General features: G+C 43.8%; 8 protein-coding genes, 1 long non-coding RNA gene and 2 other non-coding genes across 16 annotated transcripts; 6 read left to right on the top strand and 5 right to left on the bottom strand.

The window, feature by feature from the left end:
• The first annotated feature begins 216 nt into the window (after positions 1 to 216).
• IRGC (immunity related GTPase cinema) lies at positions 217 to 8,055 on the top strand. Its single transcript, XM_045531533.1, has 2 exons — positions 217 to 429; positions 6,505 to 8,055. Exon 2 carries the CDS (start codon positions 6,608 to 6,610, stop codon positions 7,997 to 7,999), a length of 1,392 nt encoding a protein of 463 aa, XP_045387489.1. The 5' UTR covers positions 217 to 429; positions 6,505 to 6,607; the 3' UTR covers positions 8,000 to 8,055.
• Positions 8,056 to 25,160: 17,105 nt separating this feature from the next.
• Positions 25,161 to 45,814, bottom strand: SMG9 (SMG9 nonsense mediated mRNA decay factor). 2 transcript variants are annotated; one of them, XM_045531531.1, is made up of 14 exons: positions 45,474 to 45,814; positions 42,846 to 43,001; positions 40,286 to 40,360; positions 39,930 to 40,194; positions 39,739 to 39,836; positions 38,050 to 38,162; positions 34,163 to 34,274; positions 31,752 to 31,847; positions 31,222 to 31,307; positions 28,400 to 28,506; positions 27,622 to 27,729; positions 27,336 to 27,464; positions 26,862 to 27,006; positions 25,161 to 25,673 (listed from the first exon to the last, which is right to left on the bottom strand). In XM_045531531.1, exons 2-14 carry the CDS (start codon positions 42,993 to 42,995, stop codon positions 25,595 to 25,597), a joined length of 1,563 nt encoding a protein of 520 aa, XP_045387487.1. In that variant the 5' UTR covers positions 42,996 to 43,001; positions 45,474 to 45,814; the 3' UTR covers positions 25,161 to 25,594. The 2 variants fall into 2 exon arrangements, with proteins under 2 accessions (XP_045387487.1, XP_045387488.1); XM_045531532.1 differs by lacking the exon at positions 40,286 to 40,360 and having other exon boundaries at positions 45,474 to 45,787.
• LOC123624887 lies at positions 32,319 to 32,380 on the bottom strand. The gene has a single exon (XR_006730251.1). It is a non-coding gene; the product is annotated as a U7 small nuclear RNA (small nuclear RNA).
• Positions 45,815 to 45,875: 61 nt separating the features above from the next.
• LOC123624012 lies at positions 45,876 to 47,541 on the top strand. Its single transcript, XR_006730049.1, has 3 exons — positions 45,876 to 45,886; positions 46,666 to 46,846; positions 47,478 to 47,541. It is a non-coding gene; the product is annotated as an uncharacterized LOC123624012 (long non-coding RNA).
• A 7,112-nt stretch (positions 47,542 to 54,653) lies between these two features.
• KCNN4 (potassium calcium-activated channel subfamily N member 4) lies at positions 54,654 to 66,639 on the bottom strand. The gene is made up of 9 exons (XM_045531530.1): positions 66,327 to 66,639; positions 63,291 to 63,386; positions 61,593 to 62,020; positions 60,223 to 60,358; positions 57,891 to 58,001; positions 57,606 to 57,724; positions 57,113 to 57,182; positions 55,694 to 55,861; positions 54,654 to 55,235 (listed from the first exon to the last, which is right to left on the bottom strand). The coding sequence occupies exons 1-8, from the start codon at positions 66,483 to 66,485 to the stop codon at positions 55,697 to 55,699; spliced, it is 1,284 nt and encodes a 427-aa protein (XP_045387486.1). The 5' UTR covers positions 66,486 to 66,639; the 3' UTR covers positions 54,654 to 55,235; positions 55,694 to 55,696.
• A 15,945-nt stretch (positions 66,640 to 82,584) lies between these two features.
• On the bottom strand, positions 82,585 to 85,714 carry LYPD5 (LY6/PLAUR domain containing 5). The gene is made up of 4 exons (XM_045531529.1): positions 85,412 to 85,714; positions 84,900 to 85,076; positions 84,527 to 84,673; positions 82,585 to 84,300 (listed from the first exon to the last, which is right to left on the bottom strand). The coding sequence occupies exons 1-4, from the start codon at positions 85,473 to 85,475 to the stop codon at positions 84,059 to 84,061; spliced, it is 630 nt and encodes a 209-aa protein (XP_045387485.1). The 5' UTR covers positions 85,476 to 85,714; the 3' UTR covers positions 82,585 to 84,058.
• Positions 85,715 to 100,849: 15,135 nt separating this feature from the next.
• On the top strand, positions 100,850 to 125,980 carry ZNF283 (zinc finger protein 283). The gene is made up of 5 exons (XM_045531856.1): positions 100,850 to 100,885; positions 107,241 to 107,335; positions 114,619 to 114,706; positions 116,497 to 116,623; positions 124,017 to 125,980. The coding sequence occupies exons 1-5, from the start codon at positions 100,850 to 100,852 to the stop codon at positions 125,720 to 125,722; spliced, it is 2,052 nt and encodes a 683-aa protein (XP_045387812.1). The 3' UTR covers positions 125,723 to 125,980.
• LOC123624936 lies at positions 101,708 to 101,814 on the top strand. The gene has a single exon (XR_006730291.1). It is a non-coding gene; the product is annotated as a U6 spliceosomal RNA (small nuclear RNA).
• Positions 125,981 to 136,884: 10,904 nt separating the features above from the next.
• On the bottom strand, positions 136,885 to 150,305 carry ZNF404 (zinc finger protein 404). 2 transcript variants are annotated; one of them, XM_045531526.1, is made up of 4 exons: positions 150,249 to 150,305; positions 149,427 to 149,499; positions 145,616 to 145,742; positions 136,885 to 138,612 (listed from the first exon to the last, which is right to left on the bottom strand). In XM_045531526.1, the coding sequence occupies exons 2-4, from the start codon at positions 149,433 to 149,435 to the stop codon at positions 137,090 to 137,092; spliced, it is 1,659 nt and encodes a 552-aa protein (XP_045387482.1). In that variant the 5' UTR covers positions 149,436 to 149,499; positions 150,249 to 150,305; the 3' UTR covers positions 136,885 to 137,089. The 2 variants fall into 2 exon arrangements, with proteins under 2 accessions (XP_045387482.1, XP_045387483.1); XM_045531527.1 differs by lacking the exons at positions 145,616 to 145,742; positions 149,427 to 149,499; positions 150,249 to 150,305 and adding an exon at positions 139,154 to 139,305.
• A 143-nt stretch (positions 150,306 to 150,448) lies between these two features.
• Positions 150,449 to 190,160, top strand: ZNF45 (zinc finger protein 45). 4 transcript variants are annotated; one of them, XM_045531523.1, is made up of 10 exons: positions 150,449 to 150,479; positions 160,349 to 160,605; positions 162,050 to 162,135; positions 166,545 to 166,707; positions 168,432 to 168,478; positions 169,849 to 169,975; positions 170,583 to 170,678; positions 174,638 to 176,819; positions 184,566 to 184,616; positions 190,055 to 190,142. In XM_045531523.1, exons 4-8 carry the CDS (start codon positions 166,701 to 166,703, stop codon positions 176,452 to 176,454), a joined length of 2,094 nt encoding a protein of 697 aa, XP_045387479.1. In that variant the 5' UTR covers positions 150,449 to 150,479; positions 160,349 to 160,605; positions 162,050 to 162,135; positions 166,545 to 166,700; the 3' UTR covers positions 176,455 to 176,819; positions 184,566 to 184,616; positions 190,055 to 190,142. The 4 variants fall into 4 exon arrangements, with proteins under 4 accessions (XP_045387479.1, XP_045387478.1, XP_045387477.1 ...); XM_045531522.1 differs by lacking the exon at positions 150,449 to 150,479 and adding an exon at positions 159,767 to 159,800 and having other exon boundaries at positions 160,311 to 160,605; positions 190,073 to 190,160; XM_045531521.1 differs by lacking the exon at positions 150,449 to 150,479 and adding an exon at positions 159,767 to 159,800 and having other exon boundaries at positions 160,311 to 160,605.
• LOC123624008 (zinc finger protein 221-like) lies at positions 190,087 to 200,759 on the top strand. The gene is given in 6 exon segments (XM_045531525.1): positions 190,087 to 190,175; positions 192,252 to 192,334; positions 194,391 to 194,517; positions 194,685 to 194,777; positions 198,888 to 200,358; positions 200,360 to 200,759. Coding segments are annotated over 5 exon segments (1,791 nt in total). The 5' UTR covers positions 190,087 to 190,175; positions 192,252 to 192,319; the 3' UTR covers positions 200,445 to 200,759.
• Positions 200,760 to 204,784: the final 4,025 nt, after the last annotated feature.

The raw sequence follows: 204,784 nt of genomic DNA, 5'->3' as shown, positions 1-204,784 counted from the left end.
ACTGAGTACAGAAGGGTCCCTGCCTCATTTCTGGCTTATTTCTCACAAGTCTGTGGGTTGGCTGGGCTCAGCTGGATGGTTCTTCCACCCCCATGTGGTGGTCACTCTTGTGGCTTCATTCAGCTGGAGCTCAGCTGTGGCTGGAATGTCCTGGGTGGCATTAGGCTTATCCCCATGTGGCCGCTGTCTCTATGTGGGTTCTCTCCAGCAGGGTACCAGGACCTGTTTATGTGGTAGCTCCGGGCGCCAAGAACACAGAAGCTGCCACCTCTTAAGGCCTGGGCTCGGAAGTTCCAGACTGTCACTTCTGCCACATCCTATTGATAAGAGCAAGTCACAAGGCTGACCCACAGTCAAGGGAAGGGGAAAAAGCCTCTATCTCTTGCTGGGAAGAGTGGTGTGCACCCACAGGGATGCGGGGAATTGCCGGTGAGAGTCTGCTCCTTCCCCCAACCGCCATCTCCTTACCCTGGCTTTCTTTTTCTTCTTTTTTCTTCTTTGACATTATCTTAATTATTTTTGTTTATTATCTATATTTTTTAAAAAATATAAGCTCTATGACAGCAAGGGCCATCTGTGTCTTATCGACCACTGTATCAGTGCCTAGGACTGTGCCCAGCACACAGAAGGCAGCCAATATTTAAATGAATGAATAAATGAATCCCTGGGGACCAACTTCAGGTTTACCCAGGGTTGTGGGGAATGGAGAGAAAGTGAAGGCCACAATTCCTAGGCAAGTGCTTTAGGATTTCTGAGAGACACAGAGAGAAAGGTCGGGAGGGAAGGAGAAGGATTAGGGGTGGGCAGAAGAAATGTCAGGCAGGAGAAATGGCAGAGGACTGGAGCTTCATGAGGGATGGTCCAGGGGCTGTTCTGGTCACTGTTATGTCTCCCGCCTCAACCAGCTGGGGCCTGGCACACAGTAGGTGTCCAGAAAGCATGTGCTGAATGAATGAACTTTCTCCAAAAATCCTTCTCTGACTCCACCTCTCTTTCCCCAAGCTGGGTCAGGCATCTCTGTGGCTCCCACACCCCTCTCGGCAACGCCATTCCCACCTTAACCACTGTTAGTCATCGCTGTCTGGGATGGGTCCATGTTCCCCATTGGACTCTGAGTCCTGTAGAGACAGGGTTGGGGCCGCCTCAGTCACCGCTGGGTTCTGAACATCAGCCAAGGGGCCCTTGGCACGCAGTCAGTATATGTCGCATCAGCTTCCTCCCTGGGGGGCAGGGCTGTCTCCATCCTTGCTCCCAGCCTGGCCAGACAGAGTGGACACTCAGGAAACACCTTCGCTGATTCTAAGATGCACTTTTTTCTTTCTTCTTTTTTTTGCATGTGAACAATTCTGCCTTTGTGTGTGAGCATGTCCGTTGCACCCGCAGCCTGTGAATTCTGTAAGAGCAGGAATACACATGATTCACATCTCTGCACCAGTACCGGGCCTGGCCTAGGGTCAAGTCTGAACAAATTTTTATGGAACAACCTCATGAATACTGGCGTACCTTGGAGATATTGAGGGTTTGGTTCCAGACCACTGCAATAAAGTGAGTCGTGATTTTTTTGGTTTTCTAGTGCATATAAAAGCTATATTTACACTATACTGTAGTACATTAAGTGTGCAATAGTATTATATCTAAAAAACACAACGTACATACCTTAATTAAAAAATACTTCATTGCTAAAAAATGCTAACAATCATCTGAGCCCTCGGGGAGTCCTAATCTTTTTGCTGGTGGAAGGTCTTGCCTTGGTGTTGCTGGCCTCTGAGTGATCAGGGTGGTGGCTGCTGAAGGCTGGGGTGGCTGTGGCAACTCCTTAAAATAAGACGACAAGGAAGTTTGCCACATCGACTGACTCTTCCTTTCAGGAAAGATTTCTCTGTAGCGTGTGATGCTGTTTGATAGCATTTTACGCACAGTAAAACTTCTTTGAAAATTGGAGTCAGTCCTCTCAAACCCTGCCCCTGCTTTATTAGCTAAGTTTATGTCAGTTAATATTCTAAATCCTTTGTTGTCATTTCAACAATGTTCATGGCATCTCCACCAGCGGTGGGTCCGTCTCAGGAAACCACTTTCTTTGCTCATCCGTAAGAAGCAACTCTATATCCTTTCAAGTTTGATCATGAGATTGCAGAAATGCAGTCACAGCTTTAAGTTCCATTTCTAATTTCCACTCTCTTGCTATTTCTACCACATCTGCAGTAACTTCCTCCCCTGAAATCTTGAACGTCTCAAAGTCATCGATGAGGGTTGGCATCAGTAATTGAGTTTGGATGAATGAAAGTTGTCTGTCAGCTCAGGGGTTTTGCATAGGCCAATCCCTTAGCATGGGATGCACCTCCCTAACAGGTCGCCTGGCTCACTCCTACTCATCCTTTAGGTCTCAGCTCAGGGGTCCCCTCCTCCAGGAAGCCCTCCCTGACCTCCAGGCTGGGTCAGGCATCCCTGTTTGTGCTCCCACACCCCTATGGGGCCTCACATCCCAGCCCTGCCCACTCTGGGTCATCATTATCTCTGGATAGATCTGACTCCCTCACTGGACTCTGAGCCCCGTTGGGGCAGAGCTTGAGGCTGTCTTGGTCATTGCTGCATTTCCAGCATCCAGCCCAGGATGGGGCCTGGAGAAATGCTGAATGTTTGATGAGTGAAGAGGGATGGGCAGGGCTGCAGCCTCTCTCGGGCTGGTGCTCTCGGGAGCCGGCAGGGGCCCTGGGAGCCAGGTGTGCGTGTGCAGGCGCCCTGCAGACTCACCCTGGGCTGAGAGTCTGACCATCTCCCTTTCCTCCAACCTTGGAGTCCCTGAGAGCAGCGCCTGGGTTTGATGCGCCCCTGGGCCCCTGCTCAGAGCTGGAGGGGAACGCATGAGGTTCGCACATGGAGGCGGTGGGTTTTGGGGGATGCGGGCTGTGCATGTTGTCTGTGTGTAATTGTGTCTCTTAAGGTCTGCACGTCTCTGTGCCTGAACGTGCGTGTTTGCAAGGCTTTTGTAATCGTGTATCTGAGTCTTGCTTTTCTTGAATGTTGTGTCTTTCCTTTCCCTCTTGGGCCGGGTGTGTGTGTCCGTGAACGTGGGGAAGGGGTCTTGGCTACCTGCTGGTCCGCGTGCTTGGTGTCTGGGATGTCCGTGAATAGTTTAATCTCAGCATTTGTGTCAGTCCCTGAGGACACGAGTGAAGCTGCGCAGCTGCCGGTCTCGCCTCCCTCTTGAGACCTGTTCAAAACCTTCCGTGGTCTCATCACCCCACGACGAAGTCCCAAAGTCACAGCCTGGCGTCCGAGGGCCTGGCCCTGCTGCACTGTGCATGCTGTGGTCAGCAGACCACTCTGCCCCCAGCTCTCGGGGTGGCCTTGAGCGAGCCTATTCCTGAGCTTCTGGCTCCTCCTCGGTTGTTTTCTGAGGCTCCTTTCCAGAACTGACCTGCAGACGGTCAGGAAAACCTTTCAAGTAGCACTTTCTGGAAATGGCCTAGGAAATGGGGCTGGGGGCCCCCGTGGAGCCTGGCTTGGGGAGACAAGGCCGAGACGAGGGGGTCATAAAAGAATGGGAGGGGCAGAGGGGATGTCTGGGAACTGCAGAGAGGAGGACAGGGTCGAGGGGAGCTGCTGGCCCCCAGGGCTGTCCCAGTGGGCTGGGTGTGGGTGCCTTGCTGCGCCTGTCGGCTGCCACCACTGAGTCTCATCTTCCTGGCTCTGTATCTTTCCATTCTCGCTGTCACTTGTGCCTCTGACTGTGCCTGTCTGTGGTTCCCTCTGACTTGGCCTCTTGTCCACTCCTTCTTCCTGCCAGACTTTCCCAATTTTCCTTTTCTGGGGAATTCTCTGTCCCCACTCAACCCCCCTTTCCTCGAGGGCCCTGTGCCTCTCCCTCTTTTCCCATTCACGTCTCGCTCTACTCCACCTCCCTCGCTGTCACACTGATGCCATTTTAAACGGTCCTGAGGAAGAAGAGGAGGGCGAGAACAGGATGGAGGAAGGTGTTATGGAGGAGTTGGTGCCCGAGCTGGGATTTGAAGGGTGGTCCGGGGGTTGGTGGAGAAGACATTAAGATTCCGGGGAGGGAGGAGGCCAGAGCTCAGGGAGTCTGGGTACTAGGCCCAGAGTCGGGCTGTGGGGGTGGCCACACTGCCACCATGGGCCCAGAGTCCTGGCTGGGGCCAGGCAGGTCCTGCTGGCAGGGACCATGCTGGTGGTTTCGGAGTGGGTAGGTGAGTAGACAGTGCGGCCAAGGGCAAGTGAATGACCCGTGTCAAAGTGAAAGAAAATATGTAGAGACAAATTTTAAATTTCATATTTTATTTGGGAAGAAAAAGTTGTTATTTGGGGCACACACACAGACTGGGTGGTCTTTGGTATGACTGAAGAGCAAAGAGGAGGTTGGAGTTTTCACAAAAAGGAGAAATGTGGCCGGGCAAGGTGGTTCACGCCTGTAATCCTAGCACTCCGAGAGGCCGAGGCAGGTGGATCGTTTGAGCTCAGGAGTTCGAGACCAGCCTGAGCAAGAGCGAGACCCCCGTCTCTACTAAAAATAGAAAAATTAGCCAAGCATGGTGGCACGTACCTGTAGTCCCAGCTACTGAGGGGTGGGAGGGCTGAGGCAGGAGGATCACCTGAGCCCAGGAGTTGGAGGTTGCAGTGAGCTATGATGATGCCACTGCACTCTACCTGGGGTGACAGAGCAAGACTGTCTTGGGGGAAAAAAAACAGAGAAATGTTACATATTGTTTTTTTGTAACAGTCATTGGCACTAGTGAAGTTTTGGGGAGCCGACAAGTTCTGACTGGTGAATGACAGCAATAGACAAAGCCAGTCTTAAGGTAGCAGCAGGTTGTTTCGGGAGCCGTGAGACAACACTGGCCTCAGGCTGCAGCGGCAGTTTTGGCAGCCAGGCTGGCAGAGAATTTGGGACTTTGTCCCGGAGTGGCGAGACCGTGGAGGACTTTGAACAAGTCTCAGTGTTAGAAAAACCCTCTCTGGGGCCCCCAAGGGGGACTGAGGACCCAGTGTGACTGGGTGGTGGCCTCATGAGTGGCTGGGGGTTGGGGTCCCTGCCCCACCTTGGGGCCCCACCCTGGACATCACTGTCACATTATTGCACGCAGGCCAGCCGGCCAATAAGCTGCTGCTTGCTGTTACTATGCGTCCTAGCAACAGGGTCTGACCTTCCACTAACGGGGGGAGACCGCACCAGTTAGGAGAGTGTGAGGGGAGAGGGACAGCTTGCAGGGCAGGTGAGTCCCCCAGGACACGGCTCTCCCGCTGGGCCCCGGGTGGGTGGTGGCGGGGCCTTCCCGTGCCAGTCCCAACTCCCTTGGCGGCCCACATTCTAGCCACTCATGTGCCTGCCCCTCGGGACCTGTCCCTGGCTCCCCCTTTCCTCTCCCCAAGCCATAGCGGGATGGGCTAAGGAGAGGACCCGGGTGAGTGGGGACAGCAGGAGGGAAATGCCCCCACCCGGGACAGGAGGAGCAGATCTGGTGGGAACAATGTGATAAGGACACGTTTCTATGGGGGAGGGCAGGTCCAGGAGGGACAGGGGGGGCCAAGGGGACAGGAGGGAAGGCAGAGACACATGGCTGAAGAGAGAGCCAGTGCGGACAGGGTTCCGGTCCTGGCTGTGCCTCTGGGCGGGAGACATCACTTGTCTTGTGTGAGCCTCAGTCTCTCTGTCCCTGTCAGCTGGGGACAGCGATCAGACAGGAGCGTCTCTCCCAGGGAGAGGAGTCTTAGTAAGTATTTTACAGGCAAGGGGCCAGCAGGGGGTGGAAGTGTGAATGGCAGTCAGTGCCACGGGGGCTCCCAGGTGCGGAGGAAGGGATCTGACCAGAGACCATCAGACAGGCGCTCTGAAAGACGGGAGGGGAAACTGAGGCCGGGAGGCAGAGCGTGGGGGACTTGCCCACACCACTCAGCGGGCGTGGGGTAGAGCCAGGATTCGATCCCGGGCGGTCTGGCTGCAGGTGTGGGTCCCCCACCACCGCTCTCCGCTGCCCCCACACCCACAGCTGCTCCCTTCCATCGGGCCTGTGCCCGGGCCGGGAGCTGGGCTTAAGCCCTTTCCTGGCTGCGTGGTTTGCAGGGCCCAGGACGAAATGAAAACGCGGGGCCCCTGGTTCAGACAGTAGGGAGAATTTCCGTGAGCGTCAGCACAGTGTTAGACCAGGCACTGAGCCCTTCTCAGCACAGGCCCCTACAGGGCACAGGTGCACCCCTAAAACCAGCCCCGCTCCTGGGTCACCCCACAGGCTCCCGACTGCCTCAAGAGGCAGCTTGGTCTTCATGCCCATTCCCCAGCGAAGCAAACAGGCACAGAGAGGTGATTCATTTTGCCTCAGGTCACACAGCATGTCAGTGGCAGAGATGGGTTGTGAACCGGGCCTGTGAGGCCCCAAAGTCCCCTAACTCGTGCCAAAAATGTACCCCTGGTGTTTGAGGAAGACAGAGCTGTGGGGTTTCCAGAGGGGACTTCCTTCACATCTTCAGTGTCTCTCCCTGCCCCACGCCAAGGCCCACGAGGCGTGAACGGCTTCCTTCTCCTTCACGGACGCTGAGGATCACGCATCCGGTGACTCTGCCCTGTCCCCCGCCACCCTCTGAACCACTGATCACCATGGCCACTTCGAAGTTGCCGTCGGTGCCTAGGGAGGAGGAGACCACCATCCTTATGGCCAAGGAAGAGCTGGAGGCCCTTCGCTCGGCCTTTGAGTCGGGCGACATCCCCCAGGCCGCCTCTCGCCTGCGGGAGCTGCTGGCCTCCTCCGAGGGCACCGGCCTGCAGGTAGGTATCACGGGCGAGACGGGCGGCGGCAAGTCGTCCCTCATCAACGCCCTGCGTGGCCTGGGGGCCGAGGACCCCGGCGCGGCTCTCACTGGCGTCGTGGAGACCACAATGCAGCCCTCGCCCTACCCGCACCCGCAGTTTCCCGATGTGACCCTGTGGGACCTGCCGGGGGCTGGCTCTCCGGGCTGCCCGGCTGAAAAGTACCTGAAGCAGGTGGACTTTAGCCGCTATGACTTCTTCCTGCTGGTGTCCCCCCGCCGCTGCGGGGCCGTCGAGAGCCGCCTGGCCTCGGAGATCCTGCGCCAGGGCAAGAAGTTCTACTTTGTGCGCACCAAGGTGGACGAGGACCTGGTGGCCACGCGTACCCAGCGGCCCTCGGGCTACAGCGAGGTTACCGTCCTGCAGGAGATCCGAGACCACTGTGCAGAGCGGCTGCGGGCGGCTGGCGTGGCCAACCCCCGCATCTTCCTCGTGTCCAACCTCCTGCCCGCCCGCTACGACTTTCCCTTGCTCATGGCCACCTGGGAGCACGACCTGCCGGCCCACCGGCGCCACGCGGGCCTGCTGTCGCTGCCTGACGTCTCGCTGGAGGCCCTGCAGAAGAAGAAGGACATGCTCCAGGAGCAAGTGCTCAAGACGGCCCTGGTGTCGGGCGTCATCCAGGCCCTGCCTGTGCCCGGGCTGGCGGCAGCCTACGATGACGCCCTGCTCGTCCGGTCGCTGCGCGGCTACCACCGCAGCTTCGGCCTGGACGATGACTCGCTGGCCAAGCTGGCCGAGCAGGTGGGCAAACAGGCAGGCGACCTGCGCTCGGTCATCCGCTCCCCACTGGCCAACGAGGTCTCGCCTGAGACCGTCCTGCGGCTCTACTCGCAGTCGTCCTACGGCGCCATGCGGGTGGCCCGTGCCTTTGAGAAGGGCATCCCTGTGTTTGGCACGCTGGTGGCTGGTGGCATCAGCTTCGGCACCGTCTACACCATGCTCCAGGGCTGCCTCAATGAGATGGCCGAGGACGCCCAGCGCGTCCGCATCAAGGCCCTAGAGGAGGACGAGTCCCAGACGGATGTCAGCTTGGAGGCTGCTGGTGACAATGGCGTGGAAAAACGGGAGTCTGAGGAGGGAGGCAGTGAGGAAGCCCCAGTGTCAGTCCTCAGGAAGCTCAGCCTCCTCCTCAAGTACATTCTCGACAGCTGGAAGAAGCGAGACTTAGAAGAGAAATAAAAGTGCAGCCCTCACCCCTTGCCTCACCCACAAACCAAGCCTTAACTAAATCAATCAACTAAACAAACCACTGGTGTGGTGACAATGAGAGCAGTTGCTGAGGGGCAGGGGTGTGGAGGGGACGGGAGTGACCAGAGCTTGTGGTCTGAGCAGTGCATGGGGAGGGGGCATCGTGGGGAGGGATGGGGGAGGCGGGGGCCTGAGTCCATGAGGGGCGTACTGAACGGGGATAGGAATGACCTAGGGAAAGGTTCCAGGTGTGGACGGTGGGCCAGGGCTCCTTGGTGGTGTCTGTCTCCCTGGCCCCCATCTGGCCAAGGGGGATTTGTGTGGCAGCAGGACAGTGGGCCGAGACAGGAGCCGACCGTCGAGCTAGGTGGCTGAGTGGCGATTGGGTCCTACCAAGGTACTTTACTTTCAATCTCATGTCCCTTTCTGAGAGCCCTGTGTCCCAAAGGGCAGCCAGTCAGTGCCCCGAATGGGCACAATGGTGCCTAGCAACTGGCTAAACTGGTGGGGCCCAGCGGATGTCCTGGGCCCCGCTGCGGGCGAGAGATGGCAGGTAGGGGCGGGGGAAGGGCAGGTTAGGTGGACGCGGGGCTCATCTCCATGTGGAGCTTGGGGGAGACAGAGTGACAGTGGAGGGGACAGAGCGCAAGCGGATGGTTTCCACGAGCACAGAGGAGAAAAGAGGCAGAGGGCGCAGCTCGGTGGCCTGGGGCGGGTCTCATCCCAGGGTCCCAGGACGGCAGCAGTGTCTGAGTGTGAGTGCCGTGGTGAGGTTCCCGGTGCTTCTGCGACTGGGAGGAATCTCGGTAAGTCTCTGTGATGTTGATGCGGTGGCTCTAAGACTGTGAAGTGTTTGCTGAGTCTGGGGTCACCTGTCTCCAGGGGGGAGCCTGGGGGGGTGTGAATACTGGGACCCTGCTGAGAGTGGGGCGAATGCGTGGTGAGGTTTCTGAAAGCTGCACCTGGCTGAGCGACAGAGGGTACGTGCCACACAGGGGCTGAGGGTCTCTGTGTCTGGCCCAAGCATCCCTGGGAGACCAGACTTCTAAGCACCAAGTAGGTGCCTCACTCTGTGCTCGGCGCAGAACGACACCCTCATACCTGTCCGCGTCTCAGCTCCTACCTTCTGAGTCGAGGGTCCCACGTGCTTAAAAAATTAAAGAACTAATAGACTGGGGGATGTTGGGCAGGTCAGGACAAGCGTTGCCCAAGGGCTTCTGTGGGCTCAGACAAGGCTCAGTGAAGAGGGGGTTTCCAGGTTGGCACCCCCAGTACGGGGGCAGGGCTGGTGCTGGGAACCAGTGGGACCACCTTGTGTCCTGAAGAAAGAAACTGCCACGAGGCGGAGGAGCTGGGAGGGCAGGAGCTCCCGCGAGGCTTGGGCGGCAGCCAGGAGGGAAGCTGATTCACCGCCCAACGTGGCCGGCTGGGCCAAGGGCCCAGGACCCTTTAAAGTGGATGGAGAAGATCCTTCCTCCTGAGCGCAGATCCTGGGGAGGTACAAGCGTGGCAGTGCGAGATGACAGCCCACATCCACGGCTCCAGGAACTCAGGCAGGGTTTGGAGCAACTGGCCAGTGACCGAGGGTGGCGGGGGCGATTCAGGGTCTGGCACATGGGAGGCTCCTTTTTCAGCCACAGCAGCCGGGGGAGTAGCAACGGGACCTGGCCCTGCCTTTGGAGAGTGCCCTGGATGCCTGGCTGGGGTCGAGGGGAAGCCCCTGCTGTCTTAGGGGAAAACAGGACCTGGGAGCTGAGTCCTCTCCCAGCCTTTGCGGCCTCTGCCACGTGGGGTGAGGGGTGAGGACGAAGGCTGGGGTCCAGCGCCCAGCCTGGGTGCTTACATCTTGGGGAAACCTTCCAAGGTCCACGAAGATCACAAGGTGGCTTTGGAAGCTGCTGCGTACGAAGTGAGTGGCAGAAGGGGACTGCGTTGCAAGGGGGTTGGCCTCACCCCTAGGTGCTCACATCTGCTCCCTGCAGATTTTTCCAGAATCTGATGATGGTTCTAGCTTCATCTGGCAGACTGAGGGGGCGCCGATTCCCTTTGTGCAGGGCTCTGTGCCGTGCAAAAGGGCCCCTCTTCCAGGGAGGCCTCTCCACCACCTCTGCCCGGACTACTTAGGGTTCACATGGGCCTTTCTGCACCAGCGGGGGTGCAGGGATTGGGGTAAGGAAATCCCCAGATGCTCAAGACAGAAGGTCCTTTCCAAGTCCAGGCTCCAAACCAGCCCACGTCCCTGCACCCTGTGACACCATCCTACACACAGGACTCCCAGGCCCCGCTGGGGCTGGGATGGAAAGGCCAGGAATGAATATCACATGCTCTCGACACTGGTCTGAAAGCGTCCTGTCCCTTCTGCCTCCATCTCTCCGTGCCCCAGCCCCATCCTGACAACCTCCCCCATCCCAGCCCTCTCCTCCCAGTTCCTGCCCCACCCTCCTGCCTCGTTTCCCGGGCTCCAGTCATGTTCCCAATAAGGCCACAGAAGGACCTTTCTAATGTCCACAGCAGACCCCTCGCTTCCCTGCTCAAAACTTCCGTGGCTACTCACAAAGACCCAGCCGCTCACCCTGATGTCACAGGCCCTTTCCAAGCCAGCCTCTGCCTACACCCCACCAACAGCAAAACCCCGAGTCTTCCTACGACAGCAGAGCTGGGAGGGCTCTGAGGAGTCACCTCTCCATGTCACAGGTGAGGAAACTGTCCCCTCCATCCTATCCCGCCCTGCAGTGGAAATGTGACCTGCCCAGTGTCACCTGGCAAGTCCCTGGCATGTCTGGGACCAGAGGTGGTCGTGCAATCCCCGGGTGTCTGTGCTGGCTGTCCTGGTCCATTGTACCAGCAAGGACACCAGGGCCCAGGCGTAGGACAGGGTTTGCCTAGGTATGCCCTGCAGTTGCTGAGCAGACGCAGGTACTCACAAGCCAGCAGTGAGGGCAGTATCTCCACAAGTGCACCAGCCCCTTGGGCCTCTCTTCTCCCAGATCTGGGACTGCAGCACCCAAAGAAGTCTTGGCATATGTGAGTGCTTGTTTGTGCAACAATCAGGGGGTTTTGTGAGGCAAGAGGATCTGATGGAGCAGGTCCCCGTCCTGGCTCTGGTGCAGGCTGAAAGACACTTAGCGAGCGATTTTCCTACTCTGTAAAGTGGACACTTCAGGAAATTATGCATGTGGTTAGAACAGTGGCTGGCCCAGAGTAAATGTTATCAGTGATGATGAAGGTTCTAGTTCTTAATCACTGCCCTGGATTGCTGATCCACTGTGCCTGGTGTGTGTTAAGTACCAAGAAATGTAATTTAAGAGTTTGAACTCTAGGACCAGAAGACCTCAGTCCCATTCCTAACACCCCCTGCCCTAGCTGGTAGCCTCGGGCAAGTTAATCATCCTCTCAGCACCAAATATAAATAGTAAGAAAATCTCTTCCAGGCTGGTATGAGCCAGGAGTACCTCACAGTGATGAATAGATGTTAACTAAAGTAAAGCACTTAGCCTGGCGTATTGTTACACCCTCGGTACTGTTAGTAGTGATGCCTCAGACACAATCACAGCTCACTGAAGCCTTGAACTCCTGGCCTCAAGTGATCCTCCCACCTCAGCCTTCTGGGTCACTGACATTACAAGTGCAAGCCACCATGCCTGGCTGTCATGGTTACTTTTTAATTTGGTCTGTCTCTTGAGAGTGGTCATAAGTGGTCATAAGCCAAGATAGCCACTCTCTAGGAGAGCTCTCAGCAGGGAAAAGTTTGATGCAGGTGTGTCAAAGTCAAAATAAAAATGTAGAGATGGATCACCAAATTTAACATCTTATTTGGGAAGAAAGAATTATAATTCAGGGCATACACGCAGACCAGATGGTCTTTGGTATGGCCAAAGAACAAAGAGAAGGTTGGAGTTTTTATTTAAAAAGAGGCGTGTTACATGTGGTCCTGAGAGAAAGTTCACTGGTATTAGTACAGCTCTGGGGAGCTGGCAGGCTCTGGCTGGTGGGTGACAGCGGGTGGGCAAAATTAGTCCCAGAGTTGTATCAAGTTATCTCAGTAGCTACAGATAAAACTGGTTTCAGGTTACAGCAGGCAGTTTTAGCAGCCAGAATTGCCAAGAATTATATTTCTAGAGCAATGTTATGTACCCTAAGTGCCTTTCCCCCCTAGCCTCTCAACTCTGATTTCGTTGGTTATGACAAGAATGACCCAATTCATACGGCCAACTTTCACATTTTCCCCTTTTGATCAAGGCCTTTCTCTGAGAGCATTGCTGAGCCACCATTTTGCAGTTAGGCTTAACTGCTCCTTGGGGCCAGGATAGACCTGGACTGGCTGTCTCTGTCCCACCTCGGGGGAAAGTATAGGGGTCTATGTCAGCGTCCTGGGCCACATTTGAGTAACAAAAAGGCCAGGAGGAAAAATTTCCTCAGGGCGGGTCTACTAGGAATCCAGCATCAAGCCCCGTCTTCTCAGTTCCATGGGCATCAGCACTGATCTCAAGGTGTTGAGCTAACATTATTCTGTTGGAAGAGTTGGCTTTGCAAAGATGAGACAGGCAATAAGAACAAAGCTTAGAAATCATGATACAAAAAATAATCGGCAACAGTATAAGTCCAGTTTGAATAATAGTTCTAAACCATGAACCTAGTTTTGAAGGTAACCAACTAAGCAAGTTGAAAACTCTAGACATATCCAGTGAGATTTGTTCAAGCCAAGTAGCTTGCTTTTTTAATCTTATGTAATTGTGCTTCCAATTCTCCAGAGGGATTTACCCATGTGTAGCAGGTAGTGTTAGCTATTGCACAAACACCACCTTGTTCAGCTACCAAGTAACCCAGAGCAATTCTGTTATCTAACACTTCTTTAGCAAGAGAATCCGTGGAAGTTTGTTGAGCCGCAATGGCCTTAGCTGTTGAGTCATCTATAGATCCGATCGTTAAGGATAAACTTAACTATTGTTTCTAAGTGACTAACTCTGATCCAAGGGATTACAGCTCTGACAACTGAGGCTCATCTGGCTAAACATACGCCTCATGGTGCGGTTTCTCTTTTATTTATTTATTTTTTTGAGACAGAGTCTCACTCTGTTGCCCGGGCTAGAGTGAGTGCCGTGGCATCAGCCTGGCTCACAGCAACCTCAAACTCCTGGGCTCAAGCGATTCTCCTGCCTCAGCTTCCCAAGTAGCTTGGACTACAGACTTGCACCACCATGCCTGGCTAATTTTTTCTATATATATTCTTAGCTGTTCAGCTAATTTCTTTCTATTTTTAGTAGAGATGGGGTCTCGCTCTTGCTCAGGCTGGTCTCGAACTCCTGAGTTCAAATGATCCGCGCACGTCGGCCTGCCAGAGTGCTAGGATTACAGGTGTGAACCACCTCGCCCGGCCCGGTTTCTCTTTTAGCATGGTGATGTAAGTTAATAGGTGTCAACTACTGTTTAGACTTTGCTAACTTAAATTGAATTCAGAAATATCCTAAACCACATTGGCCTTTTATTTTCTATTTATTGAGGCATTATGAAATCCCTCACAAATAAATATGTATCCCGGTGAGCACAACCGTAATTCCATGCGGGGTACCTTGTATACTAATAGTTATTTGTAGGGAGGTATCAGCAGTTTTTATCCAAGGTTCTATTATCTGATTATTACATTGTTGGAGACCATCAACAATGAAAGGATTAGGATCATAAACATTTTTGCAATTAGTCAAGTTCTATTTTTTACAATTTTTAAATCTAATTTCAAAGGCTTTTCTGTAGACCATAGGCACTGCTGGGGTAAAACAGGGAATCTGGACATGTGGGTCTGAAAGTTTGATTTTGTGGAAAGGACTGGATGCACCGTTTGAACAAATGGTTACATTAGAAGCATGAGTGAAACCTGTCATGGGGTAGATTAAAGGTTTACTTGCATCGTGAACAGGTTGGGGTTTTTCGTGGCAAATCCAACAGTCAGTTATATTTCTCCCTTTGGCAATGGGCTGAGTGATGCAAACTAGGGCATGATCTTTCCAGGAAAATATAGGCATATATGAAGGGACCAAGAATGAAAGGAAAAGAGTATATTGGCCGTGTTCGGGCATCTCGGGATAGCAGTCTAACACGGATATAGTCTGCTTCGTCTCTGGATGAGTTTTAGTTTTAAATCCCCGGTTGGGGTGCTGGTCCGGTCTGGAGTAAGAGTCTTTCTTAAATGAGAGATGTGGATCCAGGAGTCAATGCCCTTTAGTTTGGTGGCACAGGGATTAGGGAGAAGGACTTGATACAGACCTTTCCAGAAAGGCTGCAGAGATTTCTTTTTTTTCTTTCTTTTTTTTTTTTTTTTTTTTTTGAGACAGAGTCTCACTCTGTTGCCCGGACTAGAGTGCCGTGGCATCAGGCTAGCTCACAGCAACCTCAGACTCCTGGGCTCAAGGGATCGTCCTGCCTCAGCCTCCCCAGTAGCTGGGACTACAGGCATGCGCCACCATGCCCGGCTAATTTTTTCTATATATATATTTTAGTTGTCCATATAATTTCTTTCTATTTTTAGTAGAGATGGGGTTTCGCTCTTGCTCAGCCTGGTCTCGAACTCCTGAGCTCAGACGATCCACCCACCTCAGCCTCCCAGAGTGCTAGGATTACACCCGTGAGCCACCGCGCCCAGCCCTTTTATTTCTTTATTTCTTTTTTTTTGAGACAGAGTCTTGTTCTGTTGCCCAAGCTGAAGTGCAGTGGCATGATCACAGCTCACCGCAACCTCCAACTCCCAGGCTCAAGCCGATCCTCCCGTCTCAGCCTCCCAAGTGGCTGGGACTACAGGTGTGCCACCACGCCCGGCTAATTTTTCTATTTTTTTGTAGAGACGAGGTCTCCCTATGTTGCCCAGGGTGGTCTTGAACTCCTGGGCTCAGCGATCCTTCCACCGCAGCCTCCTCGAATGCTGGGATTTTAGATGTGAACCACTGCACCTGGCCCCCTGGAAAGAATTCTTATGTAGGTGTCTTTTCCAGTAGACAAAGTCACCAGGCTGCAGATTGTGGTGTTTTAGATCTTTGTCTCCTGGGAGCATGCTGTGGAAAGATTGTTCTACCAAAGTGTGGTTTTTATTCATTGCTTTATTAAAGTCCTTACGATATTGGAGTATGTCTCCTTATATCAATTGGGCGTCAAGAGCAGAGGGAGCCAAGTGCATAGGACAGCCTGTGACTATTTGAAAAGGTGTAAGTTTACGAGCTCCGAAGGGAATGGCCCTTAGATTTAATAATACAAAGGAAGAACTTTAGGTCAAGGAAGGTGTAGAGTTTCCATAAATTTTGCCAACTGTTTTTTTTTTATATTTTCATTTGTTCATTCTATTAATACTTAAGCCAGAAGATTAGGGATGGAAATGCTATGAAATTGGCCAAACTGAACATACTTGTTTTATTGCCTGGCCAGTAAAATCAGTTCCCTGATCACCGTGCAATGCAAGAGGTGTTCCCCAGGTGGGAATAATTTATCTTGGCCACAGCTGAGGCAGTGGCTTATCTACAGAGAAAAGCCTCTACCCACTAGAACACGCAAACTGTAGTACCCATGGGAAGGGAGTAGTTAGATGAAATCCACTTGCCAAACCTTGAAAGGCACATTAGATAAATTAAAATGTCCAGGATCAGTATGTACAGGTTTTCCTGGATTAAATTTAGGGCAGGTGGTGCAAGCCACAAAGGCATTTTTTTTTTTTTTGCAGCTTTTTAAAATGTCACCCCACCAATATTGTTTCATAAAAGAAATTAATTCTTTAGTGGCTCAGTGAATCAATTATGTACCATAATTAACACTGAATTTGAGAGAACTGGTTTGTTATCAGGTCCAAACCACAGTTCTTTTTTTTAATCATCAAACCAGCAGCCAGAATCGTTCCAAGTTTGTTTTTCGGCTTCTGGTGCCCAATTTTGCGCATTTTTGGCAATTATTTTTAGATCATCTTTTGAAGGCTCTTTTAGTGGGGCCACTACAGAGATTTGATTAAATGGACCTTTAATAGGAGCATTTTTTCCAGCACGGTGTTTTCCTCTAGCTTCCGACAGTCTAACCTTGGCTTTGATAATAGTGAAGGCAGCTGCTGGTAGCTGGGTGGCATCCAGTGAGTCCTGTATATAGGATCCATTTTTAATTTGGAAGTGAGGAAACCCCTTTGCTTCCATAGCATTGCAAAATTATGAGCAACCCCAAAGGCATTCTCTGCTATCCATATATATATTAGCAGATTTTCCTTTAATAAGGAGGCAAGCCCAAGTAAGAGCATTAAGTCCGGGCTGTTGGGTGGAAGTAGCCTCAATGACTTCAAAGGAAGTGGTAACTGCATATCTTGCACAGGATCTACCATTATCATTTAAAAAATATGATCCCTCTGTAAACCAGGACAGCTCAGCATTATCTAGTGGAGTTTCTTGCAAGTCTTTTCAAGTCTTTGCAAGTCAGTGTCAAACAGTCATGGGGGTCTCTACAGAAGGAAGGAGTAAGAAGGTAGCAGGGTTGAGATGATTACATTGAGTGAGTTATGTGAGGAGCAGCTAGTAAAAGGAGTTCGTAAGATGTGAGACAACTGATGGAGACGTTGAATATGATGTGAATTTAGAAGAGCTTTAGCATCATGGGGAACAGAAATGGTTAATGGAGGCCAGGTGTGGTGGATCACACCTGGAATCCCATCACTTTGGGAGGCTGAGGAGGTAGGATGGCTTGTGGCCAGCAGTTCAGCCTGGGCAACACAGTGAGACCCTGTCTCTATTAAAAAAAAAAAAAATTAGCCAGGTGTGGCGGTGCACACCTGTGGTCCCAGCTACTTGGGAGGCTAAGGCAGGAGGATTCCTTGAGCCCAGGAGTTCGAGGTTACAGTCAACCATGATTGCACCGCTGCACTCCAGCCTGGATGACAGAACAAGACCCTGTCTCTTAAAAAAAAAATGGTTAAGGCAGATCATGTGACAATTTCTTCAGTGGACTTAATTAACAGGGCAGTAGCTGGGATAGTTCTTAATGAAGGGGGTGACCCTTGAGCTACTGAATCTAGTTGCTGGCTTTAATACCCAATGGGGTGGTGCCGATCTCCAGGTTTCTGGGTTGGGACACCCAAGGCATTTACTTGCTGTTTATAAGCAAAAAGGAAGACAGGAAGTTGATAATTGAGGTATCCTAGGGCAGGGGTATTTAAAAGCCCTCCTTTGAATTTAATAAATGAAGTATCTTCAGTTTTTTTTTTTTTCTCTTTGAGACAGAGTCTCGCTCTGTTGCCCAGGCTAGAGTGCTGTGGCATCAGCCTCACTCACAACAACCTCAAACTCCTGGGCTTAAGCAATCCTCCTGCCTCAGCCTCCCAAGTAGCTGGGACTACAGGCATGCACCACCATGCCCAGGTAATTTTTTCTATATATTTTTAGTTGTCCAAATAATTTCTTTCTATTTTTTAGTAGAGACGGGGGAGTCTCACTCTTGCTCAGGCTGGTCTCGAACTCCTGACCTCGAGCGATCCTCCCACCTCGGCCTCCCAGAGTGCTAGGGTTATAGGCATGAGCCACCGCGCCCGGCCTTATCTTCAGATTTTTCTCAAAAATAATTTTGAGATAATGGGATCGGGTTTAGAGGGTTTAAGTAGGGCACACAGGGGTTGAGCAGTCAAAGAGAAGTTTGCTGTCTGGTTACAGCAGTATCCAGTGAGTCCAAGAAACCCTCGAAGTTGTTCGGTTTGGCGTTTCAGTAATTCTAGGACACTTCGTATTTGTTCAGGGTCCACATGTGGTCCTGCTTCAGAAATCAGATTACCCAGACACTTAACTTGGGTCTTAACTAGTTGTTTTTCTTTAGGAAACTTATGACTCTTGGTGGCTAGGAGTTTTAATAAATGTTAAAGGTTGCCTGTGCAGGAGAACAAAGAAGTCAGTCATCTACATGTTGTGCTAAGGACGAGCCTTGGGGAAAAGCCACATCTTCTAAATCAGCCTTTGGAATTTGGGGGAGGTAGGAAGGACTTTCAGTATGGTCTTGAGGCGTAACGATCCAGGTATATTGTAGTTTTTCTTGGGTGAAGGCATTGACTGTCTCAATCAATAGGGATGCTAAAGAAGGCACTTACAGAGGTCAATTACAGTGGAAAACTTACTCTCAGTTGGTATTGAGGTCAGTGAGGCATATGGATTTGGAACTGGGATGACGAGGTATAAAAATATTATTTATGACACAGACATCCTGAACAAATCTCTATCCGTGGCTGTTAGGTTTTCTTACTGGGAGAATGGGAGTATTACAAGGGCTGGTACAAAGAATTATTAAGCCTTGAGTCTTCTAATTTTCAATGACGGGCTTTGTGCCTTACAAGGCAGGTTGGCTCAAGGGATACTGTTTACTATTAGGCAAGGTCTTGGTGGGGTCCATTTGGATTTTGATCTGGGTCTACTATAAATCCTGACACCTGTTAACGATGTTGTCCATAAAGAGACAAGTATCTGTTCCAATAAGGAATTTCAAATGTCACCAGAGATGTTTTTGGCACATGGCACCACATACCAAATAAGCAGAACATCATTGGTGGAGTCCAGTGAACTATTGGGCTCATCAAACTCTGCCATTATTTCTCCCTCTTGGGAGAAGGAGATGCTAGCATGGTATTTCTCCAAAAAAAATATCTCATCCCAGTAAATGAGCTGGAGCGGACTCCACCAGTAAGAAAGGTTGGGTGTCCTGTAAAGGTTCAAAGTGGAAAGTAGTGGACTGGGACAGAAAGGCTTGAATTTTTTCTTACTCCAGGGCAGGGGCTGGTTGAGGTTGCCGGGGTTGAGCACCAACAGGGATGCTCCTGTGTCTATGAGAACAGAACCTCACTGCCAATTTGAAGAGTAATCTCCCCAAGGTGATTAAGAGGGAGGATTGTAAATCCTCAGAGCCCCTTTACTGGGAGGGAGAAACTGAAGTTCATGTGAAGGAGACTGTCTAATTTGTTTAAGTTTAGGACAGTTCTTCCAATGGTCTGGTTGTTTACAATAGGGACAATTTCCAGGAGAGAGCCCATGTGGATTAAAGTTGTGCCACTTAGGGCCCCAGTTGTTTTCTCTGGGAGCACTCATCTTTTGTAGTTGGAGATTTAGAATTTTAGTGGCCTTCTTTTTATTGGTATTATCTAGGGTACGAGTCAATTGATTTGCCAAATTAACAAGATCAGCAGTTGGTATAGTCTCCCATTCTAGCCAGGCTCTTTTTAGTAGTTGAGAAAGTTCTTGGGAGAAACCAATAACAAACATAGAATTAAAGGTGATTCTAGTGGAGCCAATATCCATAGGAAGGCCAGAATTTTCTTTAAATATAATTTGGAGCCTGCTTTGATAATTATGGACTGGTTCATTGGGCTCTTGGGTATAACCCTGAATTTTATTCCAGTCTATGGTTTTAGGAAATGCTTTGAGAATGGCCCTGTGTAAATTTCTTGCAAGTTGCTGAGCCTCTTCCCAATATTGTAAACCAGATTCTGGGGAAGTGGGGACAGGTCTCACTAAATTCTGTTGGGGACTGATCCCATCTGCTTTTACCATCCAGTGTTGGGCCTGTCCTTCTCCCACGACTACCTGAACAAGTTGGCAAAGTTTGGAGAAGCCTGGCTGGTTAAGCCTGAACTATAGTGTCAAAGTCATCCGCAAAACGACGGGGTCTTCGGTAACTTTAGGAAATTCCTTGGCTATAGCCTGGAGTTCAGCCTTAGTGCAAGGAACATAAGAAACCAGGATCATTAGAGGGCCTGATCTTAAGGAACAAGTTTTTATAGGTTGAGATGGGAAAGCAGAAGTGGGGGGTGTTATCAGAGAAAGATTTATCAGAAAAGAAAGGAAGCTTGGAAAGTGAAAAGAGGACAGTATATGGTGCCTGAGTGACAGAGAAAGATTTGGGGCTTCTAAAGTCATTTTTTCTTTTAGTTTTTTGTCTTTCCCCATTAATTTAGAGATAGTATTTTGGAGGCAAGGCAAGTTTTGAATTTTTATTGCATTTAGAAACCTCAATGTACCAATTATGGTATACATTCCATTCAGATTGCTTAGTTTAAGAGCCTCAGCTTTCTAATTTATTCCTGAGATAAACCAATTTAGAGAGGTCAAGGAACCCCAGTAAGGCCACTATAATTCCAGGTCATTTTTAGTATATTTGGCCCATCAAGCTAAGAAAACGTGATAATGAATCATAATGTTTAAGCATATAACCAGCTGGAGTCCCTGATGCGGGGTTATTTTGGCATCCTTTGAATTCTGAGAACCTGTTGTGATCTGGTTTAATGCCAAATGTACAAAAACCAAATTAAAACACAAGCACTGGCTGAGGGGTTCAGTGGCTCATGCCTGTAATCCTAGGACTTTGGGAGTCCAAGCCGGGAGGATCACTTGAGGACAGGAGTTTGAGACTAATCTGAGCAAAATAGTGAGACCCATCTCTACAAAAAAAAAAAAAAAAAGAAAGAAAGAAAGAAAAATTAGCTGGGCATGGTGTGTGCCTATAGTCCCAGCCACTTGGGAGGCTGAGGCAGGAGGATGGCTTGAGCCCAGGAGTTTGAGGTTGCAGTGAGATATGATAATGCCACTACACTCTAGCCCAGGCAACAGAGCGAGACCGTGTCTCAAACAAACAAACAAAATATACAGCACTGACAGAAAATAAAATACACACTTAGCAGGAAGGACCATAAGCCTTCCCCAAATGAAGGGAAAAATCCCCTCATCCAAACCTCGAGGTCCAAACTTCACAGCTGAGATCAATAGTAGGAAATTAATCCTCCCCAACAGATCTCCCAAACAGGGGGAAAGACTTCTCCTCACCAAATCCCAAATAAAACAGAACTCAACCATATTCGGGGGTCTGTCTAAGGGGAGAGGAGGTGACCCGCAGAAGCAAGGGGCTCAAAGGGTCCCTGTATGGGCACCGCATGCCGTAGTTCCAAGGGCTGGTGATTCTCCCCAAAGTTAATCAGCTTTGACTCCACTTGCGACACTATGTATGTCAAAGTAAAAATAAAAATGTACAGAAGAATTTCTAAATTTAATGCTTTATTTGCAAAAAAAGAATTGCATTTGGGGGCATACACACAGACCAGGTGGTCTTTGGTATGCCTGAAGAACAAAGAGAAGGTTGGAGGTTTTATAAAAAAAGAGGCGTGTTACATGTGGTCCTGAGAGAAAGTTCATTGGTATTAGTAAAGCTCTAGGGAGTTGGCAGGCTCTGGCTGGTGGGTGACAGCGGCGGGCAAAATTAGTCCTTGAGTTGCAGAAGTTATCTCAGTAGCTACAGATAAACTAGTTTCAGGTTATAATGGGCAGTTTCAGCAGCTGGACTTGCAGAGAATTACATTTCTAGAGCAACATTGTATATACCATGAGTGCCTTTTTCCCCTGGCCCCTCAACTCTGATTTAGTTGGGTATGACAACAATGACCCAATTCCTACGATCATCTTTCACAGCTCTGTGTCAGGTGAGACACAAGAAGGCGAAACGAAGATGCATAAAACAGAAGAAATTTCTTACTCAGGGGCAGAGGTTAGGGGTGCCAACGGGAGGCTGATGGGAAGTCTGAGGTGGCAGGGAGCTCAGCCAGTGGGCGGGAGAGCGAGCACGAGGGCAGGAACCTGGGGCCTATGCCTTTATTAAGGCCCAGGGGTGTTATCCCTTGGGTGCTTTCCCATGGGGGTGGGGTGTGGATCAGCTATTTTAAAGAAAACATGCTGGAAGGGGGAAATTCGCATGGCCTGATGTTGACCGTTAGGCTTGATCGTGGTCAGCCACTGTGGGATGTGTTACATTTTTGGCCAGTGAGATGAGGAACAAGGGGGCTATACTGCAAATGACCACAAGGGGAAGGGAAGTCTTTACTGGGCCAAGAGGACAAGATATGACTGGGTTTCAGACAACTTAAGGCCTAAAAGTGGATGCCAAGGCAGGAGCTGTATTACGCCAATGTATGACAGACATGCAGAGGGAGCTGGAGAGGGCAACCCAGAGTGAAAATACTCCCTTACCTGTCCTGTTGAAGGTCACCAAGTTCTGAAGACAGAGAACTAGGGATCAGGCAGCCCATGGCAAGCAAAGCCCTGCCAAGCCTCAGTTCAAGATATTGACGCTGTCGCCAGAGGTGGCCAGAGCTCTGACGGAGGTCCTCAAGGTGGGCAACCTGCCAGCAGCAGCTGCCAAGTCGCAGGCCACACTTCGCATTAGCAGGGGCACAGGCTCAAGCACCCTGAGGGGCTACAAGATGAAGACCCCAACTCAGCCTGCATGGGTATGGTGGAAATGACCAGGAACCCCACACTGTACCAGCACCCCAAGTACCCCAATGTCATCATCTGGTTGTGGGTCCCTGCAGCAGGGCAAGTGCTTCTACTTCCTCCGCTCCCAGATGGACATGGACTTTGCCACTTCCCACAGCCGCCGCTCAGCACCTACTCTGAGGACAGTGGGCCCAGCCAGATCCAGGATGGCTGGGAGCAGAGCTGAGGGTCAGGCGCAGACTCTGGGGGGCTGTGGGGGCTGGATCCTTGAAGGATTGCCTGCCCCTTTGCCTTCATCTTCCAGCAGAGACCCAGAGTGGGAAAAGGGGTCACCCAAGGTTACACTGTATAACTGAACTGGGCCCCACAGTGAAATAATGCTGCTGGCTGCCATTTCCTGACAGTAGGCACTTCTCAGTCACTGGTGACGGAGCCCAATCACTTGTATTAAGGGAAAAAGGGTATGTATTGGCTCATGTATTTGCAAAGCCAGGATGTTGCAAATGCCATGTGCCCAATACAGATCCAACACCCGTGGATGACTGATGGCATCTAACAGGCCAGGCACCACTTTCATGAGCTCAACTTACAACCCTCCTAGGAGGTAGATAATTATCATCTTATTTTAGAGATAAGAAAACAAGTCAGAGAGGTTTGGTAATGTGCTCAAGGCCACACGGGTGTAGGTGGCAAGGCTCGGATCTGAATTCAGGTGGTCTGGCTCCAGGGCTGGCATTCTTAAGCCAAGTGCTGTGCTCGTCACAAGTGCTTGAGCCCAGGTAGCCGTCAGGACCTGGCAGTACACGGCCTGCTCCAGCGTAGCAAGTGATTGAACAGTGTTCGTGTTTCCTGCGGTAGAAGGCGTGAAGGATCCCAAGATCTTCCTACTCTCCATGTTTGAACTGGGCAAGGATGACTTCCACCTGCTGGAGATGAAGGGGAGAGCCAGGCGTTCCTGGTGGCTATGCCCAACATCTTGCAGCCCATCCTAGAGATGGCCTCCCTGCAGCAGCGTATCTGGCTGTTGGCCACAGTGGCCTGTAGCATCAACCTGAGCCCCGTGTCACGCATATTGGGTGTGGCATGAGACCTAAACACACTCATCCACCCTCTGGAAGGCTACTGCCATAGCACAACTCCCTTGTCAAGCTGGCTGAACAAATGGGCCAGCCCCTGCACAAAATCCTAGAGGCAGTACAGGGCCTATGGGCCGAGGTCACAACGGTGGTGGAAAGGCTAGGCCAGGCTTCACCCATCCTAGGCACCCTGGCCACCTCCTGCAGCACCTCCTTCACCACCATCTGCCAGACGCTTCACACGACCGTGGACATAGCTGCCACGGCCACCCAAAGCATGCTGATTCAGACCTCCCTTGACAACACCAACCACAAGATCCCAAGTGAATCTAGTCAATCTCAGCCCTGATCCTAGACCAGCTAGAGGTGGCAGGGAAGGACCGGAAGGACACAGTTCTACCTGTCTCCAGCTGCACGGTGTTGGGGGATGGGAAGGAAGAATCTCAAGCTTCAACCCTCCTGGACCCAGCCACATGCTGTCTTGTGCTTTCTTGCCTTGGTTCTTACACCTTTGTCCCCACCTTCCCCGCTCTGGCAACCCCAAGTCAACCAGCAGACAGACCCCCTGGGAAGCAGGGGTGGGGATGGGACATCAACATGTTTTGACAAGGCAGGGAAGAGCTCAGTTACCTAGCTGGAGGGCAGTTAGGAGGGTTTCTACACAGACTGAACAGTGGGGCAAGGGATTTAGAAGCTTTTCTGTGACAGGGCAGTAAATGTCACAGCTCCAACAGGCCTTGACGATTGCCTTAACACTGACATATTGGCCAGAGAGGAGGCTCCTGCCTAAGGTCAGTCAGGAGGTGGCAGTGCCAGAGCCTGCCCTGGGTGTCATACCGCTCAGACCTCGGCCCCTCTAGAGAGACTTGTACAGACACCTCACTTCTGGGCTAACCTTTGGCCTGCTGAGTGCTTTCTTCACTGCACTCCACCCCCTTCAGTCATGCTTTTCTCTCGAAAGGCCCTGGGTACCCATCCTGTGGAACACCAGCGTGGCATGAGTATGCCCAAAGCAGGAGGGACAAGGAGATGAAGAAGTGCCATGGGGTGGGGGCGGTGCTAGCGGGTAGACAAGAGACTCAGCTGGCTGGACCAGAACTGCTTTACTGAACGGTGGATTGGCATGATTTGCTCGTGAGGACTAATTAGGGGTGGCAAGGCCGATTTGGAGACATACTTTGGGAAACACTGAACTGAGTATGTACTGTATTTAACTGAGCAGATACGGGTTAGTACTTTATCAAACCGTATAGCATATTTAACTGAGGCTACCATACATTCTAGATTTAAATTAAAGGTAGGAACTGCTGTTTTTAAGCCAGAGTAGATGAGGTTTATAAGGGAAGGAAGCCACCATGTCTAACCAACAGTATGCACTGTCAATAAGGGTAAGGTGTGGTATTTGAACTAAGTACTATATTTAAGGACAAGTTCTGTTCTTTCAACCAAAAGCAGGCATTTTATCTAACTAGTCATTTAACCCAAAGGCAGGTAACTGTCTTCAACTGGGAGCAGAAGACATGAGGGTAGTCACTGTATTTAGCCGAACAGTGTATTTTCCTATCCAAGACACACACAGAAGGGAGGCTTGATGCCACCCCAGGAAACAGAATAACCCTTTCTAGGAGCTTCCCTCCTTAGCAGAGACTGGTCTCCACTTGCTCCTGACAACTCTCTGACCCACTGTGAATGTGTCCCTGAGGGACATTCATTCAAGCTCCAGTGGGTAGCCAAGGGATAATCCGTCCACAAGGGCAGGATCTCAGATTTGCCCTGCTTCCCAGGACAGCACACTGGGTAGAGGGGAATAAGGAATATGAGAACAGGTTTGTATGACTGTTTTTATTTGAACCACCAGATCTGCTCCAATAAAGAGCTCTCCAGACTCCGCCTCACCTTATAGGGAAGGGCTTAGAGCCAGGGAAAAGGGACCTGTTTCTTCTGTCCCTGAAGATCAAGATGGATTTTGGGATTCCTGGTGACTACTCAGACTCCTCCCACTGCCTGCCCCTGTGGGGGACTTTGGATGGGCTGTCCTGTCTCAGGTTGGGGATAGGATCTCTTAAAGTCACCCCCTGAACAGCCCCCAATTGAGGGTTGGGACCTGGCCCTGGACACCTCCTGTCTCTGGGCAGGGTCACGATCCCTCATCCATGAGGCCTGCTGCCACTCTCCACCCAACCGGGGGAAGGACATGTGTGCTCCCTCGCCGTCCACTGGAGACTCAGGAAGTTCCCTGCATGACATTCCTCCCTTCAGCCTCAGGCCAGCAGGCGGCTGTACTCTGCCAGGGCAGAGGACTTTTTTACCCCGTCCCAGATCCGGGCAGCATAGTGGAACCTATGAGAGGAGGTCAACAGTCAGGGATGCCCTGGCTGGGGCTGCACTCAGCCTTGCACCAGTCCTGCACACGTAGGAAAACCGAGGCCCATGGATATGACCTGAGCTGTGACTCTGAGCCTCTTGGAACCCATTCTCCTTGACTGGGATGCAGGGAAGTCACCAACACTGATGGGAGGTGGCCCTGCTTCTTGTAGCTTACCCAGGTTAAGTGAAGCTGAAAGTGCCTGGGCTTGGACTAAGACCTCAAATCCCCACCTTGCAGTCTGAACTTCTCCCACTGCACTCAGTGCTGGCCTTTGTGGGTAAGGGTTCTATCTCCACCTCCCTCCAGAGTCTTGTGACAATGGGAAACATCTAACAGCAGCTGCACAACCTTCTACCTCCCAATTCTTCCCCTTCCCACTGGGCCCTAGTTTACACCAACGAAAGGAGTACTGCTGGGACTGAATGCCACCTCCGCACAGGTGCCCTGAGTGGCTTCCTGCTGCTGTGTTTGCACCCTTCTGGCCACAGCTGACTGCAAACAGACCCTGGACAGCTATTTCTCTTTCAAATGTGCTTCTTTTTGATACAAGATGAGGCAGATATGGACCCATCTGCTGCGGGTTCTGGACACGGGAGTCACATGGGGGCTGGGGAGGCGGTGCAAAGCCATGTGAATGCAGGGGGAGAAAGCCAGCAGGCAGAGGAGGAAAATGAGCAGGGACACTGATACCGTGCTACCCAGGGGGCGCTGGAGAGTGCAGTTTCTGCGGCTCCTGATGGCTTTCTGCTTCCTGTCTCCTATAAGGCTATGATTTCTGTGACCAGGTCCTTGGAATAAATCTTCAAGCTTAACTGGGCACACTGGTCCTACTCTCAGCAATCAAATGGCACCTAACCACAGGTGTGTGACCTTGCTATGTGACACCTTTCTCTGAGCCTAAATTTACCCACCAGTAAAATCTGTGACAAGACCTCTACCCCGCTGGCTAATCAGGAGGATTCAAAGTCCCATGAAAACAGCACATTGCTTAGTCTGGGCGAGGTGCTTACAAGATGGTGGCAATCATCACTGTTCTGGGAAAGGGAGCCTGAGGTCTGGAGAGGAGGGGCTCAATGACGTCACATAGATCTCTGAAAGCTCTCTTCTGTCTGCACTGGTCAGGGGACCTCAGATTGACTCCTTCTGTAAAGAGTTCTTACCAGTTCTTCTCAGTGAGGATTGTATGTGACAGCTGTGGCCGGGCCATGGACATCACTTGACTCCGGAGCTTGCTCACCAAAGACTGGAAACTGGGGTGGCCACGATACCCGGGCAGCAGGGAGAAGAGTGGGCTGGAACCAGGTCCTAGAAAGTTGAGGCAGGGAGGATAACGGGGACAGACTGCCAGGAGAGGGTCTCCCTCCCAGTTAACAGCATCCTGGGTTTCAAGAAGCACCTCACTCAGCCCTGGCCCAGTTCTTCCTGTACTTTTGTTACTCTGAAACTTGTTCCTAAGGAAGGATCCAAGCCCCTTGGGGACAGGCCAGAGTCTTCCTTCAGACCAGGTGGGTTCACACCATTCTCAAACTAGGGCAGCCCACGTCACCTCCTAGACCAGCATGGCCTGCGTCTCCCCCTGACCAGGCCAGGACCTGTCTCCCCATGAACCAGACTCCTGTGTGGCCTCACTGTACCTGCTCTTGGTGGGTTTTCACTCTCTGCTTCACTGTCCATGAAGGGCACCAGGAACAAGTTGACCTCAGAGTCTAGGAAGTCAGGCGGGAGCCCCGGGAAGACATTGCACTGTAACATGGACAGTGTACCTGGAGACAAAAATGCTTTAGTTTGTAGGTTTGGAGGGATGGGGGTAGTTGATAGTCGAGGCAGGGTCAGGAGACTACTCTGGGGGCTTCTGCCATGGGACTGGATCAGGAGTGAGGAAGCCGCTGTCTAGCTCGGGGGTGATCTGGAAATCCTCACCCTTGTAACGCAAGTGGGAGTGGGCCATGAGCTGGTCGATCATCAGGTGCATCTGCCGCAGCTTCCGAGGACAGAAGTCCTCTCGGCGAGCTTTGTTCTGTAGGAAGACTGAGGGTGCGAGGAGACAGGCCCTGTGAGGCAGATGGCACTCGACCTCATGAATTCCCCTTTCTCACCCCAAAGATCTATTCTTACCCCTGAGTTCAGATCACTGTGTAAATATTTATGTAACTTCACTTTAGCAACAGGTTCTGTGCAGGGCAATGCAGGGGACCCAGGGGTGAGGCAGATCTAGTTTCTGCCCTCAAGGAGCTCCCAGTCTGATGTGAGGGATAACAAATGAACTAGATCTTTGCAGAAGAGAAGTAGAACAGAGAAAGCACAGAGCAGGCAAAGGAACGGCATGCGCAAAGGCTGGAGGAGGGAGAACATGTGGACGGGGGCCACTCAGGATTCACCCAACACTCATTTCCTCAGCCCTGTGGTGGGAGATGCCAGGGACCCAGAAACAGTCAGACCTGGGGCCTGTCCCATTCCATCACGGAGTCAGACCAGACTCAGGGAGTCATGCCTTCAGTGGCCAGGGTTAGACTGAGGCAGTGGGAACCTGGGAGGAAATAGCAACTAATCCTTTTTGACTATTCTCACAACTCTTCAGAAATGCTCCTCCCAGATTCCCCACTTCCCCCTTCTCTCTCCCCACTTCCCCAGAGTGCTCCTGGCTTTCACCCTCTCATTCTTCCCCGTCTACCCCTCCAGCCCCCAGAAAGCCGCTCACCCAGGTGGGGGTAGTACTCCGTGCCTTCATCGGAGCCTGATGAGCTGCTGGACTCGTGGCTAGGGGACGGGGTGGAAGGCTTCACCATCTCTGCTGTCTGGAGGAACCTTGGGGTTTAGGGTGAGAGGCTGTGGCTTTTGCACTTGTAGCCCACATCCCACAGTGGGGGAGGGGACGCCCTTTGAGATTCCAATGAAAGCTATAGCCATGGTCAGAAAAATGCCACACACAGGCCACGTTCTCACACAATTTGAGAGACTTCAGAGACAACCCTCTCAAACACCAAGCCACGGACTTATGTCAACAGTACTATTTATGCTTATCTTCTTTTAAAAAAATAGACTTTTTTTAGAGTTTTAGATTTACAACAAAATTGAGCATAGAGCACAGTTTCTAAACAACCCCTCCCCCGGCCACATGCACAGCTTCCCCCACTGTCAACATGCCCCACCTGAGTGGTATATTTGTTATAGCCGATGACCTACACTGACACACCAGCTTACACTAGGGTTCACTCTCGGTCCTGTACATTCCATGGGTGTGGACAAATGTATGACAAGTATCCACTATCATAGTTCCATACAAAGCAGTTTCACCACCCTAAAAATCCTCTGTGCTCTGCCCATTCCTCCCTCCCTCCCTCCAGCCTCTGGCAGCCACTGATCTTTTACTGTCTCCACAGTTCTGTCTTTTCCAGAATGTCATATAGTTGGAATCATATAGTCTGTAGCCTTTTCAGATTGGCTTCTTTCACTTAATTATATGTAATTAAGGTTCCTCTATGTCTTTTCATGGCTTGATAGCTCATTTGCATTTAGCACTGAATAATGTTCCATTGTCTGGATGTACCAGTTTCTTCATCCATTCAACCTACTGAAAAATATCTTGGTTCCTTCTAAGTTTTGGCAATTACAAATAAAGCTGCTACAAACATCTGTGTGCAGGTTTTTGTGTGAATGTAAGTTTTTAGCTTATGCTATTTAAAAATAATTTTTCAAATACGTAAAAGTAAATGAAATAAATCTGTAATCTAAGCTAAGGGATAATGGAGTTTGATAAAATAGGTAGACATTCTCACACAGAACACTGTCCACAATTTCAAGGGGCTCACCTACACTGAGGAGTTCACCTACACAGAGGAGCTCACCTACACACAATGGCTTAAAAACAGGTCTCTGCCATGTGCCAGCCCGAGCAATGCCTCTACCAGAACCTAAACTCCACAGGGCAATCTGACTTATGTTTTGTTCACATCCGTATCACTAGTGCCCAGAACAGTGCCTGGCATGCCTAGATGTCAATGAATCCCAGTGGATGATGGTAGGAGGGGAAGGGGTGCTTCAGAATTAAGTCTCTTAGATCTGGTCGGAACGACCAGCTCCCCAGCAAGTCTTTTTTGCTGTTGGCCAGGTCCACAGCTCCCCCCCACCCCCAGGGTTACTAACAAATAGTGAGCTCTCATTTGCCAACTGCTTACTATGTACCAGGTACTATGCTGAATGCTTTGAATTCTTTAACTCTTGTAATCTGTGCAAAATAGTTCTGCTGCTGAGGAACTGAGGAGAGAAAACACATACCCATATGAGACGGGATTCAAATGCAGGGCTGCCTACTCTGAAGCCATCTGCCTCCTAATCCCAGTTCTCCCCTCCCTGTGAGCACTCGTCCCTTCCTTCTCCCTGGGCCCTGGGCCAGTCTTGTTTGGGGGCATTTCTGGGACCTACAGCTGCTTCAGGCAGGACTCTTGCCAGGTCCTGATTCCCTTTCTTTTCCTGCCTGCCAGGGTACCAACAGTACGGCAGGCTTGCCTGGAAGAGATGGACAACAGAACTCCAAGGACCAGACAAGCCAGCTCCTCATGCTATTTATTCAACAAATTTGTACCAAATATCTACCTTGTGCCAGGTACTGTGTGAGGCGCTAGGGACCCTGCCCTCCTGGGGCTTACATTCTAATGGGGGAGAGGGATCATAAGGAGAGCTATAACAGCCTGACAGGGAAAGGCAAGTGCAATGAAGGAAAACATAGTGGGGAAGAAGAAGGGGGAGAGTAACGGATGCTACGTTAGACGGTCAGGGAAGGCCTGAGGTTGGCCTGAATGGTATGAGGGAAGGAGTCTGAGAAGATCTACAGAAGCGTGTTTCCAGCTGAGAGATGAGCACAGAGGTCCTGAGGTGCAAGAGGAAACGCCACTACGGCTTTAATGAAGGGAGTGAGGCAAAGCAGTGGGAATGGTCAGCAAGGTGACCAGAGGGTGTAGGACCTTGTAAGCCATGCAGGGCGAGACTCTGGATTTTATTCCAATAAATACGTAAAGTCAGTGGAGGGCTGTGTCTGTGCGTGTATGCGTGCCCGCGTGCGCACTGTGAGCGGGGTTTAGGTGGGGTTGACTGCTCCAACTTACATTTTATTTTATTATCTTTTTGAGACAGTCTTGCCCTGTCGCCCTGGGTAGAGCGCAGTGGTGTGATCATCACTTACTGCAATCTTAAACTCCTGGGCTCAAGCAATCCTCTTGCCTCAGCCTCCCGAGTAGCTGGGACTATAGGCGCACACCATGACACCTGGCTAATTTTTCTATTTTTAGTAGAGACAGGGTCTCACTCTTGCTCAGGCTGCTTAAACTCCTAACCTCAAGCAATCCACTGGCTTTGGCCTCCCAGATTGCTAGGATTACAGGCCTGAGCCACTGCGCCCGGCCACAACTTACATTTTAAAAGGGTCCTTCTGGCTGCTATATAAAACCTGTGAGACCTTGGGCCAATGGCTCAGTCCCTGTGCCTGTCTCCTGCCTCACTTCTCCCGTTCCCCCAGTTCCTCACCTATACAGACTCAGGTCTGTGAACCAGTCCTGGACGACAATCACCACGTGGCAGACTGTGAAGAGGAAGGCAGCAATCTGGAGAGACTGTGGGTAGGAAGGAACAACAGAGTTGAGGGTCCCTTTTGCCCAGACTGGGGTCACTGATCCTAGGACTCAGCTCAGGGGTCATAGGGCAAGGGCCTCAGACCCTTTAAGCAGCAACTGTGTGCCCAGCACTGTGCTGGTACTTCCCTTACAGGCCATCCCTAAATCAAGAAAGATAGGAATTATCACCCCCATTTTACACAGGTGGATGCTGAGGCTTAAAGGGGGAGTGGGCAGAAAATAACTTGCTTGAGGACCAGAGCCAGGAGCTGAGCCAGTTCTGACTCTCAATGCTGCCCTCTTCCTGCAACCCTTGGGGCACCCAGGGCTCTTATGAAGCAGAAACTAAGTCAACGACTCATACCCAGCTCTCCATCACAGATCTTGGGAGGTTGGGCTTGGGGGTGTAAAACCTCACCCCCGGGCCTGGCTCGGCTCCCTCACCTGCATCTCAACGTAAGTGTGTGGAAGGTTGTACTCCGGAGGCAGTTTGCGGTCATTGTTGATGAGATGGTCCAAGATGGAGGGGCTCAGGATGGGCTGGAGCAAGGAAGAGAAGAGAGTGTCAGGGAAGGGGCTGGTCACAGCTACCCAACTTCCACATGCTGAAGGCAAATTGTTGCCTATCTCAGGACAAAACGGGTCAGAAACAAAAGCAGGCAATTTCTAATAAGCAGTTAGTCAGCAAGAGGAAGCTAAAAAATGAATTTTATAGCAGATACACTTCCCCAGCTCTTTTACAAATCATTGCTGCTCTCAAGTGCCTCATGCCCAAAGAGAAGAAATTTCTTAGTGCTAATAAATTTAACATTTACTTGAAGGAGTTATGTCACCCTAGGACTGTTTTTGTTATTAGTTGTTTCACATGCTTTCAAAACTTTGCTATAATAATTACTTGGGTCAAATAACGATTAGTGTGAAAATTGGTGAGGATTTAAAAATTGCATCGGTGCATATAAAAGAATAGGTAGTGAACTCACTTTTTTTTTTTTTTAATTTTCATGGGGTGGGGGTGGTCTTCCAGTGAGGACTGGAAAACCTGCTAGACAAATTCTATAAAAGCTGTAACACTACACCAAACTTTTTTTTTTTTAAAGAAACTGTCAATTGAAAAACTACAAGAGCTAAATTAACTTGATAGTCTATTGACTTCTTACCACAGTGTGTGAAATTCTTTTAGAAAGGGGCTTTCACAACTGCTCATTTTCTAAAACTCTCAACATTTGAGCAGTGCTCTGTTCTGTCTGGTTTTGTTAACTTCTGTCCTCTCCCTCACGGGTCTCTGATCCAGCTCACAGCTGGTTTGATTTGTCTCTAGGTCCTGGTCCCTGCACAGGGCCTGGCACACAGGCCTCATGTCACATTTGTAGGTTTTCTACTCTGTGTGCCATCTATGCCACAGTGACCAGAACTCTATTCCACCAACTGTGGGCCGGGCCCTGTGCCATATCTCTGATCCGCAGAGGCAGGCCCCTGCCCTGCAGAGCTCCAGGCAGGTGGAGAGTAGAAGTATACACTGTGGCAATGAGACTGTGGCAAATCACGTGCCACGAAGGGAGGTGCGCGTGGGCAACAGTTCAGAAGACTCCCCAGAGGAATCTTCAGGAAGCAGGAGGCATTAGCCATGCAAAAAGGCAAGGGGAGAGACTATGGTACTGATAAACAATATGAATAGCTAAGAGCATTTAGCACCTAATTTGTGTTGGGTGCTGTCATTAGGACTTGACTTGTATTAATTCATTAAAACCTCACAAAAACCCTGTGATGTACGCAATATGGTTTTCTCCACTTAAAAAATCTGAGGGGCTGGGCGTGGTGGCTCACACCTGTAATTCTAGCACTCTGGGAGGCCGAGGGGGGTGGATTGTTTGAGCTCAGGAGTTCGAGACCAGCCTGAACAAAAGCGAGACCCCATCTCTACTAAAAATAGAAAAAAATTATATGGACAGCTAAAAATATATATAGAAAAATGAGCCGGGCATGGTGGCGCATGCCTGTAGTCCCAGGTACTTGGGAGGCTGAGGCAGGAGGATTGCTTGAGCCCAGGAGTTTGCTGTGAGCTTGGCTGATGCCACGGCTCTCTAGCCTGGGCAACAGAGTGAGACTCTGTTTCAATAAAAAAAAAATGAGGAACCAAAATGTTAAATAACTTGACCACAGCTGCACAGTTCGTTGGTGTTTTTGGGTAAAGAGAACAGGATGTAGAAAACCCAGAGAGGAGAGAGACCACAGCGAGGACTTGTGGGGTGTGTGTGTGGCGGTAGCGCTGGTGGCTGCTCCAGAGGGTGAGGACAGACGGTCTGAAGGAGTCAAGCTACACAACTTGAAACACCAGGCTGCGGAATCTGGACTTAGCCTGAGAGCAAGAGAGAAGCTGAGGAAAACTGCCAGGCAAACATATGACAGGTCAGTTCTAATGACAGTGACAAGCCTCAGCAATAACCTTGTGCCAGGTCCCAGCCAAGTACTTTGTTTGGAAGGTTCTACTGAATCTGTGAAACTCCTGAGAGGCTGAGTACAATTATCATACCTATTTACACAGGAAAAACTGAAGTTAAGGGTGTTAAAAACTTACTTACAGTTACTCAGCTGATAAAAATTAAAAGGCAGGCTCTGAACAGACTCCAGGGCCCACACTTTTAAGCACTACCAAGGCTATTTTGCAGAAGGTGAATGGGATGGGGGCAAAATGTGACAAGAAGAGACTAAAGGCCAAGAAAAGATACAGCTTGCTCAAGGGGACCCATGGTGTCACTGGCCGCACATGGAATCCATGCAGGGTTCTGACTTAAAAATATCCCAGGACGGGGCTGAATGCAGCATGTGGCAGGGTGGGGCAAGTGGGGGGCTGGCACCTGTGTGTCCAGGAAAACAATCCGCTCTTGGGTAATAAAGAAGTCAATGCCACTGGTCTGGTTGCCTCCTCGTTCCTTCATTTCAGCACTCTGTGCCCGGAAAACATATGCCCTGTGGAGAGGAGCACGTGGGGGTGCATGAGATTTCTAGTTCTCAACCTTTGACAGCCCCAAAGAAAGACTCAGAACTGAGCACGTGAAACGTGGTTCCTTGCCTGCTCACTAAGCCTTCCATCTGTGGTCCATGTCTGGGGCAGGGATGGGTTTTCTATCAGATGACTTTACTCCTACCCATAAGTAGATTAATTAGCTCAATTAATGAAGCCAGAAGACTGAGGAATAAGAGCAGAAACTCTGCTAGATTGCTGGGATTCATACCCCAGCTCTGCCTCTTCCTGGCCACGTGGATTTAGGCAAATTCCTTAACCTCCTTCTCCTCAGTTTTCTTATCTGTAAAATGAGGAAATCAAATCTCTTAAGATTACTGTGAGGTTAATATACGTAAAGCCCTTACAATAGTGCCTGATATATAGTGATATATAATTGTTAGATACTAATTATCAATGCACTTGCGAGATGCCAGGCACTGGAAATATAGGAGAGAGGTAGTTTGGTGTCTTGGTTCCCAGTTTTTCCCGTAAGGCATGTCTTCCTTGTTTCTACCCGTGCTGGGTGCTAGGGATACGAGGGCAAAGCAAGCAGAGGCGGGCCTTGCCCTAAACCACTATCTTTAACTTAGTGACTCTGTGACTTGGACAAAGTGATTTTATCTTTTTCAGTCTGTAAAATCAGAATAGTTACCTACCTCTCAAAGGGAAATGTCTATTTCCCAGAGATGCTTAATATGTTGTCTGACACAGATCAGGCATCCTCCCACTTAACAAACATTATACTGAAAAACTCCTATCTGCCAGATAGCAGGATATAGCAGTGAATAAGAAAAAGTCTCCGCTTCCATGGAACTTCTGGTCTACCTTACAAATCAACAGAAACCAGTAACTGTGGGTGTTAGAAGGCAGAGGCATGCAATGTTCCAAGTGCAGATAACTTACTGGGTGGAGCAGGGAAGGGTGGCCCTGAAGAGGGAAATGAAGACGCTAAGGGTGAGAGAGACAGAGGAGTCAATCAGGCGGGGGTGGGGGTGGGGTATGATCGAGGAGGGGGATGAACGCGGAGAATGGCTACACCAGGCAGAAGACAGGTGGCTTGTACAAAGAACCAAGGACCAGTATGGTAAGAGCAGAAAGACGGGGGCCAGGGGAGGTAGGGAGCAAGCAGAGGCTACACAGGCCCTTGTGGGGCATGGTAAGGAGCTGGGGCTTTGGCCTGTAAACTTGGAGAAGCCCCCGAAGAGATGTGAGTAGAGGAGTGACAGGATTGGATTTTGGTTTGAAAGTTCCCACTTGCTGCTGTGTGGCGAGGACTGTAAGGTGGAAAGAGTGGAGATGGGCTTACGAGACCCAGTGCCGTGGGGTCTCCCTTTCCCTCTCTGACCTCTTCTCCTACAACTTCCCTTCTTGCTCACTCACTCTGCACCAGCTCCCCAGCCTCATGCTATTCTGCACACACTGGGCAAGTTCCCACCTCAGAGGCTTTGCCATTCCTGCTCATTGGAATGTGCTACCTCCTCCAAGGATGTTTTTCCCAAATGTTCCCCTTAGTGAGGCCTTTCCCCAGCACCCTATTTAAAATTATAATCTAGCCCACCACCCCTCCCTATAACCTCTTACCTGGTTTTGTTATCATCCTCTAACATGCCAAATAACATATTTATTTTCTTTCCTATCTTCTCCATTAAAATATAAACCTCATGAGGGCAGATTTTTTGTTATATATACCATTGTATCCTCAGCATCTAGAACAGTGCCTGGCACACAGTAAGCGTTAAATACAGTATTTGTTGAATTGAACTGAAGCTGGGAGACCAGATAGGAGGCTCTTGGCATCTTCCAGGGGAGGTATTAATGGCCTGGACCAAGGAAGTGGGGAATGAAGGAGGGGACAAACAGATGAATTATAAACAGAATCAGGAGGTAACACCCATGAGACCTGATGAAAAAAGCCGGTACCAAAGTCAGTGGACAAAAAGACAAGCTGAGCCAATAGGAGTCTCTCTAGTCCAGGAATCCAGAGCCATGGGGAAATTTTGCCAGTTGGGGGTGAAAGCTGAAATGGAAAGAATGAGAGAGAGCTAGAGCTCTTCCAAAGTGGAACCAAGATGAGCTGAAGTCATGAGTGAGCAGAGAAGAGGGGGGATGGAGCTGCCCTGGGAGAGAGGCAGAGGATCCTCACAGCTCTGGTTCTAGTGAATGTAGATTTTCAGGACAGTGGGTTTTTTTGTTTGTTTGTTTGTTTTGTTTTTTAACCTTTTCTGGGTCTCCATCAACTCCCTCTGAGATCTGGTGAAAAGAATGGACCTTTTCGCTAGAAGTCCAATTGCAGATGTATGTAAAATTCTGCATACACTGTTAGGGGGGTTTATGAACTTCCTGATGCCTGTATGTGGAGTCCAGTGTAATATCACCTGCCCTTCCTCCCCTCCTCCTGTTTTTAGAGACAGGGTCTTGCTCTGTCACTCAGGCTAGAGTGCAGTGGTGTGATCATAGCTCACTGCAGCCTCAAACTCCTGGCCTCAAGCAACCCTCCCACCTCAGCATTCCAAAGTGCTGGGATTACAGGCATGAGCCACCGCACCTAGCCATAAACCCCTATTTTTTAAAGATAACTTAAGTCTGTTTCTTACCACCTGAAGTGGCTACCAGCCCTTCTCATTCCCCATTCTGATTCTTCCTTAATTAGACTGTATATCTCCCCTACTCCCTAATCCCTGCCTTTCTCCTTTTCCTTCTCGAAAATGCCCCATTTCAGGCCCTATTTCTTAAGCTCTCCCCTCCCCCAAATCTGCTCCTGTGACTTTACCCCTTTTATTTTCCCCGGAATCTCGCTCAATTACCCTGAGTAGAGTGCAGTGGCATCATCAGAGCTCACTGCAACCTCAAAATCCTGGCCTCCAGCCATACTCCTGCCTCAGCCTCCCAAGCAGCTGGGACTACAGGTGTGTGCCATGATGCCCAGCTAATTTTTCTATTTTTTTTTTTTTTGTTTTTTTTTAGTAGAGACAGAGTCTCACTCTTTTTCAGGCTGGTCTCGAACTCCTGAGCTCAAGCAATCCTTCCACCTTGGCCTCCCAGAGTGCTAGGACTACAGGTGTTGAGTCACCACGCACAGTTTCTCTTTATTTTCTTAATCATATTCCATCTTTACTCAAGAATGTTGTTCTGACCAGCGAATCCTCATGCTTGGTCCTCCCCAGCCCAGAGAGGTAGAGCCATTTCCCAAGGTGACACAGCAGGGCTAAGGCTGGTATCGAACCCACTCCCTGTATCCAGATCTCTTTTCCCCACTCTATTTCCCTGATTGTATCAGCCACCATCCTGTATTTGCTTTGTCAGGTGCTCGTTAACTTTCACCTTCCTGATCTTACTTTATCCTCCAAAAATCCACATGGATGTGGGACATTGGGCAGTGAAGTGATCTGCCCAAGGTCAACCAACTGATAAGTAGCAGGGCTGAGCCTGAGATAGCCCTAAATTCAAAGCCTTAATGACTGTACCATCCCACCTCCTGGCTGAGGCCTGTACCATTTCCTGGGGCAAGGCAGGAAGGGAAGGAGGAATAGGATTGGTTGCATTGAAACTACATGGGTTTTGTCCAGCCCATAATCATCTTCATTTCATGAAGACACTGAGACCTAAAGAAGAAAAGCAGCTTCCCAAAGTCCTTTGGTAACACCATTTGTAACCCCCAGACCCACTTTGCTCCTGCCCATGGTGGGTGCCCACCTCTCTCTTAGCCTCCACATAACCTTTGTGGGATACCCCCCTCACCTCTGGTCCTCCTCTGGAGTGTTGGCTGACAACAATGACATGACCATGGACTTGCCTGTCCCCTGGAGGCCCAGGACACCAACCACCAACACATCAGTTTGATCCAACAGGTACTGTGGGAAGACAGAGGAATATTACCCTCACAAATCTGTCAGTTGCTGGGGCTGGAGTGAGATGGGGGACCCCAGACACCTCTGTGACTCGCCCATCTGCCTTATCAGATATGAATAAAAACTTCTATGGTCGCAATCCCCTAAATTGGGCATAGGGCCTCTGTTCTGTCATGGTAGGGTTATGTGGAATGTTCTGGGCACAAAAAACAGTATCTATAAGAACTCTGAAGTAGAAAAAAGCCTGGCATACTCAACAAGCTAAAAGGAAGTCAGTGTGGCTGGAACACAGTGGGAAAAAGGAAAATGTGATCTTGGGGAAGAGCAGATAAGAGGCACAGAACAGAAGAGCAGGTTAGAGAAAACAGGACCCAGTAAGTAAGAGCTTCTCTAGTGGACTCTCGGGAGGCTTCCTACTTCAGGCTGGTTGGGAAAACATGGGGAAGCACAAGAAAAGGAGTGGTGTGCAGAAAGGGGAGATCAGACTATCCAGGCTCTCTTGCCTGTGTTTTGTTTTTAACATTTGTTAATGCTGTCTGTGAAATCTGAGACCATCTCTGAGTCACCAGCTCTGCTGACTTTCACCACCAGGGGGTGTAAGAGACTCTCTTCAAGGAAAACAACTGCGTCCCAAACTACTGTGGCTGTGGCTCCTTAGAACCACCTGGAGAATTTAAAAAAAAAAAAGCGAATCCTGGGACACACCAGGATTTAATGTGCTTTAACACATCAGACTATGTAGGTCTGCCCTGTTCACAGGCAGGCGCTGATCATATGTGGCTATTTAAATTAATATTAAAAATTCTGTTCTTGGTGGGCAAGGGCAATATACGTAACCTAAACTTTTGTACCCCCATAATATGCTGAAATAAAAAATAAAAATAAAAATAAAAAAAGAATTCTGTTCTTCAGTTGTACTAGCTACATTTCAAGAGCTCAAAAGCCACATATGGGTATAGTGGCTACCATCTAGATAGTGCAAATACAGGGCATTTTCATCATTGCAGAAAGTTCTACTTGACAGTACTGAAAGGTAGGGTCTGGACACTGGCTTTTTTTTTTTTAACTCCCCAGCTGACAGCCATGTGAGAGTGAACATGGCCAGGAAATAAATGAGCCTGAGGTTGTCCTAATAAGGCTGCTGGGGAAGGGGAGGGGACACCTCTGGGAGAATCTGAGCAGGGGTATGATGTGACAAGTCTGGAGAAGAAAGCAGCAGGAGAGGCGGTATGAGGACTGAGAGACTAGAGGTAAGACTGATGATGCAGGAATGTGAGGTCTGAACTAGAGCAGGGGGTGCTGGAATGGAGCAGGGTGGTATCTGGGGAGTGACATTCAGAACAGTTAACACTGGGACAGCAGGAATTTCAAACAGGAAAGGTACGGCAGCAGGGTTCAGGAGACGGCTAGTTGAAATTCAGCTCTGGTTAGGTAAGAACTTTCTGATTCTCATAGCTGCACTTGCCTGAAAGCTGTCAACTGTGGTGCTGTCTACCAAGAGCTGAAGGTAGGAGTGGAGAGACAGAGGATATGGGACCTGGGACCTGGGGAAGCTCAGGCAGGAGGGGCCCCTTAGTACCTCAATGGCACTGTCACACCAATTCATCTGGTCATCCACCAACTTGATGCTGTGCTTCATGCGCTCTGGGGGCAGCAGTTTGGCCTGGCCCACAACAGCTGGAGACAGGAGAAAGGAGACAGAGGATGCAGCCAAGGTCTGTGTGTGAGGGGCTGCTAGTTCCCAACCCAATCTGCTCAGCCCCAACTCACGATCCATGGCTGCTGGTGCGGCGGTGCCCATGCCCCGGTTCTGGATCTGGTACACAGGCTGTGTGGGTCTCTGACCCTCCTTCTCCCCCTTGGGTGGTGCAGGGGCTGCAGGAGGTGGCGGGGCGGTGCCCTCAGGGGTAGAGGCACCTGTACCGGCCACAGGCCCCTTCCCCTCCTCCCGCGGCTTCATGAGGACGATGGGCTTCTCCAGAGGAGCTGGAGCAGGCGGAGCAGCAGGGGCCGTTGTAGGTGGTGGCTGCTTTGACTATGGGGGTAAGAAGGTTTCAGTCAATAGGGGTGATCCCTTCCCTCATCACTCCCCTCCTCCCTCCTTCTGGAGGTTCTTCCCTGCTCACCCGCTCTGCTGGAGGTTTTGAGAGGATGATGGGGGTTTTCTGCATGACAGACGTGCTTGTCTCTTCGCTGCCATCCTGTGGTGAGGGAGGGCAGTTACTCAGGAATGGCTCCCTGGCTCTCCGGGACATTCTAGATAGCCTTTATGTCACCTACTATTCTAAATGGACTCCCTTGATCCTACCAACTCTATGAGATAGGTGCTATTATTAACCCCACTTTACAAATGAAGAAACTGAGGTCCAGAGAGGTTAAGCAGCTTGCCCAAAGTCACACAGCCAAGAAAGCAATGGAGCCAGGACTTGAACCCAGGCAGCCTGGCTCTAGAACCATATCCTCAGCCGTTATGTTTAGTTGCCTCTGCTAGATAATAAGCCAGGTAGAAAGGAGCTCAGACTCTGGAGCTACACATATCTGAGTTCAAACCTGGTACTGCCTCAGGGTACAAAGGTGGGTGCAAATAAGAAACCACCTTCACTTATGCCTCAGTTATCTCTCACCTGGCAAGCGGGGATAGGAATTCCTTCCTCACAGGATTATCATAAGGATGAAAGGAGACAGAACTCATAAACTGTCCAGCATGGCACCTGACACATGGCAGGTGCTCACTATCTGAGAGCTGCTGATAGCACCTGCTATCCTGATCACCTCTCCCCATCAGCCCCGCTCCTGCCCTAGCCAAGATGACAGACTGATTCCCACACCTTGCCCTCTTCGAGACTCCCTGACTCACCTCCAATCTGCTTAAGAGCGGGGAGAAACCTGAGTCTGAGTCCTGTTCCTTCTCTGGTTCCTTGAGCAACCTCGGGAGTCTTGGCCCCTCACTGGGTCTGTTTCTTCACCAATATATTGAGGACACTTAAGTAAACCTTGATCACTTCACTGGCTCACGGTGAAGAACATGATACAAAAATGCTTTGAAAAGAAAAAAAGTTTCTTCAAGGAGAGGGTGTGAGCTTCCAGTAAGCCAGAAAGGAGCGGATGATACAGGCTGAGTATCCCTTATTTGAGATGCTCGGGACCAGAAGTGTTTTGGATTTTGGATTTTTTCAGATTTTGCAATATTTGCATTATACTTACCAGCTGAGCATCCCAAATCAGAAAATCTGAAATGCTACAATATGCATTTCCTTTGAGCATCATGTTGGATTTGGGATTTGGGATGCTAATTTTGTACCTGGGATGGATGCTATGAGGGTGGAGAGGAGATGATGGAGACATATATTCAGGAGGCATATATTCAGTGCATGTATAGCACTGGTGTCTGACGAGTGCAGGAGGGGAGGGGAGAGTGAGGTGTCCAGGATGAGGCCCAGTGGGCTGTCATTGATACGGGAGGAGAAATGGTGGGAGATCAGCAGGGGACATGGAAGATGTAAGGAGCCCACATGTCAGTCAGGAGGCTGCCAGGCCCAGTAGCAAAGTCAGAGACAAAGATGAGATTTGGGAGGTGCTTGTTCAGGGATTAAACCTGCAGGTGTAGAAAGATGGTAAGCATCCTCAGAAAGATGTATGTGGAAGGAAGAGAGAGTACCTGTTCTCATTTATGCTGTGACCCAAGAGAAGGAACAAGCAAGAGCCCAGCTCACCGTGAGCAGATTATTCTTCATGTGTGCAGTTTTATAGCTCAGAAACTGGTTCCAACCGTTACCTACCTTCACCCTGCCAGACTTCTCCGAGGTGGGCAGGGCCCTAAAGAACCTGGGGCAGGTTCTGGCAGTGAGTCACTTAAGCACAAGAGCAGAACAGTGAGGCAGGACCTGGGCACAAATTGAGGCCTCCTGATTCCCAGACAAGGGCTATAGCAGGTAGAATGATGCTTTGCTTCAGAGTAAGTTGGACCTGGATCTGAATCCTGGCCCCAAAGCTTACTGATTCTGTGACTTTGGGCAAGTTCACCTCTGAGGTGAAAATCAGATCAGACGTTCTACTTCATGGGGTAGCTGTAAGGGTGTAGGAAAACCCAAAGGATGTAAAGCACTGTGCACAGCACCAGCACACTGTCTGCTGCTCAGTATGTAACAGTCACTGTTACTACTTAACGCGCGTTTACGGCGCCTCTCAGCTCAAACCCTCCAATGCCAGTTTTACTCAGTGAAATCCAAAGCTCTTTGGAAGGCCTCCTAGGTCCTGCGTGATCTGGTCCCAGTTACCTCTCTGACCTCTTCTCTTATCACTCTCCCTCCTTCCTCATTCACTGAGGCCATACTCTGCTCCTGGCTACTCCTTGCACACACCAGATTCAGGCCATCTCAGGGCCCCTGCACTTGCTGTTCTTTCTGTACGGAATGCTCTTCAACTCAGAATTTGGCATGCCTTGTTTCCTTATCTCCTTCAGGTCTCTGCTCAAAAGTCACCTCTTCAGAGCAGTCTTCCCTGACCATGTCATCTAAAACAGTCCCTTTCTCACTCTCCACCCTTTCTTACTCCATGAGGGCAGTCAGTTTTGTTTATAGGTATGTCCCCAGCATCTGGATTAGTCCCTGGCACATGGCAGGTGCTCAATAAACATTGGTGTAACAGATGGATACGTGAGTGCTGCTCCTGGGTCCAGATACTCACTCGTCTCTCTCTTTCCCATGGTGCAATGTAATCCCTCTCCCGACCACCAGGCCCAGAGAGATTCTGGGGGCCACCGGGGCCAGGCTCCTTCCATCGTCGCCGCCGCTCTATTCCATAGAGTCCAGGCTGACTGTGCCCAGACTCAGACATGGTCACCTACAGAGGGAATGAGGGAATTTCAGGATGAAGAGAGTCTCTTCCCAGGCTATTTGACTTACCCTTGACTATATGAAGGACTTTCCTTTCAAAAGAGAGCTCTGTGGCAGCAACTGCCAGCTGGCTCCCAATACCCATTCTTGACTTCTTCCAAAGAAGTAAAACCCTCAGTTCTGTTCTAGGTACATGGCTATCCAGAGCACAGTTCTCACTCTTGTTTGCAGTGAGGTGTGGCCACATGACTGTACTTTCTGGCCAGTGCTATGACACCAGAAGTGTGGTTTGGCGCTTTCAGAAACTTCCCTTCACAGATGCTGGCACATGCCTTTTGCCCCTTCCTCCCCCTGGCTGGAAGGAATGTGTGGAAGTTGGTGCTCAAGCAGCCATCTTGGGCTATAAAGCAACTTAATGGAAGGCATAGTGAAACAAGACACAAGGTTGGAGGGGTCCCATATGAACCTTGAATTGCCTAGTTCTGGAGGCAGTGAGAAACAAATACACTTCTACTTCTTACTTGTAGCTAAAACTAATCCCAGCTATTGAAATGCTCCAACATAAATACAACTTAAAGGGGCAGGTTAACATAAAAAGGGGATATTTTTCTTCTCAGAATGCAAGTACAAATTTCCTTACAAATAAGTAACACGGTCCTCAGTCCAACACCTACTCTTTTGATTACCTATTACTGGAATATGTGAGGTTAGGGCTCCAGCATCGAGGGCCTACTTTCACCTGGTATCTCACTACCTTTCAAAGTTTGTCTGTTTCTCATTCCTGAGGTCTGCCATCCCTCACACTCTGAATTTCACTTCATTTCAAGGTCACACCAGTGCTTAATCGATTTGAAATGTTACATGATGTATGGCTACCTATACAGCCCACTCTCCACCATTTAAGTATTTGTTTATAGGTCCCTAGGGAGAGTTTCCCCAGTTGTTTACACACCATTCTAGGTGGTCTTTGAGTACTTAACTATTTTCCAAACTCTATGGGGCTATCTGCTCTAGCTCAGAGGTCAGGTTCATAAACTGTGGCCTGTAGGCCAAATTTGCTCTGCCTTCTGTTTTTGTAAATATGAAGTTTTATTGGAACAGGGCCAAATCCATCAATTTACAAACTGTCCATGGCAGTGGCAGAGTCGAGTAGTTGAGACAGATAGTACGGTCTGCAAAACCTAAAATAACTACTCTCTGACCCTTTACAGAAAGTATGCTGACCCTCATTTAGCTCTCAAGTGCCTGTTAGATCACTCTATGAATCCTCTCCACCCCCACCCAAGTACATAATGACATAAACAGGTCCCTGTGACTCTCCAAAACTCAAGTATCTGTTTAAAGGATGCAGGAGTGATTTTGCTAGCCAGGCAGAAGCTTGTCTAGTTCTCTCACTACTCTACATGACCTCTTCCCCAGCCACAAATTGGGTTGAAGACTGCCTTCCCAGACAGAGGACAAGGGTCTGTTTACAGACACTTACGGAAAATGATTCATTTAGCATTTAAATGATTGCTTACACTCTCCGATGGAGATTCTCCCAGAATTTGGGACTCCTTCCGCCCTTGCAATTAAATGTTTGTTTACACAATATTCTGAAAATCTCCCCAGTGCTTAAATGTCTGTTTTCATGCCTCAAAGGGGATTCCGCCCCAATCTGTGTGCACACCTATGACGATCCCCTTCCCTTGCAAATAATGTCCATTTGCGCCTTATTCTGGAGACCTCCAATGCTATTTCCAGGCTCCTTTGGGGATTCCTCCAAAACTACTGAAGTGTCTATTTACAGGAATGGTGACCTCCCAGAAATTAAGAGTCTAATTTACACATTCTTTGGAGAGCTTCCTCAGTACTTAAGCATCTCTTTACACACTTCCTTTGAGGATCTCCCAGAACCTACTTGTAAATTTTGGGGGGGAGACTCCCAATTCCTGCGTATTTATGCCCACCCTCACGAGGCACCCCCACCCCCAAATTTAATAGTCTATTTCTACATTTTCTAAGACTCCCTAGTAAGCATATGTTTACAGGCTCCTACATGTGGGCCTCTTGCCCATAATTAGACGTTGGTTCACAAGGCCTCCCACGGGGAACCCCACAACTCAAGCTACTATTTACGCATTATTTGGAGGACCGCCCTCATATTTAAGAATCTGTTCACGGGCCCTCTATGAGGGTATTTCCAGAAATTAAGTACTTCTTCACACGATATTGGGGGACCTCTTCAGTACTTTATGGGCAGTTTGCAGGATCTATTAGGGTCTCCCAAAACTAGACGTTTCTATTTACACATTACTTGTGTCCTCCGCCCCAAATCCCGCCAACCCGGTATTTAACGAGCACCTGCCAGCTCCCTACTCAGATCCGCGCACCCGCGGGACGTCGGAGCAGCAGTTGTACGGTCAAGGGGGCGGGACCTGCCGGCGCGCCCCTCCCCCCGCAGGTGCGCGAGCCTCGCGCGGACTCGCGGGCCCCTTACCTAAGGCGGCTGCTGATTGGTTCCCGGGGCGCGACGCGCGCTCTCCCGTGACGGGAGTCGGGTGGGGGCGGGGAGGTTCTACCGCAACCGACCCGCCTGTAAATGGCGGCTAGGGGCTAAGAGCGTGGGTGAGGGAAAGAAAGCGGGCACCCTCCACTTCGAAACCGGCCTCGGCGTCCCGGATGCAGACCCTAACGAAAGCCGCACTGAAGGAGGAAGAGAGAAGAAAGTAACGCGAGGCCAAGCGGAGAGTAGGTCCCGCGGGCTACGGTTCCTGCTCATGCGCTGTGGGCTAAACGCGCGAGAACGGAACGTGAGCGCCGGGCTGAGCATGCGTTGATGGACTTGGTTGGCTTCAGCACGCATGCGGATTACTGAGCGGAAGTGGGAGGGTGCCATAACTCTGACTCAACGTGCGTGCGCACATTTGGGGTTGGAGAAGGGAGGAGAGGAGGCAGGGAGGGGGGAGAGGAGGCGGGGAGGAGGGGGAGAGGAGGGGGTGGGTCAGCAGAGAAGAGGGAGCGAAGGAGGGATGGCGGGCGGCTCCGGGGAATTTGGGTTGAGTTCTACCTCTTCAGTAATGTTGGCGGGATGCCGTGGGGTGCGGCGGCAGGAAGGAATTTCAGTGTCCTGAGTGCGGAGAACACATGAATGAATCAGACCTGGCATGTGCCCTGAAGAGATCCCGGTCTGTGGAGGGAGACTGCTAGATCAAATCACCTAGGAAAGGGCTCAGGTCCGGTTGGACTTTGAAGGCAAGGGCACCCCTTGGGGAGGGAACCCCGGGAGAAAGGTCCAGACTGGCTTGGACTCTAGGTCCCCCTGGGGTGGGAGATGAGGCAGCAGAGTGGGCAGGTCAGATCCTGAAGGGCCTCTAATGTCAGGCTTTATCCTGAAAGTTTGGGGAAAGGCGGACTAGTCAGGGGTCCCAACTAAGTTTTAAAACCCTCGGGGGCCGCAGTGCAGCAGGGATCCAGACAAGTGTAGCAAATTCAAATGCGGGTGGTGGATCCCTGCGCGGGCAAGAGTACTGGGCGGAGGGTGTGGCCTACGAGAGCGCATGCGCAGCCAAACGGATTTGGCGCCTTTTTAGCTAGGCTTGGTGGTTACCACGTGGGAGGATACACAGGTGAGGGGGAAAGTTCCCACTTTTTACTTGAAATCTTATTTAAAGTGTTCTTAAAAATTATAGTTGAACAGGTAATATATGTACATACTGACAAAATTCAAGCAGCCAAAGGGGAACACATAAAAGCAAGTCTCCACCTCTGGTTTCCATTTTCCATTCCTAAAGCAACGGTTCCCAGTTTCCCTCCGGAGCTGCTGTTATATGATAACAAAGCATTGAGGTTAAGAGCATGTGTTGAGTTCACGTAAGTAGCCCCTGACCTTGGCCACGTGGTTTTAATGCTCTTTACTTCTATGTCCCCTTTTGTAAAATGGGTATGATGACACTTTACAATGTTGCTGCTTGGGTTAAATGGGTGAAAGTGCCTAGAACAGTGCCTTTTATTAATACATAGTAGCACTACGTGTTGTTACTATTTTTGTGACGTACAACGATGATAATGGTTGATTCTGAGCAGCCCTCTCCCTTCAAGGGCCTCATCCCTGCTGCCATTTCCCCAGCACCAGTGCCAGGTGGAACTATTTTTCCAGGCTGCCACAGGCTAGGGGAAAACACCAATCACACAGACTGACTTGAGTTCTCCAGAGAGATTGTAGGTGTTCAACATACACATGACAGGCCATCCCTGTATTATGTCTGTCAGTGTCCATTTTTACATCTTCATCTCAGGCGATATCTGTTTTTATTATCTGAATTTCTCAACTCCAGACCACCCACCATCGCCATTCTCACCTTGAGGCAACCCTCAGAGGTGGACATTTCTTAAAAAAAGAAAAGAAGGGGCCTTAAATTGACCTTGGGCCCACTATTTACCACGCTCTCAGTTCTCTGCTTTATGTACATCACTACAACCTTCTCCCTCTTCTGTTTAACAGAAGAAGAAAAATGAGTTTGAAAGAAAGAAGGACCTTACTGATGGCCCCATAGCCAAGAAGCAGCAGGACCTGGATTCAGGTCTGAGCCTGTCTCATTCCAGGACAAGCCCATATTATTTCCTTGTCATTAGGCAGCTTACCTGGTGGTAAGTCAGTGGTGCAGTCAGCCACCCAGATAGCTGCCTTTTCCTATATTACCGATGTGGTATGCTGTTATGTGGATATATGATATTTAACAATTTCCTTATGGTGGGGATTTAGACTGTTGCTGAACTTTTGCTCTTATAAACATTTGCTGCAATTAATATCCTTTTACAACTGATTGGATGTTTATGATAGTAATATCAGTAGAATATCTTGTTTGAAGTGGAATTGCTGGGTCAAAGGGTACGTGCATTGGGAATTTTGAGAGCCATTGCCAAATGATCTGTTTGTGTCTTTAGTCATTTTTTCTTCACTCATATATTGCATGAGTTATGGTATTCTAGTCATTTGCCAGTCTCAGCTGTAGGCTGGAAGTCCTATGGTGAATAGGACAGGCACCTGCCCTCTAGGAGCAGATATTTTAGTGGAGCAGATGACATCATGTAAAAATACTTGGAAGAAAAGAAAATTGTGGGGAAAAGGATTGCGAAGAGGTTGGTCAAAGGATACAAAACTTCATTTAGACCTGAGGAATAAGTTCATTGTGCAATAATGACAATAATGTTAATAACAATGTATACTTGCAAATTGCTTAGAGTATAGATTTTAAGTGTTCCCACCACAAAAAATGATATGTGAGGTAAGGTACATGTTAATTCGCTTAATTTAGCCATTCCACAATATATGCATATATCAATACATCATGTTGTATACCATAAATATATACAATTTTTATTTTTCAATTAAAATTAAATAAAAAGAAAAAATCAAGATAAAGGAATTGAGAGTGATAGAGGCCACAGAGAGTGACAAGTGGTCAGGGAAGGCTGCTTTGAGGGGGTGACATTTGAGCAGACACCTGAAAAAAGGTAAGGAAATGAACCATATGAAGATGCTGAGGAACAGTAAGTGAAAGACCCTGAGGTGGGAGTGGTCTTGGCTGTCCAAAGATTGTCAAGGTGGCCAGAGTGCCTGGAACAGAGCAAGGGGAAGAGAAGAGGGACAGGATTACAGGGATGGAGATGTAGGTGGGGCCAGGTTATATAAAGCCTTCTAGGACATGGTAAGCATTTGAAATTGACTTCAAAGTGTAACAGAAAGCCATTAGAGGGCCATAAACAAGGACCAGCTTGTTCTGATATCTGTTTTATAAAGATTTCTCTGGTAGTGAGCAACAAAAATTTACAGTAGTTGCCTATAGGGGTGAGGGTTATAGATAGATGTGAGTCAGGGCTGTGAGGAAGACTTTTTAAAAAAGTGTTAAGTTTTTTGAACTGTGTGACTAGTATCTATGCACAGAAAAGTTAAATGAAAACAATGTTGTGAAGAGAATGGCCTGCAGGAGCGGAAGCAGGAGATGATGACCACGTCTAGGCAAGAGATGATAGTGGTTAAGGAAGAGGGTGGTGCTGACAGATGAGGTGAGAAAGGTCGAGAACTGGGATCTGTTTTGAAGGTTGAGCCAAGGGATTAAATATGGGGTGTGAGAGGAAGCATGAATCAGGGATGACTTAGAAGTTATCCTAGAGCTGGGCATGGTGGCGTGCACCTGTAGTACCAGCTACTTAGGGGGCTGAGGCGAGAGGATCGCTTGAGCCCAGGAGTTCAAATCCAGCCTGGGCAACATAGCAAGATACCATCTCTAAATATAAATAAATAAATAAATGAAAGTTATCCTAGAGATCTGTCATACAACATGGCATCTATAGTTAATAACAATGTAGTGTGTACTTGAAAATTGCTAAAAGAGTAGATTTTAAGTGTTCTTACCACAAAAGGTAAGTATGTGAGATAATACATATGTTAATTAGCTTCATTTAGCTATTCCACAATGTATACAAATGTCAAAACATCAGGTTGTACACCATAAAAAAAGTCTTAGGGGTTTTGAGTCTGACCATCTGGATGAAGACCGATGCTTTTTACCAGGATGGGGAGGAGTGTTCTTGATGGGAAATCAACAAGCTTTTTTTTTTTTTTTTTTTTTTTTTGAGACAGAGTGTCACTTTGTTGCCCGGGCTAGAGTGAGTGCCGTGGCGTCAGCCTCGCTCACAGCAACCTCAAACTCCTGGGCTTAAGCGATCCTACTGCCTCAGCCTCCCGAGTAGCTGGGACTACAGGCATGTGCCACCATGCCCGGCTAATTTTTTCTATATATATTTTTAGTTGTCCAGATAGTTTATTTCTATTTTTAGTAGAGACGGGGTCTCGCTCAGGCTGGTCTCGAACTCCTGACCTCGAGCGATCCACCCGCCTCGGCCTCCCAGAGGGCTAGGATTACAGGCGTGAGCCACCGCGCCCGGCCTCAACAAGCTTTGAACATCTTAACTTTGAGATGCACACTGGACATCCAGTAGCAGTTGAAGTTAGGAAGAAAAGCCAGGGTTTGGAGACAAAGATTTTTTTCTGACTTTTTACTTTTTTTTCTTTTTTCTTTTTCTTTCCAACTCACTCACCCACTCACCTTTTTTCTGACTTTTTATTACAGAATTTTAAAAACATGCACAAAGCTATTATGGGCATAAAGAACTCCCACATACCTTTCACCCAATATTGACAGTTATCTATATTTTACTTATCTTGTTTCTCCTATTTTCCCCTCCCTCATATAAACACACTTTTCCCCCCTAGAGTTCTGTTTTTTTTTTTTTAAGGAATTTACAAATGTCCTGTCCTTTTATCAATAACTATACAAGTATGCTAAATTTTGGAGCTGCTCATGTATAGATGATATTTAAAGCCCAGGGATTTGCCGAGATCACCCAGGCTGGGGGGGGGGGGGTGAAGAGAACAGAGCCAAGTCCCTGGGCCTCCCTCCTATAGGAGTCAGGGAAAGGGGCAGCATCCTGGAGACAGGCTGACAAAGGGTGGCAATATCAAGGGAGGTGGTGAGCTGGCACCAGGGGAACAAAAGGTTCCAAAGAGAACAGGATCATCTAGAGAGCAGAGATTCAGGGCAGTAGCTGGAGGTGGATGTGGAGTCCACTGTGGAATAGATACGGCTTCCCCCCACCCCCCAGTCTAACTATGTTATGGAAACTTCTCAATACCCTAATACAGATTCTGTTTGGGTTTTTTTGTTTGTTTGTTTGTTCTGTTTTTTTTTTTTTTTTTTTTTGAGATAAGGTCTCACCCTATTGCCCGGGCACGAGGGCAATGGCATGATCATACCTCTCAGCAACCTCAAACTCCCAGGCTCAAGCAATTCTCCTGCCTCAGCCTCCCAAGTAGTTGTGCACCACTATCCCTAGCTAATTTTTCTATTTTTAGTAGAGATGGGATCTCACTCATGCTCAGGCTGGTCTTGAACTCCTGACCTCAAGTGATCGTCCTAGCCTCCTAGAGTGCTAGGATTACAGGCATGAGCCATTGTGCTTGGCCTCCTCATACATATTCCATAAGGAAAGATTTATAATTACTTATTTTTTATTTTTGGTGAGGTATAACTTAATGTGGTAAAGTACATAAAGGGCACAGAGCTTAAGTGTATAGGTCAATAGATTTTACAAATATATATACTCATGTAACCACTAACCAGAGAATATGCCAACACCCTAGAAATTTTTCTTCCCTTCCCCTGTCAGTTCCTCCATTCCAGAAGCAACCGAGTTGATGCTGGTCAAAAGCAGGCACAGAGATTAGTCGTGTCTGTTTTTGAACTTCATATAAATGAAATCTTACAGCATGTCTTCTGGATGTCCCACTTCTTTAGCTCTCTGAAAGTCTTCCATGTTCTTGCCCGTAGCGGGAGTTTGTTCTATAAGAACTAACTTTTAAGGATTTCCGCATGTTATTTTACAATATTTAAAATAAAGAGTCTGACTTTCAGTTCCAGATGTTTTGCAGTTTGGTGAATAAATAGTGAACTTTAAGGATAATGGAGAATCTAAAATGCTTCTGATATCTTCTGAATGCTTCTAAATATCCAGTAGGATATTTATAAGACAGGAGAAATTACGGCATGTTTGTGTGTGCTTAAGAGTGATGGAGGGAAAGTGGACCAGGGGACTTACAAGCTGGGTTCTTAAGGAGATAACAGGGGATAGAGACAGGACATAGTGGAGGGGGACTGGACTTGAATTGAAGAGGAGCCCAGCTCATCCTGGTAAAAGATAGGAAAGTTTTACTACTTGACATCCCCTGTAAATCGTACAAAGCACTCTCCTGGTTTTTATATGTTAGCAGCTATTCCACACAGCATAAAAGCTCAAAGCAGGTCTTTGGACTGCCAGTCTGGTGTTGATGCTGATGATGCGGCTTCCTTTAGGGACCTTAATAAAGAACTGGACAAATATTGGAGATGTTTGTTCTAAGTGGTGGGGCAAGAGGGAGAGGAGAGCAGTGGGCAGTTATGACAAAGGATGTTTGGGAAGGAAGAGGAGCTGGGACAGGGAGGGGCTGGTACAAGAGCTTGAAGAGTCCCCCAGGTGAGGCCTGGGTGTACTGACACAGCGGAACACTGCTCTGCAGTGAAAAGGATTAGCAGCATGGCTGAATCTCACAGCCACTACCCAGAGCCTAAGAAGCAGGTACATACCAGGGCATGCAGCAGGGTTCCTTTCAAACTCAAAGTTGGGCAAAAGGAATCAAGGCAGAGGTCAGGATGGTGGTTAGTGGGGATAGAGGAGGGTATCGGCTGGGACATGAGAGCTTTTAGAGGGCTAGAAACTTCTAGCTTGAGCTAAGTGGTAGCTACTCAGGTGAGTGTATTTGTAAAAATTTATTGAGATTATCTTTAAAATTTGTGTGCTGTATGTAAAATATATCTCAATTAAAGACAAAAGAGTTGGGCCTCAGAGCTAGACTTTGACAGGAGGGCAGTGGGAGCCTTGAAGAGTTTTGAGCATGGGGAAGGCTCCGTCAGGTCTGAGTGTTAGAAAGTCCTCAGGGCAGTATGAGGGATGCATGAAGGGGAAAGGCCAGAGCCTGGCCCCCGCCTCAGCCTGCGACTGGCTGTGTAACCCCGGGAAAGCCCCTGCCCCTCTCCAGACCCTCTTTTCCCCACCCAGGCCTCTCCTGGGAGTGGTGGCAGAACAGAAATAGGAGAGGGAAGTAGCCAAAATGAACACGAGACTAAGGCCCTGGAGGACAGAGCCCTCTGATTCATGTCCGCAGTCCAGCTCTTGGCTCAGGGCCTTTAGGCAGTGTTGACTTGGTGAGAAGAGGTGCAAAAACTGCCAAAACGGGACATGGGGACCTGAGCCCCACAGAGGAGAGTGGGGCAAGTAGGCCAGGGCAGACCCAAGATTATTCAGAACATGAAATCTCTTGCGTGTTCTTTCAGTTTCTTAGTGAAAAGCCCCTTCTAACCATTTCTGACCTTGTCTCAGCTGAAACCAACATGTGGTGGAAAGTGAGGAGCTTTGGGCCACCCCAGGCATTCAGTGTGTTCATTCAGTGACCTTCACTGAGGCCCCGCATGTGCCAGGCCCTTGGTGTTGAAGACATGATAGTGAACAAAAATGAAAATACAGTGTGATGATCTCTGAGTGTCTGAATGGGCCAGCTGGCTAAGTGCTAGGGCTCTGGGGCTCGGTTGCCTGGGTCATAGCCTCGCTCTCCCACCTCTTTGCTATGGTTTCGATAGTTTCTTCATCTGTAAAATGGGACCAGCAGTGCTCACTTTGCCTCCTTTTGTGAGATCACTTGTATAAAGGGCTTAGCATGGTTCTTGACCCAATATTATTATTGTGGTAGGGGCAGGTTTATGGGGCTGTGGGAGTGTCAGAGAGGACTTCCTGGAGGAGGGGGCATCTAAGCCAAAGCCTAATGAAAGAGAAGGAAGGAGTTTGCCAGCTGAAGGGGAGTGGAGCAAGGAGTGGTCCCAGAGGAATGGGTTTGGCAGGGGATCTGGCAGTACTGCTAGGAGGGCTTCTTGCAGTGGGAGGTCTTTGGAGGTCTCGTCCAGTCTTTTCTTGCCCCCGACTTTACTCCTCTGGCATCCAGAGGAAGCGCAGTGTGTGGCAGTGGGTGGTGGAGGCCCTGATTTAGCTCTCGGGGTTGAGGGGTGAGGCTGGCTGTGGATTTTTAGGGAAATCCAAAGATAGCTCAGCAGAGGAGGATGACTGGCAGCCTGGGCTTCCCCTCAAAGCAAGGGAAGCAAAAATGAATCAGCCCCTCAAGCTGGAATGAAGCCACTGTGGGGAGTCAGATCTGGGTTCAAGGCCCAAGGCCGCTCTGCCTTTGACTCACCCCAGGAAGAGCAGGGAGGGAGGGCTCAGCAGTGGGCCGGGCTGGGTGTGAGTGGGGCTCTGCAGCTGGGTTCCTGGCTTTCTGGCTGGGGGCCTTGAGCCAGCCCTGGCTCCTCTTGAAACCTCAGTTTCCATATGTGTACAATGGGGCAGGGAGGGGCATGGGGTGGCTATGGTGACTTATGAAAAGCAGGGAGCACAGAGCCCGACACACAGTAGGGCCTCTGTAAGTGCCAGCCCCTCTCCTTTCCCCTGAGTCCTAGCAGACTCCTCTTGACCAGATGTATAATGGCTATGTGAGATGGTTTGGGGCTTCTATTCGTCTCTTGATGAGTAAGTTACCATCTAGGTTGTGGTAAGGCATGAATAGAAGGGGAAAAGCAGCCAAAAAAAGAAAAAAGGAAGAAAAAGGGCAGCCACGCACTGTGTATGAAAATCATTAACAATAATGAAAGTGATTCTGTCATGTATTTGGTTCTTACTAAATACCCAACCCTCTATGCCACTCCTTGTTTTAATCTTCACAGCAGTTCTAAGGAAAGGCTGTCCCTGTTCACATGTGAGGTAAAAAGTTCAGAGGGGTGAAGCCACTTGTCCAAGGTCACACAGTGAGAAGGTGGCAGAACCAGGATTTGGACCGCGATCTGTCTAAATTCAAAGCTCTTGCTCTTAGCCTCAGATCTGGGAGTTGAGGACTGCCCAGCCTATAGAGTTGGAAGGGCACTTTGGGAAGGCCGCTGTTTATAGATAGGGGAACTGAGGTTCAGACGGGGCAGTGGCCTGCCACTGGGTGATCTGCCAGTTTGAAGAGTAGATGTGTTTATAAGGAAACAGCAACTTCTGGCTTTGTTTAACATTTATTACAAAGTATAAGAGCAGAGACTGGTGAGTTGCACCCCCCCCTCCTCCCCACCAGATAGTCCCTGCAGCTTTGGGAAATTGGTGTCTCCTTGCTGCCCTGCCAGGGGACGCCACCTCCCGCCTGGCCCCAGCCTCATACCTGGTTCCTTTAGCTCGTCCAGTGGTAACTGAAGCTTCCCAGAATCCTGGACTCTGGGCCTCTAGTTCCCTCCTCCCCTGGGACCCAGGAGTCCAGCCCCCAGGCACCTCCACTTCTAACTGAAAGCCAGAGGTCATCCATGGCAGCATAGGGAGCATGTCTTTGATGAAGGTATGTGGGGCGGTGGTGACCGTGCTCCCATCTGGGGCCTCAGGTGGGCCAGGGCTTCCCCCTGTAGCCAGTGTCCCTTCCAGCAGCCATCAGCGAGTCATCCTGTCCCAAGGTGGGTCCCCCTTCCATCCTTGCACTTGAGGTGCTTTATTCTCGGGGCTGGGTCAGAAGTGGCAAGGAGGGTGTCCTTTGCCTCAGTCCTAGGGAAAGTAGCCTGATTCCTCCTCCATGGGTCCCGGAGAGACAGAGAGACTGATGGACAGACAGACCAGGAAGAAGAGAGTGAGAGTGGGGACACACCAAGGCAGAGGCAGACAGGAACCAGGGGGCAAAGGTAGCAAGAAGAGGGTAGGGGTATCTGGGCACCAAGAGACCAGGGTGTGGATGGGCATTTGGACAGAGGCATGGGATAGACAGAGCCAGAGAACAGGACCAGAGACAGGCAGAGGCAGAGAGAGACAGACAGACAGACAGACAGACAGACAGACAGAGGGGGAAGGGTATTGAGGGCAGTGAAGTGGAGAAGAAATGTCTCCTTCACTGCCAATCCAGCTCTGAACTCAGCGTCCTTTTCTCCAGACAGAGCCAGAGCCGAGGAGAAAGAGTGGCCTTGTCTCCAGGCCGTCCCCCGCCCTCTTAGCCACACAGCGTGCTGGCCACAGACACTCTTCTTCCAGGATGCCTTTCTGCCCAAGTCCCAGCCCCCTCACCAGCTACGTGGCATCCTGGCTGGGTTCTGGAAGCTGCTGCGGGCTCAGGGCAGTGTTAAGCAGCTCAGCGAGGGTATCCAGTTTCCCCGCCAGTGTGTCAATTCGCTTCTCCAGGGCCCGGTGTGAGCTGCTCAGACCCAGCTGCAAGTCACACAGGATCATGTGCATCTAGGCAGGAGGAGAGGGTCGGAGGTGTCAGGGGACTAGGGTGGACCTCCCTCCCTGCTCCATAGGGTAAGGTAGTGGAAATGACATTGACTAAGTCCCGTGGCTCCCTGAGGATTATCCTCGATAATAACTGTTACCACTTATTGACCACCTGCCAAATCCCAGCTACTTGGCCAGGTGCTTTTCCTGTATGGTTTAAAATCTCCCTAAAAGCTGTGGGGAATGCAAATCCTGTTGTCTACTGACAGCTGAGGAAAGAGGCATGGAACAGTTAAATGATGTGCCCAAGGCAGCCCCTGGGACATAGCAAGGGATCATTAAATACTTGTGGAATTGATGATGCCTGACCTCAAAATCTGCATAGCCCTTCACTCCATTCTCAAACTAGGATTCATAGCTTGACCCTTGAGGGCTCGTGAGCTTTCTATGGCGATTCTTGAATTCTGTGTTTTTGGCTTGATGACCTTCAGAAACGATGACCTTCTTATTCCTGCAGATCTGGGCCACGACTGTGACCTGCCATGTGGTTTTGGGACCTGCATCTGTGACTGTGTTTATCATGGCATCAGTGCCAAAGGCCACTGTTTGAACTGTTGTGGGCTAATGAGAAAAAGCAAAGGCCACTGGCTAAGCAGAAGGCACTGTGAGCCAGGCCAAGGGGGTGTTATGATGTCACTGTCCCTGAGCACTGGTGGAATCAAGGGGTCTCAGCAGTAGAAGGGGGCAGGTGAGCTGAATCATGCCTGGGCCAGGCAGGCTTGCCCAGTGTGGATGCCCCTATGGCCCTAGGCACACCCTCTTCATAGTAGCAGCAGAGATTGAGTTTTACTGAAACAATGTCACCTGTCTCCTAGTCCGTGTTGTTAATTTGAATTTTATTGGTTTTGCCATCTATGTTTGAGCTTGGTTTGTAAATTTGCTTTGGTTTTATTGTATTGTATTATTAGTCGTAGTTGGAAGGAATTTTATATCCGTCCGTATGTAACTTGACAATAAAGATAATGAAACCAAACACTGAAGTTCTTTGTACAATTTCATTTTTTTTAAGTTTATAAGGGATCCACACCTTACTTAAGTGTAAGCAGCTCTGTATTGCATCATTCATTCCTACATCCATTCAACCATAAACATTTACCGAGTACCTCTGTGTGCCAGGCCCCTGCCAAGGTTCCTTGTTCTAGGGCCAGATTTCCCTACTGGTGGCCCCAAACTCCCTGTTCTTCCAGACCTCCTCCCACGGGATCCCAGTACCTTGGAGATGTCCACCATAGAGTTCACTTGTTCCCGGAGCTTTCGATGTTTCAGCCGCACCTGGCGGAACCTGTGGGAAGAAGTGGGGGGAGGTCAGGTCTCCTACAAGCCTGGTCCCTAGATGTGGCCCTAGCTTGAGGGTGGGATGAGGAGAGGAGAGACCAATGTAGACAGAGAACAAAGGAGAAAAGTTGCCTGAGAGCTGAAGGAGTGGAAGGGGTCGACTGCACCCATGAATCCCCATCCGCAGTGGAGACCCGGGTACCCAGGCCCACAGACAGTCTGAGACATGCATAGGTAAACCAGCACAGACACAAAGAGTTGTGGTCAGAGCCAGGGGGACAGCTGTTCAGTGAGATTACATGTGGGTGTTCTGACTGGACAAGCATGGACACAGACATGCACACAAGCCATGCAGAGAGGTGACGCAGACACATGTGCACGTGGATGCACACACACACACACACACACACACACACACAGCGGCCCTCACGCATTGATGGCGGCCAGCAGCCTGCGCTGGTGCCTGCGGGCAGCTCCAGAGTCCTTCCTACGCGTGTGTTTGTAGAACATCCAGGCTTCTTGCAGCACTCGGGCAGCTGACTCCTTCATCTGGGAGTGGGTGGCACAGTGTCAGTGGAGACAGATCCCTGGGGCTCTGGGAAGAGGGTGCTGAGGGCCCGGACTCCTAGGTCTTGGGGGAGGAACGGGTTAGGGACCTGGACTCCAGACTCCTGAGGAAGGTGGCGTGCTCTGGGTGCCGTGTGCCCATCCTCACCTCTTTGGCATACTGTATGTCCATCATGAAGTTGTGCACGTGCTTCTCTGCCTTGTTGAACTCCAGCTTCCGGGCCACCACGGCCACCAGCAGGGCTGTGCAGCAGACGCCCTGTGGGCATAGTAGGCACCATGGCTGGAGGCTGTGGGGCTCTGGGGACCAGTCCTGTGCCACCAACTCCCTCCTTGAGCCCTCCTAACAGCCACAAAAGGCAAGTACAACCATCCCCAGTTGACAGACAAGCAAACAGCCTCGGAGAGAAGGACCGAGGTCCCACAGCTCAGAGTGGTGGAGCTGAAATCACGTTTGTCTAAGTCTAAATTGTAAGTGTAGTATTCACACCATCAGAATGGCCTCTTTCATTAAAGATACGATTGGAGGAGGGAGAAGGCAGCTGGTTCTGGGTGAGGGGCAGACCTCTGGCTCCTGCAGGGACCCTTCCTCCTCACTGCTCACACCTAGTCGGCCATCAGGTCATGGAGGGTGCTCCTCCCCCTCCTCCCACCTTCACAGCCCTGCCCAGCTCTGGCCCTGTCCTCTCCCTCCTGGACCATCTCCAGCCTCCTACTCACCCTGTTGTGACCCCAGGGAGACCTAACACCCTGTTATGACGCTGCCCCCTCACTCTGATCTCCCACTGGGCTCCCACTGCACTGAACTCAGCCTGGCTCTCAAGGCCTCTCAAGATCTATGCCTCCCTTCCAGACAACTCCCAGCCCTGGCTGCATTCTGCCTCCCCCGGCTGAGTGCCTTCCTCCGAACGCTCATCCTTCTCCTTTCCTTCTCCCGGTGCTCCTGATCTTCAAGGCCCTGCCAAATCCCAGCTGCTCTGTGGTACCTGCTCACTTGTCCTCTAGTTAGAATGAATGCTCTGCAGCTTCCCCCACTATGTTTCAGCTCTCAGTCACTCAGAACAATTTACTAGTCAGGAACATTGGCCCCAAGGATGGCTTGGGTTCCAAGCCCAGTTCTAAGCAAGTTATTTAGTCTCTCAGTATCTCAGCGTCTCATCTGTGAAATGGGCATGGCCTCACAGTGCTACTCTGTGGATCCTGCGAGTTAACACCTGGGAAGTGTGTAGAGCAGGGCCTGGCACAGGGCATGTGCTCAGTGAATGTGAGCTGTACTTATCCCACGGTGCCACAGAGCCTCTCTGCTGGGAGGGGGCTGTGAGCTCCGGGTGCATTGCCTTCCTTATCTCTCTAGGTCTCAGCCTCTCCTTTTGTCAAGCCCTGAGAGTCCCTGCCTGAGCCTCTGCCCCTCTTCCCTTGTTCCAAAAACTCACCGCTGTTGGGGGGTGGGGGATTTCACCTCATCCATCACCTGTGGACCCAGGACTTGATGTATCAACATGTCCTTTCTGAGACATCAGGGCTAGGGGCTGGTGGCTTTGGTCCCTGAGGGCGAGGGGAACCAGATCTTGTGGGGGTGTGTGTGTGAAGATCTTCTGGGTACTGGGCCTTGGAGGGGACTCGGGGTAGGGTAGGAGGAACTGGATGGCTGGGTCTATGGAGGGAAGGAGGCGGCTGTCTGGATTTAGGAGGAGGCTGGCTCTGGGGAGGGGGCTTGAGTCTGGGGCTGTGGAGCCTCTGCTTTGTCCTTGAGGGTATAGAAGCTGCGGGGGTAGGGGGCGGTGGCTGGATGCCTGGGACCAGTGACAACAGTGATCCCAGCCCTGTTTGCTGAGCACTTCCTATGTGCTGGGCACTGTTTGAAGTCCTTTGCATGGTTGAACTCATTTAATCCTCTCAGTACTGGCATCCCCATTTTACAGATGAACAAAGTGAGGCCCAGAGAGATGTGGCTTGCCTAAGCTCCCCAGCTAGGGAGTGGCAGAAGCAGGCTTTGGACCCAGGTAGCCTGGCCCCACAAGCATGCACTTGATGACTAGACTCTATAACCTTGACAGAGGCTGGGAGACTGGACTCCTGGGTTCTGGAGGAACCTAAAGCTGGAAAACCAGGTGCCTGAGTCCTGGACAATTGAGAGGGTGGGGGAAGGATGCCTCGGCTTTGATAGGGCTGAGTGATAGATTCCTGGGTTCTGGGAGAATATGGGGCTGGGAAGTCAGGGGCCTGGGTCCCCAAGGAGGATAAGGGCTAGGATCCTAGGTTCTGGAGAGAACAAGGACATAGGGGCTGGACTCTTTGATCCTAAAAGGAAATGGGGCTGCATATCTGGCTCCTGAAGAGGGAATGGGGTTGTGGGGGTCCCAGACACCCAGGTTTCTCAGGGGCTGTCCCTGAGAGCCTATGTTGGCTCCATGGTTTCCTGGGGCCCAGAGGATGACCAGTTTGGAATAGGGGTAGGGTCCCTGAGGGGCTGTACTCACCATGACTCCAGTGCAGAGGCAGACGATCTTGCCCCACATGGTGCCTGGCACCACGTCCCCATAGCCGATGGTCAGGAACGTGATGGGGATCAGCCACAGTGTGTCTGAAAGGTGTCCGGTGGCATTAATAGCCTCCCTATGGGGAAGGGTAGGTTAGTTCTGAAACCCCACCCTGGGTTTCCACAACATTTACTCCCCTCCCCTCCCTAATATATACCCGTAGTCCCAACAAGCACCTGGACAAAGAGCCACTAAGTTGTGAGCTCTGGAGAGCCTGCCTGACCCTCTCTCTGCTGTGTGACCTGGGCAAATTGCTCAGCCACTCTGGGCTGTGGGATTTGAACCTGGATCTGGCCAATTCCAAAGCCTGGATGGTTTCAGCAGGGTTACTGGGGCTGCTGCGCACAGAGCATGTGGTTGGGGGTTGAGAGGGGCTGAAACCCAGCCTGAAGGTCGCTTGTCAGACCCTGGCAGGGGCCTCCATCCACACAGAGGAAGGAGTGCCTTTTTCTTTTTCTTTCTTTTTCTTTTCTTTTTTTTTTTTTTGAGACAGAGTCTCACTCTGTTGCCCAGGCTAGAGTGCCGTGGCATCAGCCTAGCTCACAGCAACCTCAAACTCCTGGGCTCAAGCAATCCTCCTGCCTCAGCCTCCCGAGTAGCTGGGACTACAGGCATGTGCCACCATGCCCAGCTAATTTTTTCCTGTATATATTTTTAGTTGTCCATATAATTTCTTTCTATTTTTAGTAGAGATGGGGTCTCGCTCTTGCTCAGGCTGGTCTCGAACTCCTGAGCTCAAACGATCCATCTGCCTCGGCCTCCCAGAGTGCTAGGATTACAGGCATGAGCCACCACGCCCAGCCGGGGGTGCCTTTTTCTAACTTCCACAAAGATGCTATATGGCCTAGAAGTGGCCCTATCAGGGCCAGAAAATGACTCTACAAAGGCTTGGTGGGACTCTGCCTCCTTTCCCCTCGCTTCATAGAAGGGGACATTTAGGTCCAGCCATGAAAGGGATTAAAAAATCCAGATTTGTGTAACTTTGTCCACAGGCCCCTTGCATCAGGAGTAGCAGGAAAAGCTTCATTCACGAGGGCCCCAGACACCGAGGACTGTGAGCCAGAGGGAAGGGCTTCCTAGGGTCTGCGTGTGTCTGCGCTGGGGCTGGCCTGTTGGCTCCTCCAACCTCGGTGGTCAAGGGTGTGGGCAAATCTCACCCAGGAAAGGAAAGGGACGCAAAGTGTGAGTTTTCTCCACTGCTTGGCCCCAGGGGCCCCCAACCTGCACCACCGTACAGGGCAGCCTTGGCTGTCTGGGGCTCCAGGTGCTCCAGGTACCACTATATCCCCGCCGGCCCGCAGCACCCTCACCTCTCGGCCACGGACAGCACCCAGGCCGTGGTGACCCAGAGGCCAAGCGTGAGGCAGAGCAGCAGGCGGCCCGGGTGCGTGTTCATGTAGAGCTTGGCCACGAACCAGTGGCGAAAGCGGACCTGGTTGAGAGCGCCGATGCTGCGGTAGGATGCGTTGAGCAGGACGCCGCTGCGCAGGAGCACCGCGCGGGGCACCAGGTAGAGGCGCAGCAGCATGGCCAGCGACAGCAGCGCCTCCCCCTGGCCCAGGAAGGTGGGCCAGGGCTGCGCTGTCACCAGCGGCGCCCGGGAACCCTGCGTGCACGGCAGGCCCCGCACAGGTGCCGGGTGCAGCCCGCACACCGCCAGCTCCAGCACGATCTGCGCCACCTGCCGCCCGGTCAGCGCCACGCGCCAGTCCCGGAGCCCGTTGTCGGTCATGAACAGCTGCCGGGAAGGAGCCAAGGAGGGACGGGGTCAGGCGCAGGTCAGGCAACGGCCCCGCCCACCCGCGCCCCGAGATAAGGGGGGTGTGCCCATTCCGCCTGCAGGGAAGGGAGATAGCGCCGCGGTGCGGGGCTGGGGAGGGCGGGGACATGAGGAAGACATCTCTCTACATTCTCTTCCCCCCGTTTCAGCCCACTTCCGGAACTTCCAGCTCATGAACACCAATTGAGCGCCTCCTGTATGCCCGGCATAACATTGTTCTATCTGCTGAGGATGCAGACTGAACAAAGCAGACAGAAATCCTGCCTCCCTGGAACTTACATTCCACACCCCCGGAGCTCTCTCCTGTTTCTGGGACACTCAGAGTAACTGTAATAGTAATAGCATCGACAATAAAAACACCCAACATTTATTGGGCACGTTGAATATGACGGGCACTGCTCTATCCCCTCTACGTGTCGTGACTCAGTGAATGCTCACAACACAGTGAGAGTGATATTATTATCATACCCATTTTATAGATGTGGAAACAGAGGCTCGGGTTTCCCAGGTGGACAAGGGTATATTGGGCTATAAACCCAGGCCAATTAACTGCTCTATGATAAGGATAATGATAATGTGTACTTTTTACTGAGCGCCTCTTAGGTGCCAGGCACTGCATGGGGGGTTGCCACGCATGGCCAGTAACCCCCACTTTATATGCAAAGGTATGGGAGGAGGGGTAAGGGGATGAGGGAAGGAGAATGGGGCAACAGGATCTGGGGAGACGGGGGATGAGATGTATCTGGGTGAGACCCAATGGGGAGTATAGATGGGAAGAGTTCCTGTGTCTGGGGGTTGGGGTGTTCACACAAGATGGGGTGCTTAGGAATGGGCACTCACTGGGACTTCAGGTTGCTTGGGGACTGGAATAGGTGGGGACCCCACAATGGAGCACAGAGATCTGGAGTGGGGCCACCTGGGGGCAGAGTGGACAGGGCCCTGGGACAGAGCAGCGCTGCTGGGGAGCTGGAAGGGCGGGGACTCCCAGCAACTGTGAGGGTGCAAGGGGGACTGGGGGGCTGCAGGTGGCCGGTGGGGGCTGCTCTAGCAGTATCTGTCTCTCTGTCTGTCGTTCATCCCATCCAGGTGGGTGAGGGTGTGGATGCAGCATCTTGGGGTGGAGGAACCTCATTACTCAGATCAGGAGGAGGAAGAGGGTGGAAAGTGTGAGCCGGCAGGGCGTGGTGGCGGTTGGGGGAGCAGGGCTTAGGGGAGGGGCCTGCCCTACCTGGACCTCTTTGGCGTGAAAGGCCACAATAAGGCACAGGAGCAGGAGGGTGGAAATGCTGATCATCCATTTAACCAGGAGCATGTAGAACGCCCACTGTTGGGAGGGATAGAAAAGGGGGTGAATCCAGGGGCTTCACCCAGACAGTCCCCTCTACTTCCCTCCAAAACCACTGTCTCTTCTCAATTCCCAATTTCCTAGCCTCCTTTCCCCCCAAACCAGCCCCTCCCGATGCCTCAGTTCTAGGAAAGTCTCAAAAACAACATCTGGTCCCCAGGGATGTTCCCAACGAGACAGAGCTGTCCAGATGCCCGTGTCCACTCTCCTCCGATCCCCTCCCTGGGCCCGTACCCCTGAAGGGGGACCTTGAAACTCATATTCCTCCTATTCCCCTGTCCCGTTCCCCATCAAACATAGTTCCTTGGTTGTGTGTGTATGTGAGGTGGGGGGAGAGAGAGGGAGGGAGACAGAGGTGTCTAGAAAAAGACATCTGGCCTCTGAAGAGTGCCCCCTCCCCTTCCCTTCCCACCCAGCTGGCCCTGCCCTAGAAACCCACTTCACTTGTGCCCCCCATTCCAGAAGAGCCTAGAAACGATCATTCAGTCCCCAAGGACTGAATCACACCCTTTCCTGCTCTCATCCAGGGGGCTGAATCCTTGAGACCCCAGCCCCAGCTCTGCGAGGCCCCCTCATTCCTGCCCCCCACCCCGTGTCTCCTTCGCCCCCCCCCAGCCCCCACCCCTGCCCTTGCTTCTGGCTCTAAGCCCAGATCTGGCCGGAAGCACAGGGCCTCTAGAAACCACTGAGAAGTATTTTTTTCCTCTCTTTGTGTGGCGCTACCTTGGAGGAATCTAGAATTCTGGAGGGAGGAATTTAGAAGGGACCCAAGACTGCTGGATTTCCTAATGGAAGTTGACCCCTGCCTGGGGGGTGTTGTCTGGGGGATGGGGCCACCTGGGCTCCCATGCTGAGCCCTGCACCTGTTTCTCCTAAGACGGCTGCCAGCTCCCCTGGCTGGGCCAGCACCCCGCCTTTGAGCAGGGGAGGGCCAGTTTCCTGCCCCGGGGGCCTACTCCCCCACCCCCTCCAAGAACAATGGTGCTGTTGTCTCCAGCCCTCCCCCACCTCCTTTATCCTTCTATGGCTCCCTGGTTCCCTGTCTCCTTCTTCAGTCTGTCTCAACCCCCACCCCACTGGACACTTGCCGTCTCCCCACGCTGAATTCGCTTCTCTGGTGGCCCTCTCTACTTTTCCAATTCCTCTTCCTCCAAATCCCTGACCTGTCCACACTTGGGTGCCTACGCTGCTCTCTGAATTTCCCTGTCTCAGGGGATGGTTGTTTCTGTCTCTATCTGTGTTTTGCGGGTCTCTGTTTCTGTTGCACGTTCTGTCTCTCTGTGCGAACCTCTCACTAGCGGGTCTCTTGGCAGCTTGGGAGCCTCCCCTTCTGTCTTTCTCTATGCCTGGGCCTCTGTCTCTCTGTGCCTCTCCCCCCATCCCTCCCCACATCCCACCCCGTGCAGATATCTCCATCTTGTTCCCTGTACTCCGGCCTTTGGCACCTGCCTCCTCCAGCCTCTCCCCCTGGGGAGCAGGTGTCTGGGTTTTTGCAAAAGGAGTTCATTAGACTGAGATGGAGGTGGGGAGGGGACAGGGAGGTTAGCATGACAGTCATCAAAGAGGAGCTGAGGGTCATGTATTGCAACCCTCATCCCCAGTTTACAAATGGGGAAACTGAGGTTCCGAGACCTGTAGCAGCTTCCCCAAGGGCCCAAAGATGGAGGCAGTGGCCTGGCAGGTGGTGGAGGGCAGGGAGAAACAAGAGATGAGAAGGGGGAGGGAGGAGGTGGGGTAGGAAGGACCCCCTTGTCCCTTCCCATCTGCCAGGTCCACCATGTCCCCACCTCCCCTGCTGGGCGCGGTGGTGGAGTGTGGGAGCGGCGGGCAGGCTCCGGCCATGCTTCCTGTTGGCATGGGCTTCTGCAGCCCCACCCCCTTGGTGCCTGCTGCCCTGGCCTCGGCTGCCTGGCCAGAGGAAACTGCCTGCCCTGACCCTCCATGTGGCTCCTGGGCACTTCAGAGCTGCCCACCTCCCCCACCCCCAAATCCAAGTCTGAGCTTCAGGCCCCCGGGAAGCCTCTCTACTCAGTCTTCAAATCAGTGCCCTCCCGCAACCAGCCCACTTCTGCAACCCTTGCCCCAGACAGATCTCCAGCCCTCCTTTCCTGTTGAGCAATTCTGTCCTCCCCTCAAGCCACTGATTTCAACCCTTGTCTTCCGTCTGCCCCCATCACTGCCCTGACCGGGGCTGGAATGTGACCGGTGCCTGCTGAGACCTGTCCCAGCCCCACCTTTCCTTTTCCTCTCCACTCACCACTACCAAAGTCAGCCCCTCTTCCCCAAAGACTTTCTCTCAGACACAGGCGTCTACCCTCGCAGCCCCCTCCTCCCCTGGGGCCTGGGAGTCCGTCTACTATAAACCTACCTCTCCACTATTTCCCAGACTAAACAGTGTGTAGATTCTGGGGGGAATTGAGCTTCTTAACAAGGGAGGTGGCGGGCAAGGGGTGTGTTTCCCATTTCCCATCCCCCTCCCAGCCAGTTTCTCCTGGGCTCTGCTCTCTGCAGCTGAGGCACTGAGTAAACGTTAGAGGTTAGATAAGGACCAAGGAGCTACCGCCCGCTGGGAGAAGTTAGTTTTTCTTGCCACCCTCCCTTCACCAAACCTGGGCTACCTCTCCCCTAACCTGCTCCTGGGAGACTCCAGTGTCTTATCAGTAACCCCCTGGCCTCCAGGGTCCTAGACCTCCAGCTGTCTAATTGCAACACCTTCAAAGACTGAAATGCTGTGACACCGATTCCCTTCCTCTTGCAAAAAAGGACCCCTAGCTTCTAACTCTTTCAGGTCCCAGGAGTCCAGGGTTCCCAGCCCCTCCTCCCTCAGACCCAGGGCTCCATGCCCCCAGCCCCTCCTCCCTCAGACCCCGGGGTCCCAGTTCCCAGCCTCCCATGCCTCAGCATAAGGGCTGCACTCACCGGGCACCCCCCGAACCACAGCATCTCCGCATGTAGCACCATGAGTCCGATGCCAATTCCCGCCAGAGCCAGCGCCCAGCCCGCCAGCGACTTCTCCTGCTCCAGTAAGCGCTTTCTGCGCCGCAGGGCCCCCAGGCCAGGCACCAGCTCCCCGCCCATGGCCCCCAGGGTCTTGGGGCTCAGCCAGCTTCCTGCCCAGGGTCCCCCACCTCGCAGCACGCAAAGGGCAGCCACTGTGACTTGCAGGTCGTCAGCCTGCTCTGCTGGCTCTGGGGCTTTTGCTCTGAGGCACAGCACAGCCTGTGCCCTCTGGGGAGTGGTGATGGCTGGGGCGGGGCGGGGAGGCCCCTTGGTAGGGGGAGGCTCCCCAACCCTCCTTCCCAGACTAAGGAGGGCAGAGCAAAGTAGAGGCGTCCAGCCATGACACTGACACACAACGGTCTGCACCTTGTGATACACACCTACACTTACCACACCCAGACACCACAGGACACTGCACGGCCGGAGACTGAGCCTGACACACCAGGGCACACAACACAACCTACACAGAGTGACTCACAACTCCTGGCAACCTGTGAAACCCACAGCCACACCCAGACACTGCACACATGGTGTGACACACACACGCAGCAAGGCAGACAGCATCCTGTGGCACATGGCCACCCAAACATTGTCCACACACAGGCACAAATATTACATTCAAAATTGCCACAACAGTCTCTGACACCATGAGCCACATCCAAACACCACACATAGGGTGATGCACATCTGTGGCCACACAAACACAACATACACCAAGAGCTACACAAACACACAATATGTATTGACGTAGTGATACCTCAGTGCCACACACAACACACCTATGCCAACGATGCCCTTGCAGTTTCCCAAACATCACACACCGTGGACTGATACCCGATGTGTGCAGATGCACAACATTTAGGGACACACCTATGGCAGCTCCCAATCACCCAGCACCTAAAGAAATGTACAGTGACACACATCCCGGCGCGTGGCAGCTCAAACACTTGTACTGGTGGGGATGATTCACAACACACACTGAATCATCAGAACACACGTTGCACCCTGGTGCACAAATGCAATTCAAATTTATGGTCAGAGGACAGTATGAATGGATGCGTGCAGAGACCTGCAACGTACAAGGACACAGAGAAACCCAAGCAGTACATGCCCAAAGTAAGACATTTTGTTATATTTTGGCGACACAGGACACAACCCAGGATGATGCTCCAGGGGAGGGGGGTGGGATCAGACCTCCACAGACCCCGATGCCCAAATGCAACATACGCCATCACCTCCAACCCGGAAGCCACTCCCAAATGCCACATGCAGCACCTACACATGGCCCAGCACATGCTATGTTCCCACATGTGTGGCCACACGAACACAACATAAAAGGAGTAATACACAAACACAGAGTGACACGACACACATTGATACACATGCAACCCTTCACAAACACCACCTCACAGGAAACACCAGATGTGACCCACTGACACAGCCTACACTGAGGGCTGTGACGACACACACGACACAGGGGGCATCCTCGGGCACAACATAACACACAGCCACACACACACAGCACACCCTGAGCAGTGGCCACCCAGGCTGTGCTCTTGGCTGGGAAGGAAGAGGCCCCCGAGGAGATGAAACACACACTGACACACAGAGCAGCAAATGCCATGTAAGAAGATGTGCAGTGACTCCCAGAGGGACACACAACGTAGAATGTGACAGCATGCAGCAGCACAACAGGAACACATGGATCTGGACCTCGTACATTGGGACACACAGCTCGACACCCTCCCACAGCGACATGTAGGGACACACTGACATGGTGACACTAATTGCTTCTCATAGTGTCACACACTGATCTGGTGACACCACTCTCTAAGGAGCACGCAGACACAACCCCTCCTCTCCCCGTGTCCTAGGTCATGCAGGAACATGGACCCTCCGGCCGCAGGGAAATGAGACACTCATGCACAGACATGCCTGGCAACACACCAACACAACCCACACGGGCACACCCAGAGACACCAAACCACACACACAGACACGCCCGGTGACAAAAACACAACTCGTGTGGGGCTCCACCCCACAGCACACACATGATTCCCTCTCGGGTGAGACACGGCGGGAGAGGGCTGGAGACATGCCCAGGCACACCCCGGCCCCGCGCGTGTCCGCCCAGGGAACACGCTGCCGCCGGGTGCGCCTCTCTCCTCCCTCTCGCTTCCCTCCAGCTCTCCTTTCTCAGTCTCTCCTGCGTGGAAGCCTCCTGGTTTGTATTTATCTCTGTCTCTGTCTCTCTCTCCATCTCCATCTAAGTGTCTCCATCTCTCTCTGCCCGTTTGTCTCTGTCTCTGCCTCTCTTACCTTCTTGGTATCTCTGTGTCTCTCATGTATCTCGGTTTCTGTCCCCACTTCTGTGTCCCTCTCTGTTTTCCTGTTTCATTCTCCCTCTCTGCCACTGCCTCTGCCTCCATTTCTCTCCAGTTCATCGCCCCTGGGTTTCTGCCCTCCTGTCTCTGTGCTCTCTTTTCTGCCTCATTCTCTCTGTCTCTAGGGCTCTGGGTTTCTGTCTCTGTCTCTTGCTGAATCAGTGTCTCTCTCTGTCTCTGTTTCTCTGTTTAACTCTCTCCTTGCCTCCAAATCTCCCTTTGAGCCTCAGTCTCTCTCTCTCTCTTTTTCCCCGAGCCTCTCAGTGCTGGTTTCTACCTTGGTTTCTCTCTGCTGTTCACTGGCACAGCTGTGGCCAGTTTCACCCCGGCGCCACTCAGAAACTGAGAGCCAGAGAAACAGAGACCTCCAGCTGCAGCCCCTCCACGGTATCTGGGCCCCAGTTCAGGCACTTGTGAAAAATTGACACGCAGACTGATACAGAGGGAGAGAGACCTTGAGGCCAGCCCCAGTGGCCCATCCCTATAATCCCAGCACTTTGGGAGGCTGAGGCAGGAGGATCGCTTGAGCCCAGGAGTTGGAGGCTGCAGGGATCTATGATGATGCCACTGCACTCTAGCCCAGGGGACAGAGCGAAATCCTGTCTCAAAAACAACATCAACAACAATAACAAAAGAGACCTTGAGTGGTTCAGCTAGAGGGAGACTGAGAATATATTAAAAAATTAAAGAAATGGAGAGTGGAGAGACCCAGAGGTGAAGGGAAAACAGAAGCCAGAATCAAGACATGGAAGTTAGAGGAGAGAGAAATTTCGTCCCCAAACAGACCACAAGTAAAAGAGAAGGACAGCAAAGGCTGGGCATGGGAGATGCCTGGGTGGGTGGTCACACAGGGAAGGGCACCAGCCTTCAAACTGACGTCCAGGGATGTGGGAGCAGTTGGTGGGAAGCCGCACTCCACAGCCAGCTGCCTCCAGCCCAGGGAAGGGCTGAGAGGGACGTGGGGGTGACTCAGGGCCCCAGAGCTTCCTGTGACTCAGCCTTGGTCTCAACTCTGGAGAGGGGAGTGGACGGGGAGAGGGGTGTCTGTAAAAGAGGGGGAAAGGGAAAACCAGAGGACTTCGGTGCCTAAGAGGAGGGACCCAAGGGGAGGGGCTGGGGCTGGACCCCCAGGTCTCAGGGAGGAGGGGCTGGGGGCTGGGCCCCTGGGGCTGAGGGAGGAGGAAGCTGTGTGTCCCATACACTGGAAGAACTGATTCCAGAGTCTTCAGGACTTTTCTTTGGCCTTTTCCCAGCTGCCCCACCTTCATCCCAGCTCCATCTCCGGGCCTGGAAAGGACCCAGGTGCCTTGAGGCCCAGCCGGAAGGGGCCAGGGACAAAGGGTTGTTTAACTGGGCAGCGTGGTGGAGGGGAGTGAAGAAGAGGGTGTCTCAGTCGGAAAGGTCACTCATCGCCCGGGGCTTGTGCAGCGAAAGGCAGGACTGAGCCGCGGGTACGACATCCTAAAAGTCAGAGGTCTGTGGCGGCAAATCCTCAACCGCTGTCTCTGGGACGTTGGCGTTTGGAGGCTCCAGGACATATGGATACTGCCCCTTCGCGGTGACTTTGGGAACTGCAGGCACTCTGCTGTCTAAGCGGTTTCTTGTCAGCATACATGGAGCACCCAGCCATTGGTCTAAGAATTGGGGACGTAAACAGACAAAATCCTTGCCCTCATGGAGCTTCCAGGCTAAAGGAAGGAGACCTCGTGGTTCCACCAATCTCAGTCTCTCTTGTTTTCCCTCTGAGTCTTTGCTTTTCTCCCTGGATCTCCTTGGCTTTGCCTCTCTGTTTGTCTCCTGGTGTTGCTCTCCACGTGCAGGCTTTTCCCCTTTCTCATTTTTAGTTCTCTGTGTTTTTTCTTATTCTCCCCTTTGTATCTCTGTATTCCCCAATAATTAAAATGTATGTATATTCATGTTAACACACAGAGAGACATACACGTGCACACACACACTATATAGTGTCTGTATATGTACATAGAGCATATGTACATAACACACAATCTGGGAGTCTAGAGACCTTTTAGCCTTGAAGGGGCCACTGACTTTATAACACAGCTTGGTTTAGAGACGGACCTGAGTTCAAGACCAGCTGCCCTTCCTAACTGTGTGCCCTGTGAGATTTATAAAATAAGGATGACAACACCTATGTCACAGGATTGCTTGAGCATTAGGTGAGGTGGAATATGTACAGCTCTCAGCACAGGACTTGGGAGACGTTGAGCACTTGTGGTGCATTTTTTCCCAAGTTGGTTGCCAATGACTCCTCTGTTTTCTATACTGGCACGTGACTTCTCCCACCAAGAGGTAGAGTATGTTCCTTCTTCAACCTGGCTGGCTCATGACCTGCTTTGACTAATAGATTGCAGCAGAAATGATGGGGGGCTGGTTCCAGGTCCAGTAAGAGAACTAGAAGCTTCTGCTTTTGTGCCCTTAGATCTCAAAGACCACCATGCTGTGAGGAAGCCTAAGTTAGTCCCATGGAGATGCCATGCAGGGGAGAGTCAAGGCACCCTGGCTAAAAGCTCCAGTCCAGCCCTAACAGAATGAAGCCACATGAGTGGCTTCAGGAGAGACCAGCAGAAGTGCCCAGTCAACCCTCAGAATTATGAGAAATAATATATTTCGTTTGTTTGTTTTAAGACACTAACTCTTGGCTGAGCACGGTGGCTCAGGCCTGTAATCCTAGCACTCTGGGAGGCCGAGGCAGGAGGATTGCTTGAGGTCAGGAGTTCAAGGCCAGTCTCAGCAACAGCGAGACCCCGACTCTAATAAAACTAGAAAAATTAGCCAGTCATGGTGGGCTGTGCCTGTAATCCCAGCTAATCAGGAGGCTGAGGCAGGAGGATCACTTGAGCCCAGGAGTTTGAGGTTGCTGTGAGCTAGGCTGACGCGACAGGACTCTAGCCTCGGCAACAGAGCAAGACTTTGTCTCAAAAACAAAACAAAACAAAACAAAAAACCCCACTAACTCTTTGGCCAGGCACAGTGGCTCATACCTATAATCCTATCACTTTGGGAGGCTGAGGCAAGAGGATTGCTTGAGGCCAGGAGTTTGAGATCAGTCTGGGCAACAGAACAAGACCCTGTTTCTACAAAAAATAGAAAAATATGCTGAGTGTGGTAGCACACGCCTGTAGACCCAGCTATTTGGGAGGCTGAGACAGGAGGATTGCTCGAGCCCAGGAGTCTGTAGTGAGCTATAATGATGCCAGTACACTCTAGCCCAGGCAACAGAGCAAGACCCTATCTCAAAAAAACAAAACAAAACAAAAAACAAGAAAAAAAGACACTAAATTTTGGAGTGGTTTGTTATACAATAATAACAAATAGATATTATGCTCTTTTTTTCACACCTGTGTGTTTGAAGTTTTCTATAATAGAAAGTATATATATGAACATGTGTGTACATATGCATAGATAATAAAATAATGCCATAGGTAATGGAAATTGCAGTCTATAAACTGCAGCTAGCATCACTTTGCTTCTTTCTTTTTGCCTCTGAGTCTTTCGCAGTGAATCTCTGCTGTGTTCCATACATTTCTGCCTTTCTTTCTTTCTTTCTTTCTTTCTTTCTTTTTTTTTTTTTTTTTTTTTGAGACAGAGTCTCACTCTTGCCTGGACTAGAGTGCCGTGCCATGGTGTCAGCTTGGCTCACAGCAACCTCAAACTCCTAGGCTCAAGCAATCCTTCTGCCTCAGCCTCCCGAGTAGCTGGGACTACAGGCATGTGCCACCATGCCCGGCTAATTTTTTCCATATATTTTTAGTTGTCCAGCTAATTTCTTTCTATTTTTAGTAGAGACGGGTTCTTGCTCTTGCTCAGGCTGGTCTCAAACTCCTGACTTCAGGCAATCTTCCCACCTCAGCCTCCCAGAATGCTAGGATTACAGGCGTGAGCCACCACGCCCAGCCTGTCTTTCTTATTATGTATCTTTCTCTCTGTGTGTCTGCTCCTGTCTCGCCAAAACTCTTCCAGCCTCTGCATTTACTTTGCTTCACCACATTGGCCCTTTTGCTGATCCTCAAACATACCAATCTCTTTTCTGCCTCAGAGTCTTGGCATCTTCCGTTCCCTCTGCCCTAGTGCTTTTACCTCCAATCCCCTCCTGGGTCATTCTCCCACTTCATTCAGTTCCCTGCTCAAATATGATCTCTTCCTTGACCACCTCTTCAAAAATGGTCTCCCCCATGCCCCTCAATCATTCTATATTTTATTTCATTGCTTTATTTTTACCATGGTACTTATCACTGTATTAAAATGATCCTTGTTTTATTTGTCTAATTGTTTAAGGCCAGGGATCTTGCCATCCTGTGTTCAGAGCAGTGCCTGGTACATAGGTGCTCAATGAATATATGTTGAAAGGATGGTCTTGTTCAATAATGCGAATTGGGCTTTTCGACTCTATCCTCTTGTCCCGTTCCCCGCTGTCTTGGGGGTGAGAAAGATGGCATTTCTCCATTTCCCTGTCTTTTGTCCCCCATTAGTTGAGTTGCTGTCTGTGGTTCTGAGACCCAACAGTGTGGATCTGTCCTTGGTGCTGACCTGGGCTTCCACTTCCATTAAGTGTACGGGAATCTTGGGAAGGGGCAATGTTGTGTAAGACCCAGGCATTGGATCATCTGTACCCCTGAGAGAAGACAGACATCTGAGTTCCCAAGAGAGGGGGTGCATGCTTCACTGTGAGTTAAATGGGTGTGCGTTCTAGCTATCTGTCATCTACCATCTACCTATTCATATATATGTATATATATGGATACACAGATACATATTTTTATAATGTCTATTTATTATGGAGAACTTTGAACATATAGAAATAGTCCAGGAGTGGTTGCTCACACCTGTAATCCTAGCACTTTGGGAGGCTTGAAGTCAGGAGTTTGAGACCAGGCTCAGCAAGAGCGAGACCCCCGTCTCTACAAAAATTAGAAAAATTAGCCAGGTGTGATGGTGCACATCTGTAGTCCCAGCTAGGTGGAAGGCTGAGGCAGGATGATCACTTGAGCCCAGGGGTTTGTGGTTGCCGTGCGATATGATGACACCACTGTACTCTACCTGGGGCGACAGAGCAAGACCCTGTCTCAAAAAAAAAAAGAAAGAAAGAAAGAAAGAAAGAAAGAAAGAAAAGAAAAGAAAAGAAAAGAAAAGAAAGAAAGAAAAGAAGATATAGAAGTGAACAGGAACAGGAGAGTATAATAAACCTTCATGTATCCATTTAACAAGTAAATACCGATTCATGGTCAATTGGCGTTTCATCTATGCCTCCACCCACTGCCTCACTTCCTATGTTATTTTAATGTAAATCCCAGACATGATATCATGTAATTATATGTTGCTTTTAAAATGGTTTTCTTTTGGTTGAAGTATGACTTACACATTGCAAGTCCACAAATCTTAAGTGTATGAATTGATGCAGTTCTACCTACGTACAGACGTGTGTGACAGCCACCTCGGTCAAGCTATCTCCATCATCACAACAGGCTCTCTTGCAGCTGTCTCAGTTGATCCAAGAGAAAATAACCAGTATTCTAACCTCTATCACCAAAGATTAAAAAGGCATAATCTATATGTCTAAAGACCTGGACACTAGCCTTGACTTTTCTGTTGACTTTTTTTTAATGAAATACACCATATGTGTAGAAAGTGCATAATATATAGATGTACATTTTGGCACATAATGTATAGTGCACCCCCAGGAAATCACAAGTCACACCACAAGGGAATATTGCCACTCCCGAGAATCTCCCTATTGTGTGCTCCTTTATGATCAGAATCCTCTTCGCAATCTCCGGAGGAAACTATGATCCTCACTTCGCGAGAATCTCCCTATTGTGTGCTCCTTTATGATCAGAATCCTCTTCGCAATCTCCGGAGGAAACTATGATCCTCACTTAGAAGGAACTTTAACTCCTCCCAACCTATAGCCCTCACACGCTGTTTTCTCAGTCTCTCCTTCTCCCTCCAGCCCTTCAATCTAAGTGGCCCTGGACTCTGGAGACCAAGAGTAAGAGAGCATCTCACCAGCCTCCTTCCTGGTCTTCCTGGCTCTAGTCTCATTCCCTCTGGTCTGTCCCCTGCATGGCCACAGAGAGAGCTTCCTGTCACCTGGCATTGACCGTGCCTCTTCCCTTCTCTAAATCCTTTCACAGCTCCCCATTGGCTGTAGGAAAAAGTTCAGAAAACTTTGTCCCCACCTGACGTTGGAGGCTCTTCCGGGGCCCTGCCACCCTCTTCACCCTCATTTTCCTCACCCTTTGTACACACACCAGGTCTCGGTGCATACTGTCCTCCCTATCTGGAATGCCCTTCCTCCTGCTTCTTTGCCAGTTCCCACTTGTACTTAGGTTTCTTCTTAGGGATTCATTCCTGGCAGAACCCTCCCCTGGCCTTCCTCTTCGGAGATCTCCTAGTCCCTCATACCTCATGTTTTATCAAATATGAGTCTCCAGGTTTGTGACTGTCTCTTTCCAGACCAGGAGGGCAGGGTTGAGTCGGATTTGTCACTGGGTCCCCAGCATCGTCAGCCCAGAAAGACAGGTTATCACTGTTTGCAGGATGTCCCTTCCTGCAGCTCTGCCTCTGTCTCTTACTATAATAGTTGCTGCCCCACCCTGCTGCTTCCCTGCCAGTTAACAAATGTTTCCTGAGGACTTGGTGTGGGCTGGTCCCTCTGCCTGGAATGCTGCTCCCCAGCTCTCCACCTGGTGACCTCCTACTCATCTTTTAGGACCCAGCACAGGCTCTGTCCTCTATGAAGTCACCCCTGATGCTCCAGCCCCCAGTCATAAATTTGTCTTCCACCTGCCAGCCCTTCCAGCCCAAGGACCTCACTTATTTACTGGCCCAATCTTTCTAGGGAATGTGGCCATCTGGGCCCTACTCTGTGTCCCCTATTAGACCAAAAACTCCTCAAGGGCAGGGGTCTCCAGTCACTTAGCACAGAATAAATTATAAACACTTGTTGACTCTCTCCCAAGATTACTTCTGCCTCTGGGTGTCTGTCTTTGCATGGGCTTGTCCCCTTGCCTGGAATGCTGTTCCCTTCTCTGTCCATCTGGCATGCTTGAAGACCTGTCACCAGCCTCTCCTCCCTGTGGCACCAGCTCCACTGTGTCTCTCCCACAACTCTGGCTATTCTTGTTCCTGCATATGCTTCTGTCGCAGGCTTGTGGCTCTCTGAGGTTGGACCTGCCTCTCTCATCAGACTGGGACCTCCTCCAGGTCGCATGGCCAGGAACGTAGGAGGATCTCAATCAGCGAATGATGGAAACTGATGTGTATTAATCCAAGTTTAGTAAATTGAATGCTGTTTCCCTACCACCTTTCAGCTACGTTTCTAAGATTTGTGTCTGAAGTGGTTCTCTGTGTGTAAATGGAAACTTGGTGGGAATTAAGGACTCTCCTTATTTTTCCTACCACCCAAAAATCCCTCGCCAGGACTGCAGAATGTCTTCTCAGCTGGGTGTTCCACACAGCACTGCTCTGGCCAGGAAACACTTTACACAGTGACTGAAGTGTGGTGATGGGCTCCTGCCCATGGATTTCAGGGGTCTTACCTCATACCCCGTCACCTGGGAGCAGCACTCCCAGTAAATCAGTGGAATGACTCAGTTGTTGTTGCCAGTTGGGAGTTGGCACCCTGAAAGGATGGGGTCTGTCTTACAGGATGCAGCAAATGGTTTGAGCCAATGTGGGTCTGGGTATCGAGGGGGTGGCAGGGACTCCTCCTTAGTACAGCTAATTCTCACTTGCAGAAGTTTTGTTTCCTGTCCCCACAACTTTGAGCTCTGCTGGTTTAGAAGTCTTGGTTCCCAAAGAAAGAATGCTTCCACCAGGGGACCCAGCAGTATTGCAAGATGAGAATGCCCTGGTCATTTTACAGTTCTCTTGCCACTGAACCAACAGACAAAGAAAAAGGTTATTCTATTTGCTGGGGTGATTGATTGATCTCAATTGACAAGAGGTAACTGGATTACACAGCAGGGCCAAGGAAGGCCATGTCTGGAACCCAAGTCATGCTGTGGAGCACCTCTTAGAATTTCCATGTCCAATAGTAAAAGCAACAACAACAACCACCATAAAAACAGGACACCTGAGGATTGAAACCCACAGAGAATTTAGAGCTTTCAGGAATGAAGTTTTAGATTACCTCAACTAAAGTACATCAGCCAGCTAAGGGCAAAGGAATTACATTCCATGTTAACTCCCTTACATGGAATGGGTCATTGGAAGAAGGAATTAAACATATCAAGCATGACCTTGTGACCAATTACAGAAACACAAACTGTAGCAGCTATGCATATTTTCTTGGTTTCCCTTCCTTCCTTCCTTCCTTCCTTCCTTCCTTCCTTCCTTCCTTCCTTCCTTCCTTCCTTCCTTCTTTCCTTCCTTCCTTCCTTCCTTCCTTCCTTCCTTCCTTCCTTCCTTCCTTCCTCCCTCCCTCCCTCCCTCCCTCCCTCCCTTCCTTTCTTCCATCTTTTCATGTGTCTATCCATCTACTAATTTCTTTTTTTTTTTTGAGACAGTCTCACTCTGTTGCCCAGGCTAGAGTGCCGTGGCATCAGCCTAGGTCACAGCAATCTCAAACTCCTGGGCTCAAGCGATCCTCCTGCCTCAGCCTCCCGAGTAGCTGGAACTACAAGCATGTGCCACCATGCCCAGCTAATTTTTCTATATATATTTTTAGCTGTCCATATGATTTCTTTCTTCTTTTAGCAGAGATAGGGCCTCGCTCTTGCTCAGGCTGGTCTCGAACTCCTGAGCTCAAACGATCCACCCGCCTCGGCCTCCCACAATGCTAGGATTACAGGCGTGAGCCACCTCGCCCAGCCTACTAATTTGTTTTAACCTTGCCTCTTCTTTTCCTTTATTGTCTTTGTAAATCAAAATTTTGTGAATAGAATCCACCTTACTTATCCACTGCCTCCCACCTCCCCCATCAAAGCCAGATATTTCTTGTGCATTGCAATTAGGAGACAATAATAACTAATTGTTGAATGGGTAGTGAAAAAAAATGGCTAAATATTCAGAGAACCACAGACCAAGATTGCAAAGAAACATGAATGAAGGGTTAGGGCAAGATGAATGACATGAAAATTTAAGTCCATTCAATCAGAACATGGATAATAAAAGTATTAAACATCATTTGAATAATTCAGGACCAATGAAGAGAATAGAGACTTTATTTTCTGGATCTATCCATTCAGTTAATCCTTTCATTCAATATGTTGCTTAAAATGCCAGGGTTCATGGGATGAGATGGTTCACTGACGTCTTTCCCCTTTTTTCATTAGATGTAACCAAATAGAAAATTTTAAGAAAGGAGTAGGCTTTTGTTTTTTCTTTATCCCCACCACCAGGAACTCATTAGCCTTTTCCACCCCAAGAAAGCTTTTTAAAATCTTTAAAACTTTCATTGGAAATAATAAACGCCTAGAAAGAGCACAAATCATAGGTGAACAGTTCAGCAAATTTTCAGCAATGATCAGGCCCCCAGACACTTCCATAAATGTCCCTCATCCCCTCTTCCAGGCATAAACCCTGAAGAAGAATTGCTATTTTGACTTATAATTTCATACATTAGTTTTGCCAACTTTTTTTTGCTCTAGTACTCAGCCATATGCAGAATTGTTTTGCCAGCTTTTGTCCTTTGCTTAGATGGAAACATACAGAATGTTCTCTTATGTCTTTATTCTTTTGCTCCCCCTTATGTTTGTGCACTCTGTCCTGCCGTTGCCTGTGGCTGTAGGTTGCCCATTTGCATTGCTGTGTAGCGCTCCACTATGCCAACAGGCCACCTGTCCTAACGTTGGTAGGTACTTGGGCTGTTTCCACTTTGTGGCTATTATAAATTGTCCTGCTAGGAACATTTTAGTACCTGTCTTTTGGGGGAACATATAAACCAATTTCTGTTGGGGAGATCTACCCAGGAGTGGAATTGCTGGATCAGAGTGTGGGTGTAGATTCTGCTTTAGGCAGGTAACCAAAAAATAGTTTTTCAAAGTGGTTTGTTTTATTTTACACCCATGGGTGTGAGAGTCCCAGTAGCTCCACATTCTCGTCAACAGATGAAGCTTTTAAAAAGAGTTTCTTCCTCTCTGCTAAGCACTCAGGAAGGCATCTGGGTCACAATATCTAAGCAGCTAAGGAGACACACAGCTGAGTGGACAGTCTCATCTCGACTCCCACACAGTGGGTTCTAAGGCAGTCAATGCACCCTATTCTACTTAGTGAGAGCTGTCAAGTTTAAGCTTTTAGAAGTTTCTGGATCAGAGCACTGCCAATTGGTCATGTATTTCCTCTCATAGGAGTCCTTGGTCAACTTGCCTAAGGGAGAATCTTTTGTCTTAGAAATACAGTCATAGGCTGTATCACGATGTTGACTGCATATACAGTGGCGGTCCTGTAAGATTATAACACCGTATTTTTACTGTACCTTTTCCATGGTTAGATATGGTTAGCTATGCAAATACTTACCTTAGTCTTACAGTTGCCTACAGTATTCAGTACAGGAACATGCTGTACACGTGTGGAACCTGGGAGAAATACGCTATACTATATAGTCTAAGTGTATAGTAGGTGCTGCCATCTAAGTTTGCATTAAGGATACTCTATGATGCTTGCACGACAACAAAATCGCCTAATGATGCATTTCTCAGACTGTAATCCTGTCATTAAGTGATGCATGACTGTACATTAGAATTAGGAGAAGTCAGGGTCTACTACTCCTTTTTTTTTTTTTGAGACGGAGTCTCACTCTGTTGCCCGGGCTAGAGTGCCATGGCGTCAGCCTAGCTCACAGCAACCTCACACTCCTGGGCTCAAGCAATCCTCCTGCCTCAGCCTCCCGAGTAGCTGGGACTACAGGCATGTGCCACCATGCCTGGCTCATTTTTTTCTGTATATATTTTTAGTTGTCCATATAATTTCTTTCTATTTTAGTAGAGACGGGGTCTTGCTCTTGCTCAGGCTGGTCTCAAACTCCTGAGCTCAAACGATCCACCCGCCTCGGCCTCCCAGAGTGCTAGGATTACAGGCGTGAGCCACCGCACCCGGCCTTCCTTTTTTCTTTTTAAAATAACTTTATCAAGGTATAATTTGCACACAGTAACATACATTCATTTTAGGTATATAGTTTGATGAATTTTCCAGCTTTTTTCCAGCTCCAAGATTGATGGTCACAGATCTTGTCTTTATTTAAAATTTTGATATTTCACTTATCATGGATTTTTTGCATCAGTTTTTATTTTTAAAAATAGTATATTAAAATATTATTTATCTTGATTACTGAGTTTTTTGGTATCCCCTTAAATTTTGTGTCTGAGGTAAGTGCTTCATGGCCTCACTCTTCTCACACCAATTCCACCCTGATTATGACAAATGTATACACTCATGAAACCGCTACTCAGTCGAAGTACAACATACAGTCAGTCGGTCCTCTATATCTGTGGGTTTCAAATTTGTGGATTTAACCAACCACAGATAGGAAATATTTTAAAAGTACAACAACAAAAATAATGCAAATAAAAAACAACACAGTATAACACCATTGACACAGCATTGACATTGTATTAGGTATTGTAAGTTATCTAGGGATGAGTTAAAGTACATGGGAGGATGTGCATAGGTTATACACAAATATTGCACCATTTTATATCAGAGACTTGAGCATCCATGGATTTTGGCATCTGAAGGGGTCCTGGAACCAATCCCCCATGAACACCAAGGGACGACTGTATTCCCATCAGCCCAAAAGGTTCCTTCCTATGTGCCCCAACTCCTGGACTCTGGCAACTGCTGATCTGATTTCTGTCACTGTAGGTTTTTTCCTTTTCTAGAATTCCATATGAATGGGATTACACACCATGTAGCCTTCTGTGTCTGGCTTCTTTCAGTTAGCATGATGCTTTTGCGATGCATTCAGGTTGCTGCGTGTATCAACATGCAACATGTTCCTTTTTCTTGCTGAGTAGTATTCCATTATATGGATGGATCACAGTTTGTTTACCATTTTCCAGTTCATGAACATTTGGGATGTTTCCAGTGTTTTAGAGATTATAAATCAAGCTGCTATGAACATTCATGTGCACATCTTTGTTAGAGTAAATATCTAGGAGTGGGATTGCTGGGTCATATGATAAGTGTATGTTTATAAGAAACTGTCAAACAGTTTTCCAAAGTCTATCACCTTTGGAGATGTTGTGTGTTTGGTGCAATATGTTCTGCGTCCTGATGAAGGGCACTTATGCAAACTACAGTGCTCTTAGTTTAAGCCGAATCGAACCTACCATGTTCACCACTCAGCTGTTCTCACCCCCTCGCATCTGTCCCTCTGTTTGGTAAGTGGCACCACCATTCATCCTCCTCAGACAGAAACCTTGGAGTTACTTTGAGTCTTTTCTTTCTTTCACACCTCTGAACCAAGGAATCAGCCAGTCCGGTCAGCTCTGCTAACAAAATCTGTCCCTCATCCAATCCCTCGCACTGCCCCTGCTGCTACCCCCATCATTGCTTGCCTGGAGACTGGTGCAGTAGCCGCCTCACAGGTCTCAGCTTCCATTTTTGCCACAGGGATCCTTGTAAAATATTAAAGATGTACACAAGAGTACACACTGCGGGACTCCATTTGTATGAAGTTCAAAAATAGGCAAAATTAATCTATGGTAGAAGTCAGAGTGATGGTTACCTCCGGGGTGGGAAAGAGACCGTGAAGGGGTATAAGGGAGGCTTGGAGGCGTGGGCTGGAGATGTTCGGTATCTCGAGCTGGGTGGAGGTTACTCAGGTATAAATACATATGGAAAAATTACACTTTATGCATTTTATGTATGTATTTTACACCTCCATGAAAATATTATTATATGTAACATATAATTATTTTATGTACATATGATATATATTATATCTAATCATACACACATATAATCATAGATATATGATCATGGCTGCCTTTTACTGTACATCCTCCACTGGATTCTGTATCAGTCTAGGATCAACCGGAGAAACAGAACCAGCAGCAGATCTACATTATGAGATTTATTGCAAGGAATTGGCTCATGTGATTATGGGCACTGGTTAGGCAAGTCAGGAAGGGCAGGCTGGACTCTCAGGCTTGAGCTGATGCTGCTGTCCACAGGTGGAATTTCTTCCTCCTCAGGGAAGCCTCAGCTGTGCTCTTAAGGCCTTTCAACTGATTGAGTCAGGCCCATCCACATTATCTAGAACAAGCTCCCTTCCCCAGAGTCAACTGATTATTTACTTTAATCATATCTACATAATACCCTTGCAGTAGTGCACTGATTGGTGCTTGACTGAATAACTGGGACTATTGCCTAGATAAGTTGACACATCAAACTGACCATCCCAGCTTCAGATCACATTTGCAATAAAATCCAAAGTCTGTTTCCCCCACTAGAAAGGTCAGCTCCTTGAAGGTGGGAGTTTTTGCCTGTTTTGTTCACTGCTGTAGGTCCAGCAACTGGAACAGTGCTGGGATATAGTAGGTGCTTAGTAAATGTGAGGAATGAATGAATGAAATCATCCAGTTTCCCCTTGTATGTCAGGGTGTCATGTCTTGGAGCCCTTGTCACCTTGGCCTTTCAGGAGTGAAGGAGCATTTCTGAATCCCTCCCTTCTCCACAAGGCTGCCTGCTGAGATAGTTAGAAGATGTGGGGTCTGTTCTTGCTATGCACTTACTCTGAAAATCACTCTCTCATTGTGCCTTGGGAATTTTGTCTGCACAATGGGGATATCTTAGTCCCTTCAGGCTGCTACAACAAAATACCACAGACTGGATGGCTTATAAACAACAGAGATTTATTTCTCACAATTCTGGAGGCTGGGAAGTCCACAATCAAGGCACCAGCAGATGCGATGTCTGGTGAGGACCAGCTTTCTTGTTTATAGATGGCACCTGCTAGCTGTGTACTCACATGGTGGGAGGGCAAGGCAGCTCTCTGGGGCCTCTTGTATAAGGTCACTAATCTCACTTATAAGGGCTCTGCCCTCATAGCCTTATCTCCTCCTAAAAGCCCCACCCCCTAGCATCATCACCTTGGAGATTAGATTTCAAAATATGAATTTTTGAGGGGACACAAACATTCAGACCGTAGCAGGATGCAACTCACTCCTTTGCTCGTCCTACTGGGTTGTTGGGAAGGTCAAGTGGCAGAAAGGATGTGAAGGAACATTGTGACCATGTGCACAGAGGACATGCTGTAGGATTCCATTTATATGAAGTTCATGTGCTCATGTAAGTGTCCTGTATGCCTCATCTTCCTTCCTACCTCAGACCTTTGTCTCGTCCACCTAGAATGCCCTTCCTCCTACTTCTTTTTGCCAACTCTTATTTATTCTTTAGGACTTTGCTCACGGTTTACTTCCTCCAGGAAGTCTTCCCTGACCTCCACAGGTTGGAGAATTTCACCTGACTCAGCTTTGCGTCACGTGTTTTTCTGTCAAATCAAATCAACACACATGTGTTTGGGAGGTGGGGTTGCCTAGCGGTTCATGGGGCTGGGAGTTGGACCCCTGGTTTTCCACTCACTAGATGCGTGAACTCAAGCAAGGGCCTTTGTCTCTCACTTTGTCTGCCTGTGACTTGGGGATTATGACAATAGCCCGCTTACACTAGGCGACTGCTGTGTCCCAGTTACCATATGTTCATCTCATTAATGCTTCACCACAACCACTGTGAAGAAGGTCTTCTTATTATAGAGTTTATTTTCACCTCCACTTTATAGGTGATGAAACACAGGCACAGAGAGCTTAAAGAACTTGCCCATGGTCACCTACAGGCTGACTAGGAGAGCTGGGATTAAAGTTCATGCAGCCCAGCTCCAGAGCCTGGGCTTCTGTTAGCATACACTGATGCTGGTGCCTCTAATGATGATATACCAATAAAGACACCACCCTAGCTGTGACCAGGCTCCGGAGGGAGAGCCCAGGAAGCCGTGTTGAGGGCTGCCTGGCGCCTGGCTGGTGCGCAGTGAGCGAAAGCTATTGTCAGAATTGCTCTGCATGTGGGGCAGGATGTGTCTGTTTCTCTCTATCCTGGGATCCTAGTGGCCGTGTCCAGTTTCTTCCAGGCCTGCTGACTAGGTAGGGGAAGGGTGGTGGTTGGAAAGCAGCAGGAAGAGATGGAGGACCAGAGGGACAGGAGTGCAACTCTTGTTTTGACATTATTTTCCTGGAAGCCACATGATAGGGGCTGAAGCATGGCGGAGAAGGGCGTGCATGCACCCTGCCCCCAGCCTCCTGGAGGGGCTGCCTATGCAGACAGCCCGACCAGCAGAAGAACCGGGGGGAGGAGCAGCGCCATGACATGGGGCGCCAGGGAAGGGACAGTGGCCGAAGCGCTGGTGAAGGGCTGGGTCACTGAGTCCCTGTTGCAGAAGTGCCCCTCACAGCAGGAGCCCTGGAGGTCGATGTCTGTCCAGGGGCTGGTGGTGCCCATGGTGGTGCAGGACGGCCGGTGGCAGGTTCTGATGTACACAGGGACTGAGAAGTTGCCTGGGGCGGGAGAGAGGAGGAGGGATAAGAAGTGAGGGAGACTGCTGCACCTGAACCTCTACCTTGGCGGCCAGGGCTACGCCTTGGTTCTCAGACTTACTGCAGGTTTCCCTCCTTAAACCAGGACCATGCCTCCCCCCTCAGACTTGGGCCATGTCTCCCTGTCAGGCCTGTCTTGTGCCTCCACATCCTTTGCCCAGGCCCTTCCAGCCTTCCAGGCCCTCACCGATTGTCATTCTGCCATTGCCCTGGAAGCAGACACTCTGGTCCTGGTGACACTGAACCCGTCGGGACTTCTCGGGGGTGCAGTCCTCCGGGTGGACCCCCGCGCAGGCGTAGCACTCGGTGCCGCTGAGCGTCTGTGGGTTGGGCGCTGGCAAAAGAGCGCAGACGCACACTCAGGTAATGGCACCCCGGCAGTGGTGCGGGTTGCGCACTGCACCTGGGCGCCCGCCTAGCCGGCGGGGGGGTGGGGGGCTGGAATCCTGGCGCGCGGCTATCAAGGCGCTCAGTGGAGGCCACGCCCCTCCCCTCCCCGGGGGGCGTGGCCTCAGCTTCGCACCGTTCCGCCCCGCGCCCAGCCCCGCCCTCCGGCGCACCTGGGCTCAGGTTGGGGATACTGTCGTGGGTCACGAGGTGGGCGTTGCAAAAGTCAGTCGCGCAGCCGCGCACCACCGAGAAGTCGGGCGGCAGCCCGTCCTGGTTGGACTGCATCTCGCCCGTGGGCGGGCCGGTCCAGCAGCCCTTCCGCACCAAGGTCACCGGAGCGCGATACCCTGGGGGCGGGAGGGGGCTCGGCTCGGTCTCCAGTCTCAACGCCCCCCCTGCTCCCTCTACTCCTCTCGCTTTCACCCACACCTCCCTCCTTCCCCGCGCCCTCCCTCCCCAGCCCTCCCGCCATTCTCTTCCTCTCTCCTCTTTGTCCTCTCCCGCCCCCCCTCTAGTCCCTCATCCACTCGCTCTCCTCTCTCCTTCCTCCCCTCTTTTAACACCTCCCCCTCTTTCTATCCTTATCCGTTCTCTCCTCTTTTACCAAACTCCCCTCCCTTTCTCTGTCCTCCTCTTCTTCCCTAATCCCTCATCCCTGTCCCTCTCCCCCATCCCTCCTCACCAGTGTCCAGGGACAGGACGGCCTCAAAGCATCCAAGGGGACAGGAGACGCTGGGGAGCTTCATGCCACTGAGGTCAAAGGGGCCGAAGTAGGTGCGCTCAAAGCTGTAGCACTGCAGGGCTCCCGACCCTGAGGAGAGGCGCAGGGGCAGGGTCAGCAGGGACCGCGTGAGCCCGTCCCAGGGACTCAGGGCCCCACCCTGCAAAGGACGGCCACGTGGGCCAGGCCCCTCTGCTCTGCGGAAAGCAGGCCGTGTGGCCTTGCGAGAACCAGAGTCTGCTATTGCAGCTGGTCATGGCTGTGTCCGTCTCGTGGCAGAGTAATGACCTCCCTGCAGCTGCCCGCCCAGTCTTTCCCTCCAGGCTGTTCCAGATCTCCACCCTCATCCAGGAAGCCCTCTGAGATTTAGATAAGGGAGGAGGAAGTGATTCACTTCTGCTCTGCCCATCCCTCCTCACACTGAACTTGCCTGTCTGCAGAACACTGACAGAGAGACACACTCCAGTACAGGCAGAGTGACCTGCGATCTTGTACTGCAAATGCACATACCTGTCAGCCCCAGCGATACACACACAGAACACTTAAACACTGACATAAACACAACCAAATATACACAGGTTCCCGAAAACCTCACAGATATACACAGAATATCCTGAATGCATTATTCTGCTTATGCACAAAAATGCCCAGCTAATTTTTCTATTTTTTGTAGAGGTGGGGTCTTGCTGTGTTGCTCAGGTTGGTCTTGAACTCCTGACCTCAAGCGATCCTCCCACTTTGGCCTCCCAAAAGTGCTAGGATTATAGGCATGAGCCACTGTGCCTGGCTCAGAAGTACCTTTGAATAGGGGCTTAGGCAAAGAGGATAAGAAGTGCTGGAGTGGAGGGAAGAGAGATGCCAGAGAAAATGACTGATGGGGGAAGAATAAATGAGGGGAAGAGAAATGAAGAGGACATGGTCTCCAGGCTCTCCTGGACCAAGACTCAGGAGTCTGGGCTCCTAGCCCCTTCTCCCTCAGACCCAGGGGTCCAGGCCCAGCCCCTCCTCCCTCAGACCTAGGGGTCCCAGCCCCCAGCCCCTCCTCCCTCAGACCCGGGGGTCCGGCCCCAGCCCCTCCTCCCTCAGACCCGGGGGTCCAGGCCCAGCCCCTCCTCCCTCAGACCCAGGGGTCCGGCCCCAGCCCCTCCTCCCTCAGACCCAGGGGTCCGGCCCCAGCCCCTCCTCCCTCAGACCCGGGGGTCCAGGCTTTAGCCCCTCCTTCTCCCAGGACCCAGAGGTCCAGATCCCCAGCCCCTGCTCCCTCAGACACAGGGGTCCAGGCCCCCACACTCCTCTTACTATTGGACTGGGAAGTTTGGGTACCTGTCAGGCAGAGCATAGCCGCAAAGAGGCAGAGCAGAATGGCTCTGGGGACCTCCATGCCAGAGAGTGGAGCTGAGCTGAGACACCTGGGACAGCTCCTCCTGCTTTGATTTGCTGTCTGGCTGGTTCTCCTGCTGAGCCCTAGGCATCCCGGCTACCCAGCCAGGCCAGTATTCCTCCACCCCACCCTCCCTCACGTGGGCTGGTCTCCTCCTAGGTAATCATGATGGGACCAGGATGAGCCCTGAGTGCTAGGGACCTGGATCCTTGGTCTGAGGGAAGAGGGAGCTGGGAGCCTGTAGCCCTTAATTTTGGGAGGTTTGTGTTTTGCTGGCTCTCTTCCTATCCTCCTTCCCAGACTCTGCTCAGTCTGAAGTTGGCACATATGGCCTTTTTCTTTCTCTTCTCTTCCCCCACCCCAACACACACCACCCACATGGCTTCCAATCCTGGGATGCATCTCCAGACACAGGGACACACCCATCACCCCCTCCTGGCAGCCCTCTCTGACCCCCATCTCCCTGCTCAGCATCCATTCTCAGCCTCCAGCACCTGCCGTCTGCCAGCCCTGATCAAGCTAGGTTGGGCTAGTGTCCGTCTCCCCCATCAGACTATGACTCCTCAGGGGCCTCCAGGGGTGTTTGAGATATTGTATGAATGAATCAATCAATCAAAGACAGACTAACTGACAGGCATTGAGAGAAAGACAGAAGAAGAGACACAAGATAGAAACGGGGGCGGGGTGGGGGGGAGCGGTGCATTTCCAGAGAGGTGGTTACATATGAGATGCAGGAAGACAGACACAACCTGGCACACAGATGTGATTGTAGACACACAGACAAACCCAGAGGTTAAGAGGGACACCCCAGTGAACAGAACACGCCCACAGATGGTGTTTAATAAATGCTTATTAAATGAATGAAATTAAAAAACATCAGGGGCATAGAGACACGGAAGACAACCAGAGGGTCGGTCACCTTGTCTCCCAAGGACATAGATAGACCTATGTGGACGCTCAGACGCTGAGCAGATGAGGACGTCCAGACAGATGCCCCAGCAGGAGGTTGGTGCTGGGGCAGAGACCCCCGGCTAGTGCCTCCCGACTGCTCTCACTTCTTGCTGCTTGGAGATGCTGCCTGCTGTGACCAGACCCATCCACTGGCCTTGTGGGGTGGGCAGCAGGCATGTGCAGATACCTAAAATCACAGACACCGAGACGGGTAGGACAGAGTTGACATAATGCTGGTGACCAAGAGGGCCTTAACGGTCCCCTGAGCTTGACTAAACTTTAGACAGATTTCTTCCTGACTCTAAGCCCCTGACCTCTCTTTTCTTGAGCACTTACTTTAGAAAACTTGTACAGTCATCCCTTGGTATCGGAGGGGGATTGGTTCTAGGACCCCCAACGTTACCACACTCCGAAGATGCTTAAGTCCCTGATATAAAATGACGTAGTATTTGCATATAACTGATGCAATCCTTCTGCATACTTTAAATCATCTCTAGATTATTTATCATGCATAATACAACGTGCTATGTAAATAACTGTTATACTGTATTTTTTTATTTGTATTGTTTTTTTGTTTTTGTTGTTGCATTATTTTTTATTCTCTCCTCTCTTTTGGTCCAAGTTTGGTTGACTCCGTGGATACAGAGGGCCAACTGTAATTGCAAATTCTTTCTGTCCCCTTTGAAATATCCATAAATCTTCTCCTGGTCTCTTGCTAGCTTTAAAACCCAGGAATGTCTTTCTTAAGGACCTGGAAGTCATCCTTTGAAATCATAAAGAGAGACAGAGCCCCCTATCTCCCAGTCCCGGGGAGGGTAGGAGCCCAATGGGTAATCAACACTCGGCAAACACAGACGGCCCAATCACAGAGCAAAGCTTTCACAAACTCAGGAATAACTCTATATGCCAGACACATCCCTTTGACCAATCCCCCTGTCACTTCATTCTCTGGTACTTTTCCATTAGCTCACCCAGCACTTAAAAACCCTCCTGACTTTTGTTTCGGGGCAGTTGAGTTCAGTCTCTCTCCCTGTTGCAATCATCTTGAAGTCTCCCTTGCCTGTTTAACTTTGTCCAGTGCAATTTTTCTTTGACAGCAGACACCCAGCCACCGTGGACACTCACCAGGCACAGACTCCCTTACCCTCATCTTGTCAAATCCCTGCCCTTCCCATCCGGCCTCACTTCCTAGAACCTGTTTTGCATCCAAATTACTCTTCAGGGTTCTCTTGTTGCTGTCCCAGGCTCCCTGTGGGGGGCTATCCAGATGGGGACTCAGGACCTCTGGAGAGCAGAGTCTGACCAGGAAGGAGGCTGGGTTTTCCGAAGTCCCTGTGGAAGGTGTAGGCATTGGAGGTCTTCACTGCAGTTCACAGTTTCGGGGATTCAGACTTACAGAGTAGGCAGACCAGCTTGGTCAGCGTGTGCGCGAGTATATGTGTGTGTGTGTGTGTGTGTGTGTGTGTGTGTGTGTGCTCACGCGTGTGTGTCTATGATTTTGACTCTGGTAAACTTCAGGTACATTTGGAGACTTTGAGGTATCAGATAGGAAGTTCCCCATTACAGGAGATAATCAAGTGAAGACCCAGTGACCATTACTAGGGATTTTGGTGGGACTCTTACATCCATACAACATGAACACTGAGCTCCTTATTAACCCAGAGATTCTTTTATTTTTTTGTAATCACTTTTTCTTCTTTTTTAAATTCTTATTTCAGCATATTGTGGGGGTACAAAAGTTTAGGTTTACATATATTGCCCTTGCTCCCCCCCAGTCACAGCTTCAAACGTGTCCATCCCCTAGACAGTGCACATTGCACTCATTATGTGTGTATACACCCATCCCCTCTCCGACCCACATCTGCCTGACACCCGATCAATGTTATTCCTAAATGTGCTCTTAGGTGATGATCAGTGAAACCAATTTGATGGTGAGTACATGTGGTACTTATTTTTCCATTCTTGGGATACTTTACTTAGAATGGGGAGTCTCACTCTGTCACCTGGGTTAGAGTGCTGCAGTGTCAGCCTAGCTCACAGCAACCTCAAACCCCTGGGCTCAAGCGATTCTCCTGCCTCAGCCTCCTGAGTAGCTGGGATTACAGGAACACGCCACCATGCCCGGCTAATTTTTCTATTTTTAGCAGAGATGGGATCTCACTCTTGCTCAGGCTGGTCTCGAACTCCTGACCTCAAGCAATCCTCCTGCCTCTGCCTCCCAGAGTGCTAGGATTACAGGCGAGAGCCACAGCGCCCAGCCTGTGATCACTTTTTATCAATGAAACTTTAGTAATTGATTACTTCAAAGATGGGGAAAACTGAGGCTGTTTTGTGGTAGCCATTAAGATCCTATTTCAAAAACTTTTTATTGTAGAAATTTTCAAACACAAGCAAATGTACAGAGAATCATGTACCTACTGCCCAGACTCAACAATTACCTATCTCTGATCTTTTTTTTTTTTGAGACAAAGTCTCGCTCCGTTGCCCTGACTAGAGTGCCGTGGCGTCAGCCTAGCTCACAGCAACCTCAAACTACTGGGCTTAAGTGATCCTCCTGCCTCAGCCTCCCAAGTAGCTGGGACTACAGGCATGTGCCACCATGCCTGGCTAATTTTTTCTATATATTTTTAGTTGGGCAGATAATTTCTTTCTATTTTTAGTAGAGATGGGGTCTCGCTCTTACTCAGGCTGGTCTCGAACTCCTGAGCTCAAGCAATCCACCCGCCTCGGCCTCCCAAGTGCTAGGATTACAGGCGTGAGCCACCGCGCCCGGCCCCTATCTCTGATCTTGTTCTACGCCTTTCCTCTTGGAGCTTGTCAGAATATTAGGTGTATTGGATTTGGTTCCTGGCTTATTTTGCTCAAAATCTTAATCTCACCTAAAACACTATTTAAAAGTAGCTATTTTTCAAGGTGTAATGCTGGCTTATGTTCTAATGCGTAAATCTTTATCAGTGTCATGAACAATGTCTGAGAGTGTCAATTGCTACTTCAAATTGAATTCTTAGCAGTCTGATGCCACCAAATTAACTTTTCCTTTATGTACCAAATAGTTTCAAATTTATTTTGGATAAACATATTTTCAACATGTTCCAACATTTATTAGAAGTGGAAAAGTAGTTGTAGAGTGCTTGAATGGTATATAAAAATTCCGGGGTGTCAAAAGAAATTTTTGCTCCATTACTCATTGTCCAGTCTAACAAATGGGCAGAATAAGGATTTACTCCTCCAGGAAGGGAGAGGGGAAACCGGCCAGGAGGTGCCAACCTAGCCTCAGCTCCACCTGTCTTTTGGAGCACTGTGTGGGTGTCCTCATGTGCCAGCGTCTGAGTGCCCACAGGGGTCTGTTGAATGCCTTAGCAGGTTTTCAGGGGTGCTCTCTCGCATTCCATCAGCTTCCCTGCATGCTTCCATTTCCAATCACATTTTACAAACACCTGGCCTCTCAAATTATTTTTTCCAGATTTGGTTTTGGTAAGCAGTTTACTAAACATGCATACCATCTGTCTCTGGTTATGTCATTTACTAGTCAAAATCCCCCAAAGTGTGTGTTGTTGAACCCCCAATTTAGGCTTGTGCACCCAATGTGTAGCTAAAGCCAAACACAGTGACACAAGTGTTTGAGACAGAGAAAGGTTTATTCGATTTGGCCCAAGCGAGAAGACAGGAAAGCAAGATCCCTCAATCCATCTTAAGAAAAAGATGAAGTGGGGAGTTTTTATGAAGCTAGGGAGTAAGGGAAGGGGAGTTTCAGGGACCTGGGGGTAGGAGTCTGTGTGGCTTTAGTCTCAAATGACACCTGGAGCAACCAGGCTTCTGGGCGGTCAGCAGCTAGTCTCAAGTTTCTCAAGGTTGTTCATTCATTGCTTCTGCAAAACAAACTCATAGATATTCCTCCTGACCCTGGAGTTGTCTGCTCCCGCTTGACAAACAAGCAGTACATGAGCAGTTAATAATCATTGTGTGAACAAGGGGCCCCGCCGGGCACGAAGCAAATGGTTAACAGGTGTAACCAAACAAGGACCTAGTCAAATTTTACATTACTTTTGTCATTAAAAAATGCCAGGGTACTAAAATCTCAAGGGGGCCTGGCTACAAATCCCCACTGTCTTTTTAAATTTCCTATTTACAGAGGAAGAAAGGTGTTCATTTTGGGGGTAATTTTCTGCTAAAAAGGGGCAAAGGTGGGGAAACTGAGGAATGGAACTTATCCACTTGAAGTTGGAAGTATTTATGGGTGCCAGGTTTATGTTTTGTATGCTGTAATATTATTATCTGAGTGTTTTTATCTATAGTTTTCCAGTAGCACCTTAATCTATGATGACATTTATCAAGATATAAGCCATAAATAACAATAATTAATAGAAGAGGTAAGCCAAATTTAAGGACACAGGAACATAAGGATCAGATCCCTTGTGGGATCTAAGAAAATAGTCTAGAGAACCAATTATTTAATCCTGCTTTATTATTTTTTGATTTGTTGTAACCCTGGAGTTTGTTTTCTTATTTTATTTAACTTTAGGTGAGGTGTTAATTAAGTGTAGCAGGAGCAGTTTGTTATTATGTATATACCCCGCATTGTTCAGCTAATAGGTAACCTAATGCTACATGATTGTCTAAGACAACTTTAGCTGGACAATCTGAAGCCTTTTGTTGTGTTGTGACAGCAGCAGAAGTGTCATTAGTTATAATTCTTAAAGTAACAAATAAGTTTTAAGCACATGTTGATGAGTAGCCACTCTCCACCGTAGGAGTCAAGTGTATCTAAAGAAGTGTCCTGTGTCATCAGGAATCTCTCCTGGCAAATTTGCTTCAGGGTCTGGCCCCCCACCCCCCACCTGCTGAAACCTCTTTTTAAAATTTCTTGGGAGACCCTGGAAAATAGTTTTAAGGTGCTTGCCTAGTGTCTAGCGACACTTTTATTGTGTATAGAGAGTGGTGTAACTGAGCATCCCAATAAACATTGCCTACGATCTCTTTTCCTAATATATCTATAGGCCCAGGGTTGGTTTTCCTGACTATAGGCAAAAATATACCCATCAGGAGCACAAGCCACAGTGTCATTAGTTGAGGCCATCATTAAAGTCATTGTCTTTCAGGTTTGGATCTGTCAGACTGTTGTCACATTTGGGTAAGGCTGGGACTATCTAATATCTTTTTTTGTGTTATAAAACTGGAGTCAAAAGGGGTGTTATCTGGATCATCATTTGGTGAAAATTGTCGCATGTCATCTTTTAAGAAGGAGAAGGGGTATCTCGATTGAGAAGTCAGATGGAAATAAAGGGGTTTGGTAGCCCCAAGTATGAATCAGGTGAGCTTTACACTATATACTACTCTTTTGGAGATCTTTGCATGGTTATATGTGTAGATAGAGATATTTGAAAAATCATAAACTGCCAGGATTAGAGGGTGGTGCTGCTCTAGGACAGAATGAGGTTTGGAGTGACATATTTAATAACGGGATAAGTTAGCAGAAGCAGCTAGGGTTTGGGAAATTCATACCAATGAACTGTGTTTTTATGCAAAAGAAGAAAGGGTTTGTAAGGCAGTCATGACCTAAACCATAAAGACCTAATTTATTTTATTTATCTGTTAGTAGGCTTGGCTGGAAACAGCAACCTAAGATCATTTAGTGGCTCACAGGACCAAGCTTGGTTTTTGTTGTTGTTGTTGTTATTTGTTTGTTTAGCTTCTGGAGGGGCAAGTTTTGCTTGGATATGATGAATCCAAGGTTTTGTTCCGGCTAGCCTGACTGATCGGTAGGTGGTCAGGAGCATGTTAGAGGGGCCAGTCCATCAGGGGACGTGTTGGTCCTCTGGTCTGTGCTCTTTCTACGATTTGAGGAGAAATCGCCTTGAAGTAGCAGAGAGACATGTTGGTGGGGAACAGTAGCCTGTTAAAAAGCAAACTCATGAGCAGAAGTTAGATTTTTAAATATTGTCTAATTATTATTTTCTTTTGTTACTCAAGGTCCCCTCCTGTCAGCAAGGCCAGGAATTGTCTTCTGTACATTATCTTAAAATGGCTTAATTGGGGCCTCCTTTGGGGGCCACCTGGATCTCTAACAGGGCAGAAGGTAACATCTTATGCCAGTTAAATTGATCTCTTGGCAGATTTTGGCAATTTTTTAAAGGTCTGATTTATCTTCTTAGTCTTTTTAGTGGACTAGGGTCAACATGAAGCATGAAGTTTTTAATCTTTTTTTGTTTTTTTTCTGAAACAGAGTCTCACTCTGTTGCCCGGGCTAGAGTGCTATGGCATCAGCCTAGCTCACAGCAACCTCAGACTCCTGGGCTCAAGCAATCCTCCTGCCTCAGCCTCCTGAGTAGCTGGGACTACAGGCATGTGCCACCATGCCTGGCTAATTTTTTCTATATATTTTTAGTTGTCCAGCTAATTTCTTCCTGTTTTTAGCAGAGACAGGGTCTCGCTCTTGCTCAGGCTGGTCTCAAACTCCTGACCTTGAGCAATCCTCCCGCCTCGGCCTCCCAGAGTGCTAGGATTACAGGCCTGAGCCACCGCGCCCGGCCTTAATCTATTTTTAAAACATTTGACACTTCCTAAGTTGTTTGGGAAGAGGAAGTCAGCCCATTGTCTCTGAATTTTTATGGGAAGTCTGTATCTAGGGATTATTGTTTAAAATAGGGCTTTAGTCACTTTTGTGGCCTTTTCTGTTCTGGAGGGAAAGGCTTTAACTCATTCTGTGAAGGTGTCAACAAACATCAAAAGGTACCTGATGTGTCCAGGGGCTCAGGGCATCCCAGTAAAGTCCACCTGTCAGTCCTTGCAGGGGATTGTTCCTCTATACTCACCTCCCTTTAATGGCAGGGGAAGTCCTGTCTGAGGGCCATTTTTGGCATAACTTATATATTGTCGAATGACCTTTTGGATGGTCTGTTGTAAATCACAGCAGAGCAGGTATGTTTGGATCTATCGTAACATAGTATTTCTCTCATGATGAATGTTTTGATGAATTTGATTTATGCTTTTTCTTTAAAAGGGCCTCAGGCACCAGGATGCTACTCTCTGAAATATATTTTCAGCCAGGGTGTTCTGGGGTGGAAGATCCAAATGCCTCTTCTTTGGCTCTTTTCAAGTTCTTTTGGGTATATCGAGGCTGCTAGTTGGTAAAGTCAATTTGGGGAATCGAGGGGCCGGATGCTAATCAAAACTTAGAGTCTGCGGAGCCTCGTTTGCTTAATCCGCCAGTTGGTTTCTTTTTTTTTTTTGTTATCAGGGAATCCCCCCTCTAGTGTCTGGCACAGTGTATAATAGTCACTTTTTTAGGGTCCTCAACAGATTTTAATAAGGTTAAATGTTTGAAGTATATTTCAAACTTGATGATAAATAAAGACAAATGATGTCTTTATTTTTAGTAGTTAAAAGTCTTTTTTTATACAGGCCCCCGTGCATACACCACTGAGAAAGCAAACGTTGAATCTGTGCACATATTGACAATTTTGTCTTTATCTGTTTGGAGAACCCTAGTGAGGGCTGTTAGTTCAACCCTCTGAACTGATGTGTCCATAGGCAAAGCCTTGGTTTTTAAGGTGTCCTGTAAGGTGACAAGTGCATACCCTGCTCGATGATGTCTTTGGTCCATGAAGCTGTTTTTGTCCATAAACATTTCCAACTCTGGCTGCTGCAATGGCTGGTGAGTCAGGTCAGGGCAGCTAGGAAATGCTTGTTCGATAATCTGAAGACAACGGTGCGTGGGAGCTTGCTCGAGCTCAGCAGGTAGCAGCATGGCAGGGTTTAAAGTGGACATGGCTTTGAGGCTCACCTCCGGGTTATTTATTAATAATAGGATGGCTTGATATCTGCCTAACCTTCCCAAGGTTAGCCAATATCCTCTAATGCTCTAGTAAGGGCAGGATACAGTGAGGACTAAATACAGTAGTGGGTTTTCTCAGTGTAAACTTTTCAGCCTCCGGTAATATGTCACCGGTGGCAGCCACTGCTCGGAGGCAAGGAGGCCATCTCTTTGTTGTCCTATCAAGTTGTTCAGAGAAATAGGCCACTGTCCTCTTAATTGGTCCAGGGTTTTGAGTTTAGGACCTCCAGGCTTAGGCCTTGTCTTTTTTTGTACGAAAAGGTCAAAAGGCTTTTTCAAATCAGGGAGTCTTAGAGCTGGTGTGGTTAGTAGTTTTTTTTTTTAAATGTGATTAAATGCATTTTGGCATTCCTGGGTCCATATCAAGTGTTTAAAATGTCTTATTTTAAAAGCTTTATATAGGGGCTTTACTATTAGTCTAAACTTGATATCTAAGTGTAACCGAAGCCTGCTGTTCTCAGGGAGCGCCACAGATGTGGCAGGTGGTGGGGGTTGCTACTCGAGTGATGGCCTCTCTTCTATTTGAGAGCAGGTTTTTGTATTTTTGATAATTTAAATCTTAGATATTTCGTGGTTTTTTTTTTTTTTTTTTTGCAAATCTGGGCTTTCTTTTATAGTTTCTATCAGCCAAAAAGTTTAGTGTCTGAATGGTTTTCTCAACAGAGGCCTTTTGGGTTTTATTAGCAGTAAGAATGTCATCTACATATTGTAAAGGAATTCCATCTGTTAGTTGGAGGTCTCTAAAATACTCTGGCTAGGATTTTCCTAAATATTGTGGGCGAATTTTTAAAACCTTGAGGTAAAACAGTCTAACAAAACTGTTGTTTGGCATTCGTCTGAGGAGTCTGCCATTTGCAAGCAAAGATCTCTTGGGAGCCTTTATCCAATGGGATGCAAAAGAAAGGCACCTTTTAAAGCTAAAACCGTAAACCAGCATAGGTCTCCTGACAAGGTAGAGTGTATGGATTTGGAACTACTGGGTGTACTTCCCGGACAATCTGGTTTATGGCTTGGAGATCCCGAACAATCCAGTATTCCTCCGGTTGAGACTTGTGCACCCACAGGATGGGGGTGTTATAGGGAGAGTGTCGGGTGCATTAGGTGTTGTTTTAGGAAATCCTTCAGGCGGAGCATATTCTCTTCTCTCTCTCTCTCTCTCTCTCTGTGTTTTAATGAATATTGTTTCAGGTTAGGTATCTCGTGTTGTTTTTTTTTAAAGATAACTTTTACTGGGTCAGCTGTTATGGCCCGACCTGGTTTTCCATCTGCTCAGATGCTCTCTCTTACCTTGCTGAGAATGTCTTCAGTTTTCTCACAAGGAGATTCATTGTCTGGCTGCAGTAGCAGCATCTGGAAGGTGCAGGCATGTTCAGGCAGAACCTCCATCTCTAGACATCCAGGGGAAAAAACAATTCAAGCACTTAATCTAGCAAGTAAATCTCAACCCAGGAGGGGAAGAGGACATGCAGGCATATATTAAAAAGTCATGTTTCAGGTTTGCCTCTTTAAGATGACAATCTAAAGTTTGTAGGAAGGGGCAAGTCATAGCTTCCCCTGACACTCCTGTGACTAACATAGGTCTCCTTTGAATCAGGGGATAAGCCGGTGTTAATTACAGAATCTGTATCCCCCATGTCAATAAGAAAGTCAATCAGTTTGTTTCCCACTGTCTTTTGTACCCAGGGGATATGATGACAGATTGTTCCAGGTGGACTGGAGCCCCTCGGCTTCTTTACTTTTTATCTGTATTCATTGTGAATATTGCACACTACTGTGGACGTGCGCCTCACTTTCTCCTTGTTTTCAAATAATATGTGATGGTTGCTGCTCATCTGTGCTGTCGCAGGTTGGGCTCTTCCAGGAGGCAGACTCTGAGGCCAAGATTGGTGTGCGGGATGTTGGGATCCACAGCTGTGGAAGGGAAGCCAAGGAAGTTGGACTGAGCAGAGGGAGAGGTTCAGCTGTGATCCAGTCCCAACGAAAGGCTCAGCGCACCCCATGGGGAGCTTCTGTGCTGGGCTGTGGGCTCTGGTTAGTTGAGGCAATGCACAAGGGGGCTGACAACAGAGGCAGCTGAGAGAATCCTTCATTCTTGAAGAGATCTTGGTGGCAGATCACAGCATCTACCACGTTCCACGAATCCTTTTTCTTTAGTGTATTTTTTTCTACCGGCAGAGTTTGACATAAAGGTTCATTACAGGACCCCTTGAGATGAAACAAAGGTATGTGGATCGGATCATTTATTCCCCAGTTAGAAGGATTTGTGTGAAATAAGTTTTCTGTCTACCATTCCTATCTTTTGGAAGTGAAATGTTCTTATGTAAAGTGAATAATTTTTAAAAGTTTAAATTTACAGATTTAATATTCAAATTTTAAGAGTTTAATAATCAAATTAGATGGCTGGGTACCTGGCGTGGCAAAAAGAATATTTAATTAGAGGATTCTTCATTTCCCCGCCTTTCCAGTCATTTCTTGAATTTTTCCTCCTTGGTTTATGTGAAGGTAGAAGGCAAATTCATGTTCTGTTCTGCCCAATTATTAATGGATCTGTGCTATATTTTGCCAAAATAGCAGCTGTGGAATGTTTTTTCCCTTGCCACTTTATTTTTCTCAAAAATTCATTCAGTGATCCAATTAGTTTTATAGTAGCTTTCCATTTTCTGATCCTAATTATTTTTCCTTCTTGATAGATGTCAAATAGGGTTAATATTTTGTCTTAGAATTTTTTAAAAATAAATTTTATATTGGTAGAGACAGGGCCTCATATGTTGCCCAGGCTGGTCTTGAACTCCTGGCCTCAAGCTATGCTCCCACCTTGGCCTCCCAAAGTGCTGGGATTACACATGTGAGCCACCTTGCCCGCCCTTATCTTAGAATTTTGACATCTTAAAATAGTATGTAGGTAACAAATCATTAAATTTTAATAATAGTTTATTTTTATACTGATGAAATTTCTAAAACAATAATAAACAGCTACTATAGTAATATAATTAACAGATGATTGCATAACACTCTTTAATTTCCACCCACCCACATTCTTTGTGGATTATTAGTGGTAATTGGATGTCTGTGATTATGTAGTGACTCATGCCAAGTGAAAGGACTTGTAGATTTAAATTTGGAATTCAATAATTCCAGTCCAGTCCAGTAAACACTTAGCTGAAAATATGAATTGCGGCATGAAATATTGAATACAGCCAATGTGCAGACATTAAAAAGTGTCCTGCATATCAGGTGGAAAAGCAGCTCCTTGTTTAGAGGCACAGACTCTTTTAGATGATATGAATCGACTAGGTCTTTTCATTTCAAAACTGCTGTCTCCTTAGTATACCAACCCTGTTGGAACAAGATACTTTACTGCCATCTGCTGGAACATTGTTGCAATAAATTATAAATCACTTACACTTTGTAACCAGCAGAGGAATAACATAGTATACAAAAATTTCCAAAACTTTGTTTTCAAAATAATAACTATGGGGCCCGGTGCGGTGGCTCATGCCTGTAATCCTAGCACTCTGGGAGGCCGAGGCGGGTGGATTGCTCGAGGTCGGGAGTTCGAGACCAGCCTGAGCAAGAGCGAGACCCTGTCTCTACTAAAAATAGAAAGAAATTATCTGGCCAACTAAAATATATATATAGAAAAAAAAAATTAGCCGGGCATGGTGGTGCCTGCCTGTAGTCCCCGCTACTCGGGAGGCTGAGGCAGTAGGATCGCTTAAGCCCAGGAGTTTGAGGTTGCTGTGAGCTAGGCTGACGCCACGGCACTCGCTCTAGCCCAGGCAACACAGCGAGACTGTCTCAAAAAAAAAAAAATAATAAAATAACTATGTCTGTGATGTGAATGACACCTTCTTACATATAGTGCTCTTGTGCAGTGCCCAACATGAACAACTGTAATGGTGACAGTGGAAAGCCACACAAAGATGGGTGGATGTCAGGGGAGGATTGACTTATGACAAAGTGGAAGGCAGAAGGCTTCTAGGAGGAGGTCCACAGCAAGAGGAGCAGGAGTTGGGAATTAGGTTGAAGTGGATTTTAGGACCAGTTAAAGGGAGGGTTGGGGTGAGGGGGAAGCAAATCAAGAAGGCAGGTGTTGTTGGAAGACCATCAGATGTGGGCCAGAAGACCCAGGCGCTAGCCTGCATTCACTGTGTGTCCTTCAGAGAGTCCCTCTCCTCTCCCTGAACTTTTGCTTCTTCCAGATGTGGGGGAGGGCAGGTGTTGCTGCATTCTGGAAGCGCTGCCCTCTGACCTCCCAGGTCTCAGAGAACTGTAGAGACTGGAGTCTTCAGAATGGGTCAGGATGTGAGGGATCACATGTGCTCATTGCCTGAGTTTTGGTCCCAGCAGTAGAGATGGCTGAAACTCAGGGGACACTTGGACACGTTCTGGCCATACCAGTGTCTGCACACACATGGTCCACACTGGTGGCATGGGGGACGAGGGGACCTCAGATAAATACTGAGAAGAACACTCAGAAGAATCTCTCTTGACCCTGGATTCCTCCATTTCTATCCTCAACCTTCTAATAGTCCCAGTTCCCTCTATATTCTGAACTTCTCTGCCTTTCCCAAGATTCCCATCGCTGGCTCCTCTTCTACCCTCCCAGCCTTCTCCCACTCGCATCCTTGACTTCCCCCACCCCCCCGTGTCACCCCCTTCTCCCGCCACGTACTTCCTCCCCCCACTTCTCCTCCACCTCGTGATCCATGTCCCCCCCCCACCTCTCTTCCACCCCCACCCCTCTTCTTCCATCTCTTTCTTTTTCCTTTCCCCCAACTCCCAACTCTCTTTCCAAGTTGTCCCTTATACTACAAAGTTATTTGTTGTTTATCTGAAATTCAAATTTTATTACGTGTCCTATATTTTTATTTGATAAATCTGGCAATTCTACTCCTGTCTCTCCCCCACCTCCTTGGACATGTGCCCTCTACCCAGGCCTTAGCCTCTCGAGTAGCTGGGATGACAGGTGCATGCCATCACACTCCACTAATTTTTTTCATTTTTTTTTAAAGAGATGAGGTCTCTGGGTCTTGCTGTGTTGCCCAGGCTAGTCTCAAACTCCTGGCCTCAAAACAATGCTCCTGCCTCAGCCTCCCGGACTAGCTGGGACTACCGGTGCAAGCCATGGTGCGTGGCTTCTTCTAAGTTTTTGGTGATGGTGCAGTTCTCTGTAATTCCTCCCATGATAGTGTTGAGTTTCAAGGGTTTCCACCTGGCCTTTTATACTATAATGACCCTTACCCACTATGGTGAGTTCTACCAGATGGTAAGCTTATCTATCCCAAATACATGTTCGAGGGTAGAGGAACAACCAGAGGGTGGGTTCATGGGCTCACTGAACTCACTGTGAGAACAGACTTGGGCCAAACTTAGGTAAGTAATCAAGGCTTGAAATCGTATCCCATGGGTCTGCTTTTGAGAGCCTCTCCTGGAAACAATCCTCTTAGCTTGCATTCCCCACAGGGAGGATCCTGAGAAGTTTCTGTGCTATTGTTTTATTAAGGAAGTACAATTCCAGGGAAACAGGAGTGAGGGAAAAGTGTAGCGTGGTAGGGAAGGAGGGAGTGGCTTGTATGAAGTTCAGCTGCACTTCCAGGTTGTGTATGAATGGGAGTTTATTGGGTTCACTATCAGTCAGCATCAACATGGAAGCCCCAGGGCTTGAAGTAAGAGGTGCCCAGTGCAGGCATGAGGTCAGGCTCTGTTGTTGCTTGGGCCCCTGTAGAGTTGGTCTGAGTTCATGCACAGTGGTTGCTGCAGCAGAGAATCCAGACAAATGAGTTTCCAAAGGCCCCAGGCACAGGTGAGGCTGAGAGGGCCCGAGGTGGCACATAAGATGTGTCTGAACTCTTCCCTGATTCAACTATGTCACACAATTATCTGAGCCTGGTGATGATTAGAATTTAAATTCTAAACTACTGATACTATATCATTAATGGCTAATTGTTTATTAAATTTTTCTGTCTCTTCTTGTCAATTCTTTCAGTTATAGCTTTCCAGGAAACTGACCATCTGTTTTCAAATTTCTAATTCAAAAATATTTTCTATTTCCATGCAGTCTTTTCCTTTCTTAATATTATTTGTGCCTGTGCTCGCTTCGGCAGCACATATACTAAAATTGGAATGATACAGAGAAGATTAGCATGGCCCCTGCACAAGGATGACAGGCAAATTCATGAAGTGTTCCATATTAATTTTAAAAGAATAAAGTACTTTCCGAGGGTGGCAGCAGGGACGACGGACGCCGCCCCGGGAGCGGGAGCTGTCCTATCCTATCCCCTCCTCTTGCACTTCGCATTGCAACCAATAAAGGCCGTTTCTACCACAGGAAAAAAAAAAAAGAATAAAGTAAAATTACAAAAAAATTAAAAAAATATTATTTGTGCCTTTTCTCTTTTTTATTAGTTAATCATAAGTGCATCACTTCAAATAAGCAGTTGTTGGTGTTTAGCTTATGTTGCATCAATGTTTTCTACATCTTTAACTTATGCTCATTGTTTACTTCAACCCATCTTTTGGGTACTTATTCTGTTATTCTTTATTTTCCAACTTCTCAAGTTGGACACAGCCTAGAATTTTTCATCCTTTTCACTTTTTCATTCTTTTGAACTTATTTATGTTACATTCTGTACCCAATAAATTTAGTACCTAAATATCTTGATGCTAGAGTTCTGTTGTTTGTTGTTTCTGCTGCTGTAATTCATGGTGGCTTGTTTCCTTATGTTAAATTTGGAGTTATTTGTAAAAATTCTTCTAAGTGTGAATGGAAGTTACATACTTCCAGAGAGTTTTCTTGATGGTTTCTCCAATTTCCCTGGCACTCCAAACCCGGGATCAACTTTGTACTAATTTCTCAGCCTGAGTTTGTGAGACCAAGCTGGCAGTAGAAGTCAAGCCACTAAAAAAATATGAACAGAGATATACAGCAATATACAAAAAGGATCTTACATCATGACCTAGTTGATTTATTCCAAAAATGTAAGGTTGGTTTAACATACAAAAAAATTAATATGTTCCACCATATTAACAAAATAAAGAAAAGATTTTATAGTCATATTAGTAGCTACAGAAAAGGCATTTGATAAAAATCAACATAGCTTTATAATCATCATAATAAAAACTCTTAATTAACTCATTTTAAAAAGATGAGTAATATTTTGTAGCAATGGAAAATCATGAGATTCACATTTCATAGCCCATAAAGTTTTATTGAAATACAGCCACAGTGAATTGTTTATATATTGCTTATGGCCACTTTCACACTGCAATGGCAGAATTGAGTAGTTGCCATGGAAACTCTGTCTAAAATATTTGCTCTCTGGCTCTTTACAGGAAAAGTTTGCTGACTCCTTCTCTGTGCTCACTGCAATGAACAATACCTGGCAGATACCAGAATCTGCTGGTCAAGATCGGTATGTCACTTAGACATGAGGCATTTCACTCAAGACATGGACTTTTAAAAGCAAACATTTTCTCCCAGCAATGGGAAAGCAAGAAGACCCATGAGTTGTGTCAGTCAAATAAAATACAGAGATGAATCTCTGAAATTAAGACATTTTGTTTGGGAAGAAAGAATTGCATTTCAGGGCACACCTGCAAACTGGGTGGTCTTCAGTATATACAAAGAACAAAGAAGTTAGAGGTTTTATTAAAAAAGAGAGCAGGGCATGGTGGCTCATGCATGTAATCCTAGCTACTCTAGAGGCTAAGGCAGGAGGATCATTCGAGCCCAGGAGTTCAAGGCTGAAGTTGGTATGATGATTATGTTACTGCACTCCAGCCTGGGTGACAGAGTGAGACCTCAACTCTTAACAAAATGAGAGGGAGGGAGAAAGGGAGAGGAAGAGAGAGAAATGTTATGTATTGCTCTTTCAGAAAGTTCATTGGCACTAGTAATGTTTTTAAGGAGCTAGCAAGTTTTGATTGGTAAGTGACAGCAATGGGTAAAACTATCCTTAGAGTCACTGGAAGTTGTTTCAGCAGCTATTAGAAAAAACTGTTTCAGGTTTCAGCAGGCAGTTTCACCAGCCAGGCTTGCAGAGAATCATATTCTTGGAGCAATGTTTTGTGTCCTGAGAGCTTTTCCCCCCTTACCTCTGGACAGTTTCAGTTGGGTATGACAGGAATGAGCCAGTTTGTGTGATCAACTTTCACAATAGGCAAAGGGAAGCCCTGGCTGCTGAAAGGTCAAGTTTTCCTTAGCTGATCAGTGAACCCAGACCAGAGTGATTAGAGAGGGGAGGTGACTAGACTGTGGCTGGAAGAAAAGTGGCAGATGGAATATCAGCCCCGACACAGGAGTTTTTCTCTGATGCTGAACCTGCACAGGTCCTGCTCTCAAGCCATACAAGTCCCCTGGGCTCCACTCAAGAAGTGTTTGCTTCCTCATATCACAGGCTAATTTCTCTTTGGATCTTTTTGGTCTCTTTGGATTTTTCTCATCAAGCACTTATTGCTCATGTTATTATTTTTTTTAACCTGAGCCAAACATGTTTCAGAGATATTCTCAATAACTCTGTCAGGCACTGTCATGGCTACCAGTAACAATATAATCATTGCATTAGCAGGAAATGTGATCATGGTGTCCTCAAACTATACTCAGGGTTCAGGTGTTTTCTTACACACTCAAGCATGAACCCTGGCAGTGACAGGCTCACCATCCATGTATCAGAGTTTGCTTTGGTGTCTATGTCCCCTCCCCTTTTAGAAAATGTCAAGAAAAAGTGACTTTCAGTGTTAGAGCTACATTTTGGAATCCTAATATGCTTCCTTATTTGGGAAGGGGTAGTGTGCCATGTTAAAATCTCAAGATTATAGAAGAATCTGTGACTTTCATGAGGACTGTTTTTACTGCATTGAGTTGAGTTATCCTCTTTCCCTTCCTTTCCTGTTTGTTCTTGGGCTTTCTGAGACCTCCGTTCCATCTTTTCCTACTACTAAACTTGCCAGAATTCTCCTCCTTTTTCTCTCAACATTTTAAACCTTTTCTTTAAAATTGAGGATCACTGCACCTCCATGGCACGAATGTTATGAGGAATAACAAACATCATAGACATGTCTGGCTTTATGCATGGACACAGAAAATGAAGGTTCATTTTATTGTGTTTCCTTTGTGGTCCTGACTGGCTTTAGAAAAACATTCATAAAGAGTTATCCCTGGGGTGGTGTTAGAAAAAGGTATAAACCCTATTCTCCTCAGGTTCTTCTCACACCACAGGAAAGGGATGGGATTATTGACTCTGAGTCTTTCCAGGAGAGACATGTTCCTGAATTTATTTCTCAGAACCAATAATGGATATAAAGCCATCCTCTTATCACATCAGCAGCACTAAGCAGTAGCCATTGAATTGTTGTATTAAGACAGGAAATCCTGAGTTCAGGGCTCTAATTCGAGATGGTTCCCTCTCACATGCCCACATCTGACCCCACCCTACTCTTGGTGCTAAGAGAGGAAATGAAATACACTGGTGAGCAAATGTGCTGTATCAGGACAGGTGCAACAAATAGCGCATTGAATGTAGTGTTATTTTTAACACTGACTGTTGGTACATGTAGGGACCACATGTTGCCACTTTGCTTCTTTTCATCAGACTAAAGCCAAATACCTAAAGAAGAGAAAACCTGAACTAATTAACCTCCTTACTTCAAGGCTGCCTTTTTTGTCTGTATAGCTGACTTGCTGTTATTTCCTCTTTAATGACTGATACATTTTTCTTTTCTTGCCCATTATATGTAGTACTCTTTTGGCGCCAAAATATCTGGATGTCTGTGTTTTCAATCCACATTTTTAGTCCTGATTATCTCATCACTAGTTTTTTATCTCCACACTATAATTATTTCTAATGATTTATGCTCATTCAGAACATGTAGGACCCTGTGGGCTTATCACAGAATCTGTTTATGGTGTTCGTGATACTGCACACGTTGAAGGCACATTGAATGGGGATTTGTGCCCCCTCACAACCCAGATCCCTTGAACCGGTCTGGCACACACATCTCCAGCTGTTGTGAAGGTTGGCTGCTAAAGCCTCACATCTGCACCCCTTTCAGGAGAACTATCTTAGATGAAGGGCATCCACCTCACCTACAGGTTACTTGAATGGCCAATGGCTAATAAGTGACTGATAGGGGGGTCTGCAAGCCCATCCTGTCATCTCAGTAGGGGACTGTTGTAGCGGCCCGATTACAGAACAGGGGATGAACACAGAAAGAAACACACAGACACACAAAGACGGTACAGGACTGCAGTGCCGAAAAGCACCAGTCACTTTATTTTTATACTCCTTTTGTCCAGCAGCTACTTTCTGGTACGTGACTATCTTTAGAGTGCTGAGGTGACATGTTCCATTTCTTATGGAAATTGCTCAAGGAAGGCAGACGTTTGCATCTTAAACTTTGGACCTCATTGCCCGTGCAGGACAATGAGACATGCCTTGGCTTGTGTGCAAGACTTAAGGCCCTTGGCTATTTTCCATAGGGAAGTTTGTCTGTTCAATAGGCCGTTGACCTCTAGCTCCAGGAAGCATTCAGCAGTCAACAGGCCGTGTCCGTGTCCGGACCTATTGACTTCTGGCCTCAAGGAGCTTTCTGGACCTATTGACCTTTGGACCCAAGAAGCACGTCCAGCTTCGCTGACTCTGAGCTCAAGCCAATTCTTGCCCAGGGATGGTCCCTACAGACTAATTCTGTGCAGCAGTTCAGAGCCCCATGTGGGCTTAGTCTCTGCCCTGCCCTACCTGTTCCCCTCACTCCCTTCCCTTGACAGTTCTTCCCCAATAAAACACTTTCACAACTTCCTCATTTTAGGCTCTGCTAAGGAACTTGACCTAAGACGCTGACAATCTTATTTCATGTTAGAGTTGAGGTTCTTCCGAAAAGGCATAAGATCCCATATCTGAGCTGCTAAGACCTGATAGTCCTATCATCAAAGATACCTCTGAGATAGAGTGTGGGGTCTCTTGAGCACCATGTACTGGAGCTAAAAATAGGAAGTAGGAGTCTTCTCACTGTACCATTATTCTGGAACCCTTGGGAATTCTTTTAGTGTAATCCCCATTGAGAATGACTCCAGGATTTTTCCTTCCTTCCTCCTTCCCTGCCTCCCTCTGTGGTGAAAATGGATTTTTAAGGTGTTATTGCTAACACCTTAAATTGAACCCATCTGTTCAACTGCCACTCTTCCAGGCACTCGTACCCAGGTAAACCGGTGGTGTCGCTCAGAGCCATTTCACAGACTTTACCTGGACGTCCCGGCTCACTCAGGGTCTAAGTCCCCGGACACCCCATTCCCATCTTCGCCCTCTCTGGACACTAGAATAAGTTCTTTAGCCTTTGCTGAGGGTCTTTTGATTCGTTCTCAATCACACCAAAGACGACTGAACCACCAGACTCCCTCAAGCCAAGAACTACTCTCTCCAGCAAAATCTAGAGCTCCCGCCTGCTTTGGAAAAAGCGCCTTTGACAGGCGGAGCCGAGGTGCATGCTGGGAGTAGTCCTGCCGCCCTCGTTTCGGCCTCCCAGGACTACATTTCCCAGAAGTCTCCGGGGGCGGGTCTTTTAGGGACCGGGCGAGCGTGTCTGTGAGGAGCTCTTTCCATGGCCCCGCTCGCAGCCTGTGAGAGTTTCCCGGTTCTTATTTCCCACAGGCCTCTGGGTCCAAACTAACCTCGTCTCCGGGTCCCTTTCCAGTGTCCTCAAGGATTTTGGACTCTGCGCGGTGAGTTGGTTGTGTCCGTTGAAGTAATCAGCCCCGGCGAGGCTAGCAGGGCTCAGCGGACTTTACTGGGGCCCTATCGGAACCCGCAGTGAGGGTGGGGGTGACATCGGGGGCGCAGGAAGTGGGAGCCCCGAGTCACGGACTGGGCGTGTTGTGTCCTGAGGCTCAAGCCAGTGTGTACTCGAGCAGCTGAGGGGGACAGTGTGTGACGGAGTGACAGGGCCAGGGTGTGTTTCCGTGACAGTGGGTGCGGTTGGGGTGGTGTTAGAGCCGGTTCCCCTCGGCCCCGGGAACAGAAAGACAGAGTCACTGAGGCTGCAAAAAGGCAAAGGAATTTTATTGACTAGCCCGAGCTAGGGTCCAAGCCCCGAGCACCAACGCAGTGGTCTCTTTCCATGGGCAGGGACCCGGTACAGCGGGGATGCATGTCTTTTATATTCTTTGCTGGAGCCCGTTGCAGTTGGTTATTTCCGATAAGAGACCCCCTCCCCCAGGGCTCTAGGAACAGACGTCCTGCACAAGCTGTTCACGTGCTGACCATGCCTTGGCCTCTTTATCAGAAAGTTACTTGCCGTTGTTTTTCTTAACTGCATTGGGGCTTGTTTTTAGCTCTTATCGTAACCAAGCATTAAGCAAGCAAGCCTTGTATACAAAAGCGGAATTAGGCTGTTAGCTAAAAGCAAGTCACCATCACAAAACAAGAAAAAATAAAATATTGTTTCATTCCTGCCCTTCAGTGGTGAGGTACTTGGCCTTATTTGTAGGTGCGCTTTGCGTTGACCGAGTGCTCTAGATTAGGCTGTCTTTGGGCCTGCTACAGTTAAATGACAGCAAGGAAGAAGTCTATATTCGGCCAGCCACAGTGGCTCACGCCTGTAATCCTAGCACTGTGGGATGTGGAAGGCCGAGGTGGGAGGATCGCTCGAGGTCTTCGAGACCAGCCTGAACAAGAGCAAGACCCGTCTCTACTAAAAATAGAAAGAAATTATCCGGACAACTAAAAAAAAAAAAAATATATATATATATATATATATATACACACACATACATAATATATAATTAGCTGGACATGGTGGCGCATGCCTGTAGTCCCAGCTACTCAGGAGGCTGAGGCAGGAGGGTCGCTTGAGTCCAGGAGTTTGAGGTTGCTGTGAGCTAGGCTGACGCCATGGCATTCTAGCCTGGGCAACAGAGCGAGACTGTTTCCAAAAAGAAAGAAGTCTATACTAACTAAGGCCCAGAATGAAAGTTTCAAGCAACAAGAACGACAGTTTTAGAGCTGGAAGTATCCTTTTGACAGGCTCCTGGGCAAACATGTTGGGGAGGTTCTAGAGGTAGGATTCCTGGAAGGGGCATGTCTGGGAGCTCTTTAGGGGCCAGCTACACGTTTCAGAGCCACTGCAACCGGACCTCTGTCCCCAAGTATTGCTGTCAACTCCGAAACAGATGGCAGCCTCCCTTTTACAATCATTTCATTGGTTATGTGTGGATGAGGGTAGATGTGGTCCTAGAAGGTGTTTTATTTTTGTTTTCCCTGTTTACATTAAGTATATCTGTACTGTGAGAAATGCTGCAGTCTCTTAATTCCTCTTTTCCCCCAGTGCTGCCAGGTTCGTAAGAAGGACCTTGAGAAGAAGGAAAGATTTTTTTCACATTTAGAAATCAAGGTTCAAGGCTGGACATGGTGGCTCACATCTGTAATCCTAGCACTCTGGGAGGCCAAGGTGGGAGGATTGCTTGAGCTCAGGACTTCAAGACCAGCCTGAGCAAGACCCTGTCTCTACTAAAAAATAGAAAGAAATTAGCCGGACAACTAAAAATATATATATGTATAAAAAAATTAGCAGGGCATGGTGGCACATGCCTGTAGTACCAGCTACTCAGGAGGCTGAGGCAGGAGGATTGCTTGAGCCCAAGAGATTGAGGTTGCTGTAAGCTAGGCTGACGCCACCACACTCTAGCTAGAGCAACAGAGTGAGTGAGACTCTGTCTTAAAAAAGAAAGGAAGGAAGGAAGGAAGGAAGGAAGGAAGGAAGGAAGGAAGGAAGGAAGGAAGGAAGGAAGGAAGGAATCAAGGTTCAAGTGAGTTTGTGTGTGTGTGTTTTTTTTTAATACATTCAATTACTTTTGTTTCTAGGTCATGAGAACATTTGCTTTTCTTGGCCTGAAATATGTTAGACTAGTAGAGTCTCTCCTGGGTCTTCCTTCTGGTTAATGACCCACCACACTGGTGCATCCTTCTCAGTAACCCCTTATTGTCCTTCTCCTCAATTATTAGCCACCTACTCAGATGGCAATTTGTTCAAATCCTCCAGTGCATTCTGATGGTATAGAAAAATGCCACCTGGAGATTAATGTTACGGCTTTATTTTAGACTAGATTACTTGAGGAGATTAGTATTTAGGTGTGGTATTGCATACAAACTATTTTTTTATCTTTTTAATAGTCATGATTTTTAAAGCAAGGCAAGGTAGGAGGATTTTTTAAAACAAGGCAAAGTTTCAGCCATAAATGTTGCCTGCTTTGTGAGGGTTTTAGGGCATAAATGTGATTGAGCATTGAGCATAGGGATGTGGTTTGCACCAACAAGGGCAGGAACTTTCAGGCAATCTTTAGTTAGAAATGTCTAACATTGCCAAGCATGAGTTGTTTCAGTCCTAGCTTTGTTTGGCTTGTGAAAGGCAGTACTATGTTGTGGTTAAAAGTAAGGCTTTGGGCTGAGTGTAGTGGCTCGTGCCTGTAATCCTAACACTCTGGGAGGCGGAGGCAGGAGAATTGCTTGAGCTCAGGAGTTCAAGACAAGCCTGAGCAAGAGAGAGACCCCATCTCTACTAAAAACAGAAAAATTGGGCATGGTGGTGTGTGCCTGTAGTCCCAGCTACTTGGGAGGCTGGGGCAGGAGAATCACTCTAGCCCAGGAGTTTGAGGTTGCAGTGAGCCATGATGACACCACACACTCTAGCTCAGGGCAACAGAGCAAGACTCTGTCTCAAAAAATAAAAGGCTCTGGATCTACAATATGTGTGAGCTTAGGCAGTTGACTCAGATCCTCTGTGCCACATCTATAAAATGGGGGCAAAATAATACCGACCTAATGGAGTTTTAATGACGTAAGATGAGTTTATATGTGTAAACCTCCTTAGAACAGTGCCTGGCCCATGATAAGGGCTTACTAAATATTAAAAGTTGTTGTAGCAGGCTGGGCGCAATGGCTCACACCTGTAATCCTAGCACTCTGGGAGGCCGAGAGGCGGGAGGATTGCTTGAGCTCAGGAGTTTGAGATCAGCCTGAGCAAGAGTGAAACCCCGTCTTTACTAAAGATAGAAAAATTAGCTAGGCCTTGTGGCGCTTGCCTGTAGTCCCAGATACTGGAGAGTGAGACTGTCTTTAAAAAAAAAAAAAAAGAGTTGTTATGAATGTAGTGTTTCTAGATCATTCCCCATCAACTTTTTATAGATCATATAAATGATGTAATATTAAGCAATTATTATAGTTATGAACAAAAGTACTCAAGAATATTACCTTATATATGAATCTCATCCAGTAAGACAGAGTTTTGAAAGACCTTTTTCAAGGATTGTAGCCAAAATGTTATTTTAATTGATCAGTCAGTGAAGAAGTGAAGAAGTATAGCCACACTTAGTGAGCATCTACTCTGTATGTTGTTTATGCACAGTCTTCCTCTGACTTTGAAGGTGGCTTACCTAATTTGTGTTGATTCTCAGAAGAATCTTGACAGTGACAGTGTCTCATTAAATTGATGAGCAACAGCTGCAGGATGTTCACGAGCTTGTAGGTATAATTTGTTTGAGGTCCGCTGATTTTCAGTGGTGGTCCCATTTCTTCAGTTTTCTTAATGACTGAAATATACCCCTCCCCTGTCACTCTATTTTTACATTTGGAAATGTCTTTATATTTCTGATTAAGGAATTATTGCAGGCTTAGTGCAAAAAATTCAGCAATCCAGGGAATGTATAGAGAAGGAACTTAAAATTACACCCTCTAGAGTTGATCATTCTTATTTTGGTATATTTTTATTCAAATCACTTTTTCTGTGAGCCTGTGTGTCTTATTTTGTTTCTGCAGAATAAAATCACAGTAATTGGTGATATAAATGAGTTGAAGACTCTCTAGCTTTTAGTTTGAAAAAGGAATCCAACCCAGATGTGGTTTTTATTTTATTTTATTTTATTTTATTTTATTTTATTTTATTTTATTTATTTTGAGACAGAGTCTCACTTTGTTGCCTGGGCTAGAGTTAGTGCCGTGGCGTCAGCCTAGCTCACAGCAACCTTGAACCCTTGGGCTCAGGCGACCCTCCTGCCTCAGCCTCCTGAGTAGCTGGGACTATAGGCGTGAGCCACCACGCCCTGCTATTTTTTTGTTTCTATTTTTAGTTGACTGGCTAATTTTTTCTATTTTTAGTAGAGACGGGGTCTCACTCTTGCTCAGGCTGGTCTCAAACTCCTGACCTCAAGCGATCCTCCCGCCTCAGCCTTGTGGTTTTGATTTTAATCTTGAGTATTTAGAAGAGGGAAATGCCAGTGATTCTATTCTTATTTGAAAACTTCAAGTATTTATAACTTTTAGGATTATAGAAATGCCATGTAAAAATTAATTACCAGGGCAACAAAAACAGACTCAGAATTAGATTATTTTACAGGTTACCTCCACAGAGAATAGTAATAATTTCCAATATACAGCCATCTTACAAAAAATATATTTTACAAATAATATTTCCAAGGACAGGTATAAATATCAGAAGGTGGAATAAGAAGATACAGTTGTAAATATTCAAATAAACCACCAATTTGTTCAGAGAACAAGATTGAGCCTCTGATTAAATTCTCAGCTTGACACATAATCAGGTTGTATTTTCTGAGGCAGCTTTGTGATGCTGAATTGTGTCTCTCCATCTGAATCATCTGGGAGGAAGGGATATTTCCTGTACATCTTTCTGAAAACCTTTTTTGCTCATATTGTTATTTAGGAAGGATAGCATTCGCAATGCTGACCTGTGAAATTTTTGTTAGTATTATTACAAAGCAGACTTGAGAAACACAAATTTTACTGTGAGCAAAGTAGAAAGAGCAGCATTAAGTTTCTTTATTATAATGGCATAATGGACAGTAACATTCTTCCTCTTCAATAATAATGGCTAAAACTTATATTTAAGCAATTTTTATATACCATTCAATATTTTATATGGATTTTCTTACTTATTCCTCAATGCAGCCATCTGTGGTAAACACTGTTCTCATCCCTCTTTTGTTGATGAGGAAATAGAAGTATTGAGAAATTGGTAACTATCAAGTTCAGTTTCACATCCTGGAAGTCTGATACCAGAGCTTTTATCTGAATTTCAACAGAATATACCTCCCACATTATGTTACAAACCTGCTTGCCTCCCTAACAAATTGATCATGCATCTCCTTCTCCATCAATTAATATGAACCAATACCATTGTAATTAATGAGGATATAGTGGGTCATAATTAATTAAACCTTTTGCCTACTATTATGTAGTTTCTAGTTTTTGGTTATTGGAAATTATTTTTGGTTGAATATTTTTGTGTATATATCTTATGTACTTCTCCAGCTATTTCTTTTTTTTCTTTTTCTTTTTTTTTTTTTTTGAGACACAGTCTCACTCTGTTGCCCGGGCTAGAGTGCCTTGGCATCAGGCTAGCTCACAGCAACCTCAAACTCCTGGGCTCAAGCGATCCTTCTGCCTCAGCCTCCCGAGTAGCTGGGACTACAGGCATGTGCCACCATGCTTGGCTAATTTTTTCTATGTATATATATATATATATATATATATATATATATATATATTTTTTTTTTTTAGTTGTCCAGATAATTTCTTTCTATTTTTTTAGTAGAGATGGGGTCTTGCTCTTGCTCAGGCTGGTCTCGAACTCCTGAGCTCAAAAGATCCACCGCCTCGGCCTCCCAGAGTGCTAGGATTACAGGCATGAGCCATCGCACCTGGCCTCCAGCTATTTCTTAAGGATGCACTTCTAGAAGTGGAATTTTGGGTTAGAATTTTCCTGAAATGCAAGACCCTGTGATAGTAGTACTTGGGGGGGGGGTGGTAATACAATGACTAGAAGACATAATTGTTACTTTGAAGACAAAGAAAACAAAACATGCATAGAAATCAATGTAAGGCAGCCACCAACAAAGGCTAATAGGCAATCCAGGTGACCTGCCTTAGGAATTCATAGGAAAGTAATTATAAGCAATACTGTTGGGTCACAGCCAACTATGTGAAGGCAAATGGAATTTATTCTGTCAGCTTTCTACCTTATAGTTTTTATTCTACTAATGTTAGTTGCAAAGTGAGACTAATAGGATCAGATGATTTGGCAGTTATTTGGAGGGTGTCATGTCTAAGATAAGTTCGGATGCAAAATAAACCCATCAGTCAAGAAGACATGAAGGGAAGCAGGATGAAGACCTCATCAATATATCCACAATATTACTTGGGGAATTCCAGCCATTATTTTCTAGGCAGGACATGGGCATATGTAGAAATCATAGAGTTAATATAGTACATGACCATGGTTACAATTATGCAGAATACCTAAACAAAAAGAACATTGTGATCACAATAAAAAGATAAGCATTATTAATGTATAGATGTATAACTTTCCAAACATCTATTGATGTTTGATTGCCAGTCTTTCTCTGTGTGTATGTGTGTATATATATATATGTGTGTATGTGTGTGTGTGTGTGTGTGTGTATGTATATAAGTGTAATCATACTGTATACCTCGTAACCTATTTTTTCTATTGACAGTATATCTTGATTATTTCCCCAAGTTAGCACTTACTAACTTTATAGTGTTTTGTATCGTGGATGTTCTGGTATATGCATTAAGAAGTCAGCATTTTTGGGCTCCTGAACAATTTCTTGTCCATCCTATCCAGCTCCTATGTCTTGACCAATTTCCTTCAGTCCTGAGCCCATGAAGGACATTCTAGCTTGGACCATTTGGCTGTTTATCAGTCCTGAGAGGTGGAAATGAAAGGAGGAGGAACTGATCTGGGCAGGACTGAGTAGTCCAATCCCATGTCTAGATTAGCATCCCCCAGGCACTGCTGGAAACCTTCCTGCTAAAGAACCTTGGAGTTTTGGGTGAGAGTTTAGATTCCATAAATGGTGTGTGGGGTGTGGAGTAGAAGTAGGAATGGAGAAGATAAAATCTTTTTAGTAGCTTAAATCAGCATGGGATCACATAAGTATACCTGATCTAATGCTACTTTTTCCTTCCCCAGTTCTGGCTTTTCTGGAATCCGTGCTTCACCAGTAGAGGAACCCCATGGAGCATTAATTAGTTCTTGCAATTCTAGAAGCATGACTGACGTAAGTTGGTATTTTTCTCTCCATGAAATATTGTGATTTTTTAGGTCATGTGAATCTTTTCCTTAATTTTCTTAAGGCTTTCTACCTGACAGAACTCCATCCCTGAACCTACTTCTCAGTTCTTCCTATTCCAGTGAAGGATGGATGGTGCCAAATAGTCCAGTGTCCTCCCTGTGTGCCCCTTCCGTTTCCAATCAGTGTCATATTCATTGATCATATTGCTCAACATCTCCTGTGTGCTCAGTCTTCTAGGAAGAGCAATGATAGTGAAGGCATGAAATCTTTCGTCAAAGAATCTTCTGTCAAAGAATAGTTCAAAGACATACAGTACCAATTAGTACGCTTTTACTTATATATAAGGAAGACCAACAGTAGATTGATTTCATCTATCAAAGGCACCAACAGGATTCATATAAAGGAAGAAAGAGAAGAGAATGACAGACTTCAGGATTTTTGAAAACAACAGTTTTCCCTTTTGAGGGTAAGATGCTGATTAGAAGGCAGCTAGCAAAGAATCCAGTCAAGATATTCTGCCCTTAAGACAACTGGATGGTCACTCAGAAGGACAGCTTCAGTTGTTTATGCATTGCCTGGGAGAGCTTTGGTGTTTAACTGTGGCATATCCATGGCAGGCTGTTATCACCTTTGTTCAGTGAGGTCTGCACCATTTTTCTTACCTTTCCTCTGTCAAGTCTGTAGTGTGATAAGTTAGTGATGAGGGTCCCACTGGACCACGATGGAAAACTTGGAACTGCTCCAAGAACCTGCGTTTTCCAGACAAGTGAGATGGAATTTAGGATTGTTTCATCTCAACTTTAGTTTATGTGACACTGTTACATGCTTTGGGAGGCTCTTCTGATTAGAGAGGAGAGTAAGTGGTTCTTTCCAGGAATTCCCTAAGAGATGAATACCATGGTCTTTGGAGTAGGCAAAGAACTCCACCACCAATGGACTTTGAACCCAATGGACTTTGAAGTCCATTTTGTCATTGACCAGGATATGCAGGTCTTGGGTGACATCTATGTCACGTGCAACATCTTATATCAGTATACTCTAACTCAGGAACAAGGAAAGTATTAGCAAGGGTGGTTGATGGTAACAAGTAAGAAGATTCCTAGAATTAAGAAGATCTTCAGAGGTTGTGTTCATCCTAAATGTACAAATATAATAACTCTATTAATCTCATATATCCAGAGAATAAAATGAATGTCAGCTAAAAAATTTTGTTTATTCATCATAATAACAAGATAATGCTTATGATATAATCTAACAGAAGATGTATTTGAAACTTGATGATAATCCCTAATTTAATGGAAATCACTTTTAGAAAATAGAGATTTTATAATATATTTGGAAAAAAGTTTTTATGTTTTCTTATTTCTTAAAGGGAAAAGATGGTTAGCAATTCACATTTACAAAGACTTTATGAGGCAGGCACTTAGTAGATTGTATATATGCATATATGTGTACACATACACACCTTTTATTTAATGGCGAAGAAACTGTGATTATTTTATATATTACCAGGCAGGTCTGGATAGCTGAGTTATCTTACAGTATCTAGGAAGGTTTTTTTCTTTTTTTTTGCTATAATAGGATTCTTTTAGAACATGTAGACATTCTGCTTTAGTCACTCTAATTTTCTTGCTTTTTCCTACCTGTATCAGAGGCTTCCAGCCTACTTGATTGTTAAATATTTTCCTCTTCTTTGTGGTTTATCCTTCATATCCTGTTTTTTCTTCTTGGAAATATTTTAATTTCACTAGTAATACGTGGGTTTTTGGTTTTAGGGGTTGGTGACATTCAGGGATGTGGCCATCGACTTCTCTCAGGAGGAGTGGGAATGCCTGGACCCCGCTCAGAGGGACTTATACCTGGATGTGATGTTGGAGAACTATAGTAACTTGGTATCACTGGGTAAGGTTGTCTGCCTGAAATAATTTAGAATCTTTTCTTTACAACATCAGCTTTCCCTACTGGAAATTATAGGGCTATCTTTGAAGAAAGCAGGTGAATTTCTTCTCTCCATTCCCAAAGGAATGTTTTTATATTTGTTGGGTTAGAAATGGGTTCATTAAGCACCTTGTCCTTTCCCATCCCTCAGTGAGCTTTACATCTGGGCCCCTTCCTGCAATCTCCTGTCTTCCTTAATGACCAAGGGGCTGATTTTGCTTTATAGGGCATTTATTTCATAACCATTGTCAAAGAAACCAGGTTTCATACTGTGTTAAACTTCAGAATTTCTGTAGATGTGTGTCCTTGCTACTCAAATTGTGGTTCTTTTGTTTGAGGAACCACAAGAAGGCCAGAGCAGTTGGTGAGGGAGAGAGTACCAGGAAATTAGTGACGGAGATAGGCAGGCCAGATTATAGACAGTTTTGTTGGTTGGGGGGAGGAATATGGATTGTCTTCTTAGTGATTAGAAGCCATGATTTGATTTATAGGTTGTGTGTGTGTGGTTTTTTTTTTAAGTTTTAACTTTTTATTGTGAAGTATTACACAATTAACATAATTATCTTCTGGGGCTGGTTAGAAATGCTGAATGTCAAGTCCTACCTGGGACCTGCTGAATAGAATCTGCATTTATACAAGATCCCCCAGTGATTCTTAGTTACATTAAAGCAAGAAGCATGGTTCTTTGTTATCTTCTGACCCCCATGTAGGGAGAAGAGCTAGAAACAGAGTCCTGGTATACTTCGACTTTCAAAAGAGCCTCCATACCTTACATAGGGTAGATTAAATGAACAGAATTATTTTACTTCTAGAGTGAACACATTTCTTTACTCACAACAGATTTGAAGTTGAAAGTTACAACCTATGAATTTTGTACTTAACAGTTAAATCCTAAAAATGTCTCATGTCTCTACCTAGAATTCAAAGAAGAATTAATACCAATCCTACTTAAAGTATTCCAGAAAGTCAAGGAGGAGAGAATACCCCCAAATTCATTCTACAAGGCCTGTATCACCCTGATACCAAAACCACCCTGATGTAACAACAACAACAACAACAGAAAACCGTAGGCCAATATTTCTGTTGAACATAGATGCAAAAATCCTCAACAAAATACTAGCAAAGTAAATTCAACTATACATTATAAAAAGATCATTCATCATGATCAAATGGGATTCATCCCAGGGATAGAGGATGATTCAACATATGCAAATCAATGAGATACACCATATCAACAGAATGAAGGACCAAAACCATGTGATCATTTTAATTGATGCTGAAACAGCTTTTGATAAAATTCAGCATCCCTTCATGATAGAAACTCCCAAATAATTAGGTATAGAAGGAACTTTTCTCAACACCATAAAAGCCATATGTTATAGACCCACAGCTCGTATCATACTGAATGGGGAAAAACTGAAAGCCTTTCCTCTAAGATCTGGAACAAGACAAGGATGCCCACTTTCACCACTGTTATTCAACACAGTACTGGAAGTTCTAGCTAGAACAATCAGACAAGAGAAAGAAAGGGCATCCAAATTGGAAAGGAAGAAGGCAAATTATCTTTGTTTGCAGATGATATGATCTTTTATCCAGAGAAACCTAGAGACTCCACACACACACAAAAAAACTATTAGAACTGATAAACAAATTCAGTAAAGTTTCAGGATATGAAATCAATATACAAAAACAGTAGCATTTATATATATGCCAATAGTAAACAATCTTTAAAAAAATCAAGAAAGCAATCCCATTCACAATAGCTACAAACAAAATAAAATACTTAGGAATAAACTTAGCCAAAAAATTGAAAGATCTCTACAATGAAAATGCTAAAACACTGATGAAAAAAATCAAAGAGGACACAAAAAAATGGAAACATATTCCATGCTTATGGGTTAGAAGAATAAATATTGTGAAAATGTCCATTAAAATACCAAGGACATTCTTCACAGAAATAGAAAAAATAATCCTAAAATTTATATGGAACCACAAAAGACCCAGAATAGCCAAAGCCATCTTGAGCAAAGACTGGAGGAATCACATTACCTGACTTCAAATTATACTACAGAGCTGTAGTAACCAAAACAGCATGATATTGGCATAAAAACAGACACATAGACCAGTGAAACAGAATAGAGAACCCCAAAATAAATCCATACATCTGTAGTGAACTTATCTCTAACAAAGTTCCAAGAACATACAGTGAGGAAAATCTCTTCAATAAATGGTGCTGGGAAAACTGGAAATCCATATGTAGAAGAAGGAGACTAGATCCTTTTGCCAAATACAAAAACCAAATAAAAATGGATTAGAGACTTAAATCTAAGACGTGAAACTATGAAACTACTAAAAGAAAACAAACACTGGGAAAACACTTCAGGACATTGGTCTGGGCAATGATTTCTTGAGTAATACCCTCAAAGTGCAGGCAACCAAAGCAAAATTGGACAAATGAAATCACATCAAGCTAAAAAACTTCTGCACAGCAAAGGAGACAATCAACTATGTCAAGAGATAGCCCACAGAATGGGAGAAACTACCCATCTTGCAAACTACCCATCTGACAAAGGACTAGTAACTAGAATATATAAGAAGCTTCAACAACTCAATAGGAAAGAATCAAATAATCTTATTAAAATATGGGCAAAGGATCTGAATAAACATTTCTCAAGACATACAAATGGCCAACAGTATATGAAAAAATGCTCAACATCATTAGCCATCAGAAAAATGCAAGATTTGGAATCAACCTAAGTTCCCATCAATGTATGAATAGATAAGGAATTATGATATATATACACAATGGAATATTATATAGCAACAAAAAGAATGAAATCCTGACATTTGCAACAACGTGGTTGGAGCTGGAGAACATTATGCTAAGTGAAATAAGCCAAGCACAGAAAGTCAAATCTCACATGTTCTCACTTATATGTGGGAGCTAAGTATTAAAAACAGTTGATCTCATGGAGACAGAGAGTAGAATGATGGTTACCAGAGGCTGAGAAGAGTAGTGGGGAGAGGGAATAAAGTGAGGATAGTTAATGGGCACAAAAATATAGTCAGATAGTTAGAATGACTAATATTTCATAACACATCAAAGTGACTATAATCAACAATAAGTGTATACTTTAAAATAACTAGAAGACTGAAATTGGAATGTTCTTAACACAAAGAAATGATAAATGCCTGAGGTGATGGATACCCCAATTATCCTGATTTGATTAATTCACATTGTATGCCTGTATCAAAACATCATACAGACCCTGTAAAGATATATACAACAATTATGTACCTGTAATAATTAAAAATATAAAAGAAATAAAAAGATTACAGGCCAGTTATTTTGTACAGTGTTCCCCAGTTTGGGTTTGTCTCCTTTTGCCTCATGATTAGATTTAGAGTATCTTTGGTAAGAATATCACAGAATTGATACTGTATTGTTCTCCTTGCATGATTTGTCATTACAGATATTACTCACTTTGAGCACTTGATTGTGGTCATGTCTGCTTCATCCTTGTAAAATTACTCTTTTTTTCCTTCAACAAGTATTTTGTGTGGAAGAACTTTGATATTATTAAATATCATGTTCCTCTTCAACATTTCCACTTATTTATATATTGGAGTTTTAGTCAATAGCCTATAATCTGTTCTTCCCAATATTTATTTTGAAGCTTAAAATATTTGAGCTTGAGCTTATCCCAGATTTGGTTAGTGGGGACCCTTTTGTGATGGCTTTTATGCCCTTTTGGCACATCTCCATCACTCTTTGAGCACCTCCTTGTTTTCTGACACAAGGTGTTCCAGGCTCATCTTGTTCTTTCCCTGCTCCAGCCCTAAAGTCAGGCATTTCTTCAAAGTGCCTGGTTACTTTAACATAGATTTATAGTGTTGGTCTTTTAAATTATATAGGGAAAGCAATAATAACTTTCAAACAAAAGGTACAATAATACTGACTTTCATACTTACCTATGTAGTTACCTTTACTGATACTCTTTATTTCTTCTTATGGCTTGAGGTTACTGTCTAGTGTCCTTTCACTTTAGCCTAAAGGACTCCCTCTAACATTTCTTGTAGGGAAGGTCTGCCGGAAATGACCTCCCTCAGAATTTATTTCTCTGCAAATGTCTTAGTTTTGCCTTTATTCTTGAATGATGGTTTTGTTGGATATAGAATTTCTTGGTTGACAGGTTTCTTTTTCCTTTCAGAACTTCAAATATGTCATCCTACTGCCTTCTGTGCTCCATGGTTTCATGGTTTCATGAAAAGTTGGCTGCTAATCTTGTTGAGGATCCTTGTACACGATTCTCTCTTGCTGCTTTTGGAATTCTCTTTTTGTCTTTGGGTTTCCACAGTTTGAGTATAATGTGTCTTGGTGTGGATCTCTTTGGGTTTATCCTGTTTGAAATCTTTGAGCTTTTTCGTTGTGTGTATTCTGCCTTTCCTCAGATTTTGGAAGCTTTTGGACATTATTTTTTCAAATATTTTTCTGCCTTCTTTTCTCTCTTCTTTTTCTGGTTCTCTTATTATGTGTGTGTTATGTGCTTGATTGTACCCCACAAGTCCCTCAGGCTCTGTTCATTTATCATCATTAATTTTTCTTTTTATTGCTGAGCTGCAATAATTTCAAATGACCTGTTTTCAAGTTTGCTGACTCTTCTACTGAATCCTCTAGTGAATTTTTTATTTCAGTTATTTTACTCTAGAATTTTTATTTGGCTCCTTTTTATAATTTCTGTCCTTTTATTGCTATTCTCATTTTGTTCTTCCTTTGTTCCTCTGATTTCTTATAGCTCTTGGTCCTGTGAAAGGGCCATACTTTTCTGTTTCTTTGCATACTTTATAATTTCTTTTTGTTGTTGAAACTGGGCATTCTGAATATTATAATATGGTACCTCTGGAAATCTGACCTCCTGTTCCTCAGGCATTGCTGATTTCTGCTTTTTGAGGGTTGGAACTATCTGACTTTTTGAAACTATTTTTGAAAATTCTGTATTTCTTTTTGTGTGTGTATTAACAACTCAAGATCATTGTCTCTATTAGAGATTTTATAATTTAAAGTGATCCTTAAATAATGTAATTATTATTGATTTTAATAATTGATAAACATTTAAAAATTTGTAAATAAGGTAAGTCTGTAGATTCACATAATTTTAGCATTAGCTGAAGTTATAAAAATCAATCCTTTTATAAAAACTGGCTAATAAATTTAAATAAATGTAAATTTTAAATTTAATTGAACATATTTTTATAATTATAAATATTTATGAAAGCAATGTTAGCTTTATCTTAGGGGCTGGAAAACTATGATGCTAGAGGCCAAATGCACCTCTTTCTGTAAATAAAGTTGTATTGGAACATAGCCATGCCCATTTGTTTATATGCTTACATATCATTTTTCTTTTCTTTTTTTTTTGAAACAAATAGGCTTTATTTATGTAGAGCAGTTATAGGTTCACAGCAAAATTGAGCTGTGTGAAAGTCCAGAGCTCCCACAGCCCCCCTCCCCTGACAAACACACAGCCTCCCCCACTACCCACATCTCCCACCAGAGAGGTACATTTGTTCCACTCAATGACCTGTACTGACACACCATCGTCAGCCAAACAGTTGCTTTCTTGATAAAGTGGCAGAGTTCAGTAGTTGGGACACTGTGGCTTTATACAGAAAAAGTTAGCCAAGTCTAGCTTTTCTGATAAGAACAGCAGGTATACAAAACTTAGCTGTTTCAGAATAATGTAGCTTTCTGTGATAAAGTAAACCCAAGTTTTGCATAAACTAGAATATTTTGTTAACATAGTTTTCCCATTGTGATAAAATCAGGAAGAAGACATATCATGCTAGACTAATATTCGAGGATTTATCTTCAATAGGTTATATTACTTGAATTCTCATTACATTTATATATCACATCAACTTTTGAAGTTGTTTTAAAACATTGAAAATCTAATAGCAATGCTTTGCATTTTATTTTGTAATATAGTAAACAGGACCATTACTTTAACTGGGAGTCAAACTCATTTTTCTTTGTGCTACAGCTTCGGTAAGCATTTGAAGGATTTCTTAAAGAGCTACAACATTTAAAGCAGTGAGAATCTAATTTTTCCCTTATGTTGAATATTGTTAAATTCTGTTTTTAAAAAAATTATATAAGCATTTATTAGTTTCTACAGCTTATCAGCATAGAGCTCATGTAGATTTTTAAAAATCTTATTTACTAATTATCTCCTCTTTTTCCTAGAACTCTTTGGGGTTGTAGAAACTTTAAAATTAAAAGTCTGTCAAATGGCTACTGTAGATCTGAATTATCCTTAACGAAAGGCTGCCACTTTGCCAGATAAGCCTAGGAATTAGGATAATAGTGAATATACATATAAGAGACTGGATTTCCTGAAGAGCAAGTTATTAAATGTTTCATGCTTGCAGGTCTTTAATTTAAAGCAGAGCATAACAGAAGGGGTTGTTTCTATACCTGGAAGAGATACTTAACAGTGCTGTAAAGAGTGATAAAGAACATTTTACCAGCTGTGTAGTCAGAGCTAGGCTAGCAGTCTGGTAATCACTAGTTTATGATATTGCTGTGGGGTAGGTCATGGCTCCAACCACGAGTTACCTGTAGAATTCATTGCAAAAGTATAGACATACAAACCCACCATCAGTGACATATGACAAGTTTAAAATGTAGAAAGTGACACAATGATTTCCTGATAGGTCAGCTATGTGGGGCTCTATAACCTGATGTGCACATAAGCCAATTAGAAGGTGGAGATCTTTCCTTATCTCCCACACAAATCACAAATAACCAAACAGACAATATGTCAAGGTTGAAAATTCAGACAACAAACTGTAAAGTTAAATTCAAGTCTTTCAGTAGACTTTTGGCTAGAGGTAAAGAAAACAAGCCATGTGTTACAGAAAACTTAGAAAGCCTGGGTTAGGCAAAACAAAATCAGCTAAAGCTCATTATAGTAAGAACTCAATTTCCATTAATAGACATACCTAGCAGAGGACATTGGATGCCCACAGCTGGGCACGTAAGGGCTTGATTGATGGAAACTGACATTTGGTTTAAGGGACCATCTGCATGGGAAAAGGAGGACTTACTAAAGTGATCTCTGTGGAATCCTCCAGAAAATTATCAAGTCAGAACATTAAGATCACGAGAGCTGAAAAATCAAGGCTGAGTTTATTGTTTAACAGGGGAGAGCCTTAATGTTCAGGGGTGAGTTCAGTAAATATCCTAATCCAGTTCAATTCCAATAGGTATTATTTTCAATTTGTTTTTTAGTTTTAGTATAGAGTTTTTATTTTCTAGTGAAGGAAATATAATGTGTATTTTCTTGTTTTCTTTCAGATTTGGAGTCAACAACATATGAGACCAAAAAAATATTTTCAGAAAAGGATATTTTTGAAATAAATTTTTCTCAAGGGGAGATAAAGGGAAAAAGTAAAACCCTTGGCCTTGGGGCATCCATTTTCAGAAATACTTGGAAGTGTAAAAGCAAATTTGAGGGACTACAAGGACATCAGGAGGGATATTTCAGTCAAATGGTAATGAGCTATGAAAAAATGCCCACTTACAGAAAAAGTAGATCTCTTACTTCACATCAAAGAATTCATAATAGAGAAAAACCCTATGTTTGTAAGGAATGTGGGAAAGCTTGTAGTCATGGCTCAAAACTTGTTCAACATGAGAGAACTCATACAGCTGAAAAACACTTTGAATGTAATGACTGTGGGAAGAATTATGTTAGTGCCTATCAACTCACTATGCATCAGAGATTTCATACTGGTGAGAAACCCTATGAATGTAAGGAATGTGGGAAGACCTTTAGTTGGAGATCAAGTCTTTCTAAACATAAGATAATCCATACTGGTGAGAAACCCTATGAATGCAAAGAGTGTGGGAAGGCCTTTAGTCGTGGCTATTACCTTACTCAACATCAGAAAATTCATATTGGTGTGAAATCTTATAAATGTAAGGAATGTGGGAAGGGCTTTTTTGGGGGCTCAAGCCTTGCTAAACATGAGATAATTCATACAGGTGAGAGACCTTATAAATGTAAAGAATGTGGGAAGGCCTTCAGTCGTGGCTATCAACTTACTCAGCATGAGAAAATCCATACTGGTAAGAAACCTTATGAATGTAAAATATGTGGAAAGGCTTTTTGTTGGGGCTATCAACTTACTAGGCATCAATTATTTCATACTGGTGAGAAACCCTATGAATGTAAGGAATGTGGAAAGGCCTTTAATTGTGGATCTAGTCTTATTCAGCATGAAAGAATCCATACTGGTGAGAAACCTTATGAATGTAAAGAATGTGGAAAGGCCTTTAGTCGGGGCTATCAGCTTACTCAGCATCAGAACATTCATACTGGTGAGAAACCTTTTGAATGTAAGGAATGTGGGAAGGCCTTCAGTTGGGGTTCAAGCCTAGTTAAACACGAGAGAGTCCATGCTGGTGAGAAATCCTATGAATGTAAAGAATGTGGGAAGGCCTTCTGTAGTGGCTATCAATTTACTCGACATCAGATGTTTCATACTGGTGAGAAACCCTATGAATGTAAGGAATGTGAAAAGGCCTTTAATTGGAGATCAAGTCTTGTTCAGCATGAAAGAATCCATACTGGTGAGAAACCTTATGAATGTAAAGAATGTGGAAAGGCCTTTAGTCGGGGCTATCAGCTTACTCAACATCAGAACATTCATACTGGTGAGAAACCTTTTAAATGTAAGGAATGTGGGAAAGCTTTTAGTTGGCGTTCAAGCCTAGTTAAACATGAGAGAGTCCATACTGGTGAGAAACCTTATGAATGTAAAGAATGTGGGAAGGCCTTTGGTAGTGGCTATCAACTTAGTGTCCATCAGAGACTTCATACTGGTGAGAAAATTTATGAATGTAAGGAATTTGAGAAGACCTTTACTCATGGCTCAAACCTTGTTCGACATGCAAGAATTTATAGTAATGATAAACCCTACAAATATAAAGAATGTCAGAAAGCCTTCATATGGACAACTTACTCAAATGAGAAAATAGATACTGGTGACACCTTATGATTGAAAGACATGAAAGAACATTTTTGTGTGTATGGACAACTTGCTTAACGTGAGGAGAACTCTTACCCTTCAGAAGCCCTATGAATGTAAGGAATGTTCAAAAGCCATCATTCCTATGTAATGGACAATTTACTTGATATCAGTAAATTCATACTAGTGAGAAATATTTTAAATATAAGGAATATGAAAAGGCCTTTAGACTTCTGTACAATCTTATTGTATATCAATTTATGTTGATATAAAACCATTTAAATGTAAGGAGTGTGTGAAGATCTTTATTCATGACACAAAGTCCGATCAACATTAGATAATTTGTACTCTTTAGAAACACTTTGCATGGAAGGAATGTGGGAAGGACATAAACTTAATTCAGTTCTTGCTGCACATCAGGATATTCATCCTGCTGTGTAATCCTATGAACATAAGGAATTGGGGAAGACTTGTAGACATGCTAAACATCTTTGAGTACATCAGAGAATTCATCTGATGAGAAACCCTTTGAATTAGAATTGTAGGAAGGCCTTTAGACAAATGCTACTCAAATTCTTTTCCAGAGACTAGTGCCAGTGCACAAAATTGTCATCTGTCCATCATGAGATAAATGTAGAAAATGAGAATAAATGTTTGGAAACTTTTATAGCAATTTGATATTGCCATAATACTTTCATTGTATTTTATAAAATTATCCATTCATAAATGATTGGAAATTAAGAAGTGTGTCCTTCCCCAGAAGTAGTTTTACAGACAACATTCACACTTTTTAAAACATGAGGTAAGTCACAGTAGGATTTAATTCAAATAGAAAATTGACACCTCTCTGATTAGACTAGCAGGATGATATGGTGAATGAGGCAATCATGATTTTCTAATGCTCATGACAGCATAAGAGAATTTATACCAGATATACTAAATGTATAGAAGCCTTCCGACACTATAAAACCTTTGTTAAACTTTAGCAAATTCATCCTAGAGAATACCCTGTTAATGTAACAAATGTAGAAAAACTTTTACCCATGGCATAAACCATTCTTATTGTCATCACCATTCTACCACCCTGCTACCTGTGGTATGTTGGGCAAAATGCTTATCCCCTCTGGGCATAATGTTTAAAATGCTGGTGATGGAAACTAGCCAATAATGCTGTTGTAGAGATTGGATGGGTTTAGTATGCATCAGATCCTTGGAAGAGTATCTGGTATGTAGCCCGTGCTCAATATATTAGCTATTGTTCATATTATCTTCATCATTATTATTACTACTGATGAGTTCTCAGGAGAGGGACAAACATTTGGTATAGTGAATTTAGAAAAGCTTCCTATAAACATTCATTCATTTAAATTTCAGATAGTTCATTCTAGATAAGATCTAGTAAAATATAAGGATTTTGAGAGGATTTTTATTCAGAGTTTATCTCTTAAGCTACATCAAAAATTGAGGCTGAAAAGAAATAGACTTTTGAAGAGTTTAGGAAAGCTGTTTTATAGAATGCCACACATTTGTTTGTTTCTTATGGTGAATTTATTTCTTTCCTCATATGAAATTTAGTATGTACTTCTATCCTCATATCATTCCTAAAATGAAGTTGGAAACTAGAGGCTTAAACATTCTTGGCCAGAACACTTCTTAAGTGGTGATGTGTGCTTTATATTGCAGCATGTCAGAAGCACATAATACCCATTTTCCCCACCATCATCAATGCCAAATTTGATCGCTTGATTAAGATGATGACTGCTAGAGCTCTCCATTATAAAGATCCATTATACAATTAGTGGGATTGGTAAACCTTGGTCAACTATTTTTGAAAATGTATAATCATATGTATATATTTTAATATTTGGAAATTGCAATGCATCTTAAAATTGATGGCTTCTTGTAATCACTCCCAATTAAGTGGCTGTCATGACTTAATGCTAGCATCAAAGAATATTAGTTATGATGAAATACTATGTGTGTTTATATACTCACACAGAAATTAACCCTATAACATTATTCCTTTTTAAGAAATGATGTCAATTTTGTCAAAACTTTTGTATCAACAACCAAGTGTCTATGGTTTATCATAAATCCGCACCTCACCTCTGTATATTTTGTGCAGACAGGACATCCATGATATCATTTTTCAGTCATTCACCATCTAGTGGTTGACATCATCCCACACAATTGCAATTTTAATAATCAAGTGTAACACAAAGCATAATCCTTTGAGTGTTTTAACAGAATACATCACTGTTAATTGGTTATTCCCTCTGGGCACCATATTTGCATGTTAACCAACAGATGTGGAGATGATGCCTTATCCTAGCATTTTTGAAATTATGTCTCAAGAATCACCAGTGCTTACTAGTACTTGAAAAAGAAGTGGAGTCTCTGGTTAAGGAAGCTTACAAAGTAGCATCTACTAAATCTCCTCTTAAGGAGTAAGCAAAGGAAATTCATCAGCTTATCAACAGGCTAAAGAGTATTCTAGTGAAGAACATTGTTCAACTGTGTTTAAACTGGTGTATCTCAAACTTTACCATGGAAATACAGATTCCCATTACCTATTATGTGAAACTGCATTGAAAAATGCTGCCATAACCAAAACAGACTTTAACGTTGGGAATTTCAGTCACCAAGTCTGGTTTTTAGCTATGATGAAATGGCAGTTAGCATCTTGCTTTCAAATGGTTGCCTTCTAATGTTTTCTCTTATTTGTGAGTAAAAATCTTTGTTGTTTATAAGTAGGAATGGCTTCTGAGTTTTATCAAATGCCATTTCATCATCTTTTCCTGTACTTGTTTAGTATTTAATTTGTTAATGTGATAATTTATACTGTTAGCTTCATTGACTTTTTCCCATTCCTGGATATACCTAGGTTGGTCATGGTATATTATCCTCCTGATGCACTTCTTGATTTTATTCCATACTATTTTATTTAGAATTTTTGTATCACATGAGTGAGACTGCATAATAATTTTAATTGTATTTTTGTTTTGATATTGCAATGAACTCTTCTTTAAAATTGTATGATCCTATTAGGTTATTGGTTATTTTCTTTTGAACTGGAGATTCTTAATCACTTTTCTAGTTCCATCTGTTGGGTTTTTTTTTTTTTTTTTGTCTTTTAATTTCTACTTCAGGCACAAATAGAGTGCCTAGCACAATTTCTTTAAGAAGCCTTCATAGCCATGTAGTACCTGCCATGATCCACATAAAAGAAGCAACCTAATATAGCCCCTCATGGAAAATTCTTCGTTATGTGTTCTTGAGAATACTATGTTGAGAAGTCAGAGCTCCTTATAGGCTGTTATGATCATACCGTACCTGCTTTTTGAAGCGCACATGTATACAATTCTGTATATACTGAGAGTGGGATTGCTGGGGTTTGGTCATGGGTATGCCTGGGTTCAACTATAGTACATTTAAATTCTAAACCAGAGGTGGGGAACCTGCAGCCTTAAGGCCACATGTAGCCTTCTAGGTCCTTAAGTTCTGCACAATTTGGATTCAGTCAAAAGGCCTCACTTAAGGACCTAGATAGATGGCCACCTGTGGCCTTGAGGCCACACGTTCCCCACTCTGTAAACAGAAATACAAAAAAATGTACTGACTGACACTCCCACCAGCAGTACATGAATGTTCTGCTTTCGCTACATCTTTGACAGTACTTGGCATCATCAGTTTAAAGAAGCTTTTTGTTTTTTGTTACTCTGATAGGCATATGTATCAGGTGATCGTGATTACTGTGGTTTAAATTTCCACTTTTCTGATTGTTTTTTGCCTATTTGGATATTCTTACAATCTGTCCCTACTCCTTGCACCTGGCATTGGGTGCAGGGATGTCTAGTTTCCCAAAGCATCTGTACAATTTGTGGGACAACACTTAACACCTAGACCATGACGCTCTATGTGTGTGTATATGTGTTTATCCCCATCAGACAGTAAGCTAGTTTTGATGGCTGTGATGGGGTCATCTTTATCTCTTCATCTCCAGCTCTCAGTATGAATCATGACCCTTAGTTGTTTGTTTCAGTTAGAATACACTTAGTAGAAATTAAAGTACCACACTGGATGGAGCAATGAGGAAGTATACTGAGTAATATAATAAGCTTTCAGAGGGACAGCAGGCTCCAAAGATTTTTGATTCATTAGCAAAATGAAATATTCAGAGGCTCAGATTCTTTTCTGTTTTCTATTCTGTATTCCCTAGTGTTGGCTGCTGCTGATGGCTGGCAGGTTTCCAGATATTAAAAACAGATAAGACAAAATCCAGAGAAAAAAGTAGGGGAGACAATTTCCTATGACTCTCTTAGGGGCAAGGAAACATTTCCCGTTAGCCAGCAGTGTATATTTGCTCTTACCTCAATGGCTAAAATGGGTCATATGTAATTTCTCAAATAATCACTGGTGCTGCTTTAGCCACAGACTCTCAGAGGTTTTATTTAAATAAGAAATCTGTCAGAGTCTTCAGTTTCATTAACTTTTTATGCATATGTGAAGACAGAACAAGTGACCCTTTATTTTAACAACAAAAATTACAAATATGCATACATTTCATAAAACATAAATGACAATTTAAATTAAATGAATATATTAAGACCACCAAACATAATTTCAGCTGTTTAAAGATGAATGTCTATTTTTGACAGGCAGCAAAAGTTCTGAAGCATAAAGTCTATATTATTAAACATTTAGTAGGAATTTTTTTATGATATAGAATAGTGTCTGATTTTTTTGTAGAAGTAAGGGACAGGGCAAACCTTGTTAAGTATTTTGCTTCCAGTAGGAACCTACCTACTCTCTTGAGTTTAATTCCTGGAATTCTATTAGCCTCAAGACTGAGAAGGCCAAAATTTACAATGTGGAAATGAAACAAAGGTTCATTGGAATCTGGGGAAATATATTTACTCCGTTCATTTTTATAGCACACACAAAGTACTAAATTCAAAAGAAATAAATGTCTTATCTCTCATTTTTCCTCAAGCTACACAATGACCCTCTTCATAGACAACTACACTTTTTGGCCTCTTCTGTATTCTTGAGCAGACAGTCTGTTTAAATAACAGAATATATTGCCTCAGAGTAGACATTCAAGATTTGAAAGTATTCCTTTAACATCTCATAATTCAGTATTAGTCATATGCCAATTATCATTGTAGATTTCACTAATAAAAATTTTGGTTCAATTAACTTTCACTATACCTAAGTGTTTACTGTGGAGGAAGAATCTGCATTGTCCTTGACCACAATTTTTTAAATATGATTCTTCTGGACTGGTTGCCCTCTCTGTCTGTTGTCAAAGAGATACTGTGGCTTCCTCCACCACCATCACTATGGGGATTCTATTCAGCTTTCTCCTATATTGAATTTCTCATTTTCTACTCATTCATCTTAGCAGAAAACCTCTTCCACTTGCTTTCTTAGAAGAGGTGTCTTGGAAATAGTTCACATAGTTGAAAAAGTTTTTATTCTATCCTTCTGTTTCTTGTGTCTCCTTATTCTGGCCAGCAGGTTCCTAGGCAGGTGGATGACAGAAACACAAGAGGCTGAGCCAAAGCATATTTAAAGTGTCTACATCCATTCTGATCTGCCTACATTCTGTTGACTAGTCTAGTCACATGGCCAAGTCCAATCTCAACGGGGCAAGGGCGAGCTCTACCAAAGGCAAGGAGTAAAGGAAGAATTTTGGACATAAACTCTAAGCTGCTAGATTCACACAAACATTACTGGCATCACTGTAAGTCAATACATTCCGTGGTGGGGACAACTGAGCAATAATTAATGATTTCACTGATAATAATTTATTCCCATGGCATTAGTCAATAAGAAGATATAAACCTTTGCTATAAAAATGTTCATAGTTGTTACATGAGTTTATAAAATTTACATGTATTTCTTACACATTTAACAATAGTGAAAACGTTCAGTAAATGATTTTATTTAAATCTAAATTAAAAACCAGACGCAGTGTAAAATATTTTTCCATTACTGACTTTATTGTTATGTTAGGACTACATTTCACTTAAACCATTTCATTGCATAGATACTATTCTTGTATTACATAGTGTGCATTTTGGGTCATGTGTTTTCTAATATTACCCATAAACACATCATTAATCTAGTTGGTGCCAAGAAATTGATGTGTTTATTAGAACATTTTATGACAATATGAGTTACAGTGATACTAAGAAAATAATAATGGATAATTAAATTGAAGTAGTACCTTAATTATAATTAAATTATTTTTCTAGGTTAAAAACCAAGTATGGACAAATTTTAAAATTTAAAATGAAGGCTTTTTTTACTGATCCAGAATTGAGTGGTGATTATTATTATGGCTAGAATTGTAAAAAATGATACCAGAAGATAATGTACTGTGAATTTAATGATGAATGCCAATTGCAATTTGCTCTGAGAGAGCAAAATAAAACAGCTGTTTGATTTAGTAAGAAAAAATCAAGTTAATAAAGAGGAAACTATTGTGAGAAATTTTCAGTAAGTACATAGTAAATTTGATACAAAGTTTCCTCTTGATAAGCAAAATGAAATAAGGTTAGTTACCGCAAAATCAGAATTAAATGTCTAATCAAAATATTTAAACATTTGTAAACATAATCTGAGCTTATAACGTTGTCCAGCTATAAAATGGCTTTGATTCTTGCACAAAAAGAAAACACATTTTAGACAGATAAGATAAATTATTTAGTTATGGAAATTTTGTTAGAATATGAGAAAGACTAAAAATAATATCTTAAAAAAAGTTTAAAAAAATCTTCAATTAAGCCACCAAAAACCTGTCCCTAGAATTCTTTCTAACAATATAAAGAATCAATTAATTCAAAATTAGAAAACCTTCAAGTATTTTTCTTTAGTTTTAGATGAATTGTACAATACAGGATGCTGCCAAATTGATACTCTGGGTACATTTTGTCTCAAAAGACTCCCAAACCAAAAGAAATGCTGTCAATTTGTCGCCTATAAAAGCAGGATCACAACATAGATATTTTTGGGTCTCTGTCACAGAATTTCTGCTAGGTATAAAAAAAATTAGCTGCTTTCTTGAGACAGGATCTTGCTCTGTTGCCCAGGCTAGAGTGCAGTGGCATCATCATAGCTCACTGCAACCTCATACTGCTAGGCTCAAGTGATTCTCTTGCCTCAGTCTCCCCAGTAGCTGGGACTACAGGCATGCACTCCCTCACCCCTCAGCTAATTTTTCTATTTTTTGTAGAGATAGTGTCTCACGATGTTGTTCAGGCTGGTCTTAGACTCCTGGCCTCAAGCAATCCTCCTGCCTTGGCCCCACAAAGCACTAGGATGCCAAGGATTATAGGCATGAGCCACTGTGCCTGGCCAAAAATGAGTTTCTATTATAATGAATATTACTCCAGCTATGTTAGGTTAAAAATATAAATTCCTTGGAATTTTAAGGCAAGAAATTGATTTTTCCCTAATTGCTTTATTCCACTGTATGAACAGTATCATGGTTTAGTATATACGTGTAAGTATTATGAGTCATTGCCACTTTATGGAACTGTTAAAAGGAATAGCAAACAATTAATTTAGCTTATGTTCTTTGCCAATGCTCATTGGTTGAATGATGGAAGAGTTTTAAAAAGATTTCTTGTACTTTGAACTCCAAGATTTTCTTTAAAAATGCTTTCTAAATATTTAATAATCAAACACAAAAAGATGACAGTATGGTCTATGTTTTCTCACCAGTATCACACTGCACATGAACAAGCAAAATCTAAAACCCCAAAGCAAGGAAAAGCTTTTTTTTCCGTGACCTAGTCAAAAGGGTGGGAACATTTGTTGAAATGGAAACTTTTCACAGCACAAGTTAATATTCATAATAATGATATGTATTTTTCTAGCAAGAATCAATATACAGAAGATTTTAACAGGAATAAAAAGCTACGTGAAAATATGCATGCAATGAAGAAACAGGTACTCATAGTAAAGAAATAGAAACTATAGGCCGGGCATGGTGGCTCACGCCTGTAATCCTAGCACTCTGGGAGGCCAAGGCAGGTGGATCGTTTGAGCTCAGGAGTTCGAGACCAGCCTGAGCAAGAGCGAGACCCCCATCTGTACTAAAAATGGAAAGAAATTAGCCAAAACAACTAAAAAAATATATAGAAAAAATTAGCCGGGCATGGTGGTGCATCCCTGTAGTCCCAGCTACTTGGGAGGCTGAGGCAGAAGGATCGCTTGAGCCCAGGAGTTTGAGGTTGCTGTGAGCTAGGCTGATGCTATGGCACTCTAGCCTGGGCAACAGAGTGAGACTCTGTCTCAAAAAAAAAAAAAAAAAAAGAAATAGAAACTATAAAATATACTAAAGGGCTGGGTGCATTGGCTCATGCTGGTAATCCCAGCTACTCAGGAGGCCAAGGTGAGAAGATGGCTTGAGGCCAGGAGTTTGAGACTAGCCTGGGCAACACAGCAAGATCCCATCTCTAAAAAAAAAAAAATACTAAGGGAAAATACTAGAGCTAAAAAATGCAACATATGAAATTAAACACTTAATAGACTTCACAGCAAAACTGATATGACAGAAAAAAGAATCAGTGAACTTGAAGGTAGAGCAACAGTAGTTATTCAATCTGAAGAACAGAAAAAAGACTGAAGATAAATAATAGATCCAGTGACCTGTGGGACAATACCAAAATATTATATATGAGTACCTGGAAACCAAGGAAGAGGAGAAGGAAGGGCAGAAAAAATATCTGAAGATATAATGGCCCCAAATTTCTGAAATTTGGTGAAAAGCATAAGTGTACAGATTGCAGAGAGCTAGAGAACTCCAAACTGTATTAACATAAAGAAAACCATATCTAGGCACATCATATTTAAAACAGCTGAAAACCAAAGATAATGAGAAAATCTTGAAAGCACCCAGAGAAAAAGGACACATTATATTACAGAAGAAAAACAATTCAAATGACTTCTTATCATAAACCATGGAGACCAGAAGAACAGGAGTCAACGACAGTGACGCACGCGTGCACACACACACACACACACATACACACACATTCTCTTCTCTTTCATTCTCTCTAAACCAAAAAGCTACCAACCCAGAATTATACAGCCAGAAAAAATTCCTTCAAGAATGAAATTATAGGCCGAGTGTGGTGGCTCACGCCTGTAATCCTAGCACTCTGAGAGGCCGAGGCAGATGGATCATTTGAGCTCAGGAGTTTGAGACCAGCCTGAGCAAGAGTGACACCCCATCTCTACTAAAAAAAAATAGAAAGAAATTAGCAGGCCAACTGAAAATATATAGAAAAAATTAGCCAGGCATGGTGGCACATGCCTGTAGTCCCAGCTACTTGGGAGGCTGAGGCGGAAGGATTGCTTAAGCCCAGGAGTTTGAGGTTGCTGTGAGCGAGGCTGATGCCATGGCACTTTAGCCCAGGCAACAGAGTGAGACTCTGTCTCAAAAAAAAAAAAAATTATTTTGGTAAAAGAAACTATGAAAATTCATCACCAGCAGACATGCACTCCAAGAAATGCTACATTATATTTTTAAAACTGTAGGAAAATGATACCAGAGAAAAATTCCTATCTTTGGGAAGGAATAAAGAGCATGGGAAATGGCAAATATATGGGTAAATATAAAAGATGAGGTTTTTCATCTTAATTTCTTTAAAATACATAAAATACATAAGACTGATTGAATTTCCAAGTGGAGTGCCAATGTTATTTTCCATGTATTACTTATTAATTGCAAAAAAAAAATACCAATACAATGGAGGGAGCTGGTGGTCAATACAATAGATGAATCAGAGAACAAATATAGTTTCATTTGTATGCCACCTGTTATTTTATAATATTAAGTATACAATACCATGAAGTAAGTAGTCTTGTCAAAAATGTTTAATCTGAAACTGAATCAAGCCTCTAGACATAACCTCCAGTTCACAGTAAATATAGAGGATAGAGAAAGGAGCTAAGCACACCTTGAGAAACTAAGAAAAATAAAGGATGTGCAACATTATATAGGTCAATTCTCCTAAGTCTTCATAAAGCCTATGCCACAGAAATGGTGGAGAGTAGGTTCTTGACCAAAAGAGACTCAAGCCATAATCATATAAAATACATAAGGTTAGTTTGGTTCTTGGCTGTTAAAAAAGCCAGTGCTAAAAGACACTCTTCAAACAACTGCAGAAATTTTTGAATGGATTGGATATTATAAGACATAGGGTTACTGTTAATTTTTTAGATGACAATGGTTGATAGTCATGGAAAAGATCATCTTTAATTCTAGGAGTTGTATGTTGAATTTTTAGAGGTGAAATGATACCTAAAGCATTCACACAAAAAAATAGCAAAAATGATATGTGTAATATATATATTCATGTGTAGTAAATAGCATATATATCTATATATATGCATATACAAACATGAGACATGTATGTGTATATGTATTTGTATATATATGTGAGTGTCTATGCACATATAAATACATATGAAAAGAGAGACATCAGATATATTGAAACTAGGTGAAGGGCCAACGAACTTTCATTGTACCACTAAAAATGGTTACCTTAAGTATATAAATCTAAACATTTTCATAAACTTGGGAAAAACTTTTCCAAGTCAACATCTGTCTTTTGGCTAACCAATTGTTAATTTACAATTTCTTTGAATTGCAGCAAATGTGTATTGCATGTTATCTGTACCATAAAATTTATTATGAAAAGATTTCTTTAAACCACTCTCTAATGTTTGAATAGCTGTACTCCAAATATTGAACAAATACATAGTATTTCTTTAGAGCATTAATCTTCTGGGGTATAATTCTAAATTTAAGAATTTCTCACTTAATATATTCTGCAGCATTTTGTCCAGAATGAATGATATATAGTGATGATAGGCTGAAGCAGGAGGATCACTTGAGGCCAAACGTTTGAGACCAGCCTGGGCAACATAGCAAGACCTTGTCTCTACAAAAAATAAAAAAAATTAGCCAGGATGGTGCCATGCACCTGTAGTACCAGATATTTGGAAGGCTGAGGTGGCAGGATCACTTGAGCCTAGAAGTTTGAGGCTGAAGTGACCTATGATTGGGCCACAGCATTCCTGCCTGGGCTACAGAGCAAGACCTTGTCTCTAGAAAATAAATATTAAAAAATAACATCATGATGCAAGTTTTTTGAAATATTACACTTGTAGGGTCTTCCTTCCGTATGAATTTATTTCTAGTAATACTAATCATCATAAAAAATATACCTGTATTTAGTAAGACCATACTAAATGCTGGATGCCTTTCCAAGGATTTATATTATATGTTAACTAGTTTAATCTTCACCACAACATCATTAGGTAGTAGATTAGTGATAATGGTGAAGAATGTGCAATGGCTAAAGGATTTCCCACTAATTACAATAAGAGTTTCTCACCACTGTGAAATCTTTGATGCCGAGTAAGTTGATAGCAATGACTGAAGGCCTTCCCACACTCCTTGCATTTGTGTGGCCTCACACCAGTATGAATTCTCTGATGTTGAATAAGTCGATCACAACGATTAAAGGCTTTGCCACATTCTTTACATTCATAGGGTTTTTCACCAGTATGAATTCTCTTATGCTGAGAAAGACCTGAGATGGAACGAAAGGCCTTCTTACATTCTTTACATATATAAGGTTTCAAACCAGTATGAACTGTCTGATGATAAATTAGTTGAGAATTAAGTCTAAAGCTTTTTCCACATTCCTTACATTCATACGGTTTCTCCCCAGCATGAATTGACTGATGTGTTTTAAGGTCTCCAACACGACTGAAGGCTTTCCCACACTGCTTACATTCATATGGTTTCAAATCAGTATGAATTATCTGATGTTGAATAAGGTATGCATGAAGCTTAAAAGTCTTCCCACATTCTTTACATCCATATGGCTTCTCACCAGTATGAATTCTCTGATGTTGTGTAAGCTGAGAGCCTCTGCAGAAAGCCTTCCCACAATCCTTACAATCGTAGAGTTTCTCACTACTATGAATTCTCTTATGTTTAAGAAGGCTGGAGCTCCTACTAAAAGCCTTTCCACATTGTGTACATGCATGAGGTTTCTCACCAGTATGACTTCTTTGATGTTCAATAAGTAGATAGCTGCGAACAAAGGCCTTTCCACATTGTTTACATTTATATGGTTTCTCACCAGAATGAATTTTCTTATGTTGATAAAGACTTGAACGATGACCAAAGGTCTTCCCACATTCCTTACATTTATAGGGTTTCACATCATGATGAGTTTTCTGATGAAGACACATATGTCGGTACAATCTAAAAGTTTCCCCACATTCCTTACACTCATAGCATTTCAAACCAATATGAATTTTCTGATGTTCAGTAAGGTGAGAATGACGTCTAAAAGCTTTCCCACATTGCTTACATTCATAAGGTTTAATACTAGTATGAATTATCTGATGTTGAATAAGCTGTGAATAAAACCTAAAGGCCTTCTCACATCCATTACATTTATACAGTTTCAAATCAGTGTGAATTTTTTGATGTTTAATAAAATGCTGTAGAATTACAAAGGCCTTTCCACATTCCTTACATTCATATGGTCTCACACCAGTATGGTCTCTCAGATGTTCAGTAAGGTGTGAATGTTTTTGAAAGCCCTTCCTACATTCCTTACATTCATATGATTTCACTCTAGTGTGAATTCTCTGATGTACAGGAAGGGATATGTGTTTTCTGAATATTATTTGACTAAAACATGCTGCATTAGGTCCCTGTTGTCCCCCAAATTCAATTCTGCACTGTGAGTCATTTCTGAAAATAAAGCCCATAAAGTTGTAGGTTTTACTTCTTTTCAGTATCTCCTGATGGTATGAATTTACTTCATAACTGCTTTTTTCTGAAGATAACTTGTCGCTCTCAGTTGTGAAATCAAAGTCTGAAAGAAAATGAACAAATAAATGCTATTTTCCTATACTGGGGATAGGGAGGAGACTTCTATATTAAAAATAGTGATAAACTGTAAAGTATATCCATTAGAAGTAAAAGGGTTAGAGAATTCTAAAATATTGTCATGCAATTTTTAAAAGGCAAGATGAGCTTGGAAAATTATGAAAGTTCACATGAGGATGCAAAGTTTATGAGGAGGCAAAGAGAAAAAGTCAGTAGTTTTTATATTTAGTTGTGAATCAGAATTACCAAGGGAGCTTCTTACATATACTACCTTTTAGATATCCACTCAGACTGAGTGAATTAGGATGTATAGAAGTATGACTTGGTCATCTGTGTTCCTAACATTATCTACCAGATAGCTCTCTCTCTATAATTTTTTCAAGGGTTTGTCTTTATCTTAGAATAAAATCCAACCACATACCCATAAATAAAATGCTGTGTCTTATCTATACAGATTTCAAGCTCTTGATATCTTTGTTCCCTATACCCTACCACATTGTATCTTATCAGCCACTAGAACATACTACCTTTCTCATCTCTTGGGGCTTCATGCAGATGCTCCACCTTTCAGGAATCCTTGTAGGTGGCTCCTTTAAATGATCATCTTCAGACACTGAAGGTTAAAAATCACTTCCTCAGAGAGGCTGTCTGTCTCTGCTGACTCCAAGCGAACTCATATCTTTTATTCTACATTCCAAAAACCAATTCTTTGCCTTTATACTACTTTTCTCAATTACATATTTATTAAATCTCATTTGTGTTACTACTTTTTTTGTTACTCAAAACACAAGTATAGATGCAAATCTTTTTTCAACTACCACTGAAAAACAAGTCCCTACCATATGGGAAGTATTAAATAATTTTAGAATAAAATATTGAGTTAAAAAATGTAACATGGATGAAAATATAGGCCATTAGGGAAGAGAGATGAGTAAAATAACCATTTTGTTTCTGAAAATTATGCAACAGTTATCAACTATCTCTTCCTGACTCCAATCTCTTACACCTTATTGTCATAATCATTTACCTTACATTTACTTTACAGATGAGAAAAATGCACTTCCAAACTAGCTCAATCAAGAATGTAAATATAAAACATTGATATCTGATCATTCTCCAATTGCCTCCCCCTAAAAATATACATACCTCTATTACTATTGTTCAATCCTTCCTTTGCATAGCCATGGTTGCTTTTTCTGTTTCTATCTCAATCAAGGTAATCAGATGCAGTATTACCTTCTTTGGTAATGCTTTAATATTATTCATCCATCCTACCAATATTCAACCTGTTTTGTTTCTTTAATGGCTTTCCAAAATTCTCATTTCTATTCCTTTACAGACAAGGCTAATCATTCTTGAATTTTGCAGAAATGTGTTATCAATAATTTTTCAGGAATTATACTAATGAATATTATACTGAAAGGCTTATCAAAGTCTAAGCAAATAAACTTAGGGATATTGGGAAAATAGAGTCACTAGATAATATGGAGAAAGAGCCTAAGAAATTGAATGCCTAGGACTCTACAACAAACGATATGTTGAGTGTAGGCTGAAGACTGACCATCTGGATGGGGGAGCAGCCTAAAGAAATCTAATGTGCTACATGGGTCAAGTATGAGTTGAAGACAAGTGGCATTCTATGTATAAAGAATATATTTTAACAGCTGAAATAATACAAATAGTGTTCTCTGAACCAATGTAATAAATGAGAAGTAACCATCTCAAAAAGTCAAAATGCTTTCTATTTATAAATAAAAAGCACTGAACAACTACTGTCAGGTCAATAAGAAAATACAAACTGAGATTGTAGAAATTCTTAAAAACAGTGATAATGAAGATACCACACACCAGAATCAGTGGCCTTCAACTCCAGCGCACAGAGGCAAACCCAAATACTAAAATGCTTATATTTAATTAAAAGTAGAAGAATTAAACAAATTAAGCATTCCATTTAAAAATTAGGAAAAGAATGATAAAGTAAATTGATGGACCACAGAAAATGAAAATTAATACAATAAAAACAAAGTTTAAATAAGACAGTAGAATTAACACATACAAACCACTAGCCTACCTATTTAAGAAAAAAAGATAGGGGAAAAAAATCCAAATATCACGACAAGGGGTAAATAGCTATTAATAAAAAAACAAAGAATGTTAAAAAAAATCATAAAAACATGGCACTGTAGTTGAAATACACAAAATGACAAATATTTCTGAAAATACAATCTTTTTTTGAGATAGGGACTCAAACTCTTTCACCCAGGCTAGAGTGCAATAGCACAATCATAGCTCACTATAACCTTGAACTCCTGGGCTCAAGAGATCCTCCTAGCATTAGCCTCCCAAGTAACTAGGACTACAGATGCATGCCACCATGTGGCTAATTTATCTTTTACATTTCTTTTTGTAGAGACAGAGTCTTACTATATTACCCAGGCTTGTCCTGAACTCCTGGCCTCAAGCAATCCTACTGCCTCAGCCTCCCAAAATGCTGGGCTAGGCATGAGCCATTACGCCTGGCCCTGAAAATACAACTTACCAAAACTGACACCAGCTAGATTTACTGACTTGCTTCTAGCAAATAGAATATGTAAAGGGAAAAATAATATTCTAACTCTACAGTGGAGAAAACTGACAGACATCACCTTAAACAAGTTTACGAGGTGATTACCCCAGTGATAAATCAGGTTGACATCATAGACCTCTGATATGATATGCTGAGGAAGGTACTTCTCCGGTATTCTTCCCCCAAACCCATAATCTAAGTTTAATCAGAAAAAGAATTCAACAAACCCAAATTGGGGGCACTCTGCAAAATACCTGATCAGTACTCTTCAAAAGTATCAAGGCCATGAAGGACAAAGAAAAACTGAGAAACTGCCACAGATTAGAGGAAACTAAGAATACATGATGGCTAAAATGCAATTGGATCACCTGGACTGGATCCTGGAACAGAAAAAAAGACATTAGTGGAAAAACTGGTGAAACCTGAATAATACCTATAGTTTAGTTAATAGTACTGTAACAATGTTTTTTTTTTTTTTTTTTTTTTTTTTTGAGACAGAGTGTCACTTTGTTGCCCGGGCTAGAGTGAGTGCCGTGGCATCAGCCTAGCTCACAGCAACCTCAAACTCCTGGGCTTAAGCGATCCTACTGCCTCAGCCTCCCTAGTAGCTGGGACTACAGGCATGAGCCACCATGCCCGGCTAATTTTTTTGTATATATATTTTTTAGTTGGCCAGATAATTTCTTTCTATTTTTAGTAGAGACGGGGTCTCACTCTTGCTCAGGCTGGTCTCGAACTTCTGACCTCGAGCGATCCACCCGCCTCGGCCTCCCAGAGCTAGGATTACAGGCGTGAGCCACCGCGCCCGGCCTCGTACTGTAACAATGTTAACTCGTTAGATTTCATAAATGTACCATGGTTATGTAAGATGTTATTACAGAAACCCTTTGTACCACATTTGTAACTCTTCTGTAACTCTAAAATTATTTCAAAATAAAAAGGAAAACAATAACAACAACAAATAGACTCTAGAAGAGATGGAAGATCTAAACAGACCAATTTCCACAGAAGAAATAGAAAAATATTTTTAAACATTTTTCTTTACAAGAAGCCAGTCACAATTAGCTTCCCTGTTGGCCAGGTTCCAGTCCCTATATACTATTTCCCACTCATCTGAACCAGGGTGCCTTGGAAAAGTTGCTAATTCCTAGTCTATGGAGGGAAGATACAGGGTTGAGTCTGGGAACCTCTTGTACTAAAATGCAAAGAAGCTTTCAAAAATAAAAGAGAGTCACTAATGTGTGCTTCTAGTTATGAAAAATTAAGAGAGATCAGATTTACCCTTCTACTTTAAATAACTAGACACAAACAAACATAATATAGGAAACAACAGCTTTCAGATACTGGGCAGCAGAGAGAGCAGGATAGGGAAACAAATGAGGTAAGCCCAACAACTGCTATAACGCACTGCCCAGAGAATTTTCAAAACAAAGCACAGGGAAGGTGAACCAAAGCAGAGCCCAGCGGTATCTCTGAGCACAGGAAACAGAACATAGAGTTCAGGTAGAGCAAGGCATATGGAATTTGCAAGGCATAGTCCCAAAGAGGAGGGGGCTACAGAGAGAGAGAGCTCTACAGATCTTTAGAGGGATCCCCTTGAGACTTTAGCTGAGTATTGATCTGCACATGCTTGTGAGAAAACGAATGAGGCTAAGGAAAACACCACCAGATAAGAGTAGGCAGAACGATACTCGAAGGTCTGGAAGGGAAGGGTATAGTTCGTTTTTCCCCCAGCCAGAGTAAAAGGACCCTGCAACACATGAGGCATCAAATAGAGTCCCCAGAGGGTACTTCCTCAGGGGTGGAGCCAAATTAGCTCTAGTCTAAAAGCTGTTCTGGGCCTGCGCGGTGGCTCACGCCTGTAATCCTAGCCCTCTGGGAGGCCGAGGCGGGTGGATCACTCGAGGTCAGGAGTTCGAGACCAGCCTGAGCGAGACCCCGTCTCTACTAAAAATAGAAATAAACTATCTGGACAACTAAAAATATATATAGAAAAAATTAGCCGGGCATGGTGGCACATGCCTGTAGTCCCAGCTACTCGGGAGGCTGAGGCAGTAGGATCGCTTAAGCCCAGGAGTTTGAGGTTGCTGTGAGCTAGGCTGATGCTATGGCACTCTAGCCCGGACAACAGAGTGAGACTCTGTCTCAAAAAAAAAAAAAAAAAAAGCAAAGCATGAAAGGGTTAAATAGGTTCTAAATTACATAACTACATCCCAAAACAAAGCCCCAAAATATGTAAGAGTATTAAAAATCCAGCATCCCAACAAAGTAAACTTCACAATGTCTAGTATCTAATAAAAAATTATCAGGAATGCAAAAAAGGAGGAAAATATGACCCATTACTAGCAGAAATATCAGTGAAAAGGAAAAGACCAAGGGATGATACAGATTAACAGACAAGGATAGTAGACAAGGATATTAAATGAGCTATTATAAATATTCTCCATATGTTCAAGAAGATGGTTATTTTTCTACTTATCTCTTAATTTTCTGTAGTTTATTCTTTGTTAGACTCAACATGCAAAAGAGCTCACAAGAAAAATATTCCCAAAATTCTTACACATTCAAATTCTTGCACTTAGACTTTTATGAAAAACCATCTGGGCCTAACTGAGTCTACCAATTTGTGGGAAGATAATGATGACTGATTTAGTTTCTTTAGTACTTATGAGACTTTTCAGGTTTTCTAATTTTTTTTTCTTGAATGTATATTTTTCTCAATTAAAATTTCCTAATAAATTATTTCATTTGATTTGTCAAAATTTTTGGCATAATGCTTTCTGAAATATCATCATATTTTCAAAGCTTCCTGGTCTATAAAGAGGTCTCCTTTTTTTCCTTACATAGATTTTTTTCTTGATTGACGTTGAGAGTTGCACCAATTTTGTGACCTGCTCTTTTGCATGTTTGTTTTTTAATTTAATTAATTTCTGTTCTTCCTTTGTTATTTCCTTTCTTCTACTTTCTTTAAGTCTATCCTGTTCTTCTTTTCCTAATTTATCAAATGGGTGGAAAAATTAATGGATTAACATTAATTTCAGCACTTCTTCTGGAAACAAAAGATCCATCAGGGGAAGAAGCTTGAAATCCTAACAGATAAGTAGTAACAGGTAAGTAATTAAAGGAATGGAGAATTGGTCCTGAGGATCTACAACCACTTTTCCGCTGGAGAAACTTACTGATTTCTGAGTACAGCTAGCGGTAAAGGAAGAGTGATAACAAAGAGGTAGCTGAGTATTTACCAAAAGAAAGCCAGCACTGACTACTCAGCTTAACCTGATTATATTAAAGTCATCAGCTTGCCATTCTAATGACTAATAGAGAAAAATGTAAATACTCTTTGGTGGAAGACACCATCATCTAGAACCTCTTCAGTTCTTTTGTATACAATGTCCAGCATGCAGTCACAATCAACAGTAAATTGTAGAGGCATGGCCATATGACAAATAACAAGAGGGAAAAAAACGAAATAATAGAAGCAAACCCACAGATAATACAAAAAATGAAAGCATATGAGAATTCTAAAATAGCTATGACTAAAATGTTTAAGGAAACAGATGAAAAGAAAGTAAACAAAAGAGTAAAGATTTTCAATACATAATTGGAAGGTATAAAAGAGAACCAAATTTAATTTCTAGAACTTAAAAAGACAATATCTGATATTCACAACCCCTCTTTAAGAGAAGACTCATCACAGCAGAATATGGGATAAGTGAGCTGGAATACATGCCAACGGAAAATACTCAAACTCCAGCACAGAAAAAAGTAAAGGCAAAAAGGGGGGAAAAGAAGATAAGCACACGATAAAATTCTAATATATGCTCAAGAGATCTAACATAGGTATAACTAGAGGCCCAGAGGAGAGAATGGTCAAGTATTTTCCCAAAACTGAACAGAGACTTTCACTTCTGGGTATAATCTATCAGATCACTACATGCCAACATTCATATTGCTACAACTACAAAAATAATACTCAAAAAGATAATGACCTTGAGTCATTCTACCACTATAAAATTATAGAGATTCTTTTGTAGTAAAGGGAAAACCAAGACCCTTTATTACTTGTTCTCCATGTAGGTGATTCAGCAATTAAAATAGAGTACGTACAGAACATTCTGAATATACACAATATACAATTTGTTTTCTTTGACAGAAAAAGTCCCAGAATTCAAACTTCTAGTTATTTAGAAAAAGGAGCAATTACAGGACAGGACAGAGGGAAGCAGGAAGGCAAATGAAGAATAGGGAACATTCAGGTGCTGAACCGAGGTGTCCATTTCCATCTAACAAACCTCAAACCAATCCTTTGAGAATGTGGAACAGAAAATTAGGTGGTTTCTTGGCATAGAACATCAAATACCGAGTAAAGAAGGCTGATGATCCTGAGAGCAGATTCTACATCATTTTGTGCATGTGGCCTTACCCAATGAGACCAAGTTAGTATAATTCTCCAACATCACATCTCTGTACAAATCCCTTTGATCTGAGTTTAGACACTCCCACTCTTCCTGAGAGAAGTCTATGGCAACATCACTGAATGTCAATGGCACCTGAAATGACAAAACCATTTATTATTTGTAAACATTAAGAAAACTTTTTCAAGATGGAATACTGAATTGCAACAAAAAGGCAATATATAAAAATGAATAGTCTGAAGCTATGAGATCATGACATGGTCAGATGAGAGTTAGATAAATTGGCATATCTTAGGTAGAGTATCTTCACAATCTTGAAGAATCCTGTTGGAACACACAAAATTTCCTTAGCAACATAGAAACAAATCAAAATGTTTGAAAATAATAATCAGGTTTTTGTAATTAAATGACATAGTACACTTATAAACACATTATCTTGTATGTATCTAAACCACAGGTTATTAATGAATACAAGTTCTTACATCTTTTTTCTTGAAGGAATATGTAAAAAAAAAAAGAAAGAATTGATAAAATTCCCTCCCCTGCAAAGTAATGTAAAATCCCTTTTGCACAAGATAGAATAAATAGGGATTGAATTTACTCTCCTGTATGAAATAACTGAAAACCTGGACAAGATATATTAAACAATGGTTTTTAAGACAGAAAACACTGGGCAATGGAAAACTGTAATCCCTGAAAGACCAATAAAAATGAGGTGAAATCTATGACTGCCCTGGCTTACTGCAAGGAGACAGTTTCCACGCTGTGGCACAGGGACGGGGAAGCTAAGCAAAGCCCAGTAGACTGAGTATTATCCTCATAGGAAAACCACCTAAAGACAATACAGAAAAAGAAAACTACAAACCAATATTGCTCATGAATATGTTAATAAATGCAAAGATTCTAAACAAAATTTTAGCACATCAAATCCAACATATATTAAGGACAATCCATCATGACCAAGTGAAGTTTATTACATGAATCCAACTCTGGTCTAACTTTTACAAATCAATGTAATTCACCATATTAACAACAACAACAACAAAAACTATAGATCTTCTAGGAGAAAATGTAGTATAAAAACCTATGTCAGCTTGGGGTTAGACAAAGATTTCTTAGATACAACATCAATAGCACAATCCATACAAGAAAAAGCTGATCATCTGGATCTCATCAAAATTTAAAACTCTGGTCTTCAGAAGCCAGTTAACCCTACAGAGAAATGAGAAACCCCACCCAAAATTTGGTTCAGATGTCAAGACTAATGACACCACATGCCCTGAGAGGGTATGAAAAAAAGCATTATTCACGCAATGGGGTTTTCTGGGGAGAGCAGGGTGGCTCTCAAACAGGTATGAAAGAAGTCCAAGAGAGCAGAGAAAGAAGAATGGCTTGGGATTTTTATTGGGTTGACGGGGTAAGGCAGGGTGAAGGTCCTCACCACAGCAGGGGCTTATGTGGTTTGAATCAACCTCCTACCAGCACCAAAGGAGGGAGCACCTAAATGTTCTTATCAGCTTGCCTTGATATGGAGCAGAAGGGAAAGACCACGGGGTGAGACTTAAAAGCTATCAGCAATGAAACAGCACAACTGGAGTCAGATTATTCATTATACTACAGATCATGAGAAAATTTTTGTGAAGCATATATATGATAAAAGATTTGTGCCTAGAATACATACACAACTCTTAAAATTTAATATTAGAAAAACAACCTATCTTTTAAAATGGCAAAACATTTAAATAGATACTTTATCAAAGAAGCTATATAGATGGCTAAGTAACACATGAAAAGATGTTTAGCATTATCATTCATTGGGGAGCACAAAATGAAAATTAATACAAATTAGTTGCATTAATAACAACTAATTTGTATTAATAAAATAGTTATACAATTAACAAAATGAGTTCCTACTACATGACTATTCTAGGCTAAGATTAAAAAGACTGAACATTTCAAGTACTGCCTAAGATTTGGGGAAAAAATGGAACTCTCATACACTGCCAGTGGGAATGTAAAATGGTATAATCACTTTGAAAAATAGTTTTATTAAATATATACAACTATTATGTACCAATAATAATTAAAAATAAAAAATTAATACTTGGGAGGCTAAGGCAGGAGGATTGCTTGAGCCCAGGAGTTTGAGGTTGCAGTGAGCTATGATGATGCCACTGCACTCTAGCCCTGGCAACAGAATGAGACCCTGTCTCAAATAAATTTGACAAAAATAAAATAAATTAAAAATTTAAAAAAACAGTTTATTGGTTTCTTAAAAAGTTAAGCATAGACATGCGCAAGCATTCTAATCCCAGTGTTTACCCAAGAGAAATGAAAGCATCTGTGCATACAAAGATTTGTCCTTGAATGATCATAGCAGCTTTATTTGTAAAAGCCAAAAAAGTAGAAAGAACTCAAATGTCCACCAACATATGAACAGATAATCAAATTGCGGTAAATCCTTAGAGTAGAATACTAGTGAGCACTAATGTGGAATATATTACAAATATATGCAATAACATGGAAGAATCTCAAAATAAATACCTGAATAAGACAGATAAGAAAAAGAGTACACAATGTATGATTCCATTTACATAAAATTCTAGAAAATGCAAATTAACCTACAGTGACAGAAAGGACAATAGTGGTTGTCTGGGCACAAACAGCAGGATAGGATGGTCAGGAAAGAGGTAATTATAAAAAGGTATAAGAAAACTTTTGGAATGATTGATTTTTTTTGTTATCCTGACTGTGATGATGGTTTCCCAGGTATACACATATGTCAAATGTTATCAAATTCTATACTTTAAATATCAGCAGTTTATCGTCTGTCAATTATAGTTCAATAAAGCTGCTCTAAAAAGACAAAATACATACACTTAATTATACATCAATTATACCTCAAAAAAGCTGATAAAGTCCTTAGAAAATTAAGGTGGTATAAAATTAAGTTGACACAAGTTTATTATATGTCAGATTATATCATAAGCACTTCCCTTATTCTGACAAATTAATGTTTCCATTTAGTCCCTCTTATCAGATTTAACCTTTATTAAGGTATCAAAGTATTATTAATAACATTAATATATAAAGTATTATATTAATATTTATGTTGGACACAAATCCCAACCTCTTTCCCATAGTTCTATATCATCTAGTTCTAGTTGATCTTCCTTTCTATAATCTCTTATTGATCTGTTCCTGAGTTAGAACACACTAAAGTAGAATAATCCAGAACAACATTGATTCCTTCAAGCTCAGCAATTTCTCTTCCATTACAAAGTAGACCTTGGTACCTTATTCATTTTTCAGCGATTCCTTAGCTAGATCCTTGATCTGTCTCTAGGTAGGCTCCAATCCCATCTCTCCCCAAACCCAAAAGCTTTTCAAAGCTGAGATCTCACCTCAATCTAAGACCAAGAACACTCATAACAAGTTTTCCCTTATATACCTGGAAAGCTGTGGAGAAAGTTTTCCTTCCTGTGGTCAAACAGGACCATCATTTCTGTATCATGAAACCATGAGCCTGACAAGATCAGCTCAAGTATTTCAAGGTACTTCACTCTTTCACTATGCCAACGCTGCTCCTGAGAGAAGACTGAACATGTAGAACATGGATGAATTATTTGATGAGTAAGTGAAAGTTCAAAAAAAGGGAGCAAACAAGGAGGACATCATCCTTCACTGTAATGGGAGGAACTATGAAATAAGTTCAGAGAGACAGCTTTCTTAGGTAGGAGGTTTTCAGGATAAAGAATGAAAATATTACATGATTAAAAATCATAATATTTCGGGAAGGATAAAGAAACATCAGCTTACCTGGGCCATGGTTTTAGAAATGCCAGTCCTTCTCAGGTTTCCTCTACTAAAGCAGAGTTCAGACAAGCCAGAGCTGGGAGAGGAAAAAGAGGCCTTGAGACCTGTTGTATCTCGGAATTCTAAAACTGATTTAAGATATCCCTTTTTCCCCTTCTTTATTCCCACTTCTTGCTAACCCTACCCACTCCCCACCATCCCAAACACATAAATACATGTCAGGGAATCCGAGAAGTGTAGACAAATCCAAGCCCTTCTCTATACTTAGGGAAACAAGCTGCACAAGCATGGATATAGAGCAAAGGCACTCCTGCACCCAAACCAGATTAAGACACCCCACTCTGGCTTACTTCTTATTCTGATGATGCAAACCGTACCAAAGCTTGGGTCACAGTGACAACTCACACTGCCACACAACCTTGGCTCACCCATGAGCTACGCATCCAATCACTCAGTCAAATAAGCACAATCAAGGACCATTATTGATGCTCAAATGCACACACTGTCACGGAGACATGCTTTCTCTCTCTCTCTCTCTCTCTCTCTCTCACTCACACACACACACACACACACACACACACACACACACACACACACACACACACACACACACACACACACACACACACACACAGCCTCTCACACGCACACAGAATCTCAGCTGCTCACGTTAACACAGGCCTGAGACCCCAGGCACTACACGTCCCTGGTTCGCGCCCTGGGCCTTCTCGCCTCCCGCTCGTCTCACGTCCACCATCAGTTCCATTCTGGTCAGGGACCGTGGAAGCCTCAGCTGATGTTTTTCTTCGGACAAGATCTACTCACCACGTCGGGACCGCAGCCGCTCGGACACCAGAAAAGCACCTAGAGCTCGAGGGCGATCCAAGCCCGGTGGCTTCTGGGAAATGTAGTCCACCCGGAATAATCATGGCCGCGGAGCCCGCGGTCCTGCAGCCCGTGCCCGGAGTGCGCGTGAGCAGGCGCGTGGCAGTCCGCGCAGCTGGTTGACCCTCCCTGTGGAGGACCGTGATTTCACGTCGGCCGGCGTGGTTGGAGGTGAGTGGGACTGGCGTCCGCTAGAGAAGACGTAGCAAAGACGTGCGGTCTCCTAAATCTCGAACTTGCGTACGGGAGAAGGTGGCGGGCTATAGGGTACTGTTGGCGAATGGTACCCTAGGTGCGAGCTCTGTGAGGGCAGGAGCTTTAGTTTTTCGCTGCCCTCCTCACCCCCTGAGGTAGTGCCAGCGCCTGGAGTAGCTCCAGGAGCACAACAGGCGTAAAGGGTACATTGGCTTTAAAGAACGTGTGGGGCGGGGCGCAGTTACTCATGCTTGTAATCTTAGCATTTTGGGAGGTCGAGGCGGGAGGATCCTTTGAGGCCAGGAGTTGCAGGCCAGCCTGAGCAACATAGCAAGACCCCCATCTCTACAAAAAATAGAAAAAATTAGTAGGGCATGGTGGCTTGCGCCTATAGTCCCAGCTACTAGAGAGGCTGAGGCAGGAGTATTGCGTGAGTCCAGGAGTTTGTGGTTGCAATGAGCTAGGCTGATGCCATGGCACTATAGCCCGGGCAACAGAGTGAGACTCTGTCTCAGAAAAAAAAAAAAAAGAAAAGAAAGAAAAGAAAGATTGGAGAGGGTAGGAAGAAAGTTTGTGGTTGCAGTGAGCTATGATCGGGTAACTGCACTGTAGCCCTGGCGGCAGAGTGAGACTCTTGTCTCAGGAAAAAAAAAAAAAGGGAGGGAGGGAGGGAGGGAAGGGTGCCTGGGTGTTGTGTTTTCACTCTGTGACATTGTGGCTTGTAACCATATATGGGATTGTATACCTGCGTATGATTTGTTTCTAAGTGTGTTACTTTGGATGTGAAGTGATTTGTGTTTCAGATTTTGAGATTACATAAATTTATTAAGCCCTCTTCCCTCACCCCAACCCCTCCTCTGAAACTTTCTGTGCCAGATTGCCTTTCTCTACTTAAAATGCAAATCTGGCAATATTCGTTAGGGAGAGTTGGCAAAGTGCCAAGGGCCCACAAAAATGTTTGAATTTTTTTTTTAAACCAGAAGAAAAATGAACTTTAAGATTAAAGAAAATATTCAGGTCAAAGAAACTTAGTATAGTAGTCATCATTGAAAGAAATTAAAGAAGACCTAAATAAAAGGAAAGACATCTCTTGCTCATGGATGGAAAGACTTAAAATTGTTAAGATGGCAATACTCCTGAAATTGATTTCAGTGCAATCCCTATTGATATCCTAGCTGGCTGTTTTTTCTCCAGAAATTGACCAGCTGATCCTAAAATTCATATGGAAATGCAAGGGACCTAAAATAGTCAAAGCAACTTTGGAAAAGAAGAACAAAGTTGGAAGACTCATACTTCCCAATTTCAAAAGCTATTACAAAACGACAGTGTGGTACTAGCATAAGGGTAGATGTATAGATAATGGAATAGAATTGAGAGTCCAGAAATAAGTCCTGACATTGTCAATTAACTTTCAACAAGGGTACTAAGACCATTTAGTGGAGGAAAGAATAGTCTTTTTAACGAATGATGGTGGGACAACCAGATATCTAGATGCAAAAAAGAATGAAGTTGGACAATTTCTTTATACTATACTCAAAAATTAACTCAAAGGAGATCACTGACATAAACATAACAGCTAACACTATACAACTCTTAGAAGATAACATAGGGATAAATCTTCATGACTTTGGAGTAGGTAACACCAAAAGCACAAACAAAAAAGGACTAAATCAAAATTAAAACTGTTGTAGTGCAAATGATACCATTAAGAAAGTGAAAACATAACCAACTAAATGGGAGAAAATATTTGCCAATTGTGTGATGAGGGACTGGTATCTAGAATATAAGAACTCTTAGAACTCAACAATAAAAAAAAAAACCCAAATAATCAGACTTCTGAAAAGTATCACTCCCTTCCTCACAACAACAAAAGACTAAACAAATTGATGACTTCTCTTGGATCTGTCAGAGATTTGAGGTCACAAGGCAAACCACCATCCCAATATCTGGAGAGACAGGCAAACAGAGATCAGTTTACTTTGAGCAGAAGGAACACTTAATTGGTAACTACCTATTACCAAGTGTTACCAATTAACGAGTAACACTAAATTACCAGTGTTATTGGTAGGAACACTTAATTGTTAATTTAGACAAATTGCAGGAGGCTGAATGTGGACTAGCTTAAGAGTAAAAAATCTCCTGGGGACCCAGTCTTAGGGGCACCCTCACACTTTCATGGAATTTACCTCCAGGAACACACTACCAGGTTCTCATGGTGAATATACAAGAAAAATCCCCTCATGTTTGGGGAAGGGAAAAAGCAACTATTTTGAAATGCACTGAGTATGCCACATAACAAAGGAATGCTCTCTAAGAGGAATGACTTTATTAGAGACATATAACCTGGGGGAAGGACAATATGCCAACTCCTGCCCTCTTAAGCCTTCCTGTCTCACCTAAGGGGAGAATAGAAAGGCTAAGAACTTCTTCTGAAGGTCACAGCTTGGGGATTCAGGCCGCCTGAAAGATTTAATCATATGATTGTAGAATGCTTCTCCTCTCCCCACACTTTACCATAATATCAATGGGGTTCCTGTAAAACAACAGATTAAAACTGAAAGGGTTGCAAGACACAGACATTATTTTCAAAGGAGTTCTTGGACTGAAGGGACAGTAGGGGGAAAAAAGGGATATTAGAGAAAACTGACACTGAAACCTCTGATGTTACAGCTGCAGCAAACATTAAACACAGCCCAACTCCTAGCCAGATTGACATAAAACCACACATTCAAAGCCTATTTACCTCAGGTCCTATTGCTTGATACATCATGTCTGGCCTTCAACAAAAAATTATAAGGCAAGTGAAAACACAGCCCAAAGAGACAAAGAAAGTTTCAGAAGCAGTCTTAGGTATGACACAGACTTTGGAATTATCAGATAGGGAATTTAAAACACTTATGATTAATATGTTAAGGGATCTGACAGAAAAAGTAGATAGCATGCTAGAACAGATGAATAATGTAAGCAGATGGAAACTCAAAGATTAAAAAGGAAATGCTAAAAATCAAAATCCCTATAACAGAAATGCAGAATGCCTTTGGAGCACATGGCTGAGGAAAGAACCAATAAGCATGAAAATGTGTCAATATAAACTTCCAAAACTGAAATGTAAAGAGAAAAAAGAATGAAAAAAAAAAAAGGAAAATGGAACAGAATATTCAAGAACTTGGGGACAAATGTAAAAGGTATAATGCATGCATAATGGGAGTACCAGGAAGAGAAGAAATTGACAGAGAAAAATATTTGAACTAATAATGGCTGAAGGTTTTTAAAAAATTAATGACGGGACACCAAACCACAGATCTAGGAAGCTCAGGATAAATACCAAAAACTACACCTATGCATATTATATTTGAAATACAGAAAACTGAAGACGAAGAGAAAATCTTGAAAGAAGCTGGAGGATGGGAGTTTAGGGAACAACTTATTTAGAGAGAAGCAAGGATAAAATTTATATCAAACTTCTCAGAAAACATGTGACGAAGAAGAGAGTGGAGTGACATATTTGAAATATTGAAAGAAAAATCCCCACCAACTTAGAATCCTACATTCAGTAAAATTATCCCTCAAAAGTGAAGGAGAAAAAGACTTTCTCAGACAAGCAAAAACTGAGGGAATTTGTTGCCAGTAAACTTGCCTTGCAAAAAATGTTAAGGAAGTTCTTCATAGAGAAATAAAATTATGTAGGTCAGAAACTCAGATTTACATGAAAAAAAGAAAACCACCAGAGAAGGAATAAATAAAGATAAAAACTTTTATTTTTCTCATTCTTACTGCTTTATAGACAACTATTTGTTCAGAGAAATAATAACAATGTATTGGGTGATTATAGCATATGGACAAGTGACATGAATGATAGCAATGTTGTAACAGGACAAAAGAAAGGAATTGAGAATACTCTAAAGTATCTGCACTACCCATGAAGCAGTGTAATGTAGATTTAAATTAGTTGTAAATGTACATTGCAAACTCTAGGGCAACCACTAAAAATTTTTTTAATAAGTATAATTGCTATGCTAAGGAAGGAGGAAAATAGAATTATATAAAATGCTCAATTAAGATCAGAGAAAGCAGAGAAAGAAGAAATAGAACAACTACACTGAATAGAAGAGTTATACTAGATATTAACCCAGCTATATCAACAATCACTTAAAATATGAATGGTCTAATATACCCATTAAAAGAGAGATTGTCAGAATGGATTTTTTAAAAAGACCCAAGTACATGTTGTCTATAAGAAACCCACTTTGAACATAAAGACATAGATACATGAAAGGGATAAAGATATAACAGGTATAACACTATAATAGATTTTATTAGTGTGATATGCTAACACTAATAAAAAGAAAATTGAAGTAGCTATATCAATTTCAGAGAAAGCAAACTTCAGAAAAAGGACAGTTATCAGGGATAAAGAGGAGCATTGAATAAAAGAGGTCAATTTTTCAAGAATACATTACAATTTAATATACAATTAAATTATATTAATTAAAAGGACAACCCAATTTAAAACTAATCAAAAGCTTTGAAAGGACATTTCTCCAAAGAAAATACAAATGGACATGAAATAATGCTCAACATCTTTAGTCATTAGAGAAATACAAATCTAAACCACAATGAGATTTCACTTCACGCTCAAGAGATAATAAAAAGACAGATAGTAATAAGCATGAGTGAAGATGTGGGGAAATTGAAAACCTTATACATTGCTAGTGGGAATGTAAAACCTTGCAGACATTGTGGAAAAGTTTGGCAGTTCTCAAAAGTTAAAATAGAATTACTGGCCGGGCATGGTGGCTCACGCCTGTAATCCTAGCACTCTGGGAGGCCAAGGCGGGTGGATTACTCAAGGTCAGGAGTTCGATACCAGCCTGAGTAAGAGTGAGACCCCCATCTCTACTAAAAATAGAAAGAAATTAGTGGGCCAACTAAAAATATATATAGAAAAAAAAAGTTAGCCAGGCATGGTGGCACATGCCTGTAGTCCCAGCTACTCAGGAGGCTGAGGCAGAAGGATTGCTTGAGCCCAGGAGTTTCAGGTTGCTGTGAACTAGGCTGACGCCACAGCACTCTAGCCCAGGCAACAGAGTGAGACTCTGTCTCAAAAAAAAAAAAAAAAAAAAAGAATTACCATATGACCCATAAGTTTTGCTTCCAGGTATACACCCAAAAGAAATGAAAACGTATGCCACACAAAACTTACATATGAATATTCAGAACAGCATTATTCATAATATTCAAAAGGTAGAAACAACCCAAATATACATCAACTGTTGTGGAACATTATTCAACACTGAAAAAGAAGCAAAATATTGATACATGCTACAACAAGGATGGACCCTGAAAACATTATGCTAAGTGAAAGAGCCTAGTCACAAAAGACTGTACATTGTATGGTTCCATTTATATGAAACATCTAGGATATGCAAATCTATAGGGGCAGTAAATAGATTAGTGGTTATTTACTACTGTGGTTGGGTGGTTGGGAGTGATGAGGAGAGAAGTAATGAGTATGGGGTTTCTTTTAGAGGAAACGAGAATGTTTCAGAATTACATTGTGGTGATGGTTGCACAGCTCTGTGACTATACTAAAAATATTGTATACCTTAAATGAGTTTAACTCCTAGTCACATAGACTTCCACTAATAGTGACTTAAATAAAATATATCATTCATTTCTATTTCACATAAAAGAAGCCTCGATATAAGTAATCCAGGCATGGTGTGGTGGTTCCAGGTACCCAGGCTCATTCCAATGGGTCCTGCACCATTTATTTAAAAGACGAGCCTTTCCCCACTGCATTTCAGTGTCATTTTTAGCATAAGTTAGGTGAATAAATATGTGTAGATCTGTGGATTCTATTTCATTTATTTATTTTGTTGTCTAATTTTTCAAATTTTTCCTTATGATAAGTGGTTTGTATATCAGTTGTTTCCTTTATGGTTAGTGGTTTGCATAGTGGATGCCCATTTATGAAACCTTTCCCCATCCCTAAATCATCAAGATTTGCTCCTCTGCTGTTCTCTAGGAGATTTATTTGTATTTCTGTCTACATTTACATCTAACATCCGTAAGCTATTGATTTGTGTGTGCAGTACACTGTGAGGTAGCTGTTTCATTTTTTCCATGTGGTTAACAAATTAACTCAGCATCATTTATGAAAAAGTTTGCCCTTTCTCTACTGCTGTACATGTCCCCTTTCCTGGAAATTTGCCAGCAACAAAAATTCAAAAGATCTATTAACAAATTATTAGAATTAATAAGTGTTAGATAAAAGGCCAGTACAATGTTGAAGAGAAGGGCTGACAGTGTGCTTCTCTGATTCATTCTAATCTCTGAGAGAAAGCTTTCAACATTTCACCAATGAGAATATCTGCTATGCTTTTTAAAAGATCTGTGATTTTGATGTCTTTTTAATTATAAATATATATCATTTTATGAAACAAATTATCTGTATCTCTGTAGATGCTATATATTGTTAATGGAATATATTAAATTGATTGCATTCTTAGAATAAACACAACTTGATAATAATGTATTATCCTTTTTCTATGTTGTAAGATTTGTTTTGTTAAAATTTTATTTCAGAATTATGCACATATATTAATGAGGAGAAGGGCATGTCATTTTCCTTTGTCCTAAAGTTTTTGTCAGATTTGGTATTAAGGTTATGTTGGCTTCATCAAATAAATTGGAGAATGTTTCCTATTTTTCTTCTAGTAGAATTCCCTAATATATGCTAGAATTCATGGTAATGTTATATGGACTCAGAGATTTCTTTTTATGAGGGTTTTTATTTACAAATTCAATTTTTAAATAGTTCTAGGTCTACTCTTCTTGTGTCAAATCTCTAAGAAATTTATCCATTTCACATAAATCTTCAGTTTCATTGGTATAAGTTGCTCATAATGTATGTTTAATATCTGGAATATTTGTAGTGATGACCAATTTTTCATTCTCTAATTTGTAATTTGAGATTACTCTGCATTCTTGGTTAGCCTCATCTGGGCTTTAATAATTTTATTTTCTTTTCAAAGAACATTTCAATCTTCTCTTCATGATTTTTTTCTATTTCATTTATTTGCTCTTTTAAAAATATTTTTCTTTAATTTGCTTTTTCTAACCTCTTATATTAGGTTATTCACTTATAATTTTTTAGCCCTTGAAAGTTGACTTTCACTGCATCCTATCAGTTTTGATATGTACTAGATTTATTATCATTTGGTTTAAAAATGTTATTTTAGTTTCCATTGGGATCTTTTCTTGCCTTATGATTTTTAAAAGAGAATTCCTTAATATCTAAACATGATGGACATATCTAGTTGCCATTTTGTTATTAATTTTGAGCTTAATTACATTATAACCAGAAAATCTCCTATTTATTATTTTAGTTCTTTGAACTGTGTTGTTATTGCTTTTTTGGCCCAGTATATGCTCAGTTTTAGTAAGCATTCTATGTGTTCTTGAGAAGATATATTTAACAGTTGCTGGGTGTAGCATTCTGTATATAATACTTATCCTAGTTTCTAATAGGTCAGGTGTTCCAAATACTGACTGATATTTTTGCTCTGCTTTGTTCTGTTAGAGACATGTGTTGAAAATTCCCTGCTTTGCTGTGTCTGTTTTTCTTTATAATTCTGACTTTGCTTGAAATATTTGAGGATTTTTTTAGGTGCATACAAATTACATTTGTGTTACATTCTTCAAGAAATAAATTTTTAAAATCATTTTGAAGTGTCCCTCCATATCTAAAGTATTACTTTTTTAAATTTAAAGCTGACTTTGTACAATATTCTTAATGTTTTTCAAAAATTATAGAAGTACATTGTGGCCTGAGATAATATTACTTTGTCTACTGAGATTTTAATTTTCTTCAGCCAGATTTCTGATGCAATTAGCAATACAGGATCACTTTAATACAATTTCAGGGATTATTTGGAGCTGAGTTTCTATCTATGCCAGGGAGTCTACTCTTTTCACCCTTAATCTTTAGTTGTATACCTTTGACCTGTTTTTGTTTTGAGAGGAAGGGGAATATTTGTTAAGTAGGGAATCATATGATTCCTTAGACTGATTCCTCTCATTTAAGACACTGACTTAAAAAACACATGTTATTTCTCTTTTTTAATGTAGAGGGAGTATCCTGAATTTGAAGTGGCCTCAACTGAACATTGTTTAAATATTTACAGCTCCTCCTTTGTAGTTAACTTTCTTTTTTTTTCTTTCACACTTTCGTAATAAAAGTTGGAAAAGTATTTGGTTTCTACCTTGGAGAAAAGTGGATAGCATAGCTTTCTGGTTTTTTTTTTTTTTTTTTTTTTTGCTAGTTTCATGAGTTGAGCCCTCACTTCACCACCCCCCCTTGCTGAATAATCACACACATCCTAGTTTCAACTGATTTGTCGATTCATAAGACACCTTTACGGATTCCTGATTATAACAGTACGAAGTAGGTGATGTGACTCCTTAATCTGAACTCAGAAGAAATTTTTAAATGATTTTATATAGGGTAGGGCTTATACCTTACTATATTTTCTCCAGTTCTCTGAAAATGCAAGAAAAGTACAGCGAAAGAAAAGTAAAGCGAAAAAAAGCAGACAATTTTGCTGCTTCGGTTTCATGTCCTGCTCGATGGCTGCAAATCCTTTTTTTGCATGTTCTTAGTCACAGGTGAATCCAGGCCCATATAATAAAGCCTTGTTCAGTGCGGCTCGGCCCGTCCCTTTTATTATCTCTATTTTTAGGTAACGCGTACCACTCCTTTATAATTATTTTCCTTTATATATATATCGTATATATATATTTCCAACTTCTGCCACGTGTGAAAGGGAACAATGGCAAAAGGTAAAAAGGCAGGCTGAGCTGTATAAGCACTTACTTAGACTCCACCTGCTAATTCAAAAGGAAAGTTGCAGTCTGGCGGGAAGCTCAGCCTTACAGAGGATTCTGGGACGTGAAGTCCAGACGCTTCCTGTGGTTTGGGGCACTTCCGCTCCAGGAAAGCGTGCCTTTGTTACTTGCTCCGCCGGGGCAATGGGGAAGTATAATCCAGTGCTCAGAGTGTTCGGTGGCATCCCGGCTACCTGAAGGCTTGAGTGAAGCCCGCTCTCCTCGGGGATTCTGGGAAATACGCGTGTGGCCCTGAGAGCTGGAGCCGGCAGTCCCGCCCCGGAGGGGCGGGGCAGGGGCCTCTGCGCTCCTCGGGGATCCTGGGAAGTGTAGTTCCCGAGCTCCCCGGAGCCCGCGGCACTTCCGCTGCGGGAGCTTGTGAGCACGGCCTCTGTTCCTCTGAGACAGGTGAGTGAGCCTCGTGACCCCGCGACCACTTTTAACTTTTGTGGCCTGGTCGTAGGGTCCGCGGGGCCCACGCGTCGGTCGCCGGGAAGAGACTCCGCGGCCAGCGGCAGAAGGCGGGGTTGAGGGGCCGGGGCGGCTGCTTACCTTTCCCTCTCGGGAGCCTCTGCGCTTGGGGCGGCTCGCGCGTCCCCAGGTGGGAGATGGGCCTGGATGGGACAGTGTCTGAGGGCGTCCCCGGCTCTCCGTTGCCCAAGGCGCCTTCCCCCACCTTCCACACGCTCTGTCAGTTCCTAGCGATACAACGTTGGGTGAGCACTTGATCTTTCTGTTCCTTAATTTCCTCTTCTCGAAAAGGGAATATTAACGAGTTCCTACCGTATACATTGTTTTGAGAATTAGTAATACACTACACGTAAAGTATTTATTTATAAAACAGTGCAGGCATGTGGCAACGTGTTGGCTGTTAATATTATTACTATCCTACTGACCTGAAAAGTATTCCCTTCACAGGAAGCTCCTCGAAGTACGACTGGCTCTTCTTTCTGCAGGAAAGGAGGCTGTTCCTGGACTACTTCTGACCTGTTTTCCAAGAAAGAATGCATCACTCACAGATGGAGTCTAGGGCTATCCTCTGTGGATTTTCCAGAACCACAGACAAGATCACCCAGCCTCCTTTCTTTCCTCTGCCCTGACTCCTGAAAGAATGCTGGAGAGAGGAGGGAGTGAAGTGTAGGCTCCTGGCACCAGAGCCCCACTATTACAGGACTTAGCAGTCACCTTTCTTTTCTGTTACAAGTGGGAGAAGGTATTTCATTCATTAGCAAATGTTTCTGCTACCAAAGTGTTCGGTTATTGTTGAATAATTGGGAAAATATGTAACAGGAGTAATAATTGTAATAGTTAAACATGGAGTGCTAAGTGTCCTTGTAAGGGCTTTATAAAAATAAGCACCTTTAACCTTCACAAATGCCCTGTGATGTGGATACTGTACACCTGTTTCATAGATGTAGAAATGGAAACAAAGAGAGCCCAAGTTACTTACGCTATGTCACAGTGCTAGTAAGAACAGTGGGATTTGTGTCTAGGGCTTGTGTTCCTTATATCTTTGGGTATCCTTGGTCCCATAGTTTGGAATCCTAAAACTGGTATTAGGAAATAAAATAGAAAAAGCAAGCCATATAAATACTCAACCATAAGAAACTGGCTGCAGAGGAGTCATGTGGGATCAAGTTGGGGAGAGAGATTGTAATTTTATTGTAGAAGATTTTGAAAGCAAGGTTAATGAGTTTGGACTTGTTTATAAAATTTTGAAATAATTCTCATTTAACTTGATTTTAAAACAATATTTATAGTTAATATTCTTAGAAATGCATGCTCACTTACAAAATTCAGAAAATACAGAAATATATGTAAAATTATAAATTACCTTAATATGAAGATAGAGATAATTATTATATTAGCGTTATAATGTATTTCTGTTTAGCAGCTTTTAACATGTATTTGTGTTTTATGACATTGTTCTCACACTATTCATAGTGGGTTTTTACACCCTTAGTTCTTTACTATGGAAATTTCCAAACATACCCAAAGTATAATATAATGAACTTCTCTGTAACAATCACCCTGCTTTGTTTGATCCTTGCTAATCTTGTTGCTTCTCCCTCTCCCCACGTACATTTTTTTCCTTTGAATATTTTAAAGCAAACCCAGAGATTGAGTCAGTAGGACTTAAAATTTAATTATTATAAATTGTTTATATATGAAGGCTAAGGGAGGGGAGTTTGTGTTCTTTTGCTATGGCTGCAGTAACAAAATACCACAGACTGGGTGGCTTAAACGACAGAAATGTATTTTTTCACAAGGTAGAAGTCCAAGATCAAGGTATCAGCAGGTTTTATTTCTTCTAAGGCCTCTCTCCTGTGTGTGTGCAAGCTTTCCTTTTGTCCCTCTGTATGTTAACTTAATCACCTCTTTAAAGGCACTATCTCCAAGTACAGTCACATTTTGAGGGTTAGGACTTTAACATATGAACTTTGGGTCGGGGGAGGGGGGGGAACAATTTAACCCATAACAGATATTAACAGTAACTCTGAGGTTTTCACTCTTGGCAACTAGGAGAATGATACTTATGTGAGAAAACTAGAAAGAGTTGCAGGTAGGAAAAGAAAGATGATGGATTTTCTTTACTCCTTTGTAGTTATACTTGCCACTGGCATATAACTCTTAGTTTCTTATCTCTCTTCCATTAGACTGCAGGGACCTCTGTGTCACAGACATCATCATATTCTTCTCAGAGTGCCGAGCAAAAGGTTGACAAAGAGGAGTTATTCATTGAGTAAGTATGATTCATGTAGCTGTCAAACAGGCAGCTGGAAATAAGATACTACAGTTTGGGATTAGAGAGCAAAATAGGAAGACTATCTATATTCCTTGTCCTTTATCTCACTTACTTTGGGTGGGCAGTAGAATCCATCAACTTTTTCAGAGTGTTCAAAAGTTGATATACAATTATGGATAATATTGTCATGATCTCGAACAAATTCCTTACAGATAAATCAACGTTAAGATTCAATGTTTTTTTTTTATTTGCATTGTAATGGTGGTGATGAGAACAGCTGACATTTGTTGGGTGTTTCTTATGACTTGAAGAATTTCCAGTGCTTTACGTATACTACTTCATTTATTTTTCACAACAATCCTGTTCTTATTCTCATTTTAAAGATGAAGAGACAAGCACAGACAAGTTAATTGAACAAATGATTTGGTGGCACAGTCAGCAAGGGGCAGAGTCAGAATCAAGCCTCAGCAGCTAGAATGAAAACCTAACTCTAATGCTCAGTAACTGCATAATCTTTGGCAAGTTACTTAATCTTTGTGTGCCTCAGTTTTTTACCTAACAAGCAGGAATAATATCAATACCTACTTCTTAAGGTTTCTGTCAAGATTAAAAAGTATCTAAAGTGCTTGAAATAGTGCCTGGCACGTAGTCAGCCCTCTTTACAGGCTAAAGCTGGCCATTGTCTTATGTAGATGATTATGCAACATGAAAAATTCAATAAGTTACTGAAGGGGCCAAGGTATATTTTAAATATTCTTCCCCAGCTTCCACTTTTTCTTTTGATACTTCCTCTCTATCATATATTTGATCAAAAATGAATTTTTTATGATAAGGATTGTTTAAACCTATAACTAACACTAATTTTCTGTCTTTTGAACTAAATAAGTCCCTGGGGGATGATTGTGTGGTCTATATTGCTTTGTTGAAAAGGTCTAAACCTGTGGTATCCAATATGGTAGCCATTAACTATATGAGATCACTGAGCCCCTGAAATGTGGTTAGTCTGAATTGAGTTATAAGTGTAAGACACGACAGATTTCAAAGACTTAGTATGAAAAAAAAATGTAAAATATCTCAATAATTTTTATACTGATTACAAGTTGAAGTGATAATATTTTGGATATATTAGGTTAAAGGAAATATATTGTTAAAATTAAGCTCATTTGCTTCATTTTACCTTCTTAAATGTGGCTACGGGAAATTTTTAAATTACACAAATAGCATGCATTGTATTTCTGTCCGACAGCACTGGTCTGAAGGAAAGCCTCCTTTTTCACTCTGAGAATTTACCTCCAGAGGCCTTTACCAGTTATTCTGCTGCTCTTTCCTCTTAGGGAGAGCTCCAGGGGCATCATATAATGGAGAGGAGCAGAGAGCTGGTAACCGGGCCTGTGCCAGGCCCAGCCCTACCTCTGGCTTCCTGGGTGCCCTGGGGCAATTCCATCAACTCTTTGAGAGGCTGTGTAGAATAATGCAGTGGTTCTTGAACTGCCATCACATCAGAATCACCTGGGGAACTTGGTAAAAAATATAAAGACTCAGACCTTACACTGCTTCAGTGAGCTTGAGCTTCTGTGTTCTTTATTAGTAATTCTGATATTGTTATGATCACCTATTCATCTCATTGGTGAAGGAGGGATCCCCACCTGCCATGGTCTGAATGTCCCCCAAAATTCATACGTTGAAACTTAATCCCGATTGTGGTGGTATTAAGAAGTGGGGCCTTTTAGGAAGTGATTAAGCCTCACAAGTGAATTACTGCCCTTAAAAAGAGGCTTCTGAAAGAGTTCGCATCTTTTGCCATTTGAAGACAGTCTTCCTCCCCTCTTCTTTGTCCTTCTCTCCCTTCTGCATTGTGAGGACATGGCGAGAAAGCCCTCACCAGACGTACAACCTGCTGAAACCTTGAACTTGGACTTCCCAGACTTCAGAACTGTGAGAAGTAAATTACCCAGCCTGTGGAATTTTGCTAAGCAGCATAAACGGACTAAGGCACCCCGCTAAATGGTATGAAGTGGCTGAACACACAAACCCTACACTCAGCCTACACAGTTAAGACTGGCGATAGTTTATTAGTCAACATATATTCACAGCCTAGGGGAGGAGAACAGTGTACTCCATGCAAGGCCATGTTGGGGCTGCACTAGCAATAGATTGAACCAACAGGGGCTGTGGTAGGTTGACTTTGTAGTGACAGAGGGTAGGGTGATCCTGGGTCCCCAAAAGAGGATATGATTGGCTTGTTTGAAAAATTTCAGAGGCTGGGATAGAGGTAAAACCTATTGTGTTGAGGATCCGGTGGGGTACAGATGGTCTGGCTGATGGGATGAATTGTGCCTGAGTCTTAATTATGAAGGTGGCTGAGTGACAACATGGAGAGGTTAATGCCATTGAAAGAAGGTATAGTTCCAGTGGAAATCATTATGGTTTGAATTGTGCTTTCCTGCCCATCTTTTCCTGCCTCTTGTTTGTCCTCACATCATAACATTTGTTCTCTGGCAGTTTTTTTAGTAATTCTGGTTCTCTTTGGGTAATAGAGCTCAGTCATCCTCCAGGACTCAGATTAGTCCACGTTAAGAACCCCCTGCATGCCAGTGTTGGATAGGAGCCCGTTCCTATGCTGCCAGAAGACCCTGTGCGTTACTCTGGCACTTAACCATTTGTAGCACAATTGCTGGTTTCCTAATCACTTGACCGGGAGCATCTGGAGACTAGGGAATTGTATTAAATCTTTTTTAGTAACGTTCCCATAGGGTTCATTGAATTAACAAACTTATTTATTTAAAGAAGAAGTAATAAGTTAACCTGTCCAGTGCTAGTTATGCAGGCAATGAAATAGTTGTCATTGTCAATATTTTGATGGGCATATTCTGTGGATTCTATAACAGCAATCCATGGCACTGACTTTGAAGAGGAGAAAGCACCTTCCTAAGATGGCATTTAACAAAATCCCAAGACTCTTTTCCTTCCAAAGATGACCTTGATCTTGCCCAAGATCAGCAAATATTGTGAAAAACCTAGAGGAATAAATTGGAAATAAAACTCTCTCCAAATCCTCCCAGCCGGGGTCAATCTTAGAATTATACAATTCAGAGAGACCTTAGACCAACTAGTTTAGTCTTTCCATATGCCTCTACCTGTCTGATGGTGAGTTCTTTCATTCTTTCTGTCAGTTTTGTTGAGCAATTACTCTGTTACAGGCACTGTTCTAGATGCTTGGGATATAAAGCTGAATAAGCATTAATCACAAGACAGGTAGTTGATTTACTAATTATCCCTTTCCCCCCAGAAGCAATAGAAAGACCCCCCTGCAAAACACTCTTACTGAGCAGAGATTGCTGGGCAAACATAGAGTTAGAACAAAGTGAATTACAAATTCTAAAAGGCGATTTCTTCCAAGATTGGGAAGTTTTACATTGCCCTTTTCCATAGTTCTTCTGGCTGAAGTGGGAGGACTATCTAATAATAATTTACTAACAAATACATGAAACAATAATTAAACTTACCTTTTAACTTGGGTGTTTTACTATCAATTTCTGCCCTCCCTGGAATCAGAATCATACCCTGAGAGCTACAAGGAGAACTTGGTTGTTCACTGTACAGGGGCTCTCGGCTGAAGGGTTGAGTGGTATCTAGAGTCCAGCCCATGCTCTGCTCATCCAGCCACGTACAGCTGCAGCCACCCTGAGTGCCTTAGTTTGTGCTGCTGTAACAAAAATACCATAGACTGGGTGGCTTAAACAACAAACATTTATTTCTCACAGTCCTGGAGGCTGGAGGTCCAAGATTGAGTTGTCGGCAAATCCAGTGTCTGGTGAAGCCACTCGTTCTGGTTTGCATGTGCTGTCTTGTATTCTCATATGGGGGCGAGAGAGAGAGCACCAGCTCACTTTCTCTTCTTATAAGGACACCAATCCCCTCATGGGGGCTCGACTCTTATGACCTAATTATCTCCTAAAGGCCCTACCTCCCAATAACATCACATTAGGGCTTCCACATATGAATTTCAAGGGAATACAAACATTCAATCCATAGCACCAAGGAAGGGGCTCCTTGACTATTTCATGTAGAGCAGCCGTATGGGTTTATGGATAACTTATAATGATTGTTTAAGCTGTCATTGTTCCAAATGTTTTATGTATATTTAGTCACTTTGACCTTCCTATGAGGTTGGTATTATTATTACTCCCAATTTATAGACTTGACATTAAGGCACAAAGTACTAGCAAGTTGGAGATGCCAGTATTCCAATACTGTTGGGCTGGTCTGTTCTCTTCTCCCTCCAGCAGCTCCTTTTGCTTCAGAGTACTCTCTCCATTTCTGTCTTTCTTTTATCTCTAGCTCTTAAGCTGTCATTTCTCTTTCCCTGAGTGCTTAGACTCCCATCTGCTTATTTTTGTCTTTAGAAGCAACGGAGAGACAAGATTTAGAGTACTGGCTCTAGTATGAAAGCTGGATTCAGGTGCCACTCCTGCCTCTTGACTTCATCAAGCCTCAGCTTCCTCACCTGTTAAATGGGTACAACGATTTTCACGATCATCATTTGTTGAGAACTTCCTAAAATGCCAGGTATTGCATAAATTCATTTATTTATTCCCCACAGTAATCCTATGATTAAAATTCAGTTTTTGTCTCCTTTTTATGGCTGAGGATAGGCACAGAGGTTTAGGTAGCTGAACCAAGGTTATATGGCTGGTACAACAGTAGCTTCTTCACAATTGTATGTTGAGTACCTTCATGAAACAATGTGCGCCAAGTGCTTCACAAGGCCCCTAACATGTATGTATTCTTCATTTAATGTTAAACATTACCATTTTTGTTTTTACCATTACTATGATTATTATAGCTTGTTAATTTCAATGACATATTGATTATCAAACTTATGATTGCGTAAATCTTGCAGAGTCACAGGATTTTATTAAATTTTCTTTATCTCCACGATAGTCTTTTTAAGGCCCTACTGTTAACAAAGTAAATTTTGCAAAGTCTTATACTTTCTAAAAACTAGTCATTGATGCAGTCAAATTCCTAGAGGCAAAGTGGTTACCAGGGACTGGGGGAGGGGGAATGGGGAATGATTGCTACAAGAGTTTCAGTTTGGGATGATGAAAAAGTCCTGGAGATGGATAGTGGTAATGGCTGCATGACAAAGCAAATGTACTTACTTAACTGTATACTTAAAGAATGGTTAAAATGGCAAATTTTATGTTACATATTTTACCGCCAAAAAAAATCAGTCATCTATGTACAGTAGTCCCCACTTATTCGCAGGGGATATGTTCTAGGGCCCTCAGTGGATGTCTGAATCCCCAGATAGTACTCAACCCTATATATACTACGTTGTTTCCTATACATACATACCTATGATAAAGTTTAATTTATAAATTAGGCACAGTAAGAGAATAACAATAAAATAATAAAATAGAACAATTTAAAAAATATAACAATATACTATAAAATAGTTATGTGTATGTGGTTTCTTTCTCTCTTTCTCAAAATATCTTATTGTACTGTACTCACCTATTTTTGGATCGCAGTTGACCTCAGGTAGCTGAAACCATGGAAAGCAAAACTACAGATAAGGGGGGACTACTGTAATCTTAAAATGTTATTGCAGAGGCATCAAGTTAACTATGACAAACCAAGAGAGAACAGCAGATATTTCAGAGGTGATTTTCATATGACCGAGCAACATTCTCTAAGAGCTCATAGATAGAAACCATTTATGAGGACAGTTTTTATGTTACTGAATATTACCTGCTTTTCTGCACCTAAGAAATAAGGTACTCTGAAAATGTTCTCTGAGCTTTCTTCCTACTCATTTAATTCTTACTACAATACTACCAGATTATTAATTTTCCCATTGTTAATTTCTCCATTTTATGGTTGAACAATTGAGGCACGAAGATGTTAATAATTTGTCTGAGATTTCACAGCTAATAAATAGCAGTGCCACGAATCTAGACATTTGGCCCCAGAGATTGATTACTCTCTTAACCTGCATACTTTACTATCAATTTCTACTGTTTTCTGGAATCATAGTTATACCTTGAAAGCCACAAAGAGAACTTGTGTTAAGGGAACACTCTATGTGGTTGGGCAGGTCACTCACTGCAGGTTCTCAGAGCCAAAGGGGTGAGTGGTGTCTGGAATCCAGTGTACACTCTGTTCATCAGGCCACCCAGAGGAAGGGGCACTGTTGCTATTTCAAGTAAAACAGCCATATGGGTTATCGATTTCCTTAGCCAAACTCTCATAGCTTTATTCCTCTTTCCCACATATGCCTTCCTAAGATTTGGCCTTTCCCCAGAAGGAGGAGGACAAAATGACCAAGTCCGAGGTGAGTTGGACTTCCCTTTCTAGGTTATAATTGTCCTCCATTTCTCAAAGATTACACAGATCTTATTCTCTTTCTTGGGAAGAATTAAGGAGAAAAGTAGACATTTGAGAACCTCTTGTGTGCCAGGTGCTTGCTACTTTTTATTTTAGTGTAGTTTAATTTTTGTTGTTTTGTTTTATGACTTTATAATTTCATAAATAAGCATAGAATAGAAAAGTCTATAACAGAGGATAAAAGTCTCCCATTTTTCTACTATTTCCCTTGTAAAACAACTGTTTTTATTTTCCCATGTTCTTATCCTCATTGCATTCGTGACTGTATATTTGTAATCATTGTATAGGTAAAATTTTCAAACTATGTCTTTTCTAATTAATATTATATACCTTACATTTTTAATGGCTACATTGTATTCCCTTGAATTGATGTACTTTGTGGTACATGTGTGAGATAAGTTGTCCCTATTCAGGGACATGTAAGTATTAATAATTTAGAATTTTATAACCATTTTCCCCAAAAAGGAATTTGAAGGAGTTTTGCTATTATTTATTCCTAATGTTAAGACAGAAATTGCGACTGAGAAAAAAAAAATGTAAAAAAAAATATTCCAAACGTCTTAGGAACACTAAATTGAAAAAGCACTTTCAATATCTGGTGGTTTAAGAATTTTGTATATAGAATATTCAAATATGACAATGCAACATGATGTAACTGATCAGAGAAAATATTATTAGATATTTTCACATAGGATAGCTAGATTTTTCTTACCCATGCCTGAGTTATACCTTGTGCATCTTTATTTACTGATTTGTATTTTATAATTCATGTATTAAAAGTCCAGTAGTACAAGAGGACTTGCCAAGTGCTTTACTTTTCTTACTGCCTTTATTCCTCAGAACAACCTAATGAGGCAGTACTTGGTCTCATATGTATTTTAATTACTGATCAGATTGCCTAGGATTTAAAAAAATTGGTTATATTCAATGCCGTCTATGGTATACTTATATTCTCTTAGGAGAAGGATAAGATAGCGACAAAATTGAGAAGAAAATCTGTAATTGTATATCATAATTTTGAAGTCGTATAGTCTTTGACATTGTAATTTTCACTTCTTGAAACTTATCCTAAGAAAATAGTTAGACAGGTGGGCCAATATCTATGTAAAAAATTGTTCTTTTCAGCACTTATCATGAAAAGGAAAAAACCAAAACAATGTACATTATTTGGAATGTTTAACTATATGATAGTAAAGTTGACTGTGGTCTCAGAATCCAGAACCATTTCCTATACATCTTTTCCACTTTTCTCAGTGCTGTCTTTCTTTTAGCGGATCTTTGTTGCAAGATTTAGGTGCAATTTGTTTGATGTTGTAGGACGCAGTGACATTCAAGGACGTGGCTGTGATCTTCACTGAGGAGGAACTGGGGCTGCTGGACCTTGCCCAGAGGAAGCTGTACCGAGATGTCATGCTGGAGAATTTCAGGAATGTGGTCTCAGTGGGTGAGGACAGGCACTCTCCGGCTGAACATCAGCTCCCTCGGGTGTCTCTGTGTCCTTGGGTGTGCGGGGCTTTGGAGCTCTCGAATGGGTTTTCAGTTTTCTAATCATCATGTGACACAGATATGGAGTTTTTTAAAGCTGTCTGCCCCGGCCAAAGTGTGTATTTTGTTAATGAACTATAAATTGACAGCATGACTACTCTACGGTTTGTCCTTTTTCAAATTGTGGTCGTCTCCAATTAGTAGGTCATGATACACATTTAGTGAATTGTACCACCATTTTTTAATGAAATAAAATAGGTTAGAAAATATCAGAGCCCTTGGCAAAAACTGCATATTGTAGCAAAATCTGCAGCCTATTGTCAAGAGGAGCATGAGAGACAGTGGAGAGGGTACAATGAAAACACATTTTTTCCAGGAATTTATTATACTTATGTCTGCATATCTTAGGTATTTGCATGAAATTTATTTCCTTCAATGGGTCATGATTAAAAGTTTGGAAAATACTAATTTTCATGTCCTGAAGAAGGTGAAGTAAGAGCAACAATTTTTAGTAATTTTGGCCTCTAATGTAGTAATTATAAATATATGTCCTTGCTTTTTCACAGGGCACCCATCCTTCAAACCAGATGGTATTTCCCAGTTAGAGAGAGAAAACAAGCTCTGGATAATGAAGACAACTACCCAGAGTGATAACTCCTCAGGTGAGAGCTGTGCGGCTCTGAATCTGTCCTGCTTCCTGTCACCTCCAGAGCTTTGGAGGTGGCCTAAGCCAAAGCCTACTCTGTGCATTACTGCAGCAGTCTTTGTACTGCTCTCACTCTTCAGTCTTGCTCTTTTATAGTTAATTCTCCACTTGAATTGATTCTTTTGAATGTTAGTCCTATCATATCATTCTCTGCACAGAACTTCCAATAGCCTCTTACTTGATTCAGAGTAAAATCCAGGTGCTTAGAGTGCTTGTAATATCCCACATGTCTGTTCCTCCCTCTTCCCCCATCCCTCTGTAAATATGACCTGTGACTTTTCCCTCCTTATCAGTTCCATTTACACTGGCCAAGGATGCTCCTGCCTCATCATCCACTGATTTGGCTTCTTTCTGTCAGGAGTAGGCTTTCACTCTGTCATCCTTTTGGCCTCTCCTTTACTTCATTGAGGTCTCTTCTCAGATGTAACATCACAACTAAGGCTTCCCATGACCACTCTGTTAATTATACCTTCTCCTTCCTTCACTCCCCCTTCTCTACCCTGTTTTATTTTATATGTAAGCACTGACCACCACTTACCATATTAACATATATTTTTGTTTACTCATTTATCTCACTACATTCACACTGGGGTGTAATCTCAGGACAGGAGAAATTTTGTCTGTTTGTTTATTGATACGGTCAGTATATGGAAGAGACTTGGCAGAGTGCAGGTGTGCTGTAAATATTTATTGAATGAGTTAATAATGGTTACATGGACTTTTTTTCCATTAAGTCACAGAGATACTTAAAGACTGGTAAACAAAAAAGTGTGATGAAGGCATAGACCAAAACAGTTCTTTTTCCCTGATGAATATCTAATCTAATTTTAATATATTTGATGCTTTTGGATATATGTAGATAGGTATCCATTAATCCACTATCTTAGTTTATTTAGGCTGCTGTCATAAAATACCTCAGACTGGGTGTCTTATAAACAGAAATTTTCTTCTTACCATTCTGGAGGCTGGGAAGTCCAAGTTCAAGGCACCAGCAGATGCAATTTCTGGTGAGGGCCCAGTTTCTGGTTCACAGATGGTGCCTTCTTACTGTGTCCTCATGTGGAAGGGGCAAGGGATCTCTCTTAGGCCTCTTTTATAAGGGCACTAATCCCATTCATGAGGGTTCCACCCTCATGACCTAATCACCTCCCTAATACCATCACCTTGGGAGTTAGGATTTCAACATATGAATTACAGGGGCACTCATTGAGACTATAGCAGCCCCACATCTAATGAAAGCTTAGCTTAGCTTTCCAGTTGTAATCAGATTGAATGTTTCCCCTGTGTGGTTTTCCTATAGCCTTTAGTAGTGAATCATACTCACTCGGTGAAGAACTACTTTTTAGAAAAGATTAATTCTCATAAGCCACTTTTTAGGCAGATCCCCTGTAAAAGAAAATAGCTATACTTTACATAAGGAAAGAAAAATCTTGAGTCTTTCCCTTTAAGGATGTTCCTTGTGACAGCTATCTACCTCTTTCAGAGAGAGTTACGGCAAAGAATGTTGCCTATCATTTTAGTCATCCATATTCAAAAATACAGTGTACATGTCCATGCCTTTGTTTTCTGAAAACCTTAGCCACTAAACAAATAAATGTTATAGAAGATAGCCATTAAATAAACACGTTAAAGAAGGTAGATTTTAGACAGTTTTCCCTTCATTCTAACAAAGGCCTGACATATTTTCAATTAGAAACATATTAATAATTGAATGGGCAGAATTAGGAAATTGCCCTCTTCAAATTGACATAACCTCAGGAGGACACAAAAAATCACATTTAAGTAATAACTTGCAAAATGTGTACAGAAACAACAAATTATGTAGATATGAACTTAAGAGAAACACATTTATCTATTATATTTTCTAAGTTTCCATCACTAAAACATATCTTTCCATTTGAACAATTTAATTGTTGGATTGAGGAATTAATACCTTTCTTAATCATTTAGGCTAGTGGCTTTCAAACTTTTTTGAGTATGAGTCACAGTAAGAAATACATTTTATATCATAAACAGTACATTCATGTACAAGGGCTGTCCGGACAGTATCCAGCCATGTAATATATTCTCATATTAACAATGGCTGGATACTTTCTGGACAGCCCTCATATGTGTAGAGAGAGAATGTGTGTGTGTGTGGTCTTAGTAGTCTTAAGCATTTATGCAGAGAGATGCCTTTACTGCTTACAAAGCACGTCTGATATTTTTCTACTCTGTTAATGCTTGTCGTAGCTACTAAGTTTATTTCAAACTCACTAATGAGTCCCAGCCTTCAGTTTGAAAACCAGTGGTCCATATAGGAAAATTTATCTATAATACACTCCCCAATTTTTATAGTGAGCTTTCAGGGACAACATTATTCCTGAGTTGACTTCCATTTGAAAAAGGAAAAATTTCAAACAGAGATGGGGGGAAAGAACAAAACTTTCAGATACAATCAATCCATAGGCCCCATGCCACTTTTATGCTTTGTGATTTTTTTTCTCTCAAGTAATTCTTGCCATGATTTTGTGATCAGCATGATTTTCTTAGCATCATCCACTTAGCTTAGCCCTACATTTAGTGAAGGCTTTCACCTTCCCCGTGATATACCCTGTAAAGCAGTTGGTGTTTCCCATCCCTTTGCTATTATGGATAGCTTATTTGAAAAAGCTCTTTTTATTTTGTAACTTGGCTCGAAGTCCCCCCAATGAAGTCAAACTGGGATTCATTTATTCAACATATTTATTAAACACTATGTGTCAGGCTGTGTTCTTGGAGTAGTTATAAAGTAGTGAACGATATAAAATGCTTGTCCTCTTGCATATATAAAGACACAAACAAAATGATAAAGGACATATATAGTTTGTCAGAGGATAATAGGTGCTGTGTAAAAACAAAACAGGGGAATGGAAATCACTAAACAGGTGTATGGTGGGCAGGGAGAATTTACTATTTGATATTTGGTAATAAAAGAGGACTCGCTGGTAAGGCATTATTTGAAAAGAGACCTGAATAAGAAGTGAGGAGCAAGCCCTTATGCTAATTGGTGGAACAAAGTTCCAAGGAGAACACAACTCTTCCTGTCCAGTGTTGACTTTGAGGTCTGTACTCTTGCCCTACTTATTTCCTCACAAGTTCTTGCTCTGTTTTAAAAGATTAGATTCTAATTTTTTACCGTTTTTGCCCCTGGAGGTTATAGAAGCTTTAATTGTGATCGGGTTTTAGAATAATATTTGTTACTACCATAATCATCTTCCTCCAGTTGTTCTCATAGAGGATCTTTCCCAACTGGAGGTAAAGGACCACTATCTGTTTATACTCAAACTTCAGCCACGTAGATGATGAGTTATTTTCTTTCCCAAACATCTGTCTTTCCAACCAGTACAGTGTCTCAAAGGTGCCTAATGTTGGAGTAAACTTGAAATGAAATCATCCAAGGCAAAGGTTTTTGACGTTGCTAGGGGACATCTGATAACCTATCTGTAGGAGTACTGCTAGACATTTTGAGCAGGGCCACTTTGTTCAGATGTCCATGCAGTAAGCAAAATTATGTGGAAGCTATTTATTAGACAGTTGCTGCAGCAAAAGATGAGGACTTCAGTGAGGTGTAACTTCTTGGTAAAGATTTCCTAGGAAGTTTTTCCTTTTTGTTTTGTTTTAATTTGTAGCCACCAATTTCTAACTTGTAGCTCACTTAGAAATATAGAATGATTCTAAATGGGTTTCGTTAATGTGCAGTGAATGGGAGCCCGGTGGACTGCCTCTTGGTTTCTTGGGGCATGTAAATCAGATAACAAGATAACATGATAATGAAAAACAGAACCTTCTCCTGGTTCAATATAGCCTTAGGCTAATTGGCCTAAGTTTATAACCTTGACATCTCTGAACAAAGCATTCATATGCCCCATCTCCGAATTTTCTTTATCCTTTTAGGAGGCAAGAATCTAAATGAGATGGAGACTCTTCAAGAAATAGGATTAAGGTACCTGCCACGTGAAGAGCTTTTCTGCTCACAAATCTGGCGACAAGTTACAAGGGAGTTAACCAGGTATCAAGATTCCATGGTAAATATTCAAGGAACTGGCTCTCAGTTGGAAAAACAAGGTGATGTACCCTGTAAAGATGAGGCATTCAGTAATCAGAATTCACATCTTCAAGCTCACCACAGAGTCCACACTGGTGAAAAACCCTACAAAGGGGAAGAGTGTGAGAAAAGTTTCAGTTGGAGCTCTCATCTTCAAATTAACCAGAGAGCTCATGCAGGAGAGAAGTCCTACAAATGTGAAGAATGTGATAATACTTTCCGTCGGTTTTCAAGTCTTCAAGCCCATCAGAAAGTCCACAGTAAAGAGAAATTATACAAATATGATGTATCTTGTAAAGGTTTCAGTCAGAGGTCACATCCTCACCGTCATCAGAGAGTCCCCACTGGAGACAATTCATACAAATATGAGGAATATGGGAGGAATGTCAGGCAAAGCTCACGTTGTCAAGCTTCTCTGATAGTCCATACAGGAGGGAAACCCTATACATGTGAGGAGTGTGGGGTAGGCTTCAGCCAGAGTTCATATCTTCACGTCCATCAGAGAGTCCACACTGGAAAGAAACCTTATAAATGTGAAGAGTGTGGGAGGAGCTTCAGTTGGCGTTCACGACTACAGGCTCATCAGCGAATCCACACTGGAGAGAAACCATACAAATGTGATGCATGTGGCAAGGGCTTTAGTTATAGCTCACATCTTAACATTCATTGTAGAATCCACACAGGAGAGAAACCCTATAAATGTGAGGAGTGTGGGAAAGGCTTCAGTGTGGGCTCACACCTTCAAGCCCATCAGATAAGCCACACTGGAGAGAAACCATACAAATGCGAGGAGTGTGGGAAGGGCTTCTGCCGGGCTTCAAATCTTCTGGACCATCAAAGAGGCCACACTGGAGAGAAACCATATCAATGTGATGCTTGTGGTAAGGGCTTTAGTCGTAGCTCAGATTTTAACATTCATGTTAGAGTACACACAGGAGAAAAACCCTATAAATGTGAGGAGTGTGGTAAGGGCTTCAGTCAGGCCTCAAATCTTCTGGCTCATCAAAGAGGCCACACTGGAGAGAAACCATACAAATGTGGTACATGTGGGAAGGGCTTCAGTCGGAGTTCAGATCTTAATGTTCACTGTAGAATTCACACAGGAGAGAAACCCTATAAATGTGAGAAGTGTGGTAAGGCCTTCAGTCAATTCTCAAGTCTTCAAGTACATCAGAGAGTCCACACTGGAGAAAAACCATATCAGTGTGCAGAGTGTGGGAAGGGCTTCAGTGTAGGTTCACAGCTTCAAGCCCATCAGAGGTGCCACACTGGAGAGAAACCATACCAATGTGAGGAATGTGGGAAGGGTTTCTGTCGGGCCTCAAATTTTCTGGCTCATCGTGGAGTCCACACAGGAGAAAAACCATACCGATGTGACGTGTGTGGTAAACGCTTCAGACAGAGATCGTACCTTCAAGCCCACCAGAGGGTCCACACAGGAGAGAGACCATACAAATGTGAGGAATGTGGGAAAGTGTTCAGTTGGAGCTCATACCTTCAAGCCCATCAGAGAGTTCACACTGGAGAAAAACCATACAAATGTGAGGACTGTGGGAAGAGCTTCAGCTGGAGCTCAAGTCTTATTGTTCATCAGAAAGCCCATGCTGATGATGAGGGTGAGAAGAACTTTCCTTCATCAGAGGATTCATACAAAAAAGCGCTATAAAATTATGTTTTAATATCTCAAATGGGTGCTTAAATATTCCAATTATCAGAGCCATCATAGGAGACAAAACATTTGTTTCATAAAAGAGTCACTATTTCAGCTGGAGCTCCACATGTCACAGTGGTTAGGAGACCACACAGCAGAGAAGCCTCACGAGAGTGGAGACATACAGACTTCATTCAGAACCTTGACACTTAGCAGATACATGCAGCTGAGAGGCTCAGGAAGGATGATTCTGATCTGGAGTTAACCAAAAGTACTATGATGGAGATGCCAAACTCTATTCTACTAAAATATAAGCTCCAAAAAGAGAGAGACTTTATTGACTGCCAAATCTACTCTGCCTTTTCAGTGCCTAATATATTGTAAGTTTTTAGTAATATATGAATTACTGTCATATTTGAAATTTTTATTCAGTTTCTAAAAGTTTCTATAAAATTGTACTCAAGAAGAATTCTGCTAGGCTTGGAGGACATTGAAGTTAGTCATATGAGCTAATTTTCCCTTTTCTGCAGGCCTTGTGGACTAGTATTTATCAAACTGAAGGTTGCAACCCATTAGTAGTTCCAGAAATCAGTTCTGTGGCTTGTGACTAGCATTTTCATATGCTGACAGCACTTTTATTGAGATATTACTTGCATGCAATAACATGCATACATCTCAAATTTATGGCTTCATGAATTTAGATAAATGTATACACTTACTGTAATCATTACCAAGATCAGTATATACAATATTTTGATTAAACCAAAACAGTTTCTTGTGCCCATTCCTAGTCAGTCCTACCTCCAGTGCCAAGTATTATGATTTCTATGCCATAAATTAATTAGGTCTGTTCCTGGGCTTCATTTAGATTTAGTATGTACTCTTTTGTGTCTGGATTCTTATGATCAAATATATGATCATCTCAATAAGACTCAGAGAAAGCATTTGATAAAATTCAACATCCATTCATGGTGAAAAAAATTTCTCAAGGTAAAAGGCATGTATGAAAATCCCATAAGCTAACACTTTTCATAGTTAAAGAATAATTTATATAGTGTTAAAATTGACTCTTAAGTGCATCATGAGTTTTGGCAAATGCTTCCTATCATACAACTGCCATCACCACAATCAAGATATTAAACAGTTCTACCATGCCCTGCCCTAAAATTCCCTTGTTCTGTGTAGTCACCTCCTCTCCCCATCACCAGCCCTTGGCAACCACTGACCCATTTTCTGTTTATATAGTTTACCTTTTCCAGGATGTTGTATAAATGGAATCCTACAGTATGTACCCATTGAGTGTGGCTTATTTCACTTATTTTAATGCTTCTGAGATTCATCCACCTTGTATATATCAGTACAGTAGTCACTTTTTATTGCTCACTAGTATTCTGTTGTGTGGATGTACCTCAATTTGCTTTTCCAATTTATCACTTGAAGAATGTTTGGGTTTCCAGGTCTTAGCAATAATGAAGGAAGCAGGTATAAACAGTGCATACAGTCTTCTGTACTGGCATAAATTTTGTTTTGTCTTAGTAAATACCTAGGAGTGGAATTGCTGGATTGTATGGTAAGAGTATATTTAACTATGAAAAAGTGACAAACTTCTAACAAAGTAACTACCATTTTGCATTCCCACCACAAATGTATGAAAGTGCCAGTTTCTTATCCTCACCCTGGTGTCAGGGTTTTGTTTTTGTTTTTTTTGTTATTAGCATTTCAAAGGTTTATAATGATATCTCATTTTTGTTTTAATTTACATTTCCCTAATGACTATGTTAAACGTTTACATATACTTGTTTGCTATCCATATACCTATTTTCTTTGGTGAACTGTGTCCACATCTTTTGCCTTTTTGTTTTTAAACTGGATTGTTTATTCTCTTGTTCTTGATTTTTGAGAGTTCTTTATAGGTTGTAGATACACATCTTTGTCAGTTCTATGTTTTGCAAATATTTTATCCCATTATGTGACTTGTGTTTTTATTCCATTAACAATATTTTTCAGAGTGCGGGTTTTTTTTAAATTTTTGATTAAGTTCAGATTTTGTCACTGATGAATTGTGATTTGGTTTCAAATATAAGAACTCTTTGCCTAATCCAAGATCACGATTCTCCTACTTTTTAATTAAAACTTTTTTGGTTCAAGTTTTACATTTAGGTCTGTGATCTATTTGGGTTAAACTTTATGTAAGGTGTGAGGTCAAGGTCCAGTTTTTGAGTATGAAAATCCAATTAGGTATCCTTTCAACATTGAATTGCCGTTGTACCTTTGTGAAAAATCCAGTGACCATCCATGTGTGGGTCTTTTTCTGGCTTCTCTGATTTCATTGATGTGTCATTTTGCTGAATATTGCACCGTCTTGACTCTCGTAGCTTTATAAAATGTCTTGAAATCAAATACTGTGAGTCTTCCAACTCCACTCGTCTTTTTCAAAATTATTTTGGCTAATTTATTTGCCTTTCCATAATTTTTGGAATCGGCTTTGTGATTTCTAAAAATAAATCGTTGGGATTTTTATTGGAATTGCATTGAATTTGTAGACGAGTTTGGGGACAATTGACATCTCAGCAGTATTTTATATTCTAAACTATAGACATGGTGTATCTGCCTATTTGTTTAGGACTCCTTTGGTTTCTTTTATCAGTAATTTGTAGTTTTTAGCATATAGATCCTGCACATATTTTGTTAGATTTACTCCTAAGTATTCTGTGCGTTTTTTATGCGAAATTAAATGGTACCATTGTTTTTAAATTTCAATTTCCAATTGTTCTTTTTTAGTATAGAGAAATACAATTGATTGTTTTGTGTTGACCTGGTATTCTACAATCTTGCCAAACTTATTAGTTGAAGTAGCTGTTCTGTAGATTCCTTGTGATTTTCTATGCAGATAATCATGTTATCTGCAAAAAAATTTATTTTTCCCTTGCAATCCATATGCCTATTACTACACTTCCACTGTGACATGTGGAAACTCCCTCCAAGGTTAGGTTTGGATGTCAAAATTCATGACAGTAGTCCTTTGGAATGATCAAAGAAAGATGTGAAAGAGGGAAGTGGCTGTTCAAGAAAAGGTCCAGAACAGAGAGAAAGAGAAAGAGTTGTCAGTGTTCAAGCATTTTATAAAAGGCAAGTCTTGCCAACACAGAGTTTCAAAGAAGTGACAGGAGGACGTGCACTTGTAGGGTGGGAGGTGAACCTTATCAGGATTGTGAAGGAGGCAATGGACATGGGGAGATGTGGCTTCTAGGTTCCTTCCACTAAGTTAAAATTCAAGTTTCTTTCCTACGATCTTCACAATTCATCCCTGATATTTGGGTTAGCACAGTGACCTCCCAGGTTCCCTATAAATAAACATATTTGAGAGAGACCAAATATGCCAGGTTGGCCCAATATATAATAATTAGGCCAGCAATCCTAACTCCCTGAAAGATAATATTAGACCAGATAATGTTAATCCAGGAAGGAGGAGGCAGCCAGGAGAAGAAATCAGTGGGAATTTGGGAAATCTCTTGCCATATTTTAGTAATTTAGTAATGGCTATTTTGACTTGTTTTATCTGTTGAACTATTCTGGAGACCTTTCCTGTTTTAATGACCTACATGCAGCCAGAGGTTCACTTCAAGGGTCCGCCTTGAAATGCCAGTATGTAGTCTAATGTGGTATTTTATCAGCTACTGTAGCAACTACAGAACTTTATATTTTATTAAGGGCTTCTAAATCTTGGGCTGTTTGGTATATATGGTCTGCCAGGAATTGTCATGTTATTCGTATTTGGCTGACAGCTACCTCTAAGAGCTAAGTCTGCTATAGAACCTATTATAACAAAGATTGTGATGAGGCTTAATTTGTAATAGATAAAAAGGTGACCTGCCCTCCCCTTTGTCAGAAGGGCATACACCATTGTATATGTGTGAGGGCCATAGAGTTTGAATAGCTGTAATGGTATCAATTGTTAGAGGCCAGGAAACGTGGGATTTGTGAAGGGAAAGTTAAGGAAGAACCTGGTGAGGTTGAGGGAGTTCCCAGGGAAGTAAAGGAGCTGGAGGGTAACCAAAGAGAGTGGTGAGTAACTAATGTGGATATCGAATACCTCCAATAGTGTGGGAATTCATTGTATGAGTGGTTACTCAGACTGAGGTGCCTGTTAGCAGGCCCAGCATTGTTGGAGTTTTATCTCTTGGGTGACATGTTCTGTTGCTGTTTTGTGGGTATTATCCGGTAAGTTAAAGAAAGTAGGAAGTGGTGTGCTAAGGGAATAGTGGAGAGTGAAGCATACATTTTTGGACAAGGAGATTGGAGCTTATGTGGTTGTGTAGGTCATTGTGGGACATGTCGGGGCAGTTATCATTTGCGGGTCCCAACTGTTAGCCACAGAAGAAGGTAGACTTTGAGGCCTTTGTGTAGAGCTAATTTCACCTAAAGGATGAGATTCAGTGGTGGGACACCAGTGGGTCTGTGTTATCCAATTTGCAGGGCATTAGCTCATATTGAGAGAGCAATATGTGAGGAAGAAATAGAATGGGACAAGGACAAATCTACTGGGAATTCTTTGCTGCAGTGGAGTCTGCAATGGGAAATCCCTGTGTGCTGTCATTCATCAGGGCTTAGGGGTATGTCTTAAGTAAGTAAGGACCTGCCAGTAAGCTTTAGCTTCTTACAGAGTGTGACTACATTGTGTAGGAGAATATAGAATTGCAAAGACTTACATAAGAAGGAAGGGTGGGAGCTTCAGTTAAGCAGTCTACAACAATCATGTTAGCATTGGCTATGGCTAACATTGAAACAAATTGTAAGCAGGGCTGCATAGATAGAAACTTGGGGGATAAGGTGAGTGAGAAGAAACGGCAGTTGGGGAAGTTACAGGAGATACAGGAGGGATGGCACCAAATGGTCACTTTAGGAGGGGAAGTGGAGGGTTTGGGTTAGGGCCAGTGGCATGGAGATGCCATGGCTTTTGGCCCAAAGTTTAAAGGCCTGGGGTTTGTGATGAAGGTATTAAGTTTGAGATATGGGAACAAGTTAGATAGCTACTGCATTTAAGTGAGCCAACTCCAGGGGGCCATGGTAGGAGCTGAGATAATGAAAGACTATAACTTGTGGGATCTGAGAGGCAATATATTTCCAACATGGACGGCCCCATAGGGGATGACCCTAAATGTGAAATCTATTTTGTACCCACTGACTGGACCAGACATCCCAGGATTCTGTAAAAATATGAAAAATTGACATAATTTTGTTGATAATGTCCTCCACTGCCAAAGTGACTGCAACCAGCTCTGGGATTTGGGCCATTTCTTGGGTTCATCCTATATCAGGGATTTCCCGGACAAGGGATGGAAAGTGGCAGCTCTCCAGTGGCTCCATGTGTGGTAGTGGTGGTGCTGCTGTCTGTGAAATAAATGGACCCCCCTTTCCTGGACTCAGTTTATCTTAAGGGGACCCACAAATGGCCAGTAGGCTGGGAGGGAGTGATTTTTCCTAGAGCCATGGACTTGGGCAAAGGACAGAGGGTGGGATAAGCCACATTGATTTGTGGTTTGGATATGCCTGAGAGCCCAGTTCTAGCTTTATCAAGTAGGTTCCATTTCCATTTAATAAGAAGGCTCCAGTGACTGCTCCACACAGCCTGTGAGGTGTCACTTTCATGACCCAGGGTAAAATAGGCAGTTGCCCTTGAAGGTCATGGGTCAGAGCCTTTGATGGCTTCTTTCTCAAGTAGGGCCCCATCAGCTGCTGAGAGTTGTCTTTTAAGAGAAGTATACCTGCTGGATGCCAAGGCTTATTTTGGGAGGCTGAGGACGATCACTTGAGGCCAGGAGTTGGAGACCAGCTTGAGCAACATAGTGAGACCCTGTCTCTACAAAAAAAAAATTTTTTTTATGTTAGCCAGACGTGGTGGAGGTGTATGCCTGTAGTCCCAGCTACTTGGGAGGCTAAGGCAGGAGGATCACTCAAGCCTAAGAGTTTGAGGTTACAGTAAGCTATGATTGGGCCACTGCACTCCATCCAGCCTGGGTGACAGAGCAAGACCCAGTCTCTAAAAAACAGACAGACAAAAAACCCCCAAAGACAAAGACATATACCTCTCAGCTGCTGAGAGTAGTTGTTTGTATTAGAAACCCATGAGGAGTAGTTGGCTATCTATTAATATGTAATCCAGAGTCTCCAAAAGACTTCCACTTTATGGGAGTCACTGGGTGGGAGGAGTAGCATCACTTGTTGGATGGCTTTTTGTGTAGACCTATTGCTGGGGTGGCCCTCATTTAAATTGAAACGATTTTTTAGTGACCTTGTGAATCTTTTTTTTGGAAACTGTTATGAAGGGGAAATTGTTGCCACTAAAAGCCAAATAGGTATTGGACTTATTTGAGAGAGGTAGAAGTGAAGAGAGCCAATGCTGATTGCTTGACTGGATCTGGCATAGAGCCACTTCCCATGGGCCAAATTATTGCCCCGTTTTTTTCTTTTTTTGAGACAGAGTCTTGCTCTGTCATCCTAGGTAGAGTGCAGTGGCATCATGGTAGCTCACTGCAATTCAAACTCCTGGGCTCAAGTGACCCTCCTGCTTCAGTCTCCTGAGTAGCTGGGACTACAGGTGCATCCCACAACATGGAACTAATTTTTCTATTTTTAGTAGAGATGGGGTCTTGCTCAGGCTGGTCTCGAACTCCCTAGCTCAAGCAATCCTCCTACCTCTGCCTCCCAGAGTGCTAGGATTACAAGCGTGAGCCACTGTGCCCGGCTATAATATTCTTGTTTATTAAATTTTGTCTGTCTTGGTGTCTATTTCTTGGAGGACCAGGACAGACTCAGCACCCTAAAAGCACCCCTGTTGCCTCATTCTATCCACAGTCTTTTTCCTATGTCAGCCACTATGTTGTAAAATCAAAATTAATGTACTTTACAAAAAAGGAATCACACAATATGTACTATTTTGTGTCAGACATCATTTCCTTAGCATTTATGTCCATGACATTCGTCCATGTAGTTGGAAGTTGATGACTTTGATTCACTGATTGGTGGATATTATTGCAGCATATAAATTTATTATAATCCATTGTATTACTGATGAGCATTGAGTACTTTCCCCTAAATGGAAACTCCCCTTTCATTCCTTAAAGATTTTATCTCTTGGCTCAGTGTGTACTCTTCCAACCATACTGTAATAATTGGATATGTTTAGTCTTCTGAGAGTCACGTCTGTGAAGTATTTTCTGTTCTAGTACTCAATAGAGGGTAACTTTAAGCTGCAGAGTAGGAATCCACACTACCACTCTCGAGGTGGGAAATATGAACTTTGCTCTTCTGGGACATAGTGAAAACTATAGCCCAAGAGCTCCAAACCGCCCCAAACATTTCCGCCTCAAGATGGCGAGACAGTGGATGGTGCTCTCTGGGAAGTTTCCACAAGTTCCGTCTCGTCTCGGGCACTTCCGCTCAGGTGGCCAGGGAAGGGAATTCTGGGAAGTGTAGTCCCCTCGCTACCTGGAGTCGTATGAACTTCCGCTCCTGGAGGGGAAGTTGCTGCCATCTTTCTTGTCATTGTGCCGATTTGGTTCAGCATTTTTCATCCTTCCAATTCTTATGTCCTGGTAGGACACAACCATCGATTGCGGGAAGAGAGGCTGGGCTTCGGGCAGCGTTCCCTTTGCCGAAGCTTCTTCGTGTTTGGATCGGGCCAAGGTCGTCCATCCTCTGGTGTTGGGGTTTCCCGCGCTCTCCGCTGCCTCATCTGGCCTTTGTCACCCCTCTTCCCCTTCCACCCCTTTCCCCCTTCCACCCGTTCTAGAACTCCCTTAAGGTGGAATGTTGGCAAGTTATTAATACTTAAACTGTCTGTTCCTCTGATTATTTTTCTGTATTTTGGGATGATATTCGTACCTTCCTAGTAGGGTGTTTTGAGAATTAAATGAAATAGTACAAATAAAAATCTTAAAACAGTTCTTGGGACGTGGTGAGTGGTTGTCCCTTGTTTTTAGTACTGTTTACTTTCCTGGTAAGTGCTTAGTTTTCTGAAATCTATGAACCTGGCATTGCATCAGGGCTCCAGCTCATCCCTGTAGGTAGCTGGATAGTTCCGCCCCTTCTAACCTCGGTTTTTTGTTTGTTTGTTTGTTTTTTAGTGAAGGAGAGACCCGTCTGCGGAGGAGTAAAGGAGAAGGGAGACTGGAGAGGTGAGAATATTCTGTGATTTCTCATACAGAGAGACATAATGGTGGTATTTCATAGCCTCTTTTCCTTCCCTTGCTCTAGCTTCACAAAAGGGCTACTTTTCTTGTTCCACCATTGTTACCAAATGGTTTTGTTTGATAATTGTTGATACTGTAGAAATCATTTATGATGAGTTGATATCAGGTGTCATTGTGGCTTTTCTCCCTTCACACTTTTATCATATCTATATTTTCATTTTCCCCAAAGCATTTGAAATTATGCTGTGGAGATGATATTTTCTTAGCTCTTAATAATATTTAAGTATATTTTCTAAGAACAAGGACATTCTCTTCTAGAATCAGGGTTTCATGATCAAAATCAGAAGAATTATATTGATGACATGTTTTTGTGAGGGTTTTTTGTTATTTTTCTTTTGTTTATTTGTTTGTTTGTTTTTGAGACAGGGTCTCACCCTGTTGCCCCAGCTAGAGTGCAGTGGCATCATCATAACTGACTACAACCTCAAATCCTGCACTCAAGCGATCCTACTGCTTCAGCCTCCCAAAGTGCTGGGATTACAGGCATGAGCCACTGTGCCTGGCCTGCTAACATGTTATCTAATCTACAGTCCATATTTAAACTTATTGTTTTTTATTTAAATTACTTATAACTGATTTTTCCCCAATTCTGTCTACTATTATGGATTGTCTTAAACTGTCATGTTTCTGTGTCTCCTTTAATCTGGCACAATTCCTCAGCCTTTCTCTTTTTGCTCATAATGTTTTTGAAGAGTACCGGTAGGTTAGCAGAAACTCCTTCATTTGAGGTTTATCTGAATATTTTATGTTTAGATTCAGATTATGATTTGTTGGTAGGGACATCACAGTAGTAGTGAGATGTCCTTTTCAGTGCAAATAACAGCAGCCAAAGAATGTTTGTTCGTCCCTTTATTGGTGATCTGATTTCATTCTTCTGTGTATGGCAATTCAATTTTTCTAACACCATTTGCTGAAAAGGGTGTCCTTTCTCCAGTGTGATGAGCCACAATCTCTATATCAGTTCACCCACAGATGGACATTTTAGTTATTTCCAATTTGTGGTTATTATGAATAACTGATATGAACATTTGTGTGCAAGTCTTTGTATGGACATGTTTTCATTTCTTCTGGGTAAACACATAGGAGTGGAATTGCCAGGTAGCTTTTTTATTTTTTTTTTTTTTTGAGACAGAGTCTGGCTTTGTTGCCTGGGCTAGAGTGAGTGCCATGGCGTCAGCCTAGCTCACAACAATGTCAAACTCCTGGGCTCAAGTGAGCCTCCTTCCTCAGCCTCCTGAGTAGCTGGGACTACAGGCATGAGCCACCACACCCAGCTAATTTTTTTTGTTTGTTTCTATTTTTAGTTGACTGGCTAATTTTTTCTATTTTTTTTAGTAGAGACGGGGTCTTGCTCTTGCTCAGGCTAGTCTTGAACTCCTGACCTCAAGTGATCCTCCTGTCTTGGCCTCCCAGAGTGCTGGGATTACAGGCATGAGCCACTACGCCCAGCCTATACTTAAATTTTTGAGAAACTGTGAAGCTGTTTTCCAAATTGACTGCATGATACTTTTTCCCCCCAGAATCTTTGTGTTTCTTAATAGAAACTAGAACCCAGTGTTTTTCTTATCACCATATATGTGCATAAAAAAGGAATTTTTAGTCCTTTCCTACTTAACAGAGAAACCTCACTTGTTTTTATACCATTTAGAAAACATGAAGTTGTGACCACAGACATTCCACACTGTGAAATGTCTCTAGGAAGCTCATTAGAGAATGCATCAGGTTTTTATTGTGAGCTGGCCATGTAGGCACCCTCTGTCTAGCATGTACCAAAATTTCAGATGCCCAGAAGGAATGCAGGTATTTAGAGTATACCACATTGTACAGTTTAGGCACAGTGAGCTAGTCTAACAGTTTTAGAAGAGTAGGATATGGGTTCTGGGACTAAGATTCTCATGGGAAAGAAAAAAAATAAAGAAAAAAACCAGAATGGTAGGAGCCCTGTGAAACCCATGTTTTGTGACATCAGGCTTCTAGACAGGGCTTTCTAAGGACAGCAGTCTCAGGGCTGCTCTGCTAACTGTTCTGCACATGTGTTAGGAGAAATCCAAGACATTTGAGTATTTTTTTCTTCTTTCCTCCCAGCAGATATGAGAATAGGTTTTCTTCCCCATTTAAAGGGAAGTTAAAACTTGAAACATCTGAGTAGATTAAACCTTAAATATTTGTTGTTCCCTGTAAAAGACATGTGGTTTTTTCATGTTCCCTCCTGAGTTATTTGTGCCTTCAGGTTGATCACAAAATATTAATAGCAGTAGCACCCATGGTGTGCTTGTTTCGTTTGTTTATATTTGGTTGGTTTTTGTTTTTGTTCATATCCAAGGTAAGAAAATTGTCTCATTTGTAGTGTGTGTAGTTCACGTCTTCCAAAGTGCATGGAGCTTCTAATTTTGACTCTAATTCCCCAAGCCTACTTTTCAGCTCCCAATTATCACTATGTACTTGAATTCTTTTTTCATTCCTTGCCACTGGGATTGCCCTAATACAGCTTTGACCTTAGCTACATTTTAATATTTTAAGGAGAATATTACAAATTATTATCATTTATGTTTAAAGGAGGAAGGTTTCTCACATTATTAAAGTTTATATTGACTAGATATCCATTTAAGAATTTGAATTTAATACCACAGTATCTCCTATTTATTTCACATGCTGAAATTCTAGTCTAAACTCATTCTCAACCTCTCTTAATGAACCAAAAACTTCATGCTTTACTATATATGCCACATCTAAAGACAAATGACCTTGTGGCTTTGGTTTGGCATCCTAAACACATCTGAACCAATTGGAAAGGTATTTTTTGTTTTTTTATTTTCGAAGAAAAAATTTTACTTTTTTCTACTTAGAGAAATAACACTTGAACACTGAAAAACACATTGTTACTGAAAAGTATCTGATGCCCTCTGCATCTCTTCATCTGCATCTGTTTAGTATCATTTATAATAAACTAGTAAACATAAGTGTTTCCTTAAGTTCTGTGAGCTGCTCCAGCAAATTAATTGAACCCAAAGTGGGGGTTGTGGGCACCCCAGCTTCAAGCTGATTGGTCAGAAGTTCCACAGGCCCAGACTTGCAACTAGTGTCTGAAGATGAAGGGCAGTTTTGGGGACTGAGTCTCAACTTATGGCATCTGATGTTATCTCCAGGTAGATAGTGTTAGAATTGAGTTAGAGGACACCCAGCTGGTGTTATATGAAACAATACTCAGCATCACCAATTATCAGGGAAATGCAAATTAAAACCACATGAGATATCATCTTACACCTGTTAGAATGGCAGTTATCAGAAAGACAAAAGATAAGTGTTGGTGACAATGTAGAGAAAAGAAAACACTTGCACACTGTTGGTGGGAATGTAAATTAGTGCAAGCATTATGGAAAACAGTATGGAGTTTCCTCAGAAAATTAAAAGAATTACTCTATGATCCAGCAATCCCACTACTGGGTACATATCCAAAGGCAATTAATCAGTATGTCAAAGAGATATCTTCACTCCCATGTTTACTGTGGGATTATTCACAATAACTAAGATATGGAACCAACCTGTTATAACTGTCTATCAATATATACATGGATAAAGAAAATGTGGTATGTATATGCAGTAGAATACTCAGCCATAAAAACGGAAATCCTGTAATTTGCCAGAACATAGATAGACCTGGAGCGCATTATGTTAAATAAGCCAGACACGGAAAGATAAATACCTCATGATCTCACTTACACGTGGAATCTAAATAAGCTGACCTCATACAAATAGAGAGTAGAATGGTGGTTATCAGTAGAGTGGTGGGGGAAGGTGTGTTGGGGAGATTGTATGTATGTACATACCATCCTACCTCGGTCACCCAGTTTTAGCCTCATATCACCATATTCCCTTAACCATTGGCCGCCTTCTCAGTCGTCTACTGACCCCTGAACAGTTATTTCCTTCAAGATTTTATCTCCTCACTTGCTCCCTTTCCAATAATACTCCTGTCATAATTAGAAGAACTTAAACTTGAAGAATTTGTATCTATGGAATATTTTTGCTCGAGGACTCAGGGAACGATAAGGACGACTGTCAGTGCAAGATCATATTACCACCCAAGACCTTGGGACTGTGAGATTCGTTCTTCATTGTAGAAGTGTCATGAAAAAGCTCCAAGTAGTCGCAACACTTCCCGGTGGAGGAGGAGGGACTAGGACGTTTTTCCCTTGGCAATCTGGGAAGCGTCCAGGCTTTGCAGCGTGCGCACACTTTGGCGCCGGCGGGAGGACCCGGAGAATTCTGGGAAGTGTAGTCCACGCGCTCTTGGCGAAGCGGGCACTTCCGCTCCCAGAGCGCGGTGGCTTCCATTTTTCTTGTGTTGGTTTGCGTTGTTCTCGGTCTCGTGGGCCCTTCTGAATTTTTTGGACATACGCTTGGAATCCTCAATGAACCAGCTATCGATTTAGGGGAAAAGAGGCCACGGCAAAGGTTTGGATGGGGGAGGGCGGTGGTTTGCGATCTCATCGGCGGAGCTTCTTGTGTTTGAGCCTGTCCTTGAGTCACCGGGAAGTTTGGGGCTTGGTCGAGGGTGTATCGCCTGATTTGGGTGTTTCGGGACTCTCATCTCGCCCAATCCGCCTTCCTCTCTTAGTGGCGCGAGGCCGATTCCTCCGGTGTAACGTTGGGGATTTATTAATACGTAATCTCGGCCGAGCGAGGTGGCTCACGCCTGTAATCCTAGCCCTCTGGGAGGCCGAGGCGGGTGGATCGCTCGAGGTCAGCAGTTCGAGACCAGCCTGAGCGAGACCCCCCGTCTCTACTAAAATGGATTGAAGTTATCTGGCCAACTAAAAATATATATAGAAAAAATTATCCGGGCATGGTGGCGCATGCCTGTAGTCCCAGCTACTTGGGAGGCTGATGCAGTAGGATCGCTTAAGCCGAGGAGTTTGAGGTTGCTGTGAGCTAGGCTGACGCCACGGCACTCTAGCCCAGGCAACAGAGTGAGACTCTCTCAAAAAAAAAAAACTTAATCTCGCTGGTTTTCTCCTTCCTGTTCGTTAAATGGGGATATTAAGACTTTCCTAATAGAATTGTTCTGGGGACCGAAAGAGGCAGTACAGATGAAAGTTTTAAAACCGTTCGTGTCACGTGGTGAGTGGTGATCTCTCCTTATTGTTAATTTCGCGGGAAGCGGCCAATTCCTTGGGTTGGGGGCAGAGCTCCAGCTGCAGTGTCCCTGGCCCTTCTCTTTGATCCTTGCAGAATGCTGGATAATCCCAGACACCTTCTGACCTCGTATTTAGGAATGGGAGGGATATCTTCAGCTGCCAGGGAAGGAGGGGAGGAGTTAACCATTTTGTTAAGAATGGTGACACAATGGTTGTATTTCGCAGCATTCTTTCCTTTCACAGCCTGACTTCTCAAACCGGAGGGCAGAGAGATAGAGGGAGTGACTCTTTGACTACTGAGAGCAAAGCTCCACGTGAGTGCGACTCGGCAGTTTTTTACATTAAGGTTCGTATCTATTGTAGGATGTGTAATTGCCATGCATATTGATAATGATTAAGCCTTGATTGCTAACTTCAATTCTAGGGGCTTTATACAAATAAATACACTTACACTACAGGGTGGCTCTGCAGAGAGGTACTGCTTTTTTCCATCTTAAAGAGGAGAGTAAGACACAGGGAGCACAAGTATTTGATCATAGGTATGTTACAGTAGACAAATTTGAAAGACATCATCTTGGCCTCAAGTGAACAAAGTTGAGATCACCAATGAAGGAACAAACCGATATCGCTTGGCCCCTGTTATGTTTCAGTGAAAAGGACACTTCACCACTTCGGTGGTAATCCTACCAACCATGGATAATGTGAACCTGAATATGAAATATATCAAATCCCAAATGAATATTTTTCTCTAAAATGCCTTGCCTGTACTCTTCAAAAACACCAGGAATAAAAAGACAAAGGCTGTGGGATCATTCCAAATTAAGGAAAATCATAGTAATGTGACACCCAAAGGCAACATATAAAATTGGACTTTGAACTGAGGGAAAAAACAGTTGTAAGAATTTTAAATGAAAATACAACAAATTTAAATATGAAACTGTGGATAGAAAACATTTACTATGTTATCTAGCATCATTTAATAGGTAACACAATTAACTACTATTAGTAGTGACAATAGTTATCTAATATTTACTATAGTAATAGTCTGGTATAATATTTAATATTGTCCAGCATGTTATGTGAAACTGTATAACCAGCCCTTCCTAAATGCCTCTTACCAAGATACCCTGTGAGTACCCTGTATGTGGGCTTCCTTGCTGCAAAGAGCTACATTAAGCTGTCTCTGGTTGCAGGTATGTTCCTGGTAGTATTTGGCTGATGGGAACAGCAAAGCAAGTAGGCAAAATATAAACAATTGCCAAACTGGAGTAAAGAGTATATGAGAATTTCTTATACCATTTTTGCAACGTTTTTATAGATTTGAAATGATATAAAAATAAAGTTTTAAAATGTCAGGAAAGAGCCATAGGAATAATAATAGTAATAATGGGAATAATAAGGATGAGATGATGTAACATGGCAGCTTGCTAGTTTATTCTCTCTTGGCCATGTTTGGAAATTTCCGTGGTTAAAAACAAAGAGGAAAGCATTAAGAAAAGCATGATAAAAATTTTGTTAGATAAATGTACACATACACACAAAGATTTACTGTAAAGAAATACATTAGAAGCTTAACAGTTACTAGAGCTACCACAAAGCTTTGAAAATAATAAAATTTCTTATGGGGAGATACGTTATTAGTTGCCATTCTACTGTAAAGATGAGCTTCTTCCCCATTTATGTATTCATTCATTCAAATTGAAATTTTTTTTTTTTTTTTTTTTTAAGACACAGTCTTACTCTGTCGCCCGGGCTAGAGTGCCGTGGCGTTACTACTCATTCATTAAAATTTAAGTATTCTATCAATGTGAATGAAGAATCCAGTCTTGTTAAGTTAAATGACATGTAGATCAACAATTATTTTGTTCAGCTTTATTGAGGTGTATTTTATATATCGTAGAATTCACCCATTTCAGGTATACAATTCAGTGATCTTTAGGGACTTTGAAGAGTGGAGGAAGCATCCCCATAATTCAGTTTAGATCATTTTCATCCCCCAGTTGCACTCTTCATGCCTACTTTCAGTTGAACTTCATTCTCACCGTCAATCCAGTGTAACCACTAACCTACTTTCTATATACATTTGCTTACTCTGGACATTTCATATAAATGGAATCACACAATCTGTGGTTTTTTGTCACTGGCTTCTTTCACTTAGCATGATGTTTCCAAAGTTCATGAATGTTGTAGCCTGAGTCAGTACTTCATTCCTTTTAATAGCTGAATAACATTCCATTGTGTGGATATACCACAATTTGTCTATCCATGAAAGGGCATTTTGGTCGTTGGCAGTTTGGGGATATTATGAATAACATGGCTATCAACATTCATGTGCTGATCCACAGTGCACATCCATGTTGGTGAGTGGCATCCCTGGCCACCTTTTCATGTCTCCTTTTCTGCCTTCCTTGGCACTTTTCAGGAACAAGTTATTGCCTTCCCACGAAGTGTATAACTCAGGACTCTACAAATTTCCTGAACAGGAGAAAAATGGTGATGTCCAAGGTGAGTAGGGCTTGCCTCTTGCTGTTAAAATTCCATCTCACTACTCAGATTGTCACATATTTTTCTCTCTTGGGAAGACTCACGGAGAACAACAGGCATTTGAGGACCTGTTGTGTGCTACTTCACACAAATATTATTGGAGTTTTCACACAGGGAGAGCTAGATTCTGTTTTCTCCATGCCTTCGTTATACCTTATATGTATTTTATTTACTGATCTCTTCTTATTCCTTTATGTAGTGAGCAGTTTGACCAAAGTAGTAGGGAGCCTTCATTTAAAATATCCAGTGATACTAGAAGATTTGCCAGTCACTGTGTTCTGTTCCTGCATTTACTCCTCAGAGCAGCAGAATGATGAGGTTCTTTGTCTCTTCTTCTTAAAAATAGGAGAAACCCAACAGGTTCAGACGGGAAGCCAAAGGTTAGAAATGTTAGCCATTCTGCTCAAGTGAAAAAGACAAGAAGAAATAGAGAGTATTCTTTGTTGAGGGACCTGTGCCCTGTGGTGTGGGTGTTTGGAGTGCCCTGTTGAGTGATGACATTCACAGGTGGCACAGCTCCTCCTGTGCCTGCCTAGACGTGACCTCTTTTCTTCCTGACGTGTCACCTGCTCAGGTGTACCCAGCACTCCAGGTACCCAAGGACAGTTGTTACCATAGTTGTTATAGAAAATCTTTAAATTTTTTAATAGCAAAAGATGTCTTACACAGTGTTACCAGAAAAAATAATGACCTGAGACAAAAATATTTATTACATAGGTGCCTAAGGAAGATAAAATCAAAATAACAATCTTCTGCACAGATAAAGAAAAAAGTATAAGCATATAGGAACAAAGTACACTAAAAGGCAAGTGAAAAAGGAGGACTAAGGTGGCCCATAAACTTGAGAAGTGATAGTATTCATTAATTAATATAATCAAGTAAGTGAGAATAATAAAATGAATTGTTTTGCTTAATCCATTTCCCAAAAGCATGGGAATATTTACAGCCTGCTCTTTGCAGTCATGAAGAGATACTTGGACTCTTGAAAAATTAGGGAGGTGGGTAAAAACTTGGAAAGACAGCATGGAATTATATATGGTCATAATTTAAATGTACTTATTTTTTGACATTGTAATTTTCATTTGAAATTATTTTAAATAGACAGGAGAGTAAGATCTACATAAAATTGTTCTCTTTGCAGGTTTGGTAATAAAGATATGTAAAACTAAGCATTATTTATAATAGATAAAAAGAGTTCATCTGTTCCCTATAATACTATGCAGACATGAAATAAGGTGAAACAGATAACAATAATGACAGTTATAATAAAAAATAATATAAAATAGCTAATGTTTATTAGTATTTAATGTTTGCCACACACTTTCTGCAATGCTATATATATTCTGTTGTTTAATCCTTGAAAAAACTGTCAGGTTAGAATTATTATAGAGAGAGGGAACTAATGCATGTAGGTGAACTTGTCCAAGGTCCCATGACTGGGAAGGGAAAGAGCCTTAGGATGTGCTCTAAGGCACGTTGGTTCCATATCATGACATTGAATACTGCAGTTAATGTATGCAGTTTGTGCCTTGGGAGTACAGAGGACCCACTATATAGCTGCCCCACGCAGATCACCATAAGCCTGTCAGTTTGTGGATATTAAAAATAGGTAGTAGCATCCAGGGTTCAAATTTGAGAGAGGGAGACATTGAGCGTTATCAAACAGGTTGGGACTGAATTGCTAAATGTTGCTTGGGTGTTTAGCAAGATTTATTGGAATCTAATTACATGTAACCCAGGATACAGCATTTAGAGTCCGATAGGGTTGCTCACAAGTAGACTCAATGATTGCCCAATGTAAAAGTATAGGACTTCTCTTTCGTTGTTATACTTCTGGGGGAGCTCAGTGTGTGTCGTTCTCAGGGTAGAGACAGAATTAGTGGGAAATCTGTAAGTTAACCTACATCTTTCAACATCCAGAACAACTTCCCACCTGTCTTCTCTGCCTGCTCAGTGCCCCTGCTCTCCCAGTAATCACTGGTCATGACACTGAGGTTGCATATGTTGGGTGTTGTAGAAGGCAGTGACATTCAAGGACGTGGCTGTGGTCTTCACGGAGGAGGAGCTGGGGCTGCTGGACTCTGCCCAGAGGGAGCTGTACCGAGATGTGATGGTGGAGAACTTCAGGAACCTGCTGTCAGTGGGTGAGGACAGCCACCCTTTGTAATGGAACATCAGGTCCCAGCAGTGATTTTGTATCCTTGGATGTTTAAGTTTGAGTATACAGTGGGAACCTAAATTTCCAGTCAATTTTGCCTAGATTTTACGTAGAATGTGTTGGGATTAAGGATGCAATTTGACATGTTCACAGGGCATCAACCATTTCACCGAGATGCATTCTACTTCCTAAGAGAAGAAAAGATTTGGATGGTGAAGACAGCAACCCATAGAGAGGGGAATTCAGGTAAGAACAAAGCAACTGTGTGTCCTTGTACATGGCTCTCCCATCTGTTTACTTCTATCCATGCCCATTTCCCTTGCCCTGGGAAAGTGCCAAACCTCTTTCCTGGATTAATAACACTGCCTTCTGGCTGGTTGCCCTGCTCCCACCCTTCCCACCCTGGCATCTGTTGTCTTCATAGCAGCCAAAGTAATCCCTAAGAAGTATAAATCAGATTACCATTCTTCTTTCTGCCCAACAGCCTTTATGGCTTCTTATTTTTATTAATGTTACAACCTCTTTAAGTGGCTTTTAGAGACCCTGTGCTGTGCTCTTTGCCCCCACTGCCCCTCTGACTACTACACCTCCTGTCCTCTCCCTCTTGCTCTGTCATTTCCAGCTGCATTGTCCTCCCTGCTATTTCTCAGTCCTGCCAAGGACATTGTATTGCCTATTTTTGGTCAGCAACTACCACAAACTTAGTGGATTCAACAACAAACATTTACTATCTTTCTGTTCTTTAGGCCTGAAGTCTGACATATCTTACAGGGCAACAGGGTGTCTGTAAGGCTTTGTTTTTTTTGCTATGCTCTTGAGAAGTAACCTTCACTTTTATCAGTGTCTGTGAACTGTCCACACTCCTTGGCTCTCATTTCCCTTCCTCCGTCTTCAAAGGCAGCACTTTGCATCTCTGATGATTCTTCCACAGTCACGCTCCCTCCGCCTCTCTGCTTATGACTCCATCTTCCGCCTTTCAGGTCCCTTGTGGTTGTACTGGTCACTCCTGAATGACTCAGGAAGATTTTCCTCTTTCCTAGTTAGCTGACAAGTGACCTTCATTGCATCTGCAACCTTAATTCTCCTTGGTGTGTAACGTAACACATTTGTAAGTCCTGGAGATTGGGTCTGGACATCTTTCAGGAAACACTATTTTATGTACTATAAAAGCTTTTACCTCACAGCTCTTAATTCTGCTCTTCTCTCTGGTTGGAGTGCCCTTTCCCCTCAAAACCTTCTGTCCCCTCCTTTGGTTTATTCAGATCTCTGCTCACTTTTAATATGACAGAGGCCATCTACAACAGCTGTATTTAAAATAGGATTCTATCTTTACTCTTCTTGGCCTGCATATATTGTTTCTCATATATTTTTGTTTATTGATCCCCTCTCCTTATTGCCATGTAATCTCCAGAAGGAGGAGTTTACCTGTTTTGTATATGGCTGTATTGTTAGTGCCTACACTACTCCCCATACATGGCAGGTATCTATATTTGTTATCAGGATGAATGAGTTAATGTATGTGGGGACTTCGCTGTCTGTAGGAATTGTGGAGATAGCTAGTAAATGATACACAAGTCAGAGTACATGAAATATATTCATCCCACAGTAATCGTGGGCTTTTGGGTCCAGGACTCCCCATAGATAGCAAAATCCAAGTCCCTTATATGTGTGAAGTATTTGGATATAACCTAAGCACATCCTCCCATATACTTTAAATTGTCTCTAAATTATTTATAATAACAAATGCAATGCCTACACATCACTTAATTTCCATGGATTCAGCACAGTACCCTGAGTGCAGCTAATTCAAGTTTTACTTTTTGGAATTTTGTGAAATATTTTTTTTTCCCAAATATTGTTGATTCACTGTTAGTCAAATCCACAGATGCCAAACCCACATATACAGAGGGCCAGTTGTATATTGCAGAATATTTTTTGTTGTTGTCAGATGGCTGTCTATCCAATTTCAACTTGCTTGGCTTCCTTTGAGATGGTTGTGTTTTATGTGTATGCAGTTGACCCACATCCCATGGAAAGTTCTAAGCATTCTTTTTGTGACCACACTGAGTAACATGCCTCCCCTGTGCCTTACTCTGGAGCTTTTGGTAGGGAGCATATTCATTTCTGGAAAGAAATCCTTATTGAATGAGGATTTCTCAGACAGGTTCCCTACACGTGGAGAACGAAATCTCGATTTCCTGATTTCCAGCTACATTTCCTTTGAAACATTTACCCATCTGCAGCCCATTTGCCTTTTCCAAATTCTATATGCCTGTCATTGTCCCCACGTTTTTCCTTTCTTCTCCTAGAGAAGGAAGAATGTGGATGAGGGTGACATAAGTCACACAGCTAAACGTTGACTATGTTTTTGGTCATCTTCCTTCAAAAACACACATATTTCTGCATTTTTATTTTATACAATTTAATTGTTAAAAACATTAATGAATATAGACTAAACAGTTTTTATTTTTATAAAGACCTAGTGCTGTATGTTGGACTGGTGAATTTTATGACCTGGAAGTAATTGGGAAACTGTCCTCTCAATATATACATATCCAGAAAGAGACTCTCCCTTCTCCCCAAAAACCTCTTATTTATAAGGTACAGTGTCTTAAATATGTCCATGTTCCAGTGTACACCAACAGGTACACACTTACAAGTAGTATTTTCCAAGATTCAAGTATTTGAAGTTAACTTTCCAGTTGAATGATTCATTTCATTCAGGACTTGGTAATATCCTGATCAAAATCTTGACTATTTTATGAGCATGAACCACACTAAGAAACATCTTTTATTATAACCCAGACAAACATTTTTCATGAGTATAGATGTCCATGGGTGACTTCAGTAGGCATTTCTTGTAATGACAGCTGTCCTGCTTGTCATGATGCTATGATAATTTCTATTCTAGTTCTTCTTTGTAAATACTTATTACAGGTTTTAACTTTATTTTACAGCTCACTAATGGTTTGTAGTCTTCATTTTCAAAACTTTTATAAAGGTCTGTTTATCTACATCATAGGCTTTCTTTTCATTCCAAATGGTTCTTGCCACCTTTCATTGTCTCATCAGGACCATCCTCCTTTGTACCTCTGCCAGATATAGCCTTGCAGATTCCTATCAAAACTAGTTGTCTGTCCCTTTCCTATTTCAGCTACCCAAGTTATTGTCCATATCAACACAGAAAAATAAGATTAAGTATTTTTATATATATTATACAAAATTCCTATGCAAGAATATTTGAATATGTAGATACAAACACTCCTAGGTGTTTGATATTGAGCATTGTGAAGAGTTTAACCAATTACAAAGTTGAAAGGGACAGTATACAGAAGACTGCCCTCACATCACAACAACTGCAAACTTGGGAGTGTTTCAAAACTACCTTCATGTTCGGTAATTCACTAAAAAGACTCCTAGAACTCACTAAGTGCTTTTATACTTATGGCTATGGATTTTTACAGGGAAAAGATGCATATTACAGTTAGCCAGGAAAAAAATCAAATGAGACAGAGTCCAGGGATGTACCAAATGTGAGGACCTTCTATTATACTCTTCCCATAGAGTCAGGATGCATTACAGTCCAGTGATTAAAGTTGACTTAAACACAAGAATACTGCCAATCAGGAAAGCTCACCTGGCCCTGGTATGCAGAATAATTATTGGGCTCCATTACAGCCATTATTGGTTAAGTCCCATGTGCCAGTAAATCAGTCTCCACCTTCAATCACATTGTTGTTCTTTCGGACGTGAGTAACCCCCGGGCCCAACCAAAGGAGCAGCCAGCCATAACCCTAAGTCATATTTTTTTATTATCCAGAGTAACTGACTGTTTGTACCTAAGGAGAAAAAGATACTCTCCTTAGGCATGACATTTCAAGATCCTAGAGATTATCCCTCAGATGTTGAGGATAAAGTCCACACTGCTTTCTTAGCTAGCTTAATTTCTTTAGAAAGATATACAATATAAATGCAAATATAGAAAGTATTGATTATGTTATTTTCCTTAAAGTTCTTTTGATTCATGTTTTATCATGTATACACTGTTACTAGTTTTGTAATTTCTAATGGAAGATTTTAGATTGACTAGGAAATCCACTAGAAATAGTAACAGGATAAATGTATGTATCATATTGACTTTTCTATTAAGTCTTTATTTCTCAAGGATTTTACATGAGACTTGGTGTGGCTCTAAATTGGTCTCATGCAAATGAGAGACTATAGTGCACTTGAAAAACACAAAGTGAATGTTCCTTGTGTTTATTAAAGTTTAGTGCCATGTCTTTAGTTTGAAATCTCGATAACACTGAACAAAGGCTTCACTTGTCCACATCTCTTAATTCTGTGTTCTGATAGGAGGCAAGATCCAAACTGAGAAGGAGACTGTTCCAGAAGCAGGACCACATGAAGAACTGTCCTGCATGCAAATCTGGGAACAAATTGCTACCAACTTAACCAGGTCTCAAGACTCCATGGTAAATAGCTCTAAGTTCTCCAAACAAAGTGATTTCCCATGTGAGGTTGAGGCAGGACTGTCTGTAATTGACATAAATCAGGAACCTTTCCAATGTAATGAGTGTAAACAGTCCTTCAGTGATGTCTCTGACTTTGAGCTTCATCAACAATTACACTCGAGAGAGAAGTCTCACACATGTGATGAGTGTGGAAAAAGCTTCTGTTATAGCTCAGCTCTTCGTATTCATCAGAGAATCCACATAGGAGAGAAACGCTATAAGTGTGATGTGTGTGGTAAGGAATTCAGTCAGAGCTCACATCTGCAAGCTCATCAGACAGTCCACACTGGAGAGAAACCATTCAAATGTGAGCAATGTGGGAAAGCCTTCAGTCGTAGATCATCACTTAATGTCCATTGCAGATTACACACTGAAGAGAAGCCTTATAATTGTAAGGAATGTGGGAGGGGCTTCATTCATGATTCACAGCTTCAGGAACATCAGAGAATCCATACTGGGGAGAAACCATTCAAATGTGAGATATGTGGTAAGAACTTCCGCGTTAGGTCAAGACTTAATAGGCACTCCATGGTTCATACAGGAGAGAAGCCGTTCCGATGTGATACATGTGGTAAGAGCTTTCGTCAAAGAACAGCGCTTAATAGTCATTGCATGGTCCACATAGTAGAGAAACCATATAAATGTGAGCAGTGTGGAAAAGGCTTCATTTGCAGGGGAGCTTTTTATAAGCATCAGATGGTCCACACAGGAGAGAAACCATATAGTTGCAAAGAATGTGGGAAGACCTTCAGATGGTCCTCATGTCTTTTGATCCATGAACGAGTCCACAGTGGAGAAAAACCATTCAAATGTGAAGAGTGTGGGAAGGGATTTTACACAAATTCACAACGCTGTTCCCATCAGAGAGCCCACAATGGAGAAAAGCCATACAAATGTGCAGAGTGTGGGAAGGGCTACAAAAGGAGCTTGGATCTTGAGTTTCACCAGAGGGTCCACACAGGGGAGAGACCCTACAAGTGTAAGGAATGTGGGAAGAGCTTTGGCTGGGCCTCATGTCTTTTGAAACATCAGAGACTCCACAGTGGGGAAAAACCATTCAAATGTGAAGACTGTGGGAGGAGATTTACTCAGAGCTCACAACTTCAGTCCCATCAGACAGTGCACACTGGAAAAAAGCTACACAAATGTGAGGAGTGTGGGAAGGGCTACAACAGTAAGTTTAATCTTGACATGCACCAGAGGGTCCACAGAGGGGAGAGACCCTATAATTGTAAGGAATGTGGGAAGAGTTTTAGCTGGGCCTCATGTCTTTTGAAGCATCAAAGACTACACAATCGAGAAAAACCAGTCAAATGAGTATGAGAAGAGATTTACTCAGAATTTACAAGTTCGTTTCCATCAAGGATTCCACATGGGAGAAAAGGCATACGGATGTTAGGAAATTTGGGAAGGGCTTTAGTATCAGCCTTTCTCTGTGTTAGAAAAAAGAGGGAGGCTTCCCAAGTTATCAAAGTCTGACTATAGTAATAGGATATCCATTTAAGGATGTCAGTCCAGTGCCACAACTTTTGTTTTTTGGTTTTTTTTTGACACACTGTGACATGAACTTAATAGTTTTGTTGTATTTAATTTTCATAGTAAAAACACTTCTATATTCTTTTACTTACAAGAATAATGCCTGGGCCAGGCACAGTGGCTCCCGCCTTTAATCCTAGCACTCTGGGAGGCCGAGGTGGGAGGATCTCTCGAGGTCAGGAGTTCGAGACCAGCCTGAGCAAGAGTGAGAACCCGTCTCTACTAAAAAAATAGAAAGAAATTAGCAAACAACTAAAAATAGAAAAAAATTAGCTGGGCATGGTGGCACATGCCTGTAGTCCCAGCTACTCGGGAAGCTGTGGCAGGAGGATCACTTAAGCCCAGGAGTTTGAAGTTGCTGTGAGCTAGGCAGATGCCATGGCACTCTAGCCCTGGCAACAGAGTGAGACTCTGTCTCAAATAAATAAATAAATAAATAAATAAATAAATAATGCCTGGACTTTGAAAACAAGTACATTAGTACAGAAAAATCTAAAGAAGAAAATAGAAGATAGTAGAAAGTCACTAGAATGAATATTTTGGTAAGCATGCTATAGCGTATCTGCATTTAGGTAACAATTGTATATACTTTTACAAAACAAGGAACAAAAGTTTCTGATCGGATTGTTCCAATTTGAAGCTAATGTTAAATGTTTTTTTTTTAAATAAATTTGGCTCCAACATAATTTCTAATGCCTGTAGTATTCTGATGTACTGAATATTTTTCCCTTAAACAGTTTTCTGCTGATGAAGGTCATGTGGTAATCAATTTTAATGGCAATATGCCTAGACTACAATCCCTAGTTGTTTAATCAAACATTAAGTGTTGTGAGAGTTTTTCGTAGATATTCACTCCATAATCATTTTGCTTTGAGTAGGTGTCTTATGCTAGGTAATCTGGGTGAGCCTGTTCAATCAGTTGAAAGTTCTTAAGAGTAAAGCTGAAAATTCTCTGAATGAAGAAATTATTCCTCTCCAGGGTTAGAATTCCATCTTGGCCTTCCTGGTGGCCAACCATATGCATTTTGGAATTGCTTAGCCTGTCCTACAGTGGCAGAGTTCCTTGCAATAAATCTCTTGTATATGTCCTACTGATTCTGTCTTTCTGGTTGAACACTGACCAAGAGATATTTTATTTCAGAAGTATTTCTAGAAGAAGAAAATTATAAGAGGGAATTTTCTCAATTGATTTTGTTTTCTGGAATTGGGTTTCTAACCTTACCGAGTTTAAAAGCACTATTGACTATATTCTGTGTAATGTAGAGCACTGGCCATCAAAGGCACGATGTGGTTATACATGCCAAATATCGTATTGGATAATCCTACTCAAATACCTATAGAGAGCATGACTTTAGGTGACCATGAATCTGTTACTTTGGGACATATTTCTCAAACTAAGGAGTATAGTGATAATTTCCTCAGTGCTCTTAATTGCACTTCAGAAATAGCAAAGAAGGAGATGAGGTCAAGGTCTCAAATTCCAGCTCAGGCAGAATAACCTGAAAGCTTCAGTCATTTTGCATGGCTTCTTAACCTTGCCTTGTTGATTTTGTCATCCATAGTAAGTAAATTGATGGGAAGCCTATTAAATTGTTAGTTGATTTGTATAGTCAAAGGAGTCCTATTGCAAGGGATCGGAAGTCTAACTGGAATCACCTAACACAGCTAAAGCCCCAAAATAAATTCCAAGACTTGTCCAGTTTACAAATCCACAATCTTTTTGATAAAGGGAAGGTCAGTTCTAGATGACAATGGACTCTGCTATACTGTAGAGTTCTCCACAGTGATGTAGGGACATGAACCCAAGTGACTGTATTCAACAAGAGAAATAATCACGTTTTTTGGCAATGAGAATCCTTATTGTCAAATGGCACATTGATATGATGATTGGATCTGGTGAGGAGGAACTAGGAACTCATCTAGGCAAGTATGTAAGACACGTGCATGTCAGAGTGAGGAAACAAATCTTATACATTTTCATTGGCCTTCCACCTTGGCGAAATTTCACAGATGTGGGTCCATTGAGATGTAGGGCAAGTACCATATGGCCCCTCCTTCAAACAAAAGAAAAGTGTCAATGCCTAGTGGGCTTTCTGTGCTACTGGATGCTACTTAGTCTTCACTGAGATGTCTACTCTGCCTTTTTTTTTTTTTGAGAGACCTGAAAATACTGACTCAGATAAAGCTGTGCAATGTGTCCCAGCTGCCATATAATCTCTGCCACTAGGACCCTATGATTCAAGAGATCCAAAAGTGATTGAAATGTCATTGACAAAGTGATGTTTGGAGCTTTTGGCTGGTTCAAGCTGGTGAATCAGGACACACATGCACAGGATTTTGGAGTAAAGTCCTGTTATCTTCTATATATACTTACCCTCCTTTTGAGACACAGCTTTTGGTTTTGCTAGTGGTCTTGGCAGAGACAGAGCACTTAACCATGGGCTACCAAATTAGCATGTGGTCTGAGTTTTCCATCATAAAATGGGTGTTGCTGGCCTCTCCGTTTATTTAAGTTGCCTGTGCATGTCAGCATTCCATTTGGAAGTGGCATATATGCAATTGGGTTTGAGCAGGACTTGAAGCCACAGGCAAGTGCCCCTAAGGCTGGTGGCCCCTATTCCTGTTACATTACCTTCAGAGTGAGTGAACATGAAGATAAGTCATGAAATTATTGTGTCTCAGCAGCAGAAAGAAATGGAATAAATAAAAGTGAACAGAACCTAAGGAACATTGTGGACATCATCAGTTAGACCAATATATTATATACGTTATAGAGCCTCAAATGGAGAAAGAAAGGGATAGAGAGCTTACTTAAAGAAATAAGGGCTGAAAATTCAAGTTTGAGAAACATGGATCTGCAAATCCAAAAAGGTCAATGAACTTCAAGTAGAATAAACCCAAGGAGGCCAGGTGCGGTGGCTCACACCTGTAATCCTAGCACTCTGGGAGGCTGAAGCAGGCGGATCATTTGAGCTCAGGAGTTCGAGACCAGCCTGAGCAAGAGTGAGACCCTGTCTCTACTAAAAAAAAAAAAAAAAGAAATAGCTGGACAACTAAAAATACATACAGAAAAAATTAGCTGGACATGGTGGCGCATGCCTGTAGTCCCAGCTACTCAGGCGGCTGAGGCAGTAGGATTGCTTGAGCCCAGGAGTTTGAGATTGCTGTGAGCTAGGCTGACACCAGGACACTCTAGCCCGGGCAACAGGCTAGAGTTTTTCTGTCTCAAAAAAAAAAAAAAAAAGAATAAACCCAAAGCTACCCACTCAGATACATTACAATGAATTTCTTGAAAGCAGCAAGATGAAAGTGACTTGTCATGCATGTACAAACGATCCTAGGTAAGATTTTCAGCAGGTTTCTCATCAAACCTCCAAGGCTGTATGATATATGTCTAAGTGCTGGGGGTTGGGGGGGGGAACCCTGTGTACTGAGAATTCTGTATTCAGCAAAACTGTCCTTCAAAAATAAATTAATGCTTTCTTGGGCCAAGCATGGTGGCTCATGCCTGTAATCTCAGCACTTTGGGAGGCTGAGGCGGAAGGATCACTTGAGCTCAGGAGTTCAAAACCACCCTGGGCAAGATAGTGAGACCCTCATCTCTACCAAAAATTAAAAACTAGCCCGTCATGGTGGCATGTGCCTGTAGTTCCAGCTATTCAGGAGACTACAGGCAGAAGGATCGCTTGAGCCCAGGAGTTCAAGGTTACAGGGAGCTATGATCACACCGCTGCACTCCAGCCTGGGCAGTAGAGCAAGACCCTGTCCCTTTTTTTTTTTTTTTAAATTACAATGGTATCTTTTGCAGAAATGAAAAAAATCCATCCTAGCATTAATGTGAAATATCAAGAGATTCTCTCTCTCCCTCTCTCTCTCTCTCTCTCTCTCTCTCTCTCTCTCTCTCTCTCTCTCTCTCTCTCTCGTCGTGTATTAGCCCGTGTCACTCCCAATCCCTGTTCTCCCTCCATTAGTCCCCAGCACTGATTGTATCTCCTTGCTTGTTCCCTTTCCAATAATACTGTCATAATTGGAGGCATTTAGGCTTCAGGAAGTTGTGTCTATACAAATATTTTCGCTCGAGGTCTTAGGAAAAGATAAGGATGCCTCTTAATTTAACAGTCCACGTCACTGGCCAGGCGCTCGGGGCTGTGGGATTAGCTCCCCTTGGGCATTGATGGAAGTGCAGTAAAGGAGCTCGGTGTA

This window comes from Lemur catta, chromosome 19, assembly GCF_020740605.2.
Source record: "Lemur catta isolate mLemCat1 chromosome 19, mLemCat1.pri, whole genome shotgun sequence".
Classification (NCBI taxonomy): Eukaryota; Metazoa; Chordata; class Mammalia; order Primates; family Lemuridae; genus Lemur; species Lemur catta.
The sequence above is the reverse complement of the archived record's forward strand: the minus strand, read 5'-3'. Positions and strand labels throughout refer to the sequence as shown.

Bases quoted from the DNA above. Each gene is read 5' to 3' on its own strand.
- ZNF283 (XM_045531856.1), top strand. From the start codon at position 100,850: ATGACCCTTACCCACTATGGTGAGTTCTACCAGATG. The intron at 100,886-107,240 runs GTAAGCTTATCT...AGCCTGTGAGAG, and splicing joins ATGGTGAGTTCTACCAGATG to TTTCCCGGTTCTTATTTCCC. The intron at 107,336-114,618 runs GTGAGTTGGTTG...TTCCTTCCCCAG, and splicing joins AGGATTTTGGACTCTGCGCG to TTCTGGCTTTTCTGGAATCC.
- KCNN4 (XM_045531530.1), bottom strand. From the start codon at position 66,485: ATGGGCGGGGAGCTGGTGCCTGGCCTGGGGGCCCTGCGGCGCAGAAAG. The intron at 60,359-61,592 runs GTGAGGGTGCTG...CCTTCCCCATAG, and splicing joins GTGCTGTCCGTGGCCGAGAG to GGAGGCTATTAATGCCACCG. The intron at 57,183-57,605 runs GTGAGGGCCGCT...TTCTTCCCACAG, and splicing joins CTGCTGGCCGCCATCAATGC to GTTCCGCCAGGTGCGGCTGA.
- ZNF404 (XM_045531526.1), bottom strand. The intron at 138,613-145,615 runs GTAAGGCCACAT...ATTTTCTTTCAG, and splicing joins TACTAACTTGGTCTCATTGG to ACTTTGATTTCACAACTGAG.
- SMG9 (XM_045531531.1), bottom strand. From the start codon at position 42,995: ATGTCTGAGTCTGGGCACAGTCAGCCTGGACTCTATGGAATAGAGCGG. The intron at 40,361-42,845 runs GTGAGTATCTGG...CCCTCACCACAG, and splicing joins CATGGGAAAGAGAGAGACGA to GATGGCAGCGAAGAGACAAG. The intron at 27,730-28,399 runs GTGAGCGGCTTT...TCGCACCCTCAG, and splicing joins GGAGTACTACCCCCACCTGG to TCTTCCTACAGAACAAAGCT.
- IRGC (XM_045531533.1), top strand. From the start codon at position 6,608: ATGGCCACTTCGAAGTTGCCGTCGGTGCCTAGGGAGGAGGAGACCACC.
- ZNF45 (XM_045531522.1), top strand. The intron at 168,479-169,848 runs GTGAGTTGGACT...TTGATGTTGTAG, and splicing joins ACAAAATGACCAAGTCCGAG to GACGCAGTGACATTCAAGGA. The intron at 169,976-170,582 runs GTGAGGACAGGC...GCTTTTTCACAG, and splicing joins CAGGAATGTGGTCTCAGTGG to GGCACCCATCCTTCAAACCA.
- LYPD5 (XM_045531529.1), bottom strand. From the start codon at position 85,475: ATGAAGCTCCCCAGCGTCTCCTGTCCCCTTGGATGCTTTGAGGCCGTC. The intron at 84,674-84,899 runs GTGCGCCGGAGG...CTCTTTTGCCAG, and splicing joins TATCCCCAACCTGAGCCCAG to CGCCCAACCCACAGACGCTC. The intron at 84,301-84,526 runs GTGAGGGCCTGG...CTCCCGCCCCAG, and splicing joins CAATGGCAGAATGACAATCG to GCAACTTCTCAGTCCCTGTG.